The 223,693-nt window shown below is 42.5% G+C and overlaps 3 protein-coding genes, 1 long non-coding RNA gene and 1 pseudogene across 8 annotated transcripts; 1 reads left to right on the forward strand and 4 right to left on the reverse strand.

The window, feature by feature from the left end:
• Nucleotides 1–10,159: 10,159 nt before the first annotated feature.
• LOC139186640 (phytanoyl-CoA dioxygenase, peroxisomal-like) lies at nt 10,160–32,620 on the reverse strand. Its single transcript, XM_070801929.1, has 9 exons — nt 32,546–32,620; nt 28,113–28,171; nt 27,026–27,136; nt 26,218–26,386; nt 23,360–23,441; nt 21,921–22,102; nt 19,581–19,730; nt 13,307–13,437; nt 10,160–10,449 (listed from the first exon to the last, which is right to left on the reverse strand). The coding sequence occupies exons 1-8, from the start codon at nt 32,618–32,620 to the stop codon at nt 13,309–13,311; spliced, it is 957 nt and encodes a 318-aa protein (XP_070658030.1). The 3' UTR covers nt 10,160–10,449; nt 13,307–13,308.
• Nucleotides 32,621–60,602: 27,982 nt separating this feature from the next.
• On the reverse strand, nt 60,603–81,372 carry PHYH (phytanoyl-CoA 2-hydroxylase). Its single transcript, XM_019973058.2, has 9 exons — nt 81,216–81,372; nt 77,246–77,304; nt 76,040–76,150; nt 75,228–75,396; nt 68,528–68,609; nt 66,674–66,855; nt 64,595–64,744; nt 62,825–62,956; nt 60,603–61,000 (listed from the first exon to the last, which is right to left on the reverse strand). Exons 1-9 carry the CDS (start codon nt 81,288–81,290, stop codon nt 60,947–60,949), a joined length of 1,014 nt encoding a protein of 337 aa, XP_019828617.2. The 5' UTR covers nt 81,291–81,372; the 3' UTR covers nt 60,603–60,946.
• An 11,023-nt stretch (nt 81,373–92,395) lies between these two features.
• SEPHS1 (selenophosphate synthetase 1) lies at nt 92,396–119,377 on the reverse strand. Of its 2 annotated transcripts, none has more exons than XM_019973060.2 (9): nt 119,128–119,377; nt 116,131–116,400; nt 110,083–110,186; nt 108,034–108,141; nt 107,209–107,363; nt 105,288–105,378; nt 103,309–103,408; nt 96,711–96,923; nt 92,396–94,278 (listed from the first exon to the last, which is right to left on the reverse strand). In XM_019973060.2, the coding sequence occupies exons 2-9, from the start codon at nt 116,321–116,323 to the stop codon at nt 94,064–94,066; spliced, it is 1,179 nt and encodes a 392-aa protein (XP_019828619.1). In that variant the 5' UTR covers nt 116,324–116,400; nt 119,128–119,377; the 3' UTR covers nt 92,396–94,063. The 2 variants fall into 2 exon arrangements, with proteins under 2 accessions (XP_019828619.1, XP_019828618.1); XM_019973059.2 differs by lacking the exon at nt 119,128–119,377 and adding an exon at nt 118,298–118,744.
• LOC109568005 (uncharacterized) lies at nt 118,126–208,813 on the forward strand. 4 transcript variants are annotated; one of them, XR_011570018.1, is made up of 8 exons: nt 118,126–118,253; nt 124,770–124,920; nt 148,502–148,599; nt 174,119–174,269; nt 176,671–176,763; nt 202,121–202,221; nt 203,419–203,662; nt 204,394–206,510. It is a non-coding gene; the product is annotated as an uncharacterized lncRNA (long non-coding RNA). The 4 variants fall into 4 exon arrangements; XR_011570017.1 differs by lacking the exon at nt 174,119–174,269; XR_002182166.2 differs by lacking the exons at nt 174,119–174,269; nt 204,394–206,510 and adding an exon at nt 206,518–208,813 and having other exon boundaries at nt 118,131–118,253.
• A 9,771-nt stretch (nt 208,814–218,584) lies between these two features.
• On the reverse strand, nt 218,585–222,369 carry LOC109567603 (mitotic checkpoint serine/threonine-protein kinase BUB1 pseudogene; annotated as a pseudogene).
• Nucleotides 222,370–223,693: the final 1,324 nt, after the last annotated feature.

A 223,693-nucleotide genomic window follows, 5' to 3' on the forward strand; every position in this document is an offset into this window, starting at 1 on the left:
CATTTTCCTAATTGTGTGGTTCAATGAGCAGTAGTTTTTAATTTTAATAAAGTAAGACTAGTGGTTTTCTCCATGGTTTCTGCTTTCTGTGTTCCAAGAGCTCTTTACCTACTTCATGGTTTCAAAGATCTCTATTTTCTTATATAAGGATTATGTTTATATCTGTGATCCATCTTGAATTTTTAAGTTTTAGTTGCTTTATTTTTATTTATTTTATTGAAGTATAGTTGATTTACAGTCTTTCAGATGTATAACATACTGATTCAGTTATATGTATATGTATTTTTTTCAGATTCTTTTCCATTATAAGCTGTTACAAGATATTGAAATAGTTGCCTGTGCTATACAGTAGGTCCTTGTTGTTTATCTATTTTATATATAGTAGTGTGTATCTGATAATCCCAAATTCCCAATTTATCCCCTCCTCCTTTCTGGCGGGCTACAGCCATGGGGTCACAAAAGAGTCAGAACGCGACTGAGTGACTAAACAACAGCCTTTCCTCTTTGGTAACCATAAGTTTGTTTTTGAAGTTTGTGAGTCTATTTCTATTTTGTAAATAAGTTTATTTGTGTAATTTTTTTTTAGATTTCACATGCAAGTGATACCATATGATTTTTATCTTTGTCTGACTTATTTTAATGTGTAGTATGAGATAGAAGACAACATTCTTTTCCTTACGAACATCCAATTGTTCCAGCACCATTTGATGAAAATATTTTCTTTCCCCATAGGATTGCTTTGATGCTTTAGTCAAAATTCAGTTAACCATATACCTGTGGGTTTATTCTGTCCCATTGATCTGTTTGTTTCCCCTTGTGTCAGTTATGGCACCACAGTGCCTTGATTTCTGTAGCTTTTACAGAGTCTTAAATTTACATAGTGTAAGTTCTCCAACTTTGGTCTTCCATCTGCTATTCTAGGCTCTTCTGAATTTCTGTATACATTATAGAAACACTTGAGGGAGATTAATTTGGGATTAATTTGGAGATTAATTTGCAATTTTAACAATATTAGCTCTTCCAGTCAATGCGCATGACCTCTCTCTCCATTTATTTTTATCTTCTTTAATTTGTCTCAGCAATGTTTTTTACGTTTTCAGTGTAGAGGCCATACACATCTGTTGTAGATTTATCCCCAAACATTTTATGTTTTTTTTTTAACTTTTTAAAAAAATTATGTTTGCCCCATTGGGTCTTTGTTATTGCATGTGGGGTTTCTCTAATTGCAGTGCCTGGGCTTCTCTTTTGAGAAGCTTGTTTGAAGCTTGTTGAGAAGCTTGTTTTCTTTTGTGAAAGAAGCTTGTTAAATTTTGTGAAGTACTTTTACTACATCTGTTGAGATAATCATATGATTTTTCTTTTATTCTGTTATTGTGATGAATTATATTGACTTTCAACTGTTAAACCAATCTTGTATTCATGGGGGTAAATCCTAGTTATACTGAATTATCCTTATTATTTATTGCTGGATACAAAATACAAAATCATATTTTGTTTAGGATTTTTGCGTCCAGGTTCAAGGTATTTGTCTGTACTTTGCTTGTAATATCTTTTACTGGTTTTAGTATCAAGGTAATGCTGGTCTCCTAAAATGAGTTAGGAAATATTCTCTCTGCTCCTCTATTTTCTCAAAGAGTGTGCATAAGATTCATATCGTTTCTTCCTTAAATGGGTGTTAAATTCACCAGTGGAATCATTTGAGCTTGGTATTTTCTCTGAGCCTGGAGTTTTGTGGGAAGATTAAAATGGCAGTTTCCATGTTGTTAACAGATACAGGGCTATTCAGATTTCCTATTCATGCTTGTGTCAGCTTTGGAAACTTGTATTTTTCAAAGAATTTTTCTGTTACATCTAAGCTGTCAAATTTATTGACAAAAAACTGTACATAATTTCTTATTATTAACCTTTCTGTTTTTCTGTGACAAGTTTTGATGTCTCTTATTTCATTCCTAATATTGGAAATTTGACTTTTCTTTTATCTTTATCGGTCTTGCTAAGTGTTTCTTGACTTTGGTAATTCTTTCGAAGAACCAACTTTTGTTTTCATTGATTTTTTCCTCTATAGTTTGTCTATTTTGTATTTAACTGACTTCCACTACTATTTTTTTTAATGTTTTTGTTTAATTTTTCTTCTTTTTCCTAGATTCTTTTAAGAAGGAAGCTTAAATCACTGATCTAAGCTTATTTCTTATTTTTTTCTTCTTTCTTCTTTTCTGATATAAGCACATAAAATCATAGATTTCCCTCTCAGCACTGCTTTAATTGCATACTGCAGATTTTGATATGTTGTGTTTTTTGTCATTCATTTCTAAATGTTTTCTAATTTCCCCTGTGATTTCTGTAACCTGTGCATTGCTTGACAGTGTGTTATTTAATTTTCAAGTCATTGGGGATTTTCCAGGTTATCTCCTGAAACATTTTATGGTCAGAGAATATACTTCACGTGATTTCACTCCTTTGAAATTGATTGACACTTGTTTTATGACCAGCATATGGTGTATCTTGATAAAAGTTGGGTTCACATGCAAAGAAAAAGTGATTTCAGCAGTTGTTGAGTGTAGTGTTCTATAAATGTCAGTTAGCCTCGGAAAGAACTTGAAAAAGCTGTGATTTTCCTCACACATTTTAAGAAGTTTTCTACAGTTTTGTTATAAATTTAAATAATTACAAATAATTTTAGAGATGTATAGTTATAAACATTTTTTTAGTCATTAACATTTTTAAGTAAAGTTGCTACATTGCTCTCTTTTAAACATATTCAAGAGACTCTAAATACAATAGTGATTTTATAGCCACTGTCATTCATTTAAAAAAATACATGAATACTCTTCTCTTCTTGTTGTTCAGTCACTCAGTTGTGTCCAACTCTTTGTGACCCCATGGACTACAGCACACAAAGCTTCTCTGTCCTTTACCATCTCCTGGAGTTTGCTCAAACTCATATCCATTGAGTTGATGATGCCATCCAACCATCTTATCCTCAATCTTCCCCTTCTCCTGCCTTCAGTCTTTCCCAGCATCAGGGTCTTTTCCAGTGAGTCAGTTCTTCACATCAGGTGGCCAAAGTATTGGAGCTTCAGCTTTAGCATCAGTCCTTCCAATGAATATTCAGGGTTTATTTCCAGTGAATATTCAGGGTTGTATATTCTTCTCTAACAACTAGAAATTTGACAGTTTCCTTTTGCCTTTTGAATTCTTATTTCCAGTCCACTGGGATGAAATAGCATGTGCTAAGGCCCTAGGGCCTTTTCATTCGCTTCCTCGCAAAATATTTTCCTAATGCTGTATGTATACCTTTAAGCTTGTAAGTCTTTCATTTATCACTCTCTCATACCTTTCTTTTTATTTATTTATTTATTTATTTATTTTCCACTGTAGAATTTATTTTTTTTTCTAATTTTATTTTATTTTTAAACTTTACATAATTGTATTAGTTTTGCCAAATATCAAAATGAATCCGCCACAGGTATACATGTGTTCCCCATCCCGAACCCTCCTCCCTCCTCCCTCCCCATACCATCCCTCTGGGCCATCCCAGTGCACCAGCCCCAAGCATCCAGCATCGTGCATCGAACCTGGACTGGCAACTCGTTTCCTACATGATATTTTACATGTTTCATTGCCATTCTCCAAATCTTCCCACCCTCTCCCTCTCCCACAGAGTCCATAAGACTGTTCTATACATCAGTGTCTCTTTTGCTGTCTGGTACACCGGGTTATTGTTACCATCTTTCTAAATTCCATATATATGCGTTAGTATACTGTATTTATGTTTTTCCTTCTGGCTTACTTCACTCTGTATAATCAGCTCCAGTTTCATCCACCTCATTAGAACTGATTCAAATGTATTCTTTTTAATGGCTGAGTAATACTCCATTGTGTATATGTACCACAGCTTTCTTATCCATTCATCTGCTGATGGACATCTAGGTTGCTTCCATGTCTTGGCTATTATAAACAGTGCTGCGATGAACATTGGGGTACACGTGTCTCTTTCCCTTCTGGTTTCCTCAGTGTGTATGCCCAGCAGTGGGGTTGCTGGATCATAAGGCAGTTCTATTTCCAGTTTTTTAAGGAATCTCCACACTGTTCTCCATAGTGGCTGTACTAGTTTGCGTTCCCACCAACAGTGTAAGAGGGTTCCCTTTTCTCCACACCCTCTCCAGCATTTATTATTTGTAGACTTTTGGATCGCAGCCATTCTGACTGGTGTGAAATGGTACCTCATAGTGGTTTTGATTTGCATTTCTCTGATAATGAGTGATGTTGAGCATCTTTTCATGTGTTTGTTAGCCATCTGTATGTCTTCTTTGGAGAAATGTCTATTTAGTTCTTTGGCCCATTTTTTGATTGGGTCGTTTATTTTTCTGGAATTGAGCTGTAGGAGTTGCTTGTATATTTTTGAGATTAGTTGTTTGTCCATTGCTTCATTTGCTATTATTTTCTCCCATTCTGAAGGCTGTCTTTTCACCTTGCTAATAGTTTCCTTTGATGTGCAGAAGCTTTTAAGGTTAATTAGGTCCCATTTGTTTATTTTTGCTTTTATTTCCAATATTCTGGGAGGTGGGTCATAGAGGATCCTGCTGTGATGTATGTCGGAGAGTATCACTCTCTCATACCTTTCTGCTGGTATATTTTTTTTCTGAAACCATAGTCCGTAGTGTTAATTTCTTTGTCTGGATTGAGTTGTTATTACAGTTAATATTAGTGCTTAACCAATCAAATTACATAATTGTTATCTTTAAATGGTAAACAAATGGTCATTTATTGATGTTAATCAGTAAATATTTCCTCATGAATTCAGCATAGTTCTTTGCAGATTATATATATATCTCTGTGTGTGTGTGTGTGTGTGTGTGTGTGTGTGATTCTTTTTGCTAGATTGAGACAGGATTCAGCAATATTCCTCTTACTTTTTCATTTTTATAGACAGAAAAGCTGATGAAGCTTTTCCCCATTAGTAAATAGATGAGGCAAAGAGTTTTTTTTTATTTAAATAATGTCACTCTTTGAAATTCTTTGAATGTTTTCTGAATTATATGCCAAAAATCACATAGGTGATTTATCACTGAATATTGTTGGTAAGGACCTATCAGGTGACAGATCTATTATATCTTCTTTCAATTTTCATGAAACCAAAGATTTGGAAACCACCAGAATCAGAAAAGGATTTGTTATATCATTAAAGTCATTTACTTCCCCAGCTTCTGGAAAATAGAATAAGAAGGATTTTTATCAAAACTTCTAAAATTATTTATTACTAAGCATTTGCTGGTAAAATATTTTAACAAAAATTTCATCACAAGTATGCTTTACATGTATATGTGTATATATATATAAATATGCATATGTTCAGTTCAGTTCAGTTGCTCAGATGTGTCTGACTCTTTGCAACCCCCCTGGACTGCAGCACACCAGGCTTCCCTGTCCATCACCAACTCCCGGAGCCGGCTCAAACTCACGTCCATCGAATCGGTGATGCCATCCAGCCATCTCATCCTCTGTTGTCCCCTTCTCCTCCTGCATATGTATATCACATGTATAATAATTTTTGCCTTACATATGTATTTTTATCAAATACTGGAGCTGCATATTCTCCTCATTACTTTAGGGGAAAGCCTGACACCTCACTAAATTGCAAAGTGCGTTGTATCCCCTCATCACAAAGTCAGACCAGCCCACACAGACTTTCTGACATCAAAAGTGTGACTTTGTTTTCCAGATTAAATAAATCTGCTAATACACTTCCTTTCTAGAACAAACATCTTACTTCAGAATTCTGCTTCTAGATGAGACACAGAGACTCCCCATGAGTTTATCTCTGCAGGGAAATCTTACCTGTTCCTACACCCTTCCTCTCTGAGATGTCTGCTTTATTCTCACCAGACTTTACTCAGGAGCAGATATCCCAGGAATTTTTTTTTACCCCCTGGAACAATGAACCTCAATCAGATTCAGAAAGGTTGTGGGAGCAAGTGCTGATCTCTTGTGAAAAAGTGAGCAGGGGAAAAGGGAACCCACATCTCCATCTGGCAATGTTCTTAGGCCAAAAAGTTTTAGGAAAGAAAAGTGAAAGTGAAGTTGCTCAGTCATGTCCGACTCTTTGCGACCCCATGGACTGTAGCCTATCAGGTTCCTCCATCCATGGGATTTTCCAGGCAAGAGTGCTGGAGTGGATTGCCATTTCCTTCTCCAGGGGATCTTCCCAACCCCGGAATGAACCCGGGTCTACCGCGTTGCAGGCAGATGCTTTACCATCTGAGCCACCAGGGAAGCCCGTAGGTTAAGCAGTTTTAGGAAAGAAGACATGTGCAAACAGAGGAGCTAGATCTTGATCCTTTAAAACTCTCTGTGGCCCATACACCTAGGAAGACCTCAGGAACCTCCATCTGAAGTTCTCCTAGCTCAGGAATGAGGAGAGAGAGAGAGAAGAGAAGAGAGTCTGAGACACCTGAGACAGGCACAGATATAGAAATCAGTGATGTAAAGAGAAACCAGCAAAAGAGGTTGGTAAGGAGTCGCTGATCAGTTAAAAGATTTGAAAGAGGAAGATGGGTTGATGGTAGAAGGAACTACATACATTTGGTCAACCACATACATCTGGCAGAAGGAACCATGAACATCTGGCTCTCAGCAGAATCTATAAAGGTTTGGAAAGCCCTTCTTTTGGAGAGTTCCAGCATGCTTTGCTGAAACCTCTCAGGTAAATTTGGCAGAGGGCAGTGGGAGTCCCCCTAAGGGACCAGGCATCACCTGGGCTCCTCCTTCCTCATCCATCACTTCCATGTCTGCTTTTTACCATCTGCTTTTGTCCATTTTTCTCTGAATGAATATGCTCTGATAGATGCTGTCATTTCAAACCCTCTGACACTGGTTTTCCTGCCTCTCGTCTCATTCTTCTCTCTTATTTATCCTGCTAACTATTGTCAGATTCATCTTTTCACAATGCAAATCTGATCATATTGTACCACTACCCAGAACCCTCCAGGGATGCACAGCACTGTGTTGGTGACTGCCACCCTCTTCTTTGTCAAGAGTCAAGATTTTTGTCCAGTTCTTCCTCAGCCATTGGCTTCCAGAATCCCTGGACTCCATCTCTAGCTCCAGTCAAGCCAATCAAGTAATCATCTTGCTATTCCTTGACTTAAGAAAGGGCATAAGAGCTTGAGGGATGAGAGCAAGCCTATTGGAATGGGGGAGATTTTAGGATTCTTAGTTTTTAAAAAGAAACACAAAGAAGGGATCCTGAAAAGGAGACACATAAAAGAGATACAGTTCTTTTCTGCCTCTGGATGTTGCCAAATGAGGATGCAATGCCCACAGCCACTGCAGCCATGTTTTAAGCATGAGGAGAGTGAGCAACATAGTGAGGATAGAACAGTGAACAGGTGAAAATAACTGAGCCTTTGATGACACTATATTGTGCCCTTTCTCTGGGCTTCCAGTTGTGTGAGTTAATGCATTTTGTTTATTGGTTAAACCTCCAGAGGTGACTTTTTCTGTCACTTGCCACCAAAAGCATCTTGAGTGACTCACACTGAATAGTGAATAAATTCCAAATTATTTTGCATAGTGTAAGAGGATTTTCATCATCTGTCCCTGTTTACCTCTCCAACCCCTTCTCCCTTTGTCTGGCATGTCACCCGTGCCATGCTGCACAGATTCTCCATTTCTTCACATTCTCTTTCTGGTGAACAAGCTTCTCCTTGTTCACCTGGCAAAGACTTTCTAATTCTTCAAGATAATTCTCAAGCTCCCCTTCTTTTCAATGCCTCCCTTTCCAGGTAGGAGAGACCTTCTATTCCTCATGTCCCCTCCTCTCTTTCTCTCACCTTTGCCTACTTTTCCTCACATCAGTTTCAGGACCAGTCTCACCCCATGCATTTAGATTTTTACATGGTTTCCCTCCCTCCTCAGCCGCCTTCTCTAGTTAGCTCTGAGCTCCTTGAGAGCAAAGACCACGTCTTATTCAGTTCTTTTGCTCACAGGAGTTCATGACAGTGCCTGGCACATCATAGTCACTTAATAAATACCTGTTGAAAGTGATTTATGTGAGGGAACTTGGATGAAAGCTGAGAGAAGCAGGAACAGTGTCCAGGCATATCTGAGAGGATAGAGACTGGAATGGTGGTATGCGGTGTGAATGTGTGTGCATGCACACATACTAGCTCCTGTCTGGATTTCTCTGTTGAGGGAACCCATGAAAAGGTATCTGTGTGAACAGTGCAAGTGTTAACAATTGGGCTTGTGTGAGTGAAGTCTTCTGTGTAAGGGGCTATGAAAGGGAGTTTGTCTGTGTGACTGAGCAGTCTGAGACTCTTTGCAGTGAAATTCTGAGAGTTGAGTCAGAAGTGTGGAAGGAACATATGTAAATTTTCCAGATCACTCAAAATTTTGATCAGGCTCAGATCTTTTCCTCCAGCTGTCTTTGCCATCTGTTAAGTCCTAGTTTCCAACCCTCTAATTTTTTCATTTCCACTCACCCTGACCAAATTTTCCACATCCCTTTCAAGGAACCTGAATTTAATAGGGAAAAATATTCTAACAGCAAGCAGATTGTCACTTATTATAGGTGTAACCCCAGTGCTTAAAAAAATGTATGAGGATATGAGGAGTGAATGGGACCCATCTTGAGGACCTCCAACCACTGGATGATTTAAGATCAGGTGATTTAAGATGATGATTTAAGATGGTGGGTGCTTTTGCTTTTGTCTTGGAGGAGGATGCTTGGTCCCATCAGAGCAACAAGGGACCGACACAGATTAGGGACCCAAGGGATCACCCTCACTGAAGCTGGTCTGGGGAACCCCTCTTCCAATTGAGGGGTAGTTTTCTTTGTTTTTATGGGTAACATGGACCTCATTTTCAGAACTTCTTTACCAAGTCTGAATAAGAGCAGAAAAGAAGCATACCCAGCACTCCTATTTATTCTTCAAGACCACCCCATGAAGTCCAATCTTACAAATAAGGAAACTGGGGTCTAGAGATGTTAAGTGACTGTCACGGTGGGGAACAACAGAGCTGGGATTTCACCTCCAGCCTGTCAGAGAGAGGACCACAAAGGGAATCTCTGAGAAGAGCTGGGGACCATTTTGCTTTTAGCTTTGTTTCTTCGGCTCTCACATTAGCCTGGGAAATGCCCATAGACCAGGAAATGTAGGTTTAAGACCAGGAGGAGATGCTCCAAGGTACCTGGAGGAGAAAGCTGTGTTTCCTCAGAGGTGAGCCAGTGGCCAGACCACAGGGCCCAGTCACAAAGCCCCTGGAATCACTGCTGAGCTGTGTGCAGGAACAAACCTGGTTCAGTAACAGATGCTTAGATATTTGTTAGATGAACTAGTACACAAAAGGAACAGAGATAAGATGGGCAATGTTTCCCGATTGACTAATTGCAGTTCACTCAAAAATACACCAGAGAAATGACAAATTCTGCTGTCTGGTTTTCCTGCTGAAGTCCCCAGTTTCAAGGTAGACCTGAGTTTAAATTGGGTGTCCTTAAGGAGAAACAGACAAAAATGGTGACACTAGATTTAGATAAACATACGCTTAGCAGATTGACCGAAAAAAAAAAAAAAAACACTTCATTCTTCTTACTATTTTTTTTTTCTTATTAAAGGTTCAACTAGAATTTTTAAAAATAAGGACTATGTCTCCTTGCTGCCCTCCACTGGTGGAGAAACACAATCCTAATTAAATTTCCCATCTACACCACTTGAAATCCAAATCAAAAGTTACCTAAAAATTTCCTGGACCTTGAAAGAGGTTAGGTTTCATTCATTAATTCTGAATGTTTTCAACTGCCATGCCAAATATGAATTGGCAGAGAAAGTTACCCTGGTCTTCTTTCTTTAGAGAAAAAGACCTGGAAAGATCCAGTCTGTTTTTTTAAGGAGCGTGGTTGGCCTAGAGAGGCCGTGGAAGGAATCCTGTGTCAGAATGTGAGTTTCCACCCTTATTTTACACCCTAATGCCATTCTTAGGCCCTTCACTAACTGCACCTCTAATATTCATTGTTCCAGATTTGAAAAGAAATCTTACACAACACAAAATTAGGAGGTGATGGGTTTTGTGTTTGAGAGCATTAATCCCTGCTTGGGTAAAAAGCTAACTGGTTGGAAGAAACTGAACTAACCCACTTCTTTATGCATCACTTTTATTAGTTGCAACCCCAAGTTTTCCTTAAAACAGTAATATTTCAGTTCTTCTACTTTATATCCATTGAAGGCATCCCACCATACTGCAGAATTACCCATGTGCAGTTAAGTACTGCATCCGTGCACTTGGATTTTGTTAACATGGATAGAAACGATTAGATCATCTCATTGAGAAAAGATTTTCCTCTGACATCTTGTTCCACCTTGGTTTTCTTGACAAGAGTTTGACCAAAGGGCTATTTCTAAGGTTGATTCTTTCTCCTTTCACAACACACCCTCGAAATGTCCAAACATCCTGCAAATAATACCAAACACAATGAGTTTCTGAGAACTTGGATTTACCTATTCACCATAAGACAAAGATTTCTGACATCTACAAATGGTTAAATACGGGGGAAAAAACAGCCCTCCACAGTAGTCATAAATTAGTACATAAAAACCACATTCTGAGACTGCAGTTAATGTACTTGCCAGCATCTAAAACTATGTTTCACAAGCCAGGACAGTGGGTCAGTGAGTGCCCACTCTGTCAGTTTTCTTTCCTTGGTGCCTGTGTTGATTACAGGTGTTGGAAATGGCTGTTATGTTTGGTCACAATACAGTTTAGTACCCAAGCTCCTTCTGTGGTTGGTGATATTTGCCTGCCCCATTCTGGGTGATCTCCTCCTGAAAATGATGTCCTAGGCTATTGGATTGGTTTTTTCTTCTTTGTTCCTAATAAGACAATTCAGACGTTTTTGCTTATTTTTTAGCAAACAGCTAGGTATGATGGGAAGAACAATTTTAGAATTGGGCCTCTGAAATCCCTGTCACATACATAACTGAACCCTATCTCTTGAACTTTCCCTTTTCTCATTAAGAGCATGGAACTATCTCAACTGCTCCATTGAGTTTTGGTGAAGAAAAGGGATAGGAATGTGTTTTGTGCCTGCAAAGAACTCTATAGCAGAAGGTAGTATTGTTCTTCTAAGTAAAGTCGATAAACTATAGCTGAGAGAGTCATGAAAAGAAATACAGGAACTTACTGATTTAGTACAACTCTGACAGACCTCAAACAGAATATATACATTTTTTTTCCTGCCTTAAAATTCTGTACGCTGGATGAAAGCCCCAACCGGCAAAATACGTTGCCTTCGTAGGACATTTAAGTGCTGGACAATGGAAGAAGGCAAGACCCTCCAGAAGGTGCAAATATCAGGCCAGAGCATCTTCACATACAGGGATACATTCAGACATTCTAGAAAGTAAAGAGGTTAAGATGGAGAATCTTGAGCTGGAAAGTTGTTTCAGAAGATAACACCTTGCCACTGGTGTGTGAGGCTCTTCAACATACTGAGCGGCCCTGATTTATTATTACACTCAGTCTACTTGGGGGTCATGTCACCCCAAAATAGATGATGCATTTATGATTATGTGGAAAATTCTGAAAGAGATGGGAATACCAAACCACCTGACCTGCCTCTTGAGAAAACTATATGCAGGTCAGGAAGCAACAGTTAGAACTGGACATGGAACAACAGACTGGTTCCAAACAGGAAAAGGAGTACGTCAAGGCTGTATATTGTCACCCTGCTTATTTAACTTACATGCAGAGTACATCATGAGAAACGCTGGGCTGGAAGAAGCACAAGCTGGAATCAAGATTGCCAGGAGAAATATCAATAACCTCAGATATGCAGATGACATGACCCTTATGGCAGAAAGTGAAGAGGAACTAAAAAGCCTCTTGATGAAAGTGAAAGGAGAGTGAAAAAGTTGACTTAAAGCTCAACATTCAGAAAACTAAGATCATGGCATCTGGTCCCATCACTTCATGAGAAATAGATGGGGAAACAGTGTCACACTGTATTTTTTGGGGCTCCAAAATCACTGCAGATAGTGATTGCAGCCATGAAATTAAAAGACACTTACTCCTTGGAAGGATAGTTATGACCAACCTAGATAGCATATTCAAAAGCAGAGACATTACTTTGCCAACAAAGGTCCGTCTAGTCAAGACTATGGTTTTTCCAGTGGTCATGTATGGATGTGAGAGTTGGACTATGAAGAAAGCTGAGTGCCAAAGAATTGATGCTTTTGAACTGTGGTGTTGGAGAAGACTCTTGAGAGTCCCTTGGACTTCAAGGAGATCTAACCAGTCCATCCAAAAGGAGATCAGTCCTGGGTGTTCATTGGAAGGACTGATGCTAAAGCTGAAACTCCAGTACTTTGGCCACCTCATGCGAGGAGTTGACTCATTGGAAAAGACTTGATGCTGGGAGGGATTGGGGGCAGGAGGAGAAGGGGAAGACAGAGGATGAGATGGCTGGATGGCTCGATGGACATGAGTTTGAGTGAACTCTGGGAGTTGGTGATAGACAGGGAGGCCTGGCGTGCTGCAGTTCATGGGGTCGCAAAGAGTCGGACACGACTGAGCAACTGAACTGAACTGAACTGAACTGCAGGCACGTTTACCAAATAGGATCAGCTTCTTGGTTCAGGGCCTAAAATATAATCATCTACAATGCAAATAAGTTTGTTTATTTGCCTTGACTGCTAACTTGTTATTGATCAGCAACAGCATGGAATGTTCACTAGTTAAAAATAAATAATCTAGAGTGAGGTGTATTAATTAGGCAGGCATATGAAATACTCTCTTACACTGCTATGAGAACCATCAGTGATCTCCCATCTCTGCTACATGCAGGCTTTCCTTAAACTCCCAATGCAAACTGACCCAAACACTTGCTTGAGAATTGTTTTCTGAGAGTCTTACTGGAATTCCACATACATACGTACTCTCTTCTTCACAAATAAAGGAGGCTTAATGATTGACAGCCCAAACCTTTAACATCTGTGCATTCAGAAGGTCACTTTGTCCTCCACTTCCTGACCTGTGATTGTGCTATTTCCTCTCGTACCTGTCTGTTTTGGAACGTGATGGCCTGTGTACAACAGGCTAGCCCTTAGACTCACAGAACCCAGGTCCCCACATAGGGAAACAAGTAGAAACAAGCCCCGCTGTCTTTCCAGGATGTCTCAGTGGTGTTTCTGAAACAAGCTGTAAACCCAAGCACTTTATATTTTCAAACTGAATCAGGTAGGAGAAGTATTAAACATCTGAAGAAGAGAAAAAAACGAGATCTTTACCTTGTCATTTCATACAGACATACCTTCAGCTGGCGTTTTTCAATCCATAGATTTTACAGAATACCTCTTCCATTTCCTTTCCAACATTTTCCTGATTGGTGCCCTTCAGATCAATGTAGTGACAGTTGGCATCAGCAAAATGGCATGAAATTGTCTGTGGAAAGTGAATGACTCATGTTAGAAAGAAAAAAAAAAAACAACACCTTGTTAACACCATCAGTCAAGCAATGAGGCATCTTTCAGAAAGTTCTGTCCGTGAGCATTTGATTTCTAGACTGAATGCTATTCCCATGTGTCTTAAATCAGTCCCTCGATGACTCAGCTGCTTTTTTCTTCCAGCTAAAGGCTAATTGAGAAATTGTAAGATTTTTAACTGTGTAATTTACTATCCAAAGATATATACGGGGCAGGGAACAGAATTATGTAAGGAAGAAGTCTTAACTTTTTAGCATTTGATTTTTCTAATGAGTGAATATTTCCAAGTGCTACTAAGGAATGTATTGCAGGGTTTCTCATCAACTCAGTTACAGAAGTTAGTGGAGTTTGTAATGAGTTGGTATTTCAATGGCCACAGATGATGGAGCAAGAAAAACTGAAAAGCCCTTGCAAGGGAAAACAATACGCAGACACCCTTCTCTAGTCCAAAGCACAGTTCCAGTCTGATAGCATTCACATAAAATACTCATCTTGTTTCCTTTTGAAGGTAAGATGGAAGTTATTTGGTTCTCCCCAGTCTCAAAGGACTTATCAACAGATCTAACTTGCAAGGTGATAGTTAAAACTCACCTTCGTTGTCACAAGTTAGTTGTCTTAGGGTGACTGCACCCATCAGAAGATCTTCCTACTTCCTACAAATTTCTAAGCAGTTGAGTCATGAACTTTATTTCCTATGGAAACCCTAGTGCTATACTAAGCCATTTTGTAGCCTGAGGCAAAAGAGAAGAAATGTACACTCCTACCTGTACGCTTTTATGTATTTTTTAATAGCATTTTCCAAACCATTAAAGCAGTTAAAAATATTGAAAAATTACAAAATTAATATATTAAAACACACTATTTCCAGCATAGTGCCTGTACCCCCCCCCCAATTTGTACTGTTCTGAGTGTCATGGTAGTGGAGGGTCTGATCTTGTTTCATTTGAGATTGTGCTCAGTGTGGAATTTTTTGTTTTCTGCGTTGAATCTTAGTTGCAGCATGTGGGATCTTCATTGCAGTGCACAGCCTCTTTAGTTGTAGCTGCTGCTGCTGAGTCACTTCAGTCATGTCTGACTCTGTGCGACCCCATAGATGGCAGCCCACCAGGATGCCCCGTCCTTGGGATTCTCCAGGCAAGAACAGCTGAGTAGGTTGCCATTTCCTTCTCCAATGCATGAAAGTGAAAAGTGAAAGTGAAGTCGCTCAGCCATGTCCGACTCTCAGCGACCCCATGGACTCTAGCCTTCCAGGCTCCTCCATCCATGGGATTTTCCAGGCAAGAGTACTGGAGTGGGGTGCCATTGCCTTCTCTGCTAGTTGTAGCACAAGAGCTTAGTTGTTCTTAGGCCTGTCAGATCTTAGTTCCCCAACTAGGGACTGAACCAACCAACTTCCCCCAAATTGCAAGGTGAATTTGTAACCACTGGATCACGAGGTAAGTGCCTCACCATGGACTTTTTGGCATTAATGTTTCTTTATTTTAAATAAGATATTAAAATATTATTTAATTGGATCACTGAGTTTCTTTTAGCCTCCAAGAGAACTGCCTTCTTGCCTCATGCTCATCTCAGTCCTGTTGAGCCTGGTGGATGTCTGAATGAATGCAGAATGAAATCTGACAACTAACCCTCAGCGACAGGGAGACAAAAGGGCTGTTTTGATAAATTGGAAGCCTTCAGTTCAGTCACTCAGTCGTGTCTGACTCTTTGCGACCCCATGAATCACAGCACGCCAGGCCTCCCTGTCCATCACAAACTCCCAGAGTTCACTCAGACTCAAGTCCATCAAGTCAGTGATGCCATCCAGCCATCTCATCCTCTGGCGTCCCCTTCTCCTCCTGCCCTCAATCTCTCCCAGCATCAGAGTCTTTTCCAATGAGTCAGCTCTTCGCATGAGGTGGCCAGAGTACTGGAGTTTCAGCTTCTGCATCATTCCCTCCAAAGAAATCCCAGGGCTGATCTCCTTCAGAATGGACTGGTTGGATCTCCTTGCAGCCCAAGGGACTCTCAAGAGTCTTCTCCAACACCACAGTTCAAAAGCATCAATTCTTCAGTGCTCAGCCTTCTTCACAGTCCAACTCTCACATCTATACATGACCACTGGAAAAACCATAGTCTTGACTAGACGGACGTTTATTGGCAAAGTAATATCTCTGCTTTTGAATATGCTATCTAGGTTGGTCATAACTTTCCTTCCAAGGAGTAAGCGTCTTTTAATTTCATGGCTGCAATCACCATCTGCAGTGATTTTGGAGCCCCAAAAAATAAAGTGTGACACTGTTTCCCCGTCTATTTCCCATGAAGTGATGGGACCAGATGCCATGATCTTCGTTTGTTGAGCTTTAAGCCAACTTTTTCACTCTCCACTTTCACTTTCTTCAAGAGGCTTTTTAGTTCCTCTTCACTTTCTGCCATAAGGGTCATGTCATCTGCATATCTGAGGTTATTGATATTTCTCCCAGCAATCTTGATTCCAGCTTGTGTTTCTTCCAGTCCAGCATTTCTCATGATGTACTCTGCATATAAGTTAAATAAGCAGGGTGACAATATACAGCCTTGATGTACTCCTTTTCCTATTTGGAACCAGTCTGTTGTTCCATGTCCAGTTCTAACTGTTGCTTCCTGACCTGCATACAGATTTTTCAAGAGGCAGGTCAGATGGTCTGGTATTCCCATCTCTTTCAGAATTTTCCACAGTTTACTGTGATCCACACAGTCAAAGGCTTTGGCATAGTCAATAAAGCAGAAATAGATGTTTTTCTGGAACTCTCTTGCTTTTTCCATGATCCAGCGGATGTTGGCAATTTGATCTCTGGTTCCTCTGCCTTTTCTAAAACCAGCTTGAACATCAGGAAGTTCATGGTTCACGTATTGCTGAAGCCTGGCTTGGAGAATTTTGAGCATTACTTTACTAGCGTGTGAGATGAGTGCAATTGCGTGGTAGTTTGAGCATTCTTTGGCATTGCCTTTCTTTGGGATTGGAATGAAAATTGACCTTTTCCAGTCCTGTGGCCACTGCTGAGTTTTCCAAATTTGCTGGCATATTGAATGCAGCACTTTCACAGCATCATCTTTCAGGATTTGGAATAGCTCAACTGGAATTCCATCACCTCCACTAGCTTTGTTCGTAGTGATGCTTTCTAAGGCCCACTTGACTTCACATTCCAGGATGTCTGGCTCTAGGTCAGTGATCACACCATCGTGATTATCTGGGTCGTGAAGATCTTTTTTGTACAGTTCTTCTGTGTATTCTTGCCACCTCTTCTTAATGTCTTCTGCTTCTGTTAGGTCCATACCATTTCTGTCCTTTATCGAGCCCATCTTTGCATGAAATGTTCCCTTGGTATCTCTAATTTTCTTGAAGAGATCTCTAGTCTTTCCCATTCTGTTGTTTTCCTCTATTTCTTTGCATTGATCACTGAGGAAGGCTTTCCTATCTCTTCTTGCCATTCTTTGGAACTCTGCATTCAGATGCTTATATTTTTCCTTTTCTGCTTTGCTTTTCACTTCTCTGCTTTTCACAGCTATTTGTAAGGCCTCCCCAGACAGCCATTTTGCTTTTCTGCATTTCTTTTCCATGGGGATGGTCTTGATCCCTGTCTCCTGTACAGTGTCATGAACCTCATTCCATAGTTCATCAGGCACTCTATCTATCAGATCTAGGCCCTTAAATCTATTTCTCACTTCCCACTGTATAATCATAAGGGATTTGATTTAGGTCATACCTGAATGGTCTAGTGATCTTCCCTACTTTCTTCAATTTCAGTCTGAATTTGGCAATAAGGAGTTCATGGTCTGAGCCACAGTCAGCTCCCGGTCTTGTTTTTGCTGACTGTATAGAGCTTCTCCATCTTTGGCTGCAAAGACCATAATCAATCTGATTTCGGTGTTGACCATCTGGTGATGTCCATGTGTAGAGTCTTCTCTTGTGTTGTTGAAAGAGGGAGTTTGCTATGACCAGTGCATTTTCTTGGCAAAACTCTATTAGTCTTTGCCCTGCTTCATTCCGTATTCCAAGGCCAAATTTGCCTGTTACTTCAGGTGTTTCTTGACTTCCTACTTTTGCATTCCAGTCCCCTATAATGAAAAGGACATCTTTCTTGGGTATTAGTTCTAAAAGGTCTTGTAGGTCTTCACAGAGCCATTCAACTTCAGCTTCTTCAGCCTTACTGGTTGGGGCATAGACTTGGATTACTCTGATATTGAATGGTTTGCCTTGGAAATGAACAGAGATCATTCTGTCATTTTTGAGATTGCATCCAAGTACTGCATTTTGGACTCTTTTGTTGACCATGATGGCTACTCCATTTCTTCTGCGGGATTCCTGCCCATAGGAGTAGATATAATGGTCATCTGAGTTAAATTCATCCATTCCAGTCCATTTCAGTTCGCTGATTCCTAGAATGTCGACATTCAGTCTTGCCATCTCCTGTTTGACCACTTCCAATTTGCCTTGATTCATGGACCTGACATTCCGGGTTCCTATGCGATATTGCTCTTTACAGCATCGGACCTTGCTTCTATCACCAGTCACATCCACAGCTGGATACTGTTTTTGCTTTGGCTCCATCCCTTCATTCTTTCTGGAGTTATTTCTCCACTGATCTCCAGTAGCATATTGGCCACCTACTGACCTGGGGAGTTCCTCTTTCAGTATCCTATCATTTTGCCTTTTCATACTGTTAATGGGGTTCCCAAGGCAAGAATACTGAAGTGGTTTGCCATTCCTTTCTCCAGTGGACCACATTCTGTCAGATCTCTCCACAATGACCCACCCATCTTGGGTTGCCCCATGGGCATGGCTTAGTTTCATTGAGTTAGACAAGGCTGTGGTCCTAGTGTGATTAGACTGACTGGTTTTCTGTGAGTATGGTTTCAGTGTGTTTACCCTCTGATGCCCTCTTGCAATATCTACCATCTTACTTGGGTTTCTCTTACCTTGGACGTGGGGTATTTCTTCACGGCTGCTCCAGCAAAGCACAGCCGCTGCTCCTTACCTTGGATGAGGGGTATCTCCTCACCGCCGCCCTTCCTGACCTTCAATGTGGGATAGCGCCTCTAGGCCCTCCTGCGCCCGCGCTGCCATCACTCCTTGGACGTGGGGTTGGTCCTCCCGGCCGCTGCCCCTGGCCTCTGGCATGCGGGCGTGGGGTAGCTCCTCCCGGCCGCCGCCCCTGACCTCGGACGCGGGTAGCTCCTCTTGGCCGCCACCCCTAACCTCGGATGTGGGGTAGCTCCTCCTGGCTGCCGCCCCTGACCTTGGACTTGGGTAGCTCTTCTCTGCCGTTCCTGCGCCATTGCAGCCTGCCACTCTTGGCCGCTGCCCTTGACCTCTGACATGGGGTAACTCCTCTTGGCCGCCGCCCTTCAGGCATGGGGTCCTCCCGGCTTCTGCCCCTGACCTCGGACATGGGGTAGCTCCTCTCGGCCGTGCTTAGTGTGCCGGTAGCAGCCGCCGTCGCGCTCAATGCACCGGTCGCAGCCCCAAAGAAGACACTAATATTTAGTATCAACAGCCATGTCATCCTTGGGAAATGTGAGCCCAGCATATCATCAGATCTGCTGAATTTTAGAGAAACAAGAAATGTGGAAATTTATGAGAAATTCTGTCCATTTTTAATGTAAGCACTGATCTCATAAAGCTTAAAACATTCTGAGGCTAAGGAGTGAAAAATATGGCCATATCTGATTTCTGGGTGGCCAATTCACACCTTCCTTTCCAATCAATAATATTTTAACCAATAGCAATAATATTACAGACGTTCCCCTTATATGAGCTGTATACCTTCCAAATGTTATTATTTGGTATGTATGTCTGCCTTTGTCTTTTCCTCTGAAAACATGCTGTCAGTTGCCAAGTAACTATGCTCTCTGTCTGGAGAAATGCCATGAATGTTCAATAGTGATGGCATCCTAAGGTCATCTGGCTTCTTACTGCTATAAGCAACAAAGCATGAGGGAGACAAATATATTTCCTGGTAGATACACCAGACTAAAGGGCAGCTGAGTTAAAAGTTACAAATCCTTTAACTTTTCATGTATCAGGATACTTTTCTTCCTCATGCATTCATCTTCAAACAGTGCTGTGATGTGAATGTGTACCTTCCGGAATCCTTGACTTTTGTTCCGACCAGATCCATGGATGAGCAAAGGGTGAAAGAAGACGGTGTCTCCCTTCTCCATCACCAAGTGCACCCGGGCGTTGTTTTTGTCATAGTCCTGGATCCTGTGGAACATGATGTTGACTCCTCCCTAAAATCATGAGAGAAGCCAAGTTCAAAAGTGAAGAAGTCAAGAATTAAAACTTTTATCAATGATTCATCAGGGAAAACAAAGCTTCTCTAAGTTCTTCCAAGAGAAAGAGACAAATAAATTAGATTTTTAAAAAATTATTTATACCAAAGCTTCTCAGTTGACTGGTTTTAGAAAGCCATGAGTTGTTAAAATCAGAGATACTTTAGACTGGATGAAAAATTTGGAATTTCCACCTATGGTTCATTACTGAATGATAACTGAAGACCCAGATCAGCTTTGCATTTTGTGGGAATGCAGGAGATCATCTTTCCTGGTAAACCCATGCTCATTCTTTCCCAGCATGCTCTTCTCCTCACCTGGAACTTGCATCAGTCATTCCTCTATTACTCAGAAGGATCTCTTAAGAAGCTAACTCAGAGAGAGGCTCATCTCCCCAAATAGGAGAGAGAAAGTACTCAGTATTTCTGAGCTCAAAACCCACTCATGTTACATCCAGAGTAAAGAAAGAAAGTAAATTAAAATGTTACATTTTAAAATTATTTCAACCTCTGTTTTTCAAAGTCACTGCACACAAAGAAAAAAAAAAAACTCACAACTTTGTTTTCAAACTATTTTCAAAGTTAATTACTGCATTAGCTAGTGGTTATATCTTTTATGGAAAAAACCTAAAATGAGAAGCTTTCAAGCCTTTTTGGGTCTTGGGCACTATCCCATTTCCTTTCCTAAGACTATCCCAAACCCAAATTCCTTTGGGGGAATGACTACTTCCCGACTATACTATGGTGAGTCTTTGACTCCTGCCCAGAGTGGATATTTGAGCAAGATAACTCCATCTAGTCTCTCATTGCAGCACTTAGCACTAAGCCTCAGTGCAGGAATTCTAACTAATTCTGACTAATTTAAGCACAGAAGTCCTAAAACACACACACACACACACACACACACACACACACACATATATATATATATATATATTTTTTTTTTTTTTTTTTTGGCTGAGCGGCTTGTCAGATCTTAGTCCCTAACCAGAGACTGAACCTGCACATTTCACAGTGAAAGCTTGGATTCCTAAGCACTAGACTACCAGGGAAGTCCCAATATTCTTAGCATCCTGCAGAACCGTGTGCATTCTGTCTGCCTTAACAAAAGGTGCTCTTCCATCCTTACCATCATTATGGGATTTTGAGACCTTATTTCCTTACATCTAAAACACTAATTAAGAGTCTACTCCCTTGTTTCTCTGCCTCTGGACTCCTACACCTGCAATACATATACTGTGCCAGACCACAAGGTTATTGTCCTTGAAAAAATGATTTGATCTCCTCAATCACGGGCCCCAAAGCATTGACCAGCTAAATTGATAAACTATGGAACAGCCTCATAATGGAACGCTGCTCAGTCCTCCCCAGAGCCTCTCTCTGCTGGTCTCTTCAGGTGGAAGCAGATAATCCCGCTTCTTCACTGAGAGACCAACCAGTCAGTGTGTAAGACTCACTTGGCACATGCATCTGGTGTTACCGTGTTTTTGTCTTACCTCTGTAGTTAGGCTTTATAATCTCAGATCTTTTATAGCATCACCAAAGTCCACCACTTTGGTTGGCCTTCAAGCACTTGTTGAAAGAATGGAGGTGATCATTTTATCTGACATCCTGGAATTTTCCCTAATCCTCGTTTTACATTCCAGAACAATGTTTCTCTAAGAAGGGAAATGTCATCTTACTGGTAAAGCTCCTTATGTGTATGTGCGTGCTGAGTCACTTCAGTCATGTCTGATTCTTTGCCTATAGATTGTAGTCTGCTAAGCTCCTCCGGAGAAGGCAGTGGCAACCCACTCCAGTACTCTTGCCTGGAAAATCCCATGGACAGAGGAGCCTGGTGGGCTGCTGTCTATGGGGTCGCATAGAGTCAGACACGACTGAGCGACTTCACTTTCACTTTACACTTTTCATGCATTGGAGAAGGAAATGGCAACCCACTCCAGTGTTCTTGCCTGGAGAATCCCAGGGAGGGCAGAGCCTGGTGGGCTGCCGTCTTTGGGGTCGCACAGAGTCGGACACTAAAGCGCCTTAGCAGCAGCAGCAGCAGCAAGCTCCTCTGTCCATGGGATTCTCCAGGCAAGAATATGAGTACTGATATGAAATCAAAACAGTCAAATCTGATCAAAACTCAGCCATCTAGCAAACTTACCTCCCATTGGGGATAATCATGGGGTTGCAAGGGGCCTTTGTGTGTCCCTGGCAGCACAGCCAGACACCCATTGTTCCGGTCAATGTGCTCCATGGCTGTCCAGGCACAAACGATGCTATTGCTGGGCCTGAATGGGAAATAGTGCAGATCCTGGTGCAAGGGATGACGGGATGTCTTCTTGCCTGAAACAGAATTTGCTGTTAAATAAACTCAAGTCTCAGAATTCTTCTCTGCTTAAAAAACCAGAACAATGACCTATCCTTGCAAAAACCAAACAGATGAGACAATGCTGAAGAAAACCAGCCTCTAGAGATAAGCACCAAATTAGAAGACTGAATCAGCACAATGACTCAATCCTCTAATTCTTTCTGGATTTCTGGTAGCTGAGGACTACTTACACTGTTTTCTAGCAATCTGTACATATGTCATCATCTCCGTTGTGCTTTATACCTTCCTAACTCTGGTTTGGGCATAGAGCTTAGTATACCCAAAACAGGTTGACTAATTAAAGAGAGTGGTCAAATCTGAGATCCTATGACAGCCTTCTAAGTGACTGATATAAAAAAATGATTCATTAATTAACTAAATAAATAAATAGAAGGACTCTCAAAAGGTTTCCCCCACCAAACTAGAACCATTTGCTGTACAATCACTGTGAAGAACCAGAGATACTACACCCACATTCACATTCTCCCCTAGAATTGCCTTCTGAACGTGGTTTCCCCAGGCCAGGTGATCTCTTCACCCAGGACACCCAGGGAGGGAAAGGCCTACTGATGTTAGGCTACAGGCTTAGTACATAAACCTCTCTTGGCCATCAGGACAGAGACAGAGTAGCAATGGATTAAAGATCTCTAATGGCTGATTTCCTACCACTGATACAGCTGAATTTCTCAGTGTGGCCCAAGAGCCATCTGCATAGCATCTCTGAGTATGGTTAATAAAATCCAGGTTCCTAGTTTCTATTTTCTGAATCAGTCTCTCTAGGAGGGAGGGCTTAGAAGCTACATTTTACCAAGCACAGAAAACTTTAAGAATAGCTATGGTATTTGATAAAAGTTCAGTTTTAAATTTGTTAGTAATAATACTGTCTTCAGATCAGGAAGCCAAAGTCCACACCCTCATGCATTGGTGAGAATGGGTAACAAAGCTTAGAGATGCTGAATATCAGGAGTCTGTGGGGGTAGAGAGACAGTTGTGTTTTATTAAACTGCATCTTTCAGAAGCCACTTGTCTACAGTCCCAGCAATAACCCTGGAGTTAACATTGATATCACTATTATACTTCAGTGTTGTTATGATGTAAGCTACTTTGAGACTTAAGTGAAAATATATATATTCATTTATGCAAAAATTTAGCAGTAGTGCACTTTGCTATTTTCTTTCTTTTTCTCTTTATTTGTTTGCTTTTCTTTTCCTTTATCAATAAAAGCTCTTTACCAAAATCTGGAGGTTTGTTTATCAGCATTGTATGTATGGCCATAATATTGGGTCCAGTGAAGCACTCCACATACTTCAGAATCTAAGGAAAAAGGAGGGAAATCAGATGCACAAGTATGTGGCACAAAGTACATCTATCTATACCCCGTTGGCAGTCATTTAAATCAATCAACCAGTATTTCACAACCTTGCAAACAAACCACGCAAAAGTGAGCAACTGCAAATCATCAGAAACACTCTCAAACAGGCTTTTTGGAACCAGCTGAAAATCTAAGTGCTTCTTCTACAAGAGAGACATGAGTTTTTCTGAGACACCAGCTACGAAGGGCAGGAATTAAACCTCCGATGAAAAAGATGTCCAAACTGGCAGGGCCAGTTGAATGAAAACAATGATGATGTTGTTCAGACACTAAGTCCTGTCTGACTCTTTGAGACCCCACAGACTGCAGCACACCAGGCTTCCCTGTCCTCTACTGTCTCTCGGAGTTTGCTCAAATTCATATCCATATTCAATCTCTAATTCTGTCTGACTCCAAAAAATGAAGTACATTCTATGGCGCTCAATTATATGATCTCTTCTGTATAAGGAATGTAGGCAATTTGAGTATAAAACACTTGAAATGTTACAAAACTCCCAGGAGACCGACATAATGCTTGTTTTATTTTTTATTAAAAAGTTTGTTTTTGTCATTTTGGGGGGTATTCAAAAAGATGGGAAAAGAGTTGTTCTTTACTTTTTTAAAAAATTTTGATTGGGGTATAGTTGAATTATAATTGTTAATTTCAGGTGTATAGTAAAATGAAAATGTTATATATATATACACTAAGACTCTTTCCCCATATAGGCCATTACTGAGTATTGAATACAGTTCCCTGTGCTATACAGTAATCGTTATTTGTTGTCTATTTTCTATACACTGTGTGTATGTGTCCATCTCAGTCTTCCAATTTATCTCTCCTAGGCTGCGATTTTCTAAATGGTTGTCATTCAAGAGCAATCCTCAGAGTTTTTGTTCTGCTTTGCAGAATTTTCCAATATATTTAGAGGATATTCTCCCTACTTCCTATCTTAGTCTTATCCTAATTAATAAAATTCTTCAAACCATGGGTTTGAGGCGCTGGTCATTTTTCCAATATATATTAAAATAAACACCTAGCTATTAGAAGAATACCTACCTCCTAAAAAATCATTGCATGAACCACCAGACACATGGTTTGCAGGTTACAGAAGTAGGAACATCCTGACAGGACATTCTACCACATGCTGCCTATAATTTCCAGCTTTTATCATGATCCACCCACACAATTTTCATTTCCAAAACAGGACGTGAGGTTGGGAAGAATGCATGGTTCAAAGAGGCCACTTCCCTTCTTGTCCCCAACTCAAGAGGCCAGACCTCCCAGATACCTCAGCTGTGCAGTCTTCAAGAATCAGACTTTCTAACAGCACTTGGGGTATAAGTTCTAATAAGAACTTTGTGCAAAGTGTCCTTTTAAACCATTCTAAATGACTGGTCAGAAACCATAGTACAGGACTACCTTATGCTACAGTGGATAAGAACCCCACTGCCAGTGCGGGGGACATGGATTTGATCTCTGCTCCAGGAAGATTCCACACACAAGGAGCACCTAAGCCCTCGCACCACAACTGCCGAGCTCCAGCTCTGGAGCCTGAGAGCCGCAGCAAGAAAAGCCAACAAAATGAGAATCCCGTGCACCTCAACTAGAGAGGAGCCCATGTGCAGTAACAAAGACAGCACCAGCAAAAATAAATAAATGAGAAAAAAATAATAAACTCTTTTAAAAATGAAACTGTAATACATTCATGCAAGGCATTACTATGCAATAGTTTACAAAGTATAAAGTAGATCCACAGATACCAATGGAAAGATGTCTCTCTCATGTGTATTACCAGTGGAAAAACCAAGGTGACAACCAGGATGCTTCCTGTTACACGAAAGGTGGGGTTATACAAATATGCTTGATTATACCTGAAACGGTTCTAGATGAATACGTAAAACAGAACAGTGAGTGGTGCAGGGGGTGCGAGAATTTCCTTTTCCCTTCATGTCATTCCACACTAGATATTTTCATAGCTATGAACTACTCTTAAAGAATAATTTTTTAAAAACCTAGTTTAAATTTAAAAACAGACACCACTACTGACCAGATTCATAAAACAAATTGAAAAGCGGCGTGCAATAGGTAAGCCTCAGCACTTTTATCCCTGTGGACATGCCTGTAGGGAGTGTGAGAAGGCTCTCTGTTTACCACAGAAATCCTGCTCTTCTCCAGCAAAAATAGAAAAATCATGAGGATTTCTCAGTCTTGGCACTACTGACATTTTGGGCCGCATCATTCTTTGTTTGCTGCAACAGGCTCTTCTCTGCATTATAGCATCCCTGGACCCAGTAGCAGCATCCAGATCTCTACCCATTAAAACCCACCACCCCTCCTGCCTGACAAGCAAACATGTCTCCAGACTTTGCCAAATGTCCACCTCTGATTAAGAACCACTGCTATCGGGCCCCAATAGAAAAGGACAAGAGTCTAATCCTTTGCTACCCCATGGAATGTAGCCTGCCAGGCTCCTCTGTCCATGAGCTTTTCCAGGCAAGAATACTGGAGTGGTTTGCCATTTCCTTCTCCAGGGGATCTTCTCAAACCAGGGATCGAACCCATGTCTCTTAAGTCTCCTGCAGTGGAGGGGGGTTCTTTATCACTAGCGCCACCTGGGAAGGCCAGTAGAAAAGGGCAAGATAAAATGAAAAAAACAAAAAAGTTATAAAGATTTCAGAGGCAGACATGCAGATAGGCTATTAGCTTAAAGAGAAAGAAAGCACAGGAAGGTCTTGAACCTCAGGGAGGGTGCAGTATCTGAAGAGTTCCTCATCTTCTTGGAAATCCTGGACCTTGGAAACCACTTTCTCACTTGGCACATATTCTGATTTTGCGATGGTGACATCTCTCATCACCAACAATCCCAATGGTTTCACCTCCTTTCTGCAGATTCTTTGAAATTCATTCCTAGAAAATTCATTGGTAAATGATGTCAGTACCACAGGCACTAAGCACCTTCCTGGCCTTCCATTTGTTCTGTGGAAGGATTCGAAGACTTGGGAGTGGTTTTTCTGCACTAAATGGTCCTCAAGCCCCAGGTCAAATAGTTCTGATGACAGGAAGGAGAAAATGGCCAACTCAGAAGTGCCCGCCTCCTAACTGTGGAGTTGAAATTCGCTACCAGAATTTGAATAGTCCGTAGCTTAGTGGACCAGTGGGGAAATATTTGTGATTTGGTTTCATTAGAACAAAAAAGCAAACACCTCCCTAGCATCACCATGTACCAGGCCCTAAGAACTCTGTCTCTACTTTACCTGTTTAGTCCTAAAAACCATTCTAGGACATAAGTACTGTTATTTTCCCCATTCTGCAGATATAGAAACAGGCATGGAAAGGTTAAGGAAATTGCCCTATACCTACAATATTAACTAAAGAGACTGAGATTAAAGCCAGACACTCTGGCTCAAACCCAGGTTCTAACAAGCCACTTCCTAACAAACCTGATGCCTGAAAAATATCTGAACACACACAAGGTAATCCTACCCATAGTCCCATTGTACACACAGAATACACATTTCCGTTATATAATAAAGTGTTACTTAGCACCTAAAGCGTTGAATATCAGCATCAGACACCAAATTTTTAATGACAAGAAATCCATTTTCTTCATAGAATTTTCTCTGTTCTAGGCTTAGAACATTATTCTCCCAAGTGTACCTAAAGGAGGAAAAAAATCTCAAATCCAATTTAAAAATCACAACCTAACATTATGTATCAAGAACCTGAGAAATGTTTGTACTCTTCCACCAAGCATTTCTAAGACTTTAAGGAAATAATCTGAGTTTTTTTTAAGTTTTAAATCTAAAACAGTAATTACTGTCACTAAGATATAGAATAATAATTAACTGATTATATCATATCCATTCAATGTGATTGGATTAAAAATGAACATACTTATTAAATTAAGGACATTGCTTATTAAATTAAGATTTGATGACAGTGATATAAAACCAAGACACTATTTGTTTCCAAGGAAAAAACTATAAAGAAATACAGGAAAAATGTTTAACAGTGATTTCCTTAATAGAATGGCATTATGGATGATTTTTTTTACTTCCTCCTATTTCTCTGATTTTAAAATTGGCTCTGTAATGAATAAATATGGTTTATCAAAGAGGAAACAAATTTAATATATTTTGTGTTTTTAATTGTCTGGTTCATGCATTCACAGAAGAAATCCAAGTAACAAAAATCTAAATATGTGTATAGCACACACACAAACTCAAATCACCCTATCCCTTCCTCTGGTTTGGAGTTGCCACTCTATGAGAATAGTCCACAGACATCAATGTCTTCCACTTCAAAAGTGACGTCAAGATAAACCAATGATGCTAGCTGGACATCAGAGTGACCAAATAACAGGATAATTTAAATGAGATTTACCATGCCTGAATTTTACAAAATAAGCTTATGCATTTTCTGACATTTTCACTTCTTTTTAAAATTTAAAATACATAGAGGAAAAGTCTTTGTCTTAAAAAATTTCCAATTAGAAAAAGTCCTGGGTTGGAGGACTTGTATAATAAATTCTCATCATGCAACCTGTGTTTTATATCCTAGTTACCATGGTCGGGGGGCGGGGGAAACCTTTTTTTACATTGAATGGTTAAGAATTAAAATTATATCTACTTACTGGAATTGTTGAGGATGGAAAGTGGCTGGAGAACCAGGCCTTGAAGCCGGGTGAGATATCTAGGATGTGATTTAAGGCAAATCAAGTGAAGTCCAGGCATCACCCTTCTAGAATCAACCCACCCTGGATTGGTTTTCACAAGGGAAGACCAGCCCTACACAGTCATCAGGCACACTGACTACACACATACGCTTCAGTGCACTGCTGCTTAGATCGTCTCATTTCACAATGGCCTAAGGAGGTGCCTGGAAGCCAAGACCTTTATTATGCCAACTGCACAGAGCAGAAACCCTAGGCTGGGAGCGCTCAGTAACTGGTCCAAGGTCACCCAGCAGAGAGCAACTGAGCTAAGACTTGACTGACACTATATTCATACTTTCCTTATTCCTCCTGGATATTTTTTCCACCAAACTACTGAGTGAATAAAAATGCAAAGGCTCTATTCTAGAAATAAAGAGAAATGTGCTATTTGAAAGAGATATTTAACTTAGTGGGAGCCTAGTCCAAAATATTAGAAACAGTTTGGCTGGTCATTAAAAAAAAAAAAGTATGGAAAATGTTGCCAACCCTGGCTCAAGACTAAAAGCTATTGCTTTAGTGGAGTGCCTCCCTGTAAAGCACTGATTCTCAGATGAAGTGGGTATGGTGGGTGTCAGATTCACCTGGAGAACTTTTTTAAACCCCTACTAGAGTTCAAGCTCCAAAATTCTTCCCCCAGTAAAAAATCACTGTGGTAGGACTGGATTGTATCTTTCAGTTGTATTGAGGCTGGAAAATACTTGGAGAACTAGGAGGGTAAAAAACACTAGTGTCCTTAGGTGTAAGATCTGCAGTGATACAGCCTTTCACAGGCCTCTGAATTACCTATGGTTTCTCAAAAGAAAAAATAAAGTCCATAAAATAAACAATGACTCCAAGAAAAATATAATCCACATACTAGAGTATCATTTTAAATATCTTAAAAAACTAGAAAATTCCTTCTAGTTTTCTTTTCTATATAGTTATCACAGATGATTGTCTTAGCATTGGGGTTTTTTTTTCTTCTCATTTTTTCTATTGTTTCTTTTGCTGAAAGAGTTATTTTCAGAATGTCACTTCTCAAAAACATGCTTTTTGAATGCTGTTTGTATGTAACTGGGGACAATATAATAATCAAGGAGATGTGAATTCCCTGGCATCCCAGTGGTTAGGACTCAGCACTCTTTCTCTGGAGGGCCCTGGTTCACTTAGCTGGTTGGGGAACTAAGATCCCACAGGCCTCACAGTGTGGAAAAATAAAAAGTCAAGGAGGAGGCAGGCCAGGAGTCAGAATTACTAGCTGCAGTCTGTTTTCCCCGAGGGAGAGAGTTAACCTCTTTGTCAGTTGTTCTCAGCAAACTGTGGCTGCCAGGACAGTCCAGACATCCAGACATCACTCTTCCAGTCCTTTTCTCCTCTCTCCCACTCCTGCATTATGGCTTTTACTTTTGTTGTTGTTCTTGGAGAATTTTTTTAATACATGGAAATGTTTACAAAGCTAATAATTATTTACTATGTTTCCTATATAATGTTAATAAACCTGGGGAAAAAAATGGGGTAAGAATCTGTACCATACTGCGTGGTCCTAACTATGGAATTATGCAGTTATGTAAATACATGGAAATAAACACACCAAACTGTTTACAAATAATGACCTGTAGGAAGTGGAATTATGGGTGATATTGATTTTCTTATTTGTGTTTATATGCATTTAAAAACTACACCGTAGGACTTCCCTGGCAGTCCAGTGGTGAAGACTGCATTCCAGTGCAGGGGGTGTGGGTTGAATCCTTTGTCTCAGACCTAAGAGCCCACCTGCCTCATGGCCAAGAATCAAAAACATCAAACAGAAGCAATATTGTAACAAATTCAATAAAGACTTTAGAAATGTTCCACTTCCAAAAAATCTTTATAAAAATAAAAACTAGACTGTCATACTTCAAAAATCATTCCTTATTTCAGAATCCTTAAAAAAACTGGAAATAATAGAACTGCCATATGATGCAGCAATCCCACTGCTGGGTGTGCACACTGAGGAAACCACAATTGAAAGAGACACGTGTACCCCAATGTTCATCGCAACACTGTTTATAATAGCCAGGACATGGAAGCAACCTAGATGTCCATCGGCAGACGAATGGATAAGAAAGCTGTGGTACATATACACAATGGAGTATTACTCAGCCATTAAAAAGAATACATTTGAATCAGTTCTAATGAGGTGGATGAAACTGGAGCTGATTATGCAGAGTGAAGTAAGCCAGAAAGATAAACACCAATACAGTATACTAATGAATATATATGGAATTTAGAAAGATGGTAACAATAACCCTGTATACGAGACAGCAAAAGAGACACAGATGTATAGAACAGTCTTTTGGACTCTGTGGGAGAGGGAGAGGGTGGGATGATTTGGAGAATGGCATTGAAACATGTATAATATCATATGTGAAACAAATCGCCAGTCCAGGTTCAATGCATGATACAGGGTGCTCGGGGCTGGTGCACTGGGATGACCCAAAGGGTTGGGATGGGGAGGGAGGTGGGAGGGGCGTTCAGTCTGGGGAACACATGTACACCCGTGGTGGATTCATGTCAATGTATGGCAAAACCAATACAATATTGTAAAGTAATTAGCCTCTGATTAAAATAAATAAATTTATACTAAAAAATAATAAAAATAATAAATGTATTCAAATGAAAACGTCAGTGCTTTAACTGCACTAGTCATATTTCAGGTGTTCATAGCCACATGTGGCTACCATATTGGACAGCACTGGCACAGAACATTTCCACCACCATAGGAGCTTGTGTTGGTGCTATTCTAGGAAACAGATATGGAAAAAACCAACTCTGACCTCCATACTATTAAAGCTAAGTCCAATATGATCAGAATATTAAACTTAAGGTATTCCCTGGCAGTCCAGTGGTTAGGACTTAGTGTTTCCACTGCAGCGGGCATGGGTTCAATCATTGGTTGGGGAACTAAGATTCCATGTGTCATACAGGTGGGCAAAAAAAAAAAAACCCACACAATTAAAATTTGAAAGTGTTAACAACCTGACTCAGAAACCTTAATCTAGTTCCAATTATATCTGGTCCGAGTATATTTGTGGTTTTCACAACTGAACTTGTATCAGAACCAGGTGAAACCAGGTTGCCAGCCCCATGTCCCTGGATGTTGACACCACAGGTCTGAGAGGAGGCTGAGGCCCTTCATTTCTACCAAGTAGCCAGGTGGTGCTGATGCTGCTGGCCCTGGGACCACACTTTAACAACCACTATGTGCCTTAAATGACCTTTGTCAGGAGTTTTAATCTCCAACCTCAATTGCTTTCTCACCTGTAAAATGAGATTATAGTCGCCTGTGCTGTGCCTAGTTGCTCAGTCGTGTCTGACTCTTTGCCACCCCATGGACTCTAGCTCGCCAGGCTCCTCTGTCCGTGGGGATTCCCCAGGCAAGAATACTGTGATGAGTTGCCAATCTTCCTCCAGGGGATCTTCCCAACCCAGGAATCGAACCCTGATCTCCTGCCTTGCAGGTGGATTCTTTACCTTCTGAGCCACCAGGGAAGCCACAGAGTCACCTAGGTTCCCTTTATCAGTTTGTGGATGGGATTTTAAATTTACAATGGTTCTGATTGGAACTCCTCTGGGAGAACAGCAGTGAAATTAAAAGGAACAGCCACCAGAATCGACTTTAAGAAAGATTTCAGGATCCTGAATACAGCAGAGCAAAATCCCAGCCTGTGTTGTGAGCCCTGAATGAGATCACTGAACACGCAAAAACAATTCTGCAAAGCAAGTTGATTTCTGAGGCACACAGTGACATCTCTCTGGATCCAACACTGGTGGCGCACAGATTGACTTGGATTCATTTCAGAAGGCCTGACCAGGAGTAGACACAGGACACCCAGCCCTTCTCCAGGAAACAGTGTAAGTGCCACCGGGCTCCCCTGAAGAAGAAGAGCTGGGGGGCAGCCCCATCCCGAGAGGAGCGCTCGGCTCCTCAGGTGGCTCTGCGCCCCTGGCTATGGTCTCTGTCTCTAGGCAGCCCCACGATCAGGCATGGTCAAGTATAGAAAGTGACAGGGCAACAGAGAGTCAGCCAGCTTGGACTTCCCACCGTCCCCTCCCAAAGCCGGGGAACAGAGGCCCTGAGAGGGCCCGGAAGGCTGCAGCAACGCCAACTCCGACGCCAAGTCACTGGAGCCAGCAGTCCCAGACCCACCTGGCAGACAAGTGCCCTCCTGGGGGATGTACGTGTCCCCGCCCGCCAGCACCTGGAAGAGATGTGACCATCACAAGGACAGATGGTGGGAGCCAGGAGCCAGAAAGAGTCAGCAGGGAGGTTGTATGATACACCCTGAAAGCCATCACTTTCCGAGCTCGAACGCCGTGCTCCCAAAGGATACAGTGGGCCGGGCCAAGCAGCCATCGAGGTGGCGCAGCAAGATGCGTAGGCGGGAGGAGGTGTGGTTCTGGTCCATGGCCTCTCGGGGAACACCTGGCCCTTGGAGGCACACGTCTTTTTAACTCTGCTATCAGCCCCGCCTCCACGTCGCTCCTGCTCAGCCAAGGCCTTGGGGCTAAAGAAGCTGCCACCTCCCACGTCGGCCAAGGGCACTGACACAGTTTGTTCTACAAGACCCTGAAGATCATATCTGTCACACAGAGCAGGAAACTATTCCCAAGGGCTCAGTCACTGGGTTAAGGTTGCCCAGGAAGAAAGCATGCCAGAACATAACTCATGCTTAGCTACATAGTTCCACTTATTTTATTCATGAAGATCCTTCTACCAAGCTGCTGAAGGAATGAAAATTCTTAGAAGTAACATGTGCTTTCCAGAAGAGACATTCAATTTACTGGGAATTCAGTCTGAAATACTATAAAGTTTGGTCGTTAAAAAAAAAAAAAAGGTGTTGAACATAAATGAGTCCATGAAATGCTCTAGTATAACTTTGGGAGTAGGGAGCCGGGCCGCTCAGCATGCCAGATGTTAGTTTGATGACCAGGGATTGAACCCGTGCAGTGGATGCAGGGAGCCCTAAACATCGGACAGCCCTGGAATTCCTAATTTGAAATTTAGGGAAGAGCTAGAATTTTTATTTTATTTTATTTTATTTAACTTTACAATATTGTATTGGTTTTGCCATATATCAAAATGAATCTGCCACAGGTATACATGTGTTCCCCATCCTGAACCCTCCTCCCTCCTCCCTCCCCATACCATCCCTCTGGGTCGTCCCAGTGCACCAGCCCCAAGCATCCAGTATCATGCATCGAACCTGGACTGGCAACTTGTTTCACATATGATATTATACATATTTCAATGCCATTCTCCCAAATCATCCCACCCTCTCCCTCTCCCACAGAGTCCAAAAGACTGTTCTATACATCAGTGTCTCTTTTGCTGTCTCGTACACCAGGTTATTGTTACCATTTTTCTAAATTCCATATATATGCGTTAGTATACTATATTGGTGTTTTTCTTTCTGGCTTACTTCACTCTGTATAATCAGCTCCAGTTTCATTCACCTCATTAGAACTGATTCAAATGTATTCTTTTTAATGGCTGAGTAATACTCCATTGTGTATATGTACCACAGCTTTCTTATCCATTCATCTGCTTATGGACATCTAGGTTGCTTCCATGTCCTGGCTATTATAAACAGTGTTGCGATGAACATTGGGGTACACGTGTCTCTTTCCCTTCTGGTTTCCTCAGTGTGTATGCCCAGCAGTGGGATAGCTGGGTCATAAGGCAGTTCTATTTCCAGTTTTTTAAGGAATCTCCACACTGTTCTCCATAGTGGCTGTACTAGTTTGCATTCCCACCAACAGTGTAAGAGGGTTCCCTTTTCTCCACACCCTCTCCAGCATTTATTGCTTGTAGACTTTTGGATCGCAGCCATTCTGACTGGCGTGAAATGGTACCTCATAGTGGTTTTGATTTGCATTTCTCTGATAATGAGTGATGTTGAGCATCTTTTCATGTGTTTGTTAGCCATCTGTATGTCTTCTTTGGAGAAATGTCTGTTTAGTTCTTTGGCCCATTTTTTGATTGGGTCATTTATTTTTCTGGAGTTGAGCTGTAGGAGTTGCTTGTATATTTTTGAGATTAGTTGTTTGTCGGTTGCTTCATTTGCTATTATTTTCTCCCATTCTGAAGGCTGCCTTTTCACCTTGCTAATAGTTTCCTTTGTTGTGCAGAAGCTTTTAATTTTAATTAGGCCCCATTTGTTTATTTTTGCTTTTATTTCCAATATTCTGGGAGGTGGGTCATAGAGGATCCTGCTGTGATGTATGTTGGAGAGTGTTTTGCCTATGTTCTCCTCTAGGAGTTTTATAGTTTCTGGTCTTACGTTGAGATCTTTAATCCATTTTGAATTTATTTTTGAGTATGGTGTTAGAAAGTGCTCTAGTTTCATTATTTTACAAGTGGTTGACCAGTTTTCCCAGCACCACTTGTTAAAGAGATTGTCCTTAATCCATTGTATATTCAAATTTGCCTCCTTTGTCAAAGATAAGGTGTCCATAGGTGCATGGATTTATCTCTGGGCTTTCTATTTTGTTCAATTGATCTATATTTCTGTCTTTGTGCCAGTAACATACTGTCTTGATGACTGTGGCTTTGTAGTAGAGCCTGAAGTCAGGCAGGTTGATTCCTCCTGTTCCATTCTTCTTTCTCAAGATAGCTTTGGCTATTCGAGGTTTTTTGTATTTCCATACAAATTGTGAAATTATTTGTTCTAGCTCTGTGAAGAATACCGTTGGTAGCTTGATAGGGATTGCATTGAATCGATAGATTGCTTTGGGTAGTATACTCATTTTCAGTATATTGATTCTTCCAATCCATGAACATGGTATATTTCTCCATCTATTAGTGTCCTCTGATTTCTTTCACCAGTGTTTTATAGTTTTCTATATATAGGTCTTTAGTTTCTTTAGGTAGATATATTCCTAAGTATTTTATTCTTTTCGTTGCAATGGTGAATGGAATTGTTTCCTTAATTTCTCTATTTTCTCATTATTAGTGTATAGGAATGCAAGGGATGTCTGTGTGTTGATTTTATATCCTGCAACTTTACTATAATCATTGATTAGTTCTAGTAATTTTCTGGTGGAGTCTTTAGGGTTTTCTATGTAGAGGATCATGTCATCTGCAAATAGTGAGAGTTTTACTTCTTCTTTTCCAATTTGGATTCCTTTTATTTCTTTTTCTGCTCTGATTGCTGTGGCCAAAACTTCCAAAACTATGTTGAATAGTAATGGTGAAAGTGGGCACCCTTGTCTTGTTCCTAACTTTAGAGGAAATGCTTTCAATTTTTCACCATTGAGGATAATGTTTGCTGTGGGTTTGTCATATATAGCTTTTATTATATTGAGGTATGTTTCTTCTATTCCTGCTTTCTGGAGAGTTTTTATCATAAATGGATGTTGAATTTTGTCAAAGGCTTTCTCTGCATCTATTGAGATAATCATATGGCTTTTATTTTTCAATTTGTTAATGTGGTGTATTACATTGACTGATTTGCGGATATTGAAGAATCCTTGCACCCCTGGGATAAAGCCCACTTGATCATGGTGTATGATCTGTTAAGGATTTTTGCATCTATGTTCTTCAGTGATATTGGCCTGTAGTTTTCTTTTTTTGTGGCATCTTTGTCAGGTTTTGGTTTAGGGTGATGGTGGCGTCATAGAATGAGTTTGGAAGTTTACCTTCCTCTGCAATTTTCTGGAACAGTTTGAGTAGGATAGGTGTTAGCTCTTCTCTAAATTTTTGGTAGAATTCAGCTGTGAAGCCATCTGGACCTGGGCTTTTGTTTGCTGGGAGATTTCTGATTACAGTTTCAATTTCTGTGCTTGTGATGGATCTGTTAAGATTTTCTATTTCTTCCTGGTCCAGTTTTGGAAAGTTGTACTTTTCTAAGAATTTGTCCATTTCTTCCACGTTGTCCATTTTATTGCCATATAATTGCTGATAGTAGTCTCTTATGATCCTTTGTATTTCTGTGTTGTCTGTTGTGATCTCTCCATTTTCATTTCTAATTTTATTTATTTGATTTTTCTCCCTTTGTTTCTTGATGAGTCTGGCTAATGGTTTGTCAATTTTATTTATCCTTTCAAAGAACCAGCTTTTTGCTTTGTTGATTTTTGCTATGGTCTCTTTTGTTTCTTTTGCATTTCTTTCTGCCCTAATTTTTAAGGTTTCTTTCCTTCTACTAACCCTGGGGTTCTTCATTTCTTCCTTTTCTAGTTGCTTTAGGTGTAGAGTTAGGTTATTTGACTTTTTTCTTGTTTCTTGAAGTATGCCTGTATTGCTATGAACTTTCCCCTTAGGACTGCTTTTACAGTGTCCCACAAGTTTTGGGTTGTTGTGTTTTCATTTTCATTTGTTTCTATGCATACTTTGATTTCTTTTTTTTATTTCTTCTGTGATTTGTTGGTTATTCAGCAACGTGTTGTTCAGCATCCATATGTTGGAATGTTTAATAGTTTTTCTCCTGTAATTGAGATCTAATCTTACTGCATTGTGGTCAGAAAAGATGCTTGGAATGATTTCAATTTTTCTGAATTTACCAAGGCTAGATTTATGGCCCAGGGTGTGATCTATCCTAGAGAAGGTTCCATGTGTGCTTGAGAAAAAGGTGAAATTCATTGTTTTGGAGTGAAATGTCCTATAGATATCAATTAGGTCTGACTGGTTTATTGTATCATTTAAAGTTTGTGTTTCCTTGTTAATTTTCTGTTTAGTTGATCTATCCATAGGTGTGAGTGGGGTATTAAAGTCTCCCACTATTATTGTGTTATTGTTAATTTCTCCTTTCACACTTGTTAGTATTTGTCTTACATATTGCGGTGCTCCTATGTTGGGTGCATATATATTTATAATTGTTATATCTTCTTCTTGGATTGACCTTTGATCCAAGTAGTGACCTTCTTTGTCTCTTTTCCAGCCTTTGTTTTAAAGTCTATTTTATCTGATATGATATTGCTCCAATATAAGTATTGCTACTCCTGCTTTCTTTTGGTCCCTATTTGCATGGAAAATCTTTTTCCAGCCCTTCACTTTCAGCCTGTATGTGTCCCCTGTTTTGAGGTGGGTCTCTTGTAGACAACATATGTAGGGGTCTTATTTTTGTATCCATTCAGCCAATCTTTATCTTTTGGTTGCGGCATTCAACCCATTTACGTTTAAGGTAATTATTGATAAGTATGATCCTGTTGCCATTTACTTTATTGCTTTGGGTTTGAATTTATACACCCTTTTTGTGTTTCCTGTCTAGAGAATATCCTTTAGTATTTGTTGGAGAGCTGGTTTGGTAGTGCTGAATTCTCTCAGCTTTTGCTTGTCTGTAAAGCTTTTGATTTCTCCTTCATATTTGAATGAGATCCTTGCTGGGTACAATAATCTGGGCTGTAGGTGATTTTCTTTCATCACTTTAAGTATGTCTTGCCATTCCCTCCTGGCTTGGAGAGTTTCTATTGAAAGATCAGCTGTTATCCTTATGGGAATTCCCTTGTGTGTTATTTGTTGTTTTTCCCTTGCTGCTTTTAATATTTGTTCTTTTGTGTTTGATCTTTGTTAATTTGATTAATATGTGTCTTGGGGTGTTTTGCCTTGGGTTTATCCTGTTTGGGGCTCTCTGGGTTTCTTGGACTTGAGTGACTATTTCCTTCCCCAGTTTAGGGAAGTTTTCAACTATTATCTCCTCAAGTATTTTCTCATGGTCTTTCTTTTTGTCTTCTTCTTCTGGGACCCCTATGATTCGAATGTTGTAGCGTTTAATACTGTCCTGGAGGTCTCTGAGATTGTCCTCATTTCTTTTAATTCGTTTTTCTTTTTTCCTCTCTGATTCATTTATTTCTACCATTCTATCTTGTAATTCACTAATCCTGTCTTCTGCCTCTGTTATTCTATTTGTTGCCTCCAGAGTGTTTTTGATCTCATTTATTGCATTATTCATTATACATTGACTCTTTTTTATTTCTTCTAGGTCCTTGTTAAACCTTTCTTGCATCTTCTCAATCCTTGTCTCCAGGCTATTTATCTGTGATTCCATTTTGATTTCAAGATTTTGGATCAATTTCACTATCATTATTTGGAATTCTTTATCAGGTAGATTCCCTATCTCTTCCTCTTTTGTTTGGTTTGGTGGGCATTTATCCTGTTCCTTTACCTGCTGGGTATTCCTCTGTCTCTTCATCTTGTTTAAATTGCTGAGTTTGGGGTGTCCTTTCTGTATTCTGACAGTTTGTGGAGTTCTCTTTATTGTGGTGTTTCCTCACTGTGTGTGGGTTTGTATGGTGGCTTGTCAAGGTTTCTTGGTTAGGGAAGCTTGTGTTGGTGTTCTGGTGGGTGGAGCTGGATTTCTTCTCTCTGGAGTGCAATGAAGTGTCCAGTAATGAGTTATGAGATGTCTATGGTTTTGTGGTGACTTTGGGCAGCCTATATATTGGAGCTCAGGGCTGTGTTCCTGTGTTGCTGGAGAATTTGCTTGGTATGTCTTGCCCTGGAACTTGTTGGCCCTTGTGTGGTGCTTGGTTTCAGTGTAGGTATGGAGGCATTTGATGAGCTCCTGTCAATTAATGTTCCCTGGAGTCAGGGTTTGGACTTAAGCCTCCTGCTTCCAGTTATCGGTCTTATTTTACAGTAGTCTCAAAACTTCTCCTTCTATACAGCACCATTGATAAAACATCTAGGTTAAAGATGAAAAGTTTCTCCACCATGAGGGTCACCCAGATAGGTTCACAGCGTTACATGGAGAAGAGAAGAGGGAGGAGGGAGTTAGAGGTGACCCGAATGAGATGAGGTGGAATCAATAGAGGAGAGAGCAGGCTAACCAGTAATCACTTCCTTATGTGCACTCCACAGCTGGATCTCTCAGAGATGTTCACAGAGTTATACAGAGAAGAGAAGAGGGAGGAAGGAGACAGAGGTGGCCAGGAGGTTAAAAGGAGGGAATGAAAAGGAGAGAGATAGATCCAGCCAGTAATTAGTTCCCTAAGTGTTCTCCACCGTCTGGAACACACAGAAATTCACAGAGTTGGGTAGAGTAGAGAGGGGTTAGGGAGGAGACACAGGCGACCTGGTGAAAAAAAAGGAGGAGAGTCCAAAGCAGGAGACAGCAGTCAAGCCAGTAATCTCACTCCCTAGTAAAAAAAAATGGGTACTGAAGATTGGGTTCTTAAAGGTACAAAATTGGTAACAAATACATAAAAGCAGAAATTAAAAATCTAGAGTAGAATTTGGAATTTCAAAAATACAATGTTAAAGAAAAGAAGAAGGAAAAGAAAGAGAAAAAGAAAAAGAAAAAAAAAGTCATAAAAATTATAAAGAAAATATAGGTACAAAACTGATAACAAATACCAAAAAGCAAAAGTTAAAAATCTAGAGTAGAGTTTGGAATTTCAAAAATACAATGTTAAAGAAAATAAAAAGAAAGAGAAAACAAAAACAAACAAAGTCACAAAAATTATAAAGAAGATATAGGTACAAAATTGATAACAAATACCAAAAAGCATAAATTAAAAATCTAGAGTAGAGTTTGGAATTTCAGGAATACAATGTTAAAGAAAAGATGAAGAGAAAGAAAGAGAGAAAAAAAAGTCACAAAAGTTATAAAAAAAAAAAAAAAGGTACAAAATTGATAACAAATACCAAAAAGCTAAAATTAAAAATCTAGAGCAGAGTTTGGAATTTCAAAAATACAATGTTAAAGAAAATAATTAAAAAAAAAAAAAAACAAGGTCACAAAAGTTATAAAAAAATATATATATGAAGTTTGCTTTTTTTTTTTGCAAATTAATAGCAGGTTATAAAAGTGAAAATTAAAGGAGTAATAGAGGAATTAAAATTTTTTTAAAAATTTAAAAAAAGAAAGAATGATCATAAAAATAGTAAAAATATATATAGGACTCTCTCTGATGTTGTTGTGGGTATTGTGGATTCAGTTCATTTTCAGCTAGTTCCTTGTTCCGGCTTATATTTCTCAAGATCTATAGGCCCCTTCCTATGTAGTCGGTATTAACCATGGGGTTTTACTCTATTGCCTGTCACTTCCAAGGAGGTTCCCTCTGTTATAGCTTCTTCTGTTTGCTGGTCTCTTCAGTGTCTCATTTCCACCCTGATACAAAGCAGGCGGTGGTGGACACCTTTTTTTTTTTTTTTTTTTTAAGGCTCACTTGTTCAGTCGTGCTGTGGGGAGGGAGGGACACTGCAAATAAATAACACTGGCGTGTGCTCGCAGTGCCTCAGCCACACTGGGCCTGCCCCCGCTCACGGCGCGTGTAGCCTCCCTGTCCACACTGCTCAGGCTCTAAGTTGCTCCGCTGGGAACCATCCGCAGCCGGCCCTGGGCTGCTTGCACCTCCCAGGTCTAAGCCGCTCAGGTTTAGGCACTCGGGTACTCCTCAGAGGCACAGACTCGGTTGGACCTGCACTTTGTGCCCTTCCCTGGTCCGAGCAGCTCAGGTGATGAGGTGTTTGGCGAGCACGGTTGCTGTGACTTATCACCTCCCCGCCACTCGGTTATCTGGGTGTACAACCGGCGCACCTTCTCAGGCGGATGTTGACCATCCAGAACCCCAAGAAGTTTTAGTTAGCAAAGAAGCCTGCTTACAGTTTTGTAGATAATGTCTGCCTGGGGCTGCGATTGCCCTCTTCCGGCTCTGGCTGCCTGTCACCAGAGGGGGATGGTCTGCAGCTGGCTATCTCTGTACAGTCCTTTGTTCCATGCATGAGCCTGGCGGTGTCTTAGGTTAGGGCTGGCATTTCGCGTGGTCGATATCCCACAGTCTGGTTTGCTAGCCCAAATTATTTCTCTCAGGTAGCGCTCGGGGTATTCAGGCCAGATCCTTACTCTAAGCGATGCAGACCGCGCCGCGCCTCCCTGCCCAGCCCCCTGCTTGCTATGGTGGATGAAGGCGTCTGCACTGCTTCTCCACTGGGGGCGTTACCGTAGGGCTCGTAATCTGCGGGTTTTAATTGTTTATTTAGTTTTCCTCCCTGTTATGTTGCCCTCTGTGCTTCCAAGGCTCGGCACAGACTCGGCAGTGAGAATGTTTCCTGGTGTTTAGAAACTTCTCTCTTTTTAAGACGCCCTTTCTGGGTCGGAGCTCCGTCCCTCCCTCTTTTGTCTCTTTTTTGGTCTTTTATATTTTTTCCTACCTCCTTTCGAAGACAATGCGTTGCTTTTCTGGGTGCCTGATGTCCTCTGCCGGCATTCAGAAGTTGTTTTGTGGAATTTACTTGGCGTTTAAATGTTCTTTTGATGAATTTGTGGGGGAGAAATTGTTGTCCCCATCCTATTCCTCTGCCATCTTAGCTCCTCCCCCCTAGAATTTTTTTTTTTTAATTCATTGATTCTGGGGATGAGTATACGTGAAACCAACACCACCATCAAAGACAGTTTCCTTCCACAGTTCTTCATTTCATTATTGTGTGTGTGTGTGTGTGTGTGTGTTAAGAACACAACATAAGACCTACATTCTCAGCAAATGTTAAGTATAGGATGAAGCATTGTTACTCCCATTGTTAATCACAGGTTTACCTTGCATGACTTCAACTTTGTACCAATGGACCCACCTCTCCAATTCTCCTCCTGGTAACCATCATTCTCTGTGCTTCTATGGGGTTGACTCTTTATTTATTTATTTATTTTTAGGTTGACTCTTCTAGATTCCACATACATGGAGTGTCATGTAGTAGTTATCCTTCTGTGATTAGCTTATTTAGCATAATACTCTCAGGGTATAGCCACATTGTCACAAGTGGCAGGATTTTCTTTTTTATTAAAGCTGAACAGCATTTCATTGTATTAATATGTATATACCCTGTCTTCTTTACCCAATATCCATCAGTGGAAACTTAGTTTATTTCTACATCTTGGCTATTATCATAATGCTGCAAGTGAACATGGAGGTGTAGGTATTTCTTCAAGATCCTGATTTCAATTCATTTAGATAAATATCTACAACTGGGACTGCTGGATCATATGGTAGTTCTATTTTTAATTTTTTGAGGTACCTTTATAGTGTTTTCCATAGTGGCTGTAAAAACTAGAAATTCTTTCCATAAGATCTCTTTTCTTGTTTTTAAATTTATTTATTTATTAATTGAAGGATAAATACTTTTCAGAATGGTGTTGGTTTCTGCTAAACATCAGCACGAATCAGCCATAGGTACAGATATGTCCCCTTGTACTTGGTTTCTTCTTATTGCTGAATCCTTAATCCTGTTGTACAGATATACCACGTTTATTTATCCATTCATTGGTTGACAGACATTTGAGTTGTTTCTACCTTTTGGCTATTATAAATAATACTGTTATGAACATTCTTGTGCACGTTTTTGTGTGGGCATGTTTTCATTTCTGGTGGGTAGATACCTAGATATAGATTTTGGGGATCATACGGTAAATCCATGTTTAACTTCTGAGGAACTTTCACTCTATAACTAAAGTGTTCACTTACATGTCTGTCTCCTTCAGTGCTATGAGGTCTCTTGGAGGAGAAGTTTCCACCTTGTTCATCCCTGAGATGGTCTCTGCCACCAAACTGATGCTTCGTAAATGTCTCAATAAACATTAATCAATAAAATTACTCGAGCGTAATAAAAGGAAACATTTCTGAGCTCATTTCAGTGGGCTGTTCATAAGAAGGTACCCACACAGGGACCTGAAATTTCCAAGTTTATGTATCTCTGGGTTCAGGGTCTTTCTCAAGCAGCAGACATGAATTCTGTGGTATGTTTGTGGTTGTCTTAGAGGGCACCAAAGATGGCCTTAATGTTCCCCTCAGTTTTAATGAACTTTAGACAAACTTCTTTTGGATTATAAGCCCCTGACATCCCTTTTTAAAAGAACATTTAATTTAGAAAACATGCACTTTTAATTCTTACCCTTCACCTTTGAAATGTATGCATATCTTCTACCCTCTTCCCAGACATTCAAGCCAGGAAGACTTTCTTCAGGGCCAGGGAATCATGTTTTTAAAATGAAAACCCCAAAGGAAACGGCGTTTTCACCCCTGTGGGAGGGTAAGTGCCTGACGTTAGTGGGCACTTAATTCCAATTGTGACAGCCAATTAGCAAACACAGGTGGCCTACAAGTCCCCGTATGCGTGCATGCGTGCTAGGTCTCTCCAGTTGTGTCCGACTCTTTGCAACCCTATGGACTGTGGACCACCAGGCTCCTCTGTCATGAGATTCTATAGGCAAGACTACTGCAGTGGGTTGCTCCGTCCTCCTCCAGGGGATCTTCCTGATCCAGGGATCAAACCCCCATCCCTTGTATCTCCTGCATTGGCAGGCGAGTTCTTTACCACTAGTGCCACCTGGAAAGCCCACAGTTCTCTATAACCCAGCTCTTAAAACCTCTCCAGGTCTACCATATGACACAGCAATCCCATTACTGAGTATTTATCCAAAGAAAATAAAATCCCTAATTTGAAAAGATACATGTACCCCAATATTCATGGAAGAATAATTTATAATAGCCAAGATATGGAAACAGCCTAAGTGCCCATCAACAGATGAATGGGTGAACAAGAGGTGGCATGCATACAGAATGGACTGTTACTTAGCCATAAAAAGAATGAAACTTTGTCATTTGTAACAATGTGGGCAGACCTGGAGGATATTATGCTAATTGAAATAAGTCAGGCAGAGAAAGACAAGTATTGGACACTTTCACTAAATGTGGAATCTGAAAAATGAAACAAATGGACAAATACAACAAAACAGAAACAGACTCACAGATACAGAGAACAAATTAGTGGTTTCCAGAGGGAGAGGTATAGGGGAGGAGCAAGATAGGGGAAGAGATTAAGAGGTACAGACTATTAGATATAAATAAATACATGATACAGCTGTAATGTAGAGTGTAAGAAATACTATTTTATAATAACCATGTATGGAGTATATTAATTAATATAATATTCGAAGTCAACTATACTTCATTTGGAGGAAAAAAAATCTTCAGCCCTTTGTTTCAGTGGGGTTGAGTTCAGTCTATCTCCTCTTTTGCAGTAGTCTTGAATAAACTGTTCCTTGCTTTGTCTGGTGCAGTTTTAACTTTGACAAGAACACTGCCTCAACATATCACTTGATCCACCAGAGAATGAAGGCATAACTCATCTAAGTGGAAATGATCCTCAGGGATTGGGTCTGTGCAGGTGAGATCACTAGATGTCCAACTGTAAGTGCTATCCTGAACTGAACAGAGAAGAGCCCAATGTTGATACCTCATACTAAGAATGTATTGTTTTTTGATTTCACATCATTTTCAGTGGACTAATTATGCTCCTGAGCACCCCCTCCATGAGGCGGAAGTGAGTTAAGGATTGTACCATAAAGAGGTTTCATGACCCTTGGAACCAGGAAATCCTCAGAGCTCAGCCCCTTCAGAAGCCCCACAGAGCATATAAATGGACATCTTTCCTGCCACCTTCTCAGTGAGAAGGAAACACCATAGATGTGAAAGTGAAGGCTTATTTGTTGGGCAAGAGAGTGACTATTTGCCAAAAAAGAAAAAAAAAAAAATTCAACGCATTTGAAAACCTCTAGATCTGTGTTGAACTTCTTTACCAAGTGAAATCTGAATAGGCTTCTAAACAAACATTAAGAGCAGGAAAGAACCATACCCAGCACTCCTATTTCTTCTTCAAGACCACGCCATGAACCCCATCTTGCAAATAAAGAAACTAGGGTTTGGAGATGATAAGTGACACAGTGGGGAAGTAATGGAGCTGGGATTTCACCTCCAGCCTGGAAGAGGGAGACCCTTAAGGAGAGTCCCTGAGGACAACTGGGGACTGGTTTGCTTTTGGTTTTGTTTGTTTGGCTCTCACATTGGTCTGGGAAATGCCCAAGACCAGGAAATATAGATTCAAGACCAGGAGGAGATACTCCAAGTTACCAGGAGGAAAAAACTATATTTCCCCAGAGGTGAGCCAGTGGCCAGACCACAGGGTCCAGTCACAAAGTCCCTGGAATCAGTGCTGAGCTGTGTGCAAGAAAATGAAATTGAAAGTGTTAGTCTCTCACTCATGTCCAACTCTCTGCAACTCCATGTACTGTATGTAGCCCACCAGGCTCCTCTATCCATGGAATTCTCCAGGCAAGAATACTGGAGTGGGTAGCCATTCCTTTCTCCAGGTTATCTTCCTCACCCAGGGAATGAGCCCAGGTCTCCTGCATTGCAGGCAGATTCTTTATTGTCTGAGCCACCAAAAATGATTAGCCTAACTCCCTACTTGGGACTGACTTGAACAGCCACAAAGTTAAGGCAGGGGTGTGTTATACATAGGTAGGTGGGGCTCCATTAGGGTGCCCCTTTCTAAGTCTTTCCAAGAGAGGAGACACCTAAAAATACCTAAACGATGTTAAATATGGTCTTTTCATGCATTATTCCAATGACACAGTAGCAAGAACTGAAGACCCTGACACAGTTCATTTCAGTTCAGTTGCTCAGTCGTGTCTGACACTTTGGGACCCCATGGACTGCAGCAAGCAAGCCTCCCTGTCCATCATCAACGCCCGGAGCTTACTCAAACTCATGTCCATTGAGGCGGTGATGCCATCCAACCATCTCATCCTCTGTCGTCCCCTTCTCCTCCTGCCTTCAATCTTTCCCAGCATCAGTGAGTCCGTTCTTTGCATCAGGTGGCCAATTATTGGAGTTTCAACTTCAGAAACAGTCCTTCCAATGAATATTCAGGACTAATTTTCTTTAGGATAGATTGGTTGGATCTCCTTGCTATCCAAGGGACTCTCAAGAGTCTTCAACACCACAGTTCAAAAGCATCAATTCTTTGGCACTTAGCTTTCTTTATAGTCCAGCTGTGACACCCATACATAACTACTGGAAAAACCAAAGCTCTGACTAGATGGACCCTTGTTGGCAAAGTAATGTCTCTGCTTTTTGGTATGCTGTCTAGGCTTACTGAGCATAGCCCCACCTATCAGAAGAAGACCCATTTTCCCCCTCTGTCAATCTATCCCCTCAGGAAGCTTCCATAAGCCTTTTATTCTTCTCCCCATCAGAGGGAAGACAGAATGAAAACCACAATCACAGAAAACTAACAAAACTGATCACATCCCCACAGCCTTGTATAACTCAATGAAATTATGACCCATGCCATGTAGGGCCACCCAAGACGGACAGGTCATGGTGGAGAGTTCTGACAAAACGTGGTCCACTGGAGAATGGCAAATGACCTCAGTATTCTTGCCTTGAGAACCCCATGAACAGTATGAAAAGGCAAAAAGTAGGACACTGAAAGATGAACTCCCCAGGTCGGAAGGTGCCCAATATGCTACTAGAGATCAGTGGAGAAATAACTCCAGTAAGAATGAAGAGATGGAGCCAAAGAAAACACGACACCCATTTGTGGATGTGACTGGTGATGGAAGTAAAGTCTGATGTTGTAAAAAGCAATATTGCATCCGTTCAGTTCAGTCGTTCAAACTCTTTGCGACCCCATGAACCACAGCACACCAGGCCTCCCTGTCCATCACCAACTCCTGGAGTTCACCCAAACCCATATCCATTGAGTCGGTGATGCCATCCAACCATCTCATCCTCTGTCGTCCCCTTCTCCTCCTGCCATCAATCTTTCCCAGCATCAGGGTCTTTTCAAATGAGTCAGCTCTTCACATCAGGTGGCCAAAGTACTGGAGTTTCAGCATCAGTCCTTCCAGTGAATATTCAGGACTGATTTCTTTACGATGGACTGGTTGGATCTCCAGACCTGGAATGTTAGGTGCATGAATCAAGGCAAATTGGAAGTGGTCAAACAGAACATGGCAAGAGTAAACATTGACAATTTAGGAATCAGCGAACTAAAATGGTTTCAGAGAACTAAAAAGGACTGGAATGAGTGAATTTAACTCAGATGACCATTATATCTACTGCTGTGGGCAGCAATCCCTTAGAAGAAATAGAGTAGCCATCATAGTCAACAAAATGCAGTCCAAAATTCAGTAGTTGGATGCAGGTTCAAACACCAGAATGATCTATGTTCGTTTCCAAGGCAAACCATTCACTATCACAGTAATCCAAGTCTATTCCCCAACCAGTAATGGTGAAGAAGTTGAAGTTGAACGGTTCTATGAAGACCTACAAGACCTTCTAGAGCCAACACCCCCAAAAGATGTCCTTTTCGTTATAGGACACAGGAATGCAAAAGTAGGAAGTCAAGAAATACCTGGAGTAACAGGCAAATTTGGCCTTGGAGTAGAAAAGGAAGCAGAGCAAAGGCTCATAGAGTTTTGCCAAGAGAAAGCAGTGGTCATAGCAAATACCCTCTTACAACAACACAAGAGAAGACTCTACACATGGACATCACCAGATGGTCAATACCAAAATCAGATTGATTATATTCTTTGCAGCCGAAATGGAGAAGTTCTATACAGTCAGCAAAAACAAGATCCGGAGCTGACTGTGGCTCAGATCATGAACTTCTTATTGCCAAATTCAGACTTAAATTGAATAAAGTAGGGGAAAACCACTAGACCATTCAAGTATGACCTAAATCAAATCCCTTACAATTATATAGTGGAAGTGACAAATAAATTCGAGGGATTCGATCTGATAGAGTGCCTGAAGAACTATGGATGGAGGTTCATGACACTGTACAGGAGGCAGTGATCAAGACCTTCCCCAAGGAGAGCCCAACTGCTGGTGCTCAAATCGTGACTTTTCCATTTTGTAGCTGTGTTACCTTAGGTCAAACTACTTACCCTCTCTTTGCCTGACTTGTGTCTTTTGTAAAATGGGATGATTCTATTTACACTATGAGAATCATTATGAGAATGGAAAGTATCAAAAAATTTATGCACTTTCAATGGTGCTTGGCATGGAGTAAGACAAAATCCAGGTGTTACCTACTACTGCTATATATTACTCCAAAACAATTGACTGCCAAGGTGCCCCCATACATGGGGCCTAGGGTGCTGAGTGGCCAAAGGCTCTAACAAGTGCTACAGCTGGAAAAATCTGTTTTTGTTTAACATTCCCCAAATTCAGTTGACTGTGCCATCTTGATACCCCAGGGATAAGGGAAGGAGTCAGCGGTTAAATTACTCAGTTGCTCCCCACCCCATCCTATAACCCTGTGACCAAGCAGCAGGCTGATATGTTGCGAAGCTCTGTCTGATTCAGTGTCACACCAGCCACCTGGCTTCTGCTCCCTTTCCTTCCCAGGCTTCCCTCTCCTCCCTCACTCTCCTTTCCTGGGGTTGCTCTCCATAGCAGAGTCAGTGCAGGAGGTTTTGCCTCCAGCTCTGAGCCTTAAGGAATCAGGGCTCACATAGACATTTACTGTCACACATTCTCTGAGTTCTTCCAAGGAAGAGAAACCACACCCACGATCTTCTTTGTGATTATGAATAAAGAAGACTTTATTACCTCTCCTTGCTATTCTTTGGAACTCTGCATTCAGATGGGTTTATCTTTCCCTTTCTCCTTTGCCTTTTGCTTCTCTTCTTTTCTCGGCTATTTGTAAGGCCTCAGACAACCATTTTCCCTTGTTGCATTTCTTTTTTGGGGGGGTTTTGGGGATGGTTTTGGTCACACATCCTGTACAGTGTTACGAACCTCTGTTCATGGTAGTTCTGGCGCTCTTTCTATGGGATCTAATCCTTTGAATCTATTCATCACCTCCACTATATAGTCATAAAGGATTTTATTTAAGTCATACCTGAATAGCCTAGTGGTTTGGCCTGCCTTCTTCAGTTTAAGTCTGAATTTTGCAATAAAGAGCTCATTATCTGAGCCACAGTCACCTCCGGATCTTGTTTTTGCTGACTGTATAGAGCTTCTTACATCTTTGGCTGCAAAGAATATTATCAGTCTGATTTCAGTATTGACCATCTGGTGATGTCCATGTGTAGAGTCTTCTCTTGTGTTGTTGGAAGAGGGTGTTTGCTATGACCAGTGCGTTCTCTTGGCAAAACTCTGTTAGCCTTTGCCCTGCTTCATTTTCTACTCCAAGGCCAAACTTGGCTGTTCTCCAGGTGTTTCTTAACTTCCTTGTTTTGCATTCCAATCCACTATGATGAAAAGTACATCTGTTTTTGGTTTGTTAGTTCTTGTAAGTTTAGAAGGTGTTGTAGGTCTTCATAGAACCATTCAACTTCAGCTTTTTGGCATTAGTGGCAGAGTTTCAAAGAATAGCAAGGAGAGATAAGAAAGCCTTCTTAAGTGAACAATGCAAAGAAATACAGAAAAATAATAGAATGTGCAAGACTAGAGAGCTCTACAAGAAAATTAGAGATACCAAGGGAACATTTCATGCAAAGATGGGCACAATAAAGGACAGAAACGGTGAGGACCTAACAGAAGCAGAAGAGATTAAGAAGAGATGGCAAGAATATACAGAAGAGCTATACCAAAAAATATATATTAATGACCTGGATAACCATGATGATGTGGTCAGTTATCTAGAACCAAATATCGTGGAATGTGAGGTCAAGCAGGCATTAGAAAGCATTACTAAGAATGTGATGGAATTCCAGCTGAGTTATTTAAAATCCTGAAAGATGATACTGTTTAAATGCTGCACTCAACATGCTAGCAAATTCTGAAAGCTAAGCAGTGGCTATAGGACTGGAGAAGGTCAGTTTTCACTCTAATCCCAAAGAAGGGCAATTTTCAAGGAATGTTCAAACTTCTGTACAACTGCGCTCATTTCACATGCTAGTAAGGTGATGTTCAAAAACCTTCAAGCTAGGCTTCAACAGTACATGAACTGAGAACTTCCTGATGTACAATCTCAGTTTAGAAAAGGCCACAGAAACCAGAGATCAAATTGCCAACATCTGTTGGATCATAGAAAAAGCAAGAGCATCCCAGAAAACCATCTACTCTGCTTCATTGACTACTCTAAGGCCTTTGACCGTGTGGATCACAACAAACTGTGGAAACTTCATGAAGAGATGGGAATACCAGACCACCTTACCTGCCTCCTGAGAAACCTGTATACAGGTCAAGAAGCAACAGTTAGAACCAGACATGGGACAATGGACTGGCTCATAATTGGAAAAGTAGTACATCAAGGCTGTATTTTGTCACCCTGCTTATTTAACTTCTGTGCAAAGTACATCATGTGAAATGCCAGGCTGGATGAATCACAAATTGGAACCAGTACTGCCGGGAGTAATATCAATAGCCTAAGATAGGCAGATGACACCATGCTAAAGGCACAAAGCCAAGAGGAACTAAAGAGCCTCTTGATGAAGGTGAAAGAGGAGAATGAAAAGGCTGGCTTAAAAGTCAACATTCAAAACCTAAGATAATGGCATCCAGTACCACCACGTCGTGGCAGATAGATGGCAAGAAAATGGAGACAGTGACAGACTTTATTTTCTTGAGTTCCAAAGTCACTGCAGACAGTGACTGCAGCCATGAAATTAAAAGATGCTTGCTCCTTAGAAGAAAAGCTATGACAAACCTAGACACCATATTAAAAAGCAGAGATATCACTTTGCTGACAAAGATCCGTATAGTCAAAGCTATGGTTTTTCCAGTAGTCATGTATGGATGTGAGAGTTGGACCATAAAGGTGGCTGAAAGAATTGATGCTTTTGAACTATGGTGCTGGAGAAAACTCTTGAGAGTGACTTGGACAGCAAGGAGTTCAAACAAGTCAATCCTGAAGGAAATCAACCCTGAATATTCATTGGAAGGACCGATGCTGAAGTTGAAGCTCCAATACTTTGGCCACCTGATGTGAAGAGCTGACTCATCAGAAAAGGCCCTCATGCTGGGAAAGATTGAGGGCAGGAGGAGAAGTGGCAATAGAGGATGAGAAAGTTGGTTGGCATCACCTCTCAATGGACATGAGTTTGAGCAAACTCAGGGAGATACTGAAGGACAGAGAAGCCTGGTGTGCTGCAGTCCATGGAGTGGCAAAGAGTTAGACACGACTGAGTGACTAAATAACAACAAATGAGTAAAGAGCATCAGCAGATATTCTGAGTGTGGTGTGATAGAAGGCAGGAATTAGAACCCCTGAGTCTTCACGTCTCATCTCTTATTCAAACCAACTAACTTACTGCTCAGAGAGGGGATTACCAAAAAATGGAGCCAAACATGTTTATCTTTCATCTCCCATGTGTGAGAATCAATCAACATTGGAACTAACACATTGAATGCCTGCTACACTGTATGATCTCTCTTGATATCTACCACAAGCTAGATAGTTTTACTCCCTAATAAAGTCTGTGTTCTGTGAGGCTTTTTGTTCTGGAGAGAAGACACAAAGTCATTGATGCAGAGAGACAGAAATTAAGTCTTTTAGTATATTCTTTTGGCCCCTAGCTCCTTCTTTTCACTAAAGATACCTCCACACTCCATCCTTGCTGCAATTTTTTTTTTTTTTATGTTTCAGTTTCCTTAATTTATTTTTATTTTTTTAATTTATTTATTTTAATTAGAGGCTAATTACTTTACAATATTGTATAGGTTTTGCCATATATCAACATGAATCTGCCACGGGTGTACACATGTTCCCAATCCTGAACCCCCCTCCCACCTCCCTCCCCATACCTTCCCTCTGGGTCATCCCAGTGCACCAACCCCAAGCATCCTGTATCCTGCATTGAACCTGGACTGGCGATTTGTTTCTTATATGATATTATATATGTTTCAACGCCATTCTCCCAAATCATGCCCCCTGCCCCCACAGAGTCCAAAAGACTGTTCTATACATCTGTGTCTCTTTTGCTGTCTCGCACACAGGGTTATCGTTACCATCTTTCTAAATTCCATATATATGCATTAGTATACTGTATTGGTGTTTTTCTTTCTGGCTTACTTCACTCTGTATAATCGGCTCCAGTTTCATCCACCTCATTAGAACTGATTCAAATGTATTCTTTCTAATGGCTAGTACTCCATTGTGTATACGTACCACAGCTTTCTTATCCATTCATCTGCCGATGGACATCTAGGTTGCTTCCATGTCCTAATTGTCTCAGATGAGTAACAAAGGGCCAGTGTTCTGTCTCTATCTCTGCAGCCACCAGCAGGTGCCACATTACTCACGTTACCCAGAACTTGTCCCCAGGTCTTGGCTCCAGAGCAAGGGCCTCAGGGTCAGGAGTGGGGGTGAGAAGGGTCACAGTCATAGCTTTGGCCACTGGCCCAATCTGCCCTTCCCATGTGTCTCAGAGCCCCGAAGAGCATTTTTGATGGATTCAGTTCAGTTCAGTTCAGTCTCTCAGTCGTGTCCGAGTCTTTGCGACCCCATGAACTGCAGCAAACCAGGCTTCCCTGTCCATTACCAATTCCCGGAGACTGCTCAAACTCATGTCCATCGAGTTAGTGATGCCATCCACCCATCTTATCCTCTAAATTGTCCCCTTCTCCTCCTTCCTTCCGTCTTTCCCAGCATCAGAGTCTTTTCCAGTGGGTCAGTTTTTTGCAACAGGTGCCCAAGACTGGAGCTTCAGCTTCAGTGTCAGTCCTTCCAATGAATATTCAGGACTAGTTTCCTTTAGGATGGACTGGCTGGGTCTCCTTGCAGTCCAAGGGACTCTCAAGAGTCTTCTCCACCACCACAGTTTAAAAGCATCAATTCTTTGGTGCTCAGCTTTCTTTACAGTCCAAGTCTCACACCCATCCATGATTACTGGAAAAAACAGCTTTGATTAGACAGAACTCTTTGATGGATACTGATATTTATATTTAAGTGAAGTCTGTGATTATATCAGCGTCTCCACCGCACCTCAAACAACTCCTTTCTGGGATACAGACTCTCAGGGATGTCCCAGACTTAACTGAGATTAACAGGCCACATCAAGGAAAAAGATGAGGATGTTAATTAAACTTACTGTGGGGGAGTCATTTCGCAGTATATACATAAATCATCATTATTTTGTATACCTGAGACTGTTAAACAATATTATATGTCCATTATTTCTCAATTAAAAAAATACATTATTAAAAAGGAAAGAGAGAAATAGAAGCAGCCATCCAGCACATGTGGAAGCAAGTCACCCTCTCACTGGGCAGGGCTAGGCTCCTTGGCACCTTCTTTGTCCTGAAGAAGCAGTAAGATGTGGGCACCCCACACACAGCTCCCACCAGGCCAGGTGCTTCTTGCTGCTGCTGCTGCTGCTGCGTCGCTTCAGTCGTGTCCGACTCTGTGTGACCCCATAGACGGCAGCCCAACAGGCTCCCCCATCCCTGGGATTCTCCAGGCAAGAACAATGGAGTGGGTTGCCATTTCCTTCTCCAATGCATGAAAGTGAAAAGTGAAAGTGAAGTTGCTCAGTTGTGTCCGACTCCTAGCGACCCCATGGGCTGCAGCCCACCAGGCTCCTCCGTCCATGGGATTTTCCAGGCAAGAGTACTGGAGTGGGGTGCCATTGCCTTCTCCGCAGGTGCTTCTTACCAAACTGCAAAGGATTTGTTGCTCTACTGACTCCATGTATCGAGATCAGGTCAGCAAAATGGGAGCCAGGGCAATCTGCCATACCACCCTTGTTTGTAAATAGAATGTTACGGGGCCACGGCCAATGCCTGTTCCTGTAATTGTTGACTCTGGCAGCCTCCCTGAGTTGTTGCAATAGACAATACAGCCAATGAAGCCAGAAGTATTTAGAGAAAAAGATCACTGACTCCTAATCCCTAGAAAGGGGAAATCCCCAGAAATCCTCAGAAGGGCAGAAAGAGTTTGGAAATAAGCCAGTCACAAAAAGAAAAATACTGTATGCTTCCTCCTATATGAGGAATCTGGAATAGTCAAATTCTTAGTGATAGAAGGAAGACTACAGGTACCATGGGTTGGAGGGGGGCGGGTAAATGGGAAGTTGGGGTTTAGTTTGTGTAAGGTATAGTTCAGGCCGAGGCAGAAAAGGAGAGACGACCTCAACGGAGGTAGGTTACCTTTATTCAGGCAAGGAGGGGCGACAGTCGGCCTAACGACCAGGCTGAGTGTGAGAAGGATCAGGGAGGCTTCATATTTAAAGGGAGGTTTGTGGAAGTGATAAGGGAAAGGTTAGTCAGGCGGGATGTTTTGGGTATTCTTTAGTTGAGATGGCATTTGTAGTTGGACAGGGGTGGGAGGTTTTGGGCAAGTGGTGATAAGTCCCAGGTAGATGCAACCGGCCCAGAGCATCAGAGCGGGACCTAAAGTTTGGTTTTGTTTTCTCTGAAGTTAGATGATTCAGCAAGGGCCTTTGAAACTGTTGTTTTCTTTTCTAGGCCCAAAGACTCCTTCAGTTTGTAAAATGAAAAGAGTTCTGGAGATGGATGGCAAAAATGGTTGCACAACCCTGTAAGTGTTCTTAATACCAGTGAAACATACACTTAGAGATGGTTAAGGTGGTCAATTTTATGTTATGTGCATTTTACTACAATTTAATTTTTAAAGAATATCAGACTAAAACAAGAGATATCAAACTCAACACCATCACGACGACTGTGGAGCTTCGGATGAGTTACCAAACTTCTTGGTCACAGTCACCTCCTTTCCTGGCCACCCAGCCCCCAACATATATAAAAGAGGTACTGCTGAAGAATGCAGTGGAGTCAGAGCTGGATGGAAAACTCAGGGAAGAACATGTCAGGAATCAGAAACAGGTGTGAAGGCTGCACAGACCAAGTCTATGTCTGAGGGATACACACTTTCTCCTTTTTTATTTACATTCTTGTGTTAGTTTCAGGTATACAGCAAACTGAATACTTGTACATATACATATATCCACTCTGTCTTAGATTATTTTCCCACATAGATCATCACAGAGTATGCAGTAGAGTTCTCTGTGCTGTATATTATAGTAGGTCCTTATTAGTTATCTATTTTACACATAGTAGTGTGTATATACACACTACATATAGTATATACACACTACTATATGTAAAATAGAGACCAAATTGCCAACATCTGCTGGATCATTGAAAAAGCAAGAGAGTTCCAGAAAAACATCTATTTCTGCTTTATTGACTATGCCAAAGCCTTTGACTGTATGGATCACAATAAACTGTGGAAAATTCTGAAAGAGATGGGAATACCAGACCACCTGACCTGCCTCTTGAGAAATTTGTATGCAGGTCAGGAAGCAACAGTTAGAACGGGACATGGAACAACAGACTAGTTCCAAATAGGAAAAGGAGTATGTCAAGGCTGTATATTGTCACCCTGCTTATTTAATTTATATGCAGAGTACATCATGAGAAACGCTGAGCTGGAAGAAGCACAAGCTGGAATCAAGATTGCTGGGAGAAATATCAATAACCTCAGATATGCAGATGACACCACGCTTATGGCAGAAAGTGAAGAGGAACTAAAAAGCCTCTTGATGAAGGTGAAAGAGGAGAGTGAAAAAGTTGGCTTAAAATCAACATACAGAAAATGAAGATCATGGCATCTGGTCCCATCACGTCATGGGAAATAGATGGGGAAACAGTGGAAACAGTGTCAGACTTAATTTTTCTGGGCTCCAAAATCACTGCAGATGGTGACTGCAGCCATGAAATTAAAAGACGCTTACTCCTTGGAAGGAAAGTTATGACCAACCTAGACAGCATATTGAAAAGCAGAGACGTTACTTTGCCAACAAGGGTCCGTCTAGTCAAGGCTATGGTTTTTCCAGTGGTCATGTATGGATGTGAGTGTTGGACTGTGAAGAAAGCTGAGCACCGAAGAATTGATACTTTTGAACTGTGATGTTGGAGAAAACTCTTGAGAGTCCCTTGGACTGCAAGGAGATCCAACCAGTCCATTCTGAAGGAGATCAGCCCTGGGATTTCTTTGGAAGGAATGATGCTGAAGCTGAAACTCCAATACTTTGGCCACCTCATGCGAAGAGTTGACTCATTGGAAAAGACTCGGATGCTGGGAGGGATTGGGGGGCAGGAGGAGAAGGGGACGACAGAGGATGAGATGGCTGGATGGCATCACTGACTCGATGGATGTGAGTCTGAGTGAACTCCGGGAGTTGATGATGGACAGGGAGGCCTGGCGTGCTGCGATTCATGGGGTTGCAAAGAGTCGGACATGACTGACCAACTGAACTGAACTGACTGAGTGTGTATATGTCAACCCCAATCTTCCAATTTATGCATCCCACATCCTTTTCCCCTCTAGTAACCATAAGTTGTTTTCTGTATCTGTGATTCTGTTTCTGTTTTGTAACTTCATTCCAGGTATATATCATATATGATATTTCTCTTTCTCTGTGTGACTTCTCTTAGTATGATAATCTCCATGTCCATCCATGTTGCTGCACATGGCATTATTTCATTCTTTTTATAGCTAAGCAATATTCCATTGTATATATAAAATAACTACCACATTGTCTTTATCATTCATCTGTCAACAGACATTCAGGTTGCTTCCATGTCTTGGCTAAATAGTGCTGCAATGAAAATAGGGGTGCATGTATCTTTTCAGATTAGAGTTTTCTCCAGATATATGCTGAAGATAAGGATTGCTGAATCATATGGTAATTCTGTCTTCAGTTTCTTAAGGAACCTCCATACTGTTTTCCATAATGGTTCTACCAATTTACATTCCCAAAACAAACTAGAAGGGTTATAGGGACACTCTCTCTTATGTAAGAGAAACAGTTACAAAAATGAGCGACAGTTGCAATTACAAAAATGAGGGACAGGGGCAGGCCAGTGATTAAGACACCATGCTTCCACTGCAGAGGGCACAGTTTCAATCTCTGGTTGGGAAATAAGATCCCGTGTGCCTCAGGAGTTAGAGAAAGAGGGAGAGTAGAGAAGTTTGCTGTTCATATTGAACAAGAAATAAATAGCAAGTGTCTTGTAGGTGAGGGCACTGTGAGTGTTAACCAAAGTGCCCAAGGAAGAGGCAGGACCTCCAAGGGTCCTACCCTCTCTATTCAGGAAGGCAGGATATTTACAAATGGGAAAATCATACTTTCAGTAAACGCATTAAGGGCTAAGTGGCGGCATGTACTATACACAGGATGGATACCAGAGTTGGGTTGAAGGAGAGATTAATTCAGGCTGTGTTGTGTTAGTAAGACAAGATTTTTGCAGGTAGATTTGAGCTGGTTTGAACCATGAAACTGTATTACTAGAATTGGTTTTGGGAAATGTTCCCGTTTTGTTGATGCAATCATAAGCTTTTCAAACTCATTTAATCTGCTGCTTAAAAGGGGTGAACTCCAAGCAGATACCAGGAGCAAAGTTTTGTTTTCTTACACTCATCCCAAATATCATAGGAGGATCTGTCCTATTTCTTTTGTTCTGCACTGTGAGGACCTCGTGATCTCTTTTTAGATGAGTCTCTGGTGAAATACATATATTCCCAGGATAAATCACCTTTCACCCACGGTGAAGCCAGGCTTTTCCCTCATTCTGCCATGATCTGGCAATATTCCCACCCAACCCTTCAATTACCAGCTCCTACCTTTCCAGGGTGTCCCATAAGCAAAGTAGGCATCATCCTGCTACTGTCTCCCTTCCATATGTGGTCCTGCTACATGGAGTGGATTTGAAAGCATGGGTAAACGGTCAGTCAAATCCATCTCACCTGCCCCCACTAAGTGAGGTTGTTGTCACTGTGCTACTGAAGGCTCGCATGTCCTCCAGCTGCAACATAGCCTAAGTAAGAAGATGTTTCCCTGAGTTCCTGACCCAGACCTTGGACTTGGCTGTGTCTACTTGCAAGTGAACTGATTAAGATTGGGTAGGACTGAGGGAGGAAAGGAACAGGCTGAGCTGACTCCATCTTGAAAAAGAAGGAAACAACATCTTGCACTTTTGGTGAGCTTTGGACCATGTGCCTGGTAGCCATGGGGATAACATACCTACAGCCAAACTGCCCTCCTGGACTGATAAACACCGGATTCCATACCAACATTTCCCATCGCCAAAAAGAATGTAATAATCCCCTATGTACTCAATCACCTTTGTAATCTTTATGGCACCCATTGGTGTAGGCTACAATGTATAACCAGTTGCCCCTTCTGATTATGAATCATGGCTGTAACCTGATTGTATCTCCCTTTAACACTTTTCAGGCTAGGTTTAAGGAATCTGGGGATGTGGGCTTGAGCCGTACACTTAAGGTATATAAGGTTTTCACAAAAGTCAGTTGGGGTCCTTGGCTAAGAGGAGACTCTGCCTTGGGCCCACCGGTGTAATAAACTGCACTCCACTATCTGCATTGTCCTTCTGAGTGAGTTTGTTTCCCAGAATGCGTGGCTATAACAGGACCACTGACCTTCCATCTGGGAATGTGCCAGTGTCTGCTAGATGAACTTTTGACACCAGAGGGCTGAATCCCATCCCCACTCAGTCTCTGCTGTGCTGTGCTTAGTTGCTCTGTTGTGTCCCACTCTTTGCGACCCCATGGACTAATACTGGAATGGGTTGCCATGCCCTCGTCCAGGGGATCTTCCTAACCCAGGGATCGAACCCAGGCCTCTCCCAATTTGCAGGCCATTTATCATCTGAGCCATCAGGGAAGCCCAAGAATACCACAGTGGGTTGCCTATCCCTTTGAGAGGGTAACAGATAGGAAGGCCAGGGGTCTCCAAACGGAGGAAATAGGCTGCAAGTAGCAGACATTTTTTTTTTCTCTCTCTCTTAAGCGGCAGGAGGAAACAAACTAGGGTTATATGTTTTCCCCTTCTCTATACACATTTAAAAAGAGGTTTCTCTTCGAAATTCTGTGTTGCCATAATGACACCTAGCTCCACCTGAACTTAACTTTTCTCAAACCGTGAGCTAACCAATGCACTTTTCTTATGGAAACATTTGTCTTAAGCTATATTAATGTCCTATGCTCTATCTTCAAGTCGGTTCCACCTAAAGGCTCAGAAATGATATGACCAGCCAGTATGTTATACTCATACATTTTTCTCCTAATCTATGTTAATGAAACTGTATATTTGTATGGAAATCTGCCTTTCTTCAAGATTCACGTCAATCATTTTATGGCCCGGGATGACTCACCTGGTGCCATTCTCTGAGTTTTGAGACATTTCCTTTCTTTAATTAGCCGACTGCTAGTACCTGTATAACATCCAGCTAAAGACTAGCAGGGGTGGGGGTCCTCTTTCTGCTCCTTCTGATGTCTATGTCAGAAGCTTTCTCTCTTGTATAGTTTAATGAAACTTTACTGCACACAAAAAGCTTTGAGCAATCAAGCTTCATTTCTGGCCCCTGATTGAATTCTTCTCCTCCGGAGACCAAGAATCCCAGCGTCTTGCGTGGTTCAGCAACAACCTTTCACCTTCTCCAGGGGAACGTCCTGACTCAAGAAAGCAACTGAGGCCTCCATCATTGCAGGTGGCTTCTTTTCCAGCTGAGTGATGTTGGGAAGCCCCAGTCTCTGGCAAGCGTCTCCACATCTGAACTTTCAGAGGCCGAGGCTTACTCACACCTGTGCACAATAATCAAGATGATACCTGACTGCACTCTCCCGGTTCCCTTTCCCCTGTGCTTCCATGCGCTTACACATGGAGCACTCCCACACTCCTCCTTGGAGGAGGCCGACCTGAAACAGTTCTGTCTTTTCTCTTTGCTGTAAATCTCTGTTCGGAGCAGTTCCTCTTGAAATACATTTCTAGAAACTAGTGCAGAATGAACCTTGTTCAGTAACAGATGCTTGGATATTTGTTAGATGAACTAGTTGGCACAAGGCACACAGAAACGAGGGGAAGTGTCTCCTGACTGACTGGCTGCAGTTCACTCAGAACTGCACCAGGGAGATGACATTCTGCTGTCTGATTTTCCTCCTGAAGTCTAAGGTTTCAAATGTATTTTAAAGTTAGTTTGAACAGTTTCTTGCGAACAGTGTCCCATACATGCTGTTTATGCTGACTTTCCACATATACATTTTATTTCCAGTTATTCCATAGTCCTGAGAGCACGTCAGGGATTTTCATGTCTTCCCCAGTTTCCATCTGGACCTGAGCTTAAACTGGGTGTCCTTACAGAGAAACTGACAGAATCAGCAATCAACATGTAGGAAAACGCATGCTTTGCTTAAAGAAAGGGACCCTTTTCCTTATTCTGTTTTTCTTACTGAAGATTCAACCAGAATTTATAAAAAGAAGAATTATGACTCCTTGCTGCCGTCAGCTGGTGGAGAAATACAATGCTCTATTAAATTAAATCTCTGTAGCACATGCCACTTGATATCCAAACCAGAACTATTTTAAAAGCTTTCCTGGACCTTCAAAGAGATTAGGTTTCATTCATAAATGCTGAATGTTTTCAGCTGCTATGCTGAATATGAATTGACAGAGAAAGTTATTTCTCTGGTCTTCTTTCTTTAGACAAAAAGACTTGGAAAGATCCAGTCAGTTTTTTTAAGGCGCATGGTGGCCTAGAGAGGCCATGGAAGGAATCCTGTGTCAGAATGTGAGTTTCCACCCTTATTTTACACCCAGATGCCCTTCTTAGACCTTTTACTAAATGCATCTCTAATATTCATTGTTCCAGATTTGCAAAGAGATCTCACACAACACAATATTGGGAGGTGGTGGATTCTTTATTTCAGAGCATTAAACCTTGCTTGGGTAAAGCGTTAATTGAGTGAAAGAAACTGATCTAACCCACTTCTTTATGCATCACCTTTGTTATTTGCAACCCCAAGTTTTCCTTAAAACAGTAATATTTCACTTTTACTATTTTATATCCATTAAAGCATCCCACCATACTGCAGAATTACCCATGCGCAGTGAAGTGCTGCATCTGTGCACTTGGATTTTGTTAACATGGATAGAAACGATTACATCATCTCATTGAGAAAGATTTTTCTCTGACATCTTGTTCCACCTTGGTTTTCTTGACAAGAGTTTGAGCAAAGGGCTATTTCAAAGGTTGATTCTTTCTCCTTTCACAACACGCCCTCGAAATGTCCAAACATCCTGCAAATAATACCAAACACAATGAGTTTCTGGGAACTTGGATTTACCTATTCACCACAAGACAAAGATTTCTGGCATCTACTCATCATTAAATGGGAGGGAAAGACAGCCCTCCACAATAGTCATAAGGTAGTAAATAAAAACCACATTCTGAGACTCTAATTAATTTACTCACCAATATCTAAAATCGTGTTTCATAAGCCAAGACAGTGAGTCCTCACACTGTCATTATGCTTTGCTTGGCACTTGTGTTGATTAGAGGTGTTGGGACCTGCTGTTATGTTTGGTCACAAAACTGTTTAATACCTAAGCTCCTGCTGCCCTTGGTGATGTTTGCCTGCCCCATTCTGAGTGATCTGCTCCTGAAAATGATGTCCTACGCTACTGGATTGGTTTTTTCTTCTTTGTTCCTAATAAGACAATTCAAACTTTTTGCTTATTTTTCTGCAAACAGCAAAGTATGCTAGAAGAATAATTTTGGAATTGGACCTCCTCTGAAATCTCAGTCACTTAAGTAACTGAGGCCATTCTCTTGAACTCTTCATTTTCTCATGAAGAGTGTGGAGCTATCTCGACTGCTCCATTGAGTTTTGGTAAAGAAAAGGGACAGGGACATGCTTTTGTGCCTGCAAAGAACTCTATAGCAGAGTTAGTGTTGTTCTTTTAAGTAAAGTCCATAAACTATAGCTGAGACAGTCATGAAAAGAAATAGAGGAACTGATTCATTAGTACAACCCTGACAGACCTCAAACAGAATATATATGTTTTTTATCCTGCCTTAAAATTCAGGGTGTTGGATGGAAGACCCAAGTGGCAAAATAGGTTGCATTTCTAGGACATTTAATTGCTGGACAAAGGAAGGACAAGACTGTCCAGGAGATGCAAATGTGAGGTCAGAGCATCTTCAGATATGGGGATACATTCAGAGATTCTAGACAGAAAATGGCTCAAGGGTGGATGAAGACTCTTGAGGTGGGAAGTTTTTTCAGAAGGCTGTTGTTGGCATGCGAGGCTCTTCAAAGTACCGGGAGGCCCTGTGTTCTCATTACATTCAGTCTACTTGGGGGTCATGTCACCCCGAAATAGATGATGCATTTATGATTATCTAATAAGTTCAGCTTCTTGCTTCAGAGCCCCAAATATAATCACCTACAATACAAACTAACTTTATTTAGTTGCCTTGACTGATAATTAGTTATTGATCAGCAACAGCATGCAATATTCACCAGTAAAGAACAAACAATCTAAGTATAACAATGTTGTTAGTTGGCTTCACACCCCAATACAAAGTAAAAAGTTAAAAAAAAAAAAACAAATAATCTACAGTGATGTGTATTAATTAGGCAGGCATATGAAATACTGTCTTAACACCACTATGAAAAGCATCAGTGATTTCCCATCTGTACATATAGGCTGTCCTTAAATTCCCAGTGCAAACTGACCCAAACAAACACTTGCTTGAAAATTGCTTTCTTTACAAATAAAGGAGGCCTATGATTGACAGCCCAAACCATTTACAACTATGAGTTCAGAAAGTTGCTTTGTCTTCCATTTCCTCATCTCTGAATCTGCTATTTCCTCTCCTACCTGTCTGTTCTGGAACACGATGGCCTGCCCGAAGACTTAGAGAAACCAGGTCCCCCACACTGGGGAAGCAAGTAGTACAAACAAAACCCTCTGTCGTTCCTAGAAGGTCTCAGCAATGTTTCCAAAAGGAGCTGTAAACCTACACACTTTATACCTTCAAACTGAATCAGGTATGACACTATTAAGCATCTAAAGAACAAACTGAGATCTTTACTTTGTCTTTTCATACAAACATACCTTCAGAGTGACGTCTTTAAATCCATACTTTTTCCTGACTATATCAACAACTTCCTTTTCAATGTTTTCTTGACTGGTGCCCTCCACATCTATGTAGTGACAGTTGGCATCCGCAAAATGGCAGGAAATTGCCTGTGGAAATTATTATGATCCAAAATTATATGCAGGGCAGGGAACAGAATTATGTAAGGAAGAAATCTTTAACTTTTCAGCATTTTATTTTTCAAATGAAGGATATTGCCAAGTCCTACTAAGGAATGTATTTCAGGGTTTCTCATCACCTCAGCTACAGAATTTAGTGGAGGGTGTAATGAGTTGGTATTTCAATGGCCACAGATGATGGGGGAAGAAAAACTGAAAAGACCTGGCAACAGAAAATAATACACAGACACCCCCTCTCCAATCTAAAGCACAGTTCCAGTCTGATAGCATTCACATAAAATACTCATCTTGTTTCCTTTTGAAAGTAAGATGGAAGTTACTTGGTTCTCCCCAGTCTCGAAGGACTTATAAACAGATCTAACTTGCAAGGTGATAGCTGAAACTCACCTTCCTTGCCACAAGTTAGTTCTCTTAGGGTGATTGCACCCATCAGAAGATCTGCCTACTTCTTACAGATTTCTAGGCAGTTGAGTCACAAAATTTATTTCCCATGGAAACCCTAATACTATTCTGCACCATATTGGAGCCTGAGGCAAAAGAGAAGACATGTACACTCCTACCTGTACGCTTTTATGCATTTTTCAATGGTTAATATTTTCCCAAACTGTAAATCAGTCAAAAATATTGAAAAACCATCAAGTTAGTATATTAAAACACACTATTTCCAGTGTAGTGCCTATATCTTCCTTTTGCACAGTTCTGGGTATCATGGTATTAGAGGGTCTGATCTTTTTTTAAAATTTTGGTATTGTGCTCACCATGGACTTTTTGGCATTAATTTTTATTTCTTTTAACTGGCATTAAGATATTATTTAACTGGATACTGAGTTTTTTGAGCCTCTGAGGGAACTGCCTTCTTGCCTCTGGCTCATCTCAGTCCTGTTGAGCCTGGTGGATATCTGAATGAATGGAGGATGAAATCTGACAACTAACCCTCAGCCACAGGGAAACAGAGAGCTGTTGTGATAAACTGGAAAGCTTCACTCAGCCCCAAAGAAGACACTAATATTTAGTATCAACAGCCATGTCATCCTAGGGAAATGTGAGCCCAGCATATCATCAGATCTGCTGAATTTTAGAGAAGCAAGAAATCTGGGCTCTTATGAGAAATTCTGTCAGTTTTTAATGTAAGCACTGATCTTATAAACCTGAAAACACTCTGAGGCTAAGGAGTGAAAAACATGGCCATATCTGATTTCTGGGTGGCCAATTCACACCTTCCTTTCCAATCAATAATATTTTAACCAATAGCAATAATATTACAGACGTTCCCCTTATATGAGCTGTATACCTTCCAAATGTTATTATTTGGTATGTATGTCTGCTTTTATCTTTTCCTCTGAAAACATGCTATCAGTTGCCAAGTAACTATGCTCTCTGTCTGGAGAAATTCCACGAATGTTCAATAGTGATGGCATCCTAAGGTCATCTAGCTTCTTACTGCTGAAAGCAACAAAGCATGAGGGAGACAAATATATTTCCTGGTAAATACACCAGACTAAAGGGCAGCTGAGTTAAAAGTTACAACTCCTTTAACTTTTCATGTATTGGGATACTTTTCTTCCTCATGCATTCATCTTCAAACAGTGCTGTGATGTGAATGTGTACCTTCCGGAATCCTTGACTTTTGTTCCGACCAGATCCATGGATGAGCAAAGGGTGAAAGAAGACGGTGTCTCCCTTCTCCATCACCAAGTGCACCCGGGCATTGTTTTTGTCATAGTCCTGGATCCCGTGGAACATGATGTTGACTCCTCCCTAAAAACACGAGAGAAGCCAAGTCCAAAAGTGAAGAAGCCAAGAATCAAAACTCTTATCAATGACTCATCAGGGAAAACAAACCTTCTCTAAGTTCTTTGAAGAGAAAGAGATAAATAAATTAGATATTAAAAAAACTTACATATACCAAACTTTCTCAGTTGACTGCTTTTAGAAAGCCATGTGTGAATCGTGAATTTTTTAGACCTGACGAAATATTTGGAATTTCCACCTATGGTTCATTACTGAATGATAACTGAAGACCCAGATCAGCTTTACATTTTGCGGGAATACAGAGACCACCTTTCCTGGTGAACCCATGCTCATTCTTCCCCAGCATGCTCTTCTCCTCACCTGGAACTTGTATCAATCACTACTCTATTACTCAGAAGTATCTCTGAGAAGCTAACTGTTCTCCCAACTCGCAGAGAGAAAATTCTCAGTCTTTTCTCAGCCCAGAAACCAAGTAGGTCAGATCCAGAGTAAAGAAAGAAGAGTAAATTAAAACATTAGCTTTTAAAATATTTTCCACTCCCTGTTTTTCCAAGTCAATCACTGCACAAAAGGAAAAAAACAAAAATCGTTGTTTGTTTTCAAACTATTTTCTAACAATTTTAAAAATATTTTCAAGGTTAGTTATTACATTAGATAATAGTTATATCTTTATGAAACAAACTGAGACGAGAAGTAACAACGTTTGCAATCTTTTATGGGTCTTTGGAGGAGAGCATCCCATTTCCTTTCCTAAGACTATTCCAACTCCAAATTCCATTTTGGGAATGACTGCTCCCTACTGCACTGTGTTGAGTCTTTGCCTCCTGCCCAATGTGGAAAGTGAGCAAGATAAGCTCGTCTCACCTCCCATTGCTGCTACTTTGAATCTGAGCAGATGACTGAAGCGACTGGACATTGTCAAGGTACATCTGGCCACTCCAGGTGCTGCAGCCCAACTGTTCCCACTGAAGAAGGACTTCCTCTTTCCTCCTCATCCTCCAGAGCTGGCAGCCTGCCCACGGATTCTGCATGTCCAAGGGGCCCTCCCTTCAGCTTGAGTCACTGAGAGCCCACTTCTATTGCTTGCACCAACCTTTCCTAAACCAAAACTTAACTGAAGAATTTCAGATTTTATAGCAGAATCTAGACTCAAGGTATTTTCACCTGGCACTAATCCTCAGTTCAAGACTTCTAACTAGTTGACACTGAAGTCCTGAAAGCCATATTCTTTACATCTCACAGAACCAATGTGTACTCTTTCTGCCTTAACAAAATGTGCTCTTCCCACCTTGATCGTTATTACAGGATTGTGAGACCTTATTGCCTTACATCTAAATGCTATGGGAGTCCTCTCCGGTTTCTCTGTCTCTGGACTCCTATTCCTGCAATACATTCTGTGCCAGACCACAGGGTTATCATTCTTGAAGAAATGATTTGATCTCCTCACTCATGGGCCCCAAAGCACTGAACAGTCCTCCAGTATCACCAGCTGAATTGATAAATCATGGAACAGCCTCATAATGGAATACTGCTCAGTCCTCCCCAGAGCCTTTCTCTGCTGATCTCTTCAGGTGGAAGCAGATGATCCTCTTTTTTACTGAGAGAACTAACAGTCAGTGTGTACAACTCACTTGGCATACATATCTGGTGTTACTGTGTTTGTGTCTGACCTCTGCAGTTAGGCTTTATAATCTCAGATCTTTTATAGCATCACCAAAGTCCACCACTTTGGTTGGCCTTCAAGTACTTGTTGAAAGAATAAAGGTGATCGTGTGATCAGCCATCCTGGAATTTTCCCTGCTCATTTGAAATCCTAGAACAATGTTTTGCTAAGAAAGGAAATGTCATCTTATTGGCAAAGCTCCTTATGTATACTGATGTGAAATCAAAACAACAAAAGGTTCTGATCAAGACTCAGCCGTCTAGCAGACTTACCTCCCACTGGGGATAATCATGGGGTTGCAAGGGGCCTTTGTGTGTCCCTGGGAGCACAACCAGACAGCCATTGTTCCGGTCAATGTGCTCCATGGCTGTCCAGGCACAAACGATGCTATTGCTGGGCCTGAAGGGGAAATAGTGCAGATCCTGGTGCAAGGGATGACGGGATGTCTTCTTTCCTGAAACAGAATCTGTTGTTAAAATAAATAAACTTGAGTCCCAGTATTATTCTCCTCTGCCTGAAAAGCCAGAACAATGAACTATCCTTGCAAAAGCCAAACAGATGAGACAATACTGAAGAAAACCACCTCTATAGATGAGCACCAAATTAGAAGACTGCTGCTGCTGCTAAGTAGCTCAGTAGAGTCCGACTCTGTGCGACCCCATAGACAGAAGCCTACCAGGCTCCTCCATCCATGGGATTTTCCAGGCAAGAGTACTGGAGTGGGGTGCCATTGCCTTCTCCAAATTAGAAGACTGAATCAGCACAATGCCTCTGGATCCTGTGATTCTTTCTGGGTTTCTGGTAACCGAGGACTACTTACACTATTTTCTAGAAATCTGTGCATATGTCATCATCTCCACTGTGCTTTATTCCTCCCTAACTCTGATTTGGGCACAGAGCTTAGCATTCTCCAAGTCAGCTCAGTCGCTCAGTTGAGTCCGACTCTTTGGGACCCCATGGACTGCAGCACACCAGGCTTCCCTGTCCATCAGCAACTCCCAGAGCTTGGTCAAACTCATGCCATCGAGTCAGTGATGACATTCAACCATCTGGTCCTCTGTTGTCCCCTTCTCTTCCTGCCTTCAGTGTTTCCCAGCATCAGGGTCTTTTCTAATGAGTCAGTTCTTCCCATCAGGTGGCCAACATATTGGAGAGTATTCCCCAAAAACGTTGACTAATTAGAGTGGTCAATCTGAGGCCTTCTGATAAACTTCTAAGTGGCTGATATTAAAAAAGTATTCCTTAATTAACTAAATATATAAATAGAAGGACTCTCAGAGGTTTCAGCACCAAACTAGAACCATTTGGTTCTGCCATCACTGTGGAGAATCAGAGATACTACACACACATTCACATTCTCCCCTAGAATTGCCTTCTGAACGTAGTTCCCCCAGGCCAGGGGATTTCTCCAGGCAGGACACCCAGGGAGGGAAAGGCCTGCTGATGTTAGGCTAAGCCTGTATGTAGGCTTAGCACATAAACCTCTCTTGGCCATCAGGACAGAGACAGAGTAGAAACAGATTAAAGATTTCTAATAGCTGATTTAGCTGAATTTCTCAGTGTGGCCAAGAGCCATCTGCATTAGTATCTCTGAGTATGGTTAATAAAATCCAGGTTCCTAGTTTCTATTTTCTGAATCAGTCTCTCTAGGAGGGAGGGCTTAGAAGCTACATTTTACCAAGCACAGAAAATTTTGAGAATAGCTATGGTATTTGATACATAAGTTCAGTTTTAAATTTGTTAGTAATAATACTGTCTTCAGATCAGGAAGCCAAAGTCCACACCCTCATGCATGGGTGAGAGTGGGTAACAAATCTTAGAGATGCTGAATATCAGGAGTCTGTGGGGTAGAGAGACAGTTGTGTTTTATTAAACTGCATCTTTCAGAAGCCACTTGTCTACAATCCCAGCAATAACCCTAGTTAACATCAGCATCGCTATTATACTTCAGTGTTGTTATGATGTAAGCTACTTTGAGACTTAAAGTATATATATTCATTTATGCAAAAATTAAGCAGTTGTGCACTTTGCTATTAGTTAGCACATCAATCTTATATAATTTAATTAAACACTTTTTTTTTTATTTGTTTGCTTTTGCTTTTCCTCTACCAATGAGAGCTCTTTACCAGAATCTGGAGGTTTGTTTATCAGCATTGTATGCATGGCCATAATATTGGGTCCAGTGAAGCACTCCACATATTTCAGAATCTAAGGAAAAAGGAGGGAAAAGTTCATGGGAAATCAGATGCACAAGTATGTGGCACAGAGTACATCTATCTATACTAGAACCCCGTTGGCAGTCATTTAAATCAATCAATCAATCAATATTTCACAACCTTGCAAACAAACCACGCAAAAGTGAGCAACTGGAAATCATCATAAACACTCTGAAACAGGCTTCTTAGAACCAGCTGAAAATCTAAGTGCTTCTTCTACAACAGAGTCATGAATTTCTCTGAGACACCAGCTACGAAGGGCAGGAATAAGACCTCCCATGAAAATGATGCCCAAAATGGCAGGGCCAGTTGAATGAAAAAGACAATGATGTTGTTCAGTCACAAAGTCGTGTCTGACCCTTTGCGACCCCATAGACTGCAGCACACCAGGCTTCCCTGTCCTCCACTGCCTCTCGGAGTTCACTCAAATTCATATCCATATTCAATCTCTAATTCTGTCTGACTACAAAAAGTGAAGCACATTCTATGGCTTTCACTTATATGATCTCTTCTGTATAAGGAATGTAGGCAATTTGAGTATAAAACACTTGAAATGTTACAAAAATCCCAGGAGTCTGGCCTAATGCTTGTTTTTTTAATAAAAAGTTTGTTTTTGTCATTCTGGGGGGGTATTCAAAAAATGGCAAAAGGGCTGTTCTTTTCATTTCTTTTTTTAATTTTGATGGGGTATAGTTGAATTATAAAGTTGTGTTAGTTTCAGGTGTATAGTGAAATGAAAGTGTTATACACACACATATATACACTAAGATTCTTTTCTCATATAGGCCATTACTGAGTACTGAGTACAGTTTCCTGTGCTATACAGTAATTGTTATTAGTTGTCTGTTTTCTATACAGTGTGTGTATGTGTCAATCCCAATCTTCCAATTTATCTCTCCTAGGCTGCGATTTTCTAAATGGTCATCATTCAAGAGCCATCCTCAGATTTTCTGTCCTGCTTTGCAGAACTTCCCAATATGTTTAGCAGATATTCTCCCTAGGTCTTATCTTAGTCTTATCCTGATTAATAAAATTCTTCAACTCATGGGTTTGAGGTGCTGGTTCATTTTTCCAATATATATTAAAATAAATACATAGCTATTAGAAGAATACCTACCTCGTAAAAAATCATTGCATGAACCACCAGACACATGGTTTGCAGGTTACGGAAGTAGGAACATCCTGACAGACATTCTACCACATGCTGCCTATAATTTCCAGCTTTTATCATGATCCACCCACACAATTTTCATTTCCAAAACAGGACGTGAGGTTGGGAAGAATGTGTGGTTCAGAGAGGCCACTTCCCTTCTCGTCCCCAACTCAAGAGGCCGGACCTCCCAGATGCCTCAGCTGTGCAGTCTTCAAGAATCAGACTTTCTAACAGCACTTGGGGTATAAGTTCTAATAAGTATTTTGTGCAAAGTGTCCTTTTTAACCATTCTAAATGACTGGTCAGAAACCATAGTACAGGACTTCCTTATGCTACAGTGGATAAGAACCCCACTGCCAGTGCAGGGGACATGGATTTGATCTCTGCTCCAGGAAGATTCCACACACAAGGAGCACCTAAGCCCACGCACCACAACTGCTGAGCTCCAGCTCTGGAGCCTGAGAGCCGCAGCGAGAAAAGCCAACAAAGAACCAGCTTTTGGCTTTGTTGATTTTTGCTATGGTCTCTTTTGTTTCTTTTGCATTTATTTCTGCCCTAATTTTTAAGATTTCTTTCTTTCTACTAACCCTGGGGTTCTTCATTTCTTCCTTTTCTAGTTGCTTTAGGTGTAGGGTTAGGTTATTTATTTTACTTTTTTCTTGTTTCCTGAGGTATGCCTGTATTGCTATGAACTTTCCCCTTAGCACTGCTTTTAAAGTGTCCCATAGGTTTTGGGTTGTTGTGTTTTCATTTTCATTAGTTTCTATGCAAATTTTGATTTCTTTTTTGATTTCTTCTGTGATTTGTTGGTTATTCAGCAGTGTGTTGTTCAGCCTCCATATGTTGGAATTTTTAATAGTTTTTCTCCTGTAATTGAGATCTAATCTTACTGCATTGTGGTCAGAAAAGATGCTTGGAATGATTTCTATTTTTTTAAATTTACCAAGGCTAGATTTATGGCCCAGGATGTGATCTATCCTGGAGAAGGTTCCATGTGTGCTTGAGAAAAAGGTGAAATTCATTGTTTTGGGATGAAATGTCCTATAGATATCAATTAGGTCTAACTGGTCTATTGTATTGTTTAAAGTTTGTGTTTCCTTGTTAATTTTCTGTTTAGTTGATCTATCCATAGGTGTGAGTGGGGTATTAAAGTCTCCCACTATTATTGTGTTATTGTTAATTTCTCCTTTCATACTTGTTAGCATTTGTCTTACATATTGCGGCGCTCCCATGTTGGGTGAAAATATATTTATATTAGCCAGACTCATCAAGAAACAAAGGGAGAAAAATCAAATCAATAAAATTAGAAATGAAAATGGAGAGATCATAACAGACAACACAGAAATACAAAGGATCATAAGAGACTACTATCAGCAATTATATGGCAATAAAATGGACAACGTGGAAGAAATGGACAAATTCTTAGAAAAGTACAACTTTCCAAAACTCGACCAGGAAGAAATAGAAAATCTTAACAGACCCATCACAAGCATGGAAATTGAAACTGTAATCAAAAATCTTCCAGCAAACAAAAGCCCAGGTCCAGACGGCTTCACAGCTGAATTCTACCAAAAATTTAGAGAAGAGCTAACACCTATCCTGCTCAAACTCTTCCAGAAAATTGCAGAGGAAGGTAAACTTCCAAACTCATTCTATGAGGCCACCATCACCCTAATACCAAAACCTGACAAAGATGCCACAAAAAAAGAAAACTACAGGCCAATATCATTGATGAACATAAATGCAAAAATCCTTAACAAAATTCTAGCAATCAGAATCCAACAACACATGAAAAAGATCATACACCATGACCAAGTGGGCTTTATCCCAGGGATGCAAGGATTCTTCAATATCTGCAAATCAATCAATGTAATACACCACATTAACAAATTGAAAAATAAAAACCATATGATTATCTCAATAGATGCAGAGAAAGCCTTTGACAAAATTCAACATCCATTTATGATAAAAACTCTCCAGAAAGCAGGAATAGAAGAAACATACCTCAACATAATAAAAGCTATATATGACAAACCCACAGCAAACATTATCCTCAATGGTGAAAAATTGAAAGCATTTCCTCTAAAGTCAAGAACAAGACAAGGGTGCCCACTTTCACCATTACTATTCAACATAGTTTTGAACGTTTTGGCCACAGCAATCAGAGCAGAAAAAGAAATAAAAGGAATCCAAATTGGAAAAGAAGAAGTAAAACTCTCACTATTTGCAGATGACATGATCCTCTACATAGAAAACCCTAAAGACTCCACCAGAAAATTACTAGAACTAATCAATGATTATAGTAAAGTTGCAGGATATAAAATCAACACACAGACATCCCTTGCATTCCTATACACTAATAATGAGAAAACAGAAAGAGAAATTAAGGAAACAATTCCATTCACTATTACAACAGAAAGAATAAAATACTTAGGAATATATCTACCTAAAGAAACTAAAGACCTATATATAGAAAACTATAAAACACTGGTGAAAGAAATCAGAGGACACTAATAGATGGAGAAATATACCATGTTCATGGATTGGAAGAATCAATATATTGAAAATGAGTATACTACCCAAAGCAATTTATAGATTCAATGCAATCCCTATCAAGCTACCAACGGTATTCTTCACAGAGCTAGAACAAATAATTTCACAGTTTGTATGGAAATACAGAAAACCTCGAATAGCCAAAGCTATCTTGAGAAAGAAGAATGGAACTGGAGGAATCAACCTGTCTTACTTCAGGCTCTATTACAAAGCCACAGTTATCAAGACAGTATGGTACTGGCACAAAGACAAAAATATTGATCAATGGAACAAAATAGAAAGCCCAGAGATAAATCCACGCACATATGGACACCTTATCTTTGACAAAGGAGGCAAGAATATACAGTGGAGAAAAGACAATCTCTTTAACAAGTGGTGCTGGGAAAACTGGTCAACCACTTGTAAAATATTGAAACTAGAACACTTTCTAACACCATACACAAAAATAAACTCAAAATGGATTAAAGATCTCAACGTAAGACCAGAAACTATAAAACTCCTAGAGGAGAACATAGGCAAAACACTCTCCAACATACATCACAGCAGGATCCTCTATGACCCACCTCCCAGAATATTGGAAATAAAAGCAAAACTAAACAAATGGGACCTAATTAAACTCAAAAGCTTCTGCACAACAAAGGAAACTATTAGCAAGGTGAAAAGGCAGCCTTCAGAATGGGAGAAAATAATAGCAAATGAAGCAACCGACAAACAACTAATCTCAAAAATATACAAGCAACTCCTACAGCTCAACTCCAGAAAAATAAATGACCCAATCAAAAAATGGGCCAAAGAACTAAATAGACATTTCTCCAAAGAAGACATACAGGTGGCTAACAAACACATGAAAAGATGCTCAACATCACTCATTATCAGAGAAATGCAAATCAAAACCACTATGAGGTACCATTTCACGCCAGTCAGAATGGCTGCGATCCAAAAGTCTACAAGCAATAAATGCTGGAGAGGGTGTGGAGAAAAGGGAACCCTCTTACACTGTTGGTGGGAATGCAAACTAGTATAGCCACTATGGAGAACAGTGTGGAGATTCCTTAAAAAACTGGAAATAGAACTGCCTTATGACCCAGCAATCCCACTGCTGGGCATACACACTGAGGAAACCAGAAGGGAAAGAGACACGTGTACCCCAATGTTCATCACAGCACTGTTTATAATAGCCAGGACATGGAAGCAACCTAGATGCCCATCAGCAGATGAATGGATAAGAAAGCTGTGGTACATATACACAATGGAGTATTACTCAGCCATTAAAAATAATACATTTGAATCAGTTCTAATGAGGTGGATGAAACTGGAGCTGATTATACAGAGTGAAGTAAGCCAGAAAGAAAAACACCAATACAGTATACTAACGCATATATATGGAATTTAGAAAGATGGTAACAATAACGCTGTGTGCGAGACAGCAAAAGAGACACTGATGTATAGATCAGTCTTATGGACTCTGTGGGAGAGGGTGGGGAGATTTGGGAGAATGGCATTGAAACATGTATAATATCATGTATGAAATGAGTCGCCAGTCCAGGTTTGATGCACGATACTGGATGCTTGGGGCTGATGCACTGGAACGACCCAGAAGGAGGGTATGGCGAGGGAGGAGGGAGGAGGGTTCAGGATGGGGAACACAGGTATACCTGTGGCGGATTCATTTCGATATTTGGCAAAACTAATACAATATTGTAAAGTTTAAAAATAAAATAAAATTAAAAAAAAAAAAAAAGAAAAGCCAACAAAATGAGAATCCCATGCACCTCAACTAGAGAGGAGCCCATGCGCAGTAACAAAGACACAGCACCAGCAAAAATAAATAAATGAGAAAAAAATAATAAACTCTTTTAAAAATGAAACTGTAATACATTCACGCAAGGCATTACTATGCAATAGTTTACAAAGTATAAAGTAGATCCATAGATACCAATGGAAAGATGTCTCTCTCATATGTATTACCAGTGGAAAAACCAAGGTGACAACCAGGATGCTTCCTGTTACACAAAAGGTGGGGTTATACAAATATGCTTGATTATACCTGAAATGGTTCTAGATGAATACGTAAAACTGAACAGTGAGTGGTGCAGGGGGTGCGAGAATTTCCTTTTTCCTTCATGTCATTCCACACTAGATATTTTCATAGCTATGAACTACTTTTAAAGAATAATTTTTTAAAAACCTAGTTTAAATTTAAAAACAGATACCTCTACTGACCAGATTCATAAGACAAATTGAAAACAATCTGCAATAGGTAAACCTTAGCACTTTTATCCCTGTGGACATGCCTGTAGGGAGTGTGAGAAGGCTCTCTGTTTACCACAGAATTCCTGTTCTTCTCCAGCAAAAATAGCAAAATTATGAGGATTTCTCAGTCTTGGCACTACTGACATTTTGGGCTGCATCATTCTTTGTTTGCTGCAACAGGCTATTATCCAGCATCCCTGGACCCAGTGGCATGGATCCGGATCTCTATGCATTAAAACCCACCACCCCTCCTGCCTGACAAGCAAACATGTCTCCAGACATTTGCAAATGTCCACCTCTGATTAAGAACTACTGCTATAGGGCCCCAGTAGAAAAGGGCAAGAGTCTAATCCTTTGCGACCCCATGGAATGTAGCCTGCCAGGCTCCTCTGTTCATGAGCTTTTCCAGGCACGAATACTGGAGTGGTTTGCCATTTCCTTCTCCAGGGGATCTTCTCAAACCAGGGATCGAACCCATGTCTCTTAAGTCTCCTGCAGTGGAGGGGGGTTCTTTACCACTAGCGCCACCTGAGAAGGCCCGTAGAAAAGAGCAAGATAAAATGGAAACAAAAAAGTTACGAAGATTTCAGAGGCAGACATGCAGATGGGCTATTAGCTTAAAGAGAAAGAAAGCACAGGAAGGTCTTGAACCTCAGGGAGGGTGCAGTATCTGAAGAGTTCCTCATCTTCTTGGAAATCCTGGACCTTGGAAACCACTTTCTCACTTGGCACATATTCTGATTTTGTGATGGTGACATCTCTCATCACCGACAATCCCAATGGTTTCACCTCCTTTCTGCAGATTCTTTCAAACTCATTCCTAGAAAATTCAATTGGTAAATGATGTCAGTACCATAGGCGATAAGCACCTGCCTGGCCTTCCACTTGTTCTGTGGAAAGACTCAAAGACCTGGGAGTGGTTTCTCTGCACTAAATGGTCCTCAAGCCCCAAGTCGAACAGTTCTGATGACAGGAAGGAGAAAATGGCCAACTCAGAAGTGCCCGCCTCCTAACTGTGGAGTTGAAATTCGCTACCAGAATTTGAATAGTCCATAGCTTAGTGGACCAGTGGGGAAATATTTGTGATTTGGTTTCATCAGAACAAAAGAGGAAACACCTCCCTAGCATCACCATGCACTAGGTAGGCCCTGTTCAACGAACTCTGTCTCTACTTTACCTATTTAGTCCTAAAACCACTCTAGTGCATAAGTACTGTTATTTTCCCCATTCTGCAGATATAGAAACAGGCATGGAAAAGTTAAGGAAACTGCCCTATATCTACAACATTAACTGAAGAGACTGAGATTAAAGCCACTCTGGCTTGAACCTAGGTTCTAACAAGCCACTTCCTAACAAACCCGATCCCTGAAAAATATCTGAACACACACAAGGTAATCCTACTCATAGTCCCTTGCACACACACAATACACATTCCTGTTATATATCAAAGAGTGTTACTGTACCTAAAGCGTTGAATATCAGCATCAGACACCAAATTTTTAATGACAAGAAATCCATTTTCTTCATAAAATTTTCTCTGTTCTAGGCTTAGAACATTATTCTCCCGGGTATACCTAAAGGAAAAGAAAAATCTCAGATAAGTCCAGTTTAAAAATGATAACCTTCATGTCAATGTATGGCAAAACCAATATAATATTGTAAAGTAATTAGCCTCCAAGTAAAATAAATAAATTTATATTAAAAAAATAAAAATCATAACCTAACAATATTTATCAAGAACCTGACAAATGTTTGTATTCTTCCACTCAGCACTTTTATTTCTAGAACTTTAAAGAAATAATCTGAACAAATTTTCAGTTTTAAATCCGAAACGTTAATTACTGTCACCAAGAAATGGAAGAATAATTAACTGGTTATATTATATCCTTTCAATGGGATATGACTTGACATTAAAAATGAAGAACATATAATAGCAAGGACAGTGCTTATTAAATTAAAATGTGATGACAGTGATGTAAAACCAAGACACTATTTGTTTAAAACAAGAAGACTATAAAGAAATAAAGCCAAAAGAAATATGTTTCACAGTGATTGCCTTTATGTAATGGCATTATGAATGATTTTTTAAATTCACCCTATTTTATGATTTTAAAATATATTCTGTAATGAATATGTATGGTTTTTCAGAAAGGAAACAAACAATATACTTTATGTTTTTAATTGTCTGCTTCATGTATTTACGGAAGAAATCAAAGTAACAAAATCTAAATAAGTGTAGAGCACACACATAAACTCAAATCCCCCTGTCTATTCCTCTGTTTTGGAACTCTGACTCTATGAGAATATTCCACGGAGATCAATGTCTTCCACTTCAAAGGTGACTTTAAGATAAACCAAAGATGCTAGCTGAGATATCAGAGTGACCAAAAAAAAAACCTGGCTAATTTAAACGAGATATACCATGCCTGAATTTTATAAAATAAACTTACGCACTTTGTGATGTTTTCCCTTCTTTCTAAATTTTAAAATACACATAGAAAGTGTCTTCAAAAATTTCCATAATTGTTCTAATGAGAACAAGTCCTGGATTCAGAGGATTTGTATAATGAATTCTTATCAGTCAATATGTATTTTATATCTGAGTTATCACTGGGGAAAAAAAGTTTATATACATTGTATGGCTAAGAATTAAAATTATATCTACTTACTGGAATTGTTGAGGATGGAAACTGGCAAGAGAACCAACCCCCGAAGTGTGGTGAGCTATCTAGGATGTGATTTAAGGCAAATCAAGTGAAGTCCAGGCATCACCCTTCTAGAATCAACCCACCCTGGATTGGTTTTCACAAGGGAAGACCAGCCCTACACAGTCATCAGGCACACCGACTACACACCAACACTCGGATGCACTATTGCTTAGATCGTCTCATTTCACAATAGCCTAAGGAGGTGCCTGGAAGCTAAGAGCTTTATTATGCCAACTGCACAGAGCAGAAACCCTTGGCTGGGGTCAGGGTTCAGTAACTGGTCCAAGGTCACCCAGCAGAAAACAACTGAGCTGAGACTTGACCAACATTGTATTCATACTTTCCATATATTTTATTCCCCCTGGATATTTCTTCCACTAAACTACTGAGTGAATAAAAATGGAAAATTTTTTTTCTATTCTATTCTATAAATAAGGAGAATCATGTTCTATTCAAAAGAAGTTTTTCTCTTAGTGGGAGTTCATCCAAAATATTAGAAACAGGCTGGTCATTAAAAAAAAAAAAAAAAAGAACATCTTTATAAAAAATTTTTGCCAACTCTGACTCAAGAATAAGCACCTGTCAGTTTAGTGGAGTGCCCCTCTGTAAAGCACTGCTTCTCAGAAGAAGTGGGTATGACGGGTGTCAGATTCACCCAGAGAACTTTTTCAAACCCCTACTAGAGTTCAAGCTTCAAGATGCTACCCTCAGTTAAAAAAATCACTCTGCCTTGGGATTGACACATCCACACTGCTATATTTAAAATGGATAACCAACAAAGTCCTACTGTATAGCACAGGGAACTCTACTCAATGTTATGTGGCAGCCTGGATGGGAGGGAATTTGTGGGAGAACGGATACATGTATATGTATTGCTGAGTCCCTCTGCTGGTCTACCTGAGACTATCAAAATTGTTAATCCACAGATTCCAATATAAAATAAAAAGTTTTTAAAATCACTCTGAGAGAACTAAGTTGCATCTTTCGGTTGTATTGAGGCTGGAAAATACTTGGAGAATGAATGGGGTAAAGAAACACTGCTGCTGCTGCTGCTGCTGCTCAGTCGCTTCAGTCGTGTTGGACTCTGTGCGACCCCATAGACAGCAGCCCACCAGGCTCCCCCGTCCCTGGGATTCTCCAGGCAAGAACACTGGAGTGGGTTGTCATTTCCTTCTCCAAGACATGGAAGTGAAAAGTGAAAGTGAAGTCGCGCAGTCGTGTTTGACTCTTTGCAACCCCATGGGCTACAGCCCACCAGGCTCCTCCATCTGTGGGATTTTCCAGGCAAGAGTACTGGAGTGGGGTGCCATTGCTAGTTGCTTTCAATTTAAGATCTGCAGCATACAGCCTTTCACAGGCCTCTGAATTACCTGCGGTTTCTCAAAAGAAAAAAAAAGTTCATAAAATAAACAATGACTCCAAGAAAAATATAATCCACATAGTACAGTATCATTTCTAAATATCTTAAAACGTCTAAAAGTTCCTTCTAGTTTTCTATCCAGTCATCACCAGATGATTGACTTAGGATCTCATTTGTTTTGGTCATTTTTTTCATTGTTTCTTTAGCTGAAAGAGCTACGTTCTGAATGACACTTCACATAAACATGTTATCCTTTTTCAATGATGTCTGTATCTAAGTTGGGACAATATAATAGTCAAGAAGATGGGAATTCCCTGGCAGTCCAGTGGTTAGGACCCGGGCCTTTCACTGCCCAGCGCCTGGGTTAAGGCCCTGGTCAGGAAACTAAGATCTCACAAGTCTCCAAAGTGGAAAAAGGTGGAGAGGGGGGCCAAGAGTCAGAATTACTAGCTACTGTCTGTTTTCCCCGAGGGAGAGAGTTAACATCTTTGTCAGATGTTCTCAACAAAATGAAGCTGCCAGGACAGTCCAGACATTAGCCTTCCAATCCTTTTCTCCTCTCTCCCACTCCTGCATTATGGTTTTTATTTTTGTTATTGTTGTTCTTGGAGAATTTTCTTAGTATGTGAAAACGTTTACAAAGCTAATAATCATTTACTATGTTTACTATACAAAGCTAGTAAACCTGGAAAAAAATGGATGCAAAAATCTGTACAGTACAGCATGGTCCTGAATATGTTATTATGCAATTATGTAAATATATAGAAAAGAAACAGACCAAAGTGTTTACAAATAATAATCTGTGAGAAATGGAATTATGGGTTATATAGATTTTCTTCTTTGTGTTTATCTGCATTTAAACACTGCACTGTTACTTCAAAATTTATTCCTTATTTCTTAAAGGAATAATTAAGGTTGGGAGGAAATTGTCACATAATTTCTAGTAGTTTCTTTAAGCCTAAACCACACTTATATTCACTGAAAATTTAGTGAATTTAGGCAGAGACGCTCACCACTTCTGGCTACGTAAATTGAAATGAATTAAAATGAAAACTTCAGTTCCTTAACTGCACTGTCACATTTCAAGTGCTCATAGCCACATTGAACCCTACCGGCAAAGAACATTTTTCCACCATCACAAGGAGCTTGTATTCGACAGTGCTGTTCTAGGAAATAGAGATGAAAAAAAAAAAACAAGCTCTGACCTCAACACTATTATAACTAAGTCCAGTGAGATCAGATATTAAATTTTAGGGAATTTTCTGTCGGTCCAGTGGTTAGGACTCTGTGCTTCCACTGCAACAGGCACAGATGGGTTCAATCCCTGCTGGGGGAAATAAAAGCCTCCGTGCTGTTAGCTTGCCCTCCCTCCTCCCACCCTGGCAAAAAAAAAAAAAAAGAACACAATTAAAATTTAAAAATAATAACAGACTGGACCCGGAAACCTTAATCTACTTCCAGTTATATCCAGGCCCAATGTACTGGCACTTCTCACAACTAAACTATTAATAGTATCACACTAAGTGAAAACAGGTTGCTAGTCACACTCCCAGGCATTTGATACCACAGGTCTAAGAGGAGCCTGAGTACCTACATTTCTAACAAGTACCTAGGTAGTCCTGCTGCTGCTGCTCTGGGGACCACGCTTTGACAACCACTGGTTCCATTAAATGACCTTGCTCAGGAAAGTTAATTTCTCCTAACCTCAAATGCTTTCTCACCTGTAAAGTGAGATTACATAGTCACTTGGGTTCCCTTTACCAGTTTGTGGAGGAGATTTTAAATTTATAACGATTCGAATACGTCAAGGCTTGGAACACAGTTGGGAGAGCAACAATGGAAGTAAAAGAAACAGTATAATCGTTTTAGGAGAAATTTCAGAACTAAATATAGCAGAGCAGAGTCTAATCAGGTCACTTGGCGGGGCGGGGAAACCCAGCCCGTGCTGTGCGCCCTGAATGAGATCACTGAACACGCAAAAACAATTCTGCAAAGCAAGTTGATTTCTGAGGCCCACAGTGACATCTCTCTGGATCCAACACCGGTGGCGCACAGATTGACTTGGATTCATTTCAGGCCTGATCAGGAGCGGACACAGGACACCCAGCCCTTCTCCAGGAAACAGTGTAAGCTTCACCTGGCTCGCCTGGAGAAGGAAGAGCTGGGGGGCAGCTCCACCTCGAGAGGACCCCTCGGCTCCTCCAGGTGGCTCTACGCCCCGGGTTCCGTCTCTGTCTCTCGGCAGCCGGACGATCAGATGTAGTCAAGTACACAAAGTGCAGGGCAGCAGAGAGAAGCCCTGCTTGGACTTCGCACCCTCCCTTCCCAAAGCCGGGAACAGAGGGCCAGGAAGATTACAGCGACGCCACTCCAGGAGCTGGAGCCAGCAGCCGCAGCCCCACCGGGCGGAAAAGTCCCCTCTTGGGCCTTGGGGACCCGTAGCGCCCGAAAGAGATGTGATCATAACGGGGACAGAGACTGCGGAGCCAGGAAGAGCCAGCGGGGAGGTTATGCAATGCGCCCTGAAAGCCGCCACCCTTCACGCTCAAACCTCGCGAACCCAAAGGATACAATGGTCCCGGCCGAGCGGCAACCGAGGTGTCGCAGCAAGACAGTCAAGCGCGCGGAAGCTCGGTTTCGGTCCATGGCCGGAGGGCAGTACCTGGCGCCGGGCCTCCGGGTACTTAACTCAGTTGGGGGGCCCCGCCTTCTCTTAGAGGGAGGGGCGTGGAGCGGACGTGGCTCGACGAGGAGGCGGGGCTAGGGTAGCACCGCCTCCCGAGTTGGCCAGGGCGCTGCGCGCAGATTCGCCCCATGGGCCTCCCGCGAGGGTGTTTCCTGCTAGAGCTTATTGCTTTTGAAGTGAAGTGAAGTCGCTCGGTCGTGACTCTTTGCGACCCTATGGACTGTAGCCTACCAGGCTTCTCCGTCCATGGGATTTTTCAGGCAAGAGTACTGGAGTGGGTTGCCATTTCCTTCTCCAGAGGAACTTCCCCACCCCAGGGATCGAACCCAGGTCTCTTGCATTGCAGGCAGACGCTTTACCGTCTGAGCCACCAGGGAAGTCTATAAAATGAAAGTCGCGTAGTCGTGTCCAACTCTGCAACCTCATGGACTATATAGTCCATGGAATTCTCCAGGCCAGAATACTGGAGTGGGTAGCCATTCTTTTCTCCAGGGGATCGTCCCAACCCAGGGCTCAAACCCAGGTCTCCCACACTGCAGGCGGATTCTTTACCAGCTGAGCCATCAGGGAAGCCCTTATTGCTTTTACGAGAGTCCAAAGACCGGCTGTGTCACACCGAGCGGGAGACTAATCCCCAGGGCCAAATCTCCCCAGAGTAATAGAACTAGAACAGAACTCACATTCTTAACTGCATCGTTCCACTTACTTTATTCTACAGGACTGATCCTTCCAAACTCTGAATGCAGAGTTCCAAAGAATAGCAAGGAGAGATAAGAAAGCCTTCACAGTGAGCAATACAAAGAAATAGAGGAAAACAATAGAATGGGAAAGATTAGAGATCTCGTCAAGAAAATTCAAGATACCAAGGGAAAGATGGGCACAATAAACGACAGAACTGGTATGGACCGAACAGAAGCAGAAGATGTTCAGAAGAGGTGGCAAGAGTACACAGAAGAACTATACAAAAAAGATCTTCACAACCCAGATACTCGCAATGATGTGATCACTCACCTAGAGCCAGACATCCTGGAATGCGAAGTCAAGTGGATCTTAGGAAGCATCACTACAAACAAAGCTAGTGGAGGTGATGGAATTCCTGTTGAGATATTTCAAATCCTAAAAGATGATGCTGTGAAAGTGCTGCACTCAATATGCCAGCAAATTTGGGAAACTCAGCAGTGGCCACAGGACTGGAAAAGGTCAGTTTTCATTCCAGTCCCAAAGAAAGGCAATGCCAAAAGATGTTCAAACTACTGCACAATTACACTCATCTCACATGCTAGCAAAGTCATGCTCAAAATTCCCAAGCCAGGCGTCAACAGTACGTGAACCATGAACCTCCAGATGTTCAAGCTGGATTTAGAAAAGGCAGAGAAACCAGAGATTAAATTGCCAACATCCGTTGGATTATCAAAAAACCAAGAGACTTCCAGAAAAACATCAGCTTCTGCTTTATTGAGTATGCCAAAGCCTTTGACTGTGTGGATCACAACAAACTGTGGAAAATTCTTCAAGAGATGGGAATACCAGTCCACCTTATCTGCCTTCTGAGAAATCTGTATGCAGGTCAAGGAGAAACAGTTAGAACTGGACATGGAACAACAGACTGGTTCTAAATCGGGAAAGGAGTACATCAAGGCTATATATTGTCACCCTGTTTATTTAACTTCTATGCAGAGTACATCATGCGAAATGCTGGGCTGGATGAAGCACAAGCTGGAATCAAGATTGCCAGAATATCAATAATCTCATATATGCAAATGACACCACCCTTATGGCAGAAAGCAAAGAAGAACTAAAGAGCCTCTTGATGAAAGTAAAATAGGAGAGAGAAAAAGTTGGCTTAAAACTCAACATTCAGAAAACTAAGATCATGGCATCAGGTCCCATCACTTCATGGCAAATAGATGGAGAAACAATGGAAACGGTGGGAGACTTTATTTTTGGGGGCTCCAGCAGATGGTGACTATAGCCATGAAATTAAAAGATGCTTGCTCCTTGGAAGAAAAGCTATGACCAACCTAGACAGCATATTAAAACACAGAGACATTACTTTGCTGACAAAGGTCCATCTAGTCAAAGCTTTGGTTTTTCCAGTAGTCATGCATGAATGTAAGAGTTGGACCGTGAAGAAACCTGAGCCCCAAAGAATTGATGCTTTTGAACTGTGGTTTTAGAGAAGACTCTTGAGAGTCCATTGGACTGCAAGGAGATCGAACCAGTCAATCCTAAAGGAAATCAACCCTGAATACTCATTGGAAGGACTGATGCTGAAGCTGAAACTGCAATACTTTGGCCACCTGATGTGAAGAGCTGACTCACTGGAAAAGACCCTGATGCTGGGCAAGATTGAAGACAGGAAGAGAAGGGGATGACAGAGGATGAGATGGTTGGATGGCATCACTGACTCGATGGACATGAGTTTGAGTAAGCTCTGGGAATTGGTGATGGACAAGGAAGCCTGGCATGCTGCAGTCCATGGGGTCGCAAAGTGTCGGACATGACTTAGCAACTCAACTGAACTGATCCTTCCACTCATTTGCTGAAGGAATGAAAATTCACATGTTCAGCACTGAAAGTACCATGTGGTTTCCAAAAGTGCCCATTAATTTAGCAGGAATCCAGTCTGAAATATTAGAAACTGTTTGGTTATTTTTGTTTAAAGTTGTTTAGGAAATGTGATTCTATGAAATGTCTAAGCCATGGTATAAGATGTAATTTTAAATTTGCTGAAGAACCAGATTTTTTTTTCCAATTCATTGAGCTTGGGGAAGAGTATGGGTGATGGTGTTGAGCCTTTAAATTCTACATACAAGTAGTATCAAGTAGCATATGTCCTTCTGTGGCTAGCTTATTTCACTTAGCATAATGCTCTCAAGATTTATTCCATGTTGTTCCATATGCCAGAGTTACTTCTTTACTAAGGCTGAGTAACTTTCCATGTTTATACATACTCCATCTTCTCTACCTATTCGTCCACTGATGGACCCAAGTTGTTTCTGTATCTTGGCTATTGTAATACTGCTGCAGTGAACATGGGGGTGTAGGTATTGCTTCAAGATCCTGGATTTCAAGTCATTTAGATAAATACCTAGAACTGGGATTGCTGAATCATATGGTAGTTCTATTTTAATTTTTTGAGGTACCATTATATAGTGGTTACCATAGTGGCTGTAAGAACTAGAAATTCTTCCCATAAGATCTCTTTCCCATCCCATATCTACATATAGCTGACTTACCATTTCACTGGGGTTTTTTCCTCTCAGTTTTTGTTTCTTTATCTTAAAGAGTTACTATCAGAATGTCTCACATCGTAAACCTGTTTTCAGTTTTGAATGATGCCTTTATGTAATGTGGTGAAACTGCCATAGTCAAGGAGAGAAGCAGGACTCAGTTACTAGCTGCTGCCTGTTTTCTCAGAGGCAGAAAGAAGAAAGGGCTGCCCTTGGGCTTCCACCTGTGTTCTTTATTCTTTTCCCATGATTCCTCCCTACCAAGACTCCTAGATTCCTTTACTTACCAGAAGGACCATGGGCCTATCCTTATCAGCTCTTAATCTGAGTCCCCTCAAACTTCTCATCACACAGCTGGAGCCTGATCCTGTATTTGTCAACTGGATCATCAAGTGTTTTCAAGAGGTGCACTTACGTTTATCATAGTTTGAAATGAAGTGTCTGGCTTTTGATAGGTACCGAAGAGAATCTGCATCTCTGACACTTTCTGAGAAAAAGCTCTGCTGGATTGTGCGTGGGTGGTCAGTTGCTCAGTTGCGTCCGACTCTTTGAGACCCCATGGACTGTAGCCCGTCAGGTTCCTCTGTCCATGGGGACATTCTCCAGGCAGGAATGCTGGAGTGGGTTGCTATGCCCGCCTCCAGGGGCTCTTCCCTGAGGCAATGGGAATGGTCAAATGGGTGTCTCATACTTCCCTCGCCTGGTGAAATGTGGGGACTGCGGGCAGGAGGGAGAAATAAATAGGTCAATTCTGTTTGTATCTACTCAACATTTTTCATTTTTTGGTTTTTTATTGAAGTATAGTTGTATTGTGTTAGTTTCAGGTGTACAGCAAAGTGAATCAATTATACATGAACACTTATGTGTATATAGTCTTTTTAAGATTCTTTTCCTTATAGGTAATTACAAGATACTGAGTATTTCAATAATTCTCTGTGCTATACAATACTTGTTTCTGCCTATTTTATATACAGTGTGTATCTGTTAATCCCATACTCCTGATTTATCCTCCTTCCCCCTTTAGTAACCATAAGTTTGTTTTCTGTATCATCAAGTCCTTCTGTTTTGAAGTTCACTTGTATCATCTTTTAGATTCCATATGTAAGTGATATCATACATTTGTCTTTGACTTGTGAAAACCAAGTGGATTTCTCTAGAACCATCCATGTTGCTGCAAATGGAAATATTTCCTTCTTTCTTGTGGCTAAGTAGCAGTCCCTTGAATATATATAAGCTTATCCCCATGAACAGAGGAGCATGGTGGGCTACAGTCCATTGAGTCGCAAAGAGTCAGACACGACTGAGCGACTAAGCACACACAGACATTCTGGCAGGGCTTTTTCTCAGAACGTTTCAGAGAGATGCAGATTCCCTTTTCTGTACATATCAAGTGTAGTGTCTACCAATGGATGAATGGGTAGAGAAGATGGAGTATGTATATACAATGGAAAGTTATTCAGGCTTAATAAAGAAGAAAACCCAGCCATAGGGGACAACATGGAATAAATTTGGAGAGTATTATGCTAAGTGAAATAAGCTAGTCACAGAAGGATATATGCTACTTGATACTACTCGTATGTAGAATTTAAAGGGTCAACACCATCACCTATGTTCTTTCCCAAACTCACTGAATTGAAAAAAAAAGAATCTAGTTCTTCAGCAAATTTAAAATTATACCTACACTGTGGCTTAGACATTTCTTAGAATCATTTAAACTCTAGTTCCCCCAGTAATCTCCTCGAGCATCATGACATTAAGTTCCCTCTGTAAACTGGTGATCCCCACACGTCCATCTCTGGCCTAGGCTCTCCAATAAATTCCAGACCCTATGTATCCTACTTCACATCATTGCTAGGATTTCTAACAGACGCCTCAGGACAGAATTTCTGATCTTCCCTCACAAAAGCCGCCCCTCCAAAAGATATGTCCATGTCCTAACACCTGAAAGGATAAATGTGACCTCATTTGGAAGAAGGGCCTTTGCAGTTGTCGATTGAAAAAAAAAAATGCACAACCTTAAAGTGGAGAATTCAGTTTTATTCGGCGAAGTTGTTGAGGACTTGAGCCTGGGAAGGCAGCTCTAAGATAGCTCTGAGAAACTGTTCTGAAGCGGTAGAGGAGAAGCTGGGATATATAGTTTTGGGGACAACAGACAAAACAAAACCCCCAGGTAGTGGCATATCAAAAAGATTACCATTTATTAAGGAAAAATGAGACATCTCTAGTTACTGAATTTAGCCCTTTTGTTTAGGAAGACGCAAGAGTCTGGGCCCATTGAAATCACTCCCTTGATATGCACCTTAACTATCTAGGGCCAGCATCCTGTTTTCTCCTAAACCCTGAATCCCTTCAGCCTGCACGGTCAGGGGCGGCTACTGGCTAGGTGGCCACAACACCCTTTGGTTACTGCTATGGCAGGTGACATTCTTTGTCCACACAGATGTGATCATGTTAAGGACCTAGAGATGAGCTCATCCTGGATGAGCCATAAACCCAAGGAAAACCCTCTCCAGGTAACTTTGACATATCATCACCCCCACTCTCAGCCTGATGAGAACCACTGATCTTTGGCATTTTGTGGTGAAGGTAGTAGGGTAGGGAGGAAGGAAACAAGAAAAAAATAATCACACACTACTTATTCACATTCCTTTAGCTCTGGATTACATTTTCTGCCTCTATCCCATGAAGAGCATGGTCTTCTCTTATGGAAATAATTTAAGGAAAACAGGATAAAGATATTTCTAAGGACACAACTATGCCCTTCATGAACAGTGAAGTGAAGTGAAATGAAGTCACTCAGTCGTGTCCGACTCTTTGCGACTCCATGGACTGTAGCGTACCACGCTCCTCCATCCATGGGATTTTCCAGGCAAGAGTACTGGAGTGGATTGCCATTTCCTTCTCCAGAGGACCTTCCCGACCCAGGGATTGAACCTGGGTCTCCTGCATTGTAGGCAGACGCTTTACCGTCTGAGCTTAGTCTAATAGTATTCATGAACAGTATGAAAAGGCAAAAAGATAGGACCCTGAAAGATGAACTCCCCGGGTTGGTAGGTGCCCAATATGCTACCAGAGATCAGTGGAGAAATAACTTGAGAAAGAATGAAGGGATGGAGCCAAAGCAAAAACAACACCCAGTTGTGGATGTGACTGGTGATAGAAGCAAGGTCCGACGCCGTAAAGAGCACAGGAACCTGGAATGTTAGGTCCATGAATCAAGGCAAACTAGAAGTGGTCAAACAGGAGATGGCAAGAGTGAACGTCGATATTCTAGGAATCAACGAACTAAAATGGACTGGAACGGGTGAATTTAACTCAGATGACCATTATATCTACCACTGTGGGCAAGAATCCATTAGAAGAAATGGAGTAGCCATCATAGTCTACAAGAGTCTGAAATACAGTACTTGGATGCAATCTCAAAAACGACGGAATTGTCTCTGTTTGTTTCCAAGGCAAACCATTCAATATCGTGATAATCCAAGTCTATGCCCCGACTAATAATGCTGAAGAAGCTGAACTGTTCTATAAAGACCTACAAGACCTTCTAGAATTAACATCCAAAAAAGATGTCCTTTTCATTATAGGAGACTGGAATGCAAAAGTAGGAAGTCAAGAAATACCTGGAGTAACAGGCAAATTTGGCCTTGGAGTACAGAATGAAGCAGGGCAAAGGCTAATAGAATTTTGCCAAGAGAATGCACTGGTCATAGCAAACACCCTCTTCCCACAACACAAGAGAAGACTCTACACGTGGACATCACCAGATGGCCAACACTGAAATCAGGTTGATTATATTCTTTGCAGCCAAAGATGGAGAAGCTCTATACAGTCAGCAAAAACAAGACCAGGAGTGAACTGTGGCTCAGATCATGAATACCTTATTGCCAAATTCAGACTTAAATTGAAGAAAGTGGAGAAAACCACTAGACCATTCAGGTATGACCTAAATCAAATCCCTTATGATTATACAGTGGAAGTGAGAAATAGATTTAAGGGACTAGATCTGATAGACAGAAAGCCTGACGAACTATGGACAGAGGTTCGTGACATTGTATAGGAGACAGGGATCAAGACCATCGCCAAGAAAAAGAAATGCAAAAAAGCAAAATGGCTGTCTGGGGAGGCCTTACAAATAGCTGTGAAAAGAGAAGCGAAAAGCAAAGGAGAAAAGGAAAGATATACCCATTTGAATGCAGAGTTCCAAAGAATAGCAAGGAGAGAAAAGAAAGCCTTCCTCAGCGATCAACTCAAAGAAATAGAGAGAAACAATAGAATGGGAAAGACTAGAGATCTCTTCAAGAAAATTAGAGATACCAAGGGAACATTTCATGCAAAGATGGGCTCGATAAAGGACAGAAATGGTATGGACCTAACAGAAGCAGAAGATATTAAGAGGTGGCAAGAATATACAGAACTGTACAAAAAAGATCTTCATGACCCAGATAATCACAATGGCGTGATCACTGACCTAGAGCCAGACATCCTGGAATGTGAAGTCAAGTGGGTCTTAGGAAGCATCACTAGGAATAAAGCTAGTGAAGGTGATGGAATCCCAGTTGAGCTATTCCAAATCCTGAAAGATGATGCTGTGAAAGTGCTGCACTCAATATGTCAGCAAATTTGGAAAACTCAGCAGTGGCCACAGGACTGGAAAAGTTCAATTTTCATTCCAATCCCAAAGAAAGGCAATGCCAAAGAATGCTCAAACTACCGCACAATTGCACTCATCTCACATGCTAGTAAAGTAATGCTCAAAATTCTCCAAGCCAGGCTTCAGCAATACACAAACCGTGAACTTCCAAGTGCTCAAGCTGGTTTTAGAAAAGGCAGAGGAAACAGAAGTCAAATTGCCAACATTTGCTGGATCATTGAAAAAGCAAGAGAGTTCCAGAAAAACATCTATTTCTGCTTTATCGACTATGCCAAAGCCTTTGATTGTGTGGATCACACTAAACTGTGGAAAATTCTGAAAGAGATGGGAATACCAGACCACCTGACCTGCCTCTTGAGAAACCTGTATGCAGGTTAGGAAGCAACAGTTAGAACTGGACATGGAACAACAGACTGGTTCCAAATAGGAAAAGGAGTATACGTCAAGGCTGTATATTGTCACCCTGCTTATTTAACTTACATGCAGAGTATATCATGAGAAACGCTGGGCTGGATGAAGCACAAGCTGGAATCAAGATTGCTGGGAGAAATACCAGTAATCACCGTGCTTATTTAACTTACATGCAGAGTATATCATGAGAAACGCTGGGCTGGATGAAGCACAAGCTGGAATCAAGATTGCTGGGAGAAATACCAGTAACCTCAGATAAGCAGATGACACCACCATTATGGCAGAAAGTGAATAACTAAAGAGCCTCTTGATCAAAGTGAAAGAGGAGAGTGAAAAAGTTGGCTTAAAGTTCAACATTCAGAAAACTAAGATCATAGCATCCAGTCCCATCACTTCCTGGCAAATAGATGGGGAAACAGTGGAAACAGTGGCTGACTTTATTTTTGGGGGCTCCAAAATCACTGCAGATGTGATTGCATCCATGAAATTAAAAGACGCTTACTCCTCGGAAGGAAAGTTATGACCAATGTAGACAGCATATTAAAAAGCAAAGACATTATTTTGCCAACAAAGGTCCGTCTAGTCAAAGCTATGGTTTTTTCCAGTAGTCATGAATGGATGTGAGAGTTGGACTATAAAAGCTGAGCGCCAAAGGATTGATGCTTTTCAACTGTGGTGTTGGAGAAGACTCTTGAGAGTCCCTTGGACTACAAGATCCAACCAGTCCATCCTAAAGATCAGTCCTGGGTATTCATTGGAAGGACTGATGTTGAAGCTGAAACTCCAATACTTTGGCCACCTGATATGAAGAGCTGACTCATTGGAGTAAGACCCTGATGCTGGGAAAGATTGAGGGCAGGAGGAAAAGGGGACGACAGAGGATGAGATGGTTGGATGGCATCACCGACTCAATGGACATGAATTCGGGTAGGCTCCAGGAATTGGTGATGGACAGGGAGGCCTGGCGTGCTGCAGTTCATGGGGTCAGAGTCTGACACGACTGAGCAACTGACTGAAACTGAAAGGGCACAAGTGTAATTAAGTTGTGCGTTGTCATTAGAAGACAAACTTCCTATAAATCCATTCCAGACAAAGAGATTTGGGCTTTATTTTCTGGAAGCCCATTTCGGAAGTCAGCCATAATTAAAACAAGTTGAAGAACTGAGACAATGTGTGGTGTCGAGTTTTTTAATCTTTTAGTGGGAACTAGAAACGAAAAGATATTATATGTATGTATATACAAACTCAGCAGGAGACGAATGGATACAATTATTACTTACGGAATTGTTTGGATTGAAAAATGTCAAGAGGACTAGAGTAAATTATCAGTCACGAAATGAAGATAAATCAACCAACACAACTTCACACACTTCTTGGGTACTGAATTTGCCCAGGACTATCTCCATCTACAGGGAAAAATAGAGAGGGATGCAGGCAACCATTCATATTAGCAAAGGGTTCAACATCTAGTTAAAGAGAAAGATAGTGAGTACCTGTCATGGGCTCAAGGATCTGCATGAGGCGTTTCTCCTTGAGAAGGACATGCAGGCAGAGGGAACGGGGGGTGGGGAGAGAAGCTGGTGGGTCAAATATATTCTTTTTAATGGCTGATTAATACTCCATTGTGTATATGTACCACAGCTTTCTTATCCATTCATCTGCTGATGGACACCCAGCTACAATACTTGAGAAAAATCCCCCAATCTGATTAGCTTGGGCACGGAAGAACAAAGGGTTTTCAACATTTTAAGGATTAGTGTTCCACAGAACTGAAGTGAGTGAACTGGACAATTACAAATAACTTCAATATTTCTATTTCAAAGTCCGAGTATCCTGCAGCCATACAATGGGATACAACATCAGGGTTAACGTGAATGGCGATATTTCTATTATTAAATATGACAGGAAATTAGGTCCAGGGTATATAAAGTGAGAAGAAACAAGTTGCACAATATATCTATGTCAAATTTTAAAAAGCTCCATTACCCGTTTGGTATTTCTCTTAGTTTTAAGCACAGACTCCCTCTAAAGGCAACAGGACTAGAAAGACCATCAGAACCCACTGAAAACATCAACTGCATATTCAGAATTGGACATCAAATATTTAAGGGCCACGAAACACAGGAACTCGACTCACCCAGTGTTTGCTAACCCACAGAAGGCGGCAGAATATGATTCAGTCAATTCTTGAAATGTGTCTGGAAACCTGTGAATTCCCCATCTTACCAATTATTTCACTGAAGGCCTGCAAATCCACCCACTCCCATTCTTTCCACACAGACTTAACCAGGGGAAAAATGGTATTCCCATGTTCCACCTTTAAGACCAGGGCTCTGTGGGTTTTACTGGTGGACCCTGCCATGTGTGGCCCGGCCATACAGGGTGCTCATTTAAGGATTCCCTTAGTCCCCCTCCCCCAAAATTCTGTTGTCAGCCTGGGTTGGAGGCCAATAATTTGACTCTGACAAGCATCGCCAGGTGATTCTAATGCAGGTGTGACCTGGACCCACTAAGAAACACTCCTGTAAAGCCTAGTTATTCCTCCTCATTTACATGGACCTCTAAACACCCAGCATTTCCTCTTTATAAAACATGAATATTCACAATCATTTCCTCAGAGCATCATTCGATTAGCTCACTTTCTCAACAGACCTGCCACCAAGGAAACCATCAGCATTCAAGACATGATCAACTCTGAAAGTAGTTCAGATTTAGCCATCACACCAAACCTTAAAGGGAAAAAAAAAAAAAAAAGCTCAACAGTATGTTCATCTCACTCAGAGGTTTCCAACACATTTTATTTTGCTGACCACCAATTTGCAGCTTCTAAGGACCAACACGGTCATCAGTCCCTACCCAGTGTCCAGTTAACTTCAGTTCGCTGCAGCCCCTTGGTCCTACACACTGAAGTTAATGGCTTGAGTTCCAGTAACATGTGCAAAGAGGCTGCGCTTTGGCTCCTGAAGGAGGACGAGTCCAAGGTAGAGCCTCTTCCAGGGCTTTGCTCCCGCGTGGTGGTTTCCTTTGGCAAGAAGTTGAGCCATTCTCGACTTTGGTGCCTGTAGGCAGGAAGCGCTCAGAAGCGGGCGGTGGGACATGCGGGGACAGTGTGACACGTGAGGAGAGGAGCCTCTCCTACTGGGTCAGTAGGTGAAAATAAAAGGAAGCCTCTGTTTTTAAGGAACACGGATAAACACCTTTTTAGATCACCTATTTGTTCTAGAACTACAAAATTTAATTCAAGAAAATATAGGTCCCGTGAAAGACTTGAAAGTTTTATAAAACTAAAATCTAGTTTTCCCCCAATAAATTGTATTTTAGCCAAAACCCTCTTGATGCTTCTAAAATAATACTAAACGGGGCATCTGATTATACAAGAGCAATAAAAAAAATTAAATATTTATTTGAATAACAAGTTGAAGTTCGAGCTGCATGGTTGGCCAATGCAGGTTTCCACACAGATCACAGGAAGCGTGCATGGAAAAGTACTGGCGCAAGGGACAAAATAATGCTAAGACTCAGGCTAAACAGCTGGATTTTAAGGAAACAAAAGGTCTGAAATCACTATACAAAATATAAAATGTATTAAACACAACTATCCACAGAACAGTCTTTATTATTATTGATTATATTTAAAAATTATTTGTGTAGTTAATTATATGCTGACTTGTAAATGAGTATTATACATGAACCCCCTTTCAGAGGCAAATCCTTGCTGTGCTATTGAACATCTAATTACATTGCAAAAAGTGTCCTTTTTTGCTATCAATAAAGAAAACAGTTAATGATACTACTGCAAGTATTAGGAAGGCTACAAAAAAAAGAAAGAAAGAACATTTCTTTTTTGTCTTCAAAGTGCTTTCCATGCAGTTAAGCACTTGCCTGGTTTAGCTGAATGCACCCTTGGGTCAAAGAGATGCTCTTGAATTAGAAGACTAGAAGGATTCATGCAACCCTCTTGCTACTGGGACACCATTGTGTCACTCCCTCACCAATCCTGTCTTTCCAGAATACCATTCCAGACACTTCAAAAAGGATCGGGCGGATAATGATAAATATACATAAAATGAAAAGACACAAACTGCTATACACTACGACAGGTAATGTCTGTGCTACGTGAAAGCACCTTTAAAAAGAGCCTACTCGGCAAGAGATAAGTGTCTAAAGATTCAAAATGAATCAACAGTATTGGATAACAATATAATTCTCAACTCAGAAGCTGCCTCAAGATTAGGTGCATCTTCAGTTAATGTAACGGGAAAAAAAGGCAATGGATTTTATTTGATTAATTGCATCCACTCACAAATCGACCTAAGGTCACCAGATGTGTAGACACAATGAGATTTTTCGTTGTTGTTTATAGTCTTTAATTGAAATGATGATAAAGGAAATAGAGCTATTTAAAAACAAAACCACACAGCTGCCTTGGCCTAGATTACGAGGTGGCACCGGGCGTGGGGTTCACATTCTGGGTGGCCACCTGCGGTGCGACCTCAATGATCCGGGGCTTGTCTATGATCCTGGCTGTGCGGTTACCCTTCTCCACGATCCCAATAATCCATGCTTGGTGGCCTTCACCATACTTGGGGGACTTGATCTCTGCACAGAATCGAGCTGCTTGCTCACGCGGTAGACAGATCAGGAGGCCGCCTGGCAAAAGGGAAAGGGAGAAAAAAGGAGCACCATTAGCGGTGATGCTGTTGTCTCCCCAGAAGGGGTCTACACTGCCTGCGTCTATTCCACAGACCGCGCTGTGGAGTCGCTAACTGATTCCTTGCTCAACTTCTACTATATTTCAAAACACACACAACAAACTTTTAAGTCATGAAAACACCTTCCTTGTGAATCATCTGATGCTGTGTAGGAGTGAAGTGTCTGAGACACAGCAACATACGTGGTGCCAATCTTTCCCAGGCAACGCTTGAAAGGATTAACAAAAGAGAACCTTACATTTTCAATCTGATTCTCTACATGGAGTCAGTTTACCAAAAAACGCTTTTCATTTTTTTTTTTTTTTTATTTAAAAACTAAGGCCAAATAGGAAAAGGAGTACGTCAAGGCTGTATACTGTCACCCTGCTTATTTAACTTATATACAGAGTACATCATGAGAAACGCTGGGCTGGAAGAACCACAAGCTGGAATCAAGATTGCTCGGAGAAATATCAATAACCTCAGATATGCAGATGACACCACCCTTATGGCACAAAGTGAAGAGGAACCAAAAAGCCTCTTGATGAAAGTGTAAGTGGAGAGTGAAAAAGTTGGCTTAAAGCTCAACATTCGGAAAACTAAGATCGTGTGGCATCTGGTCCCATCACTTCATGGAAATAGATGGGGAAACAGTGGAAACAGTGTCAGACTTTATTTTTTTGGGCTCCAAAATCACTGCAGATGGTGACTGCAGCCATGAAATTAAAAGACGTTGTTTACTCCTTGGAAGGAAAGTTATGACCAACCTAGATAGCATATTCAAAAGCAGAGACATTACTTTGCCAACTAAGGTCCATCTAGTCAAGGCTATGGTTTTTCCTGTGGTCATGTATGGATGTGAGAATTGGACTGTGAAGAAGGCTGAGTGTAGAAGAATTGATGCTTTTGAACTGTGGTGTTGGAGAAGACTCTTGAGAGTCCCTTGGACTGCAAGGAGATCCAACCAGTCCATTCTGAAGGAGATCAGCCCTGGGATTTCTTTGGAAGGACTGATGCTAAAGCTGAAACTCCAGTACTTTGGCCACCTCATGCAAAGAGTTGACTCACTGGAAAAGACTCTGATGCTGGGAGGGATTGGGGGCAGGAGGAGAAGGGGATGACAGAGAATGAGATGGCTGGATGGCAGCACTGACTTGATGGACTTGAGTCTCAGTGAACTCCAGGAGTTGGTGATGGACAGGAAGGCCTGGCGTGCTGCGATACATGGGGTCGCAAAGAGTCGGACACGACTGAGCGACTGAACTGAACTGAAGGCCATAAAAGTGTGTGTGCCTCAAAGTATCTAGGTTCTGTCACTGGCTCTGTCATTAACTTCAAAATAGAAAAATACAAAATATGTGAAAATAAATCTTCATTGGTACCCGAGTAGCTAGGCCAGAATAATTTAATGTATTTTTAAGTAGAAGAAACACAATGGGAAAAAAATATGTATGACCTTTTACAAAAAAATGAGACACTTTTCATTTTTTAATAGAGACAAACTATATTAGTTGGTAATATTCATTAGTTCATTCACACTGATTCTACACCTGCCAGGCAGCAGGTGCTGTTCTACCAACAGTTCAGCTACCCTCTTGTAGCACACTTCGAGGAAGTGGATTTTGTGATTTTGAGGTCAGGAAGTGGCAGGGTCCTCTCTATGGCTGAGAGGCCCACCTGAGACGACCCCCACCATCCCCACCCCCAGGGCTGGTGCATGGGTGGGGCTTCGTGGTCTTAGCTTCTAGGGGTCAGAATTTCTTATGACCAGGCCAACCTCAGATTGACTACCTAGGGGTTCAGTCTAGGCATGGGTACTTTACTTCATTCCCAGATATTTCAACTCTTTTACCAGGACAGGGAAACAGTTCCTGAGTTATAGAGGAAGTATAACAGAAGTAAGAGAGACTAGGGGGAGGAAGGTGGGGCGGGTAGGGGATAGAACTGAAAGGATGAGACAGAGTCCAGATAAAGAAAAAAAAAGGGGGGGGGGGGACAAAAATAAAAATGGTAATTTGGAGATATCATATACTATTTCATTCTTAAAACACTAATTTTAGACTTTTGCAAGGAAAAAATACAGCCTCGTCAATGTAACCTATGGATACATTAGCTATTTCTTGAGTTTCCAATGGAAACTAGGTGATGACCTATTTTCCCCATATCCTCCCTTCTTCCCATCCCATCACCAAACACTGGACTGAAAACAACGCTGCTCATCACAGGAAGGATGGCATGAAGACACAGTGGCAGACGGCAGCAGGTGGAAGATGCTCCCAGCCAAGACCTCACACCTTGGGGCCCTGCTGCTGGACCTGGCTTGCTCCTCCTCAGGGAGGTCCCACTGGCCTCACCAGCATTAACCCCTGACCCGGGCCAGGGCCCCGGTACCTGATGTCTCTGGGCAGGTCCCATGCATGAGCCCAAACATGTTTCCGCAGGCCTTGCTCACGGCTGCCATCTTGGCCAGGACGGGAAGGTTGTGAATCACAAAGGATACCTCGTTCCTCTGCTGTTTGGCCAGGTTCTGTGCGTGGCCCAGAATCCCGAAGCCCGTGATGTCAGTAGCCGCATGGGCGTTGAATGTGTGCATGAGTCCTGCCGCTGCCGGAGGACAGAGAAGCCTTTGTCATCTGGTGTCATGAACAGAGACTCCTAGAAAACACCCCTCCTCAACTCAAAATCTTACAGATGCTTTGGTCTCAAAACTGCTATTTCGTCAGGAAGACGGCATACAGGAATGATGAAAGCTGGATTTTAAAGATTAGTAAAACCTGGAGTAAAATTCTGAAAGTTGGTTTTGTAGTTCATTTTGAATCACTCGGAACAGCAGCTTCAACCAACAGTAAAGCCCTAGTAAACCAAAATATCTGTAGAGAGGAAATGCTACCTCAATGAAAGATAAATCTGTCATACTCTCCTAAAATCAAAGAACAAGACCTTTTAAGACTGTCTGATCTAAATTCAAGGTACATTCCTGGTATCTGCAAGGTTAATCTTTTATTTTTTAATTAAAAAAAATTAGTACATTTTCTAGAATAGTCTTAGGTTTACAGAAAATTTAGCAGAAAGTTGCCATACTGTCCCTACCCCCCAGCCATCTCTCCTACAGTAATAGCCAGCATCAGTGTGCTGCCTTGACAGGTCAGGACTCATATGTTACTGTTAACTCCAGTTCACAGTTTACACTGGGGTTCACTCTTGATGTCTATGCGTGCAGAAGTATGAGCTCGTGTATCCAGTCATTAGAGTATCATAGAGTATTTTCACTTCCCTGGAAATCCCAAGTTCCAACTTTTCACCCACTCCTCCAACCCTTGATCTTTCAACTTTCTCCATCATTTTGCCTTTTCCACAAGGTCAGAGTTGGAATTATACAGAATTTGATCTTTTTGGATTGATATCTTTCACTCAGTAATGTGTTCTTAAGGCTCCTCCATGTCGTGATAATTCTCTTCAGCACTGAGCAATATTCCACTGTTTAGATGGACCACAGTTTATTTATATATTTACCAACTACTGAAGGACTTTAATATTTATACTAATTTATATAAATATAAATTTATATATTTACCAACTACTTCCAAGTTTTGGCAATTTTGAATAAACCTACGACAAACATCCATGTGCAGGCTTTTGGGTGGATAGAAGCTTTCAATTCATTTGAGCAAATACCAAGGCACACAACTGCTAGATCACATTAGCAGATTTAGTTTTGCATGAAACTGCCAAACTATCTTCCAAAGCAGCTGTACCATTCTGCATTCCCATCAGCAATGGGCTGTCCACACCCTCACCAGCATTTGGTATTGACTTTAGCTATTCTAGTGGATGTGCAATTCCCTAATGACATACGATGTGGAGCATCTTTTCATATAATTATTTGCCATCAGTGTATCTTCTTTGGTGAGGTGTCTGTTCAGCTCTCTCCACCCCCCCCCCCCACCGTTTTTTAATTGGATTTTCTTATTGTTGGGTCTCAAGAGTTCTTTGCCAATTCTGGATACCAGTCCTCTGTCACATGTGTTTTGTAAAGATTTTCTTCCAGTCTGTGGCTTGTCTTTTCATCCTCAGTCTCTTCTATAGAGAAGTTTTTTATATTAATTAAGTCCAACTTGTCTTTTTTTTAATGGATTTGTGCTTCTGGTGTTATCTCAGTAGCTATTATCAAACCCAAGATCACCCAAGTTTTCTCCTATGTCATCTTCTAGGAGTTTAGCATGTTTGCATTTAGGTCTACAATCCATTTTGAGTTTATTTTTATGATGGGTTTAAGACCTGTGTCCAGATTCATTTTTTTACCTATGGATGTCTAATTTTTCAAGAACCATTTCTTTAAAAGATTTATCCTTTGCTCCTTTGTCAAAAATCAGTTTAACTATACTTATGCAGGCCCATGTCTCAGCTTTCTATTCTATTCCACTGACCTCTCTTTTTTAACCAACAACATACTATCTTAATGTCTGCAGTTTTATATGAAGTCTTGAAGTCGGGAGGTGTCAGTCCTCCAACCTCAACACCGTGTTGGCTGTTCTGGGTCCACTGCTTTTCCATGTAAACTTCAGAATCAGTTTGCTGATACTCACAAAATAACTTGCTAGAACTGCAGTTGGGATTGCATTATACCTATAGTTGGGAAGAACTAACATCTTGACAATACTGAGTTCTATCCATGTGCACGGAATACCTCAATTTATTTACATCTTTAATTTGTTTCATCAGTTTTATAGTTTTCCTCATACAGAACTTGGACATGTTTTTAGAGTCGCACCTATGTATTTCACTTTGGGGATGGGGAGAGTAACTGAATTGCTAATTTTTAAAAACTAAGTGTCTTTCTCATGAAATGAAATATGCCATATGTTTACAGAAGTGCTCTGGGGTAAATGCTTTCTCTTTTTTTTGGCTATACTAGGTCTTCGTTGCTGCGCTCGGGCTTCTCACTGCAGTGGCTTCTCGTTGCAGAGCACAGACTCTAGGGCGTGTGGGCTTCAGTATTTGTGGCATGCAGGCCTACTTGCTCCATGGCATGAAGAATCTTCCAGGACTGGGGACTGAACCTGTGTCCCCTGCATTGGCAGGCAAATTCTTATCCACTATACCACTAGCAAAGACCTGCTTTTTGATATACATTTTCTCTCTTTGGGCTTCTCTGGTAGCTCAGAAAGTAAAGAATCCACCTACAATGCAAGAGACCTGGGTTCGATCCCTGGGTCAGGAAGATCCCCTGGAGAAGGGAATGGCTACCCACTCCAGTATCTTGGCTGGGAAATCCCACAGACAGGAGTGTGGCAGGAGGCAGTCCACGGGGTCCCAAAGAGTTGGACATAACTTAGTGACTAAGCACAAGTTCATCAAATCTCTCATTTATCTTTCCTTAGACCAGAATCTTTTACTTAGGTATATCATCAACAACACACGCTGAGAGGAGAATTGACCCCATTCTGGTTCATAGTGCTAGCTAAGCAACACTGAGAACAGGCCATCCTATTCACATACCTACACCTGGCACAGTGGGTCAGTCAAGGACATTTAGCAAAGCCATAACCTCCACTTCAGCTCTTCCTGACGCCGTCCTAGACAAGCTCTGAGTACCAGAGTGGACAAGAGGACACAATGAATCCTACAGTCAGTAAGTGTGTGTCAGGCGCTCAGTCGTGTCCAACTCTGTGACCCTGTGGACTGTAGCCTGCCAGGCTCCTCTATATCCACGGAATTCTCCAGCAAGAATGCTAGAGTGGGTAGCCATTCCCTTCTCCCTCCTGACCCAGGGATCGAACCCAGGTCTCTTGCATTGCAGGCAGATTCTTTACCGCCTGAGCCACTAGGGAAAAGGGATTCTACTTTTAAGGTATTGGTCACCACTTCTCTTATATACGGAATGACTGTTGCTAATTTTTATTATAAAAATTTCAATGAAACACAAAAGCAGAGAGAGGAGCACACCACCATGAATTCCCACATACCTAACAATACCCAGCCTCAAGTGTTACCACCAATCTGCTGGGGTCTCATCTTTTCCTGCCTGCTTGCTGGGGGATGTGAGAGGTGATATGGAAACTTTAAAGCCAACCCCAGTCATGTCCCTTAGCTATCAGTATTTCTATGTGTGCCTCTAAAAGATAAAAAAATTGTAACAGCCACAATATCATTATCATACCAACAAAATGAACACTACATTTGATTGCTTTCTCTGAAACATCACAACAGTTTCCTCTCAGTGTCATTTATTTGTGGAGACTGAGCCACTTTTTCCTACAGCATCTCCTCCGTTCTGGATTTGGGGATCTTCTCCGATGCAAGCATGTTCTACCATCTTCTCTATTTCCTGTACTGGTGTTTAGGACCAAGGCTCGAAGAGACTCAGGTTCTTTTTTTCTGGCAAGAATCCTTCATGGGGAATGGGGGGTAATATCATCAACATGAACCTTTCACTAAAAGCTTCTAGCAGCCACTGATGTTTTTTTTGTCTTGAGGTTCATTTAATCATGGGACAGCAAAAATGGCAACTCTGTAATTCAACCATTCTTCCTGTATTTATATGATTTCGATAAAGACTTTTTGAGAAAATTCGGTTTCCCTGAAATTCACTCTATACAAGACAGGTAAAGTAAAAGGATGACCACTTTTATTTTAGAACAAGTTGGTGACCCAGGTGACCAAGAAGTTTTAATTATCATTTGTTTAGATGCTTGATATGGTCACTCTGGTCTTTGATAGTCAAACTGTACCCTCCAACCCCATGAAGTGGGAGCCCCCTGAAGTTGTGGGGATGTGACACCACCACCACTTCCAGGCACAGGAAATCAAGCTTATCTTCTGTACTTCCTGCCCCAGAGCTGGAACCTGCCATTTCCCCAGGGAGTCCTGGTACTTTTTAGTGGAAAACAGTAACTTGCCGACCAGGGGCAATAAGACTTCACCCTTCACTGCTTCTAGGTCTTTTCAACAGGTTCAGAAATAAACATTTTCAGAGAAAAAAAATAATCCTGAGTTCACACTGATAATTCAAAATTAAAGATGATAGTTTTTAATTAATTTAAAACTGTCTTACTTCTCTTACTTAGATCGTCTTACTTCTCTCTAAAGTCTTTGTTCTTAATTACATTCACTTATTTATCTCAATATACAACATTCTCACAAACACAAACCCACTGACAACAATGAAATATTTTTGTGGATTTTTGTCTTAAGGATGTACACAGAAAATACCAGGCTCAAAGAGATTTGAAATAATTCTTCTTCATGTCATTTTGCCACTAGCTTAGACGTACGTTGGACAACCTTAAAAAATTTGGTTTGGATTCATAAAATATGCTCTTTTCATTTAAGTATAGAAAACTACATAAAACATTTGTTTCCAAGTTGAACTTATGAAACAAAGCATGTTCAGAGGGTCTGCTTCCTCCCTGTTCTCTTGTATATGTAATAATTTTTGTTAATGACTTATTTTTCCACTGTTTCTTTTTGAAAGTATAAAATACACATTATTACTTCGTATTTATTTATGAACACACAAAACGTAGCATACTACATACATGCTCTGTCCTTCGCTTTTTTCACTGGCCATATCCTACAGATAGCTTCCTGGTAATAAAGCTCTCTCATTCCTTTTTCTAGGGAATAGTATTCCACTGTGCATGGAGACTAGACAATCCCAGTCAGTCACCCAGTGATGGACCTTCAGATTGCACCCTTCTTTTGCAATTATAAATAGTGCTTCAACGAATAGTGTTGTACACATGCTATTTCATATTCTGGCCACTGTAGCTTTGGGATAGACTCACGGAAGTGGGAATTCTGGGTCAAAATAAACGTACACTTAATTTTGCTGCATACGACCGAAGTGTTCTGCCATATCCCTATCAAGAATGTCTAAAACTTAAGGATAGAGGACTCTTAACTGCACAAATATAAGTAAACTAAAAATCTATATGAGTAAAACTAAATCCATTACAGATCACTTTCTAACTGTTAAACTACTTAATTTGAAGGACAAAAAAAAAAAACTTCTTAAACATGGCACAGTAAAAGAAGTAGGAATGAAAAACCTTTGTTGTAAGTGATGAGAGTATCAGAGAACAAAGAATTAAATAATTACAATTCAACTTAATTTGGAATAAAGCCAAAGACATACTCTTGGAATGCAGGGGAAAAAAATTACAGAAAAATTTTATCTCAAAATAAATTGTTCAAAAGTAGGCAAAAGGCAAATTAGTTACAGCATATTGTTCTGATAGAACATCTAGCCATTAAAAATCATGTGTATTAGAATTATATAATATGGAAAAAAGAATTTAGTAATATTAAGAATAAAAGCAAATTCCAGGGACTTTCCTGGTGGTCCAGCGGGTAAGACTATGCAATTCCACTACAGGGGGCATGGGTTTGATCCCTCCCTGGGTGGGGAACTGAGATCTGGCATGCCGCTCCATGACCTGCCCCCGCCAAATTCCAAATACAAGTGAAATGTATGCTAACCATTAGTTTACAACATCAACAATAAGATAAAAGTAAACTACCAACCAACCAAACATGGATAAAAATCTTAGAAAAATACATAAAAGTATTAACAAAAATACATAAAAGTATTAACAGAAGTTATTTTGGGGTGGTGGGACTATGAACAATGTTTTTCCTTTACTTTTTATATTTTCTAAAAACTTTCCTATAATAAGCATATGATTTTTTCTCCTCTAAAGCAAATCACATTTACCCCATGCTTATGTCAAGAACACGCAAGGTGTCTGGATTCCCACCAGGAATCCAGGTGGGTTAGGGCTCTAGGCACTAACAGAAGGGGTTGTGCAGTCACTGGCCAAACCTGGCTGGTGGCCAGTTCCTCCAGCTAAGATTTTTTTTAAAAAAAACAATGTTAAAAGAGTCATGAGGAGAAAAAAAATCAGTGCAACTGAGACCGTGGCCCACAAAGCCTGAAAGAGCTCCCTTCCTGCGTCTCAGAAAGCTTGCTGACCCGGCCCAGCCGTACCTGTCCTGTTGAGCCTAGCCATGTTCATCATCGCCTCCTGGTATGCCAGCTCCACATCCTCCTGGGTGACCACTAGCTTGATTTTATTCCACTTCTCAGGCTGATGACAGGAACACAGATGAGGGAGCAAAGAGAAAAAATGTGATCAATCTTTGTTTCTAACCACTGAAACAGCCCATTTTTTCCTTAGTCATCTTGAGGAGTTTTACTTATCTAATTCTGCACACAAAATTAAGTTTTCTAACTCCCCACTCCCCCAACCCCCGTGATTATTATTTTAGGTGTCCGCTAGACGTTACTATCATGGCATCTTCTCTGCTCTCAGCTGCACCTCTGTATTCCAACACTGCAGTTTAGTGGAAACGTGAAACCAGCAGGATAGTTGTGAATGTCCTTAGGTTCTCCTCTTCATCTCCCCTTGTAAACTGATGGCTCACAATTTTCATGTTTTCGTGTTAACTGTGTTAATATTCTTACTGACTCTCCCTGAATTCTGAGAGCAAGTCCTCTTGAGGGACAAATGAATGGGAAAGAACTTCAACTTAGCATTGGCTCCAATGACGTTGAGAGTGACCACACAGCACATCCTCTGAAACGCCACTGTCTTCCCTCTTCTTCCCCAGTCTGATAGTCAAAGAGCCTAGCGTCACGATGCTGGGTTCACGACATACAGTCATGGTACATTAATGGCCAGCATTCATGAATTCACTCATTTTTAGCAACACTCAATAATCTACCGCCCAATGGAAATCTATCTGTGTACCTCCCTTATTCCCTGCCCCTCAGCTCTCCCCAAGAGGTAACAACGATTTTGAATTTTATACTTGTCATTTTCCTGCCTTTTGAAAAGCAGTATCCTCATACATACAGACGCCCAAACAATACTCTTTGATTGCTTCTGACCTTTATGAAAGGGTATCACTCTGTTACTTAGTCTTTGAAACTTGCTTTTTTCCAGTTCTGAGCACCTTTAAGAAATTGGTAAAAAGCAAAGTCCTGTGGTCTGATTGACAAGTAATCATACTAGATGGGAAATGTCCCCATCATTGCTGAATAAGAAGGGAAAAATATCTAAAGAATACGGCCTCCTTAGAGATTCTCTCTGCTGTGTGTCAAATTAAGATCTATCTGATTGATGAGTAACATAAAATTACTCTTTTCCAATTGTTTCTCAGGACTAGTGGTTTCAGATGTCAATTGCAGAAATTGAAAGCAGTGAGATATGTGAGAATATACCACAGTCATTCATTTTTGAGTTGCTACAGCAATGAAGAAAGTCTTAAAGGAAGAATGATTGATCATACTGCAGTAGAAAGTGACTCAGGATAAGTATCTTTATATTCTAGATGCTTTCTCCATAAGATGATTATTTATCAAAATGTTCTGATTCACTAATTAGCTTAAAAAGATAAAACAAGCAACCAGAAATGACCAAAACACTCATGACGAAATTGTCAATAAGCCTGGCCTTATTTATACCTCAAATATCAAACTTTGCACACATTCTCTTATGTATTAATTTTCAATGATAAGATATAGCCAGCTCATTAACTAATGAACAGATAAACTCAACTGTTTCCCAAATTCTCTTCATGGAGTACTTCTGAACTTTAAGCACTCATGAAACTTGGATTTAATAAAAGAATAGGGACAACTCCCAGGATTTCTGTAAGGTCTAGATTGACACTATACTCTCTGGTACTACAACTAGAAGAGTGCATCAAAAAAAAAAATTTTTTTTTTTAATATATATGTATTTACTTGCCTGGCCAGGTCTTAGTTGCAGTACATGAGATCTTTAGTTGCAGCATGCAGCACCTCTAGTTGGGGCACGTGGGATCAGGTTCCCTGACCAGGGATCGAACCCAGGGCCCCCTACACTGGGAGCATGGAGTCTTAGCAACGGGACCACCAGGGGAGTCCTCAAGAGCTCATTTGAGAAGACACACTGCTGACACCAGAAGGTGAAGGTCACTTACAATATCCAGCCACTGGTGCACAGCCACGGCCACTTGCGTCCCCAAAGGTTTTGTCAGGACAAGCACGTCACCCGGCACTGCATTATCTGGCCTGAAGAAGAGAACACTGGCAGTTTCTCATCAAATTAACCAAGGAGATAAGCTCACCATCGGTTAAACAAAAGAAAGCAAAGGCTAGTAAAACCACGTGTGTTTGCGGTCACTTACTCATATTTAAGCCAACTACTGCCATGTACTGGCAGCAGAGCTTTACCATTTACTGCTGGGGCGACGGATGAACAAAACGAAGCATTAAATGAAAAGTGGAGAGGCCACAACTTCAACACTCAGGACGATGACTTACTAGTTTCCCAAAAAGGCAAACTGCTTAGACTTCAAAGACATCATCAGGCCCTGATTCAGTCACGCTCTGTACTTTTCAACACAGACCCACCAAGGTTCTGAGGCAACAAGACTTCTGAAACAAACACTGTTCTTTCTTTTTTACAATCACTTATATAACAGAGATGCAGGTGGGCTTTCTCAGGCTGTTCCATTATGGGTCTGTTTTGGTAATTTTACCATCAGTGTGTCAAATTCAGTTATAACCAGTAAGTTTCCTTGGTACCCAGGATCCCTGGTTGGGCCCTGTCTTAAAGACAGAAGGCAAATACCAAAAAAAAAAGGCACCCCTAAAAACACAAAGACTGCGCCCCCGAACAAAACTCCTGTCTCACTAAGTACCCTCATGACTAGCACTCATGTCTTTCTTGTCCTGGTTCAAGGAACTGTCCACACAGTCATCTGGTCCCCCGACAGTGGACAACAATCATCCAGGTGGGTTAAAAACCCGCAGGCACACCCTTTCACGCTTCTGGAATTGTGAAACACGTGGACCCGGCACCCGCTCACAAAACCCACTCCACAAATGGAGCTTCTGATTCCTTCAGAGAACAGGGCAAGGTGGTTTTCTTAATAAGATTTTAATAATTTTCTTAATTTTTCTTAATAAGGTTTTCTCAAACATGAAAAGTGACAACTTGTGTTAAGAGAGAAACTTCTCCAAAGACGTGGCAATGGCCTGAAGGCACATGAAAAGATGCTCTTAGCATTAGCCATCAGGGAGATGCAAATCAAAACCCACTGAGGTATCATCTCACACCCACTAAGACAGCTATTATCAAAAACAACAGTAAAGAAGTGGGTGATGCTGCTATAAACATTCATGTGCAAGCTTTCTGTGTGGACATACATTCCAGTTCCCAGGCGCAGATATCTAAGAATTACTGGGTCATGTGGTGACTACTGAACCCGAGGAACAAAACCAGCCGCACCATTTTACATTCCCCACAGCCATGGACACGGTCTGCGGTGTCGCCACATCCTCACCAAGACTTGTTCACTGTCTTTTTGATACCTATGTCCACACAGGAAACTTGCACACGAACGTTCACAGCAGCATCACTCGCAACAGGGGGAAATAGCCCAGAGGCCTGTGGCCTATGAATGGGTGGACACACTGCGGTCTGCCCATACCACGGAGTGTTTGTTATTCAGCCATAAACAGGAATGAAGCACCAACACACGTGCAACACGATGAGCCCTGCAAACATGCTAGGTGAAAGAAGCCGGACACAAAACATCACTTGTTGCACAGTTCCATCTATATGAAATGCCCAAAACACGCAAATCCATGAGACCAGAAGTAGATTTGTGGATTTTAGGGAATGGGGGAGGAGGGAGTTAGTAGTAGCTGCTATGAATACGAGGTTTCTTTTTGAGGAGATGAAAATGTTCTGGAATTGGACAGTGGTGATGGTTATATAAGTCTATGAATACTAAAAACCAATACACTGTATACTTTAAAAAACTGAATTTTATGTTATGTGAAATTGTGGGGAGCGAACCAGGCCAGGTGACATGAAACAAAAAAACGACTTACATGATAAACTCGTTGGGCTGGCAGACAGTCGTAGCCACACCTCCTAAAACAATCCAGGGGTTTAGCACTGTTTGGCCACCCGTTACAGACGTTCCTGCCTCCTCTGCTGCATCTTTAAAACCCTGTATAATTAGGGGCATCACTTTATCCCTTTCCTAGGGTTTAAAAGGAAAATTAAAAGTCACATCATTCAGCTGAAGACCTGGAAAAGAGAGTCTATACACTTACAGCTATGAAAAGATCATAAACCAGAAAAGATCATAAAACCAGAGTTTCCAGAAGGGGAAGGGAGTAACAGAAAGAGCTCACTTTTGTTACAGAGTGAGTAACAGCTCACTCTGTAGCCCTTTTATCACAAGTTTGAAGAGGCTGCAGGTTACAATGTGAATGGAGCTTGGACAACAGAAGTGAACTCTGGAAATGGGCTGGGTGTGCAGGGCTGCCTGCATCTGAATGGGCTCTCTACACGGTCCTCAACCACCCAAGACCAGCTCACGTGCACCCCCACGTCTGCCCCAGATGGCTGTGTCCAAGCAGAGGCCCAAGAGCACCTTGTGGGGGCAGACAAGAGCCCACTGAACGCTCAATTCTTATGCGCAGGGCGAACTATGGCAGGGCGTGGGGATGAAACCAATTACCTGTCAAAAATAATCTAAACAGGAATTCACCTCTGAGTCAAAGAACAGGTCAGGCAGGGAGGCCACAGATGCTCCAGGTGAGCAGTGGGACACCCCGACCCCACCACTGTCTATGTCACCAGCCAGTGACCAAAGGGAAGGGTGACGGCCTCGGTGCCACAGCCTGGGCTGGAAGGCTCCTACTCACCCTGTCCGTCATTTTATTACTGACTCCAAGGAGCATCAGCATGTTGTCGCACTCCGTGACCCCCATGGCATAGAGGTCACTGAGGACGTTGGCACAGGCTATCCTGCCCTGGAAAAGAAGGGAGACGTGAGCGGGGACCCCAGGGGACTTTCCAGGGCAGGCACAGAGAGCTCAGCTGCCCAGAGGCACCAGGGAGGGGACTTTCCAGGATGTGGGCCTCAGCAGCTGTGCTTCACACTCGCTGCCTTTCCTCCACCACAGAACCAAGCTCAGACGTTCCTGCCACCACCTCTCCTCCATGCAGCACGCAGCATTTCCATGTTCTTCACCATTCTAAAACATCAGGAGAAAGCTGCCATTTATTTAGGTGCAGAACCCAGAGCAGGGAGATGGTGGAGAGAAGTGGGCATGGTGCAGATGGTTGCAGAGGAGCCAGAGTGGAAATGCTGGGGAACAAACATCTTAAAGAAAATGTGGAAACAGTCACTTATCCTGAACAGATTCTTAAAAAGGGCCAACTTTTATTGGTTACAGAGAAGATGGATTTTATGTACTCGGAGAAATTTTTGGACTCCTTTCCAAAGTTGTATGAGAGAAACAGGAAAATCATCTTGGTTTAAAAAAAAAATAGAAGAAATGAATAACACCTAGCCCTGAAACCAGACTGTTTTCTAAGAAAAAGGGAGGCAATTCCTAGTAAACTATATAGTTTTATTGAGGAACTCTGAACAGTACTCAATAGAAAGGTGGAAAATAAAATAGAAAATAATTTCTAGTTATTTTAATAATTATTAATATTAATAATTATTTATAAAAAATAAAAGATTTTCTACTGCCGACGGAGATTGAAAAAAATGTTTAAAGTTGCCTTTCTCTAAACAGCAAAGGAGAAAATGACAAACTTTTCTTTTGACATAAGAGTAATCAAACTGCAAGTTACTATATCACTTCCAGTGGCCATTTCATTGCTGGTTTATCGTTATGTTGTCTTACAACTTCTGGGCAGGTTGGCAGGGAGCTGGATCACCTCCTGTGACTCACTCACAAGGCAACAGGGGCAGTGTGGTTGGCATGCTGGGAGGTGCCAACCACAGGCCAGGCTGCAGAGGTGTGCTGCTCCCTCTGTGCTAGGCTCTCAGGTCCTTCCGCGAGATGCTGGGAGAGGATGCATTCTGGTTCCAGCCACCTGGGCCCCCAGATAGGACACCAGAGGTATGGCATGCATGGGAGCACTGCTTTAGAGGAGAGACAGCTGGCTGTGTGGGCAGGAGACAGGTTTCTGGGAGCCCATGTGCTTGTCTTGGGACCTGAGTGGTGAACACTCCCTCCTCGCCTCGTTTCCCTTGGCACCAGGAGGGGCCTTTGGCACTTTCTACGGATAAGATGTTCCCAATCTCTTCATTGGCTCCTCGCAGCTGCCAGGGTGCAAGGAAGGGTCCAGCTGTGTAGATGGAGGGGCTGCTGGCAGCAACCCCACAATGAGCAGGTGGGGGTATCTGAGTGGAGCGTGATCAGCAGGGAGACCCACGGGTTACCCTATGGAATACAGACATGGCGAGAGGCGTGACCAGAATCAGGATCAACGGTTAAGTTCATTGTGGTGAGATGCTAAGCTCTCTATTTCTGGACAGAGACATGCAGGATCTGGACAGAGACATGCAGGATCTGTCCTATTACAGAGGATAGTGAAACACAGGAAAGTGGAGTTTACAAATGTCAAAGAAAAACATGGACAAGGAAACAAAAGGAGAAAACTAGAAACACATCATTCCATAGACACACTGAACAGGTGCTTTGGCAGAAAGACGTGCATAGGTACGAGAGCAGCAGGGGACACCCCACATCCGCTCTGCCTGCCTCACGCACGGTACCAAGTGTGAGCAAGGGAGCAATCAAGTCAGACCCTCAATGGCAGAGTCATGGTGGGAGGAGTAACAACAGTCTGCACAGAACAAAAACAAAAACACACACACACACAAAACCCAGCTACCACTCCAAACCCAGTGAGTAAGCAATTCCAGACGTAAAAGTACGTAGGGTCAAACTCACCATCATGTAAGGGTCATCGACGATGGGATAAATGTAATCTGTGGTTTGAACCAAGGAAAGGCCGCCGTGCCTCAGAGGAATGACACAGGTGTCCATCCCGATGCCTGCAAAGACGGGAGTCACCATCATCCAGAAGTCAACAGGAGAGTGGGGTCATTTTGTACCTTCAGTGTCTAACAGGAGGGGTTTTGCACAGGACTCTTATGGAACACTGCTCACTGCCAACAAAGCAATGTGCTTCCTATCAAGAAGTATAACCGAAATAAATGCAAAACAAAACCAGCTTAAGATAGCAAACGAGAAGACAATTTGTTAGCTGTGAAGACTCAACTTCAACACGGTACAATTTTGAGACTCTAATGATGCCTTGAAGAGAAATTTTCCTTTCTTTTACTGTTATCATGTGATTGGCACCACAGAGAATTTCCGTAAAGATGAGAACAGCACAGAAGGAACTTGGGTTGTCTTCTCCATAGTTAGCCAAGAGTACATCTTTGGGTATCATTCTGTTTTTCCAACAGAAAATCTGTAAAATATTTTACACATATAAATGTGTAAAATGCTATTCCACATTTTAGTAAAAAATGACCCAAAAAGGACAAAGCTAGAACAAGTATTCATCGACTAATCAAGCACGCGCATAAGCACTGTGGTGCCCACGGGGTCTTACACTTGATGGGCTATTTAGAGATTATTCCCTTTCCTGAAATTGGTTTAGAAACAGTCAAGACTAGTTACTGTAGGTCATATTTCTTTAAAAAAAAAAAAAAAAAACAACACTTGTAATGCAAACACTACGTGCTTTCCCAACACATCTCTCAAGGGGACACCCCCCAGCCCTTAGGAAGCATTTCGACTTTGCAACACAATGGGCAAAGGACAAATCAGGAGGAAGTACAAAAGGAGGCAGGTAGATTCACCCAGAATCCCAAATGAAACAAGAATAAATCACACCCAAATCCCACAGAGAGGACTACCTGTGAGCTTTCACAATTGCCCCCGCAGACAGGCTGAGTCCCAGGGGCAGTCTGTCAAGGTCTGACCCATTATTACTAATACAGAAATAAAATCAAGTTTAGTAAAACATCACTCTGTGATGGCAGGCTGATTTTTTTATTACCACCCTAGATGGCAAAGCAGAAACTCTTGGTGGAAGATCCAGTTAGGGAATAGAAGGTTTTCTTTCAGAATGGCAAGCCTCACAAATTTGTGACCATGGAACACTCATTACCAGCGATCAGGAAGTGTGCAACAGTTCATCTCATTCGATGCATGTGCACAAAAATGCCCACTAATGATACTCTGCAGCACTCAAGTGGAAACAAGGCAAGAACCACAATTAAACTCACATGATTCTCCTGAAACTGATCATTCCAACAACTGGGTATTCCAAATACATTACTATTCACTTTGGAAAAGAGGGAAGGTTCCCTTTTAGGTTTCCATATAAACTACAGGTCTATAGAAAGAGACACTAAAAAAGAGTTGCTGAAAGTTAGCTTTAAGTATTTCCCAACATGGGAATCTTCAACTTGAATTCAATCTTGATTTGTAGAGCAGTTAATTTCTCTCTCTCTCTATCCAGCATCAGAGAGTGTGACCGTGACTCCTGAGCACACTCCTGGGGCTGACAAGAAGCTCCCATCACCCACACATCCTCTCTCCACGAGGACACCACTGCATGCTTAGGAGGGTCTAGTGCTGTCCACATGGGAACTGCCAGCCACACATGGTAAGATATGGCAATTTCAGAGTGACACGCGCTGCCAAGTGTAAAACACACACTCAGTTTTAAACACTTGGACCTGAGAAAAATCTCAGCTAGCATCTCGTTAGCAGTGTTTTACATTAATTATGCATCCAAATGACATTTTTACATATAAAGTTAAAACATAGTAGAATTAAATTCACCTGAACTGGACATGGAACAACAGACTGGTTCCAAATAGGAAAAGGAGTTCGTCAAGGCTGTACATTGTCACCCTTCTTATTTAACTTATGTGCAGAGTAGCTCATGAGAAACACTGGGCTGGAAGAAGCACAAGCTGGAATCAAGATTGCCAGGAGAAATATCAATAACCTCAGATATGCAGATGACACCACCCTTATGGCAGAAAGTGAAGAGGAACTCAAAAGCCTCTTGATGAAAGCGAAAGTGGAGAGTGAAAAAGTTGGCTTAAAGCTCAACATTCAGAAAACTGAGATCACAGCATCTGGTTCCATCACTTCATGGGAAATAGATGGGGAAACAGTGGAAATAGTGTCAGACTTTATTTTGGGGGGTTCCAAAATCACTGCAGATGGTGACTGCAGCCATGAAATTAAAAGACGCTTACTGCTCGGAAGGAGTTATGACCAACCTAGATAGTATATTGAAAAGCAGAGATATTACTTTACCAACAAAGGTCCATCTAGTCAAGGCTATAGTTTTTCCAGTGGTCATGTATGGATGTGAGAGTTGGACTATGAAGAAAGCTGAGCGTCGAAGAACTGATGCTTTTGAACTGTGGTGTTGGAGAAGACTCTTGAAAGTCCCTTGGACTGCAAGGAGATCCAACCAGTCCATCCTGAAGGAGATCAGTCCTAGGTATTCATTGGAGGGACTGATGCTGAAGCTGAAACTCCAATACTTTGGCCACCTGATTCAAAGAGCTGACTCAATGGAAAAGACTCTGATGCTGGGAGGGATTGGGGGTAGGAGGAGAAGGGGACGACAGAGGATGAGATGGCTGAATGGCATCACCAACTCGATGGACATGAGCTTGAGTGAACTCCGGGAGTTGGTGATGGACAGGGAGGCCTGGAGTGCTGTGATTCATGGGGTCGCAAAGAATCGGACATGCCTGAGCGACTGAACTGAACTATTTTTTAAAACTATTTATTTACTTATATGACTGTGCTGGGTGGTCTTAACTTTAGCATCAGGATCTTCTGTTGCAGAATGTGAATGCTTAGTTGTGGCATGTGGGATCTAATTCCTCAATCAGGGATCAAACCCAGGCCACCTGCATTAGGATCAAGAAGTTTTAGCTACTGGACCACCAGGGAAGTCCCTGATTCTTTTTTTTTTAATGGAACTACCTGTAGTAGAAAAATCTAAATGACACAGCGGGCTCATCTCATTTTTCTTTGGGACAGCACTAGTCTGTAGTGAGTGGTTTACAAATCCCCTATCAAATTTCAAGAATAGAAGACAGAGAGGGTGAGCCCAGGTTAGGCCATGGGATTTGAAAACGAGTGTATCAAGTATGAGAGAGGACAGAGGCACAGCGTAGGTGGAAATAAAGGAAGATGCCAGAGTGGAGGAAGCCTCAAATACAGAGTAGGGTGTGCTTAATCAGTGGCTGAAGGGGAATTCTAGAAGGTTTCAGCAAGACTGAAGCCATCCAGCAAAAAATTAAAAATAAATTAAAAAAAAAAAACCTAAATCATCAAACTCCCTCCTTAGCCAGCAGCTGTCAACATGTGACAAAGCTTATGCATCAGCAACAGATGTACCAAGTGGTTTTTTTTTTTTAAGAATTTTGAAAAAATTATTTATTTGGCTGAGCTGGGTCTTAGTTGCCATACATGGGATCTAGTTCCCTGATGCTGCTGCTAAGTCACTTCAGTCGTGTCCGACTCTGTGCGACCCCATAGACGGCAGCCCACCAGGTTCCCCCATCCCTGAGATTCTCCAGGCAAGAACCCTGGAGTGGGTTGCCATTTCCTTCTCCAATGCATGAAAGTGAAAAGTGAAAGTGAAGTCGCTCAGTCGTGTCCGACTCTTAGCGACCCCATGGACTGCAGCCTGCCAGGCTCCTCTGTCCATGGGATTTTCCAGGCAAGAGTACTGGAGTGGGGTGCCATTGCCTTCTCCCGGAGCAGGGATCAAACCTGGGCAGAGTCTTAGCCATTGGACCACCATGGAAGTGCCACATGTACCAACTTCCAAGACATACTTATCATAACAGTTCGTCAGATACAATAAACATGTATCTTTAACAACTGTTATGGCTTATCCTTAGAATGCCGAAAATACGACACTTTTAGAAAAAATTTAAAAACACATCAACAGACTTATGTGTATACATACATACCTTATACATAAAAACATGTATGTATTATGTATGTGGGTGCAGATATGGTACACATACATACACAGATAATTTCTGGTACTCAGTTGCAAACTACAGGTATTATTAGCCCATATTACAGATGGGGAAACTGAGGCTCAGGAGGGTTAACAAGAGTGTACAGAGTAACACTTATTATCTCTTTCTCCTGGCCTGTTCCCTTGCTGTCATTGCTGAGTTACAGCTGATGCAGCTTCTTTCCCCACAAACATGTCTGGACTGAAAAATCAGATGACAAGCAGTATGGTGAGCAGAGGAATGGAAAAATGTGGATTTCAAGTTCTGACCCCCACCAAATGACAGGAAACAGGCTACCCAGCTTTCCTGAGCACCACAGGGCTGCTGGAAGGACCAACTGCCTGAGCGCTCAATAAGTCAACGAGGGCAGTTACAGAAGGGAATTACTGCTTTATCCATAAAGTTGCTGCTGTTGTTTTTAATTTAATTATTTACTTGGTTGTGTTGGGTCTTAACTGTGGCACTCAGAATCTTCACTGCATCACGCAGGATCTTTTGCTGCAGTGCACAGACTCTCTAGCTGCGGTGCATGGACTCCAGAGCTCATGGGCTTCAGTACCTGTGGCACACGGGCTCGAGAGTGCACCAGCTCAGTAACTGTAGGCTGCAGGCTTAGCTGATCCGAGGCATGTGGAATCTTAGTTCACCCACCAGGGACCGAACCTTTGTCTCCTGCATTGCAAGGGGGATTCTTAACCACTGGACCATCAGAGAAGTCCCATCCATGAGGTTTTTACTGCATTTGTTGGTGCCCAAAGTTATCTAACGATTTTCTCAGTATATTCTCATTCCTTGACAAGTAAGCTGACATCCACTCCACCTCATTCACATGTTATTTTTCCACACTGAGACTTTAGATAGATGAAGACGGTTTTCTTTTTCTATAATTTATTTGGCTACACCGGGTCTTAGTTGTGGCATATGGGATCTAGTTCCCTGACCAGGGACTGAACACGGACTCCTTGCATTGGAAGCTCAAAGTCTTAGCCAAGGATCCCCAGGGAATTCCCAAGAGAAGTTTTCTAATTGAGCTCCTAGGAGCCCTTACAGGCCCTGAGAGTGCAGGAAGTGAGTTTTCCTCTCTCCCACCCAAAGCAACTCTGCTTTATACAATCAGGAAAGAAAGGAGTACCCTGGGTTCAAAACCAATGTTATGAGATCGAGTGTGATCATATATAGGCAAAAAGAAAGGCAATTAAAACCTTATGCAGGAAATCTAACCAAGTCACACACTGTAATTACAAAACATCCACAAGCTCCTAAAATATACAACTAACACTCAAAAGGCAAAGTGATCACAAGTCTTGCATCACATACTGAACAAAGCACACACAGAAGCTAACAGACATCCCTGCAGCTGAGACTTTCTTTCTGAGCTCAATGTTTGGGGAAGGGTAAATCACTAAGTACATCCGGAACTGGATCAAGGAAACACAGCTCTCAAGTCCAGATGTCAAGCTGGGGTCAAGTACAGACCCAGTCCAGTGCTCCCGCCTTCTATGTCTGGAGCACTTTTCTTCTCCTTCCTCCCATGGGAACTTTTCTAGTGATGCCTATTGCAGAGGAGCCCTGAGTTCCTCCCAACCCAGTCACTGTTCTCCCAGTCCTGTACAAGGATGCAGAACCACTATCTTTTCTAATCTGATTGAATAAAAAATACCTTTACTGTTAACAGTTGTCTCATATACTTTAAAGTTTAAAAATGGTTAGAGCACATTTCTTGATGCTTTTCACGTAGTTCCTCCAAATAAGTTATAAGGTAAGTTACCACTGCTTTGCTCTGAATCCTTCTTGCAGAATTTTTTTTTTTTTTTAAAGGCAACATGGGAAAAGAGAACTCCGGTTTTTGACTCACTAATAATGCATCCAAGATGCTCTACTCGGGAAATATGAAAGAAAACAGTGGTTCACATACCAAGTCTTGGCATAACTGCTCCAAGAAACTGCTCATCTTCTTGGAAGTGGTTCTCCTGTAAGGACTCCAGCAATTTCTGCAGGACATCTTGGGGCACTTTGCAGCCAGTGCCCTTCAGTTCAGTGAATCTGGTTAACCGGAAACTCTTGTCCAATTCATAACTTTCCGGGTTAAAGGACTCCCGTGCAGACATGGTTCTTGGGCCCACACACCTCACGGCCGGGCTCCTCCCCTCCTTCTCCTACGCAGCTGGTTTCTTTATAGATCCACCTGGGTAGCACCAAAACACAAAGACACCATTGAGTTCTCACCAGTACTTGGCAAGAATCAAGTGAATATATGACAGTGAAAAGTAAACATGAAATGGGCTGAAATCACCAAGACGATAGGAAAACAGCCATCTGGGACCAGAATGGTTTGACACAGTGATGTACAAGCCAGGTAAGTCTTAAAAAGTGACTGTACCATTAGAGACATGTTCTGCATCTGTGTTGTTATAATTGTGGCTGCGAGGGGCACCAAGAAGACAGAACTATGGGCCAGCTGGCTTACAGGACACAGTGCCATCTTGAGCAAAAAGTCCCAAACGTTCTTCTAGCTGATGGCATTACAGGAAAACGAGTCACTTCACCTATCAACCAGGAAGTACTATGGTTTAGAAATGAGATGCCCTGGCTAACGTGACTTTTCAGGAAGACCTTTTGCTATCTAAAAGAAAAATAAAATACCTAACAGGCATTTTTGGTGAAATGGAAGTTGATGGATATGGATTTGATGAAATTCTTTATGATGCTAAATTCGATTTTAGAAAAATAGATTTTGATTCCAAGTCAGAAGTACACAAAATGATCCAAAACTATAGGAAGCCTGTCTAAAGAACACAATTTGAAACCTGGAATGGCTGTTTTAACACAGCAAGGTTCATTTTCTACAACAGAGCGGTGGAAAGTTAGTTCTCTGATGTTTTAATTCAGTGCTATTTCCTAGAAAGCAAATGCTGCCCAACTAACTAGTAAACACACATCATTGACAAAGTATACTACTACTCCTTACTGTTTCATTGCAGATCTATAGTGATAAACTGTACTAAATCACTAGCATTTATAGTTTGGGTTACCACTGGAAGTTTCTGGAACAAATCTTTCTAAGTTTGAAGCCTTGGGGCTAAATGAAAACCTTTCCTGCGCTCCCGGGGTTTATAAACTTCCATACTGATGCTTTATTGGGCACAGAATAACAGACACCCCAAGTTTTAAGGTCAGTTTCCCCTATAAAATTCATGTTTAAGAACATAATTCCCATTTATAGAGTTTTCGATCCCTTGGGAAGCACATCACTCATTTAAAATAAATCTCACAAAGCCTGAGTTCAGGCAGTCATCCAAACTGTCTTTACAAAACCATGTTTGGGGTGAGCAATGATTTTGGTTTGAAACCTACAACTGTAAAGCAGTGAACCTTCCGACAGTCCAAGAAAACACCTGTGCAAAAGGAGGGCGCGAGGCTAATCAAGTTACAGACATGGGAATTCTGAAGCCATTTTACAGCTGGGAAAGTCCAACAGCACTTTGACTTGGAAGGGTTTGCAACAAAAACAACAGTCCTTTCCTCACCAAATGCCTCACACTTAACACCGCCTCACTCCTACCAGGGTCAGAAAAAAATCCAACTCACGAGGCATCCAGTTATTTTCCTACCTCCAATCCCTATCCAAAAATAAAGGCGGGGAGGGGAATCTGGAACTCAGGAGACTAGCTTCCTTTTAAATCTTCCAAGATTTTTAACGGCAAAAAGTTTAAAACACCTTAAGCCCAGAAGGCACTCAGGAGTTTCAAATTTCCAAATAGAATGAGGGACGTAGATCACACAAATCTCAATCCAAAAAAAAAAAATCTTGCTTTTTTTGGAGATGGGGGGGGGGGGGCCTGAAGAAAGGTGAAATTAATGGCGGGGCGGGGGGTGGGTTGCATAATATGCAGTCCACTAGAACCCCAAAGCCGCCTGTTTACACCTTTAAAACAATGACATGAATATTTAAAGCAACGGTTAACCCTTTCTTTCCCAGCCACGTTTTAATTTTTTCAAACGAGGGCGCCAAGCTGGCCGCAGAGCCGGGGGAGCGCGGTGAGTGGGGGCAGTTAAGAGGGCAGCCCCGGCCCGGTACCTACCTCCCCCAAGGTTCCCAAGCCCAGGAAACAAACAACGGGGAGGACGCGGCGACTTGGGCGCAAGGGGCGCGTGCCCAGCGGGAAGCACACGTCGGGGCGGCGGAGGGCAGCGCTCGGGGACACCTTAAATCCCTGGCTGCCGCCTTTAAAGGCCACCCGGGCCCGGATTCTTTGTGCGGCGCGGCCAGGAGGAGGCGGAGCGGGGCAGCCGACGGGGCCATGCCCGCCCGCCCGCTCTCTGTCCCGGCGGCAGCGGGAACCGCGCGGCCCAGGCCGCGGGGAGGGCGCGAGGCCCGCACGGCCCCACTAGCCGCGATGGGTCTTCGGGTTCGCGGGCCGGCCAGGCCGGGGCGCCAGGCGTCAGGAGGCGCCCGCGGGGCCGAAGAGAGGGCGCGCGCGGGCGGGGGGGAGGCGGGGAGGGCCTGAAGGCGCCGCGCCCCGGGGACCGGGCTGGGCTCTCTCGCCGCGCGCGCGGGCCGCCGCCGCACAAAAAATGTCGGCGGGCGAAAAAATTAACCCCTGCGTCGCCGCCGCCGCCCTCCCCCTCCACTCCTCCCCCGCCCTCTCCTCCCTCCCTCCTTCCCCGGCCCCGCGCGGCGGCCGCGGCGGCGGCGGCGGCGGCGGCGCGGGCGGTGCTTCTTTTTTAAAGCGGCCCCACCAAGCCCTGGCTCGGCCCCTCTCCAGGCAGCGCTGCAGAGCGCCGGTCGTGCACGGCTCCCGGCGCGCCCGGGCGGCCCGCGGGGGGATCCGCACGGCCGCCCTGGGCCTGCGGACGAATATTCCCCTTTAAGCCTGGTGTCTCGCCCCCCCTCCCCGAGCCAGGCGCTTACCGGTTCGCTTTGCGCCCTCCGCCTCCTCCCGCGAACGGGACTCCGCCGCTCCCACAATGCACCGGGCGCGGCCGGGCTCCCTTAAGCGTCGCCTGAATAAAAAGGCCTCTCCCGGCGGCGGCGCGGAGGGCGGGAGGGCCCCGGCCCGCGCCTGGGCGCCGCGGGGGCTCGGCCTGCCTCGGCGGGCCCCTGCCGGGAACCAGGGCCGCCGCGCTCCGCCGTGCGCCGCGCGCGAGGGGCCTTTAAGGGCCGGCTCCCTCCCTTTAAGAGGCGGCGGGCCGCGGCCGGAGCGGCTCGGTGGCTGCGTGCGGCCCGGGAAAGGGGGCGGGGGCGATGTGCAGGCCCGAGCGCGGCAATGATTGGTCTCGGGGGAGGGGTGGGGGGTTGCAAGCCCGAGGAGCGGTGGCATCCGTTGCACGATGCAAAAAGGATTGATTTCAAAAGTTGCGAGTTGCATTGGCAGCAGCCTTTGGCGCCCGGGCCACCTCCTTTTCCTTGACCCGCTGGAAGGGCCGGGAATGTTTCCCAAAACCTGGCGGGGTTCAACCGTGCTGCGTTCTGCGGGACGCTGTACCTGCTCCCCGAGCGCTGCCGTCGTTCCTACCGGCAGACAATGAGCACGGAGACAATTTGAAAGTCGGGTGAGAGCAGAGGGAATGCCCCCTCTGCCGCGACGAAAGACTTAGAAACACAGACGGCGCGTTTGATTAATAACGACTCTCCCTTCTATTGTTCAGCCTGGCTCGGGAGATCACACGAGCCTTGGTGAACACGCACACGTCCTGCGAAGTTTCTTGAACGTTTCATGCGTTTGGTAGGAAGTCAGAGATTAAGGTTCCTCAGTTACATTGTTTGCTCTCCACAGGTCCAAGTCAACATGGCAGCCTAGTACCGCATGTGTTTGAATGAACACCCAAGGGAGAGATTCACCTTCTGAGATGACTTTTTTCAGATTTTCAACTTTCTAATACGTTGCTGAAGCCAATAAAGTAAAATGCTTTCCTACGACGCCTTTTCGTGCTTCCCTTGAAACCGAGAAGTTGGAAACTGACCAATCTTTTCTAGAGTGGTTCAGCATTTTCCAAATATATTTCGGAGCAGGAGTGTTTTTTGTTTTTTTAACCAGTTTTTTTAACTGCTGTAGGTTCTGTTGTCAGGTTTGTAGGCTACGCAGATGCCTATTTCATTCTTAAAATTTCTGCTTGGCAGTTCCCCAGGGTTTTGATCTGGGTGCAGTCTAGGAGACTGGGCTGTTGCAGGCTCCTCGCGGTCTTTTCTCCGTAGCGTTTCGGGAAGTTAGGAAAGAACACAGTAGCCTAGATTCTTTAATGTGATGTGTTGGAGTTTTGTCAGAGTGACATAACCTACTGGTTGACAAACCTAGATTTGCCTCTGAATCGCCTGGGGTAACCCACGTGCAGGCACTCCCCAGGCAGCACTCCAGATGTCCAGAATCTGGAAAGGGGGATGAATGTCGCTTAATTCCTCTTATCTCCGCCCTTTTAAAATCGATTTTGTGAGTTGTCCGAGGCCTTTTGGTATTGTGTGTTTACTTTTTAGCAAAAAAAAAAAGTCACAACTGAAAAAAAAAGATCTTGGGAGATTAAGGGTAAGGTGGCTTACTCAAGAGAGGTGAGTAGGACCCTCTCTGAAGATTCATGTCTCATGCTGAGTTTGGTGTTTCTGCCGTAGTCAGCAGAGTTTGGCAGATTTGGTTTTTACAAGCTTAGCTTGTAGAAGAAGGCTGTACCACATTTGGGAGGACATCCTCTCTCTGCCAGAAGGGAAGACAGGGCCACATCTACGGTGAAGAGGGAATTATGCAAGTCAGTCGTAGAGTCGAGGGCACCTGACCCAAAGCTGCAGGAATTCGGACCTGGGAAAGAATTTCAGATGATTTAGTGTGTTATCAGAAGAAGTGTAAGATGACCCCCAGATTTCTGGTTTGAGGGGAACAGAGTAAATAGTGAGGCTACTAGTTGAAACGAAACTATTAGCATGCAAACAAGTTTGAGGTGAGTTCAGGTTTGGAAATGTTAAATTATAGGTGCTCAACTGATATTCTAGGCAGAAGGCAATTGGTAAAATGAGGTCTGCCGCTTGGGGTGGGGGTGGACTCTGAGTTTGAGATGCAAATGTGGGAACCATCAGCATGTAAATGGGGTTTGAAGCCCCGGAAAGGGTTGAGATTAACCAGGAATGAGAGGAGAGGGGGAATAAAAATGAAAGAGACCTTGGACAGAGCCTGGCAGAGCTTCAGACCTGAATGGCTGGGCGAGGCTGAGGCTGATCCCTGCTTTGTGTGGGAGGCAAGCGTTCTCAGAAACCGCTCCTTCCTCCCCAGCCCCTGGGGTTGGAGCCCTTCGGCAGCTCCAGCACACCTTGAGTCAAATTCTGCCAAGCAGAGTTTGTGGACTCTTATTTAAGCCACGATGCCTTGATGTCTCGGGGTCAGATAATCCACCAGATCTCTCATCCCTCCCTTCTTTGCCCTAAACACAAGCCTCTCTCTGTGCTTCCCCCCCATCAGCTTTCTATGAGTCTTCCCCAGGGGGTTCATCAGAGTCACATCCTGTTGAGAACCATCCCCCTGTGGTCTCAGGTCCTACCAGCTCCTACTGAACAGATGGTTCTCCTGGGTCATGTTACCTGCTGGAGGCTTGTTACAACTACGAATTTACCAGCCCCACCCCAAAGATGATATCTGTCAGGTGTAATGGGTGGAATTGTGACAAAGATTCTTTGCTTGGCCGAACCTGTAGTGGGTCTCCTGAACCTCCTCCTAGACCCATCCATGCACTTCCTTGTAAAATCCAGTCCTAGCAAATCTGACGGAGAAGGCAATGGCACCCCACTCCAGTACTCTTGCCTGGAGAATCCCATGGATGGAAGAGCCTGGTAGGCTGCAGTCCACGGGGTCGCTAAGAGTTGGACACGACTGAGCGACTTCACTTTCACTTTTCACTTTCATGCATTGGAGAGGGAAATGGCAACCCACTCCAGTATTCTTGCCTGGAGAATCCCAGGGACGGGGGAGCCTGTTGGGCTGCCGTCTATGGGGTCGCACAGAGTCGGACAACGACTGAAGCAACTTAGCAGCAGCAGCAGCAAATCTGATCACCCTCAATGTCTGAACAGGGTCCTTGTCCTCCACCATCACCCAGGCGCTTGATCACCCTGGCCTGCCTTCAGCAAGTGCTTCTAGAGCCGTGCTGTCCAATAAATACTATAACTACTCTTCATAGTCCCTTTTGAGAGCTTGGAATGTCCCACATGTAATGTGCTCTCTGTGGAAAATGCACTGGATTTTGAAGACTTAAAACAAACAAAAAATGTAAAATAGCTCAATGATTTTTATACTGATTCATCTTGAAATAGAATATTCTTTTGAAGCCAAATGGAGTCCAGAAATAAACCCACACATAAATGGACAACTGATTTTTCTTTCAATTGATTTATTTTGACTGTGTCGGATCTTAGTTGAGGCACTATCTGGTTGTGATGCTCAGGCTTAGTTGCCCCATCTGCTGCAATGTGGCATCCCAGTTCCCTGACCAGGGCTCGAACCCAAGTCCCCTCCTTTGGAAGGCGCACTTTCAACTACTGGACCACCAGGGAAGTCCGTGAAATAGGATATTAGGGATATGGATATGTTTGGTTATATAAAATATATTATTCATTTCCTCTTTTTTTTTTTAATGTGGTCATCTGACCATTTAAAGTGACACAGATGGCTCACAGCCTGTTTCTCCTGGACTGCTCAGCTCTGGATAATGCCCCAGTCCAGAGCCCCAGACACAGGCGTTTCCGTACTTACACGAGTGTTCCACAAACACTTTGACCATGTTCCAGACCAAAGCAATTATTTCTCTTCCAACCCTGCCCACTCCTCCCCGCCCCACCAACTCCCCCTCTATTTGCCATCTTGGCGGACAGATGATTATCTGCTGAACTGCACGGGCCAGAACCCTGGCATTCTGCATGTGCTGTTATCCATCAGCTCTACCACCTTCATATTGTTCATATCCAAACCCTCCGCTCCCCTCCCACAGTCCCTGTCTCTCTGTTCATTTCTCGTCTCTCCCCTCAACTGTTGTAGAGGTCTCACGTATGGCATTTTCACTGATTTCCATTCAGTTCAAAGTGATTAATGCCGTGGGAATGGTATTGATCCAAGGCAAACCTGATCGTGTTCTTTCCCTGCTCCCAACCTTTAGGTGGTTTCCGTGCCTCTGGCTCCATTTCTCAGAGTATGGCATTCTTTCATGGGTGTGTGTGGATGATTTTAAGGATACGGGGAGGAACATCTTATATACACATCTTGACATACACTGGAAAGTTACAACAGATAAAACCTGTGATTTATAAGGATTATTCTTTAGGATAAAAAGTGTGTCAGAGACAGTTTTTCTGATTTGTTTATTTTTGGCTGCGCTGGGTCTTCATTGCTGCACATGGAATTTAGTTGTGGCGAGCGGGGGCTCCTCTCTAGTTGTGGTACCGGCTTCTCATTGGGGTGGCTTCTCTTGTTGCGGAGCATGGGCTCTAAGGTGAGTGGGCTCCAGCGGTTGCAGCCTGTGGATGCTAGAACCTGGGCTCAGTAGTTGTGGCGCCCGGCCTTAGTTGCCTTGCAGCATGTGGAATCTTCCCAGGCCAGGGATCTAACCTGTGTCCCCTGAACTGGCAGGTGGATTCCTAACCATTGGGCAACCAGGGAAGTCCCTAAAGTTTTAAAGACACTATAGCACAGTCTAAAGTAATGGGATCGGTCAAGTAAATGCATTCCCGATAAATTTCAGACTCAATATGGTTTAAAAAAAAAAAATCTTCACAACCCAGCTTCTAATGTCCTCTCTAATATAATGTCCAGAAGGTATCCCCTTTTTATTCTTCAGCCATACAACCGTGCCACGTACTTGCAGGGCTCCAGGCTCAGTTTTTCTTTCTCCACATAGCATCTCATCAGGTGCTAGTTCTTTGTTGTACCACCACATCCCCCTCTTCTGGCAAATAAGAACTAAACCTGTAAGACTTCTCTGAGAGTCTTCTCTCTCTGAAGAGTTCTCTGGCAATGCATGGGGGAACCCTACCTATGGTAGGCAGCATATCTTGGTTGGCAAAAGGGATTTTGCAGAGGTGATTAAATTAAAGATTTTTGGGGGGTGGTGGTGGTGAGATTTTCCTGGATTATTTGGATGGACCAATGTAACACCAGGATCCTGTCAACTTAAAAAATATTCACAACCTAAAAGTTGGGAGTTATGTTTTCTTGGGTAGGAATATTTAGGACTTCAAGCCCTGGAGGCAGCAACTCAAATAACCCTGAGATAACTTCTCCAAGAGGTGAGGGGGTGGGGGACAGCCAGGTTATATAGAAGCTTTGCAACAAAGGGCAAGTACTCTGAATGTCAAAAGATTATTGTTAATTAAAGGAAAACCAGACATCCCATGTTAAGGAGTTTAGTGCTTTTCTATGTATGGGAAGATACAAGAGTGTGGACTTAATCATTCCTTCTGCATGCACCTCAGCTGTCTGGGGCCAGTATCCTGTTTTTTCGCATCCTGAGTTTCCTCAGGGCTCACCGTAGCGAGTGGCTGCAGACTCATGGCTAAACTAGACAGCAGGTGTTCTTTCTTTCCAGAGTTTCTTCAGGGCTCGCCAGCTTACACCGGAGGGCTGCAGCTGCCGATGACTGAGACATCCTTTGTTTATTGATGTGAAAGGACACGTTCCATTTCTCAGTACTGTTATCATCCCTATGTTATACTTGAGGAAATTGAGACACAGAGAAGGTAAGCAACTTGTCCAAAGTTACAATGGCGAAAAGTAGAGGACTTGGATTAGAACCTGGGGGTCTGTCTCCCAAGTCCACACTCAAAGAGGCAGGCATTCACTGAGTGAGTGGCTGAGAAACAGAGCCCACTTCTATGCTCCCCCTGAAATAGCAGGATGGGTTTACTCTCCTGCAGCTGCCCCTCCCCCAAGTTGGGCATTATACATCTGAGTTATCCGCACACACAAAGAGGCCTGACTGAAAGGCTGGCAGTTGGCCAGACCATGGTTGAGGCCACAGAGGGGCCTGACATATTATCCCTTATCCTCCACTCTTGACAGGAGCTATGTACACTCAGGTTTTTTAGGAAGGACTCCTCATTCTCCCCTCTTCTTCCCTCTCAATCCAGGTCAGGACTTAAGATTCCCAGGGGTCCCCAACCTCCGGGATCTAATGCCTGATGATCTGAGGTGCAGTTGATGTAATAATAATAGAAATAGAGTCTACAATAAATGTAATGCATTTGGGTCATCCTGAAACCATCCCCCTTCACCCACCCACAATCCGTGGAAAAACTGTCATTAACAAAACCATTCCTTGGTGCCAAAAATGTTGGGGACTGCTGCACTCAACTGTCATTTGCTTCCCCAGCAGATGACAGGAGATTTCTTTCCAGGCCCTTCACTGCCTGCAGACCTGTCTTTGCAGCCCTAGACTTCTCTGCGAGCAGGGCTTAGGGCCCGAGGGCAAGTATGACAGTCCTACTGAAGGCAGGCTGCTATGGGGGGTTGAGGAGGGCAGAAATTCAAATCCAGAGGCAAGAGTACCAGAGGTAATAGGTTCAGAGCCTAGAAAGGATAGATAGAGTCTTGGCAGCCCAAGTGGGAAAGCAATTTAGGAGTCTGTGCCTGGAACCACTCATTGTTGGCCCCTCTACACCCAGCATCCTAGGGGGGTGGATTCTAAAAAGGAGCATGATTCCTAAGGCAGATTTTAGGCTGCATCCTGATATTTTGGGGCCCCTCCCTACTTCCCCTGGGGCTTCCCTGGTGGCTCAGTGGTAAGGAATCCACCTGTCAATGCAGGAGACTCGGGTTCAGTCCCTGGATTGTGAAGATACACTGGAGAAGGAAAGGCCAACCCATTCCAGTATTCTTGCCTGGGAAATTCCATAGACAGAAGGAGCCTGGTGGGCTAGAGTCTACAGGGTTACAAAGAGTCAGACACAACTTAGCGACTAAACAACAACAACTCTGCTCCCCTTAGGCCCCTCTCTAAGCTTACTCCTGTCGTCCTGTACAGATATGAGAGCTGGACCATATAGAAGCCTGAGTGCTAAAGAATTGATGCTTTCGAATTGTGATGCTGAGAAGACTCTTGAGAGTCCCTTGGACAGCAAGGAGATCACACTAGTCAATCCTAAAGGAAAGCAATCCTGACTATTTATTGGAAGGAATGATGCTAAAGCTGAAGTTCCAATACTTCGGCCACCTGATGTGAAGAACAAACTCATCAGAAAAGACTCTGATGCTGGGAAAGATTGAGTGCAGGAGAAGGGGGCAGAGAGGATAAGATGGTTAGATTGCATCACTGACTCAATGGACATGAATTTGAACAAGCTCCAGGAGATAGTGAAGGACAGGGAAGCCTGGCATGCTACAGTCCACATAGTAGAAAAGTGTTGGGCACGACTTAGCAACTGAACTGTTGCTGCTGCTGCTGCTGCTCAGTGGCTTCAGTCGTGTCCGACTCTGTGCGACCCCATAGACGGTAGCCCACCAGGCTCCCCCGTCCCTGGGATTCTCCAGGCAAGAACACTGGAGTGGGTTGCCATTTCCTTCTCCAAAGTAGCAACTGAACAACAACTTGAGACTACACAGCAAGGCCCCAGATTCCTGTCTGTGTAAGAGAAACTGGCTCTTTTTTTATACTGTGAACGTTTCCAGTGATCCAAATCCCCTCAAAACAGGGAAACAGCTTAAAGGCCAATCTTTTTTTTCTTGCATGACATAAACATGCTTTCTTCTTATTTTTAAATATCATTTCTCTCATTTCACCATTCTTGCCTAAAAAGTCAGGTCAACAATAAGCCTTACTTTCGAGCAGCTGCTGCTTTGTGGCCCTGTGCTCAGTAGAACACTGTGAACAGGTCAAGATCCCAATCAGTGACAGAGAAATGCTGTAATGCCAAGTGTGAAGTCAAGGTCTCAGGGATTTTTTTTTTGAGGAGCAAGGATCTGTGAACCTTCTGAAATGATGTGGAAAATTCTATCTACTTGTGCATTTCTGGAAAGAGAGTTCCTAGCTTCTGTCAGCTTCCCAGCTAGGATAATAGCTTTTATCATATTCCCAAACTGGGTAATATGGTGACAAGTGCTGTGGGAGAACAGAATTTGAAGGAAAAAGTGGAACTATAGGGAGGGCATTATTAGTCCATTAATTTATTAATGCTACTGTCCTTACAAATAATCATCAATTGTTTTCTTCAGGGGTCTTTTACAATCTTCAGTAAAAGATTTTATGGTAGTTTTTTGGGTAAGAAAAAAAATCACACGACATTTGAGTCATGGTGTTTGACTTCAGAAGGAGTGACTTTTTTTTTAACTTTTATTGGAGTACAGTTGCTTTACAATGTTGTGTTAGTGTCTGCTGTACAGCAAAGTGAATCAATGGTGTGTTTATATAGACCTGCTCTTTTTTGATTTACTTCCCACTTAGGTCACTGAATTGGTTATTTCTAAAGGAAAGGAGCTCCTTGGAGTGGGCCATAGTTAGCAAGTCCCCTGAAAGCTCAATGGAGGGTCTCCCCTCCCCTAATCAAGCCTGGGGCTCCCCCCGAGACCTGCTTTCTGCAGTATCCCCGTGCATGGCTCTGAGTGGTGGGTCCAGCAGGGTACCCTCCACTGAACTACAACTAACACCATCTTGCTTTCTGAAATTCTGGCTTTGCGCTTCCCCAAATGTACCCACATTCCCCCAAATCCCACTGTGCTGTGGAGTTATCCCTGGCGAATCCCCCTTTTCCTCAGCACAAAAGTGATTAATCTGGTGCTATATAAAATGAAGATTTTATCGTTTGCACCCAGAGAGTAGCAAAAGTTACAAAGTTAATTAGGTTTTCCCTTTGTCTCTTGATACAGGGGCGATAACTAGGGGTGACGGGGGAGAAAGCCAGTTTATTTTCTTCAGTTACGTTTTCACATCTCTGTCTTCCTGCCTTCACTCATTAAAATGAGTGAGGTTTTGCACACAATTTCCAAAAATGCATAGACTACTCCCCACCTCCCTCAAATCCTGAGACCCAGAGAGCCAGCCCCTCCAGATTCATTGTGCAGCTCCTCCCTCGACCCTTCCATTCCCACTTCTATTGAAGAAAACTGCTCTTGCCTTTTAGCCAGAGATCCTAACCCAGCCATTTCTAGCTTCCTGTCCTTCAGGGGTTGATTCTGCAACATAATAAACAAAAGGTGAATTTCTTCCCATTTTTTCTGAATTATATATAATTGGTTCTCCGCCCCGCCCCCTCAGCTAAGACCGTCTTTGAGGGATCATATTGTAATGAACAATTAGTGTTAGATGTCTGATCCCCCCTAGTATTTGGTGGGGGAGGAGGAAACGGAGAGGTGAGGAGGGGAAGAAGCAGAGAAGACAGGTAGAGAGGATGTGTCTGTGAGAACACAAGTTTCAGGCTTACTGTCTATTTCTTGCTGTCAGAACTGTTTAAATAAAAATTGGCTCCATGGTGGTCCAGTCAGAACTGTTTAAATAAAAATTGGCTCCATGGTGGTCCAGTGGCTAAGACTCCGTGCTCTCAATGCAGGGGGCTTGGGTTCAATCCCTGGTCAGGAAACTAGGTCCCACATGACGCAATTAAGAGTTTGCATACCACAACTAAGACCCGTGTGGCCAAATAAAAAAAAATTGGCTCCAGAACCAAGCCCTCTGTGAACTGAAGTTCATTGTTCCACCAGCAAAGGAGCAGCTATTTATTCACATTCTCTGTTCTCCACATTTAATTCATGGCCAGCTTTGCCCTTCGCCCCCGAATACACCATCTTCCTTAATTATCTCCTCTGGTCAGAGGCCACTTGGGAAAAGTATTACTGATTGAGTTCTTCCTACCTGAGGGTTCCTGTCCTTGTCCAGCACTTGCTGTGTGCTGCAGCCCAGGCCCAGGCTCAGGAGTGGCCCTGGACTCAGGACCTCTAGACGCAAAACTAGACAGACAGGATACAAGGGAGGAATAATAAATAAATAATGCCAGAGACAAAAATCGGTTTTAGTTTAAGTCTCTCGGGGTACCTCACTGGAATGCAGGGGCCGTGTCCGACTTGGGATGAAGTTCAGGTTTGGCTCTCCTTGGCTTGACCTGCTCTGAGCAGAGCCAGTTCTCTGGCTGCGGTGGTACCGTTTCTTTCAAGGAGAGTGAGCAGCATGTTTCCTTTTCCAGGCTTAGCAGGCAGTCCAAGCAACACGTAGGGGGTTGGACTGGATGAACCTTAAGATCTTTTTCCGCCTGGAGGTTCAGTGATTCCTTTAAGGTGAATGAATTGTCAGCACCCCTGACGATTTGTTGTTGATGGTGATTATTTCCTCTGCTGGGTCTGCATTGTCAGGCGGATTCTTTCCCCCCTCGACACTAGGTATATATGATAAATGCATAAAGACAAGGATGGAAGGAGTCACGCCAAATCCAAGATATGCTGACCTGTGGAAGGGAGAGGAGGAAAGTCTGAGGAGGTGGCTACAGTAGAATTCTACCTGTGGTATTTTATTTGAAGAAAGATCTAGGGGATTCCCTGGCGGTCCAGTGGTTAGAATTGCCAGTTTTCACTGCTGTGTGGAGAGTTCAATGCCCGATGGAGGAACTAAGATCCTGCAAGTCACATGGTGCAGCCAAATTAAAAGAAAAAAAAAAAAACTAAGAAAGCTCAATAAATGTTAAAACAGATGTTACACTCATCTCAATAGTCTTCCATCTGGTTAGGGGAGGAAGGAGAGGGTGAGATGGATGGAGAAAGTAGCATGGAAGCTTACATTGCCCTATGTAAAATAGAGAGCCAATGGGAATTTGCTGTATGTCTCGGGGAACTCAAACAGGAGCTCTGTGACAACCTAGAGGGGTGGGACGGGAAGGGAGGTGGGAGGGAGGTTCAAGAGGGAGGGGACATATGTGTACCTCTGGCTGATTATGCTGATATTTGGCAGAAAACAGCAAAATTCTGTAAAGCAATTATCCTTCAATCAAAAAATAAATAAATTTTAAAAATTCTTCCATCTGAAGACCAAGGCAGTCTCTTTCTGTGATTGGGGTATATGGGTCATGTGCTCTCTGGCCTTGCGTTTGTTTAGGGCCAGGTCTCACCATGTATTTCAGGAGGTCCTCTTATGTCTCAGGCATGTTCCTAGGTGATAGGAACTCCGTGATGAACAGGACAGATGTGGCTCCCACTCTCAGATAGCATTTTCCTCCCAGGGATGCTCTTGCATGACGGTTTTCACTGGGCCAGCAGCATCAGCCTCACCTCAGAACGTACTAGAAATGCAGATTTGGGGTCCCTACCCAGACCTGTAAACTCAGGATGCTATGGGATTGGGGCCCCGTAGGGGGCACTTTCACAAGCCCTCCTGGTGATTCTGGTGCACCCTCAAATTTGGGACCCGCTGCTCTTGTATGAAAAAGAGAATGCTCTCTCCTTTTTATACCCAATTTGGGAGGGGGGAGGGGTGTCCCTCCAAAAGTTGCCTGTGTCCCAAAGTGTTCCAGAGATGAAGAGAACACTGTCAACTCCCGCATGCAGCCCTTTCCTCGCGCGTGCATACGCCACCCCAGTTCTTCTGGCGCCCACTGCTCTGGGGCACCGGGAACCCCTTCCCCACCCCTCCCTCAGGCTTGGCCTCGGGACTGTGCCAGGTTCGTCAAATCAGACTCTTTCCAAGTCAGACTCGTCCTCCGTGGAGCCTCCCCGCAAGCTGCTCGCACCAGGTCCTATGTCTGTGTATGTCCAAGCTCCTGGGGCAGACTGAGTTCAAGTCATTTTCCCAGAAGTACTACAACTCCCACGGGAAAGTGGGGTGCAGTTGTATACCTGGGTACAGGAGGCGCTGTGGTCCACCAGCCTCCTGACACTCTACCCCAGCTTCCACCTGGTCAAGATATCCTCCTTAATTTGGCACTTAAGACCCTCAGTGAAAGATGACTGTGGAAAAAAAGCACTTGTCCTTGCTCATAGAAGATAGTCACACTTTCTGTCTCAGAGGCTTGTATTTTATTTATATTTCTTCTGTCTAAAGTAGTTTCTGTATATGACAACTCCACTGTTCCCACCTCAGCCCCATCCATGCTTATCAGTTCAGATCAATCTCAAATGTCATTTCCTCCCTCTCTAGCTGGAGGCAGTTGCTTCTTTCTTTGTGTTTGCCTTGTCCAAGGCTTTATTGGCTTCCATAACCTGTCATGTATCTCCCATTTCATCCTGTATTCCAATGTTGTGTGTGTATGTCTTATTAAGTCATGAATCTCTTAGACATCTTAGTCAAGATAATTCCTTAATAATGCTGAGCATACTTCCAAGCTCAAGTGATATCAGTAAAGGTGTTGTTCCAAAGTGTCTGAGACATGGTCTTCTGTCCTCAAATTACTGTAAGTCTAGAGGGGAAGACGGATATTTTGTTTATACAAGGCGACTGAGCTCAGACAGGGTGATGTGTTTGCCTGGAGGAGAGAAAGGCTAATTCTGCTTGCAAAGGCCTTGGAGGTGGGAAGGGTTTACGGAGAAGGCAGTACTGGAAGCTGTTGGAGGGAGGAGTTCTCAGTACAAGAAAGTATAAGAGAGGCTTCCCTGGTGGTCCAGTGGCTAAGGTCTGTGCTCCACATGCAGGGGGCCTGGGCCAATCCCTGGTCAGGGAACTAGATCCCACATGCTGCACGCAACTGAAGATCCTTCATGCCACGACTAAGACTCCTGTGCAGTCAAACAAGTAAATAAATATTTTAAAAAATATATTTAAAAAAAGGACTCTCTGGTAGTCCAGTGGTTAAGACTACTTCCAGTCGAGGCATGGGTTTGATTCCTGGTTGGGAAACCAAGATCCTGCATGCCAAGTGGTGCAACCAAGAAATAAATAAAAATAAATTTAAGAAGTTTTTTTTAAAAAGAAAGTGTAAGAGGATGAGAGACTGAGATGGGGCAAGGACACTCTCTCCTGTTTTCTGGGGAAAAAAAGACAAAACGGTATAGACGGTAAAGAAAAGTAAGTACAGCTTCACAGAAGCCAAGGTAAGAGTTTGTTCTGTGGGAATGGAGTTAGAATCAGCACCAGAAGTGAAGTACAGAGATGCCTTTGATGTAAGGTCATCGTTACTGCCAGCTTTATTCCGGAACCGCAAGAGGTACATAATTCAGAGAACAAACTACCACGCAGGAGCTCTCATGGAAACTGAAGGCACTTCTTTGAGTTTCAGGCTTGGTTACTATTTGAACTTCCTCACTTGCATGATTTAGGGTGGTGTTTTTCAGTCCAGGGACTGTGTTGTTGTTCAGTCACTCAGTCATGTCCGACTCTTTGCAATCCCATGGACTATAGCACACGAGGCTACTCTCTCCTTCACTATCTCCCGAGTTTGCTCAAACTCATGTCCACTGAGTCAGTGATGCCATCCAGCCATCTCATCCTGTCATCCCCTTCTCCTCCTGCCTTCAATCTTTCCCAGTATCAAGGCCTTTTCCAATGACTTGGCTCTTTGCATCAGGTGGCCAAAGTATTGCAGTTTCAGTGTCAGCCTCGTTCCTTCCAATGAATATTCAGGGTTGATTTCCTTTAAGATTGACTGGTTTGATCTTGCAGTCCAAGGGACTCTCAAGAGTCTTCAACACCACAGTTCAAAAGCATCAATGCTTCAGCACTCAGCTTTCTTTATAGTCCAACTCTCGCATCCACATGACTACTGGAAACACCATAGCTTTGACTAAATGGATCTTTATCAGCAAAGTAATGTCTCTGCTTTTTAATATGCTATTTAGGTTGGCCATAGCTTTTCTTCCAAGAAGCAAGCGTCTTTTAATTTCATGGCTATAGTCACCATCTGCAGTGATTTTGGAGCCCCCAAAATGAAGTCTGTCACTGTTTTCATTGTTTCCCCATCTATTTGCCATGAAATGATGGGACTAGATACCATGATCTTAGTTTTCTGACACTAGAAAAACTAGATCTTAGTTTTCTGACATCTAGTTTTTTAACACACTAGATATATTTAAAAGATTTTCCCCCCTTTGCTGCTACTGCTGCTAAGTCGCTTCAGTCATGTCCGACTCTGTGCAACCCCATCCTGTGCAACCCCATAGACGGCAGCCCACCAGGCTCTCCCACCCCTGGGATTCTCCAGGCAAGAACACTGGACTGGGTTGCCATTTCCTTCTCCAATGCATGAAAGTGAAAAGTGAAAGTAAAGTCGTTCAGTCGTGTCCAGCTCTTAGCAACCCCATGGACTGCAGCCGATTAGGCGCCTCGGTCCATGGGATTTTCCAGGCCTTTAGAAAGAGTCTATAGTAATTAAATTGAGAAGTGTTGAACGACCATTTCCTCCTGCTGTGTTTCATGCAGAGTCTCCCTCTGGCCAGTAGGAGGCAGCATAACCTAATGCTCTGAGTCAGGATCGTTGCTCCAGTGGGCTCTGGCCCAGGGGAGGAGGCTTGTGGATGGTTCTGTACTTTCATTTCCTTCTCTGCATCCTGAGAAAGGTAGGAATTAATAATAATTCATTAACAGCCAAGTATCTTCAAAATGTTAAATGATGTGGGCGAGCTGGTCATCGTTGCAGGAATCAAGGCTGAATAAAACACCAGTCTTGCCAACGTGGCCCTGAAATCTGAGAAGCTCAAAGCTTTTTACAAGGGAGTCTTGTTCCTATTTCTGCAAATGGAAACTCTACTATGTAAATTCACAAAAGACATGGATGCCCAGTATGTAGCTATAACTAAACTAAAATAAGCATTACAGCCAACTTCTACCTGTAGGTATGAAAAAAAGGAAAAGCAAGGGTTTTCTGGCCATATGCTCTAAAATTGTTTAAAATGATTATATTACTTTTGAGTATATTAAAGCAGTCATCTGTCTGTTGCAAGCACTGTATATTACTACCTGCAAGACCTGGAATATTAGGTCTGATGTATTTGCAAGTCTTTCCACTTCCCAGAGGCAGCAAAGTATAGTGGAAATGCATACCAGCCTTTCCCTCCAGCTGTGTGACCTCAGAGAGTTGGTCCAACCTCTCTGCTCTTCCCAGCACCTAGGTAACTGGACTGTCATGATAGTCCAACCGGCTAAGCATGTTGAAATAAGAGCATGAAGTAAGAGCCTGGAACATAGTGGACACTCAGTAAAATATTCAACATGTTATTAGTACCTGGATGTTTGGTCCCTAAGCTAGATTATGATGTGGGGCACTGGGTTAGACACCTTCCAGTGTCAAGTTCTATGATTCCATGGGATATGGTGAAATGATAAAATGGGCTTTTGTTTCAGTTTTGCTAAAACCACCCTCATGTTGAACACGAACAGGAAAGTTACTCTGCTCATCTTGACCGTGTTAAGGTTGTCAGGAACACGAGCTACATTCTCAGAATGCCCCAGCTGCTTTCCCCCGCCGCCCCCCTATGTTAGTTTTTTGGAGGCAGGCCTCTGAGCTGAACACTGCAGCTACTGCCGTTCACTGAGCATGACTCTAAGTATCTTGAAGGTATTAATGGACATGATCATGTTTGGGAGGGACCCATGAAGGAGAATCAACATGGAACTAGAGCAAGATGCCATGTGAAAAATGGCTATATGGTTATATGTGCTTGGAAACCCTGCTTACCACAGCCGCCTCCTAGAGATTTCCCCACTGTAGTGTGGAAACTCTATCCAACAGAAATGGAATGCAAGCCACAGGTGCAATTTATTTATTTATTTATTTATTTATATTGTATTGGTTTTGCCATATATCAAAATGAATCTGCCACAGGTATATATGTGTTCCCCATCCTGAACCCTCCTCCCTCCTCCCTCCCCATACCATCCCTCTGGGTCGTCCCAGTGCACCAGCCCCAAGCATCCAGTATCGTGCATTGAACCTGGACTGGTGACTCGTTTCATATATGATATTATACATGTTTCAATGCCATTCTCCGAAATCATCCCACCCTCTCCCTCTCCCACAGAGTCCAAAAGACTGTTCTATACATCAGTGTCTCTTTTGCTGTCTCGTACACAGGGTTATTGTTACCATCTTTCTAAATTCCATATATATGCGTTAGTATTCTGTATTGGTGTTTTTCTTTCTGGCTTACTTCACTCTGTATAATCGGCTCCAGTTTCATCCACTCATTAGAACTGATTCAAATGTATTCTTTTTGTCACAGGTGCAGTTTAAAATTTTCTAGCAGCTATGTTAAAAAAGTGAAAAAGAAACAGACGAAATTGGCCTTATTTACCCTTTTCTTTTTCCTTTTCAGCCGCACCCAGTGGCTTGCCAGATCTTAGTTCCCCAACCAGGGATTGAACCCAGGCCCCTGACCTTGGAAGCACCAAGTCCTCACTGCTGGACTGCCAGGGAAGTCCCTGAAACAGATTTTAATGATATATTTTATTGAACCCAATTTACCCAAAATATACCCAATATTTTTAAGTTATCTCCCTAAATCTTTGATAGTTGGCATGTATTTTACAGCTAGTGCACTTCTCAGTTTGGGTTAGTCATGTCTCAAGTGCTCTGGGCCTCATGAAGCCAGCAGCTACGTTATGGGATGGCTCAGGCTCCAAGAATCCATGCTTGGAGGGAATCCCAATATAAGCTGAAAAGGCCCCATGGAGTGACAGGGGAAATAACGGAAAAGAATAGAAGGTGCATTTAGGTTAATCTAAAGCTGTCCGTCTAGTCAAAGCTATGGTTTTCCCAGTGGTCATGTATGGATGTGAGAGTTGGACTGTGAAGAAAGCTAAGTGCCGAAGAATTGATGCTTTTGAATTGTGGTGTTGGAGAAGACTCTTGAGAGTCCCTTAGACTGCAAGGAGATCCAACCAGTCCATTGTAAAGGAGATCAGTCCTGGGTGTTCATTGGAAGGACTGATGCTAAAGCTGAAGCTCCAATACTTTGGCCACCTCATGCGAAGAGTTGACTCATTGGAAAAGACTCTGATGCTGGGAGGGATTGGGGGCAGGAGGAGAAGGGGACAACAGAGGATGAGATGGTTGGATGGCATCACTGACTCGATGGACATGAGTTTGGGTGAACTCCAGGAGTTGGTGATGGATAGGGAGGCCTGGCGTGCTGTGATTCATGGGGTCGCAAAGAGTCGGACATGACTGAGCGACTGAACTGAACTGAAAAGCTAAGATCTTGGAAGAGAGTCTGTCCTGAAAAGGCCTAAATGACATAAGTTAGGGTTTAAAATTTCTCATCGTACATTAATGACCAATATCAGCATTTCCCCTAAAACCCCTGGCAGAGACTAACAGAGACAGCTGTGGTCCAGGCAGAGATGGGCAGAGGCACCTGTAGTCCAGTCCAGGAGATGATATGGTCTTGTGTTTATTGACTGTTTGAATTCTTATTTAATCTTGCATTTCTCTGCTCCTGGGTGTCTAGAGGTTGAGGCTGTGTGGTGTTGGGCAATTTTTTTTTAAATCTGCAAATCATGTACATTAGCAGCAACCACTTCTCAAACTCTTTGGCAAGAGACAACTTTTGCTCTGTGTCTCATCCCACTGTTCTGGTCCCAACCTTTTCACTGTGTCTGTGCGCTGGCCTTCTCTTCACTCTCCAGCCTGACTCCCCCACCTTCGTCTCATCTTCCAGCCAGCTTTCTTCCTCCAGATGGAAGAAGCCACAAACTTGAAATATTTGGTCCCCCTCCTGACCTGCTGTGAAATACTTCCTCTCACATACCTCTGTTAAAAACGTTTTATGATCCCGCATATTAATCAATGTGGTTCTTTACCAGCGTCGCATAATTGTGCCATGAACCGCAGCCATAAGTCAAAAGACCTTCTCTAAACTTTCAGTGATTGTTCTGGACAGTTTTGTAGGAGGGAAGACGGGAGATGTTTAATCAGACTAGGAGTCTTTCAGGAGAGCATCCAACCTACCTCAGGACTCATCCAAAGGCCATTTGCTTTTTCCTCCCAAGCATTTCGCTTGATCCAAGGTCTGTTAACAATTTGAAAGTCAAACTCCTGTCTCGGGTTACGGAATGGGTATCTCCTTTTGTTGTGTGGGATCAGACACCTGATCCCAGCTGGTAGATCCCCCAAGGATGCTCCTTCCGCACGAAGCTCCAGAATTACCTTCTCAAGTGGACAGTGCCACGTAACCACACTGGGCATCCGATCGCCCCTCCTGGAAGGCAGCAGACATCTGCCAGGATCCCAGGACCGTGTTTTATATAAACAAGCCCAGCTCATTCCATCATTCGGAGATGTGTGTGTGGAGGCAGGCAATCGCCTTGGGACCACATGCTTTTGATAATCTTTTGGCAAGTGAGCACTTCCCCAAGCCAGGATTTGTCATCATCTTTTCTCTTTCTTAGCGGTGAGAGAATAGATACATGTTTTATTGGTTCCACTTTTTTGAAAGTCACTGGTCTGTTTTTTGCTGCCTGACTTTCAAGGCTAAGAATGTCAGTTTTGGTTACTTTCCATCTCTCAGTGGAGGTTACATCCCTTCTGAAGTTGGAGAGGAAAGATGCGCAGGAAAGACGACTTAAAATGACCAAGATGGAAAGAAATTTAGGGCGAAGTGCCCATTTTCCTGTCTGGGTCTATCTACTCCACCAGCCTGGGACGCCTGCCACTTCCTGCTGCTTCACCCTTACCCCCCAGCTAAGGTGTGTGCTCAAAAGCTGATAAAGGTGATTTATACCCTATATCATGAAACTCATGCATTTTAAGTAGTTACTCCATTCCAAATTTGTGCAACCATTACCACTAATTCCAGAACGTTTTCATCACCCCGTAAAAGAAACTTGATGTCCTTTAGCCATCATTCCCTTCACCCCCATCACTAATCTACGTTCTGTCTCTAGAGATATGCCTCTTCTGGACATTTCCTATAAAAGGAATCCTACAGTCTGTGAGTTTTGTGTCTGACTTTTTTCACATAAAACAGTGGTCCCCAACCTTCTTGACACCAGGGACTGGTTTCATGGAAGACAATTTTTCCACAGATAGGGTGGGGGTGGGGGGATGATTTCGGGATGGTTGAAGCACATAACATTTATTGTACACTTTATTGTTACTACATTGTGATACATAATGAAATAACCATGCAGCTCATCACAGTGCAGAATCAGATCATCAGGCATTAGATTCTCATAAGGATCTTGCAAGTTAGATCCTTAACATGCTCAATTCACAGTAGGGTTCACACTCCTTTGAGAATTTAATACCTCTGCTGATCCGACAGGAGGCAGAGCTCAGGTGGTAATGTGAGTGACGGGGAGCAGCTGTAAATACAGATGAAGTTTTACTCGCTTGCCCTCTGCTCACCTCCTTCCAGTTCCTAAGAGGTCATGGATCGGTACTAGTCTGTGGCCCAGGAGTTGGGGACCCCTGACTTAGAAGAATGTTTTCAAAGTTCATCCGTGTGTGTAACATGAATCAGTACTTCATTCCTTCTTATGGCTGAAGAGCATTCCGTGCTCCTCACTTGGTTCATCCATTCATCAGTTGATGTACATTAATGTTGTTTCACCTTTTGGCTAATATTAATAATACTGTGATGAACATTCCTGTACAGGTTTTCATGATATAAATGTTTTCATTTCTCCTGGTTATATAGTTTGCAGTGGAATTTCTGGATCACATGGGAACTCTATGTTTAACTTTCTGAGAAACTGCCAACTGTTCTGCAAAGTGGCTGCACCATTTCACATTCCCACCAACACCACCTGAGGATGCCGTCTCTCCACATCCACATCCTGGTTATCTACTGCCTTTTTGGTCATGGCTATCTGTGTGGATGTGAAGTCCTAGTTTATTGTGGTTTTCATTTGCATTTCCCTAATAACTAACAATTTTGAACAGCTTCTCAGGTGTTTATTGACCATGTGTACATTTTCTGAGAAATGTCTTTTCAAATCCTTGGCTCATTTTCCAATCAGTTGGGTTATTTGTCTTTTCATTGTTGAGCTCTAAGAGTTTTGGGGTTTTTTTTTTAGATTTTCTTTTTTGATTTAGATGATTTTTGAAGTCTTCATTGAATTTGTTACAACACTGCTTCTGTTTTATGTTTTGGTTTTTTGGTCGAGAGGCATGAGGGATCTTAGCTCCCCAACCAGGAGGTTCAATCCCTGGAAGGGACTGGAAGGCAAAGTCCTAACCACTGGACCACCAGGAAAGACCCTAAGAGGTCTTTATGTATTTTGGATATTAGACCCTTAACTGATATAATATTTGCAATTTTTTTTCCCATTTTGCAGATCACTTTTTCACTTTCTGGATAGCTTTCTTTGAGGCAAAAAAATTTTAATTTGGATGAAGCCTGATGTATCTATTTTTTAAAATCTGGTGCCTCTGTATAGGATATTTTTTTGGCTATGTCACCTCTTTGAATGTACTTATGTCTTAAATTTTAGCTTTAGTTATAGACTGTCATTCTCTGCCTTTGGGTAAAATAACAGAAGCCCAAGAATCAAGTAGGCAAGGATTCTGAGGGGCCAGGAGATCACTCAGATTACCTGCATGTTAGAAAGCACTTGGTCACAGCTTAATACTGAGACAGGTATCTTAGTGTGCGTGTATGTGTGTGTGTGTGTGTGTGTGTGTGTGTGTGTGTCTGTGCATACAAACTGGCATTGCTTGAGGGCCTGATAGATACGACATAGGATTAAAGAGAGTCGACTCACAGACTAGGGTTGAAATTGAGGGTGAGAACACCACCTCTCACACGTGTGTGGTTTACCCCACTGCTGATTCTTCCCAGTCCAAGGTGGAGATGACTTCTCTAAACAGAGGACCCCTCTAAACAGGGCCTCCACATTTATCATGTTGTCCTTCTGCCTCTAATACTCACATTACCACCTTCATCCTGCTTGACCCCTCTCAAAAGCAGAGGGGCACTGAAGCCTAGACCCTTGGTCAGACTATGTTTACACTTTTTATTTGCTCACTTATCATACTCTGTTTTGTACAGTCCTGTGCGCACACTCTCCTTGAGAATCTCAAGTTGGAGGAGGGGAGGCTGGAGTGTTCTTTGCCTCCCCATTGTGCTGGGGATTGGGTCTTGAACACTGGGTTCTCAGTTAATACTTGTGGCCTTGACCTAAACATCTGCTGACCAATTCTCAGAGCCACTTTATCTAACGTACACTTTTGTCAGTTATGACTTTCATCTTTATAGCCGTCTAGTTATTTTTTGGCTGTGCCATAGCATGCAGAATCTTAGTTCCCCAACCAGGGATTAAACCCATGCCCCTGCAGTAGAAGTGCAGAGTCCTAACCACTGGACTGCCAGGGAATTCCCTCTTCTAGTTATTTTAGAAGCACACACACAAACGCTTTTAAAGGTGTATGGCAAGAATTTCAGATCATATATTACTTGGGTCCATTAAAGAATTAATACAAAAATTGAAGATCAATATCAGGTGAGCTCTTACTCCCTCTGTCTTTCTCTATATATACATATTTTAATTGAAGTAAAATTCATATAATGTAAAGTTAACCACTTTAAAATGAACAATTCTGTCATTTAATATATTATCAATGTTGTGCGAATACCACTTCTAATTCCAAAACATTTCCATCACTCCTCAAAGAAATCCCACTCCCAGTCACTTTCCATTCCCTCCTCTCCCAGCCCCTGGCAACCACCCATGTGTGGGCTCTTTCTGTGAATTCCCCAATTCTGGATATTTCCTATAAATAGAATCATGTCATCAGTGGCCTTTTGTATCTGAGTTGTATCATTTATTAATAACTTACTATTTTGAAGTTCATTTACGTTGCAGGATGCATTAGTACTTCATTCCTTTTCATAGCTGAATAATATTCCATTGCTTTGCCCTAATTTTTAAAAATAAAGTTCAAGTTAATTACCTATATCCATAAACAAATAGCCCAACTGTCTCTCCCAGGCCCCCATAGTGTTATGTAACCACAACCTGACAGGCAGAATGTTACACTAACAGGATTGGACCTCTTCATCACTGTAGACAAAGCTGAGTCTAATTAATCAGATAATGTAAGCTATTCCGATTTAATTCCACTCAAGTAACATCATGAAATTTGGGCACTAGGAAGGATTAGTGGCAGAAGAAAATAAATATGAATAAAGCTTCTGAACAGATTTGATTCCTGTTGGAGGCATGTCCTGCCCCCATGGTCTACCAGCCTGTCCCCATCATCAGTAAAACTCACCCAGCCTGCACGCTCTTTCAGTGGGGAAAATACTCCTGCCCAAGGCTATTCCAACTCTAAAAAACTGTGATTCTGTAGGTCCTTAGTTTGTTTCTACCCCCAAAGGCTCACATATCTTGATATTGGAATGTCTCAGTTCAGTTCAGTTCAGTCGCTCAGTCGTGTCTGACTCTTTGCGACCCCATGAATCGCAGCACGCCAGGCCTCCCTATCCATCACCAACTCCCGGAGTTCACTCAGACTCACGTCCATCGAGTCAGTGATGCCATCCAACCATCTCATCCTCTGTCGTCCCCTTCTCCTCCTGCCCCCAATCCCTCCCAGCATCAGAGTCTTTTCCAATGAGTCAACTCTTCACATGAGGTGGCCAAAGTACTGAAGTTTCAGCTTTAGCATCATTCCTTCCAAAGAAATCCCAGGGCTGATCTCCTTTAGAATGGACTGGTTGGATCTCTTTGCAGTCCAAGGGGCTCTCAAGAGTCTTCTCCAACACCACAGTTCAAAGGCATCAATTCTTCGGCGCTCAGCCTTCTTCACAGTCCAACTCTCACATCCATATGTTTAGAGAGAATCAATTAAGATACAAAAGGCCACTGATGACATGATTCTATTTATAGGAAATATCCAGAATTGGGGAATTCACAGAAAGAGCCCACACATGGGTGGTTGCCAGGGGCTGGGAGAGGAGGGAATGGAAAGTGACTAGGAGTGGGGTTTCTTTGAGGAGTGATGGAAATGTTTTGGAATTAGAAGTGGGGAGACTCAGCTGGACCATCAGCTCAGGATCACTCCCCTGGAGACAATGAGGACAGGTTTTGGATTCTGTGGAACCCTGGAGACTAAAGCATAAGATGGTCACAAGCGCAAGCTTATGGATGAACCATGGGGTACAGAGATCAGGAGCATAGGTTGTAGGTTCTAATTATGCCTGCAAGAGTTGAGCTTCCTTTGGATCTCTCCTTGTTTCAGTGTCTTTCATTCTTCTGCTCAGGGAGATGAGGAGAAATCAGAGAAGAAGCCAAGGGGTCCCCACTATGAAGGTTAAGGAGTAGAATAGATCTTTTAAAATAGTTTCAGTGGTGGCTACATGAATAATATGGCAAGGGGAGAAGATGAGATTATAGAACTGACAAGTTCTGAATGGAATCATTTGGAGATCAGATTAGACAAGGAAGAGGATTACCTCTCAAACCCACACTTGACAGAAAAATGGGCCTGCTGATCAGAAAGTAGTGTTCTCTGTAAGGCACCAGTAGAAAATGTTGGCACCATGCCCTTACTGGTGGAACCACTGAAGGGGATCAGGAGGTGCTCCTTGCCCAATATGCTACTTTAGCATAAAGATTATTTTAAGCTGAAGGCAACTGAGAATCAACAGGTACAGGAAGAGTTTTCTTGCTCGCTAAGTCATTCCAGCCGACTCTTAGCTACCCCGTGGACTGTAGCCCACCAGGCTTCTCTGTCCATGGAATTCTCCAGGCAAGTATACTGGAGTGGGTTGCCATTCCCTTCTCCAGGGGATCTTCCCAAGCCAGGGATCAAACCCCGGTCTCCTGCATTGCAGGCAGATTCTTTACCATCTGCACTTCCAGGGAAGCCCTAAGAATTCTCTGGCCTCCCCTTATCCACCTAAGAGCCGAACATAAATTTCCCTTGGTGACCAAAGTCCCTTTCTCCTGTACCAAGAGGAGGAGAATGACTCATATCATCAGAGACAGAGAATTGGCACCAAGAAGAGTCTGCATAAACAGACTTTACTGAAATAACCCTTATTTTCCATTAGCTCTTCTGTCCATGGGATTCTCCAGGCAAGAACACTGGAGTGGGTAGCCATTCCCTTCTCCAGGAGATCTTCCCAACCTAGGAATTGAACCTGGGTCTCCTGCTTTGCAGGCAGATTCTGTACTGTCTGAGCCACCAGGGAAGCCCCATATCCCAGCCACTTCCCACAATTTATTGTGCCTTGAAGCCCAAAACCCCCTTCCCTTCTTAAAGTGATATATAAGCCCTCGAATCTGATAACCTCTTTTAAGTTTTATTCTTTTCTATAAATTCCTGTGCATGTGAAATGTTAGTAAAAATTGTATGTCTTTTCTCCTGTTATTTTGTCTTTTGTTAGTTTAATTTACAGGCCCATGTGGACAAACTTTAAGAGGACAGAGGAAAGGTTTTTCCTCCCTGACACCATGCATCCTACATGATGTGTGGATGGGGTGGATCCAGAAGGGTGCTGGGCATTTTGTGATTACAAGTGAGGGAGATTCCTCCCAACTTGATTCAGTGCCTTGGCATTGTGGGGTTTTGCCAAGGCAATTTTTGTGATGACTGTCCACGAGAGTAGCTTGGTAAATACCTGGTGACCGAACGGCTGATGGCACACGAACAGCAATTCACAGAGAATAGCTTTCTCCTGAAGAGTTTTAGCTACAGACCTAGAACAGAAAATGGATGGAAGCAGTCAGATGTTAAGGTGGGACTTGGGATAAGATGAAAAATTGTGCTTAATAAAAGTCATAGAGAGGAAAAAAGTGATACTGCGTTTCTTGTTTTCCATAAGGAGAAAGGACTTAGTGGAAGTTGTTGACTGATTTGAGACGAACTGATCACCCAGCCATTCAAAAAGGGCATTTTGTCATCTGAAAAACATTCCAAGGCAGGAATTTTGTTTAGAGAATTTAGAGTACAAAGTCTTCCACTATAATCCCAGAAGACACATTGGTGAAATTTAGTTTCCCTAGAATAAGTGGAATTGAGCCTTCAAAGGAAGACAATACATGACACATCTGAAAAAATATTTGGGGATTGAAATGGGTGCCTGTGACTTAATTTTCCAGTGGCATTACACCAAGCAGGACGAGAAATGTCTAAGATGAGAAATAATGTGGTTATGAAAAGATGCTAGTTTGGTATGGCTAATAAGCCAGGACCCATGAGATAAGCCAGGGCAATGAAATGAAATATATGACAATGAAATACCAAGTGAAATACTGGGCCAGACTGGGGAGAGGACAGAGGAATGTTGCACATGGCAGAGAGATGGCAGAATGGTCCTTCCACCTTTGAGAACAGAGTAGGGGTATATGATTATGAAGAACCGGGGCACTTAACCTGCAAAGGCGGATTGAAGGAGCTGGGCTCCTGAAATCGACCGATTCCTGAAGTTGACCGGCTGGGGTGTGCAGACGGCTGAGGGAAGAGGGGAACCACCTTCCACGAGGTGGTACCTGTGGGATGGAAGGACGACTGGTTTGCCGAGATTCAGAGTCAAAAAGGTGGGAGGGGGGAGCTCCTACCATGGAGACCAGATAGCAGAGAAAAAGGAAGCAAAGACCACCGAATGCTGAGTCCGGACACAGAAGGAAAAGTTAGGTCAGCCAACAGGGAAGACAGAACAGGGGGAAAGAAAAATGCAGCGTGGCCCGGCCTTATGGTCAAAGGCGAGAAAAGGACGGAGGCTCGCTGGAAACCGGTCTTCCTTCTTTGTGGGCAGAAAGTTCCCGCCGGGCCGCGGGCAGATAAAGGAATCCGAGGCTGACTGCCAAAGACCGGAGGTAAGAGACGCAAGAAGAGTTCAGAAGTTCAGGAAAATAAAAGAGGATTATCATTCAAGGGTTCTGTGGACCAGAGAAAAGGTGAAATGACAGGAAGCTCTGAGAGCGGCGGGGGCGGGAGAGGGCGGGGGAGGGAGAGGGGGAGGGCGAGGGCGGGGGCGGGGGGCCCGGGTGGGGGAGGGGAGGGGGCGGTCACTAGGTTGAACTCCGCCTGGTGAGGATGGGAAGCCGGCTAAGTAAACAGACTGAGGTGCGCCGGCGTTCTCCTCCCGGAGCACCTAATCAACCAAATAAGCTCCTCACAAAAGACCAGACAGTGGAGGACTGGTTCTGAGCAGGCTCCATTTTTATAGTCTTGGGGAGAAAACCTTTCTGCCTTGGCGTTTCAATTAAAAAAAAAAAAAAGTTTAAGTGTTGTGTTATATATGAATATGTATGTATATGTACATATATACACACACACATGTATATATATTTTCTATTTTAAATAAAGCCACAGCAGATTTGAGAAAGCATTCAGAGGGTTACATGTAACAAAGGAAGACAGAGGGATGGGAGATATCAGCTGGGATGCCCTGGAGCCCCCCTTTCCATGAAATAGAGGGTGACAGAAAATAATGAAAAAGATGTAAAGGAAATCAGAAGTACAGTGAAGGCAGGGCAAATTAGAGAAATAAATTACTGCCCCAAACAGGAGACAAATCTAGGAAAACATTGACAGCAAGGAAGGAAGAGAGAAATCTCTGTAAATAATGGGGATGAAAGAACAAATGAAGACGTATGTTAATAAAATCCAGAGGGGAAAAGCGAGACATGTTCTGATGAATGCCTAAAGCATGAAGGATCGTAGAAAGAAAGGAATCAAAATGTTGGTTAAACTTAGGATAAATAAAACCAATGAGCAGAATTTTTAAAAGTTATAATTTTTAAACACTTATATTGAAGTGTGGATGATTTACAATGTTATGTTAATTTCTTCTCTACAGCAAAGTGATTCAGTTATGCATATATATATTCTTTTTCATATTCTTTTCCATTATGGTTTATCATAGAATATTAAGTATAGTGCCCTGGGCTATACAGTAGGATCTTGTTATCCATCCTGTATATGCTAGTTTGCATCTACTAATCTCAAACTCCCAATCCATCCCTACCTTACGCCTCTCCCACTTGGCAACCACAAGTGTGTCCTCTGTGTCTGTGAGTCTATTCTGTAGATAAATTCATTTGTGTCATATTTTGATTCCATGTATAAGTGGATATCATATGGTGTTAGTCCTTCTGTTTCTGATTTACTTCACTTAGGATGATAGTCTCTAGGTCCATCAATGTGCTGCAGATGGTATTATTTCATTCTTTTTTATGGCAGAATAGTACTCCACTGATATATATGTACATCTTTATCCATTCATCTGACAATGATGTTTAGGTTGTTTTCATGTCTCCGCTTTTGTGAATAGTGCTGCTATGAACATTAGAGTGTATTATCTTTTCAGATTGTGATTTTTTTCGGATGTATGCCCAGGAGTGGATTGCTGATCATATGGTAGCTCTATTTTTAGTTTCTTGAGGAACCTCTATACTGTTCTCCATAGTGGCTGCACCAATTTACATTCCCACCAGCAGTGTAGGAGAGCCCCCTTGGAAAGTTATAATTTCTAGTGTACTCAGAAGTTTTGAAACTTTGTTAAGATAGAATATTTAGATTTTTAAAGGCCAGAATTAGAGAATTAGAGCATAAAGAATCTGTTTCTCCTTTAGATAGACTTACAGTTGGTTTAAAAAATGGTGTTTGTTATATTTGGTCATAGGGTTCTGATGCACTCTTGAAAATTTGAAATGACTGCAAATAAGGAATTCAAAGATCATTTTGTAAAAATGGTATATTTTCTCTGTTTCTTCCTTTCAATCTCTTCCTGCATACACATGCATACACAAACTTGAACATTCTTTTTCCTAAACATTTGCAGACATCATGATACTTCAGTATGCATTTCCTATTAGAACATACTCCTACCTGCTCACAAAACCACTATCACACTTAAGAACACAAATAATAATTCCATAATATCTAATAGGTGGGCAGTCATATTTAAATATCAGCAATGGCAGAAACTGGAGAAGGAAATGGCAACCCACTCCAGTATTCTTGCCTTAGAAATCTCATGGACATATGAACCTGGTGGGCTATAGTCCATGGGGTCACAAAAGAGTTGGACAGGACTGAGCATGCATGCACGCACACATCACTTCTGACATGAGAAAAATACTGTTGAGACAAGGTGATTTGCCTAAGGCTGATGCACAGAACATTTACTCCATTTCACTTAAGTAGAATTTCATAGTAAGATGGCTTTGCATTTTTAAATAATTTTAAAATGATAAGTATCAAAGTTGTCATCATCGTGCAGGAATTACCACTCCTCCCTTAGCTATACTGAGACCTCAAGACCAGTCAACTGTTGTCATGGGCATTTGCATTCATTAGCTTAGTTGAAAAGTGAAAGTTGATCAGTCATGTCCAACTCTTTGCGACCCTATGGACTGTAGCCCATGAGGCGTCTCTGTCCATGGAATTCTCCAGGCCAGAATACTGGAGTGGGTAGCCATTCCCTTCTCCAGGGGATCTTCCCAATGCAGTGATCAAACCCAGGTCTCCCACGTTGCAGGTGGATTCTTTACAGCCTGAGCCACCAGGGAAGCCCTGTAAACTCAGTTAACATATCACAAACCCCCACAGTGATGACTCAGAGACCCTCTCCTGTCACACAGCAGAAGCTCAGAGCTGTTGCCAGACTGTGCTGTGTCTGGAAGCTGGCAGGATACCCAGATGGGCCCCATTGAGCTCTTATACCACTTTCCTGCTCTGACACCCCAGGGCATCAACACACACTGCCTCCGAGTATATTTCAAGACTGCACTTGTCCCTCTGTACTCACGGGTTCTGCACCCTTGATGCATGAAAATACTCAGAAAAAAAGAGAAAGTTTTGAAAAGCAAAACTTGAATTTGCTATGCCCTTACAACTCTTAATGTAGAGTTTACATTGTATTAAGTAGTATACGAAGAGTTGACTCATTGGAAAAGACTCTGATGCTGGGAGGGATTGGGGGCAGGAGGAGAAGGGGACAACAGAGGATGAGATGGCTGGGTGGCATCACTGACTCGATGGACGTGAGTCTGAGTGAACTCCGGGAGTTGGTGATGGATAGGGAGGCCTAGTGTGCTGCGATTCATGGGGTCACAAAGAGTCGGACACGACTGAGCGACTAATCTGATCTGATCTGAAGTAGTATAAGGGGTGTCCCAAATGGTGCTAGTGGTAAAGAACCCGCCTGCCAATGCAGGAGACATAAGAGACAAGGGGTTCGATCCCTGGATCAGGAAGATCCCCTCAAGGAGGAAATGGCTACCCACTCCAGTATTCTTGCCTGGGAAATCCCATGGACAGAGGAGCCTGGAAGGCTACAGCCCATGGGGTCACAGAGAGTCAGACACGACTGAAGCGACTTAGCATACATACACTTAAGTAGTATAAGTAATCTAGGGATTATTTAAAGTGTACAAAGGATTATGTGGTAGTTTATATGCAAATAGTGTGCTATTTTATTTATTTTAAAAAATATTTATTTTTATTTATTTGGCTGCTCCAGGTCTTAGTTGTGGCACACAGGATCTTTAGTTCCCTGACCAAGGATCGAACCTGGGTCCCCTGCATTGGGAGCTCGGATTCTTAGCCACTGGACCACAGGTAAGTCTGAATAGTGTGCTATTTTATATGAGGGACTTGGGCATCCTCGGATTTGGGTATCTGTGGGGATCCTGGAAGCAATCTCTCACTGATACCAGGGGATGACTGTATGCAGGTCAAGAAGCAACAGTTAGAACTGGACATGGAACAACAGACTGGTTCCAAATTGGGAAAGGAGTACATCAAGGCCATATATTGTTGCCCTGCTTATTTAGTTTATGTACGGAGTACATCATGCGAAATGCCGGCTGGATGAAGCACAAGCTGGAATCACGATTGCCAGGAGAAATATCAATAACCTCAGATATGCAGATGACACCACCATTATGGCAGAAAGGGAAGAGGTACTAAAGAGCTTCTTGATGAAGGTGAAAGAGGAGAGTGAAAAAGCTGGCTTAACATTCAAAAAACGAAGATCATGGCATCCGGTCCCATCACTTCATGGCAAATAGCTGGGAAAACAATGAAAACAGTGACAGACTTTCTTTTCTTGGGCTCCAAAATCACTGCAGATGGTGACTGCAGCCTTGAAACTAAAAGACACTTTCTCCTTGGAAGAAAAGCTATGACCAACCTAGGCAGCATATTAAAAAGCAGAGACATTACTTTGTTGACAAAGATCTGTCTAGTCGAAGCTATGGTTTTTCCAGTAGTCACATATGGATGTGAGAGTTGGACCCTGAAGAAGGCTGAGCAATGAAGAATTGATGCTTTTGAACTGTGGTGTTGGAGAAGACTCTAGAGAGTCCCTTGGACTGCAAGGAGATCAAATCAGTCAATCCTAAAGAAGATCAATCTTGAATATTCATCTAAGGACTGATGTTGAAGCTGAAACTGCAATACTTTGGCCACCTGATGTGAAGAGCCAACTCACTGGAAAAGACCCTGTTGCTGGGAAAGATTGAAGGCAGGAAGAGATTGAAGGGGATGACAGAGTATGAGATGGCTGGATGACATCATTGACTTGATGGACATGAGTTTGAGCAAGCTCCAGGAGATGGTGAAGACAAGAAAGCTTGGCATGCTCCTGTCCATGGGGTCACAAAGAATCAGACAGGACTGAGCAACTGAACAACAACAATGTAACTTTTCAAATGAAGTCATAAAATAGGTGGTGCTCTCTCCCCAGCTGATTCCTTGCCAGTGTTCTCAATAGTTGGTGTTTGAGGGGGTCATTAAGTTGCCACTTTGAAGAAAATAAAATGGCAAAGAAGGCAAGATGAAATCTTCAGTCTTTCATGCCTTGGGGCAACGCAAACCCATGGGATTCCTAGGACACGTTTTGATAATAAAGGGAGACTGTAGAACACTTAGCAACAGTAAGTGAAAGAACAGATCCTGCAAATGAGAAATATTGCTACTTAATGAACCTAGACTAAAAGTAGAATGAATGAAAGTGGATCTTTCTCTTGCTTTTTATTATATGAAGATTCCAGGAAGGTTAGAGTAGATACCTTGGTCCATTTGCCCTTGTATTCCACAAATGTCATGCATAGTTTGGAGTATATGTTGATCTCCAGATAATATTTGTATTAATTCAGCAAATATTTCCTGAATGCATTCTATGTGCCTGGTGCTGACCCTGCCCCCAAATAAGAAACAGACCACATCCATCCTTCTTGGTAAGCATGATGGACAGTGGGGCAAACGCCTAGTGTTGCAGGCTTGGGAGGGACAGGAAAGGCTTCCAGGAAGAGGTGTCATTTAAGTCAATACTGGATTGGAGAAGGAAATGGCAACCCACTCCAGTATTCTTGCCTGGAGAATCCCAGGGACAGAGGAGCCTAGTGGGCTGCCGTCTATGGGGTCGCACAGAGTCGGACACGACTGAAGCGACTTAGCAGCAAAGGTGGATTAGTGATTCAAGCTGGCTGAACTGAATGGGTGAATTATCTTTGAAGTAACTTGAAGACACAGGGAACAGTAAACTATATACACAGATCTTTATTGTTTGAATTAGCAAACCAACTGGTGAGAGTGGTGGCCTGTGTATAGAAAGCAAGAAACTATGACAAGGACTTATACCCTTTTAGCTCTTAAAAAAAATTATTTATTTGGCTGCACTGGGTCTTAGTTGTGGCATTTAGGAGCCTACCACGTGTGGGCTCAATAGTTGCCACATGCAGGCTCTTCGGTTATGGTTCGCAGGCTTAGTTGCCCCGAGCCATGTGGGATCTTAGTCCCCAACCAGGGACCGAACCTGAGTCCCCAGCACTGCAAGGTGGACTCCCAACCACTGGATCACCTGGCAAGTCCCCCCTCTTAAACTGTCTTCTAATTTGTTTGAGTAATTAAAATGACTTTTTTTTTTTTTTTGTATCCCTTGGCATCCTTTTGAGAAAAAATTTTTAAAAGAAAATGATAAATTTACGTTCTGGATGGAAGATCACTGCAGGGAACAGAACAGGAAGGGTATAAACACACCCCTCTTCAATTGAGCAAAATTTGAGGATGCTATAAACTGGACAGTGGTCTAAGGGAAGGGGCTATGCTTTCCAATCTGTGAGTGTCTTGTGGGCTTATCCAGGGACCAAAGAGAGGAGACCAGGATGGTGAACCTGTTAAGAGGGAGGGAATGACAGTGAAAGGGAGGACTTCTCTGGTGGTCCAGTGGTTAAGAATCCACTGCCAATGCAGGGGCCACGGGTTCCACCCCTGGCCCAGGAATATCCCGCAAGCCTCAGGGAACTAAGCCCACATGCCACAACTACTGAAGACTGCGTGCTCTACAGTCCGTGCTCCACAACAAGAGAAGCCACCACCGTGAGAAGCCCAGGCTTGGAAACAAAGAGTAGCCCCTGCTCACCGCAGCTAGAGAAAGCCCGCAGCCCATGAAGGCCCAGTGCAGCCAATAAGTAAATAAATAATGTTTTTAAAAAAGAAAATGAATGGGTTCGTTAAAACCTTGGTAATTTTTTTTCTGGTACTTTATTATTTTTTAAATTAATTAATTTATTTATTTTACTTTACAATATTGTACTGGTTTTGCCATACATTGACATGAATCCACCATGAGTGTACATGTGTTCCTCATCCTGAACCGCCTTCCCACCTCCCTCCCCATCCCATCCCTCTGGGTCCTCCCAGTGCACCAGCCCCGAGCACCCTGTATCATGCATCGAACCTGGACTGGCGATTTGTTTCACATATGATATTTTACATGTTTCAATGCCGTTCTCCCATATCATCCTGCCCTTGCCCTCTCCCACAGAGTCCAAAAGACTGTTCTATACATCTGTGTCTCTTTTGCTGTCTTGCATATAGGGTTATCGTTACCACATTTCTAAATTCCATATATATGCGTTATTGTACTGTATTGGTGTTTTTCTTTCTGGCTTACTTCACTATGTATAATAGGCTCCAGTTTCATCCACCTCATTAGAACTGATTCAAATGTATTCTTTTTAATGGCTGAGTAATACTCCATTGTGTATATGTACCACAGCTTTCTTATCCATTCATCTGCTGATGGACATCTAGCTTACTTCCATGTCCTGGCTATTATAAACAGTGCTGCGATGAACACTGGGGTAAACGTGTCTCTTTCGATTCTGGTTTTCTCGGTGTGTATGCCCAGCAGTGGGATTGCTGGGTTGTATGGCAGTTCTATTTCCAGTTTTTTAAGGAATCTCCACACTGTTCTCCATAGTGGCTGTACTAGTTTGCATTCCCACCAACAGTGTAAGAGGGTTCCCTTTTCTCCACACCCTCTCCAGCATTTATTGCTTGTAGACTTTTGGATCGCAGCCATTCTGACTGGCGTGAAATGGTACCTCATTGTGAAAACCTTGGTAATTTTTTTAAAAAGGAAACCTCCAGAAACAGAAATGGGGAGACAATCTGGGAAAAGAAGAAGAGAAAAGAAGACGACATGGCAAATCCCTGAGGCAATTGCTCCATGTTTCTGGGTGGCCCTTCCTTTTATACAGTTGTTGCATTTTACATTGTGGAACAGACAAAGGGTAGTGTTGATGAGGAAAGTTTGTACAGGTGACACAGCAAATATGTTTACAAGAGAGTTAGTATTACTGGGCGAGAGTGTTCAGGTGTGAATTTATTTTCTTTTACTTTCTTACTGAGGTATAATTGATTTACAATGTTGTGTTTGTTTCAGGTATGCAGCAAAGTGATTCAGTTATGAAAAAACAGTCGGATAGTCATGTCCGACTCTGCGATCCCATGGATTGTAGCCTGCCCGACTCCTCTGTCCATGGAATTCCCCAGGCAAGAGTACTGGAGTGGGTTGTCTTTTCCTTCTCCAGGGGATCTTCCCGACCCAAGGATCAAACCCAGGTCTCCTGCACTGCAGGCAGGTTCTTTACCAACTGAGCCACCAGGGAAGCCCCCGTGTATATATACACAGATATATTCTTTTCAGATTCTTTTCCAATGTTGGTTATTACAAAATATTAGGTACAGTTCCCTGTGCTATACACACTTGTTGTCTATCTATTTTATATATAGTAGAGTGTATATGTTAATCCCAGACTCCTAATTTATCTCTCTCCCCCCTTTCCCCTTTGGTAACCAAAAATTTGTTTTTTATGTCTGTGGGTCTGTTTAAGTTTTATATATATAAGTTCATTTTCATCATTTTTTTTGATTCCACATATAAGTGATATCATATGATATTTGTCTTTCCCTGTCTGGGTTACTTTGCTTAGTATAATCTCAGGGTCCCTCCACATTGCTGCAAATGGGAGATGTGACTTTTTTTATTGATTTTTTTATTGAAGGATAATTGCTTTATGACTGAGCAACTTCCCTTTCACTTTTCACTTTCATGCATTGGAGAAGAAAATGGCAACCCACTCCAGTGTTCTTGCCTGGAGAATCTCAGGGATGGGGGAGCCTGGTGGGCTGCTGTCTATGGGGTCACACAGAGTCGGACACGACTGAAGCGACTTAGCAACAACAACAAAAACAACAATTGCTTTACAGAATTCTGTTGTTTTCTGTCAAACCTCAACATGAATCAGACATAGGTACACACACAGCCCCTCCCTTCTGAACTTCCCTGCCACCTCCCTCCCCACCCAACCCCTCCAGGTTGATACAGCCCCTGTTTGAATTTCCTGAGCCATACAGCAAATTCCTGTTGGGTATCTATTTTACATATGGTAATGTAAGCTTCCATATTACTCTTTCCATACATCTCACCCTCTCCTCCCCTCTCCTCCTGTCCATAAGTCTGTTCTCTTTGTCTGTTTCTCCACTGCTGACCTGTGAGTAAATTCTTCAGAACCATTTTTCTAGATTCCGTATGTATGCATTAGAGTACGGTATTTATCTTTCTCTTTCTGACTTACTTCACTCTGTATAATAGGTTCTAGGTTCGTCCACCTCATTAGAACTGACTCAAAGGCGTTCCTTTTTATGGGTGAGTAATATTCCATTGTGTGTATGTACCACAACTTCTTTATCCATTCATCTGTCGATGGACATCTAGGTTGCTTCCATGTTCCAGGTATTGTAAACAGTGCTGCAATGAACAATGGGATACATGTGTCTTTTTCAATTTTGGTTTCCTCAGGGTATATGCCTAGGAGTGGGATTGCTGGGTCATATGGTGGTTTTATTCCTAGTTTTTTAAAGAATCTATATACTGTCTTCCATAGTGGCTGTATCAATTTACATTCCTACCAACAGTGCAAGAGCATTCCCTTTTCTCCACACCCTCTCCAGCATTTGTTGTTTGTAGACTTTTTGATAATGGCCATTCTGACCAGTGTGAGGTGATATATCATTGTAGTTTTGATTTGCATTTCTCTAATAATGAGCTATGTTGAGCATCTTTTCATGTGTTTGTTAGCCATCTGTATGCTTTCTTTGGAGAAATGTCTGTTTATAGGTCTTTTCCCCACTTTTTGATTGGGTTGTTTGTTTTTCTGGTATTGAGTTGTATGAGCTGCTTGTATATTTTGGAAATAATCCTTTGTCAGTTGTTTCATTTGCTATTATTTTCTCCCATTCTGAGGGTTGTCTTTTCACCTTGCTTATAGTTTCCTTTGCTGTGCAAAAGCTTTTTAATTTAATCAGGTCCGACTTGTTTACCTTTGTTTTTATTTCCATTACTCTAGGAGGTGGGTCATAGAGGATCTTGCTTTGACTTATGCCATCGAGTGTTTTGCCTATGTTTTCCTCTAAGAGTTTTATAGTTTCTGGTCTTACATTTAAGTCTTTAATCCATTTTGAGTTTATATTTGTGTATGGTGTTAGGAAGTGAACACTTTTAAACTCATTCTACGAGACCACCGTCACCCTGATACCAAAACCAGACAAAGACATCACAAAAAAAGAAAATTACAGACCAATATCACTGATGAACATAGATGCAAAAATCCTCAACAAAATTTTAGCAAACAGAATTCAGCAACACATAAAAAAGCTTATACACCATGATCAAGTTGGGTTTATCCCAGGGATGCAAGGATTCTTCAACATATGCAAATCAATCAATGTGATATACAATATTAAAAAATTGAAAGATAAAAATCATATGATCATCTCAGTAGATGCAGAAAAAGCCTTTGACAAAATTCAGCACCCATTTCTATTAAAAGTCTTCAAAAAATGGGCATAGAAGGAACCTACCTCAACATAGTGAAGGTCATATATGATAAGCCTACAGCAAACATTATTCTCAATGGTGAAAAACTGAAAACATTTCCCCTAAGATCAGGAACAAGACAAGCGTGTCCACTTTCACCACTATTATTCAACATAGTTCTGGAAGTCCTAGCTGTAGCAATCAGAGAAGAAAAAGGAATAAAAGGAACCCAGGTCGGAAAAGAAGAAATAAAACTCTCTCTGTTTGCAGATGACATGATACTGTACATAGAAAACCCTGAATATAGTATCAGAAAATTACTAGAGCTAATCAGTGAATTTACCAAAGTTTCAGGATAAAAAATCAATACACAGAAATCACTTGCATTTCTATATACTAACAATGAAAAATCAGAAAGAGAAATTAAGGAATCAATCCCATTCTCCATTGCAACAAAAAGAATTAAATATCTAGGAATAAATTTACCTAAGAAGATAAAAGAACTGTACACAGCAAATTATAAGACACTAGTGAAAGAAAGACAACATAGACAGATGGAGGGATATTCCATGTACTGGGATAGGAAGAATCAATATTGTGAAAATGACTATACTACCAAACGCAATGTGATCCCTATCAAATTACCAATGACATTTTTTACAGAACTAGAACAAAAAATTTCCCAATTCATATGGAAACACAAAAGACCCTGAATAGCCAAAGCGGTCTTGAGAAAGAAGACTGGAACTGGAGGAATCAATCTTCCTGACTTCAGATTATACTACAGAGTTACAGTCATCAAGACAGTATGGTACTGGCACAAAAACAGAAATGACCAATGGAACAAGATAGAAAGTCCAGAAATAAACCCCTGCACCGATGGGTACCTTATTTTTGACAAAGGAGGCAAGAATATACAATGGAGCAAAGATAGCCTCTTCAATAAATGGTGCTGGGAAAACTGGACAGCTACCTGTAAGAGATGTGACTTTTTTAATGGAGCAGTTTGTTTTTACTTTTTGAAATTTTTGCAAGGGCAACACATTAAAGAAATGTAAGTCTTCTAAGCCCTGTGCAAAACATCAAAACATGAGGTCTAGGGTAAGGTATACTTGTGGGGTCAGTAAGGCTGGAGTTTGATTCCTGGCTCTGTCACTCACTGGCTCTGGGACATCAGGGCTCTTCAGTTTCCCCACGTTGCGTCTCTATCAGTGGCAGAGGGGTAGTAACCCATGTGGGAGGGTTGTTTTGAGGATTGACAGTGAAGTGACAGCTCATAACACCTTCTTCATGTTACTTGCATTTGGTGAGAAGGCCCGAATTCCAGGAGAGCTCCCAGCTCCTGAGGGTTGGGGAGAAGGTGGCTACTGCTTCCCTCTCCATGGTTCTGGAAAAGAGATATAAAAAGTGCAGGCAACCCACTGGTTAGTGAGGAAATCCTATTGTTTGCTGCGTAGGTTCACTTTCTCTGCAGTCTCCCACAGGAAGAGTCAGACCTCCATGATAGGAGCCGGAGAACCCCAAACCCAAGTACATGACAGATTTGGCGCAATGGAACAACTAAGGGGGAGGAAAAAGGGAACACTCTCAAGAGAAAAGCAGACTTGTCAAGAGGCTCTTATGGATTTGAGGGAGAGGGAAATTGGCCAACGACATTTTTGTGTCCATGGAGGAGGGGAAAAGTGTATTCCAGGTCTAGGTGAATTGAAAGTTGCTTAGTCATGTCTGACTCTTTGTGACCCCATGGACTAATACAGTCCATGAAATTCTCCAGGCCAGAATGCCAGAGTGGGTAGCCTTTCCCTTTTTCCAAAGGATCTTCCCAACCCAGGGATCAAACTAAGGTCTCCAATGTGGCAGGCAGGTTCTTTACCAGCTGAGCCACCAGGGAAGCCGGGGTGGTCTAGGTGGGAGATGATAAAAAGCAGAGGAAACACAAAACCATCACATGTCAGAAATAATGTTTTTAGAGCAACTAGAAAGACAGGGAAATGAGAGGTCAAACAAAAAGAGAAAATTGTACGAGCATATTTTTTAAAAATACACACAAGACTGTTAGAATCATTTAGGGAAGTCACTTTCCTGTCCAGGATCTGTAGGCACTCCCCTTGTTTTGATGTTCAAGGCCTTCTATAATCTGGACCCAAACATATTTGTCCACTTCTGATGCCAAATATAGTAAATAAGTAAGTCATTTATCAAACCCTTTTGACTTTCTCTTGGGGTCTAGGTACCAAAGGGAGGAAGCCTTGACTGCCCTGTCGTCTCATGGGAATGCCCATAAGATGGAGGCATCCCAGAAATTACTCCCTGGTGAAGGAGCTGGGATTGTTCTTCTTGCCTTGGAAAGTTCCTCAAGCTCCTTCTTTTCTGTCTACATCCCACCTTCCTTCTTGGGCCATTCTACACACATATGGTCGTACAATTTTCTCTTTCTGTTTGACCTTTCATTTTTCTATGTCTTTCTAGTTGCTCTGAAAACATTATTTCTGACATTTGATGTCCAATATCTCTCCCCTCAAGGAGTTTGCGAACTGGTAAAAGAGGTCAAACAGGTACTTATTAACTATGACAATGGGCAGCACGTGGTGGAAAGAGTGCAGAGAGATGGTAGGAGAGGAGGAAAAAAAGATATTGGAATGGCTTTGCAGAAGAGGTAGCATTGGAGATGGAAAGACATGGGTAGAATTGTGGAGGGTTAGTTGAGTTGAAAAAGAGGTTGTTGAATAAAGTACCTGACATGACTGATTTGAATACGTTTTGGGTATTAATATTCAGGTGATAAACAGAGACAGTAATGTGGGCCATCCCATGAAATGTCTTTGTTGCTAGGCTGAGAAACGTATACCTAATACAGTAGCCAATAGGGATCCATTGGAGATCTTTGAGCAGGAGAGCAACACACAACCATGTGATCTCCAAGCTCAAAGGGACTTAAAGGCCTTTGGTTCTATCCAAAGCCTGATGTCTCTGTCTGCCAAGTCCAGATTTGGCCACTAAGTTCTCCTTGTTATGAAGATTAAATGAGATGACACTTGTAAAGTGATTAGCTCAGGGTTTGTCAGAGAGTAAAGCTCAATAAATCTTGACTGATGTTGTCAACATCACCATTCATTGGATTATTATTTAGATAGGTTTTCCTTAAGCCTTCATTCACATTTGTCCTGTAAGGATTTGAAGACACCTGATCTGCCTCTTGAGAAATTTGTATGCAGGTCAGGAAGCAACAGTTAGAACTGGACATGGAACAACAGACTGGTTCCAAATAGGAAAAGGAGTACATCAAGGCTGTATATTGTCACCCTGTTTATTTAACTTATATGCAGAGTACATCATGAGAAACGCTGGACTGGAAGAAGCACAAGCTGGAATCAAGATTGCTGGGAGAAATATCAATAACCTCAGATATGCAGATGACACCACCCTTATGGCAGAAAGTGAAGAGGAACTAAAAAGCCCGTGTCCATCAGCAGATGAATGGATAAGAAAGCTGTGGTACATATACACAATGGAGTATTACTCAGCTATTAAAAAGAATACATTTGAATCAGTTCTAATGAGGTGGATGAAACTGGAGCCTATTATACAGAATGAAGTAAGCCAAAAAGAAAAACACAAATACAGTATACTAACGCATATATATAGAGTTTAGAAAGATGGTAACAATAACCCTGTATACGAGACAGCAAAAGAGACACTGATGTATAGAACATCACTGATGTATAGAGTCTTTTGGACTCTGTGGGAGAGGGAGAGGGTGGGATGATTTGGGAGAATGGCACTGAAATATGTATAATATCATATATGAAACGAGTCGCCAGTCCAGGTTTGATGCACGATACTGGATGCTTGGGGCTGGTGCACTGGGACGACCCAGAGGGATGGTATGGGGAGGGAGGAGGGAGGAGGGTTCAGGATGGGGAACACATGTATACCTGTGGCAGATTCATTTCGATATTTGGCAAAACCAATACAATATTGTAAAGTTTAAAAATAAAATTAAAAAAAAATAAAAATAAAAAAAAGTATTCTAATAAAAAAAAAAAAGAAAAAGTTGGCTTAAAGCTCAACATTCAGAAAACGAAGATTATGGCATCCGGTCCCATCACTTCATGGGAAATAGATGGAGAAACAGTGGAAACAGTGTCAGACTTTATTTTTCTGGGCTCCAAAATCACTGCAGATGGTGACTGCAGCAATGAAATTAAAAGATGCTTACTCCTTGGAAGCAAAGTTATGACCAACCTAGATAGCATACTGAAAAGCTGAGACATTACTTTACCAACAAAAATTCGTCTAGTCAAGGCTATGGTTTTTCCTGTGGTCATGTATGGATGTGAGAGTTGGACTATGAAGAAGGCTGAGCGCCAAAAAATTGATGCTTTTGAACTGTGGTGTTGGAGAAGACTCTTAAGAGTCCCTTGGACTGCAAGGAGACCCAACCAGTCCATTCTAAAGGAGATCAGTCCTGGATGTTCACTGGAAGGACTGATGCTGAAGCTGAAACTCCAATACTTTGACCACCTGATTCGAAGAGCTGACTCATTGGAAAAGACCCTGATGCTGGGAGGGATTGGGGGCAGGAGGAGAAGGGGACGACAGAGGATGAGATGGCTAGATGGCATCACCAATTTGATGGACATGAGTTTGGGTAAACTCTGGGAGTTGGTGATGGACAGGGAGGCCTGGTGTGCTGGGATTCATGGGGTCGCAAAGAGTTGGACACGACTGAGCGACTGAACTGAACTGAACTGATCCCGTTCCTTTACATTTTATTTTTTTTACTTTTATTTTTTGGTCAAATAGGCATGTGATCCCCGATCAGGGATTGAACCCATGTCCCCTATATTGGAAGCACAGTCTTAAACTCTGGACTGCCAGGGAAGCCCCAGCTATCCCAATCCTGTCTGAGATTTGTCTTCTCTAGACCAGATATTCTTGGTTTCCTCCACCAGCCCACATTCATCTTCCTGATTGTCTCTAGTCCTTGTAAAATGTGGTACCTGGAACCCAGTTGTCTGATCACAGCCGACCAGAGCAGGCCCTTTCCTTCTCTTATACAGAAGATGCCTGAAGTGGAAAGAAAAATTTAAGAATTTTTTGGCAGTCATGCTCTGAGTATAATACAGGTACTCATCACACTGAATATAATTCTGATTTAAACTCCTAAGCCATTCCTACATGCACTGCTGCTAAGCTACAAGCTTTTCTATTCTCCACTTGTTCTTGGACCTGCACAAGACCTCAGATTGCTTTGTGATTATTGTTTCCTCTTATTGTCAGGAAAAAAATTGTGAAAGCCTTTGAAACAGGCAAAAAGATGACTGTTTCCATTCAGTGAAATTGCTGGGTGTCATCTAGCAGATTCTTCTTGGGTTGTCTGATTTTACAGGGGTCTGTGTCTTTCAGTTTTTGATTAAACTATTTTGCAACTATCAATTGTAGAACACACATGGTTCTAATGAGAAGAATTCTCATCCATAAAGAGGCAAGTGAATTTTGTCTGGTGAACATGCAATTGATTTTCACCCTGTGAAAGAAGCTGCTAGTCTTTCATCTATTAGCAAATTTATTTCAGTATCCCTGATTGCTTTTATATGTGTCCCTTCTCTCGGTTTCCCTTGGAGCCAATTGTAATGTTTTACTGCCTCATTGTTATTTAATAAGTTAGTTAATGGACACATGTTCATTTTATATTTGTACAAGAGCCCTGATTCTTTCTTAAAGTAATCCTTCAGCACTGATTTTCTTATCCCTTCACAAATTGGAAAGGCATGAACAGGGCAGAAATGAAGATTTAGCAAGCATTAGAGACCTCCCTTTAAATTGGCATGGATTACAGTTGCCAGGATATGGAAGCAACCTAAGTGTATCCAGTGTTCTTGCCTGGAGAATCCCAGGGACGGGGGAGCCTGGTGGGCTGCCGTCTATGAGGTCGAACAGAGTCGAACACGACTGAAGTGACTTACCTTACCTTACCTTAAGTGTATCAATAGTTGAATGGATAAAGATGTGGTATATATACACAGTGGAGTACGGCTCAACCATAAAAAGGAAATTCTGCCATTTGCAATAGTGTGGATGGTCATAGAGAATGTTATGCTTAGTGAAGTAAGTCAGAGAAAGACAAATACTATTATTACTTATATGTAGAATCTAAAAAATAAAGCAAGCAAGTGAATATATCAAGACAGATACAGAGAGAAAACTAGTGATTTCTTCTGGGGAGAGGGGAGAGGGAAGAGTGTGGGGCACGATGGTGGTAGGGGATTTAGAAATACAAACCACTGTATATAAAATAAGTAAGCTACTACAAGGATATGGTGCACAGCACAGGGAATATAGCCAATATTTTTCAATAGCTATAAATGGAGTATAAGCTATAACATTTTTGAATCTGTCTTGTACACTGGAAACTAACATCATATTATAAACCAACTATACCTCAACTTTAAAAAATCATGTTTTAACAAAAGGCAATATTGACATTGGGTCTACCAACCCATATCTTTTGGTAAAGTTGCTCAACCAGTTATCACTTCATGTAACTGTACCAGTGTGCTTCTACTTATGAACAAGTCATTCATAAGTCCACTTGTGCATAAATTCTATGTGATTAAGAGGTATTAAAACTTGCTCTTCCACGTGCATTCTCACCAATGATGAATGCAGGTCTGACTGATAATTTTTAGATCAGTCATAGATTTCCTCTTCCTTGCTCATTTACATTCGTATGGATACCCTTTGCCAAAAAAGACCAGTTTCCCTGCACCAAAAATCCTCAATGATCTTGGAACTTCCCTGGTAGTCCAGTGGCTAAGACTCTGAGTTCCCAATGCAGGGGGCCCAGGTTCAATCCCTGGTCAGGGAACTAGTCCCACATGCTGCAATTAAGAGTTCATATGTTGCAACTAAAGATCCTGCATGTGGAAACTAACACCTGGCTCACCCAAATTAATTAATTAATTAATTTTTAAAAATCCTTAATGATCTTGTTGGAGAGTACTCAGCAGGAGAACTGAGTTGCTGTGGAGAAGAGGAGTTTGGGGGTTGGTTAGTGGAAGCAGAACACGTTAAGTGAATGAAGTTAAGGTCTGTTACCAGCCTGCAGGACATAGTGCAGAAACAGCAAGGAGAATGAGGAAGTGGCTGCCATGATGGCATTTTTGGCTGGAAGACTGTGAGACAGCCAATGATGCAGGTGAATGGAATGGGCCCTTCCTCGTGCTAATGGTATTATAATGATAAGTAAACATTAATCTGGTCCTAAGAAAACCTGTGTCTAGTGGCTGCACCTTGGAAGAAGGACAGGAGGTTTACGAGGATGCTCTTGAGCAGACAGACTGGTTCCAAATAGGAAAAGGAGTATGTCAAGGCTGTATATTGTCACCGTGTTTATTAACTTATATGCAGAGTACATCATGAGAAATGCTGGACTGGAAGAAACACAAGCTGGAAGAAATTGTGTTTCGGGAGAAATCAATAACCTCAGATATGCAGATGACACCACCATTATGGCAGAAAGCGAAGAACTAAAGAGCTTCTTGATAAAAGTGAAAGAGAAGAGTGAAAAAGCTGGCTTAACATTCAAAAAACGAAGATCATGGCATCCGGTCCCATCACTTCATGGCAAATAGATGGGGAAACAATGGAAACAGTGACAGACTTGCTTTTCTTGGGCTTCAAAATCACTGCAGGTGGTGATTGCAGCCTTGAAATTAAAAGATGCTTGCTCCTTGGAGGAAAAACTATGACCAACCTAGACAGCATATTAAAAAGCAGAGACATTGCTTCGCCAACAAAGGTCTGTCTAGTCAAAGCTATGGTTTTTCCAGTGGTCATGTATGGATGTGAGAGTTTATACTATTATTATACTATAAAGAAAGCTGAGCGCTGAAGAATTGATTCTTTTGAACTGTGGTGTTGGAGGAGACTCTTGAGAGTCCCTTGGACTGCAAGGAGATCCAACCAGTCCATCCTAGAGGAAATCAGTCCTGAATATTCATTGGAAGGACTGATGCCAAAGCTGAAACTCCAATCCTTTGGCCACCTGATGCAAAGAACTGACTCATTTGAAAAGACCTTGATGCTGGGAAAGATTGAAGGCAGGAGGAGAATGGGACAACAGAGGATGAGATGGTTGGATGGCATCACCGATGCTATGGATATGAGTTTGAGCAAGCTCCAGGAGTTGGTAATGGACAGGGAAGCCTGGCGTGCTGCAGTCCTTGGGGTCGAAAAGAATCGGACACAACTGAGCGACTGAACTGAACTGAGCTGATCCTGGTTCAGGTCCAGGTACATGATCAGTCAGGACTATGGCTTCACAGTGCCTCTCCTTGGCCGTCGCTGCACTAAAGGTAAATTGTGAAGGAACAGGATGGGTGAGGCAACAAAATGCAGTAACTTTGCAGGACATTCGTTAGCACCGAATTCATCAAACACTTTTGACAGTGGAAGTGGCTATGCCCAGTGCACCACAGTTGATGGCTCATAGAGTCCCATCATTGAGTTTTCAACTCCACAACAGTTTCGTTTGCATCAATGAAAGGTCTTCTGCTAAAAAGCTTCTGGGTTATGTTTTAATCCACATTTCTCAACCGTTTCTCCAAGGATGAGAGGCTTATTAAATGACTTGCTCAAGTCCTGACCCAGTATGTTTAATTTTTTTTCTAATTACTGGTTTAGCCATAGAAAGAAATTAATCTTGCAGAACACAGTTGTACCTTAGGATCTGAGGTTGAGGAACGGAGGGTGCTGCAGAGTCCAGTCATTACCCATTCACGTGCTTTAATTTTGCACTTGCTCTTTGGTGCCCTTACACCCTTGACCTTCTGTAGGGTCCATCCTACTCAATCCTACCTCCCAGGCAACCTACTCACTTGTTCAAGTGTATCCGTGCACATGCTGGCAGCTGCATGACTCTAAGGGGAAAGCAGATAAGCCAGGTGCACCATTAAAGGCTGAAACAATGATGTCATTTGTTCTCCAAGGCCTGTCCCCAAAGCTGCTGCTTTAAAATTCATCCCAAGAAGAAATGTGCAGTTGAGTTCATCTGGGCACAGCTTTTCAGACCATGAGCATTTCAGATATTCTCTTTGGGGCCCTTGATGATAGAAAGGTATTTTATTTTGCTTTATTTTGTTAAACTTCTCTATTTATTTTTTTAAAAGTTTTGACTGTGCCATTTGGCACGTGAGATCTTAGTTCCCTGACCAGGGATGGAACCTGTACTCTCTGCAGTGGAAGCACAGAGTATTAACCACTGGAGCCCCAGGGACGTTCCCAGAATGATTTTTAAAAGTAACAAAAATAATGTTGTATAAACATAATTTCTGTACATATATGTTTTTTAGAAAAGTGATTAGAAGCTGATATGCCAAAGTATTTTTTAATTAATTTTTGTTGAAGTATAGTTGATTAACAATGTTGTATTAGTTTCTCATGTACAGCAAAGTGGATCAGTTATGCATATACGTATGTCCACTCTTTTTTAGATTCTGTGCTGTACAGTAGGTCCTTACTATTTATTTTATATGTAGTAGTATGTATATGTCAATCCCAATCTCCCAATTTATCCCTCCCTGCTTTAACCTTTGGTAACCACAAATCTGTATGTGATACATCTGCTACGTTGTTAGATGTTCCTGTCATAGCCAAATAGTCACAGCTAGGCTTCCAGAGAGCAGATATGAATAACTGCTTGCAGCTGGAATGTTGCATCTAACCTTGGCATTTCAGCTGTTTATTTAGTGGGAACTTTTTGTTAACATCCTGGAAGGCACCTGCATGGTAGGAAGGAGAAAGCCGGAGTGGGAACTTACTCAGGAGCCCAACCACGGATCCCAGGGATGTTGCTGCACGGAAATCATCTGAGGACTCTGTCATTACAGCGACAAGATCCAAAAGTTGGGAAAGGACCTCTAAGTCATCCGGTCCAGTCTGCCGTAGGTGTGACATTCTGCCTACAACCGTCCCACCAAGGTTGGAGCAGTCTGGGCTTAAACACCTCCGAGGACAGAGAACTCACTACCTCCTGGGGAAGCCTGTCCTGTCTTTGTAAACCTCTGGCTTTTCTATGTTCTCTGTAATTTCCATCTTAGTCTGTGCTTAGTGGGGGCCAAGTAAGTTAGCCAAGGACTAATTGCTAAAGGCACCATCCCAGGGCATAGTGTTTGTCTTTGGGGAAGGAGCAGCTAGCAAACAGGACACTCTGGTGTCCTGACTGTTCTCCCCGCTAAGTATTATTAGTCTATTTAGTTCCTTATTGAAGATGTTGAGGAAACCCCAGTTATACTACCTCAATCTTGCTAAAGCTGATGGAGGAGGTCAGGGGAGAAGAGAGTGCTCTCAGAACTGCTAAAAAAAAATACCTTAGGACAGAAGAGGCCTTAGTTTTGTGTTTGCCTCACAAAACTTAGAAAAAGTTTTAGCTGGAAGACTGTAAACTATGATCATGCTCTGCCTGGAGTTGAAAGGTTAAATAGCCCCTAAAGACGTATACCTTAAGATTCCTACAAGTACTGCACACACTGCTTTTATGGAGAAAGCAAAGCTTAGGAACTTGGGGGAACCACATGTCTCAGTGTCAGAGAGGTGCCATATTTTCCAGCTGGAAACTCCTTAAAGGTTGCCATTGCCCAGTCATTGATTTTTAGAGATGGGGAAACCGAGATTTGAAAAGACTTGCCCGAATGCTTTGGCATCATCTAGACCCACTTCGGAGAAGGCAATGGCACCCCACTCCAGTACTCATGCCTGGAAAATCCCACGGACGGAGGAGCCTGGCAGGCTGCAGTCCATGGGGTCGCTAAGAGTCAGATACAACTGAGTGACTTCACTTTCACTTTCATGCATTGGAGAAGGAAATGGCAACCCACTCCAGTGTTCTTGCCTGGAGAATCCCAGGGATGGGGGAGCCTGGTGGGCTGCCGTCTATGGGGTCGCACTAAGTCGGACACGACTGAAGCGACTTAGCAGCAGCAGCAACCACAAATTTGCTTTCTGCATCTGTGACTCTATTTCTGTTTCGTAAGTTCATTTGTACCATTTTTTTAGATTCCACATACAAGTGACATCATATGGTGTTTGTCTTTCTCCATTTGACTTACTTCACTCAGTATGACAAGCTCTAGGTTCATCCATGTTGTAATGCCAAATGGCATTCTTTCTTTCTTTTTTATGGCTGAGTAATATTCCATTGTATATATGTACCACTTCTTCTCTATCCATTAATTTGTTGATGCACATTTAGGTTGCTTTCATGTCTTGGCTATTGTAAATGTTAATAGTCCTGCTATTGGGATGCATGTGTCTTTTCAAATATTTTTCATTTAACAAACATTTATTGAGCACCATTCTTGGTTCTCAGGGAGGAAAATTCCCTTCTTTCATGGACTTTGTGTTCTACTGAGGTGGTCAGACAATAAGTAACAACCACCACAACAATAATAGTAATCTAACAAAACTATGAACCCAAATAAGGCAGAGTTAGAGTACAGAGGGTGTTAGAGACGGGACAGTGATATCTCAAGACGGTGAGATTACAGGGAATCCCCTGGCAGTCCAGTGTTGTTAGGACGCCACATTGTCACTGCTGGGGGCCTGAGTTTAATACCTGGCCTGGGAACTAAGATCCCACAAGTCACGTGGTATTGCAAAAAAAAGATGGTAAAATTACAGATAATTTGCATTTTTTTTCCTGTGTGTTTTTCTCTACTTTCCAAATTGTTTACAGTAAACATGCTTTCCTTCTGTAATTAAAAAATAAGCGATTTGGCGAAACATTCTCTTACATGGCAGTAGCAGATTGTCAGACTTCTGTTCGCTTTCTCCCTGGCTCTTTTTTTGACAAGATCTTTGGTTGGTTGTTTACCAATCCACTGTGTATGACTTGTGATTTTCATGGGGAGAACAGGAAGAAAGAAAGGGCAGGTGGATTTACCACTTTTCCTTTATTTACTTAGACCGTAAGCAAAATGCAAGAAACCAAACACTGCTCAGGTCACTCTTGGGAAGAAGTGAGTTGGCTGAGTGCTAAATACTGCCCTGGGCACCTGCCTTCCAACCTGTTTACCCCTCCTCCTTGGTCTGTGTCTATCACCACAGTTTTTAAAAGGGGGGATGGGGCACCACTGTGATTGTCAGAAAACCCACTGCCTCCACCATGGACCACAGGTCCATGGGGATGATAATTAAGTCGATATCCCTGGCTGTAACCCCACCCCCAACCAGCTGAGGCTTTGTATCCACCCAGTGCCACAATGTGGAGAGCATCCATAGCTTGTGGCTTGGAGCTCAGGTGACGGAGCCACAGCTGCACCTGGCTGAAACTTGATTAGCACTGATCACATTCATGGAGCAAAGTCATATAAGGGTGATCAGTGGATACGAAGAAGCTTTATTGAATTCAGCACAGACAATCTTAGGGATTGAACCCAATTGAACCCCAAGATTGTGGTTTGGTGATTTTAGAGAAATACCACTGGGATATGCCTAGGAAGCAAGATCTTGGTGTTAGGAGACAGGGTTGAGAGATACCTGGCTGGATATGAAGGCTCTGTAGGTTCTGTGAAGTTAATCATATTATAGCTCTTATGCTGCTGTGCTCAGTCATGTCTGACTCTGTGCAACTCCATGGACTGTAGCGTGCCAGGCTCCTCTGTCCATGAAATTTTCCAGGCAAGAACACTGGAGTGGATTGCTATTTCCTTCTCCAGGGGATCTTCCTGACCCAGGAATTGAATCTGCATCTCACATCTCCTGAATTGGTAGGCGAATTCTTTACCGCTGTGCCACCTGGGAAGCCTGTAATAAGATTTTATGTCTGGGTATTAGTTTCCTCATACCCCTGTAGAGGACAGAAGAGCCTGGCGGGCTGCAGTCCACGAAGTTGCAAAGATTCAGACACAACTTAGTGACTAAACAACAGCAACAGCATTAGTTTCCTATGGCGGCTGTAACAAATTACCACAAACTTAGAGGCTTAAAGCAACATGATTTATTATTTTACTGTTCTGGAGGTCAGAAGCCCTATAGGAGTTTTAGAAGGCTGAAATCAAGATGTTGGAAGCTCCAGAGAGAATCTGTCTTCTTACCTATTTCTGGAGGCTGCCTGCATGCCTCGGCTCACGACTCCACTCCTCAAATTGCATCACTGCAGTCTCTGCTCACCTCTTTGCATCTCTTTTTTCTGACCTTGACCTTCTTGACTCCCTCTTTACTTTGATTGTTGTAAAATATGAAGTATATATACCATAAAATTTGGCACCTAACCATTTTTTGAAATGTACAATTCAGTGGCATTAATTACATATACAATGTAGTATAACCCTCAGCACTGTTTCCAAAACCCTTCCTGGCCCAGGCAGAAACTCTGCCCATTAAGCAGTAACTCCCCATTCTCTGCTCCTCCCATCTGTTGGTAACGTCGAGTCTGTTCGCCGTCTCTGTGACTCTGCCTAGTGTATGTATGTCATGTAACTGGAGTTAGGCTGCATTTATCATTTTGTGTTGTTTTTTTTTTTACCTAAGGTAGTATTTTCAATGTTCATCTGTGTTGTAGCAAATCCTAGAACTTCCATTCCTTTTTAAAAAAATCTTTGTCTGTGCTCGGTCTTAGTTGTGGCATGAAGGACCTTTAGTTGAACATGTGGGATCTAGTTCCTTGACCAGGGATCAAACCTGGACCCCCTGCATTGGGAGCTCAGAGTCTTAGCCACTGGACCTACCAGGGAAGTCCCCATAACTTCATTCCTTCGGTGGCTGAATGATATTCCATTGAACATGTATGCCACATTTTGTCTATCTGCTCATCAGTTGATGAACACTTGGCTTCTTTCCATTACTTTCGATATTGTGAACAATGCTGCAGTGAACACTGGAGTGCAAGTATCTGTTTAAGTTCCTGTTTTCATTTCTTTCTTTGATTTTATTTCAAACCCAAGAGCATGGAATTGTGGGATGATAGGAAAATGCAACATTTAGTTTTTTCAGGAGCTGCCGAACTGATTTTCCACGGTAGCTGGACCATTTTACATTCCCACCAGCAGTGTGTGTGGGTTCCAATTTCTCCACATCCTCACCAACATTTGTTATTGTCTATCTTTATGATTATAGTCATCTCAGTGCATGTGAGGTAGTTTCTTGTTGTGGATTTGATTTCTTTAATGACTAATGATAGAGAACATCTTTCATGTGCTTGTTGGCCATTTGTTTATCTTCTTTGAAGAAATGTCTATTTAAGTCCGTTTTTAATTGGGTTGTTTGTCTTTTTGTTGTTGAGGTGTAGGAGTTCTTTACACATTCTGGATATTAATCCCTTATCAGACATACAATTTGCTGATATATTCTTCCATTCTTGGTTTGTCTTTTCGCTCTTAGTAGTGTCCTTTTTGTTTTCATTGGAGTATAGCTGCTTTACAATGTTGTGTTAGTTTCTGCTGTACAGCAAAGTGAATCAGTCATTCCTATACATATATCCCCTCTTTTTTGGCTTTCCTTCACATTTAGGTCACCACAGAGCACTGAGTAGAATTGCCTGTGCTACGTATTCTTTATTCTTTATATGAAGTAAAGTGAAGTGAAGTGAAAGTTGCTTAGTTGTGTCTGATTCTTTGAGACCCCGTGGACTGTAGCCTACCAGGCCCCACTATCCATGGAATTCTCCACCAGGAATACTGGAGTGGATAGCCATTCTTTTCTCCAGGGGGCCTTCCCGGCCCAGGGATCAAACCCAGGTCTCCTGTATTGCAGGCATATTCTTTACTGTCTGAGCTACCAGGGAAGCCCATTCCTTATGTAGTAGTGTATGTATGTCAATCCAGTAGTGTCCTTTGATGCATAAAAGTTTTGCCTCCCTCTTATAAGGATGCTTGTGATTACACCCATTATCCAGAATTTGTTCAGTCACTCAGTCATGTCCGACTCTGCAACCCCATGGACTGTAGCACGCCAGGCTTCCCTGTCCTCCACCATCTCCTGGAGCTTGCTCAAATTCATGTCCATTGAGTCAGTGATGCCATCCAAATAGTCTTACTTTCTCAAGATCCTTAATTTAATCACATCTGATTTTGCCATGTAATGTATTCACAGGTTCTGCGACTAGGAGGTGAACATCTTGGCTAAGCCACTATTCCATCTAACACAATTCGTTCCAGGATATCTGCAAAGTCAGAAATTGTGACTGTATTCATGCAAAAAGGTATAAGCTAGCGACTTGGCAAGAAAGCAGCCTGCCTCGTATACAGCAGTCATGTAGGGCTTCTGCCCTCAGGCCCCCTTTTAGGCTTTCACTCTGTGCTGGGTTACTTAGTGTCTCTGTTCATTCTTTCTTTTTTATGTAAATGTACTTATTTATTAATTTTTGGCTACGCGGGGTCTTCGTTGTTGTGAGCGGGCTGCTCTTTAGTCGTGGTGCACTGGCTTCTCCTTGCGGTGGCCTTTCTTTTTGGGGAGCACAGTCTCTAGAGCTCAGGCTCAGGAGTTATGGCGCACGGGCTTAGTTGCCCCGAGGCACGTGGGATCTTCCTGGCCCAGGGATGGAACCTGTGTCCCCTGCTTTGGCGGGTGGATTCTTCACCAGTGAACCATGAGGGAAGTCTGCTGTTCTTAAAATGAGACAAATTGTCCTTCCTCTTAGGGTGAGCAATGGGGCTTTTTTATCATCCGTGTGAACCAGAAGTCCCAAATATAAAAGCTACTTTAGGAACATCATGAAAGCTGGCACACAGTGAGTGGATAAATACAAGCCAACAAATAAGGTTTATGTTTGGACCTGTATCAGAAGGAAAAATAACAGACCTGTGGAGATTAATGAGACCATGTCTCAGAAAACCTTTGAGCTCTTTGGAGGAAAAGCGCTTCGTAAACGCAAGCATTTCTACACCCCTCCTCACCTTTTTCACCCAGTAGCAGCTCTGGTGCCTTTTTATTCCTCATACCTATCACAGCAGCCTGTAATTATCGGAGGTAGTAATTGTGCTTGGGTGGAAGGGTGGTGGGGGGAGGCGAAGATACCTTGGTAAGAATATAGGGGTAAATGCTGGATTAGTGTTGGGGGAGGGCCTGACCCATGAAGTCACAGAATCTGAAAAAACAGCTCTTTTCTCGTGTTTCCAGAGCCTTCAGAACTAGTATACATACATTAGACAGTCATCTCACTAATAGAATCTCCCCTAAAGAAATGCTCAGAAACGTAGACTAGGACATAAACCAGAGATGTTTGTCAGCGTCATTTGTAATTGTGAAAGACTGGAAACGACCTCAGTGTTGCTTCCTACAGTTGGAAATGGTTAGATACATGACTGCATGAAACTCCTTGTAGTATTATGCCGCTGATCAGCACCTCGATGAACAATTTTTAACAGTGTTAGGAAATGAGTCTGATCAAGTGTAAAAGAAAAAAGCAAGACTGCTTTCAATGTGAACTGTGTTCTCAGCAACATAATGTACTGCTAAGTAGGAAAAGAGGAGTTAAGAAAACATCAAAGGATGCACCAAATATTACCACTTGTTTCTTCTGCTTGGTGGAATTCTGGATGTGAATTCAGTAACCCGGGGAGGCTGTGTTCTCTTGCTTATTGGGTTGTCATTTCCTAGGGATGATGTTAACATGTTGGTTTGTTCTTTTGGTATTTGCCTTGCTTTCAGGAAGAATCAGAGAGCTGAAGTATTAAAATTTAGGACAAAACCATAGCTGGTGAAGGACTTCCCTGGTTGCCCAGTGGTTAAGAATCTGCCTTCCAATGCAGGGCATGCAGGTTTGATCCAGATCCCACATGCCGTAGGGCAACAAAACCTGTGAGCCATAACTAGAGAAAGCCCGAGCACCACAGGGAAGACCCAGCGCAGCTAAAATTTTCAAAACTAAAAAAAAAAAAAAAAAAAAAAAATAGCTAATGAGTGCTGAGATTTACTATTACAAATGTTTTTGAAATTTCTTTGAAAAGTGGTAAGAATGGAAGTGAAGATGATGGAACAGTCTAGTTTCTCTGCCTCCCTTCCTATAAATTTAGCTATTTCTGATAAGTTAAATGAAACATTTTCCCTGGCGTGCAACCTCCTTGGTCATGAGAGCTGGTCTTGCCCACCCAGAACGTCCAACCCAGCTCCTATAGTGGAGGTCAAGGTCCTTCCCACCACATGAATGGGGCTGAGAGGTGAGTATACTCAAAGGCAGTGGCTATGGGTCACCTTAAATTCCACCTGAGGGGGGCTGCCTGCTCACTGCTCTGGGGCCTAGGCCTCCCCGTGTCTGAAAGAGCTATTCGGATATGGAGAGTCTGACCTTGAGATCAGTCTAAGCCTGCTCACCCTTTTCCAATCGCCTAAGACTTGAGCCAAGAGGACATTTTGCATCCTTGTCACCTGGCCCTTTCCTGCATTCTATCTACTTCAGTGACTCAGGCTCACCCAGAGCTGACACTGGCCGTGGGTTCCTGACAGTCTGGGATGTATTTGTTTCTTTCTTTTTAAATATTTATTTATTTTTATTTTTTTGGCTGTGTCGGGTCTTGGTTGCGGCAGGCGAGCTCTTAGTTTTGGCGTATGGGATCCAGTTCCTTGACCAGGGATAGAACCCTGGCCCCCTGTATTGGGAGTGCAGAGTCTTAGCCACTGGATCACCAGGGAGGTCCCTGGGATATGTTTCTGAGCAAGGGAATTCTGACCTCTAGAGTGAATCTACATGAGTGGTTTTTACCTACCATCTGCCAGTCAGCTCCAACTTTGCTTCATAAATGAGAACTTTTGTATATCATGGTCCAACCACCATATTTTTCCCAGCAGCAGGCCTGGAGTTTCTGTGGCCTTGGTGTTGTTTCTGCTTGAGAGGTTTAACTGACAACACAGCAAAGCAACTTAAAAATAGCCCAGGAACTGCCTCTCTCTGACGCCAAAGATCTGCACCTCTCTCCCCTGGGCCTACCTGTCCTGGGACTGGGGCCCTGCCCTCCCGCCCCCCAGGTGGCTGAGTCCAGGCTGAATCCTCCTAAGGACCAGGAAAGGGGCCGTGGGGGATCCTGGCCTTTTCGCACTCATAGGAGACCCTCTCGTATATATCTTCTAAAAGTGTCTCTGGTCATAGAGTGGTTTTCTCAGACATGGTACAGTGATCACCTCTGGATGATTTCTCATTGCATCTGTAATGCCAGGCTCTATGCTGGGAAGTGATGTTGGAATATGATGAAAAGCCAGGACCTAGCTGCTTGTGGGCCGTAAATTCAGCCTTTAACTTTAAAAATCGGTGTTTTATTGTGAAATGTGTATTCTTATAGCATATTACATAATCTCTGTTGGCAGGTAGTATAGTATGTTTAAAAAAAAAAAAAAAAGCCTGGGCTCTGGAACCAGACCACCTGAGTTAAACTCTACCCTATCCAGTTAGAAGCTGGGTGAGCTTAGGCCTGTTCCTTAATATCTCTGGTCACTAGTTTCCTTGTTTGTAAAATGGCTTGATAACGTCAGACCTACCTTAGAGACTGTAATGAGGGGTTGTATGAGGGGGTTTTTAATATTTAAGTTATTTATTTGTTTATTTTTGGCTGCACTGAGTCTTCATTGTCGCGTGCAGATTTTCTCTAGCTATGAAGAACAGGGGCTACTCTCTGGTAGCAGTGGACAGGCTTCTCATTGCAGTGGCTTCTCTTGTTACAGAGCATGGGTTCTAGGCTCACAGGCTTCAGTAGTTGTGACTCAAGGGCTCTAGAGCGTGGGCTTCAGTAGCTGTGGCACTCGGGTTTAGTTGCTTCGAGGCATAAGGGATCTTCCCTGACTGGGGCTTGAACCCATGTCCCCTGCCTTGGCAGGCAGATTCTTAACCACTGGACCACCAGGGAAGTCTGGGTTATATGAGTTTTAAATGTGGAAAGCATTTAGAACAGTGCTGAGGATAGAGGAAGCATTGAATAATAATGGATATGTTCTTTGTTAAATTGTAAAATATGGATAACACAAAATTTACCATTTTAGTCGTTTCTAGGTGCTCAGCTCAGTGGCACTAAATGCATTCACATTTGTGGCCATCACCACCATCCACCTCCAGAACGTCTTCATCTTGCAGAACTGGGGCTCTACACTCATTAAGTAACGACTCCCCATCCCGCTCTGCTCCCAGCCCCTGGTAACCACCGTTTTATGAATTTGACTCTCCCACGTTCCTCATATAAGTGGAATCCTACAGGATTGTCTTTTTGTGACTGACTTCTTTCACTGAGCCTAATGGCCTCAAAGTTCATTCATGTTGTAACAAGTGTCAGAATTTCCTTCTCTTTTAAAACTGAGTAATATCACATTTGTGGGGCTTCCCTGGTGGCTCAGCGGTAAAGAATCCACCTACAGTACAGGAGACGTGGGAGACATGGATTCAATCCCTGGATTGGGACGATCCCCTGGAGGAGGAAATGGTCACCCACTCCAGTATTCTTGCCAGGAGAATCCCATTGACAGAGGAACCTGGTGGGCTGCAGTCCATGGGATCACAGAGTTGGACACAATAGAGCACACACGCATGCAATATCACATTGTCTACACGACATTCTGTTTATTCCTTCATCTGTAAATGGGCATTTGAGCATTTGAGTTGTTCCCACATTTCAGCTACAGCGAATAATGCTGCTGTGAACACAAGTGTACAAATATGGGCCCAAGTCCCTGCTTTCTCTTCTTTTGCCCAGAAGTGAAATTGCTGGATTCTCTAGTAATTCTGTGTTTAATGGTGTTAGGAATCATCCTACTGTTTTTCATAACAGCTGCACCATCATTCTCATGGCTTTAAATACTATCTACCAGCAGATGAATTCTATACAACTTCATACCTTTCCTGAGCTGTAGGTGAAGTGAAAGTGAAAGTCGCTCAGTTGTGTCCGATTCTTTGTGACCTCATGGACTATACAGTCCCTGGAGATCTCCAGGCCAGAGTACTGGAATGGGTAGATGTTCCCTTCTCCAGGGGATCTTCCCAACCCAGGGACTGAACGCAGTCTCCCGCATTGCAGGTGGATTTTTACCAGCTGAGGCACCAGGGAAGCCCAGCATGGAGGGAGGTAGGGAGCTGTAGGTAGATGTACACAATTGCCTACTTGGTCTTGTCAGTGTGATTTCTCACGGGCATCTTGAGGTTAAATATGTCCCAAACTGCACCTCTTACCCCACCCTGCTCTTTTCTGTTTTGGTAAATGACACTAACTGAGCATCTGGTTGCCCCAAATAGCTTTTAAGCAGGACCAGCTATAGAATTTGCCAGACCTGGTGCTACATGAAGATGGGCAGGAACAGAGTGGTGAATTCCGCCTCCTTCCAGGGCTGTGCCCCCGTCCCCAGTGTACTGGCCATCCTGGGGGCATTGAAGCCTCTGTGCTGGGACCTGCCCAGTACCTGGATCCAGGGTGGCCCTGAGCCTCCACTGAGGTCCCCACCAGCTTGGGGTGGGGACATCTCTTGGCACTGATCACACCCCCATGAAGCTGGCCGTGAATCCTTCAGTGAATCTGGGATTCCTTTTTTCCTCACCCTCTAAGTTCACTTTATCATCAAGACTTATGAGTCCGACCTCTGAAATCCATCTCAGCTCTTTACTTCCCTGTCTCTCCTGCCAGGATGAGCATCCAAGCTACCATCACTTCTCTCAACTGTTAAAAGCCACCCGCCTGGTTTCTTTCACTCACACTTGACTCTCCCCCTACATTCCACACACAAGCCGATGTGATTGTCTCCAAAAATAAATGAGTCCATGTTTACTGCCCAGTTTTAAAACATTTGTGGGCTCCTTGCCACATTTAGAATGAGATGTCAGCTTCTCACCAAGGCATACAAAGCGGGTGATTTCAAAGCTCTGTACGCTCTTCTTTGCTTTTCCAGGCATGGCTTCCTGTTTTCTACACTTTGAAGATGCCAAGGCTGGAATGGTCTCAGGACAGAGTTTTTCCACCTGGCACCACTGACATTTTAGATAACCCTTTGTCTGTGGGTTTGTCCCTGGCATGGTAGGTCAGCAGTATCCCTGACCTCTAACCCTTAGATGCCGGTGGCACCACCCCCAGCCACCGCTTTTGAGGACAGAATGTCCCTGGACGTTACCAAAAGTGCCCCCAGGGCAACCCGCTTCCTGTGCTTCAGAACCTTCCCTGGAGCCCTAGAGCCCTGGTTCCTCCCCCGGCTGGATCATTGCCCCCGCACGCCCTCTACCGCTTTCACTGGTTGCATCTCCTTGTCCTTCGAAGAGCAAAGAAGCCTCTTGCCAGGCGGGAGACCTGGGTTTGATCCCTGGGTTGGGAAGATCCCCTGGAGAAGGGAACTGCTACCCGCTCCAGTATTCTGATCTGGAGATTTCCGTGGACTGTATAGTCCATGGGATTGCAAAGTGTTGGACACAACTGAATGCCTTTCACTTTCACTGATCAACCAATATAAAGTTGTCTCTCAGTCACACTCTATTTAGATTACTATCTGAATGCTCACCAGTCTCTGATTTCTCTCTTGTTTAATTATGTGTTTGCTTACTTTCTTCTGTCCCTCCTCTCCAGCCCCCACCAGGATGCAAGCTTTTTAGAGTGGTCATGTCCATCATTTTGGTTGAGTGCTGTATTCCTGACACCTGGAGTGGAACCTGGCATATGGTAAGTGCTTAGTGTATCTTTGGGCTCCCCAGGTAAAGAACCCACCTGCCAATGCAGGAGACATAAGAGACTCAGGTTCAATCACTGGCTTGGAAAGATCCCCTGGAGACGGGCATGGCAACCCACTCCAGTATTCTTGCCTGGAGAATTGCATGAACAGAGGAGCCTGGTGAGCTACAGTCCATGGGGTGACAAAGAATCGACACAGCTGAGTGACTGACACTTTCACTTCACCTCCTGTACCAGTGTAGGACGGTTCCCTTTTCTACATATCCTCTCCAGCATTCATTATTTTTAATGATGGTCATTCTGACTGGTATGAGGTAGTATATCGCTGTAGTTTTAATTTGCATTTATTTAGTGATTAGCATTCACTTTCATGCATTGGAGAAGGAAATGGCAACCCACTCCAGTGTTCTTGCCTGGAGAATCCCAAGGACAGGAAAGCCTGGTGGGCTGCCGTCTGTGGGGTCGCACAGAGTCTGACACGACTGACATGACTTAGCAGCAGCAGCAGCAGTAATTAGCGATGATGAGCATCTTTTCCATGTGCCTACTGGCCATTCGTCTTTGGAGAAATGATTAGGTCTTCTACCCATTATTTGATTGGGCTTTTTGGGTTTTTTGTTATTGAATTGTATGAGCTGTTTGCATATTTTATAATTTCAGCTCTTATAAATTCACAAAACACTTTGAAACTCATGCTTGTTTCTGTGTACTCATCAGGCCATTTTCATTTCTATCCAGTTCTTCCTCTTCTTTCCTTTTTATAACCTCTACTTTCCCTTTCTGATCCCCATTTCTGCTCTTTTGTCTCTTTTCTTTCTTTTGGTATTTCCCACATTAATTTGATTCAACATCTTTCATAACAGAAACAAAGACAAGTCAAACATGACACAGATAAAGTTTTGGTGAAGTTGAATCAAGCAACAAGATCTCATGGTCAAGTTCACTGGACTTCGCATAGCAGCCAGGACACAGAGGATCCCAATTGCCTGGGAACCAGACAGGACATCCCTGGGGGGAATCCCGGTGGCCTCTTGCTCCGTCTCTTTTCCCTCCTTCACTCTGAGTGTTGGCTTCTTTCTTCTCTCATTACGGCCAAGACCCCTGTGCCTCTTTATTTACCTGGTGAGAAACATTATTTCCATCAATATCTCCATAGACTTTTATTGAAGAAACCTGGCAGATTGAGCTAAAATGTCTTTATCCCAAATTCAAACAAACCATTGGGGAAAGAATTCCTTGGCTCAACTTGGGGAGGAGTCTTTGTTGACTGTCTCCATGTTCCAGACACCTCTAGGTGATGAGGATACGGCAGACAACAGGACAGACACAATTCTGTTGTCATGGAGCTTACATTCTCCGACACTGTACTTGCTCTATGTTTATTACTAAATGCGTATCAAGAACCAGGTCCTTACCTTGTGCCAAAGATATAGCGAACAAATCACACAAGCATAATTGTATATGGTGATAGGGTTAATTTTTTAAATACTTATTGTTTATTTGGTTGTGCTGGGTCTTAGTTGAGGCATGTGAACTCTTAGTTGCCACATGTGTGAATAGTTCCCTGACCACGGTTCCCTAAGAATAGTTCCCTGACCAGGGTTCGAACCCGGATCCCCTGCCTTGGAGGGGGGAGTCTTAGACCACGAGGAAGTCCTGGCTGATAGAGTTTTCATCAGGTTTCTCCAATGTGACTCTTTCCCTCCCCATTTCCGTACTGTAAAGCTGCTGTATTTAAGAGGTGAGGGTTGGTGTGCTTCACTTCCTGGGCAGTGTGTTTTGTTCTTCATGGCTTTATTGAGGTACAATTTACATACGACAAAATTCACCCATTTTAAGTGAACAGCTCATGCATTTTAGTAAAAATTGATATAGTGTACCTGAGGAAAATGGTCTTGGAGCTGACACCCTAAGGATGCAGAGGATTTAAACAGCCAAAGGCAGGGGAGGACTGTTCTAAGCAGAGGTCACAGCAATGTGCCAGCCCCTCCTGGGAGCGTGGTGTGTTTAGGGAACTTGGGTGAGTCCTGAACCACCTAAAAAAAATAGGCTGTGTCACCATCCTTCATTCAATATGCTCATAAATATTTTCCTCAGAACATTTAAAAGTCAACAGCATTTTATTGCCCAAATGTGTAAATTCCAGTTCTGTGAAGCACATGTCTCTCTAAAACAACTCCATCCCTGTTGGTTTATCCAAGGTTTTACTGTAGCAGTGTAAATATTAGGATAGTAAAATTCAGAATGGTCCCTGAGGGGAGAATAAAGGTGTTAATAAGATTTCCCCCCCTTTTTAGGTCTTGTTTAAATGAGAATGTAAAGTACGTGTACTATTTCCTCTCTAATTTATTCTCCTTTGGAACAAACCCACCACAACAAAATGAGAATGGGAAGGTGATTCAGAGGCAGAAGAAGGGAAAGGAACTATACTTAGAAAGATATCGTTTTACAAGCTTAGAACCTGAAAAAAATCCAGTTAGCAAAAACACTGAAGAGCTGTTTCCACTTAGAAATATCTATGCAGAAAGAAGATAATAAAACTGATTTGATGAACATATAGTATTGTCTTTGCCACAAGCCAACTTTTATTATTTGATGCTTTCCACATTAATACATGTTTATTGTAGCAAGTGAAATAAGTGTATGAAGGCGAGACTGGTCATCTCCTTAATACTTCCCGCCTCTCCTCACGTTCCCTTCCCTGCCACACCTCTGTCCTTGTTCCTGTAACTATACTTCATGTTCCTGTGCGATTCAGGAGAAATGAACTCTGAAAGACTCTTCTGAACTGGAGGTTGTCATGATAATGCTTCTAGAGTTGCTGGGAAACACCTGAAGGGAATGTTCACCCAAGAGGTACCTTGTGTTGACAGAGTAGGGATAGAATTGAAAATCCAGTGCTTTGTTTATTTTTTCTTGGCTCACTGCAGGTGGCTGGCATCTCTGCCCCTGGCTAGGCTTTCTGAACTCCCTTGTCACTATTAGAAGCTTTGCTTCTGAATGGTAGACCCAGCTGGAGCTGTGGCAGCAGAAAGACCTGGGTTCAGATCCTGGCTTTGCCTCTTATGGTCTCTGTGATGTTAATAAATTTTGTAATGAACCCTTCCTAGGTCATGGAAGCAGCATGACTTCATATTTGAAACAGAGACCTAGTACCTATCTCTGGGGTGTTTACAGTACCTACTCTTTTTAAATAAACATTTATTTATTTGGCTGTGCTAGGTCTTGATTGTGTTACATGGAATCTTTGATTTTCGTGAGATCTAGTACCTTGTCCAGAGATCCAACCCGAGCCACCTGCATTGGGAGCACAGAGTCTTAACCACTGGACCACCAGGGAAGTTCATTACAGTACCTACTTTTCAATCTCCCAGGTTATTGGATATCTCTGACGTCTTAGGATCCACAGCCAGAGACCAAGGCAAGTCGTATTTAAAGTGTAACAGGGGACTGAGAAGTTGGGCCTAACGTCTGTCTGTGAAACCAAGTGTCATAAGATAGGGAGGAAAGGAAGAGAAAGTATAGACTTGAGAATGTTAGTGGGGACTTCCCTGGAAGTCCAGTGGTTAACACTCCATGCTTCTGCTGCAGGGAGCACGGGTTGGATCCCTAGTCAGGGAAGTGGGATCCTGCATGCCACATGGCCAAAAAGAAAATACATGAATAAATGGAAAGGTATTTTTAAAAACCTTAAAAAATATTAGTGGGCTGAAGTGGATTTGGAGTACTCATTTTGGAAGGAAGGAAGGTATCCAGGAAATGAAGGTTGGGAGATGTAGAGATTGTTAGAAAGATGTTGAGACTGATCGGGCAGTTGGACTTCCAGTTTTCCTCTTCATTAGTTATGCATAGCTCCCATCAACAGAGGCAGGGTCCTGCTGTGGCAGACCTTTCTTATTAATGACCCAGTGGAATAAAAGATTCCATGGAGCCCTGAGTGTCCCCAGAGGAAGGGATTGGGTCTGCCCAGTGCTTTAAGTTTGTTCTGCAGTTTAGTATACATGTATGTGTGTGTGTGTGCCTGACCAGTCACTCAGTCATGTTTGACTCTTTGCGACCCCCATGGACTGTAGCCCACCAGGCTTCTTTGTCCATGGGATTTCCCAGGCAAGAATACTGGAGTGGGTGGCCATTTTCTTCTGCAGGGGATCTTCTTGACCCAGGGACTGATGATCTGCAGTACAGGTGGATTCTTGACCACTGTGGAAGTGGTCCACTTGACCACCAAGGAAGCCCTAAGTTTAACGTAACAGTGGTCTAAAAGCAGAGAAGCCCAATTAAGGACAAGTGGCAAACTTTGCCAATGTTGAGAGGGCGGTGAGCATAAACATTGACAACTGAAAAAATTAAAAACGAGAAGATCGTGTCAAAGAATTCATCCACATGAGGACAAAGGGCAGCACCCAAACACAAAAACTTGGATATTTACAGGTATACTTTGGAGCTACTGCAAATTTGGTTCCAAATTACTGCAATAAAGTGAATATTGTAATAAATCGAGTTGCACACCTTTTCTGGTTTCCCAGGGCATGTAAAAGTTATATTTACACCACACTATAGTCTATTAAGTGTGCAAAGCATTGTCTAAAAACATATATATACTTTAATGAAAAAATGTTTTCTTGCCAAAAATTATTAACCATCATCTCAGCCTTCCACAAGCTGTAGTAGTAACATGAGAGATCACGGATCACCAACAAATATAATCATGATGAGAAAATTTTGAAATGTTGTGAGAATTACCAAAAGGTGACTCAGAGACACAAGAGGAGCAAATGCTATTGGGACAATGGCACTAATAGACTTCCTCGATACAGAGTTGCCACAGATCTTCAATTTGTAAAAAAAAAAAAAATGACGTGTCTGTGAAGCACAATAAAATGAGATCTGCCTGTACACAAATGTCCAAAAGAGGGAAAAAAAATTGAAGAAAGATTCATCAGTTTATTCATTAAAACCGTAAATCACTTTAGGTATTTCAAACAGAGAGGGATTTAATACGGGGAATTCAGTCATAAAGCTGGTGGAAGAGCTGGGAGAGCTAAAAGGCGGAAGGTGATGTTACCCAGGGATCAGAAATTCAAGGAGCTGGGGACATGTTCCAAGCAGTTAGGGTCTGTATGTTGAAAGCTATTTGTTTACCTAGTGTTCTAAGAACAGCTCTGTAGCTTTTCTGGTCTTTGTGCTTCTCTAGTCTGTGGGTTAGATTATAATTTCAAGGCTTAATTTTATGGCTTGTACAACATGGAGTCCCTGTAGGGAATCAAGGCCATGACAATGATCTTGTAGTTACCAACAGGCTGTGAAAGCTGGTCCATGGCATCTTAAACTTTGACAAGCAGGTGAATCATACAGCTGGGCTCCCTTGGTTTTGCCTTGCTCTGATTCAGCCCAGGGTTTGTTTGCTGATGTTTATGTAAACCAAGGAATGGTGCACGTGCCCTTTCCTCCTGGGTGTGTTTTAGGGGGAGAAGTGCATCTGTGCTCCAGGTGTGAGTTTAATGTTCCCAGTAGCATGATCCGATGGCAGGGCTGTTGAACATTTCTGTGGACACTCAGGGTTCCGTGAGATTTTTTGTGTGCTTTCAATTTATTTATTTTTAATTAAAGGATAATTGTTTTACAATATTGCATTGGTTTCTGCCATACACCAGCATGAATCAGCCATAGGTATACATATGTCCCTTCCCTCTTGAACCTCCCTCCCACCTCTCACCCCTTCCCACCCCTCTAGGTTGTTACAGAACCCTGGTTTGAGTTCCTGGAATTATACAGCAAATTCCCATTGGCTATGTTACATACCGCGAGTCTTTGAAGGAAGCAGTTTGGGACCAGCTCAGTGGTGACTTTGCATAAAGAGGCGGAGAGGGGGCCGTTTTGGTTTCTAGAATGCTATAATGTTCTCTCTCAGGCTGGCATGCAGTGGCTCATTCCTCAGCCTCCTCCATCATCCTCCTGTGCCCTGGGTTGTCCCTTCCTGCTTTGCTTTCTTGGATTAGTCCTCCCTGCACATGGTGGGAACAGGGAACCCAGACCATCCCCCAGCTGGTCTTCCCATTGATAATAGCTCTAGTGATAGAGTCCGTGGTTCCTGTGACAAGTCTGTGGTTCCTGGGACAAGTGAGAAGTCTTCTGTTCTGAGTCTTCTGTCCATGCTTGCCACTCTGGACCAGGCTGATGGATCAATTCCCACAATTTCTACTGTCTTTACTCTTCCTTTAAGTGGGAAGATTCTGTATCAAAAAACACATATTTCTACTGAATTCTATCCCTAAGAACTTTCCAATCTCCCCAAAGTAGGGTCAAGTTCGCCAGCCTAAGAAATTTGTCCTGAACTTGGCTGGGTACCCCACTTGTCCTCCTATCTACCCGGCATGGGCACTGGGCTGTTCTAATCAAATTACTCAGTAAGGGTCTCCCCCAACCGTATCCTGTTTGCTCTCACATATAGATCTCTCCTTCACACTCTGTTACTGGTAAAAGCTTTTTCAGCAAGGGAGAGTTTACTACAATGGTCTTCTAAGCTCAGCTTGCCCAAGGAGGGGTGACATTCTGGGCAGCTTCTTAAAGAATATGATCAGAAAGCATGCAATTACCTCTCCTGAGTGTGATCCCTAGGAACTCCTAGACTCAAAAGTTCAGCCAGGCTGATCAAAGGGACACAATTTCTCCCATGCACTGTCATTGATGATTTGCAAAGCATTTAGAGCTTAACACACATTCTTAATTTGATCCTCACATTCAATATTTTTCCCAGATGACAAAAGAGAAGCTTGGAGATTAGGGAGCAGAGGGCTGGTTATATAATAGAAAGCTGGGCCAGAAATCAAGATACTCAGACGCTGACTTCTAGACCTTCTTTCTGTACCAAAGGACTAGCCTAGGAAGATGTAAAGAGTGTGGGTGCTTACAGCAAATGTGTCCTTGCAAAGGTCAAAAAGATGAATTTGCCAGAGCCTGGCAAGGGTACATTTTTGCAAAGGAAGCCTTATGTGAATGATGGAGGGGTGGGGTGGTGAAAGCAGAGGAAGACTGGGGAGGATCCCCTCGATAGAGGGAGATAGTCCTAAGAGTCCCATACATTTTCCAAAGATAGTGTCTTTTGATTCAAAGACATTAGAAAAAGCAGGTCTATTCTACATGATTGAAATAAGACTGGTTTGACTAAAGCCCTGATAAAGCTAGTTGAAGCATGGTACATGTTCGTCTCTCTGATGCTAAAACTTACACCTTGAGAGGGGAGGGAGGGCTTCCCTGCTGGCTGCTGCCAGTGCAGGAGACAAGGGTTCAGTCCCTGGTACAGGAAGATCCCACATGCTGCTGAGCTACCAAGTCCACGTACTGCAACAGCTGAGCCTGTGCCCTAGAGACTGGGAGCTGCAACCACTGAGCCCATGTGCCCCAGAGCCCATGCTCCACCGCAGAAGAAGCCACTGTGGTGAGAAGCCCAAGCACACAACTGGAGAGCAGCCTGCCCATAAACGAAGACCCAGCACAGCCAAAGATAAAATTATTTTAAAAAAATTTTTTTAAAAGAGGGGAAGGAGAGGAGACTTAAGATATATTAGTGTTTCTCTGCTGTGACACACCCCTAGACCTTACACTTCTGGCATGTTGGGAATTGCTGACCAATCCTGAATCTCCAGGATTCAGGACTTATCTGGGTTTGCCTGGAGGGCTGGCAAGGTAGATCCCAGGCCTAGCACCAATCTTGAAGGGCAGTCTTTTTTTAAAAAGATTATTTTATTGAAGTAGAGTTGATTTACAGTGACAGTGTTTGTTAATTTCTCCTGTACAGCAAAGTGATTCAGTTATATATATCTTCTTTTTTTTAATTAATTTATTTTTTATTGAAGGATAATTGCTTTACAGAATTTTGCTGTTTTCTGTCAAACCTCAACATGAATCAGCCATAGGTATACATGTATCCCCTCCCTTTTGAAACTCCCTCCCATCTCCCTTCCCATCCTACCCCTCTAGGTTGATGCAGAGCCCCTGTTTGAGTTTCCTTAGCCATACAGCAAATTCCCGTGGGCTATCTATTTTACATATGGTGATGTAAGTTTCCATGTTACTCTTTTCATACATCTCGCCCTCTCCCTCCCTCTCTCCATGTCCATAAGTCTATTATCCATGTCTGTTTCTCCACTGTTGCCCTGTAAGTAAATTCTTCAGTACCATTTTTTCTAGATTCCATATATATATGCGTTAGAATATGGTATTTCTCTTTCTCTTTCTGACTTACTTCACTCTGTATAATAGGTTCTAGGTTCATCCACCTCATTAGAACTGACTCAAAGGCGTTCCTTTTTATGGGTGAAAATCTGTATGCAGGTCAGGAAGCAACAGTTGGAACTGGACATGGAACAACAGACTGGTTCCAAATAGGAAAAGGAGTACGTCAAGGCTGTATATTGTCACCCTGCTTATTTAACTTATATGCAGAGTACATCATGAGAAACGCTGGACTGGAAGAAACACAAGCTGGAATCAAGATTGCCGGGAGAAATATCAATAACCTCAGATATGCAGATGACACCACCCTTATGGCAGAAAGTGAAGAGGAACTAAAAAGCCTCTTGATGAAAGTGAAAGTGGAGAGTGAAAAAGTTGGCTTAAAGCTCAACATTCAGAAAACAAAGATCATGACATCCGGTCCCACCACTTCATGGGAAATAGATGGAGAAACAGGGGAAACAGTGTCAGACTTTATTTTTCTGGGCTCCAAAATGACTGCAGATGGTGACTGCAGCCATGAAATTAAAAGGCGCTTCCTCCTTGGAAGGAAAGTTATGACCGACCTAGATAGCATATTCAAAAGCAGACACATTACTTTGCCAACAAAGGTCTGTCTAGGCAAGGCTATGGTTTTTCCTGTGGTCATGTATGGATGTGAGAGTTGGACTGTGAAGAAGGCTGAGCGCCGAAGAATTGATGCTTTTGAAGTGTGGTGTTGGAGAAGACTCTTGAGAGTCCCTTGGACTGCAAGGAGATCCAACAAGTCCATTCTGAAGGAGATCAGTCCTGGGATTTCTTTGGAAGGAATGATGCTAAAGCTGAAACTCCAGTACTTTGGCCACCTCATGCGAAGAGTTGACTCATTGGAAAAGACTCTGATGCTGGGAGGGATTGGGGGCAGGAGGAGAAGGGGACGACAGAGGATGAGATGGCTGAATGGCATCACTGACTCGATGGACATGAGTCTGAGTGAACTCCAGGAGTTGGTGATGGACAGGGAGGCCTGGTGTGCTGTGATTCATGGGGTCGCAAAGAGTTGGACACGACTGAGTGACTGAACTGAATATTCCATTGTGTATATGTACCACAACTTCTTTATCCATTCATCTGTTGATGGACATCTAGGTTGCTTCCATGTTCTAGCTATTGTAAATAGTGCTGCAATGAACAATGGGATACATGTGTCTTTTTCAATTTTGGTTTCCTCAGGGTGTATGCCTAGGAGTGGGATTGCTGGGTCATATGGTGGTTTTATTCCTAGTTTTTTAAGGAATCTCCATACCGTCTTCCATACTGGCTGTATCGATTTACATTCCCACCAACAGTGCAAGAATGTTCCCTTTTCTCCACACCCTCTCCAGCATTTATTGTTTACAGACTTTCTGATGAGGGGCATTCTGACCAGTGTGAGATGATATCTCATTGTAGTTTTGATTTGCATTTCTCTAATAATGAGCTATGTTGAGCATCTTTTCATGTGTTTGTTAGCCATCTGTATGTCTTCTTTGGAGAAATGTCTGTTTAGGTCTTTTCCCCACTTTTTGATTGGGTTGTTTGTTTTTCTGGTCTTGAGTTGTATGAGCTGCTTGTATATTTTGGGAATTAATCCTTTGTCAGTTGTTTCATTTGCTATTATTTTCTCCCATTCTGAGAGCTGTCTTTTCACCTTGCTTACAGTTTCCTTTGCTGTGCAAAAGCTTCTAAGTTTAATCAGGCCCCACTTGTTTACTTTTGTTTTTATTTCCATTACTCTAGGAATTGGGCCATAGAGGATCTTGCTTTGATTTATGTCATTGAGTGTTCTGCCTATGTTTTCCTCTAAGAGTTTTATAGTTTCTGGTCTTACATTTAGGTCTTTAATCCATTTTGAGTTTATCTTTGTGTATGGTGTTAGGAAGTGTTCTAATTTCATTATTTTAAGTGTAGCTGTCCAGTTTTCCCAGCACTACTTATTGAAGAGACTGTCTTTGCCCTGTTGTATATTCTTGCTTCCTTTGTAAAAAATAAGGTACCCATATGTGCATATGGGTTTATTTCCGGGCTTTCTATCTTGTTCCATTGGTCTATATTTCTGTTTTTGTGACAGTAACTTACTGTCTTGATGACTGTAGCTTTGTAGTATAGTCTGAAGTCAGGAAGGTTGATTCCTCCAGCTCCATTTTTCTTTCTCAAGAGTACTTTGGCTATTTGGGGTCTTTTGTGTTTCCGTATGAATTGGGAAATTTTTTGTTCTAGTTCTGTGAAAAATGCCATTGATAATTTGATAGGGATCATATTGAACCTGTAGATTGTGTTTGGTAGTATAGTCATTTTCACAATATTGATTCTCCTATCCAGGAACATGGAATATCTTTCCATCTGTTTATGTCATCTTTGATTTCTTTCATTAGTGTCTTATAATTTTCTGTGTACACTTCTTCTGTCCTCTTAGATAGGTTTATTCCTAGATATTTAATTATTTTTGTTGCAGTGGTGAATGGGATTGATTCTTAATTTATTTTTCTGATTTTTCATTGTTCGTATACAGAAATGCAAGTGATTTCTGTGTATTGATTTTGTATCCTGCAACTTTGCTAAATTCACTGATTAGCTCTAGTAATTTTCTGATACTATCTTTAGGGTTTTCTATGTACAGTATCATGTCATCTGCAAAGAGTGAGAGCTTTACTTCTTTTCCAATCTGGATTCCTTTTATCTCTTTTTATTCTGTGATTGCTATAGCTAAAACTTCCAGAACTATGTTGAATAATAGTGGTGAATGTGGACCCCCTTGTCTTGTTCCTGATCTTAGGGGGAATGCTTTCAGTTTTTCACCACTGAGAATAATGTTTGCTGTAGGGTTATCATATATGGCCTTTACTATGTTGAGGTAGGTTCCTTCTATGCCCATTTTTTGAAGACTTAATCATAAATGGTGCTAAATTTTGTCAAAGGCTTATTCTGCATCTATTGAGATGATCATATGATTTTTATCTTTCAATTTGTTTATATGGTGTGTCACATTGACTGATTTGTGTATATTGAAGAATCCTTGCATCCCTGGGATAAACCCAACTTGATCATGGTGTATGAGCTTTTTTATGTGTTGCTGAATTCTGTTTGCTAAAATTTTGTTGAGAATTTTTGCGCCTATGTTTATCAGTGATATTGGCCTGTAGTTTTCTTTTTTGTGATGTCTTTGTCTGGTTTTGGTATCAGGGTGATGGTGGCCTCATGGAATGAGTTTGGAAGTGTTCCTTCCTCTGCAATTTTTTGAAAAAGTTTTAGAAGGATAGGCATTAGATCTTCTCTAAATGTTTGATAGAATTCTCCTGTGAAGCCACCTGTTCCTGGGCTTTTGTTTTTTGGGAGATTTTTTTAATCACAGCTTCAATTTCAGTGCTTATAATTGGATTATTCATAATTTCTATTTCTTCCTGGTTCAGTCTTGGGATATTGAACTTTTCAAAGAATCTGTCCATTTCTTTCAGTTTATCTATTTTATTGCCATATAGTTGTTCACAATCGTCTGTTATAATCCTTTGTATTTCTGCATTGTCTGGTTATATAACCTCTCCTTTTTCATTTCTAATTTTGTTGATTTGATTCTTCTCTTTTTTTCTTGATGAGTCTGGCTAAAGGTTGGTCAATTTTGTTTATCTGCTCAAAGAACCAGCTTTTTGTTTTATTAATCTTTACTATTGTTTCTTTCATTTCTTTTTCATTTATTTCTGCTCAGATCTTTATGATTTCTTTCCTTCTACTAATTTTGGGGTTTTTTTTTATTCTTTTTCCAGTTTTAGGTGTAAAGTTAGGTTGTCTATTCAATGTTTTTCTTGTTTCTTGAGGTAGGATTGTATTGCTATAAACTTCCCTCTTAGAACTGCTTTTGCTGCATCCCATAGGTTTTGAGTTGTCATGTTTTCATTGTCATTTGTTTCTAGACATTTTTTGATTTCCCTTTTGATTTCTTCAGTAACCTGTTCATTGTTTAGAAACATGTTGTTTAGTCTCCAATTGTTTGTGTTTCTTATACTTTTTTTTTTGGTAATTGATATCTAGTGTCATAACATTGTGGTCACAGAAGATGCTTGATATGATTTCAGTTTTCTTATATTTACTGAGGTTTGATTTGTGACCCAAGACGTGGTCTATCCTGGAGAATGTTCCATGTGCACTTGAGAATAAGGTGTATTCTTCTGCATTTGGATGGAATGTCCTGAAGATATAAGTGAGATCCATCTCATCTAATGTATCATTTAAGACTTGCATTTCCTTATTAATTTTCTGTTTTGATGATCTGTCCATTGGTGTGGGTAGGGTGTTAAAATCTCCTACTATTATTGTGTTACTGTCAATTCCTCCTTTTGTGTCTGTTAGTGTTTGTCTTATGTATTGAGGGGCTTCTATGTTGGATGCATAGATATTTACAATTGTTATGTCTTCCTCTTGGATTGATCCCTTGATCATTATGTAATGTCCTTCCTTATCTCTTGTAATCTGCTTTATTTTAAGGTCTATTTTGTCTGATATGAGGATTGCTACTCCAGCTTTCTTTTGCTTCCCATTTGCATGGAATATATTTTTCCATCCTCTCACTTTCAGTCTATATGTGTCTTGAGGTCTGAAGTGGGTTTCTTGTAGACAGCATATATATGGGTCTTGTTTTTGTATCCATTCAGCCAATCTGTGTCTTTTGGTTGGAGCATTTAATCCATTTACATTTAAAGTAATCAGTGATATATATGTTCCTATTGCCACTTTCTAATTGTTTGGAGTTGATTTTGTAGATCTTTTTTCTTCTCTTGTATTTCTTGACTATATAAGTCCCTTTATCATTTGTTGTAAAGCTGGTTTGGTGGTACTGAATTCTCTTAACTTTTGCTTGTCTGAAAAACTTTTTTTTCCTCCATCAATTTTGAATAAGATTCTTGCTGGGTACAGTAATCTTGGTTGTGTATTTTTCCCTTTCAGTACTTTAAATATATCCTGCCATTCCCTTCTGGCCTGCAGAGTTTCTGCTGAAAGATCAGCTGTTAAGTGTATGGGGTTTCCCTTGTATGTTACTTATTGCTTCTCCCTTGCTGCTTTTAATAGTCTTTCTTTGTGTTTAGTCTTTGTTAGTTTAATTAATATGTGTCTAATTAAACTAACAAAGGCTATGTGTCTGGGCTTCCCTTGTAGCTCAGTCAGTAAAGAATCTACCTGCAGTATAGGAGACCGGGGTTCGACCCCTGGGTTAGGAAGATCCCCTGGAGAAGGAAATGGCAACCCACTCCAGTATCCTTGCCTGGAAAATCTCATGGACACAGGAGCCTGGTGGGCTGCACTCCATGGGGCCGCAAAGAGTAAGCATGACTGAGTGACTAACACTTAGTATGTGTCTTGGCGTGTTTCTCCTTGGGTTTATCCTGTATGGGACTCTTTGTGCCTCTTGAACTTGATTGACTATTTCCTTTTCATGTTGGGGAAATTTTCAACTATAATCTATTCAAAAGAGATTTTCTTTTTCTTTTTCTCTTCTTCTTCTGGGACCCCTATAATTCAAATGTTGGTGCATTTGATATGGTCCCAGAGGTCTCTGAGAGTGTCCTCAGCTCTTTTCATTCTTCTTACTTTATTCTGCTCTTCAGAAGTTATTTCCACCATTTTATCTTCCAGCTTACTGATTTGTTCCTCTGCTTCAGATATTCTGCTATTGATTCCTTCTAGATTATTTTTAATTTCAGTAATTGTGTTGTTTGTCTCTGTATGTTTATGCTTTAATTCTTCTCAGTTCAGTTCAGTCCCTCAGTCGTATCCGACTCTTTGCGAGACCCCATGAATCACAGCACACCAGGCCTCCCTGTCCATCACCAACTCCTGGAGTTCACTCAGACTCATGTCCATCGAGTCAGTGATGCCATCCAGCCATCTCATCCTCTGTCGTCCTCTTCTCCTCCTGCCCCCAATCCCTCCCAGCATCAGAGTCTTTTCCAATGAGTCAACTCTTCGCATGAGGTAGCCAAAGTACTGGAGTTTCAGCTTCAGCATCATTCCCTCCAAAGAAATCCCAGAGCTGATCTCCTTCAGAATGGACTTGTTGGATCTCCTTGCAGTCCATGAGACTCTCAAGAGTCTTCTCCAACACCACAGTTCAAAAGCATCAATTCTTCAGCACTTAGCCTTCTTCACAGTCCAACTCTCACATCCATACATGACCACAGGAAAAACCATAGCCTTGCCTAGACGGACCTTAGTTGGCAAAGTAATGTCTCTGCTTTTGAATATGCTATCTAGGTTGGTCATAACTTTCCTTCCAAGGAGTAAGTGTCTTTTAATTTCATGGCTGCAGTCACCATTTGCAGTGATTTTGGAGCCCACCAAAAATAAAGTCTGACACTGTTTCCACTGTTTCCCCATCTATTTCCCATGAAGTGATGGGACCAGATGCCATGATCTTCGTTTTCTGAATGTTGAGCTTTAAGCCAACTTTTTCACTTTCCTCTTTCACTTTCATCAAGAGGCTTTTGAGTTCCTCTTCACTTTCTGCCATAAGGGTGGTGTCATCTGCATATCTGAGGTTATTGATATTTCTCCCGGCAATCTTGATTCCAGCTTGTGTTTCTTCCAGTTAATTCTTCTGCTGCTAAGTCACTTCAGTCATGTCCGACTCTGTGCGACCCCATAGACGGCAGCCCACAAGGCTCCCCTGTCCCTGGGATTCTCCAGGCAAGAACACTGGAGTGGGTTGCCATTTCCTTCTCCAATGCATGAAAGTGAAAAGTGAAAGCCAAGTCGCTCAGTTGTATCTGATTCTTAGTGACCCCATGGACTGCAGCCTACCAGGCTTCTCCGTCCATAGGATTTTCCAGGCAAGAGTACTGGATTGGGGTGCCATTGCCTTCTCCGAGTTAATTCTTCTAGGTCTTTGTTAATTGATTACTGCATTTTCTCCATTTTGTTTTCAAGGTTTTTGATCATCTTTACTATCGTTATTCTGATTTCTTTTTCAAGTAATTTGCCTATTTCCTCTTCATTTATTTGGACTTCTGTGTTTCTAGTTTGTTCTTTCATTTGTGCAGTATTTCTCTGCCTTTTCATTATTAAGTTATTATGTTTGAGGCCTCCTTTTCCCAGGCTTCATGGGAAGTTGAATTCTTTCCTTGAAGAAGGTTGAATTCTTTCTTTTGGTTTCTGCCCTCCTAAGGTTGGTCCAGTGGTTTGTGAGCTTTGTATAGGGTGAGATATGTGCTGAGTTTTTGTTTGTTTATTTTTCCTCTGATGAGCAAGGCTGAGTGAGGTGGTAATCCTGTCTGCTGATGATTGGGCTTGTATTTTTGTTTTGTTTTTAGTTTGTTTGTTGTTTAGATGAGGTATCTTGCACAGGGTGCTACTGGTGGTTAGGTGATGCTGGATCTTGTATTTAAGTGGTTTCCTTTGTGTGAGTTCTCACTATTTGATACTCCCTAGGGTTAGTTCTCTGGTAGTCTAGGGTCTTGGAGTCAGTGCTCCCACTCCAAAGGCTCAGGGCTTGATCTCTGGTCAGGAATGAAGATTCCGTAAGTGGTTTGTTATGGCATTAAGTGAGATTAAAACAAATATCCAAACACTAGAAACCAAAGATGAACCCCAGACAAATGGCAGTTGCAAAATCAGACAAATAATAATTAAAATAGTGGAATATATACATATACATATATACCCATGAGCATCGTGAAAACAGTCCAGCAAAAACAACATACAGTAGATTGACCCGGCAAACAGAAGAAATCAAAAATTATATTTACCAGTTAAGAACAAAACTAACTTAAGCACAAACTAGAAAACAAAACTAAAGCAAGGTGCCGAGTGGGGAATAAAGCAATGAAAACAAAACTAACAAATATGTTGAGAGGAAAGGAAAGAAAGAAAGAATAGATATGCAAAGTTAAATAGAGGTAGATAAAGAAGATTTATATATGTTAAAGATTAACTGCAAGGGAAAAGAACAGTAGAAAAGGCAAATGAATAAATGTAGAAAAAATATAGTAGGTTTGAAAAATTAAAATTATAAAAAAGAGAAAAAAAGAAGAAGAAGAAGAAAGAATAAAGGGGGGGAAAAAAGGAAAACTCCACAGAACTGCAAAAGCCCAATGTATAGGTAGAGGTTTATAACAACAATAGAAAGTGTGACTGAATGTGCACATATACCTATACACCCACAAGCAAAATCAGAACAGTCCAACAAAAATAAAGTACAATAGATTGACCTGGAAAACAAAGAAAACTAAAAATTATATCTACCAGAAGAAAACTAATTAAAGCACAAATTGGAAAACAAAACTAAAGCAAGGTGTCAATTGGGGAATAAAGCAATGACGATAAATATGTTGAGAGGAAGGGAGACAAAGAAAAGAAAGAATAGATATGCAAAGTTAAATAGAGATAGATAAAGAAGATTTATATATGTTAAAAAATAACTGCAAGGGGAAAAGAACAGTAGGAAAAGCAAACAAAGGAATAAATGTACAAAAAATAATAGTAGGTTTAAAAAATTAAAATTAAAAAAAAGAGAAAAGGAAAAAAAGAGGAAAACTCCACAGAATTGCAAAAGCCCAATGTAGAGGCAGAGGTTTGTAACAACAATAAAGAATGTGAGTGAGAAAAAAATAAAAGCTCAAAAACTTAATTGGCTTTCTTAGTGCAATAAAATTGACAACTACAACACTGGGGGTGGGAATCCAAAAGAATCTACAGAACATGTCAAAAAATAAGAATAATAAATGTTTTTTTGAGTCATTGCTATCAGAGTCCTTTACCTCGCTGGGAGTCACAGTCCACCTTACCTCCCTAGGATGCCCTCCAACACTCTTCTGATCTCTGGACCTGCTGTGGGGGCAGCTCAGATTCTAATCTGGTCCTACTCCTGTGTGTTCTTGCCTGCAATGTCCACAGCTATCAGAGCTAGTGTATTTTATTTTGTGGGAGCTCTCAATGGCCTTTTATATATTCCATAGACACAGAGTCTGCTTAGTTGATCGTGTGGATTTAATCTGCAGATTGTACAGCTGGTGGGAAGGTTTTGGGTCTTCTTCCTTAGCCGCACTGCCCCTGGGTTTCAATTGTGGTTTTATTTTCACCTCTACATGTGGGTCATCTACTGCGGTTTACCTCCTGAGGCTGCCCTGGAAGGCTTGGGTTTGCCCCTGAGAGGGCCAGGTGTGGAGGTGGTGCAGGTGCTTGGGCCCCAGGGATTCTGGCAGCACCAGGTACTCAGGGGGGTTGGCAGCTAGGACAGCAGGAAATAGTGCTCTGGAAGGGTATGGCAACCAGTATTGGCCAATACGCTCCAGTATTCTTGCCTGGAGAAGCCCCTCTCTGACAGAAAACCCTGGCAGGCCATGGTCTACAGGATCACAGAGTCTGACACAACCAAAGTGACCCTGCACATACAGACTCAAGACTTTTTTTGCCTGTGGCAGCTCTACCCAGTGAGAGTTGAGCATGAAGGTGGTGCAGCTGCTTCGCTTGTGGGGACCCTGGTGGCACCAAGTGTGCAGGGACACGGACTGCCTGCCCCACAGGAGTTATGGCCCTATCAGAGTCTTTTCTTGAGCCTCTTGTAGCTGGCAATCAGAAGGTCTCTTTGGCCAGTCTTTCTCTTTAGCTCCGCCTATTCAGGCACTTAGAGGGCTCCCTTGCCTGGGGTCCTTCTCTGTTGTTCGGCACGTCAGGCACATAGAGGGCCCCGCCCCCCCCCCCCCCCCCCCCCCCCCCCCCCCCCCCCCCCCCCCCCCCCCCCCCGGCTGGGGTCCTACTCTGTAGATTGGTGCATCAGGCACTTAAAGGGGCACCCTGGGCGGGGTCCTACTCTGTAGTTTAGTGTATCAGGCGTTTGATGGGCCAACCTCTCTATTGTTCAGCTGCCGTTGCTGGAATGTGGGGAGAGAGAGGCTATGGTGATGGCTCCAACCCCTGCACGTGACTTAGCAGTATCTATTGCCTTGCTTCCATGGCTGTCTGGCTTTCCTTCACCAGCATTTCCCACCACGATCTCCTCCCTCTCATCCCCTCAATCCGTCTCTCCACAGTCAACAGCAGCCCTCGCCCTGGGATCCATAAACTCCAGCTCCCAGCCGCTGCCGCTTCCAGAAGACCAGCGTTCCTGTCCGGGATATTATGCATGTGGCAAAGACTGTGATTCTCTTTCCATTTAGGCTGCCACAGATCAGCTGTTTCACACTCAGCCTTAAATGTTTCTCCTTTGACTCAAACAGTTGCCCCACTGTGGGGATCAGACCCCTGCTTCAGGTCCCCCACCCACTGAGGGCAGGTCCAGTCCGACTAACACTCCTGTTTTTCCCGCTAGTTTCTTCATCATACTGAGTTTTGCGTGGTACTATATATTCTTTTCCACTGGTCAGGTACTCCTGTCCGCTCTCAGCTGGTGTTCTGCATGCACTTCTGTGTCTGAAGATTATTCCTGATGTATCTGTGGAAAGAGATGTACTCCATGTCCACCTACTCCTCCGCCATCTTGTTCTCTATATTCTTTTTCATATTCTTTTCCATCGTGTTTTGTCACAGAATACTGAGTATTGTTCCCTGTGCTATACAGTAAGACCTTGTTGCTCTTCTATTCTATATGTAATAGTTTGTATCTGCTAATCCCAAACTCCCAGTCCATCCTTTCCCCTCTCTCCTTCCCCCGTGGCAACCTCTCTCTGTCTGTGAGTCTGCTTCTGTTTTGTAGATAAGTTCATTTATCTCATATTTTAAGATTCCATATATAAATGATATCATATGATGTTTGTCTTTCTCTTTCTGACCTAGTTTGATAATCTCTAGTTGCATCCACATTCCTACAAATGGCTGAGTAGTATTCCATTGTATATACATAGCACATCTTCTTTATTCATTCGTTTGCTGATGGACATTTAGAATGTTTTGATGTCTTGGCTGTTGTGAATTGTGTTGTATGAATATTGGGGTGCATGTATCTTTTCAAATTTAAGTTTTCTCTGAGTATATGCCCATGAGTGTGATTGGATCATATGGCAACTCTATTTTTAGTTTTTTGAGGAACCTCCATTCTGTTTTCCATAGTGGCTACATCAATTTATATTCCCACCAACAGTTTAAGAGGGTTCCCTTTTCTCCACACCCTCTCCAGCGTTTGTTATTTGTAGATATTTTTCATGATGGCCCTTCTGACTATTGTGAGGTGGTACCTCATTATAGTTTTGATTTGCATGTCTTTAAAAATTAGAAATATTGGCCATCTTTTCATGTGTCAGTTGGCCATCTGTATGTGTTCTTTGGAGAAATGTCTATTTAGGTCTTCTGCCCATTTTTTGATTGGGTTGTTTGTTGTTGAGTTGTACGAACTGTTTATATCTTTTGGAAATTAAGCCCCTGCTGGTTGCATCATTTGCAAATATTTTCTCCCATTCTGTATGTTGTTTTTTTGTTTTGTTTATGGTTTCCTTTGCTGTACAAAAGCTTGTAATTTTGATTAGATCCCATTTATTTTTGTTTTTTTGTTTCTATGACCTTGGGAGACTGACCTAAGAAAACATTGGTAGGATTTCTGTGAGCTGTTTTGCCTATGTTCTCTTCTAAGAGTTTTATGGTGTCTTGTCTTATATTTAAATCTTTAAGCCATTTTGAGTTTTTCTTTGTGTATGGTGTGAGGGAGTGTTCCAACTTCATTGATTTACATGCAGCTGTCCAGCTTTCCCAACACCACTTGCTGAAGTGACTTTTTTTCCACTGTATAGTCTTGCTGAAGGGCAAGCTTTAGCACAGCAGGGCCATGCATCATTCTCCTGAACATTGGGAGTGTTCAGAAACCTACACAGTGATCTAGTGTGGGGAGGGTGGAATGTGTGATTCAGGCTTCTCTCTTCTTTAGGGAGAGCAGGCATCAGCAGTGGGGGGCTGTATTGATGTCCAGGGCCTTGAGGAGAAGCCTCCGTCTGACCACAGACCCCTGGGCAGCAGGAGACAAGACTGGAGGGAGACACCTTCCTGGAACCTTCAGACCTGTAGCAGTTGGGGCAACACATAACCTAGTAGGGAACCATAGTTAGACTTGGAGAAAGCATGCATGCCACGTGGTCGTGAAAGGACACACATACCCATGACATGTCCTAGAAATGATGACAGAGGCTTTGGGGTGGCTGGGGAGTCCTTCAATGGTAAGCAGGTTCAGAGCCAGAGGACTACTTCATATCATTTTATTTTGCAGTGTCTTGTTTGGGGTCTTCACTCAGCCAGTAGGCAGAGCCCCCACCCTCCTATTGAGTGGCCACCCAGAGCTGGAACAGCTTGGAGGCCACCAATGAGTAGGAACAGCCAGAGGTGGCCTCAGGGCTTAGGAAGCTCATGGTCTGGGCCCCCATGTTTGGTTTGGCTCATGAGAAGGGCATCTTTTCTGCTTAGTAAACCCCAGATCAAGGGCTGATCATCTAAGGCATGTATGCAAGGTAGCAAGCTATCTTTCATAAGGTTTCCTGGGGCAGGGTCATGCCCTCCCATCTCTCATTGGTACTTAATACAAGTTATCTGTAGACTCTGATTGAATTGGATGATAAGGCCAGGACTCCTTCTTCCAGGTTAGTCTCTGCCATCCTTTAATCCCTCATCTTTATCCCTCTATACCCCCTCTCTACACCCCCTAGTAGGTCCCATCTAATGGATCCGGAGTGAGAGGAAGCCCAGAGAAGTGAGTTTGCATGGAGGGAAAAACAGAAGGAATGGAGAGTGCTCATGAATGTCAGGTGACAGCAGAGACTAAACGTGGAAGAAGGAGTCCTGGCCTTGTCATCCGATTCAGTCAGAGTCTACAGATAACATGGGGGTGGTAACTGTTCACCTAATTACCTGTCATGTGACCCAGCTAGATTACTGTCCCCTCTGTACCCCTGGCTACACATGTCTGCCCTGCGAATGGTACTACAGGATCAAAGTACCAGAACTGATGTCAGAAGGAGGAGGAAAAACATCCCATAAACACTGTCACCTCCAGGGTTGATGTAGGGAAGTCTCTGGAGCTCTGGGCCTGGATGTGATGTTGAGGAGGCCAGGGAGGTGGGGGTGATAGTGGGCTCGCGATTTTAACCATCCTTTTTTGAAAAATATTTTATTTATTTTTATTTATTTGGCTGCAGCATGGGGGATCTTTAGTTGCCGCATCTTAGTTCATCCATATTGTGGCGTATATCAGAACTTCATTTTCTTTTTATGGATGAATAACAGTCCATTATCTGTGTGTACCACATTTTGTTTATCCATTGATATGTTGATTGACATTTGGGTGGTTTACCCCTTTTGGCAATTGTGAGTAATGCTGTGATGAACACTGGTGTACCGTTGTATGTTTGAGTCTCTGTTTTCAGGTTTTCTTTGGTATACACCCAGGAGTGGAATTGCTGGGTCATATGGTAATTATACGTTATCTTTTTGAAGAACTGCCAAACTAGTTGATATTCTTAGTTTTTAAACAGGGGGCTCTGCATTTTCATTTTGCACTGGGCTCTGCAAGTTGTTTCCATGGTCTGGCCTGCCAGGGCTACTGTCGGATATCAAAGAAAGTGAAAATGAAGTCATTCAGTTGTGTCCGACTCTTTGCAACCTTGTGGACTGTAGCCCACCAGGCTCCTCTGTTCATGGGATTTTCCAGGCCAGAATACTGGAGTGGGTAGCCATTTCCTTCTCCAGGGGATCTTCCCCACCCAGGGATCGAACTCGGGTCTCCCACATTGCAGGTGGACTCCTTACCATCTGAGCCAGCAAGGATCCCATTCAGATGTCAAAGTCTAAGGCATATTTGAATCACCTCTCCCGTGGGTGGTTTAGCATGTGTCACTTCTGTTTAACCAGAAATTAGCCACCACACCTACCCTGTACTCCTGTGGACAAACATTTTTTTTTAACTGCTATCACTGTTATATTTTTATTATAATAAGTATTATTATAGCTGCAAAACTCTATGTGATATACATGTTAAGCTTTTAGTTTTTTTCTATTCTTTTGCAAATTCTTTTCCCATTGAGGCTATTACAGAATACTGAGCAGAGTTCCCTGTGCTATACAGTGGTCCATGTTGCTATACCTATTTTAGGAATGTTTTTGTTCAGTCGCTAACTCGTGTCCGATTCTTTGCGACCCCATGAACTGCAGCATGCCAGGCTTCCCTGTCCTTCACTATCTCCCGGAGTTAGTAGCAGTGTATATATGTCAGTCCCAAACTCCCAGTTCATTCCTCCCCCCAGTCTTTCCCTCTGGTAACTGTAAATTCATTCTCTAAGTCTGTGTTTCTGTTTCTGCCTTGTAGATAAGTTCTTTGTATCATTTTTTTTAAGATTCTGCATATAAGTGGTATCATATGAAATTAGCCGCCACACGTAGCCTAGAGCCCACTTAAGTTTGCTGTACTCCTGTGGACAGACATGGTTTTTACTTCTTGTCACAGGGTGGAAGGAGAATGGTTTACTTAAGGTCATTGACTTGAGGCCTGAACACATCCATGTCCACCAAGCTTACTTACGTCTGTATTAATGTGCTGCTGCTGCTGCTAAGTCACGTCAGTCGTGTCCGACTCTGTGCGACCCCATAGATGGCAGCCCACCAGGCTCCGCCATCCCTGGGATTCTCCAAGCAAGAATACTGGAGTGGCTTGCCATTTCCTTCTCCAATTAATGTGACTAGTACCATGCAGTCCTCACTGACGACTTGATTCCCCTGTCTTTACCAACATGATTTAATGATTGTAGAAACACTTGCCCAAGAAGGTAAAAGCTGTAAATAATTTTATGGTTTTAGGAACTTCTCTTAAACCCACTTAAAACTGCTTAGCTTTTCAGCAGATAACATCAAATGACTGTTAACACACCTTGCTTTGCCCACAATCCTGAACTATTACATCAAGAACCTACACAATCCTAATGAAGCCCCACCTTCAACCTGATAAATAACCTGCCTGACTCAGAGACACCGTTGAGACTGCTGAGTACTGACCTCTGTTACTGCTGGGAGCTTTGCTGTATCAACAGGTTGTCTTGGTGATCTATTACGGGAGCCTGTATTTAATCAGCAACAATTTTATTAAAAAAAAAAAAAAAACATTAAACACTTAAATTTATGTATTTATTTTTGGCTGCACTGTGTCTTTATTGCTGCATGTGGGCTTTCTCTGGTTGTGTCGAGCTGGGACTGCCCTCTATTTGCGGTGCACAGGCTTCCCACTGCAGTGGCTACTCTTGCTGCAGAACATGGGCTCTAGGGCTTCAGTGGTTATGGTGCGTGGGCTCAGTAGTCGCAGCTCGGGGGCTTAGTGAGATTGAAGGCATGTGGAATCTTCCCTGACCAAGGATCAAAGCCGTGTCCCCTGCACTGGCAAGTGGATTCTTAACCACTGGACTGCCAGGGAAGTCCACAATTTTACTTTCTGCATGATGCAGTTGCTCCAATCTTATTTGACCCAACATCCATCCATCTGATCATCCATTCATCCATTGATTTATTCACTTAACTGTTTATTGAGTGCCTACTATGCATTAGGCATCCTTAGACACTAGCTCCATGATACAGCTCTTGTTTCTAGAAAGTTTACTCTGGTTTAATGCTTCTATTGGAGACAGTGGGGATTAAGAGCCACTTTCAACTTGAATCTATTTGAAAATAGAACTTTCTGCAGCAAACAGGCTGGATCCCTTTTAAAATCTGGATTTCTGGACTTTCTAGGGGGGAGGAAAAAGTTTTCCACTACCCTCTTATGTTCAATACTCAAGGGCCTACGAATTTAAACAGCAAAAGACAGATTATAAGGAGAAAAGGAAGACAAATTTTATTAATATTTTACATGGATTTCACAGAAAAAAAGTGAAACTCAAGGTAGACTTGATTCGGGGATTTATACATCATTTTCAACAAAGGAAAGGAGGTCTGGGCTTCTAGGGATGATACTTTGTGGAGAAGTGACGAAGAAATGTAAGGGGGAAACTAATGGAAGATAAGAGTTCTTTTTTTTTAAGATTATAGATTTATTTCTTTATTTTATTTTTGGCTGTACCAGGTCTTCATTGCTGTGCAAGCTTTTCTCTAGTTGCAGTAAGAAGGGAGCTACTCTCCAGTTATGGTTACTTGGGCTCCTCATTGCGGTGGCTTCTCTTGTTGCAGAGCACGGATTCTAGGTGCAAGGGCTTCAGTAGTTGTGGCACATGGGCTTAGTTGTTCCATGGCATATGGGATCTTCCCAGACCAGGGACTGAACCCATGTTCCCCGAATTGGCAGGAGAATTCTTTACCACTGGACCACCAGAGAAGTCCAAGGGTTATTTTAACAAGGTCTGTTTATGCAGATTCGTCTTGGTGATGACTCTGTCTTGGTAATAAGAATCTCTTTCTAGTACAGGAGGAGGGAAACCTTCCCCAAGGGAATTTTATGCCCTGCTTTTAGGCAGAAAAGGGGAGGGAAGAGAACTCATTTAGCACTGTGTTGATTCTCACTCGCCTTCAGTTTATAATCAGTAATAATCCTGATGCCAAAGTGGTGTATTTGGGAATGGCATATCGTGGTCCCTTTGACTTGATCTTTAGAAGGCAGGGCTGCTAGATGGTCTCAGGGTGAGTTTGTCACTCCTAATGATTACCTGACTTGTCAGCGCTGTCTTGTTACCTCTAAGGTGCGTCTTGTTTCCAGGTACCACCTGTGCAGCCAGTGTGGAGACAGAGCCTAGGGGCTGGAAGCAAGAAGGTGGCCCAATCCCCTGGCATGGCCCTTTCAAGCCAGGAGTCCAGTTGGTGAAATGACCCACCGGCCCTTCCCGGGAGATCTCCCAGAGGGCTATTTGCCAGGATATATAATCAGCCTGGTGAGAAAGGGGCCCTATCAGAAGCTTTGCCAAGAGCTATGACCTGCCAAACCGGTTTGTGAAGCAGCTCCAGCCACTTCGGGGAGGACTGTTATATGTCTCAGCTCAGTTCAGTTCAGTTCAGTCGCTCAATCGTGTCCGACTCTTTGCGACCCCATGAATCGCAGCACGCCAAGCCTGCTATGTGTCTGGATGAACACAAATCTGGACTCTCAAACTGTTCTCTGCGTGTTCAGTTTTCTTTTCACTGAAGATGCACTTTCACTTTTCTTCCTTTTTTATCTTTTCTGCAGCCACTCGAGACGCTGCAGCCCAGCCTGTTTATCTTGTGAGCTGCAGAGGCACTCACAGCCCCCGCTGCGGCTCCGTCCCCGGGTGATTGCATCTCTCCTAGGTAATGGGGTTTTTGACCAGCCTTTTGTGTCATGCCAAGCCACAATGGGACAGGAATGTTCTCCCCTTATTTTCATCAGACGCTTTTATTTCCTGAGCTGTTTTATCAAGTGGGCCTGTTTCTGATTTTGCTCCTGGTTAGGAAAGGGGCCCGGGGTTCAAGGAGATCAGATGCCCTGTAGTGTTGATGGGGCTTTAAAAGAAACCAGAGTCCATCACGTGCTGAGCCCAGGGCCAATGCAGTGCTGCCTCCCAAGAGGCCAATCAATTTCAATTAAGGAGATTAAAAGCCCTGAGCACAGGGAGGGGTGGTCACGGGTTTCTGAATGCCTTGCTGCTCCAGCAGCCTGAAAGCAGGCCGCGGGCCCCAGAAGCGCTGGACAGTGTCCTCTGGGTCAATGGCAAGACAGCAGTGAGGGGTCAATGCCAAAAGAGAGCTGGCTTTAGGGACTCAATGATTCTTCAGGGGGCCCTACTGGCATATGGGGCAGGACTGACCTGTTAGTGTCCTCAACCCCATTAAGTATCCAGTCCCAAGTCACTGGGCTGTCACAACACCACACCACCCCTACTTCCAGATGGAACCACCCCAGGATCCCTGCAGCTGCCTCTGACCTGCTGTCCAGATTGGGGGGCAAGCCTTCTGTGGCTTTTGGGTGGAGACCTGGTTCTTCTGGTCTGGACCCTCCTTCTCCGTTGGGCGTCCCAGAGGCTCTGGGTCTGCCTCTCTCACTAGCTGCTCAGGCATCCTAAAGGCCACACCCCAAAGGGTAAGCACAGAGGCCAGGGCAGGAAGTCTGGTGAAGGAGAAGGGCCTTTGGTATCACACAGATCGAGGGCTGAGCCACCTCTGCCTCTTGCACTACGTTGACCATGAGTCAGCACTTGACCACCCTGTGCTTGGTTTTTTTTTTAAGCCCAGTGGACACCCCAAGTCATCCCGCTGTACCCAGGCACCCAAGTGAGCCTCGTTCCATGTTTATAAAGAGGAGCTTATTCCCCACCCCTGGCCTCATGAGGTTTGCCAGACCCACAGGAGTTACTTTATGTACATAAACCATCCCTGATTGCATGACCCAATGTTTGCAGGTCAAAAATTACACTCAGCTCTCAGATCTGGTGATTTTTGTTCAGAAGCCAATACATCAACAACATCACAAGAATTTGATGAATGTGCTTTGTCCATTGTAAATGCTAGGTGGGTGTTAAAGGACGGGACCAGACGACCGGAACCATGGGAGGAAGAGCAGGCAGGCTGCAGGAGAGGAAGGAGGAAGGAACCGCAGGAGAGGGTGTGGCGTGAGGCCGATGGAAACCACAGCTATCTGTTGGGCAGGAAAGAGAAACCAGATACAGCTTCCTGGGCAATAGAACTTCAGAGACAAGCACAGTTTGCTGGCAACTCCAGGAGGCTGAAGCCACCATTCCCGCAGCCTTTGGGGGTGAGTTTATCTCAGAGGACTGGCTGTTTGTCAGGGCTTGGGTCTCTTCCTTCTCTTGGCTGTTTACCTTCTTGCTACTTTCCTATTAACAGCACAGCCTGGAGAATGAAGGGAGCAGGAAGGGAGGCTCATTTCAGTTCATTTGGCTTCTTGTTTGATTATCTAAAGGACCGGATGGCTGCTGCAGAAAGTGACTTCATCGAGGATGGGGTCGCAGGGCTCCAAGCCCTCATGGGGAGCCAGGCACAGGGCGGGTCATGGGCTTACACCACCCCTGTCAGTAATGGCAGGGCCAGTCTCCTGCTGTCCTGCTACAGCCCCCAGCCTGCTTCCATTCCTGACCTACTGCTCCCAGGATAATTGAGAAATGAGTGATGGGAGCTGCAGGCTTCTGCTGGTTGTCGAGAGCTGTGATAGCTGCTCATAAACTTCTACAGTGTCTGCACTTTCCTCTAAAACAACAGCATGGTCAGCCTTGTGCATGTTTGTGTTGTATAAAAATGACCTCACTCTTTTTTTTTTTTGGCCATACTGCATGGCTTGTGGGATCTTAGTTCCATGACCTGGGATTGAACCCAGGCCCTCAGCAGTGAAAGCGTGGAGTTCTAACCACTGGACCACCAGGGATGTCCCAAAGACCAGTTTTCTTATTTGCGATGAGATTTGATTGCAAATAAGATAAAAAGCGAGATGCTTTTATAACACACAAGCCTGTTTCTTTTTTATGATAGGGCTCCATGGACCTAGCACTGCTGGTGAATTGGCGTGGATGCCGCTAAGTGCTGCGCTCATTCTTGCGATCTGTCTCTATCCCATTCTGGAGCAGTGACCAAGCCCTCAGGGGCCTCCTGCTGCAGACCACCCTTTCAGGGAGGCTGTTTAGAGCCCCACAGAAACCGTGCCACCAGCCATGGAGCAGTGCTGCCTGAAGCAGAGAGCAGAGAGCCTGAGTCAGAGAGCAGAAGCCAAAGTTGCCCGCTTCCCCAACTTGTGAGCTGTGTGAATTTGGGTCGAGCACTTAACCGGTCTGTGCCTCAGTTACTGCATCTAGCAAATGCAGGCGATGGTAGCTGCCCCTCCTCAGGGAGACTGTGAAGACTAAGTGAGATGGTGCCTGGCAAGCACTTCACATGGTGCCTTGTTAGTCTGTCCTCTTCCTTCTTTAGAAAAAGGGCCCCAGTGGAGAGGCAGGACCCTGCCCCATGAAAGAGGGACGCATGCCTAAAAAGAGCAAAGGGGCCTCTTTCACAAAATCATAGGATGTCTGAACAGAAGGTCTGGGTGGATGCAACTTCTGGGAACCCAGCCAGGAGTGAAGTCTTCCCTGGAGAAAATTTCCCCAGCAAGAAGCCCTGGAGCAGGAAAGCTAGGATGACCAGACTAGTTGACCAAATTCAAATTTCAAATCCTGCGTTCAGACTTGCCGAGGGATGACATCCTGACCAAAGAGAAGACTGATCTCCGTGGAATCTAAGATAAGAATCTAAGATAAAACATGACACACGTGAGCACCAAACAGTTGGTATATCTGTGGTTTCTGGGTTTTGCTCAGTAAACCTCAAAGGCACCATCCTCAGGCATTGAGATGAATGTCAGGAGACCAGGGGCCTCTGACACTGGGCCATCAGCACCAAAGTGGTAGCAGAGGCACCTGTGTCCATTTGCTCAGACTGCTATAATAAAGTCCCATGGACCGGGATGCTTAAACAACAGAAATTTCTTGTCTCATGTTCTGGTGGCTGGAAATGTGAAATTGAGGTGTGGACAGGGTTTGTTACTTCTAAGGGAGATAAGGGAATGGTCTGTTCCAGGTCTCTCTCTTTGTCTTGTGGGTGGCCATCTTCCCCCGTGTTTTTTTTTTTTTAATTTTTCATTTATTTAATTTATTTTTGACTGCTCTGGGTCTTTGTTATTGCGCACAGGCTTTCTCTTGTGGTGTGTGGGCTTCTCACTGCAGTGACTTTCTTATTGTGGCTCACCAGCTCTCGAGCTCGGGCTCAATAGTTGTGGCCCACGGGCTTTAGTTGCTTAGTGGTATGTGGGATCTTCCTGGACCAGGGATTGAACCCGGGTCGCCTGCATAGCAGTTAACCACTGGACCACCAGGGACGTCTTCCCATCCCCTCCCCACGTCTGCATCGTCTTCCTTTTGTGCATGTCTGTGTCCAGATTTCCCCTTCTTACAAAAACACCAGTCATATTGAATTAGGGCCCACCCTAATCATGTCACTTTAAATTAATTACCTCTTTAATGGCCCTCTCTCCAAATACAGCCACATTCTGAGGTACTTGGGATGTAGGGATCCAGCATATGAATTCTGGGGCCAGTTCAACCCATTGCAGTCTTTTACCAACTGGTCTGAACTTCATCAGCAGAGAAATAATGGGTGAGCCTGTGTTTTCCCAGATTTCTCCCACTTTTAAGCAGATTAAGGTTCAGCCTAGAATCGTGCATTGACCTGCCAAATGCAACTGAATGTGTAACTTAGACCATGTCATCTTTCCAGGTTAACATTTATTTATAAACCGCAGGTAATAAAAATAACATCTATTTGTCTCCCTCAGAACACTTAAGGTGTTCTGAGCCTTAAATTATGGATGCAGCAATTATGCTTTTCAGAACCAAGCATTATCAGTCCTTAGGACAGACGACTCAGGCAAACCAGCCAGCAGCACCAGCAGCAGCACAAAACAACCTTTCAGACCCACACGAGAGGACAAGATTGTAATGCCTCCGTGACAGCATTGCTTTATTGATGCAAGGCAAGGAAAACTACATTAGATTCTATTGATTCTCTTGGAGATCTAATAATATGCTTTATTCAGATCTTATTCACATCCCTTTTCCTCCACAGGGCTGTCTCAGGAGCTGAAATGGGCCAGTTACAAACAGAATTGGTTCTGCCGTCATAGAAAACCACAAAAGCATATGTGTTTTCAGACACAAAAGCTACCACACTTTCTTTGGAAAACAAGGCACAGGTGAAAAAAAAAAAAAATCTCACTTCTAAACAGAATGGAAAGCATGGCTAACTTGAGATTTATTTAATTACAGTGTCTTTCTCCGGGCTAATCAGTTTTAAAACCCATTCATATTGGTGCCGATGAGCCAATAAAAGATCCAGAAGAAAAGAAGTATTATATCAATGCAGAGAAACAAGGTTGTTTTTTTTAAAGCATTGAATTAATGTTTACACCACTGAGTCAGATTATTTATACATAGGCTACAGGTTTTGCATCTCCAGAATTTGTTGGCACTTAGAATATGATAAATTGTACCTGACTGACTTGTGAAAAATCATCTCAAGAAAGATTTTTTCCCCCTGGGAAAATATGGAAATGACACATGGTGTGTACAGCCAGAAACAGCGAAAGGAAAGGAGGGTTTTGAGCTGTCACAGTGGATGGTTAAGAATTTCAGCTTTGGGGCAGAAGTTTTGCTCAAGTCACATTACCTCAAAACCTGATCGTCTTCATCTCTAGATTAGGTTCCAAGTTCAGGTATTTCTGTATATATTCAATGGGATAGGGACTTTCCTGGTGGTCTAGTCATTAAGAATCCACCTGCCAATCAGGGGCATGGGTTCGGTCCCCGGTCAGGGAACTAAATCCCACATGCCACGGGGCAGCATGCCGCAACTAAAGAAGCCTGAACATTGGATAGAAGACCCAGCACAGCCAAAAAAATTCAGTGGGGTAATGCATGCACAAAGTTCAACATTAACCTCCCAGAGGCCAAATAAGAATCCAGTAAATGCTAATGTCTCTATCATTATCAAAGGGAATCTTTGCATGCTTTATCTCTCATCTGGAAAAAATTCACAAAAAAGGATTAAATTTGTTGGGGGAAAAAAGGTGAATCTTGGGTCCCCCTTAGCACATGTGCACTCCATCCTTTCTAAAAAGTGAAGTTTGTAAGTTTACAGGTTTTAGGGAGAAAGGGAAGCAACCAGAATGCTCCTACATTACTGGTGGGGATGTCAAAGGTCACAGACCTTTTGGAAACTCTTTTGTGGCTCCTCAACAGTTAAACATAGATACAGCCCAGAAGTCCCACTCCTAGGTGTATACTCAGAAGTGAAAACATGCGTTCATACAAAAACTTGTTCATAAATGTTCATTTCAGGATTGCTGAAGTGAAATGTTAGTTGCTCAGTCACATCTGACTCTTCGCGACCGACTGTGGCCTCTGGGCTCCTCTATCCATGGGATTCTCCAGGCAAGAATACTGGAGTGGGTAGCCATGCCCTTTTCCTGGGGTTTCTCCCAAACCAGGGATCGAACCCGAGTCTCCTGCACTGCAGGTGAATTCTTTATAGCTGAGCCATCTGGGAGGCCCTAGAAAGACACAGCTCAATTGTCTATTGACATGATAGACAGATAAAATAGATTTAATAAAAATGTTGAACAGCCATACCATGGAATTTTATTTGGCAACAATAAGGTGTGGACATAAGCTACAAGTGGATCAACCTTGAAAACATGATTCTAGTTGTGAAGAAACCAGTCACAAAAGGCTACGTACTGCATGACTTCATTCATATGAAACATCCAGAATAAACAACTCCATAGAGACAGAAAGGAATTAGTGATTGCCTGGGGCTGGGAGGGAGGGCAGGTATGGGGAGTGATTGCTAATGGATATAAGGTATTTTTGTTTGGTTTCGTTTATCTTCATGTTTACTAATATTTGTTTGGCTGTGCCAGGTCTTAGTTGTGGCATCCCGGAACTTCAGTCTTCATTTGTGGCATGTGGGATCTAGTTCCCTGGTTCTTCAGGGATCAAACCCAGGTCCCTTGCATTGGGAGCACAGTCTCAGCCACTGAACCACCAGGAAAGTCCCCAGGGTTCCTTTTTGCAATGATAAAAATTTTCTGGAATTAGATAGTTATGATGGTTGTACAGCTTTGTGAATAGTCTCTAAAACACTGAACTGTACCTTCTAAAATGGTGAATTTTGTGGTTTACCAATTGTATCTGGAAAAAAATCAGTGAATGGTTAATGTGGAAAAAAAGAAGATAGAGAAGCCAATATTGTCATTGTAGCATCCCGAGATAATCACTGCAAATGCTTTGATGTAGATCCTTCCAGACTGATGTAAATATATATATCAAAAAATAATAATAATAAAATGGTGTCATACTGTACATACTGTTGAATGAAAGTTTTGCTTTTTTTGTATTACTGTCACTTTTCAATATTAAGAAATTGCCTCTCTAGACATAGGTGGCATCTGACTCTGAATCTTCTCAAATGTCTTGCCTTTCCACTTCCCTCTGCCAAACTGTGTTTCTTCTCTTTCCAGAGTCTTCTTAGGACTTTGCAAACAAATCTGTTCACCTTGGCTCACCAAAATGTGTTCAGTGCTTGCTGTCACAGCTTGACCTATGTTACAAGCTTTGTCATTCATATCCATGATTTCAGTGGAATTGATCCCTAAATCCATATTTTTACCTTGGCCTCTACCCCTTATACTAGACCTTTATCTCCAAATGGCTACTAGAAATTCCCACTTGGACATTCATCACTGACACTATCATAAGACTAAAATCGAACTCATTATACTTTTTAGGCCTCCGGCTGGGCACAAAGGAAGATGTGAATTATGAATTTTGAAATGGAGGTTCATGCCCACACTTAACCTTTCTCATTCAAGCCAAGCTTCTTACAAGCCATGGAAGCCTACCCTAGCTAACTTAGAAAAGGTTGATTTGGAGGGAGACAGGGTGGCTCACACCATGGTCAAGAAGAGAAGGCCAGGGAACCAGATTTGGAAAAAGGGCAGGTAAATGGCCTCCCAGGGCCTGCACGGCAGTGACAACAGTGATGTTGGGCCCTGAGCACAGTCTGGGCTGCTGTCTGCTGGCTGGGATGCTAACGGTCCTCAATTACCTCAAGTAATTCCTCAGAGTGCAGAGAGGAGTCGGATATGGGACAATGTAAAGAAAAACAAACTCCTGTCCACACAGTCTGGGATTCCTTAAACCAAGGAAAACAGAAGTAATTTTCCTCCCCACCTCATGGGATTGTAAGAAAGAGCTGGTGTGTTGGAAGATAGTTTGTGAACCACGGGGTCCCTCTACAAAGTGTTCCTTATTTTGTTTACCTCTGTTCCCCCTCAGGGCTTCCATATTCCCTCAGTGCCCCCAGACCCCCCCTCACAGCCCCCACATCCACTCACTGATCCCCATCCCACTCATGGCCCCCATATCTAAGCCATAAAGTCTTGCCTATAATTCCTTCTTCACCCAGCTGTCCTTTATCATCTTCACTGGCCCTTAGAATTCAGCTGCAACAGTGAAAATCAGTCGCTCCCAAGCTTGATGATACATTAGACTCACCTGGGGCAGTAACTGCTTCAGAGGAGCCGTGAGGAGACCTCCGGAGCTGTATTTTCAAAAAACTGAGGAAATCACAGCAGGAACAGACCCACTGACCCACCGACTGAAATCTACAAATTGAGCTTGTGACACGGCGGCGCACTAGCCCTCAGTGAAAGGGTTCTGTATTGAAACGTTTGTAAGATGTAGCCTGCGACGTACCCCTCCAGAGATTCACAATTGAAGAGGTCCTGCAGGTAAGATACCTGTGAAACCATCCAATCCAGGACGTGTAAGACCTATGAGACTGCAAGACTCTTTTGTCTGGGATATTGTGATTTATAGTAAGAAATAGGCCATGGTTTTCATCCTGTTTCTGGCAGAGAGCTTCCTGAACCCTAGGGATTTTCTAAGTGGTGATACCTCAAAGGTGTCTCTTGTTAACACTAGTGAGGTGACTTTTGGAGGCACATAAGGGTGGGGGCTGGTTGCCATGGAGTCTACCCTGTGATTGGAGGGTTGGAACTTTTAATCCCACCCCCCCCGACCCAGCAAAGAGGGGCCAGTGGCCAATGATGTAATCAATCATGCCTACGTAAGGCTGTCAAGCCATTAAAAATCAAAAGGAGGGGGTTAGAGAGCGTCTGGGTTGGTGAACACATGGAGGTGCTGGGATAGTGGTACCTGGAGAGAACATGGACTCTCCAGGTCCCCTTCCCTTTCCCTACACATCTTGTCAGTCTAGCTGTTCCTGAGTTACATCCTCTCCTGCTGGTGTAGTGAAATGAAAGTTGACACAGTGGACGCGAGTTTGAGCACACTCCAGGAGATAGTGAAGGACAGGGAAGCCCGGCATGCTGCAGTCCTTGGTGTCACAGAGTCAGACACGACTTAGTGACTGAACAGCAGTAACAATGATCCGGTAAGTAAAATGTTTCTATGAGCTGCTCTCGCAAATGACTCGAACCTGAGAAAGCTGTGGCAACCTCTGGTATATAGCTGGTTGATCAGAAGCATAGGTGACAACCTGGACTAGTCTGAGTGGAGCAGCGGCAGTCTTATAGGACCAAGCCCCTAAGCTGTGGGATCTGATGTTATCTCTGAGTAGAGACTGTCAGAGCTGAGTGGATTTGCAGGATGCCTGACTGGGGTCCTGAGACTTACCTGTTGGTGTGGGTGCTAGAACCCATTTAGTCCCATAACATGTATTAAAAGTTCTACCTAGAGAAAATTCTGAGAAATATACTTCTACTTTGGGGAAACCCTGGCCTATAGAATCTGTTTGGAATTAGTTACTCTAGTTTCCAAGGTTTTTGACCACTTGGCTGCAAGATTTACCTCCTCCCATGTCTCTGTATATACAGTCAGCCCTGGGTGTCTGCAGGGGATGGGTTCTAGGAAACCCCGCAGATACCAAAATCCTTTCTTGCTCAAGTCCCTTATATAAAATGGCCTGCTGCTGCTAAGTCACTTCAGTCGTGTCCGACTCTTAGCGACCCCATGGACTGCAGCCTACCAGGCTCCTCTGCCCATGGGATTTTCCAGGCAAGAGTACTGGAGTGGGTCGCCAGTGCCTTCTCTGATAAAATGGCCTAATGGTTGCATGCTGCTGCTAAGTCCCTTCAGTCGTGTCTGACTCTGTGCGACTCCATAGACGGCAGCCCACCAGGCTCCCCCGTCCCTGGGATTCTCCAGGCAAGAACACTGGAGTGGGTTGCCATTTCCTTCTCCAGTGAATGAAAGTGAAAAGTGAAAGTGAATTCCCTCAGTCGTGTCCGACTCTAAGCGACCCCATGGACTGCAGCCTACCAGGCTCTTCTGTCCATGGGATTTTCCAGGCAAGAGTACTGGAGTAGGGTGCCATTGCCTTCTCTGAATGGTTGCATATAACCTACCTAATACCATTAATACCTAACACAATGTAAATGAAATGTAAATAGCAGGCCAGGCATGGGGCAAATTCAAGTTTTGGTTTTGGGAACTTTCTGGATTTTTTTTTTCCTGAATATTTTCTATTGGCAGTTAGAGGAACCCGAGGATCCAGAGCTCCTGGAGCTTGTTCAGCTTCTGTAATTGTGCTGTGATGTCCTACACCCTCACCTACCCCTAAAAAGCAGGGATCGCATGTTGGATACCTTAGTCCCCTTTCCTGGGGCAGGACCCCCTGCTGTAGTGGCCTGGTAAATAGCTGTCAGTTTTCTGAATGTCTTTTGGGGTTTGTGGGTTTGGTTTCTTCTCCAGCTGATGCTGCCCAACCTCCTGGGCATCATGTCTGTGGGGTTCAGGGCCCTCTTGGAGGGCAGAGTGCTAGTCAAGGCCGTGGAGTGGGTTATGTGACTGTCCAGGGCAACCACAGAAGGGATGGAGAGGAGGTCCAGAATGAACACACACTGAGCAAGTGGCCCACTTGCTCCCTCCACACTGGAGGGAGTGGCCAGCTAAGCATGTGGCCCAAGGGAGTGAGGGTTCTGGGGTTAGTCCCTGCCCTTTAGGGGCCTCTGTCCAGCAGCTAAAATAGAGAGGGCCCAGGTCTGAACTTCTTCACATGCTTGTCCTGCCTCCAACCAGCCACTGGGGGACTGGCACCTCCAGTAGCTTCTGAGATTAATACCTCCCGGTTTCCTCCGATCAGAAGGCCAGGGGCAGTGATGCTAGCCCGGGGAAAGCACTGAATCCACCCTGACTTGTTAAGGGAGAAAATTCACACTGTTGTCCTTAGTCACTAGTTGCTGGTTGTCCACGTTGTGCTCTGAGGTTGGGGCCTCCCCATATCTCCCAGCTCTCCTGGCGCTGTGGCTCTCGAACTTCATCGTGCATCTGGGTGATCTGCAGGCCTCATCCAAACACACTGAGCTTCCCGCCAGATCTGTTGGGTCAGCAGACCTGGGGCGGGGCAGGAGGTTTTACATCATTAACAAGTTTCCCAGGTGATGCTGCTGCCGCCCATCTACAGAATCATACTCTGAGGGTCATTGATTTGGGGCATCACACCCTCTGGCTTCCCCAGCCCTTCCACCTGCAGCAAATGTCTCCCCACTGACGTGGAGGGTTTTCAGTGGCTCTCATCATTCTGGGGATAGTCTGACCTGCATTTCAGTGTGTCTCCTCTAATTCTTTGAGTGGACAGATGGACAGTGAAAAGGCGGAGGAAATTAGGAATAAAAAGATAGCTGAGAAGACTTCCCTGGTGGTCTGGTGGTTAAGAATCTGCCTTCCAATGTAGGGGACTTGGGTTCCATTCCTGGTCGGGGAACTAAGACAGGCTAAGATACAGCCAAGTAAATAAATATTAAAAAAAAAAAAAAAAAAAGATAGCTGAGTCAGTATTTAAACCATGGTCAATCTGATGACAAAAGTCTATCTGCTAACCACTCTGCTGTGTACATCTGGAATCCTTTTAATAAAGAACCTGTTTCAGGTTAAGACACTGGCTATTGCCCTGGCTCTTTCTGACAGTATGTTGAGGGTATTTCAAACAAGATGATTTAGTTAAAACACTTAAGGTCTGACAGAGAACAGACATTTAAGACATGTACCTAGAAGTACATCCTATAGCACAGAGATTAGAAGCACAGGCTCTAGATCAGAATGCCTGGGTTTGAATACCATCTCTGCCACTTATTAGCACTCTGGGCAAGTTACTTAAGCTAACTCAGTCTCCTCATCTGTAGAATGGGAAGAATCCTAGTAGTACTTCCAAGCTTAGAATTGAGATCAACTGAATTCTTGTCTGTAAAGTACTTAGGACAGTATTATCGCTCCTGGTTCAATGCTTTTGTGTAAACTAAAATGCAGTGTAAATAAAAATGCAATGTAAAGAGCAGGTTAGGCATGGGGCAAATTCAAGTTTTGCTTTTTGGAACTTTCTGAAATTTTTTTCCTGAATATTTTCTATTGGTGGTTAGAGCAACCTGCAGGTCCAGAGCTCCTGGAGCTTGTCCAGACTCTGTAATTGTACTGGGTGATGTCCTATGCCCTCATCTACCCCTGAAAGCAGGGACCGCATGTTAGGTACTTTTAGTCCCCTTTCCTGGGGCAGGACCCCCTACTGTAGTGGCCTGGTAAATAGTTGTTGGTTTGCTAAATGTCTTTTGGGATTTGTGGGTTTGGTTTCTTCTCTAGCTGATGCTGCCCAACCTCCTGGGTATTGTGTCTGTGGGGCTCAGGGTCACCCTGGAAAGTGGAGTGCTGGTCAAGGCACCCTGACCAGCCTTGAGGTCAAGAATAAAGGGCTTAGTGAAGGCAACTCCTATAGGCCTGGCCCTCAGAGGGGTTATTGTGAACATTTTACCGGAAGTCTGGATGAATGGGAGCTGGTGTCACACTTCCCGGATTCAAATCTTGGCTAAAAATGACTCCTTAGTGAATTGGAATAAACTGCCTCACTTTTTTCATCTGTTAAATGGGGATAAACGTAGCAGTTACTTCACAGGATGCTTTTGTGGATTAGGTGAGTTACACTGGACTTTAAAGCATTGCTTCCCTGGTGGCTCAGAGGTTAAAGTGTCTGCCTGCAATGTGGGAGACCTGGGTTTGATCCCTGGCTCGGGAAGATCCCCTGGAGAAGGAAATGGCAACCCACTCCAGTATTCTTGCCTGGAGAATCCCATAGACGGAGGAGCCTGGTGGGCTACAGTCCACGGGGTTGCAAAGAGTCGGACAGGACTGAGTGACTTCGCTTCTTTAAAGCATTAGGACAGGGCCTGGCCTGTGCTATATGTCCAATCCGTGTTGGTTGGTAGCCACAGAGAGTGGGTGTTACCTGTGGTCCTGACAGCATCAATCCCATCTGTTAAGTCCCTGTCACTTTGCACAGAGGGATAAGCATGTGAGTGAAGACTGTCGTGGCTTGGCTGCTCACGTCTTGGTTTCATTTATTACAGGAACCCATCAGTTTTATTTTTCTTAGGTAGCCAGTCTTCCCAAATCCCAAGGGCCCTGGTGGAATTGTCATTTGAACTGATGTGTCAGATGCATTTAGACGTCGGATGGGTTTCTTCTTATCTTGAAGCTGATACATTTTTTATAAATCATCAGCTCCAGTGTCCTTTCAAGCTACAGAGATGATATGCTTTTTGTGTTAAGCTGCAGAATGACTTTACCCCCCATTCACAGTGGAGCACTGACTTCCCGAGCTCTGTAAATGGGTTCAACATACGTATTATTGGAGCAACAAGGTGAAGCTTTCACTGGAGCTTATATGATTCTTTGGAACTCTGTGTTATAAGACTTTACATTGATATTTCAGGTATTCCTAACAGTGTCTAAGCAGTAAGCATGACATACATCCACATAATATAGACCTGTGAGCCTTTTCTTCCTTTACCTTCAAATGTTTAAATTTTTATTGGAATATAGTTGATTTACAATGTTATGTTCATTTTTTCATTTTAGAAAATGATAAGTGAACCCTGGTGTGCTGCAGTCCATGGGATTGCAAAAAATCAGACACAACTGAGCGACTGAACAACAAAAAAAAGTGTCATTTTAGAAAACTTACACAAATAATTTTTTCAGTCACATATAATTCTACCACCCAGAGCTAACCACTGTTAATAACCTCTTTTTTTCTGTGTGTGTGTGTGTGTAAATATTGCTTTTACAGAATGTGATCAGGCCAATGGGTAACACAACATCTGTACCTTTTTAAAGCTGTAGGAGGTTGTTGATGTAGGTATGTTTTTGAACATGCTGCAATTTGGCTATAGTTGCACACAATGACCATTAATCTAACTTTATAAAAATAAAGGAGTTTCTGAAATAAAAAGTAGGTCAGGCTGAACATACTATTTAATATTTTGTTGTCATTTAGTTGCTCAGTCGTGTTCGACTCTCTGCGACCCTGTGGACTGCAGCACACCAGGCTTCTTGGTTCTTCACCATTTCCTGGAGTCTACTCAATCTCATGTCCATCGGATGCCACCCAACCATCTCATGCACTGTCACCCCCTTCTCCTTTTGCCTTCAGTCTTTCCCAGAATCAGGGTCTTTCCCAGTGAGTCAGCTCTTTGCATCAGGTGCCCAAAGTACTGGAGTTTCAGCTTCAGCCCTTCCAATGTATATTCGGGGTTGATTTCCTTCAAGATTGACTGGTTTGAGCTCCTTGCTGTCCAAGGGATTCTCAACAGTCTTCTCTAGCACTACAGTTCAAAAGCATTAATTCTTCAGCGCTCAGCCTTCTTTATGGTCCAACTTTCACATCCATACATGACTAGTGGAAAAACCATAGCTTTAACTATATGGCATTTCTTCATGCTATAAATATTTTTCTGCACTATTAAAAAGTCTTAAGAATAACCTCCCTTTTCATTCCCTGTTAATTATAGGAAAGTTAATTTAGTAAATAACAAGAAGAAAATTTTTAAGTTCCCATAATCTAACCATTCAGAGGTAGCTATCAGTAGTTGGGCGTATGTCCCCTTAGACTTTGTTTTGAGTTTGTGTATTAAAAAAAAAAATTTAGTATTGTTTTTGTTCATCTGCTTTTCTTTGTGTCTCGACTGTTGATCTGTGTAAACCACTGAAAATGGATGTATAGTATTCTTTTCTAAAAACTTATTGAAGTTTAGTTGATTTAGTGTTGTGTTAATTTCTGCTGTAGAGCAAAGGGACTCAGTTATACATACATATATGCATTCTTTTGCATATTCTTTTCCATTATAGTTTATCACATGATATTGGATATAGTTCCCTGCACTATAATAGGACTTTGTTGTCCATTCATTCTACAAATAATAGTTCGCATCTGCTAATTGCAAACTCCCAATCCACCCCTCTCCTACCTCCCCGGCTTGACAACCACAAGTCTGTTCTCTGAGAGTCTGTTTGCTTCATAGATATATGCCTTTGTCCTTTAAATGCCACATATAAATGTTATCATGTGACACTTGTCTTTCTCTTTCTGATTTACTTCACTTAGTATGATCATCTCTAGGTCCATCCATGTTGCTGCAAATGGCACAATTTCATTTGGATTGTTTTTATTGTTGTTGTTGAGTTGTATGAACTGTTCATATATTTTGGAAATTAAGCCCTTGTTGGTCACATTATTTGCAAATATTTTCTCCTGGTCCATAGGATGCCTTTTTGTTTTGTTTATGGTTTCCTTTGCTGTACAAAAGCTTATAAGTTTGATTAGGTCCCATCTGTTTATATTTGTTTTTATTTCTATTGCTTTGGCAGATTGACCTAAGAAAACACTGGTACAATTTATGTCTCGAAGAATGTTTTGCCTATCTATGTTCTTTTCTAGGAGTCTTATGGTGTTATGTCTTAAATATTTAAGTCTTTAAGACACAAAATGCCTGTATAGTATTTTAATTTAAGGATGTATTATAATTTAAATGTAAATTTACATTATTAACATGAAAATTATTTTAATTTTTAAAAATATTTAAACAATATTGTGGTTAATACCCTGTACCTTGATTTTGGGGCAAATCTTTCTTTCTTACAGATGAATTCCTTCAGGTAAAATTGCTGGGTCAAAAGTTTTAAACAAATTTGATATTTATTTCCAAACTGCCATCAGAAATATTGTAGCAATGAACATGTCTATTCATAATGGCTAAGAGTGCCCTTCAGCACAGAGAGAAATACTGGTGCTATCTTTCAATATTTGCCAATGAATAACCATAATTTTCTTTCCACTATTTAATTTGCATTTCTTGGTTTAATTTTTAGCATTTTAATGTTTATTGGCCATTTGATTTATGACAGTTGGATATGTATAAGTATATTCTTTCTTCAAAATCATTTATTCTGCATATATATTTCTCATCTTCTCACTTGCTCTTTTTCTTTGTAAACTTTTTGAAGTACACTTAAAAATTTGTAATAAATAATTCTTAGTTGATTATTTCTTCCTATGGCATCATATTTAAGAAATCCTTTCTCTCCTCAAGCTTGTATAAATATTAATTTCAAATTTTCTAGTTTTTTGTTTAAATCCTTGAAATACTGGAATTGTCACACATAGAGTAGGATAAGAGGGTCCAACTGTACTGTAAGTTTTTAACAGCTTGATTTGAGGTATAATTCACATACTATAAAACTTGCCCTTTTAAAGTGTATAGGCAATTTTCCTGGTGTCCAGTGGTTAAGACTCTGTGCTCCCATGGCAGGACCACAGGTTTGATCCCTGGCTGGGGAGCTAAGATGCCACATGCTGCCAAAAAATAAAAGTTTAGAAAAAGTTAAGTATACAAGTCAGTGGTTTTTAATGTATTCAGGGTTGTGAACCATCACCACTATCTAATTTTAGAACATATTCATAATTCCAAAGGGAAACTCTGCATCCCTTAGCAGTGACTTCCTATTACTGCTCCCCATCCTGGCCCTAAACAACTGCTAATTACAATACTCCCAGTCTCTTCAGATTTGCCTAATGTGGACATTTCATATAAATGGAATCATAGTATATCTGACCTTTGTGTCTAGTTTCCTTCACTTAGCATAATGTTTTCAAGATTCATCCATATCAGCATGTATCAGTATTTTATTTTCTTTAATTGCTGAATAATATTTCATTGTATGGGTATACCACACTTTATCCATTCATCAGTTGATGGACTGATGTCCAAAAACTTGAGTCTGAAAATTCAAGTTTCTGATTTTTGGCTACTATGAATAATGCTGCTCTGAACATTTGTGTACAAATCTCTGTGTGCTCAGAAGTTTTTCAATTCTTTGACCTTCCCCTCCACTCTTTTCTTTTAAATTGTTTTGTGGGATCTTCTTGGATCATGGATTGAATCTGTCTCCCACATTGGCAGGTGGATTTATTTTTACCACTGAGCCACCAGGGAAGCCCCATTTCCCCTCCACTCTTACTCCCCCTTCCCAGAGTCTTAAATATAGACTTGTGCTGGTGAGTCAGCTTTGACCACTTGGGTGAGGATGTTTCCCAGGGGTGATAGCACAATAAGATGGATATAACTGGGTTTCTGGATGACCACATGAAGCAGAGCTGCCTATGACCACCCTGGACCCCTACACCCACTTCTAGGCTATTATCAGTTGGAGGGAAAAAAATCTGTTTTGCATTTGAGTGCCTTACTGCGGGGACGGGGGGCTCTTTGTTATAGCAGCTGAACATATGTTATGCTGATTATAACAATACTTTTAATATATGCTGTATAGAGACAAATTTTTACTTAAATCTCCACTCTGTTTCATGGATCTGTCTATTCTTGTACCAAAATCACAGCTTCAATTTCAATAATTTTATGTTTAAATGGGAGAAGGATGGGAGGGGCCTATGTCTCTCTCTCAATTTCTAGAGCATTTCTTGACTTCTCTCTGGCATTCAATCTTTCAAATGAATTCAGACTCATTTTGTCAGCTTCCACCACCTCCTATTTTCCACCTCCAAAGTCATTGGGTACTTTCCAATCAAAAGTCATTTTTTGGTCTCTGAGAGTTTGCTCATTTTCTAAAGCTGTATGTCAGAATGCTAGCCTCGGCATTTTCAAGGTGTATTTGGGGTCCACCAGCCAACATCCAGGAGTCAGCTGGACGTTTAAAATATACCCAGTCCTCCATGACCGTTGAGCCCATCCACCCAGAGAGAGGGAAAGACCAGCTGTGGTCATGGCTTCCAGAGAGGCAGGGAGGACACACACACTTGAACAGTCCATGACACAAACCACAGAAACAAGCAAAATCTTACTGAGTCCAAGATGCCCACAGCTCTGGGTCTGTGTTACAGGGAGTGTCTGTGAGGTCGCAGTGGAGGAAGGTGGCATTGCTTCACACCAGTGAGATACTTTCTCCTAAAGACAGGGCGGTGCTGCAGTGTTGATTTCAAGAGAGGAAGGGGACTGTTAACTGAGTCTGATTTCCCCCTATTCAGTGGTTAGTAATATATCAATGTACAGAATTCTTAATTCAGTCATATACAGAGTAAGTGCCATCTATTGTAATGTATTCTTCCTCCACTGCTCGAAGACAGCAGAAAGCAATTCTCCTTCTGGAATGTGCAGTTGGTCCACCACTTCATTGAACCAATGTAGGATGCTCAATTTCCTTTGTAAGATGGATTTTTTTTTTTTGGCTCCCTGTTCACATTGAGGGCCCTCGACATTTGGAATCTGGATGGCATTGTTTTGGAGAGTGTGCACACCTGGAGTTCAGGAGTGTTCTCCATTTAACATACTTGCATCAGCTTAACTTTTTTTCTAAAGTTCACTTCTATATTGTACAGATATAGAACAAATTTCTCCTTATTTTTGCTATTGTTCACATCTCCATGGGTAACTTCATAGACTTGGGCAAAAGCCCCTTCTCCAAGAAGGTGATCAGCGTAGACCAGCAATGAGCCTAATTGGAATTCAGTCTTGGGCTTGATGGCTGGAAGCTTACATGTCCATTCATAAGTATTTGGATAGGAACTCACTGGTTTAGAAAGCCCAGCTAAAGTTTGAGAATCAACTCCTCATCTCAGGAATTCTCTCAACAGTGAAGTTTGGAGCGTCTACATTCCCAAGCAAGCCAGCCTGCATCGATTCAGCCTGGAGCCCAGCGCTGGCTTCTGACGGATCCTCTGCAATGGCAAAGTCAGGGGTTGCCACTCTGCCTTGCTGGTCAGCATGGCTGCAGCAAGCTGGCCCAGACGGAGCAAGGACGCAGAAGGGACATCTGTGGGGCACACTAAGTCTCGACTTATCTCTTCAATTGGACTGAACTTTCTCTTTCAAGGGTTCCACCTTGTTTCTTTTGAAAGAATCCAAAGCCACATGGGTGTGCTGGTGTGCTACCATATTTTCTTTATCTTCCAGTGGGTGCATGGAGTCCACGGGAAGCCTGTGGAAGGGCATAGATGCGAGCTGCATGGCGAACCTAAAGTCTCCTGGGCTCTTGGGGCTGGGTGCCAGGCTTTTGTTGCAGTGGACACCCCCCACAGCTGAATCATCCAGAAACTCATCAGTGTGAGGCACTTCATTTGGTTTTGTAGGAAACCAGCTCATGGAATGTTCTCCAAAGGTCCTGGCTCCTGCAAGTTTATTTTTTGGCTGTGGTAATCCATACTTTTCTTTGTTTCATCTTCAAATACAGGAAAAGCAGATGACAAAGAAGAGATGATCTTACTGACTCCCCAAGCCCCAGAAGATGTTACATTTTTTTGAAACTTGGTTTCAAACGCATCTTCATTTTGACCTAGAGATGGCCATTCCTCTTTGTCATCAGAAATATCAGGAACTGTAGGAGCCTGAAACATATTCACGATGAAACCAAGAGCTTACTTTGTGTGCACGGTGGGTGATGGCTACACTTTGGATGGTGTTGCCTGAATGAGTGCCAGTGATATGTTTGGAGTTGTGTGAAAGGAACTTGTGTTAATAACTTCTGTGTTTCACACCCTCCTTTGACCTCTGCTCCACTGTGTAGCCTGAATTCATGAGTACTTTTGTTCACACACCTGGCATCTTTGCTGACCCCTGAAAACATGGCGTCCATCACTGGCTGGCCTGCCAAAGGAGCCAGGCAAGCTACACTCTGGTTGATGGCTGGGAACAACAGAGCAGTGGTGACAGCACTTGCCATGAGAGGAATAGAAGTTGCCTCTCTGGGTTTCTTGTCCACATTCTTCGAGGTCTGCTGAGGGATGGCTGGAAGACTCAGAGCTCTTAGTTCCTGCTGGGAGTCTGTGTGTGGCCCCAGACATGCTGGACTGACTTCAGACATCCCCTGGGAAGAGGGAAGGTTCTCATGAGACATCTCTGCTACTTGGTGTAACTTCTTATGAAGCTCATCCATTTTCTGTTTTAATAGTTGTTCATCAAAAGCATTTGCTTCTTTCCTTTTCATATAATGTCTCTCTTCATTTACCCATTGTTCATGCTTTCTCCATAGATTGTATTTCTGGGCTCTCAGCTCTTTGAAAGAAAACTCCAATTCTCGGCGAATAAGCTTCTCCTTGCAAAACATGACAAACTGCTGAACATAAGCTTTGTCATAAGCTTAGATGGGTGTGCAGAATATCCTGATTTAGAAATCATGATCACCCTTTGTTCCATGTTCGACCCTTTATCACCAGCTGCAGGTGTTTCTCCAGAAAGTTGTGGACTCTGATTCTTAGAAATGCAGGCTATTTCCTGGATTTGATTTTGAGTTACCTTTGATTTAAAATCTGAGCATCAAGCAGAGGTTCTGAGGTTCTTGCTGGAGTTGGCAAATGGTTTCAGTGAGGTGTGTCTGAAACATCCTGTACTGTTGTTGCAGTAGCTCCCTAGGTTTGACAGAGGAGCTGACCAGGTTCTGCTCCCCTGGTTGTACAGAAACTCAAAAACTGGTGATGGTCACTATTGCACTCGGCAAATTTTAAACAATAATTGATGAACCTTGGGTCATTGTGATATCACTTCTTATCTAAAAATTCCTTCATTAGATGCTCTGATGAATTTGTTCACAACAAACTGTGGAAAATTCTTCAAGAGATGGGAATACCAGAGCACCTGACCTGCCTCCTGAGAAATCTGTACGCAGGTCAAGAAGCAACAGTTAGAACTGGACATGGAACAACAGATGGGTTCCAAATCAGGAAAGGAGTATGTCAGGCTGTATATTGTCACCCTGCTTATTTTAACTTATATGCAAAGTACATCATGAGAAATGCTGGACTGGATGAAGCACAAGCTGGAATCAAGATTGCTGGGAAAAATATCAGTACCTCAGGTATACAGATAACACCATACTTATGGCAGAAAGTGAAGGAGAACTAAAGAGCCTCTTGATGAAGGTGAAAGAGGAGAGTGAAAAAGTTGGCTTAAAACTCAACATTAGGAAAACTAAGACCATGGCATCTGGTCCCATCATTTCATAGCAAATAGATGGGGAAACAATGGAAACAGTGACAGACTTTATTATTTTGGGGTTCCAAAATCACTGCAGTTGGTGATTGCAGCCATGAAATTAAAAGACACTTACTCCTTGGAAGGAAAGTTATGACCAACCTAGACAGCATATTAAAAAGCAGAGACATTACTTTGCCAACAAAGGTCCATCTAGTCAAGGCTATGGTTTTTCCAGTAGTCTTGTATGGATGTCAGAGTTGGACTGTAAAGAAAGCTGAGTGCCGAAGAATTGATGCTTTTGAACTGTGATGTTGGAGAAGACTCTTGAGAGTCCCTTGGACTGCAAGGAGATCCAACCAGTTCATCCTAAAGGAGATCAGTCCTGGGTGTTCATTGGAAGGACTGATGTTGAAGCTGAAACTCCAATACTTTGGCTACCTCATGCAAAGAGCTGACTCATTGGAAAAAACCCTGATGCTGGGAAAAGATTGAGGGCAGGAGGAGAAGGAGATGACAGAGGATTAGATGGTTGGATGGCATCACCAACACAATGGACATGGGTTTGGGTGAACTCCGGGAGTTGGTGATGGACAGGGAGAACTGGCGTGCTGCAGTTCATGGGGTTGCAAAGAGTCAGACATGACTGAGCAACTGAACTGAACTGACAGCATATTAAAAAGCAGAGACATTACTTTGCTAACAAAGGTCTGTCTAGTCAAGGTTATGGTTTTTCCAGTAGTCATGTGGATGCAAGAGTTGGACTATAAAGAAAGCTGAGCACTGAAGAATTGATGCTTTCGAACTCTGGTGTTGGAGAAGACTCTTGAGAGTCCCTTGGACTGCAAGGAGATCCAACCAGTCAATCCTAAAGGAAATTGGTCCTGAGTACTCATCGGAAGGACTGAAGCTGAAGCT

This window comes from Bos indicus, chromosome 13 (assembly GCF_029378745.1).
Source record: "Bos indicus isolate NIAB-ARS_2022 breed Sahiwal x Tharparkar chromosome 13, NIAB-ARS_B.indTharparkar_mat_pri_1.0, whole genome shotgun sequence".
Taxonomy (NCBI): Eukaryota; Metazoa; Chordata; class Mammalia; order Artiodactyla; family Bovidae; genus Bos; species Bos indicus.

Coding starts and splice junctions, on each gene's coding strand:
- LOC139186640 (XM_070801929.1), bottom strand. CDS start 32,620: ATGGACCAGAACCACACCTCCTCCCGCCTACGCATCTTGCTGCGCCAC. Junction 23,442..26,217: donor GATACTGCACCCTCCCTGAG/GTTCAAGACCTT, acceptor CTTTTTCCTTAG/ATTCTGAAGTATGTGGAGTG. Junction 13,438..19,580: donor AAAGTCAAGGATTCCGGAAG/GTACACATTCAC, acceptor CACTTTCCACAG/ACAATTTCATGCCATTTTGC.
- PHYH (XM_019973058.2), bottom strand. CDS start 81,290: ATGGACCGAAACCGAGCTTCCGCGCGCTTGACTGTCTTGCTGCGACAC. Junction 77,305..81,215: donor GCCGCTCGGCCGGGACCATT/GTATCCTTTGGG, acceptor ATCACATCCTAG/ATAGCTCACCACACTTCGGG. Junction 61,001..62,824: donor TTAAAGACGTCACTCTGAAG/GTATGTTTGTAT, acceptor TATTATTTGCAG/GATGTTTGGACATTTCGAGG.
- SEPHS1 (XM_019973060.2), bottom strand. CDS start 116,323: ATGTCTGCACGGGAGTCCTTTAACCCGGAAAGTTATGAATTGGACAAG. Junction 103,409..105,287: donor TGCACCAGTGGCTGGATATT/GTAAGTGACCTT, acceptor TCCTGTCATCAG/CCTGAGAAGTGGAATAAAAT. Junction 96,924..103,308: donor GGCTAGGCTCAACAGGACAG/GTACGGCTGGGC, acceptor GTCCTCCGGCAG/CGGCAGGACTCATGCACACA.